Raw genomic sequence first — 288,358 nt, 5'->3', positions numbered from 1 at the left:
CAAGCCATAGGAGGACTTCAGATCTATTTTCCTACAGAGAGCATTTGGGGGCTTGTCTCTTGCAATCAAAAGCCAGCCTCCTGGCAGAAAAGAGAGATCAGACAGGAGAAAGAGTATCTGTTTTAAAAATCTTGGTTTTTTCTCATCTTGCTGTAGTCCTCATCATCAATACACCTCTCAAGCTTCTCAAAACAGAGCTCTGGGCCACCTTGAAAAAAGAAGTAAGTACGCCCTTGTTTTCACACAGCTGTAACAAGCCCACAACAACCACATGCTAACAGCAGCAATGCCCAGGAGCTCTGCAGACCTGCTGGCGGACAGCAGCCCAGTTCTGCTTCTACCAGGTCTCCCGGTACTAGAAGCTACTTTATCTAAAGACCAAAGAAATTTTAAGGTTAAAACATGCAGGTTTTGTTGAGCCATTTCTTGGTTTGGAGAAGAACTGGCAAAAACAATAAAACTTACCTAGGGTCGTTTGTGGAGGAATTTAAATTAGATCTGGCCCTTAGCCAAGTTCAGCCGAGAACTACACTTCCTTGTTTGTACACGTTGGGGAGAAGAAAGCCAGCAGGGCAGGCATCGTGTAGAATCCCCCTGAACCCATGTACTCCTCATGAGCCTGAAAAGGATTCCCCCGGCAGACCATCTGTCCCTGGCAAGTTAGTGCTAGATAACTTGTAAATAAACAGAATAACACCTACACCTCCTCCGCCCAGCACACACAAGGGTTTTTCCTGCTTCGCTTGCCTGGAGCACTCAGACAAGAGAAGCAGGTCTGACTATAGCAGAGAGCAAACCAGACACCTTGTACACAACTTCTCTGGTTCATACGTGATTTCATCTCTTTGAGACTCACAGAAGAAAGGATGTAAAAAGGCAGCACAAAAACCAGCTCGCATCTGCGGCGAACGAAGAGACGGGACGTAGCTTGATGCAAGCAAGATGTGGATTTATTAGTGATTCTTTTACATTATATACGTTTCTACATTCTACATGTTAGACACTGATTGGTTAAGTCTTAAGCGTGAACTACACAGATTGGTTATCTTCTAAGATGCATCACTTAAACAATAGGTACTGATTATTCTATTTTATCTTAGCATCAATCTTTATTCTAAGATTAGGGGGTTTCTTTCTACTTGACTTTCGTGAATAACAAAGTTCCTTATCAGCACTATCCGTTCCCTTATCTTGCTGTAAGTCCCTCTTTTGTCCTTCGGGTTGGCATCTCCACTGCTATGGCTCAAGAGTCTGCTGTTAACTTGTTCCTTTGTTCCCAGGGCTTATGCCCTACAAGTCCTAACACGTCTCAGTTCATCAGGCTAACAGTGCTCAGACTCTCGTCCTTGAGGCCTTGCCCTACACGCATCTACTCCACACAGGACTCAAGCCTCTTGCTACATGCAACGAACCAATCCTATGTCCAAACCACTACCTCTATTTTTCTGCAAAAAGACTCCTTTTCACATTACACATGTGTGAAGTCATTAGCATACAGTTTCTCCTTTATAACAGTGCCACCTTCCAGGTTCCCCAACCTCATCCAGAGCACAAAAACACCCAACTTCTCTCTTTCCCAAATAACTACTGGGATCCGAAATATACAATGAATAAACAAATAAAAAATAAAATAAAAAAAAAAAAAACACAAAGAAAACCAAATGAAACAGAACAAATTTCCAGATTAAGGTAAAAGGTCTAACGAAGAAAAAAGGGCACTGCTGTGCTAAACTCTGGTTTAGTAGCTGCATAAGCCCAGATTCAAATATTTTAGATCACCCATATAGCAATAGAATAATAATACCCTCACTTTGTATTTTTACACTCTCACAAGCATTTTTCACCAGAAGCTCTCAAAATCGGTGGGTCCCCTTATTTGCATTCCACAGAAACAGTCCTGTTCTTATTACCCCAGAAACTGCATACGCATGTGTGTCCTATGAAGTGCAGGACAGTTTCAGCTACAGAGTTCACAGTTTAAATAGACAGATTAGACAAAACAAGATTTGGGAATAGAAAAAAAAAAAAAGCAAAAACTCTTCCCCAAGATCAACAATGATACAAAACCAGTTCCACTCTCATACCCCACCACCCTTACTGGATCACACTGTCTTGATACATTGAACTGGAAGACTATGACTCTTTTGGGCCCATCATATTAATCTGAACAGGTCTTAAGGCCTCTTGAAATAGGTTTTTTCCCTTCTTAAGTTTAAACTTGGAAGTGGATCTTCAAAGATGGAGCCCACCGCTGGCAAGAAGGAGATATGGGTATGTTTGCCATTAAAGGACTATTTTGACTCTTTCACATTGTCTTATAGCATTAGTAGACACACAAAATTACTTGCTCCCTTAGACATCTCTAATTCTCTACTCCTTTTACTTAGATTTTGGTGTCAACAGACTTAGGGTTTAGTCAAATTCTGAAATTTCCCAGTTTTCTGGTTTCCCAGTGGGCTGCTTCAGTTCAGAGGAATAACTTGTCACAGAGGGTAAAGAGGCCAGAATCTCATTTTCTGTATCATAGCATCATGTTTAGCCACACAGTACTCATGAGATCTGAACTGAATTACATTATGCCTTGTCTCCATTTTCATAAAAGCACAGCGTGGCATCCCCCTTGATGCTGGGTGGTTATTATTTAAAGTTATACCAATGAGAAAGAATTTGGAAAGTATAATGGGAAATGATTCTTACAACTCCGCTAAAAAAAACAGAAACAACAATTAGGATGACAAAAAGTACTTGAAAATTTAGTCAATTTGAGTAGATTATTAAAAAGGGAAAAAATTACTGGAAATACCAAGTTTCCAGCTTTTAGTTTTGAAGCAGCTTTTTCCTTTGAGATAGAACTCGGAACAAAACTAACTAGAGGAGCGAATAGACAAAATGCAAAATCCTATAACAGCAAGCACGGAAGATTTCTTGAACTGAATTATCAGAGCTTGATCTGAAGAACTGGAGTCCCAAAGTAAATAAATAAATAAATAAATAAATAAATAAATAAAACCCCAAACACAAAACACTATGAGCCTCCGAGGATAGTTAGCAGTCCACCCAGTACAACAGACTTGTGGGGTCAGGCTCACATGCTGTTGAATCACTCTCCATTGCACACTAGAAGGGATGGTTCCCCTTCCCCCCACAGGCCACAGCTGCCCTGGCTCCCCAGAGATGTGCTGGTGGCATAAAGCAGAAGTAACATTTGCCTTGAAGGAGGAGGCAGCAGGGGAATCAGCAGAGCCCATCTCAGAGGCAGGCAGTTTCTACTGTGAGAAGAAACACAGCTTTTTTCTTTGCCAGACTAGCCCCTTCCTGAAATGGTTTGAGACCTTTTTATTTGCCTTTGTGGTGAAAGGACACACCTACAGGTCTGAGAGGGAAACCTGAAAAGCTGTCAGATTGTCAGTGTGCTTGCTCGCTTGGCCCCTCGGGTCTTGCTCACAAACCCATTTGATCAAGGAGAGTACTCCATGGGTGCTGGTGGGCTTTGGACCAGGCTGAAGGCAGGTACAGCAACTTGTCTTTCTGACCAGGCACTTCAGCAGCAAGAGACAGATGTGAGTTGTAAACCAAATATCCTCTGGTAAAAGACTACAAAACCCCCTCCATTAAATCAAGACACGAACTCTTAGAAGATAACTGTGCCCCCCCTCCATCCATCTGTCCCCGCCACCCTAGGAGGGAAAATACGGGAAAAAAGGGTAAAGTAAGTTTAATTTTAGGGGATCCCAAATTAATTTTTCAGTTTGTCACACAGGCTGCCTGTCATTCCAGGCTGCCAGTGTCACCAGGCCAGTGTGAACAGACTGCCAGCGGCCATGGACAGAGAGGCAGGGAAAGAGCCACTTGCAAACCTTATTCCCCATAATCTTGCCAAAAAATGCATGGGTCTCAAAAGGAGGGTAGTCATGCAGGTTGCCAGGAACAGATCTGTCTAACAGTGTGGATTGTTCCTTTCAAGAACTGGCAGAAATTATGAAGTCCCACAAACTGTTTCAGATCTGTTGAATCAGCCTTTACCAACGTAAAAAGATGTTGTGCTGGGTAATTTTTTACCACCTCTAGTTGCATGACACAGCTACTCAGGTGGTGGGGCAGTCATTATTACCACAGGCACTTACTTCTACCATATGACACAGGAAGTGCAGTACAGACGGGTAGGATGAGCACTGGAGACTTTGTCCCACATGCTGTTATACACCTGGGGCACTAACACATGAATGCTTCAGTAGTGGGATAACACCAACTCCGGCAGAGAGAATGTGGGCAGAGATCCCACAAGTTATGCCTGAAGAAGAGCTGATTAGAGATGCCAAGTTTTGTCCATGTGTAAATTTACAGTTGGTGGCATTTCCACTGTAAGTGTCATTGTCAAGATTTTAGGATTGGATTGCAAAAAAAAAAAAAAGCATTTGACTGAAACTTGCCATTCAACTTCTCATCATCGGAGTAAAATACCATACTGTACCAAGAATGAAAAGAGAGAGAGAGAGAGAGAGAAAACAACAACATTTAGCAGGTTTTAAAATTATGCAGATATTTTTAATGGCTTTGGAGTATTCAGACACTCACTCATATGTCAGAAAACAGATTTGATTTATAGGAATGACATTTGGCAGAGCAATTAATCCATACTATGTTCTAATCATGTTTGGTATAAGGAGAGGAAAAAAAAAGTCAAACTTAGGTTTAAAGCTGACTGTGCCAGGAATTATTTTCAAAGAAGGCTCAGAAGGGTTTTTACTAAGCTCAAGGACAAAATCTGGTCTTTTATTCCCTCCCCACTCTACCACCCAACAGGAGAATGAAGACTGCATCTCATTTTCTAGTTGAAACTTAACAACTAAATCCTCTTGCCTCCACTGGACGTGTAGTGGGAGTCTGTACCTCTTTGGATGCTAAGCAGATAAACCATCCTTCCCACATTATTCCTCAGCCCCAACGAGATTTTCTAAAGGAAATCTTGAGAAGGAAACTATGGATGGTTCATCAAAAAACCTCAAGGTTTCACCAGGCAGAGCAGGGATGCTCCTTTGCATGAGTGCCCTTTGTTCTGATTTGGTTTTCCTGGAATTTAACTGTCATTAATCTCCATTTTGTCCATCTATCCTGGTTTCAGCTGGGATAAAGTTAGTGTTCTTCTCAGGAGCAGGTACAGTGGTGTGTTTTGGATTTCGAGTAAGAACAATGTTGATAGCACACTGATGTTTTCAGTTGTTGTGGGTAATGTTTATACTTAGTCAAGGACTTCCCAGCTTCTTGGGCCCTGCCAGCGAGAGGGCTGGGGGGGCACAGGAAATTGGGAGGGGGCACAGCCAGCACGGGTGACCCAAGCTAGCCAAAGGGGTATTCCATACCGTATGGTGGCACGCTGAGTATATAAACTGGGGGAAGAAGGAGGAAGGGGGGGGACATTTGGCATTACGGCGTTTGTCTTCCCGAGTAACTGTTATGCGATGGAGCCCTGCTGTCCTGGGGGTGGCTGAACACCTGCCTGCCCATGGGGAGTAGCGAATGAATTCCTTGTTCTGCTTTGCTTGCATGCGCGGCTTTTGCTTTACCTATTAAACTGTCTTTATCTCAGCCCAGGAGTTTTCTCACTTTTACCCTCCCGGTTCTCTCCCCCATCCCACTGTGGGGCAGGAGTGAGCGGCTGCATGGGGCTTAGTTGCCAGCCAGGGTTAAACCACAACACCATCTCAGAAACATTTGTTGAGAAGAAATGTTCAGTTCCCCACCTGGCACTGCTTAAATCTCCACTGCCAGAGCATTCACACTTGGCTGTGGGGGCTCTCGTGCCACAGAGAGCCGTGCTGCTGCTCAGGCACCTGCAGTAGCTTCCACTACAGCAGTGGCCCAGTCTGCAGCTTCCCTCCTGGGTGCAGAGTGGGACCTTCTTGCCTGGGACCGTGTGTCCCCAGAGGGGGTTGTTCCGCTGAGGCCTAACAAGCTCACCTGGGAGGGCACAGCTGGACTGCTCACTTGCCCAGCAGCTGTCCTTGCTCCTCTAGGTATATCCATGGTTGCTGACACCTTCCTTGTGCTGTGCTGGTTGGTATGTATGAGCCTCTGTCTCTTTTATTCCCATTTGAATCCCTGATGCTGAATTCAGCAGAGAGGAAAAACAACCCTGTGTTTCTTATCCAGTGTGACAGACATGACCATTAAGATAAGCTTCTCTGACAAATCCATTATAGAATACAAAGGCAAGCACTACATGGTAGTTTTCACTTACGGACTTTGCAGAAGCTGTGTTAGCTCACACAGTAACTGCACCACGTCTAACACAGCACTAGTGCCAGTTTGCTGGGAGAAGTCTCTTAAAGCCTACTTTAGTTCAATTCTCTCAGAATTCAATCTACCAGCTGTTCCACAACATACCAATGCTAGTTCTGTACTTGAGTTTGTACCATGGACTGCTCTCCACTGGTAGTTGGGCATTCACCAACAAACTAAAAAAAATAATCTAACCCTTAGTTTGACTTTCCTGTTGTTGGAGCTTTTTTAATTATACTTTTTAAAACCAAACCTCCTCCCCTCCACCAAGTCTATTAACTCTCCTTCACACCCCATCTCCAGAAACTCCTGCTTAATTTATTCACAGATGAAAATACATTCCTCTACACTCCTTCCAGGATAGCTTTAAAAATCCAAGGTTACACTTTTAAGACAAATAAGTAATTATTTTAGCAGATTGGTTTCAACACCTGCTATGAAGATTGCAAAACCATTTACATTCTACCTATAATTCAATTTTCTCACACTCATAACTCAGAAAGTATTTGCCTCTGGGTTTAATAGCTTCCATATTCTTTTCTGTCTGAAGATGTATCATTAAATATTATTACTACTGGAGGTATGTTTGGGCAATGTCTTTCAGCCATATTTGAATTAAAGGGAGAGAAGAAAAATGCTGACCAGATGCACTATTTTTGGAAGATAAGTACAAAAAACTAGCTGGCCTGAGCTAGCTTCTGCTGAAAATTATACCTCTAAGAAAGAATAAGGCAGGAGAGGAAAATTCAATGACACTAAGGAGTGACTTTTAGGCCTGGTGTAGGAGCCACTGACTCGCAACCAAACAAAGATTCATCCCTTTGCAGGTTTGTGCCAGCTCCATCAGCTGGCTTTACTAGTTCAGCGGGCCAAAGGGTGCTTGAGGAAGTCTGCAGTGGGACTGTAGATCTTCCAGGGAAATGGGTATACCCCAGTATCCATCAAAAAAATGCAATAAAATACAACAGAAAAATATCAACATTAGGAACTAGAGGGGAAAAAACATAAATAACAGACAAAGCCTTTGATCTTGTGTCTTGCCATCCTTGCCACAAATACCACTGCAGTCTGCAATAGTTTTTCCTCCTGGTACATAGAGATCTCTGTCACAAATGCTGCTTTAGCAGCGTGAGCTGGTGGGCCAGGCGGAGCTGAATGGAGGGGTAAGAGGGGAACTTCTCCACCCTTTAAACTCAGTACAGCCCTCTGTCAAAGGAGCTCTGTGCAGGCAAAACTTCCTACCTGTGGGGACTCGCATGGGTCTTAATGGAGAGTTAATGTCTGACACACACATACGAGTTTCCTGGCTATCATACCTGAGCAGCTTGTACATTTTGCTTTGATTAATCTACCCTCAAGATTCTCCTGTGCTGCTTCATGTCAACCAGAGAGGGAAGAAGGGGTTGGGTCAGGTGTTGAGGCTTGCTCCTCAGGCCTCCCAGGCTCTGCCCCACACAAGCTGCATAGCAAGAGCACCCATGCAAGCACCCCAAGTCTGCCACCCTCAGGTCACCAGCCAGCTGGCCCAGCCTGCAGTGGGGCTGCTGTCTCCATGGTGCAGCCTGAAGGTTGTGCCCAGTCTTTCTATGGCCTTTCTGTTGGAAAAGTTCCTGCCCACGCAGGTGTTTCTCTCCAAGTGTCAAGGGCAGTCCTGCACTCGCTTTGCCCCTTTCCCAGCAGCCAGCCTTTATTTAAGTACTGACTTTGATCTCAGTGTGGTGCTGCAAGCCACTCCACTTTTGCTGTATGAAGCCAGCTGGAGGATGGGTTACCCAAGGCATGAATTCACAAATGACTTTTAGCACAAATAGTCTGACACAAAACCCCCTCAAAATAAAATCATGGAATAACAACCAAATATGGCATTTCAAGTCCCCTGCCTTTTCCAGGGGAGCATCTCAGGCTGTTACACTCCCACACAAGTTACTCAGATGAAATTGGAACAGATAAATATCCCAAACCAAGCAATATTTCATGTGAAAGTATGAGGCCTGATCCAGTGCTCAATTAAGTCAAGAGAAAGACACCTATTCACTCCCCTAGCCCATAGTAAGCTTTTACCAGAACATGGACTCCGATTTACACGTTTTCACATAAGACATGATATCTTGCCATGAAAACTTTCCATTATACCTGCCTGATTTCCTAGATTTACTACTACGCAGTGCTTTTTCCCCACACTGACAGAGACAGTCAGCATCTGAGGAGTCATTATTTCTCATACAAGTACACAAAACTGGTGTTTCAGATTTGATGTTACAACTACTCACTGTCACCTTGGTATCTGCTGCTGCCAGTTATTCCCTCCACAAACTCTTTGTCAGAGCGCTTACGTTTTTGCTGGAAGGCTTTCAAGTTCTCTTTGCGAGTTAAAACCCACATCACACACAGGCATGCACACACACCGCTTTAAATATCATAAACAAATGATACTGCACACCTTATCAAAGCATCTTAAAGAGCTCTTCTCTTTCATAGGATAATGTATGTGTATTTTTTTTGAGGCTGCCTTACACATCGTTTTTTTGTTGGGTTTGGGGTTTTTTTGTTGTATTCTGGGGGGGGCTGTTGTTTGGGGTTTTTTTAATAATAGGAAATAGGTGTTTCCTCAGTGCCTGAATTTTGAAATCTGGAGTGTGGGTTCTTCAGTAGATGTGGCAGCATGTGGGTATTCTCTCCTGTTTTTAGAACTCAAGTTGCTATAACAACCCATGGCATCTGTTCAACTCACTACCTAAGCAGCCTTTTTTTTTTTTTTTTTTTCCTCTCTCTCCTTTCTTTCCTTTTGGGTCTTCTATTCTTCTGAAGTGCTTTGCTTTGATTTTTATTTAAGGACCTAGCTTATGCTCCAATGTCTATATGCAGAATGAGCTGAAAGAAGACAGAATCTGTGCTGAAAAGATCACAACTTTTTGAGAGTATCTGGCTGAGTTGGACGAGTTCAGGGCTGGGCCTTGTTCCTGCTGAAGTAAAGATTCACTGGTTCCTGCTGTGAGCCTGAAATTCACTGCCACGACTCATGAAAGCGGGGGTTTCTTTGCTGAATGACAGACAAATGATGGACACTACCAAGCAGCCACTGACAGAAAGCCAACAGATGGACAATCTGTATAACTGGCTCTATATAATTACTATATTTCCTCCTTATCAACCACTTTCTTCTCTTCTGGAGAAAATTTTGGTTTTTACCAAAATGGATTTTTTCCAGATTGTGGGTGGGGGAGAAAGAAAGCAATAAAAGAGACATACTTTTTTCATTCATGCCAGAGCAGCAGTGTCACATAGGCACTAGGGTTTGGATATCCCACCCTCCAGCCCTCCTCTGTGGGTTAGCTGCCCAGGTTTCATGCTTCACCATGATGCCCATTAAAAAAAAAAAAAAAAAAAAAAAAAAAAAAAAAAAAAAAAAAAAAAAAAAAGAGGAGCTTGTCACTGCTAGATTCCCTGGCTGCAGTGCATTGGGGAAGGTGTAGACCAACTACCAAGTCCTATGCACAGAAAAGAATGGGAACAGCTATGATACCCATGAAGCAGGCAAGACACTGGCTTCAATGGGAATATTTGTTTTAAGGATGAAATGTTTTGTTTGTGAATTTGTAAAAATACTTAGGATTTTCTATCCATATAAATCACTTTCATTAAAGACTCAGTTTTCCACAAAAAGAAAAAAAAAAAAGAAAAGATGCTTTTCACACAAGCATTTGCATTTTCTTATCAGCCCAGCTCCAAAATGCTACTCCTGTCAATCAGCAGATAGAGCACTGGGCAGATGCAGGTCTGTCCAGCCCTCATAGTAATGGCTTGTCAGAAACTGGGAAAGGAGATGCATTTCTTAGGGGCCTCAAGGCCAAGCATATTGAGTGTCTCAGAAATGATGGAGCAATGTTCACAGTAATCTGCAGAGCAACCAACTCTCCCATGCGTAGTTCTGCACACAGATAATTTGTAAATGAACTGAAGTATAGGCTTGCCCTGTCCTGACCCAAACACTCCTCTGACTGAATTCATGTTTCCAAATCAAGGCACTGCTGAGGGATGTGCTCAAAGCTATAGACAAGGAGACAAGGCTCACCTGTGGCTAGGATTTGCAAGCTTTTGGCTGCCACGTGAGCTTTGCAGGTAGGTGGCACTGGGAAGCCAAGCTCCTTGTCTCATGCAGCTGCCCACCCCTGCCTGCAAGGAAGCTCTCCAGGAAAGACAGCTCATACAGCTTGTGAGAGGCCTGGAGTGATGTATCATGTGTCTTCAGCCTTGGCCGCTCCTAGCTCCTTGTACACCAGATACTGAAGGCAAGAGCTCACAGGGACTGGTAGGCTCAGCAGCAAGCAGGGCTGAGCCACACAGGCAGGACACAGTGGCTCTCAGATCAGTAGGAGCCATCCCCAGGGACTGGGAGCACGGAAAGCCTCCAGAAAGGTTTGTCCTCCCACAGCCTCTCCTTTCTCCTGTGCCACCGCTAGGCCTAATCTAAATCTTCACTTGCACCTAGATAGAAAGCAATATCCGTGGCTATTAAGGAGAGCCAGACACAGGCAAGGTGTCTGTCACCTCACATAAAGACTTTCAGGGCTAACCATGAGTAATCCAGTGCCATGAAAGCTCCCATGAGGGACAAGCAACCTGGTTTCCCATTTGTCTCAGGAAGAATGAGGTAATTTTCTCTGAAATCACACCTTTCTCCTTCAAAGCTTCTGTGTATATTTGGTAACTTTTACATATGTCATTTCTGTACGACAGCCACAGCTCCCACCTGGAGTTTTGCAACATTGTCCACATGTTACCTTTCCTGCAGGATATAAATGTGTTACTGGTACTATTTTTGCACTACAGAGAGAAAATGAGAGGGAAAAGAAGCAGAAGGACTGCAGTTGCATGCCAACTGCCAAACTGGGGCTCACCTTGCGCTGCAGGAAAGAGAATGAAGAAGAACCTTTCCCCTTTGCCTTGCAAATGCACAGGGACAGTGTCTCTCTCTCCAGGCACAGGGCACCATTCTGAGCTGCCAGCAATCTTGTTGCTGGTCAGGCTTCTAAGGAGATATGTCTGAACTGCATCACTGGCCTCTGAGTCGCAGCAGCCAAAAATGCAGTGACAGTCAGGCTGTGCTGAGGGATGTGGTGGAGCCCAAAGCAGGGCGGGAGAAACCGGGACCAGGCCACCTTACCATCAAAGGAATAGTCACATTCAGCCTCTTCACTTATGCTGCTGTGGTCCCCCTGTGCTCTGCTATGAGAGAGAGAGAGATAGACTGCTTTGCCCCTATTTCCTTGGGAGAAATTGAGTTATTTTTATTTTCTCCTCAAACACTTTCAGATGAGAGCTGTCAACACAGCTGCCCCTCAGATGTCCTCCACTTCCCAAAGCCAAGAGCCCTGCAAGAGCAGGCTTCTCTGTGGACCTCGGCCATCCCAGGGAGAGGTGCCCTGCAAGGCTAAGGGCACTGCCAAGATGGGAGCGTGAAAACCAGTGTGGGACAGGCAGAGTGGACTAAGAGTGGACCTTCATTCATCAACAGCCTTGGCACTAACAGTGCCCCCCGTTTCTTTCCTGCAGTCTGAAGGCAAAAACCCATGTGGGCATTCTCACTGTGATTCCAGCAAGATATGTGTAGAAGTGGTTGGAAAGAAATGGAGAAGCACAGATGCAATTGTACCTATTGTAGAGATCATGTAACCCAAAGTAGAAGTAGGAAGGGTGACCCTGGGGAAGATTACGGTGTTTGGGCAGGAGCCACATTTAAGAAGCTATTGAGATTGCCACCTCCAGATCAAGAGCGAAAGAGTGACTGTAGATTGATGTATCCTGCAAATAATTCCTTGTGACAAGAAGTATCAGTGCAGCACATGAATCCTCACCTTTGCAGACAGTCATGCACAAGAACTCCTGAGTAGAACAACAAAACCATGCTAAGAACTGAAACCATTTCCAACATGCGTATATTTGATTCTGCTCCACGGGATGATGATTCCCTTTTAATGTCCTTCAGTCTTATCTTGGGTTATGGTAAATCAGCATAAGTTAGCCTTGCTGTGCTAATTTACATCAGCTGAGGACCTGGTGTTCAGTATAAAGAAAGTGTGATGAACCATTATGATGTTCCCAAAGACTGGTTATTGGAAAGGCAGGAATCACAAGATTAGTCTAGTGGAAAACACAGACACACAATTTTTTTCCTGCATACTTATTTGACTTGTACTCTGAGAAATGTTAGTGTGACCAAAAGGTAACAGCTGAATATTTTAAGTGGATAAATTTATTTCTATTCTACTTCACCAAGAGCTTTTCTTCCTGATTTGGACAGGAAAGAGGCCATGTAGGCATCTGTTCATTCATCAACTTTCTCTAAATCCCAGGATTAATGGACTACTACTACTACAAAGCCTGAGCAGGAGATAACTTAACTGGAGTCAGACTTTATTGTAACGATGCCCTGATGACAGTAACATGATCTGACCCAGAGCCTTCATTCCTGGGTGTAGGTTATAAACAAATGAAAGGTTTCTTTCACTGTAGACATGGCAGTTTTGATCATAAATGACTAAAGTTCCTTATGAGAAGTTCTGTAAACAATGTTTTGAAATCCATCTTTTTAAGCTTTATTTCCAACTTCAATACTAGATTTTCATCCCTATTCTACCAGAGTTTGAATCAAGACAAGTCTACCAATCTTCTGGTCATGTGTCTGCATTGATACATAGAAATCATAGATCTAAAATGACAGTTCTCCAACTTCCACTACGCTGAACTAAAATCCTGATCAGTATGGTTGTTCTTCAAATTAGGACCCAGAACTGAGGCTCAAATCCACTGGGTGCCTTGGGAGGTCACACTGGCTGCAGGGGAAGGTGTTCCACCCTGACAATCAGGCAAAATTAAAAATCCCCCTGAACATTTTGAGTGTTTGGTACTTTGGTACCATTTTGAGCTCTTTGCAGTAGGGTTCAGTGGCATTAAAATCTGAACTCTTCTGTATGGGTGATCAGCATTGACAGCTTATTAAGTAATTCTTCTGCAACCCAGCAAGGTGAAGGTAAGAGATTGCCTGTGTTCCTTGGGCAGGTTGGGACCAAATGCAGATGAAGAGATGTTTAAAACTGTTTTCATTAGGCAGCATTTCCAGCTGTACCACTAACACTGTTCAAAATGGAAAGCAATTCTCTCCCTGGCACCATTTCAGAAGATTTAAAATGCATCATACTAATTACTGCTTGACAAATAATCCTGGAATGCTAGCTGGGAAGTTTGCAGCACAGACAACAGATATATTATCATCACACTGGTATATTGAACTTTTTATGATGTCTAGTATCTCTAGGTTATAAATGAGTGAAAGCATCCTTTGCCGCTGGCAGAGTACAGCCCTCTAGCACACAAACTGAAGGTTCAGACGTTAGTGTGACACAGCTATAAACCCAAGGTCATTTTGTGGTAAAACAGTTCAGAAGAGTTGCCAAATCTGTCTTCGGACTACTCTTGATCATTTTGGATGGCAGTTTCATTCAGTCATTCATTCAATATTAATTTTATCCAGAAATGCAATAGAATCCCTCCACAGTAAATTAACTCTTTGCAGTTCTGTTTTTGTTAAGTGACTGCCTAATGTCCTGAGGATCAGTTTCCTTTATCAAGGCCACACATCGATCTGTATCTGTTTCTAGCAGCAGAGCTCAATTCAAAATTCTTCAGAGGTCTGAGTAATTCATTCTTTTCCCCCTCTCCAGGTTCCTGGCAGCGACTGACTGGGATCTTCACATTCCAAAGTACCAACAAGAACTTTGTCCTCATACACACAGCCCCTCTGCGGCAGTTCAGGGGATGCAGAGACTTCACTGGGCTGTGGATATGCCTGCTTTGGGTGTTGTTTGAGAAAGCTTCCATGCCGACTTTTCTAAGCATTACCTGTCACTCATGAGGTGCACTCAACATGCAAAGCTGATTTGAAGCCAAAGGCTAAGTAAGTTCAAGTGAACAAGTGTGATTCGCATGTCAAGAGATCAAAAGAAATTTCAAGTGGGAAAAGCAGCCATAGGAAAGGTAAGAAAGTAAAGTCAAATTAAAGTCCCCCATGCCCCTGCAACGCCTATACAATCATGAACTGAATAATGTAACTGAAAATTTTGCTAGCTACCATCTAAACACCTCTGGCAGTAACTGCTTATCACCCAGGCTAGAAATGTGAACTGATTTCATGGTATTTGATGAATTTAAGCTACCACCCCCCCCCCCCTTTTTTTTTTTTTCCTTCTAAGAAATAGCTATTTGACATAAACATCTTTGTTTGGCATATCACTAGATCTGCTGCTAATTATAATGCTGAACCCAGATGCTGGTGGAGGAAATTAATCTACGCCCTGCGTAGTTTGTTGGGCTTGTTTTAGTAGGTTTGCCAAATATTTAGTGAAACCCTCACATGACTTTTATTATCTGGAGATAGATATTAAAGGGCCAAATACTGTTCTGATTTTCATTGGTGTAAACCTGACAGTTCCATGGAAGGAAATAAATGTTAGTCTAGATTTACAGTACTGTAAATCCTCAACAGTATATCTAGGAAGCTAAACCACAAATGCGCCATCATCTAAACCTGGGCTCTTCTCTTAGCTGAAAAGCAGTTTTGATCCTGAGCAAAATGCCAGTATGCAATGTATATTTTGCTACATTGGCATACAAAAATCACTTTTATTTTGCAAGTTGGTCTTACAGAACACACCTGTGGAATAACTGGCATCAAATTACTCCATTCAGAAAAGCAAAAATGTTTCATTATAGAACAGCCAAACCTATGAGCTGCTCCAGGGGCCAAAGACCCTCATTTGCCTGCTTGGCTCACCCAAGTTTCCCACAACACCCCGTAACACATCACCAGTGGAGGAAGGCTACTGGTGGCGGAAGCTGCGTGGGTAGGGCAACCCCACGGTGAGCACTAGCTGCGTGGGTAGGGCAACCCCACGGTGAGCACTGGCCTTGGACATACAGACTGTGGATCGGCAGTCCCAGGAGGCACCAAGCACTCACTTGGGCCCAAGGGAAGCTCACACTCCCCCAAAGGAAAACATTTCAGTTCTACTAAGAAAAATGATCCAACCAAAGAAAATGCACATTTCAGCTCAGAAAGATTAACTGTTTCTCTGTAGAAGACCTTGGGTTTTGCTAATCTCCCCCTTCCCCACCCATTTTTACAACATAATATTTCCCCGTTGCAAAACTGTGGGGTAGGAACCATCAAAATAACTGCTCCCGCACAGCAAAAAAAAAAAAAAAAAAAAGGTAAGCTTTCGGCTCTAAGCTTTAAGCTAACTAAAAAACAATCAAACAAAAACATCCCAGCCATCTTTAAACCAAAAATTCCTAAGTCAGCATTCCCCAAACAGAAGCAAATCTATGTTGTGAAAAGTGTATTTTCCATGAGAAACAAAACTGACAGAAAATTTCCCACCCTGCTCACAGACAAAACTGAGTAAGCCAGAAAAGCATCCCTGTATGCCAGCTGACATTTAAGGCAGTAGTATCATTTAAGCAATACAGACCTAAAGACAGGAAATTTCCTAGGGAAAAAAAATAAAAACCCTGCTAAGAGATGATAACCTCTGGTGCAATGAATGGCTATTAACCCAAGCTGGTCATCATTTGCAGGAAATGCCATATCCCTCAACTGGAGTGATGATTTTAGAAAGAAAACAGTTATTTTGAAAGTAAAACTGTAATTTAATCAGATGATGTGGTTTCATTTATGGCATTTACAGTATAAATTAATTGTAGTTACCCTGTTGGAAAGCCATTTATTCAAAGAAGCACCAGGTCCTATGATTATGAGTGTGAAGCAGGCTGCTGCTATCAGAAGGGGCATCAAGACCCCTGTCAGTAAGACATGATTTCCTGTTTTGTGGAACAGGCTGCACAGCCCATCTCACAAGTTAAGAGATCCTCAGGGATCCATGTAGATCAAAGTAATTTACAGGAGCCTGAGGCTAGCTGTACAAACTGAGCAAAGTCCAGTTCTCAGCCTGACAGTAATTGAGTGGGACAGATTTTAGGGAAAACAAGTTCCTGCTCTGTGCAGTACTTGGAAGGCCTCCACAAGTTTGTTCCTACACAGGTACAGTAAGCAGCAGCAGAGCAAGTTCTCTGTTAGGTGGATCCTCTTTTATCACAGATTTGAAGACACTGACACCAAGTAACATTTATTGTCTCTCTTCAGAAAGTTTATTGTCTCTCTTACATCCTTTTGCTTTGATATTCTCTGTGGAGCTGTTTGCTACGAGAGTTTGCTCTGTATTTTGCTCAGACTGCACAGGTTTAATTTTCAAGTGTCTTTTCCAAGCCAGGAGGACTAGAAGTAATTTGGTACATTAGCAGGCAGTTTAAGTATCTTTCCATGCAGCAGCAAGTGCTTATCCTTTTTGAAAGATGTGTCTGGAGCAGCAGAGGGTACATTCACCTTTGATGTGGGTTTGGAGAGCTCCAGTGCTTTGTGTACTCCTTTGGGCTAAAGCAAACACAATATAATTTGCCTTTCTGCAGCATGGTTCCAACTCAAGCTAGAATGTGACAAAGCAAAACAATGCTACTAAAGCAAGTGTGAAGGAAATCCGAATATTCATGATTTGCATAGCAGTATCTTCTACACTCTTTTGGACGCTAGAGTAAAAATGGGACCTTAGACTTGCATTATTCTGCTAGAAGCCCAGCTACACATCATGGCTCCCCAGTCAGCACTACCCAGAAACCAGAGTTCAATCTTGCTTTCCAGAGGAAGGCCTTCAACTAACACCTCATGCTGCTGCTACTCTCAAGATAAACCTTTCTTCCCACCCAGGGATCTGGTGGACAGAGGTTTTGACCAGAAAACATCTGAGTACAGTGGTAAGAGCACAGAAGCCCCAGGCTGTTCTAACATTCACCCCATACTTTCACAAATGGTGTCAGGGTATAGAGGATGCAGTTCATAACCAGTCCAATTACCAGTCTAAAAGGAAAGAAAGAGCTGGAAACAGCACAACCTCTCCCTTCTAAACCACAACAGGGTTTCCAGAATCACAGAAATCACAGCAGAAATGTGGTTGCCATACATTTAAGAAATTGACTTCAGGTGGGCAACCTGCTCTGACAGATTTTGCATTAACACGCCAAACTGTACTTGCTAACACTTCACATCAAAAAGCAGGTGCACGCATACATGCCTAAGCAAAAAACCAGGATTCCAAGCCCTGATCCAGTTGGAGCTTGATCCAAGGAAGCATGGGACACTGCCAGGGTTCGAACATGAGGCTTGGCTCCAGAAAGGATGGGAACCACTAGACGACACAGTTCTTTGGCACAGGTGGAGCCCAACCCCAGAGATCTGGAAGACAACCAAGTACAGACAAGCCACTACAGCCGGCATTTAACACAGCTTCACACAAGCGTCCTCCTGTAACCTTCTAGCTTTACAATTATTTGCACAGTGAAATGGCAGTAGCAAACTGAAATATGAAGAAGAGTAATACTTTCAGAAATCAGTGTGATATGCAGACCTGTAAAATAATTCTTCATACAGGTAAATATTGTCCAATTATTCTTGTGGTACACTTTTGATTGTCATTCAGTCTGCAATGAATGCTGTACTAAGCTAATAGAATTGAAATGTTAACTAAGATTATTGATAGTGCCCTGTATCTAGTCCATTATAATCTCTGCCTAAAGATTGTAGACTTCATAATACTTAGCAATAAAATATTTTTGTCCATAAAGAGGGAAGATAACGACTGCATGTATACTTTGCTTAAAGGTACTCAAAATACTTTAAATGTCTAAATATACAATGCTTGTTCCAACTAATATGGCATTATTGTTTCATAAGGCATTCCTTGCACTGTCCTTTTAGTTAAAAATTCTGTGTTTTCAAGGACAACTTAATACAGAGTCATTTAAATTGCTGGCATTTATATCTCTAATAAACTGTAACCTGATAATCAGGGACTATAAAGGATTATTTTTCCTCTTACATTATCACAGAGCAGCTGTAAAAGTACAAAATCCACAGAACTGTGTGTACCTAGTCCTAATGACAAACACAAGGCTTCATCCTTCTGGCCTCAGCATAACACAGTACACTGGGCCCCTGAATGAAAAGTCTAAAATGGTCGTTCCCCTCAAATATTTACTCATACTTCTTCCTTTCTCAAACCAGATACCAAGCTCCTGCTGCCTCTTCACTTTCAAGAGTATTTGGCTCTTTCCTTTAACTCTTCTGGTGCTCTGTGTGAGCAAAAATGCCCAGCGCAGATTGCACCCGCTGTCATATTTACACCAGGAAGGGACTGGGAGAAGAGCTACCACTTCTGTTTTACAAGACTGCTTTGGGCGTTGGCATGTACGTACAGAAAAGTGGCTGTTTTACTTCCGCCTCAAGACACTTTTTATTGACTTAGTATGCCTTCATTTTACCGAGGGTGGACAGAAACACCCTGTTTAGATTCACTTGTATACAGAAATCCAGCAGCAGCAGGGGAACTACAGTTCTCTGTGCTAATACTATGAGAACACAAGGATGGCCTCACTGAGTTTACCCTGTGCCCCAGCCAGACCAGGGATCCTTCTGCAAACATTAATTTAAATACCATAAGTTCTGGATCAGGCAGATGAATTCTACTTGCACAATTTGCTTTGTCCACCTCTTTTCCACTTGCCAAGTGCCAGCCATCAACACAATTTTCCCCACACCTCTATAAGCTGCTCCTTCCTCTCCCTTTCTTGGATGCCCTTTTCCCCTTCCCTTTCTGTTGGCTAAACTCAAGGTACAGGACGAATTTATGAGAAGAGGAAAATATTGGGAGGTAAATACATTGTGGGCCAAAATGAAGTCCGGACAGGTTTGAAAGCAAGCAAGGCATGTCCTCACCTTGAGCCAGGCGTATGTTTCTACTAATATGGAGGAAACAGTGTTGCTGGCAGGGCATCTGTGGTAAGCACAAGCTGTCCCATATGTTGCCTCTCTAGAGATGGAGACAGCCTCACTCTGCTACCAGATATTCCTGGCCTTTCTCTTTTTTAAAGGGCAGGGGAAAAGAGAGGCTCATGTACAAACAGTATAAATAAATCCAAACAGAGACATAATTAGGCTGTCTTTGCAACAATACAAAGAACAGCAAAAACACAAGTCCTTAGTAATAATGACATTTTTGGTCTTGAATAGATTATAAGTTCTATGGAACTGCAAGTCAACATTTTCCTTCCATTCACTAGCTCACATTTCTCTTACAATGGAGCCCCTTTTAATAGCTAATCACAGTTGACACATCCAAGGGAGGGAACAAGCACACTGGCCTACAAGTCCTCAGTTCTGTGAGGTCACAGCTGCATGGAAGATTTCAGGGAGAGGTTGGACCCAGTCAATGCACATCGGGGAAATCAGGGACAGCTGCAGTCCCAGGTACCTTTGATGCAAAACACTCTCCAGAATCAAGGGCTCTGGGATCCGCAGCCACCTATGAAGCCAATAGCTAAAGCCTCTTTCATTGCAGTTTTTGTCACCAATGGTTTTATTGTTTCTCCACACCAATTCCAATGATCATCAGTTCTGTTTCTTCTTTGTATCATTTGATGCTGATGTATCTGTACGCAGTTGTGATTTTCTCTGGCACCCAGAAAGGTATGCCAAGCTCAGCTACGTGCAGTCATTTATACTAGAGCAAAGCAGATGGAAATCGCTTCAGGATCAAGATGGCATTTGCTACCTGCTTTCCCCCGCTGCGGGCAACCACCCCCCTTCAGCCAGATGCAGTGCAATGGTGATTCCAGCCTCAGGTCTTTACAGGCTGCAGCTCTGCTCTGTCCTGTTCCCTTGCCAATGGGACTGTCTATAAAGTTTTCAGCAAGACACATTTATTGAAACTCTGAGGGAACGAAGGATTCATTAAATGCCCTATCAGATGTAAAATACATTTTGCATGGTCCTGCAAAGGAAATTTCTGCAATAAGGTTAAAAAAAGTCACTGCCAAATATTTCAGGGGAATAATGTTTATAGATTGAGACTGATCCCCTTCTCCCTGTTGGAGCTGCAGCTATACAGCATCAGTGTAAGCCAAAGCAGAATGGGGCTCTGGCTAATTTAAAGTACTGCATTGCTGAACCACTAACTAGGTGTGGCAAGTGGGTGGAAAAGCTATTAGTAGCAAACAAATAATTTTGGCTACCTGGGAGTTAGGAACTCAGGAAAAAAAGAAAAATGGAGAAAAGGCATGAAGCACAACCAATCATATTAAACGGGTCAGCATTTAGGAATGGAAAAGGTTGTCATATCCTTTTAATTATAAGGGTAAATTTAAGAATGAGAGGCACAATTACAGCTGAAAAAACACCTCACTTAAAGACCAAGTGAGTAATTACAGGTCCTGCATCCTTCCAAAAGAAACATTTCTAAGGTGGGATATATACATAAAACACCACCAGAAACTTAGTAACAAATTTTTTAAAACTTCTGACCCATAGAGCATTCTCTTCCTAAGAACTTAATCTAGGTGTGAAAAGTCACTTTGTACACATATTATGATTTTACAAAGGCTGTGTGTTGGAGCAGAAGTGTTCTCCAGTGAAGTGAAAAAGCAAGACCAGTCCATAGAGCTCCCCAGCTACAGGTGCCCTGTCCCCAGCCACAGCATCTCTCCACAGGCCTTCTGAGACTGACTAAGCAACATGGCACAATGTAACATCCTCCACTAATATCAGGCCCGTTATTTAGCATTCACCTTTCCAAGTTCTAGATTCCATTTCTGCTCATGCTGACATAAATAGAACACTAATGAAAAGCTCCCTTCTCCGCAACTTAACTCCCTCATTTCCTGGGCTACCCCGGCAGACATAATGTACCGGGTAACATGGGAGTCACAAGCCCTTCTACTAGGCACTGCAGCTTTAGGTCTTCAATGATGTTCTAAACAGTTTCTTTTGATCCTCAGAATTTTGTAATTTTAAAATCTGGCCTCAAGGGGGAGATGCCAGAGTTAAGGATCTTCATTGATCTGCTTATGCACATTGTAATAGTCTTAAAATTCCAGTAGTCTGAAATTGCATTGCCAAGATAATCCTTCTCCTACGATTTCCCTTAACCTTTGGGTTGTGCTTTCAGTGACAACTCACAGTGACCTTCTGCCAGCTGGAAGCTGACTACTGCTTCTGAAATACAAATCCATATTCAATGAGTTTGCCCCAGTCAATTCCATAAGCCAAATCTGAAAACCCGCCGTTGTCAATGGGAGGCCAGAACTGATCCCACTGACTGGATCAGATCTTTGCATAGAACACACACTGATTATAGAAATGCCAAATGCTTTGCAGGATTGTATCCTTTGTTTCCATTCATTTGCAGTGCATCTTTCCAGGCACAGCTAAAGTAGTAATCTCCTGCTTAATTCTCCAGTTGAGATAAAAATATAGCTATTTGGTATCCTGCTCTCAGGAGCATGGACATCAACCCAAACCTGTCTCAGCTAAATTGACCTAAACTTGCTGGTGCTTCTTGCATCTGGCTCCCCATGGCACATTTGGCTTTCTCATAAGGATAAGCCTGGTGCCATGCATTTCATGTCAGGTATCCCACAGGGCAACGTATTTACAGTGTTTTTACATAACAGAAAATATTTGCAGCATTCATTTCATCAGGTTGTTCACATACTCCGCATCTCTAATGAGAGATCATGCCCCACCAGGCTGCTTTGAGAAGCCTGAGATAATATGGAAGAGCCTTGTCTCAAGCAGAGGTCAAAAACCTACAAATTGTTTTCAGATAACGTGTCCCGCTTCAGTGAATTTAGGTCAGCAATACATTGAGAATATTACTGCACATAATTTTTGTTACTGAATGTAAGAAGGAGTACAGATGCATGTAGTTTCTGGGCATGCAGGAAGGCAGATGTGCAGGTGATGAAGCAAAGTGAATCACTGGATGACAAAGCCTTGCACATATTCAGGAGCTCTGGTTCAAGTACAATGTCCCTGCATCACAAGAACACATTCAGGACAGAAGATGGACGCCAGTGGCTCAGTCAGCAGCCTGTTTCAGAACTTGTGGCATTTAGGTGGTGGAGTTCAGGGATAGAATATTCCGACAGTTGAGGCTGAGTTTGGTCCAAGTCTGATCTCATCCTTTATCAGAAGCTGGACTTTATATTCTGTCCATTTACTATAGCAAAGATGTTCTTCTTTCCTTCAAATTACAGCCACATGGAAAGATCAGCTGTCAAATGTCCTTTCCAAAGGAAGAGAGTTCTTCTCAAGCATCTTAAAGTTATGGGAAAATGTATTGCCTCTTGCACATCTATCTAAAGTTCCTTTCCCTTAAATGCAAATCTGTGCTGTAAACACAACTCATATTCTTACACAGCTTTTCCCAGGTATCCATTAGCAAATACTTGAAGCGTTTGTGTATTTGTGCTCTAAACCCAGTCTGACTTGCCTAGGTTTATCATCATATAAAAAGCTGAACACTGTACCTAGCTCTAGCATAACACACGAATTTGTTGGGGAGGAGATTGGCAGGTAAAACAGAGGGTTAATACTCTTGTGCTTTTCCAGCAGCCCCCTGCAAAACAGGCAGGCTTTCTCTAAACAAAACCAAAGGGAAGCAGTCCATGCTGCTGGCAGCAGCACACACTGCTGGAGCTGCCCTCCCATTCCCCTGCACACAGCTATAGTTGGGAGCCACACCGCAGCAGGGTAAGGCCCGTGGTGGTGAGAAGGTGGCCTCTGCCCAGCAGGTCCCATGCTGCTCCCAGCCCACGTATACAGGCACTCTCTCTGCATCCGTGGCACACTCCTGTGTGTGCTGCATCTCTTGGCATGCAATGCACATAGTGAGGACTGATAAAGCAGCCAAGCAAAGGGAAGCCTCTGTAGGATACCATTTGTCCATTCAAGTTCTCCACAGATATTGATGGGACAGATGGAATAAGTGATTGGGCTCTAAGTGATGCAGCTTCTACTGGCTCAAACTGGAGCTTGAAGATAACATATACTGAAATAAACTCTCTAACTCTAAAGGAGATTTACAAACCAACAGATAATTTGGTTGAACAAAGACAAGTTACCAGACTTTTGCAAAGCCCTAAGCTCACCTAAAGGCACAAAGAACTCAAGAAAGTATCAAAAAAGTTACATAGGGAAAGAGAGAGAGTAAAATAAATTCCCCTAATGTACCACAAATATCAACCACCACACACTACCTACAAACCATATGTTTTTCCCATCTGTTCTGTTATCTTCAACTAAATTTATAGTATTTGGGCTATCGGAAGAATTGTCAAGCCTGAGCTGGGCAGGATTATAAAACCTAGGTGTTATTACACTTTAAAAGACATTTTCCCCTCCCCCTATGACACCAGGCACAAGATTATATGTTTCACTGGCTGCCTCCTGGCTCTGGTACTATAGGAGATGCTATGCTTGTTCTCATCTACAGTAAGTGTCAAGGCATCCCCAGCCCCCCAGCAAAAGAGTAGTTCCCCTGCCTTTCTTTTTCTTCTCTCTCTTTCCCACCCCTCCCTCTAGGTAGGTCAAAGAGAGGGATGCAGAGGCCAAGGTTGCAGGGCAGCTTCCTGCAGTGCTGTGAACCAGCAAAGCCCACAAGTCAGCCAGGGAGCGACTACTTCTGTCCCCACGAGGGCGAGGTCTCCAGGCTAGGTGTCCAGAAACACCACTTGAATTCTCCAGTCGCTGAGCCAGAGTTTCGAATTTGAACCATCAGGGGTTCTGGGTCAGTGCTGTGTTCATGCAACTGTAGCACAAGCAAAGGACCAGAGCAGGAGAGCAATGGTTTGCTTTGAAACATATGGGAAGTGGAGGTGTCCTTGGGAAGGAAACAATGAGGACCCGTAAGTTATCACCAGCATCACGAAATTAAAAAGGCACCTTCCCTTCCTCACTGTCCAGCTGCATCGTAAGCCAGAGAGCACCACGGGCTGCTTTTACCATAGCACAGAGCCTCCTTCCACAGACTGTGTGCTGTCACTGCCACCACCTCTGAGAAAGCCAAAAGCTTTTAAGTTGGTCTAAGAAAAAACACTTTTAAGCACAGCCTGGGTGGCTCACAGTCTACCCCTTCACTGCTAATCCTATAGCCAGTCTTTTAAGAAGAGCTCAGCATGCTGGATATTTAAGCTCCTTAAAAATATAGCCCTAGTCTTGGGTGCCACATTTCTAAGAGGTGTTCTCCATTGTGTGTTTCTATCCATGGCATGTCAGCACTCTCCTGCAGGTGCAGCAACAGTGCTTTTTAAAAGCATGCACACACAGAGGAAAACCACTTGGAAAAGCCAACCCCGACTGTCAAGTCAAATAACAGCCCTTCACGCTGAACCCTACCCCCTTCATGCACAAGACTCTCCAGTTTGTGCATTGCTTGCAGTAGCTGTCTACCTCTCAGCACCTCCATCCAGAAAGCAACATGACTCACACAGCTCCAAAAGCCTCCTAGGAAGCCCACAAATAAGTACAGCAGGGAAGATTCCAGTCTGGATTTTCACTTGCAAAGGATTACGGTAAACGTAACGATTTTCCGCACAGAAGGTCTTTAAAGAGTGTGTAGAATTCCAATAGGTGTCTCATTAATGCCAAGTCGCGGAGCAAATGGTGCCACACTCCTGCTGTCTGGTTCACCTGCCCATTGCCAAGTGGTTCTCTCCAGTGTTGCCTCAACCTGCCGACTGCCAGGTGATGGTCTCCTGCTGCCCCCCCACCTGCTGCGGAACCTGCACTGCTCCAGGACATTCTCTTGTTTGTTTAAAGAGTTGATTTCTGAAATGTGCTAAAGCTCAGCATAGATCCCTGGGAGAGTCCAGCTCCCCCTTTGCCCTTAAACAGCATGTACAGAGGACGTGCTGGCACAGCACCATCTCCCTTCTGGTTTCCAGGGTAGATGGCAGATTGCGATGCAATTTTCCTCTCAGTCCCACTGTATTCATGACTTTCACCTGTCGTAATCAGCAGTCATTTCCAAGCCTGCCACTGTCACAGAAGAGGCAGATGAGTTCAGAAAAGCGTGAGAAGTGCTGTTTCATTCTTAAAAACGTTGCTGCACAAAACAGGATTGTAGGTGTCAATTCAGACTGCGAAAAAAAATAATATTTTTTAAAAAATATTTTTTTCAGTGCAGATTTTTTCAGACTTGTATCAGGGACTCCCATGTATAGGGAAGTAGGAGCAGGCTACAAAGTCAGTCCCCTCCCTTTTCTTCTCATAACATTCAAGCAAGCCTAGGCCAGGTGGAGACCTGGCCAAACATCCTAGAGCACCCTGGAAAGCAGTAATTAGGACAGGCAGGCAATGTGGGTGCAAATCTCACTTCCAGGCAGAAACGTCCCTGGATTTTACTACAAATAGAGCTGTGTAAACAATGGAGTTTGGGATTCACTGGCTGAGCAGAAATACTAAAAAACCCCTGAATTTTACCATAAACAGAAGGACTCTCAAGAAGATCTGCTCTTGATGAAGAAATATTTATCATTTTTAACCCTTTCAGAAAAATCACCTGGGTTTAAAAAAAAAAAAGAGATAAACCATTCTTTCAAAATATTGTCCTACCTTTTTTCTAGACAGAAAAACAATACATCAATTCATAAATTTAAGGTTTTTAAGCTTGAAACATCACTGCATAAATAGTGTGCAACTCTACATTACAAATGCCCCAAACTCAAATGCTTTCAGAAGTGAAAAGCAGGGTTTTTTTTTAACACAGGTATAGCTATATGGATATAATGAAAAATATTTTAACCCTTATAGCCAAAGCTATTCATTAAATTTGATTCAAAGTAATGACTGGCTTTGATTGCTCCAAAATTGTAACAGGGGCAAATGAAACTGATTAGGTAAAAATAATTAATCCAGTTTTTAAGCAAGTTGTCTGTCTCTCAATAGCTTTATATTCAATACTCCATTCAATGCTACGTAACAAACATTAAGTTTACAAAAACTGTTCTGTTCTTCAGATCTTCCTAAAATCTTGTTAGCAGGGTTGAGGTTTTTTTCCCCCTAGACATATCCCCTGTAAAAACTCTAAATACAAGTCCATCCTTTGTAATGTCTGTGTAGGGCTGATGAAAGGCAGTCACAGAGCCAACAGAAGAGATTCCCAAGAAAGGAAGAACTCTGCTCATCTTGATCCAAGGAAGAGCGCAGGGGGCTACCAAACACATCTTTGCTTTTGTAAGGCAAAAAAATCTGATCTGGAACTGACAGATGTGAACCTCAGAGGCCTACAATGCCATTTGGAGAGAATCACTTTTAGAGTAGAGCAGGCCAGGGAAGCCACCCATGTTTGGGGGAAATCGAAATTTTTATTCCAAAGTTAATCCAGGATTTCAGAAGTTCTTTTGCATATAAGACTTGAAAGAGATCATTGTGTAGGATAAGCAAAGATAAAATCTTGCACAAGGACAAAAAAGCAGGCTTGCCACGCCAGGACTTAGAAGCAGATCTGCTGCTGCATTCATTCACCTACATGTTCAGGAGTGCACATACATACACATGCGAAGTACACATGCGATGTACACATGCAGGCAAGTTCACTCACTCACTCTCTTCCTCTGAAATCTGCTTGACCTCACAATTACTGCCCCTAAGTAAGGCAACGCTTGCTGATATTGCAAGGCAGGACAGTTGCTCTGTGATCAACCAGCCAGGCAGAACAAACACCACCACTGGGGATGCACAGTTTTGCCTTTTCCCACATTGAATGGGACATTAACTTCAAAGTCTATGATCCCTTAAATCTTTAACAATAATTAATAGAAGAAAGATGACTAATATTTGCGTTTGCCCTTAAACCTGCTCTTGGGGGAGGAAATAAAAGCTCAAAGAAAGTGACATTTTGTGCAAGCAAAGTCAACAATATTAGTTATTCCTGAATTGGTTTGCCTTAACTCCAGTGTTAATGCTTTACTTGGCCTTGTGCTCCCAAGTGGATTGCATTTAGCACTTCAGTTCCTAGAGCATGAGATATTTCATAGGTCTCCCTGTGCTAACTAGAGCAACCTGAGGGCTGCAGCAACGTCTTCCAGTTGCCATGGGCTACTGCAGCCTGGAGGAACTGTCACAGCCCAAGGAAAACACCTCACACTGCTGAGTCCTGGATCCCAGTCTCTGGACCCAGGGCTTCCACAATGCCGCCCCAGCTGGGGTACGGGACCCTGTAGGGAACCAACACAGCAAGCAGGGTGACATTTCCTAGGCCAAGACAGGACTCATATATGTTATCTCTAGGTGTTAACTTCAACATTGACCTCAGTAAGTCAGTATTTCACTTCAGAAGGTTTGTTTTCTTCCAACATAAGTAGAGTGATGGACTTTTTACTTTTTTTTTTCCCCCTCCAGTCAAGATCAATGTATCCTTTAATTCTGACAAGCAAGTTTACAATACTGTTTTAAGGGGACTCCATGTTCACATCATCTCCAATGTGCCACCTCAGGAAAAACTGTTAAAAATTAGAAAACTGTTCTTTCACACCAACCAGAGGTCTGATGGGCAAAGCCAGGTTTCTTCCATCCTGTGTATAACAGCCATACCAAGGGAGGCTGTACAAATAGAGAGTTCAGAGGGACTAAGCCAGTAGAAAAGGCAAACTCTCCAGTTTCACTGTGTCAGCTCTAAACAACCCATGGAAAGAAAAGTGGTAAAGTTGACAATTTTCCTAAGCTTTCACTGCAGATACGCACAAGGCCGTTTTAAGATGTCTCCATACTCATGAGGTCCTGGCACTGCTTTTTGCATGTCAGTATGCTAAGTCAGGTCAGCAAACTCCAAGCACTGCTCACTCCTGAGCCAGGTATGGCAGGCAGCGAGAATTTAAGTCTCCAGCAGAGATCATAGGCAAGTTGGATGATATAGGAATGCCTGTGGTAAGGAGCCAGCTTTTCTCAGTGCTCTGCACCAACAGCACAACCTGAAGCCACCCCAAAACAAGGGGAGCCTGGGCCAGAAAGCATGGAGCTAGCAACTGCATTCCACGTTCCCTCTGTCCCCCATCCAGGCAAACTTGCTACCATATTGAAGAACAGGATAAGCCTCAGGACCTAGAAAACTAGCCCTAGAGTCCAGCCTAAATTTCAATAATCTCAATTTCCTTTGGAATTTTGAAGTCCAAAAATTTCTTGTTATTCTTGCCTTGTTTTAGACATCACTTTATGCCAGACTGCCATTTAAAAACTATTTAAATGAATGTAATAAAAGAAAAATTTAATTAGATTTTGTCTGGCTATTTTAGTTTCCTACCAATCAATAATGAAGCAAAACTGAGATGGAAAAGGAACGTCCCTTACTTCAGGAGAGTGCACTGCAAGGGCCTGATCCAAAAGCCACTAAACTAAATGGGAGTCCTTGGATTAGCTTCGTAACAAGTTTCAGATGCTCAGTCATTTCCATCAGTCGTTTGCAGAGATGGGAATGAACTTCAAAGGGTTTGATGTAGAACTGAACTTCCAAGACTTTGGATCTGAACATCCTGGGACTTGTAGGTATGTTTCCAATCATCTGCAGATGCAGCCTGCAATGAAAGGAAACAGACCCCTAAAAGTTCTGTATTTTGCAGACAGAAAGGTCAAAAAAAAAAGTGTTTTGTTTGCAGGAGATGGTCAGTTCATTCTCCCACTGATTCTTATCAAACCTTCACACAAGCCAACCATGAACCACAAAAGAGGGGAGCCAAACTACTGGAATTTAGTGGCTCATTCTCCAAAATGTATTGGCTTATAAACATACACTGTGTTCTCATTCGGTGCTAATTTACTTTAACAATAAACTTATTGTGACTTGCATTCCCACTTCAAAGAGAGTTTTTATGTGGCAAATGGGAGGGGCATAAGTGGGAGTTTTCCTCTGGTGTATAAAACAAAGATACAGTAAGGTGAAGAAAAAAGCTCAGTAATTATACTCCATAGGGTGTAATGCTATAAAATAACAGTGCCTGAAATTATTTGCAGACACGTCCACATTTGAGAGAAATAAAATCTTTCAGGGGATAACACCTGTGCCATGGGTAATTGCCCTCACTTGCAAATTAGAAGTGGCCCAACAGATGTTTATTCCACCACACACAGACAGCAAAAGCAGTAGGAAAGGCTTTGCCTCTTTGCAGAAGTGGAAAATTATTAAACCCACCATAAACTGGTACAAATCAGCTTTGCCAATACCTCTTCCTACAGTGGCTGCTTCAGCACAGAGAGCTGATCATCCCTTGACAGGATAAGCAGAGATGTGAGCCAGCCCAGAAGCTGCCTGGGCAGTGGACAATACTCAGAGAGAAGAAAGTAGTCCTGCATCTATGGGAGAGTGCCAACAGCGAGGGACATGAAGGGAGAGCAGTCTTGAGGTGCACAGGGAAGAGGCAGGCAGGTGGAAGAGGGCTCCAGCATACCTGTGAGACCCCATCAAGCCTTGGCAGAGCCCTGGCAGCCAAACTGCTACAGCGATTGCTGAGGGAGGACCAGCCCACTCCAACATCAGAACAACTTGGACTCAGAAGCCTGAGCTTAAAACAATCACGTGGGCATTTCTGAACCAGTGCCCAGGGTTTTCCAGCAGGGTTTACAACCCCATCCCAACACACCTGGCTGGGCTAGCCCTGCCACAGCCCCACAAGATTGTAACACATTGAGGGATGGATCCCTAAAGGCACCCAGGGTCTCACTCCCATTGATTTAGCTCAAAACCAGCCCAATGTCAGTATCTGTGAGGAGCTAGCTCTAGCATCTCCCCTTGCTGTTTTTCTTCTGTCCTTCACAAAAGATTTTGCTTTTCTTTCTCCTCCCAAGCGGTCCCAGATTCCTTCCATGGCACCACTTGATTCAAGCCAAGCACCCCTGGAGTACAAAGTTCCCCCAGCATTATCAAAGACTCTGCTCTGGAAGAGAAACCTGACAGAAGAGCTGTTTGTGGGATGCTGGAAGGGGCAAGGTCAGCCTGACTCCCACCCTATATGTCACAGCTGCCTAGAAAAATGCTGACTAAAACAGATTTTATTGAAAAAGATCAATATCATTTTGTTCAAACCAAAATGTTTGGGGAAACATGTCGATTATGATAAAAGTGTAATGAGGAAAATAGTCCAAACATTCCATTGCAATCATATCATATAGTTGATGCTACAGTAAATATTTACATTGACCCTTCGTACCCATGCATTTCATATTTAATATGACTATTACATTTAACGTTAAATCTAACAGAACAATTTCTAGGGAGGTAACCAACATTTCTTTGAATTCGCTTCACATAAAATGCTGAAATTTTCATTTTCCACTTCAATTACAAATTATTTTTAATTTTTAAACACTTAGACATCCTGCTGGCCAGGAACTTTGGCGCTTCACTACTAACAGTCCAAGGTTGGAGTTGTTCACTGCAGTCACTGGTACACCTCCAGCCTCCTGCTCCTGCGAGAGTGACTGGGAGATAATCCACTAAACAGGCTATTACAGGGCAAAGCTGGGTGCTTCAGTGCAGAGCAGACATGCTCAATACACCAGAAGTCAAAGACAGCACTACATGGCAGACCTGCTCCTAGCATACTTCTCAGCCTGCCAAATGGCCTTTCATCTGTAGGCAACTGGAGACTTGTATTTGACCACAGCAATTTTTTTTTTCTCCTGTTTTATCCCAGTTTGTCAGTCTGTCCCTGAAGATACTATCACTCCCTCCTACCTGCTGAGCAGCCAGTGATCTCCATCTTGCATGTGTCACATGCATTTATTCCCATTTTACCCAAGTGCACTGGGAGATACATCACTCAAAGCACCATGTTAAGTCATAGCCTCAGCAGCACCGGTCAAGAGTATGGTAGCAGCTAGAAAGACACCGCTGCTGTGGTGAAGTGTGTTAGACCTGCTTCTGAAGTGTGTTAAGACCTGCCACGTGTGTCACATATTTAATCTGCTATTCACTTGTGCTTGCTCTGCAGCTGAAGTGCCTACTTGCTATCTTGAGGTATGGAGCATCTTGCTGTGCCCTACAGCTATACAAGTGTATCTTTAAAGAAGTCTGTCTGAAGAAGAGGTTTCATTTTTTGCACAGCTGCCACCTACCCTTCTTCAGCATGGCATTCATTTAAGCACATGTCTGTCTATCTATCTATAGTGTGTATATGTACAACTATCTATCTATATAAAGTATATCTATCCATTGTCATTAGCCCAGCAAAGTACTTCTGGAATTTTTTATCTGTTTTCAGCCTTAATTAATGGTGGACACACACATAAAGCTCTTTGATCAGAGGCACTAAGAGCATGTTTAAGCACTTGGAGAATAGTCACTGAAGCCAGCCACATCGTTTTTCCAACGAGCCCATCACATTTTCTTCCTCTTCCTTGCCTTCTAGTTGACTTCAAGCAACTAGTTTTCTGAAATACCAAGTGCATTTTCCTCTGTCACTCAAACCCATGTATTCTAACTGACCCTGCTTTGCACATGGAGGTTGGACTAGATGGTCTCAAGAGGTTCCTTTCAGCCTCAACTGTTTCCCATCACAACAAAACCAAACCAATGCAGGAGAACAATCTGAACAATAAAAAGTAGTTACTTCCAAAGGAACAAACTCTGTTCTTCCTACTTCCTACTGGAGTCACACAGACCTCGGATTACCTTCTAGCATCATGCCCCAGGCACATCACAGGAACTACCAATATGAGCAGTCGGGGTGGAGCAGCTGCTGACCAAAATGGCTCCCTCTCAAACAAGGGTGCTGAGCCAGGGAATGGATCTAGCCTGTTTTCTCCCCAAAATTACTGTAGTCTTCATGGGTTAAATGCCCCACCTCCCCAACTCAAGCCACCGCATCTTTGCCTGACAGCTCTGTTACTTGAATACAGCCTGTACTTCCCACCTGGTTGTACTGGCATACAGCTTAATCCCCCCTGCCAGCACCCACTGGCAGTTGCGACCACAGCTGTGGGGCGCAATGGCGGGGATTCGGGGCAGTGAGTTACCACAGATGGCAGAAGGACCACCTTAGGGTGCAGCTCTGATGCTGGCACAGCTTCACCCTTCACTAACCAGTGAATGGAGCTGCACTATGTGCAGGCTTTTTCTTGTTCTCACTCATCCTGTAAAACAATACTTATGTTTTGTTTTCCCCCAGGAAGGTGCATGCCTCCATTTGCGTAAGATGGAACAAAGGTTTTTGCCCTCCTGTTCTGGCAGCCCACCCCGGCCCAACGTGGCTGTGCACTCCACACTTCTGTTGTTTCTGATCCTCTATGGCTTTGACCTTACAGTTACTCCTGTGCCATTGGGGTGGGTTGGCCTGAGCAGAAGAGGAACAGCAAGAGTGTCTTAATCTGTCAAATGAAAAAGGGAAGACTTAAAGGAGATGCTGCCAATCTGCCTACCAGCCTTCTGGAATGAAGATGGCAGAGCACGCAGTCAAGTAGCTTTGCAAGGTAAGCAACACCTTACAGCTGGCAGCTGCAATCCAGCAGACATAGCCTTCCACAATAAAGAGGCAATGTCTGCATTCAGGTTACCCTGTTGCTGTGTTCCCACATGCTACCACTGTGTTATGTGCTAAGAAGCTATAGCTAATGAGGGTATGTACACGCATGCTCTTTCCTTCAGCTGCAGCACAGAAATATCCTGAGGTGCCCTGTGCCTCAGTTTCTCTCTAAATATAACCTATCTATAGTAGTTCTTCCCTAGACCATACTTACAACTGAAAGGTGCTGAGATAGCAGGAAATGGAGGGTGTAGGAGTACAGCAGTGACATGTCCTAAAGCTGACTAAGGAACTCCAGGGTGAAGGTATGAGCCACCACTGACTGATGGAATTAGTTTAATGTTCAGACCTAATGATTAAGACTACACACACACACGTGTTGCAGTAATAGAACAATCCCATTTTAAAACACATTTTCTTCTTTGACAGAAAGCTTTTTCTAGCATTAACGTCAGCAATTTGAGAAATAGGTGCTCTTTCTGGGAAAGGTCCAGCAGCAAAGGCAAACTGTCTCTGCTATTTAAAAAGACATGCTGTCTGTAGGAGGAGAGAGGAGAGCTTGTTGTACCATTGGGTGAACATTTATTTGCTGCATCTTTAAACTCTGGCACACTGTATCAAAAGACATCCCAGCCTACCTGGGTCTTTTGTGTTAATTGTGCAGCCTCCTAGTTAATGAGTTACTTAATAGCTCGTAAAGCATCCCCTAGGCTCCCCTCAAACTATAATCATTCCCATGCAGCAAACCAAGCACTGATCACACTTACAGGTGTTTTTCATATCAGAAAGCAGAAGAAAGACTGTGCTAACATCCAATAAATAAAAGCTTTATACTTTTTATTGGGGGTAGGGGGTGAGGTGGGGGAAGATGGGCATCCTATCTGCAAGGGCAGGCCCTTTAGAACGCTCTTTCATTTGGTCGCTAAAATGTGGAGAGACAATAAACCTGTGTAATCATCCCACAACACTTCAGCCCAAGGTTTACATCAGGATCCTTCTACTGAGCTAAACTAAGACACAGTTTCTATTTTCCTGGATGTTAGGCAGAGCCATTGGCAGCTCACACAGACCACAGCAGGAGGCAAGTGTGGCAGAAGCTAAGTTCGATTTCCTCCAGATCAAAGGGCACAATCCATTGGCACCATAACCCCAGCTAAAGTGTCTGGATGGACTTTGAAATATGCTAGAAAATGTGAAAGTCTGCAAATTAACTTTAATGTTACATCCCACCCAGCTGGTGTAGAATGCATTAAATACTACCATGAAGTGTGTCATAGAGCATACACGATGGAGGATATTTAATCTTAACATCTGTACTTACAGGGTCACTGGCAACAAGAAATGGTTATCTAAGTGGCTGATACCCCAAGCCTATAGCACAAAGGTTGCTATTTCTTTTGTGTCTGTGGTTATGTCCTACTACTAATACACATGTTTCTTTCCTCATACACAAATCCTCACTAAAAAAATCTATCACGATTAGAGTATTTGATCAATAGTAGAATATAGTGCAGTTATGAACTATAAAAAAATGAATGAGAATTTGAAACTATCTTGGATGTACTCTTAGGGGGTTATCATTCTATCCTGAAGGGTTTTATTCCAGGAGAGACTTGATTTAAATTAGTATTTCACATGTAGTGACTTATGGATATGCAATGTATGCCTAAGCTAGTATACCAAATAATGAATGAAATCTTAGCAGGGAATATAGCACCGTTATTGGAAGAAGGTTTTCCAGACAACTGCGATTTCAAAGTTACATTAGATTTATAAACTACTTCAGGTGTCAACATTTCTTCATGGTTCATCCTTGCTGTATTTCATACATTGAGCACTGCATATAAAGCATACATTACAAATACTGCATGCTCATGAGCAAGTAGCTTATATATAAACATATGTTCTCTGAACACACGCAGTACACCTGTGCATGCAGGCACACAGTTTGCAGTATTCAATCTTCCTTAACTTTCTGAAAATCTATGGGCTCTTTTACCAAGAGAATTAAATACCCATTTCAGTAATAATCTCTCCTTCCCCTGAGCTTTCTGGAGAATTTTGTTGATTTTTTTATTATTATTTTTGCTGCAAAGCCATAAAATGCACATGGTTAATGCAGTATTAAGGTGGCTTTTGTCATCTTCGAGTTCCCACAAGAGTAAGCTTCATTGACCCAAGAATCTTCAAGGCAGTTATCACTTCACCCACATTAGTATGCATGGCGGTGCTGCTCGAGCTTCAGAGAAGGCCTCCAGAGCTAGGCGTTTCAGCATGATACCAACAACGACATCATCCCCCAGTGATCCTTCACAGGGACCTCAGGTTTGGACTGGGCTGAGCAGATCTGGACAAGTGCCATGTGTCGTCAGGCTGATCTTTCCAAGAGCAAGGCAGAACACTGTCCCACCACAGGCTCACGGGAGCATAGCATCCCATGTTTCTGCAAATGCAGCTCTGGAGCCTGAGTGCACCTACTTGGAGAAGTGCGTGCCTCTGGTACAGCTCCCAGAAGCCACTTTTTGCTTCTTCTGCCTTCTGCATGGGACTGTTTTAACACTCACACTTGTAAGTTCTCTTTACCCTTGTGGTGACAAAGATTGTCTAGAGGGAACTGGTTACTTACTGACCTCACACATGTAACTGCCTGTGTTTTACACCCACACCAACTGTGCAGGCCCATAGGAGGCCCCAATCCCAGTCCTGCATGGCTGCAGATTGGAAGGGGTAACTGACCTGGAGGTCTGCAGAACCTCACCATGCAGGGTGGCATTTGCAAAGGAAAGAAGCAGGTTGACTTTAAAAACATCATGATGCATTTAACAGAGATGACAGAACGGAAAGAAAGAACAAGAAAACAAACTCAAGGCAAATTGCATTTGATCTGGAAATTATTAATATTTGAGACAAAGGCAGACCCCCTGAATACTATTTGCATAGAATCCCTCCACAAAGCCAAACCACATTTTAAAGGACTTCATCTCGAAAGAGCACTGCCGAATTGAAACAGAACTACTACCATGACTAGAGGGTTGTGATGCCAAAAGATGTCAGATTGAACACGAAACAGAATTTTCATTCTTTTGTGCACTCCATAAATATTAACAACTTGACACCCCATAATGAAAGCAAAATGCACTTAAGCACGGGCAGAAAAACCAAACTAGCCAACCATTCTTCTTTTAGGATTACAATTGGAAATTAGTTGTCGAGGTCAGAGTTTTCCAGCATCACTGTAGGTTGGGATTAACTCCATGAACATTGTGAGTGCACAGGAGGAGAATCTGGCCTTGTGTGGTGCAAGAGGATTGCAAACACCATGAAATGGCCAGCCCATCCTTCCAGCCTTTTGCTGGATGCAATCAGCTGCCAAATCCTTAAGTCAGCCAACTGGCCTTAGCCCACACTCGAGGCCAACAAGCAGAGGACAGAGGTGCAGCACAGGGATACAGCTGGCCTGCTGAGGACCTGTCCTGAACCTAACACCCACTCTGGCCAAGAGGCACAGCATCACCCCCTCACATCCATCGGATGTGCTGACAGTGTTTGCGAGTCATACAATGAAGAAGAAACTTCAGTAGCTGGGCAAGAGGTGGCAGGGGGAGCACAGCATTTGCTGTAATGCATTACTTTCATTCATAACAGTTGAGTACTTGCTTACCAGTTCTCACTTTGCTGATTTATCTGATAGAAAGACTTGTACACCTTTAGGAAAAAGAAGCAATTGTATCCAATCTCATAATTTAAATCAGAAAAGAAGATTTTTGTATTGGTCCCCATGCCCATCAAAAAAGGTAGGACATTATCCTCTGGGCAAGAATTCCTAACCTCCAGGACATGCAACAAAAAATAAGTACTTGACTGTAGGGGAGGGGAGAAAGAAAAAAAAAGGAAATAAAAAGGAAAAAGGTAAACTACAGCTCATCTGTTTGGCTTGTAATATCCACAGAGCATGGTATGTTCTGAATTCAGTGGTTTGCTCCAAGCATCTCTCAACAAAACTTTTCTATATAATCCTTGCAGAGAGCTGAAGAGGGTGGGAAATTGCCTTTGTGTGGAAAGTAGTGGGGAAAAAAATAGGGAAATATTTGTTTCAATTATTCTCCCCCTCACAGACAAGCAAAGGCTTTTGCACATACTATCAGGAAAGAAACATTTATAAATATTTAGGTTATTGCCCAGAGTGAAAGCGGGTTCTAGCACTGAGAAGGGTACAAGTCTCTAAAATATAGCACTGTAGTACCTTGCTGCTCCTCTTAAAATAAGTTTTAAAAACAGAACATTGCTACCATCACATTTACCAGTGCCTTCACAAATCTTCTTCCACCAGTTTTAGAGCCAACTTCAGGAACTGAAATAAGAATTAAAGGGGCAATGGTGCATCATGCAGTAAGAGTATTCCCCAACCAATCACAAATATTTCAACTTTTGACTCCTTGGGACTTTGCAAGTCCCCAGAGAGCCTTCTGAATGTGTTCCCTTTGCTTACCACAGCGTTTCACTTGCTGGGTCTGAGGCAGGGGCAAGCTAACCTCACTGAAGGCTCTGGACACAAAGACGAATAATAGATTCACTCAAGGAAACCTCCTTTTTGATAGTGAGGGTATGCACGAATGCTTTGCCTGAAAGCTCCTGTTGCAGACATCAGGGCCTGCCTGAGCTCAGAGTTATGCTTCTGCATCCTCCTCCAGTGCAGGAGGAAGGCACTGTGGAGTCCATTACTTACACAGCTTCTTCATGATTTATTGTTGTATGGGAACAGTACAGTCTTAGGTACATTTCTGAACTTCAAACTTGCATTAGGAACACACAGGAGAGATGGTCCCAGCTTCAAAGAAACATAGAAGATAAAGAATCCTGTTGTTTCTAGCATGAAATCAAGTCTGTTTAAAGTCTAGGGAATCCAGCAAGCAACTCTCTGCAGAGATGTTTTTGCAATGAGTCCATCTGTCCTGGCTCTTTCTTTAGAATAGCCTTGGAAACACTGACCTTACCCATACCATCAAACACAGCCCACAGGAGCACCTCCTGTACAACTTTCAGACCTTCCTGAAGGGAACCCAGCACTGCCTGGAAAGTCCTACCATCTCCTACTGAGACAAATTGTATTTTCATGCTTTGGTAAATACAAACTGTGGGTGTACCTCCCTCGAGGAAGGGTTAGAGCTCTGCAATGGTCCTAATCTCTAAATTGTTTAGGTAATTTAATTTGACTTTGCTGATAGATCAGGAATGTATTTTGCAGAATCCTTTACTGATTACCTGTTTCATTCCTTTTGAAGTATTCCCAGAAAGGCAAGGAACGGACGGGGGGCATTTTGTTCTTTATTGTCTTTCCTCCACCTGCAGCCATTAAGATATTTGGCCTTAGATCTTGTTCAAATTTCCTCTTCCAGTGAAAGAGAGTAATTTCTCTCTCTCTCTGCCTCTTGCTGCCCATCACTGCCCTTTCTACTCTGCCAGCAGCTACTTTAGGAAGACATGGAGGAGCTGCTGCTGTAGGATTGTACAGGGGACCAGTGACTCCTGACAGAGGTAACTCACACCAATACTTCTGGAAGAAGCACTCAAGCCCCCTCTTGCACTATAACCCTTTTAATTCTCCTGCCACAACAATGCTGTGAGCAATCCTAGTTGCCTGTACACTCCAGTGTTTGACCAATTCCAGAAAGTGCTTCACCAGACCAACCTGTATTTAGGACCCAAAAAACCCAACAACAACAACAACAAGACAGAAAAAGAGCTGTAGATGATTTTGCCAAGGTTGTGCAGGTACTTTACTGCCCAGTCAGCAACACATTCATGTTAGGAGCTTCTATCTTAAACCCAGCCACACGACCCAGCAGCCTGGCCTACCCAGCAGATGCTAGTACCCTTCCCCAGGCTCAGGATGACTCGATCCAACCTTTATGTAAGATTACATAAAGAAAAATCTAAACACATTTATATGAGACAAATGTGTGTGTTTTTAAATTGGCTGTTTCCACAAACATAGGCTATTGAACAGCCCCATCTGCACATGGGGAAGTCAGCAACGGCCAGGAGCATGTGCAGGAGGGGAAGCATGAAGCAAGGAGGAAAAACCAGCTGAGTGCAGTGTAAGGATGTAGGGAGGAGGAAGGAGGACAGACCCTCTTACCATGGCTGAGCAGCATACAGGGCTGACCTCTGTCACTGCTGCCAAAGCTAGGGTGAAGCGTAAGGGCAAATCCAGTGCTGTCAGTGAGGCTCCTGCAATCCCATCACCACCAAGCTTCACTCCTCAGGGGCTGCAGGCTTCTGGGCCTAGGCAAGTCTGGCATTCACCTGAGTGTGTCTGGCAGCCTGATGGGCTGCCTACGCTGTGATTGCCACAGCATTTCACTGGGAATGAACAGTAGCTCAGCATGCCCTTGGAAAACCTATGGCATTACATACCCAAGTATTTGAGATTCAAGGGACATTGGTTACTTAAGTCCCACAGGGCTCAGGAGTGTATTCTTGATTTCTGTGCATGTGCTTAAAATGACTGAATAACACTGGATTGCATTGTGCCACTGAAAGCGATGGTTAAATATGCTTCCCCTGAACCGGCCTTAGACAACCCCAGCTTTTTACCAGAGGAAATTTGAGTAAATCAAATTTTTAAAAATTATGAAATCTTTTAAATAGAGTCATATTATTCTGTTGAACCTTTTGATACGTACTAAAAAGCACCACACTTTTAAAAAAAGTACAATTTTGTTAATTTAATTTAAACCAGCCATGAAAACAAAGGATTTAACTGCAGTGCAGTTAATGATTCCAATAAAAAACCCCTAGCTGTTTACATGTAGGACACAGACTTTTCCTGGCCCCGTTTAGCTGTCCATACAATACATTAAGTTAACACTTAATAACACCAGATTAATATATAACAGAGAGAGGGTATATTGCAGCCTCCTTTGCTCTGTTTAGCAAGTTCTATTAAATTCTGGATTTCTCCCTTAGAAGACTGTAAATACACCAGCGTTCACCTTTGAGAACGAAAGTCTAAAGTGCAACTTAGTGTGAGTGAATCACTTGGCAAGTAATTTTTGACCCTCAATTTGAAATCATGTTAAAAGTACCTGTTCTGCCAAATGGGGGATCTGAGGCCAACTGGAGCATAAAGCCGAAGAGCATATTAGTTGCCCACTTTCCCCCTCTCTCCAAACCTGTGAGCCTAACCAAGAGACAGGCTGGTCCCACACAACTACTGCTGACCTTGAACTGAAGGAACACTACCTACATGCCTTGGCTTCCTGATGAATATTGCTGTGCTGGCTGACACTTTAGGGAACCTGTCTCTTGCCAGCTTGGAGTGATGTCTGCTGGATGCTGCGAAACTCCTGTACCAAGAAGCACTCTGACATTCCAAAAGCACCACAAGGTGCTAAAGGCTGCAGCATACACATGCAAGACAATGGGCAACTCTAACATGGACTAACATAATAGCAACTCCTCCTCCTCCTCCTCCTCTGCATAGGAAGTGGGCAGCAGGAAACTCCAGAGTTTGAAGTACGGATTTCTGAAAAGATCTGCAAAGAACACCACAGCTCAGGCTTCTGGAGACATACAAGGACCCTCGACACAGGAAGGATGGTGTTGCCTTTGTAACAGAAATATCTTTGCTCAGCTGCAGCCCAAAGGTCTGTGCAGGGAGCCAAGCACCCAGTGGGAGAGCCAGGAATATCTATGCTGGTGAGAGTGCAGGGGCACATCCATCATCCACACTATGGGGTTGTAGATGTGACCTCACCAAACTCTCCACTGTTTGCTACTATCCTTTTAACCATCTCCTCAGGCTCTGTTTGCCTTCCCACATCCCCTCCCCAAACCAGAGAGGCTGTAGGAGCTGAATACTGCTACACCTGCACTAAGAGCTACTGCACTGCAGGATGTGCCCCCAGCCATTGTGCTCACCCAGATATCACACTGCAGCCAATTAGGACCACCTGCTCTGAGCAAGTGATGCTGGCTCCCTGGAAGATTTCTGCTACAGTAACTTGGGAGCAGCTATGAATTTAGATTCTCAGCTTTACATGGGGCTGCAGGGCTAAGTGTAGTTTATGCTTTAGTACAGCCTAAACATTAGTTCTCCTGGTGACTTGCTGATGCACTCTGTCCTTAAGATTTAAAGCCTGTGTTACAGAAACAGGAAAACCAAGCCCCCAGACAAGCGTAGGAGAAGAAAACACATTCTGGTTAGGACTTCGGGAGGAATACGGTTCTCTTGTTAATAACCGGTGATATACCTTCAAATAAATGAAAGAACTATAAAACAATGCTATAAATATGTATAGATTTCAGTAGGAATGAGAAAGCAGAACTCCTGCTAGTGCATTTCTGATGGTGCTGACCAACTGTTTTGGGTGTGGGTGGGGTGGTGCATCTTAGCTCTTCACTGGGGTCCAACCTCTTTCAAAGGACTTTTTATTGCAAAGCACTTGGTGCCTCAGATTCTCACCTAAACTGCCACAGAACACTGACACATTCAGACATGAAGTTTAATTCAGGTCCAGCTCTACCATTTTTACCAGTTGTTCAAGGTATAATATAATAAATTATAGCAATTCAGCAGCAATTGAGCATGCATTTTTCTACAATATTATAATAAACACAAATGAAGAGATAATTGCTAGACATTCTTTCCAAATCACAAACATATTTGTGATATGTTCTAAATGAGGTGAATTGATACTGCTGCAGTATTATCAGAGCTCTCCTGCCTCAGTGAGGTTTGGCCAGAAGAACCTGAAACTTTCCTGTGTTGGGAAAAGCACAGAAAGCCTCTGTGCACTTTACTTCCAGGTAGCTATACCATAAATATCAAGTACAATTGAGCTGACACACAGCTACCCAAAAAAAGAATATAGAACGTTTCTAGACCTGATTCTACACAGCCAAGTTGCACTTGACAAAGATAGGGAATGTCCACGTCATGCAATTCAGTTCAGGATAGATACCCAAGATCACTTATGACCTGAAGTGGTGCTGCCATACCAATGGGGTGCTCTGCCCAGGCTAATTAGTTGGTCTACAAAGAACTAAGACAGCTCAGCTGCTCCCAGGGTTGGCACCCACTCACAGTTAGCTCCAGCTAGCTGCTCTGTGCATCTATTCAAACACCAGGCTCCCAGCTTGCCTGCAGGTCATCCGGACTGTAACTAGCATGCACAAAGCAAAAGCACAGAGGCGCCAAGCTTTTCATAACTGCATGTTCTCCCTTCAGAGGGCTTTAGCAGTTATATGGGTTTTGGCTGGGATAGAATTAATTTTCTTCATAGTTGCTTGTATCATGCTATGTTTTGCATTTGTGATGAAAGTAGTGTTTTTGCTGCACTCATGAGGTCCCCAATTACTCACCTGGCTCCTGCCTGCTGCAGACAAGCTGCCCCAGCTAGAGCATCTTAAAGGATTTGTTTGCCCAAGAGATTCCTGGTGTCCCCAGGGAAGTGAAGTTTAAGCATTCCTCCCCTTTGCACATGCTACCGGCACAAGTCATCTCCACTTCTCTATACATGCAGCACTCACACTGAGATCCAGCTGTCTTAGAAACTATTACACACAGCACATAATTTAACAGGGATGCTGTAGATTTAATAAGACACTGATTATACACAATTGCAGAAGACATCCGACTATAATATTGATATGGGGTGGATCACAGGGCTGCAAAGTTGCAGAAACATTCCATAATCAATTGGCATTTAACATTAAAGCTTCCTGGCCTACAGGATCTTTGTCAAATGCATAATTGGGAGCTTTAATTAAAGGACTACCCCCAGCTTTGTAAACAGCTAAAGACAGGAGCCTGCAACAACTGAAAAGAGATTAGGTTGGTCATGTTCTGACTAACTTCAGATAGACTACTAGCAGTGATCACATGCTAATTACAGGTCTCTTGCAACAGCACACTGGGCAGTTTTCCAAACCAGTATCTCCACTGCAATCAGAGCCGAACTGCAGCTTATCAGAAGCTGACTGTTAACTTTGTCCCTGCTGGAGATGTTTCCACACCTCACCCTCAGGTCTTGGCAACTGTAACATTTTATGTTTCAGGCACCCAAGTCCTATAATGAATACATTGATGAAGTTGTTGTTCCTCCTATATAACCATGTTGAGGCACCACACCCAGAGCAAATCTCATCTTACACAGGTTAAATGAGCAACAGTACCCATATTAGTGGTACTAACACACCACAGGTAATCACATTGTCCAGAGCACCTGCAGTTGGGTCAAGAGAGGCCGAGACACAGATGAATCACTTCCCAACTGCAGGGGCACTCATACAACTTCTAGCTGCAAACTTTTGACAACTTCATGGAAAGGATTTGTGGAGAAGGGGCCAAAAGGCAGGGGAAGCTGGAACAGCTGCAGAGTCTGGTGACCAGAACATTTCTGGTATAGGTGAAAAACATAAGAATCACTTATTTTAGCCTGAGATCTGGCCCCTTCCTGGTTGATAGCCCCATGAAAGAGCTAATTATCAACCATGGCATTAGCTGCTTGAAATTCACACCTTGCATGTATGTTACTTCTCCCAATTCATTTGAAGACACCACCAAGTTTGGTAGGAAGTTGATCAGCTTGAGGGTAGGAAGGCTCCACAGGAGGAACTGGACAGGCTAGACTGATGGTCCAAGGCCAAGTGTATGAGGTTCAACAAGCTCAGTGCCAGGTCCTGCACATGAGTCACAACAACCCCACACAATGCTACAGGCTTGGGGCAGAGTGGCTGGAAAGCTGCCCTGCAGGAAAGGAGCTGGGGGTGCTGATCAACAGCTGGCTGAACATGAACCAGCAGTGTACCCAGGTGGCCACAAAGGCCAACAGCATCCTGGTTTGTATCAGAAAAAGCATGACGAGCAAGACTAGGGCAGTGATCATCCCCCTGTACTCGGCACTGGTGTGGTCACACCTTAATTCTGTGTTCAGTTTCGGGCCCCTCACTACAAGACAGACATTGAGGTGCTGGGCAGAGAAGGGCAATGGAGCTGGGAAAGGGTCTGGAGCGCAAGACCTGTGAGGAACACCTGAGGGAGCTTTGGTTGTCTAGCCTGGAGAAAAGGAGGCTCAGGGGAGACGACCTCCCTCTCTACAACTACCTGAAAGGAGGTTGTAGCAAGGTGGGTGTTGGTCTGTTCTCCCAAGTAGCAAGCAACAGGACAAGAGGAAATGGCCTCAAGTTGTGCCAGGTGTTGTTTTGCTCAGATATTAGGAAAAATTTCTTCACCAAAAGGACTGTTGAGCACTGGAACAGGCTGCCCGGGGAAGCAGTGAAGTCACCATCCCTGGAGGCACTTAAAAGACATGTAGATGTGGTGCTTAGGGACATGGTTTAGTGGTGGACTTGGCAATGCTGGGTTAACAGTTGGACTCAACGGTCTATTTCAACCTGAATAATTCTATGATTCTGCAGCTATTCCCAGTTCCACTGCCTAGGTACCCAGTAAGGTCATATAAGAGAAGGAAGGTAGAGATATCCTTCAAGAGATTAGTGGATTTTCCCCCCATCTCTGTCCTGACTTCTCCCCATATTTCTCTAAGTCTGGTAATGCTGTGTTTTGTCTAAGGCCCTGTCCTCTTACACAAACACTGTTCAGTCAGTTCTTCTGTACAGCCTTGTCAATTAACTAGTAGTTGCACTAGAGGATGGATGATGGGAGGTATGTCTTCTGGTTGTACTGGGAAAGCATGGGCTGCAGTACACCACTCATTGGTAAGCAGCACACAAAAACATGGTAACAGCAGCAGGACATTGGACAAGGCACACTATTTGAGTTGAGGTGAGCCCTGCCTGAGGAAAACTGGAACACACTTCTCGCCATGGCACCTTCAGTAAGGTGGCAAGATGGGACAATGCCAGGCTGGTGGCCAGCTGCAACAGCCTTCGGTGGTGTTTCCCTTTCCTCAGTTCTAACGTGGCAGCATTGCCAGCACCAGGTACAAAGTGTCTTTCTGTGAAACCAGAAAGCTTGCTGGTTTGCAAGTTAGCTTGATTTTACACATGGGAACGTGCAAGATTCCCTTCTAATGGCTGCTGAGCCTCCATACCTAACACAAGGTAACGGCTTCCAGGCTGTTTATTGCTCTGTGCCACCCCAAAACATGCCTGTCTTTTGCTGATAGAGATAACTTCTGTTTGGAGACGCGTTTGCAGCTTATTGTATTATAATTTCATATAAGTTCCAGGTGCTATTTGCTATGGACTCAGAAGGTGTCTCAAAGCATTTTTGTTCAGTTCCCTTTCCAGATAGCAGAAATCTTAAGTTCTCTGCATTTAGCATTACATAATGTGTTAGAGGAAAAGAGACTTGAGTCCTAATGTACCAAACAATGACTATACATTTATATATCAGTGGAAATTACATCTTAACAGCTGTTAAAACAGAAATATAGCTGAATAGCTAGTTCTGAAGGTTCTCTTTTCTTGGTTTTCAGCTTGGTCCACACAACCTTAGGCACTTACACAACAGATCCTCTAGTAAAAAGCAAGACATGTCAAGTTTCAGTCAGGATCCACAGCTCTCCAGAAAGAGGAGAAAAGCCACTGCTCTACATTAATAAGCAGAGCTGAGTCTGTAATCAAGGCTCATATCACATATTACTATGTATGCTAAACCTACTGTTTATATTATAGATTTACCAAGAGCCTGTACTTCTGGCCACTGCACATTTGGAGGTATACGGGTTTAGATTTTAAGCAGTTTTAGAAAAGTTAATCTCATTCTGGAGCTAAAAAATTAATATAAGACTCTCATATCAGAAATCCTTCACATGTTTGTTATTACATGAATCCTCCAGAATATTTTCTAGCAGAAATACTTGGCACAGTAAAAAAGTTCCAATGTATTTGTTTAGTTAAAAAACCCAAAAAACCCCAAAACACCACAACAAACCAAGTTAAGATTGCAAGGCTAGTGATGTAGTCATATCCCTGAATATAACTCGAGACTTAGACAAACCAGTAGTGGGAGAACTATTTATACTTAGCGACTAGGTTGTCAGCGTGAAAACCTCAAGTGGGTTGTAAGTGTAGGGTTGACTGTCTTGGGTTTTTTATATTTGCTGATTCAGCTCTGACTATCAGGGGATGTTGTTGTTCAATTTGACTAAGCCAACTAAATCAACTGATTTCATATTTATTTCAGTTTTGTCTGCCTTATCTCAATACATTTGGCTGATAACTAGGCCTGGCAAGAAACACTGGAATTTTCTTTAACAATCATCATCTCCAAATATGATCTCACTCATCTTCAACACCCCTGAAGCCAGACATGCACAAAAAAGACCCCAACTATATTCACCAAACGTTAAAAAACCTCTGTATGCCACTCAGAGGCAGAACTGAAGGTACTCATTCCACAAGAGGGACTTGTATGCTAGCATCAATTGCCAAATGTGCTACTAAACAGATCAATAATTTTGGGGTTGGTTGGTTTGTTTTGGAAGGTTTTTTTAAGTGTCCTTTAAATGACAAAACACTTCATACCATGTTTTCCTTCAAACCTGGCTGTATGCCACATGTTGACCTTGCCCACAGTTACTGGTCACTATTAATCAGAAACAGCTCCTCTTCCTTTTTCCCCTTTCTTCAGAAAACCTTGCCCTTAAGTGTTTTTGGTGTAATTTTCAGAGGGCCAGTTCAAGAAACTAAGAACTAGATATTTTTATTTTTTTAAAAAAAGTATAATGGTATTTTGAAAGTTCATAAGCAGTCAGAAGTGACATCACTTTTCTAACATATGTTCCTAACCATAAGCAGTGGGAATTTCAAAGCACACTCACCATTAGTCTTTTTTCTTTTCCCACTGAATCAACAGTCAAACTTCTATTGACCCTAATAGGAACTAAATTTGGTAAGTTCTGTGAAAGCCTCAAAGTAGAGCATTTACCAGCAGTCTTCTGGATCTCAGGATTAAAAGCAACATAGGACTCTTCATCTTGCTCCTCTTCCCCCATTTATGACCAGCATTGCCTGGGCTTCTCCAATAGTGTCCACCTCTGCACAGCAAACAGTCAGTGGCTACAGAAGTCAGATTGCCTGCCTGAGCCCTCCTGCTTTCCAAAGGCTCCCTCACCTTCCTACAAGTATGAAAAAATAATAAGGCACTGTTTTAATAGAAACAAAATGGTTGTTCAAATAGTTCTGCTAATTTCACAAAGATGCATGGTAATGTTTCACATATGGCTCTGTGCCTTTTAATAACAGAAATTGAACACACATTTCAAGACACAAGTTTTGTTGATATGCTGCTGATAGTCCAGAGTAACTGTTTGCCTTGTGGCTTTAATTATTCTAAAGACAGCCCAGGGATCATTTACCCAGAGCTAATGGGTTTATGGGCTCTTTAAGAAGCATGATAAGCCCACAGATGGTGACAGTGAATGGCGGGGGGGGGGGGGGGGGGGGGGGGGTCAGAGCTACCATGGGGGCCTGTACTCTGGAGGATGAGAAGGTCACAGAGAAGGGTTTATCCTGCAGCCTCAGGCCTCTTAATTATCACATGGCTGTTTGGATAGTTGTGCTTTGTGTAAACATCCATGTTTTCTCTGGAGGAGACTCTGATCTTGAGATGAGAGCACAGTCAACAGCCCCAAGACCCAGTTCCTGGCTTCACAAGCAGCACACCCAAAACCAGGGCTGGACCACTCATGCCAGCGAGCAGGCCCTGAGGGTCAGTCTCCCTGCTCCACTCCCAAAGAGCCTGGCACTTACCCACAGCAGTCACCCCCACTTGCACGAGCCAGTCTCCCATACAGCCAAAGTACATCAGGAGACCACTGCTGTTCTGCTGTCCCCATGCAAGTGCCCACCTTGCCAATACCTCACGCCAGCCCTAGGCCTGTTTGAGCTAGGATGGAAGCTGGGCAGCTGGAAAAGGACAGGCTACAACTAGATACACCAGCTAAAATGATGACACTTCAGCCGCAAATGTATATTTTCATTGCCATTAAGTCCTGTGCCAGGAACCAGACCAAGATGGTGACAACACTGTGCCATCAACTGCAATAGGGGGTGTGGGGAAAAAGGCCTGTAGCTCATGTATTTATGAACAGTGAACATACCTGGGCCTCTCCAGAGCAAGGGGGACCACCCCTCCCATAGCTGCAACTTCCCAATTGCAGTGCTTTTAGCGGGATAGAAAGTTGGAAGGTTTGCAAGTGCATCAGGATATTTTAGGCCCCGCTCTCACTTAACACTGATCTAGCACAGTCACTGGTGCTATTCCTGGATCACGCCAGTAAAAGGCAGTTAGGAATCTGGCCCCTTTTATACAGGCCATGTTTCACAATGTTAAGCATAATTTCTTTCATCTAGAACACTACCTGTTAATCATTCTAGACAATGTCTCAGATTTTAGGGATTAAACATAACCAACTTATTGTATAAACCCTGGAAACATCTTGAAGGCAGAAGATGATTTTATCCAGAACATGAAAAGTACAGGCAGAGAACACAGGAAGCTCTAGAAGGTAGAAGCCAACAGTATCTTAGGTTTCAGAGTCGTTAACAGATTTAAAGTGCCTAAAAATGCAACAGGTTGATTCCCCCTGCACTGAGAGAAAGTAGGAGGCCAGCAGCTTCATAGACACCAGCACAACCACCCCTCTTGTCAGCGGCAGAAGAAGAACCAGGCCTTCCAGCTGCAAATAAACCTTTGCAGTTCACATGGACCTTAAGAAGAGATCAGGCCTGTCACATTAGAAGTTTCTCCTTCTTTGTGAGAGACCCTATCAATTTTGCAGAGGTTTTCAGCCCATTACCACATTACAGGTAGACAGTTGTCATAAAGCATTAGATCTAAGCAAGGCTGACAGCATAACTGCAGGCTAGCTCCAGGCTTGGCAGTCTGTGCAACACCTGCAGGCGCAGGACCAGAGTATGCTCCATCAAGAGACAGGCTGGTGTAATCTGCTGTGAATCATTTTGAATTCCTGCCCTTAATTGACAGTGCACTCAAGACCTGGTCTACTATATAGACAAAAGTCTCAAAAATACTAGTGCACACCCACACTCTTGCCAGGAACCTGCTTGCCCTCAGATGAACAAGGGCTTGAGACCTACCTTTCTTTTACTGGAATAAGAGCTCTGCATTTCACTCTGCTTCTTTGTTATTGCAGGCTCACCATTATCACAAGAATAAGCAAGAACAATATTTCTCCTGAGAACTGTCGAGGTTTTATGGGGTAGGGCAGGAGGAAGCAGTTGACATGCTGCTACCCTGGGAAAAGGGAGAAGGAAATTTCAGATAGTCAGGAAAGCCCAGAACCTGGAGAAGTGCACAAATGGTATCAAAGTGCTGTAGCATAAGGCTCTCTGGGCAAGATGGCAACTGCTTCCCTCTGGGGATACCAAAGTCCTGGACTGACACATCATTTGGGTTGCTCAGCATCTTTTCTTAGAGATTACATGGGAGGAAAACCATACAGACAGCAGAGGACAGAAGTCACGATTGTCATCCTTGCATTCCACCATGAGCCTAATCCTGCTCCCTCCAAGCCAGCAAGCATTTGCTAGAGATTTAAATAGGCAGGTGCTGAAACTTCCTCGGACAGGTGAAGAGGATTCCTCTTTCACTACTCCTGCCTCAAGTCACCTCCTAAACAAACTCTCCCCCCTTTGTGTTCCAAGCTAAGCCATAAGCTGGGCACCTCCTTTGGCTTCAAGGTTTTTTGTTCTCATTGATGTCAGAATTTTTACAGACTTTTAGACCCAAATTCTTATTTATAGTGTGCTGGAAGCATCAGGAAACTGAAACTGAAAGTGCTTAAATGCCTAGCCTTTGTGCTGCCAATAGAGGATGTAGAGAAGCCAGAAAACAAAGGGGACTCTGGCCTTAGCAGCCCCTTAGAGGTCTCAGTTTTTTAATTAAAGTTCCAAAAGCATTTGCTGAAAAGATAAGAGGGCAACACTGAGACCATGCTGGGGGTGGGGGGTGTGAGAGTGTGTGTGAGTGTGTAGCGGGGTGCGAGCAGCATTCTGGCTGGTGAGCCAAGTCCCTTCTCTACCACAGATGCAGTTGTTTGCTTTGTAGTGAGAAGCCAGCTGAAAGAAAAGCCAAAAAGAGATCACATGGCTGAAGGAGCAGTTTCCATGACCAGACAAACCCTTCTTCTTACTCTTAAAATCTGCAGCGACCAGACTACAGTACCTGACTAGACCAACAGCAGCTTGCTCACAGCCACAGAACTACCCAGGGCTATGCGCTGCATCCTTCACTAGCCCTGCCTTTCTCAGCATCCCCAGGGACCAGCCCAACCTCTTCAGCATTCGTCTAGCCCTGCATGTTCATTTCAAGGGCCGATTTGTAAGAGGGACCACCAGCAACAAATGTCAGATCTGGTTTAGGACTTGGTTTGAAGGCATTTAGATAGAAGAATAATTACACAGGGATGTGGTTTACTCTGGAGAAATAAAGGCTGTGTTTAAATGTCTGAAATTCCTGGTGACTCTAATAATTGCAACCTCTGCCTCAATAAAATGCACAAATAATATTATTGAAACATTTCCAATCAAAAGGTATTATTTTTGGTTTAAAACAGATGCAGCAGTTGGTATTTAAGAGGAAGACGTCTGGGCGGGCTTACCTCTATTTCAAGGGAAGAAAAGACTACTGGAATACTGGTTTAGTCTCTCTTTCTCTGTTTTTATAGCCTTCATACAGTTCCTCTGTTGCTTTTTCGAAACAACTGGAGAGTATCTCTACAGTGATGCACTGAAGATGTTTTATTACATTAAGGTGTGTTTAAAAGCTTGACCTGGCAAGCCACCACATCCATAGAGAAGCACTACCTCTGCAGTAGCTGAGCATCCTCAGTACCATACCGAGTCAGGCCAACATACCCCAGCATTGCTATTGTACCAGTCTATCAGGCATCAAATTAATTTTGGAAATTAAGAGCCACCTGCCAATTTTGACTTGGAGGATCACAGGGTTACATGACAATGACTTGTAGGTTAAAGACTATTTTCAGTGGCATCTTGACACTTCAAGATGCATCCAGGCATCTACTAGTATGCCTCAGAAGGTATAAGCTAGTAAAGTGCCCACCTGCAGGTTTAAGTGCTTAAATATCAAGTGCCTGTATCTCTTCCGAAAAGAGAGTTCAGGATCCCCAGCACTCTTGGAATTTTGCCTTGAGCTCTCTGCTGACCTGCATTGCTCACATAAGCAGTCAGATGCATCTCACAGAAGCTGGCAGAAATTGGGCCAGTGTTTCATGATTCATGTGCCTATAGGATTAGCTAAAATTAACGTCTTCAAGTAAGACAATAACTGTATCATGCTATTTTACTCCATGGATGCAGTATCAGCACATATGGAAGACATTTATTACTATAAATATTCGGGCACTTGATAGTTATCTAAAAATATAAAATCAGGTTAATCATTCTATCCTACAATCCCTGGCAAGCGATTTGAACTCAGGTTTTTCTGGCTCAGCTTAAGGTTTTACATATATGATCACTTCTGCCAACTGGCAGTACTAAAAATCTTAGGCTGAATTAGTTCTCCAGCAGCCAAAGCTATCTGCACAGTAACGTTACAGAGCTTAGCTTCTTGCAAGCCATATACTACCTAGAGATATCTTGCTGTTGTGTAGAGCTGTGAAAGCTTATGTAGAACAGGTAGAAGAATTGCTTTTCTTTTCAGAGTTAATCATTAACATCTCTTAGGGAAATAAACAACCCAGTCTATTGTCTTATTTCCAAAGGTTGCCCTGGGGCAAATGAAAGCGTTTCATTTGCCCCTTAATACAAAGGCAGCTATACTGTCCTTACACGAATATGCGTAAAACATTCCAAAAGCAAGCTGGTAAAGAAAGTCTCTGAAGAATGCATAGCTACCCATCAGAGAGAAGGCATGGGAGAATAAACTAACAACCTTTCCTTTTTTTTTTTTTTTTAAAAAAAAACCAAACAAAGCAAGACTCAGTAACATCAGCACCAGTGGTTATTGGACTTCCAGTAACACAGCACACCATCCTTGGACTCATCAAGTCTCCCACAAATGCAAAAAAATTCAATGGCCATTTTACAATCTCCTATTAGGTGTCGTAAAAGCCACAAGACCAGTGTATTCCCTCCCCAGCCCTACCCTTCAAGGGAAGCTGCTGGGGTTTCAGTGCACACAGAGTCATGATTTGTAAAGTTACAGCAAATACAGTGCCCCCCCACCCCCGCAGTTCCTGGGCCTGCCTCAGCCCACCTGCACCATCACCCATGTGTGGAAGATGAAGGTAGTTCTCAGACAGCAAATATTCAGAGGCCTGGCTATGGCTCGTGAGCACAGTCCAAGCTCCGCATAACACAGGCCTGGAAACAGGACAGCTACTTTCACAGGACACAGAGTCAGAGCCAGAAAAAGCACTGATGGATCAGTGCCAGCCCAGCACAGAGGCAGCCCAAGCATCCCTGTAGTGAGCTGGAACTAGAAGGCTGGCAGAGAGCCAGCCTAGGGCTCTGCAGGACCCACACACAGCCAAAGCCTCCAGTGGGAGCCAAGCCGGGTCTTTGCACAGACTCTGTGACACGTCTGTGCCCCCAGGGTGCACCCCAGAGCGGACATACTACCAGCTTATGGCATCTCCCATCAGCTAATGGCCAAATGACAGGAACCAGAAAAGCTAGTGGGATCTTGTTACTGAAGGAGATTACAGAAGAAGACAGCAACTAGTAGCTGAACACAGTGATGCTGTTATCTCTCCCGGACTGGAATTCCCCCAGTCACAAACAGCTGCTCATGTGGCTTTTTTTGTTCCTCAGGGATGTCAGGTTGACACCGCTCAAAAAAAAAATTCCTGTACCACCACAGTACAGGTGCTAAGTAGATAAAACATCCCATCTTTGAGACATGTGCAAGAAGGCTAAAGCAGACAGAACACATACAAGGTTTCTGCAATACATAGCATCGGGCCTCATGTTCCCTCCCTTCACTGAGAAACCTCAAGTGACTCAATTAACTTATACAAGGAGATTCAGGTTTACTCCTTACTAGCCTTCATCTGCTCTACAGCTTACATACTTACTGCCACTACCTCACACGCCTGCTCAGGAAGCACCCAGCTCCTCCTCCTTACCTTGGCTTCTTCCAAGAAGAATCCACCAGCATGCTCCTCTTCTGCAATTATTCCTGCTCCTTCATCAGAAGCCTGTAATTAGTCTACTCCCCTGCTTGCTGTACCAGGTCAGCACATACCCACAGGCTGCAGAGCTCCTTGCTTAAGAGACTTCTTCCTCTTGCCTTGCAAAACACTCCCCAAAATCATTTCCCCCCCCCTTAAAAGGGATCCTTCTTAAACTCTGGCAACAAGGCAGTGGGCTGGGCTAGCCAAGCCCCATCACAAACACACCTTGAAGCATTTAAACTAAGTGGCCCCAACCCATGGACCCACCTGGGTCGGGTCTTAGAGCTGAGTCAACCCCTCTCTAGACTAGCAGCTGCTGCCCTAAAAGACCTCCACCTCACGGTGCCTCTTCCTGTACACCTCAGCACTGCGTTTTGGGTACCAGGGTCAAAATAACCATGACAGTACACTGCAAGTTCCTTGCCTGTTTGGGAGGCTGGATCACTACCTGAATGTTGTAGCAGTTGATGTGTTTGTTTATGCGGACATATATGCAGTATATACTGCATTTCACCCCATACATGCATTGGCAAGAAAATACACTCTATTTATCCATAGAACCCTAAATAACGTTGCATCAGAAAAAATGAAACCATTTGCAGAGAGTGAGTGCCTGTTAATCATAAGTTGAAGGGGAAAGGAAAAATTTTAAATGAGATATAAAGGGAGGAAGTGACTCAGTGGGTGGGAGGGAGGGGACAAGCGTTCCAGACAGATGGGACATGAATAACTTTTCTGTCTCCCTCTCTCTCTTCTCTCCCAAGTCTTGCAGGAACTGCTGTGTTGAAATAGTCAGTCATTAACTATTTGATGAGGTTTTAAAATCTGAACTGAATTCTCCGAATATAACCAACTATTATTACAGAGTCTGCAGCACAGCAATGCAAGTGTTGGAGCCCTTTGGCAAGCCATAGCGGTGAAGGCAGGACTGAGAACTCTGTAGGAAAAGCCACTAAATGGCATCAGCTGTTCAGCTCTGCATAGTGCTGGTAATGCTGAACAAATCAGAGCAGTAGTGATTAGTGAGTTTGCAGACCAACTGTGACCAAGCAACAGGGCTTCCATCCACACAGCCAGCAAAAAAGCTGATATCCAGGCTCTGCTTGGCATTGCTCAGCCTACAGGACAGTCAAGCCCTGGTACACACTGGGTGAAGGTCATGCTGGAAGAAATTACTGTGGTCCCTCCAAAACCCCTCTCGCTTTGGCTGTCCTCCTGCGGTGCAGTCCCTGGGGCAGATTTTTCCACTTAAAAGCATCCACCTTTTCAGAGGGCTGCGGCACAGGCAAAGATGCCCTTTGGTGCCCATTCAAGGGCAGGATTCAGACTGTGAGTGCTAATAAGTTCCCCTACTGCCCATGGGGAACCTCTCCCACTCAGTCTGCCTTATGCTACACAAACAGGCTGTGAGAAAACCTGAATGAAGCATTTCCCTTCCAGGATGCCAAAGGCTAATTGACCAGCACAAGACCTGCTGAACTTGGTGGAATCAGGGTGGATATAATCATTCAAGAGAGCCAATAACCAATTAACTGAATGGCTTCAGCAGTTTCGAGGTCTGCCTCTTTATTCAAGAGCAAAACAAAGATCAATTTCTTAATAAGCTACTCCTTCCCTCTCATTATTATTATTAGCATTGCAGCAGAGTTTTGTGCATGTAATGAAAGAGTAGGACAAGGGCTGGAACGGCCTGAGTGGTAGAGAAGGAGTGGACAAAGTCTCAAGCCAAAAAACCATATATGCACACACATACACATATAAAACAGGAAGGCTGTACAAGTCCTCCACAGCACAGGCCCACCAGATCGTGAGGGAATTCTTACGACAAAGTAAGAGCCCATCCCAGCTGATCACTTTCACCTGTTTATCAGAGCTTTTCCACAAGGAAAAGCAAAAGTTCTTGATTTCAGTCACCTAGCACGGCAGCGTTGAGGTTTGGCCTGGCCTCCTCAGCACTGCCACAATGGCCACGGGCTCACCCTAGCCCATGAGCTTCGCCAGCTGCTGCCAGGAGGCAGAAGCCAGTGGGATCATTGGTGATTGGGCCTGGCAGCCCAGAGCCCAGCCGCTTGCTGGCCCTGCTGCAGTGACAGTGCGTGGCAAGTAGGACACGAGCACACACTCCCTTTTGACAGTGAGGACACTGACTTCTGGCAGAGTGCTGGGGCAACACCTTCATCTGCCACTGCTACATCTGCCAGAGCCCCAGAACAGAGATGTGCTCCTCAAATCCCATCATTGCATTGCCCTGCAGTTCCCCTATGTGTTTTGCTTTTGAAATTGCAGGTTCCTACTCTGCAGCTACATCACCAGCTGAAATCACAGTTCTTTTAGCCAGAAAGCCTCCAGAACTCCTTGCGTTCTCCTCTCTTGCAGTAAGGCAAGAAACAGCAGAGCAAAGTACAAATTCCTCCCCACCTCCCAATTCCTCTTCTCCTCCCCTGAAATCAGGGGCACTTGGAGATAATGATCTCACCCATGAAGATACAAACAGCATCATCTACATTTTGCAGCATCTCCCACATATACCATCACATGTTACCAGGCAGCCTTCTGGTGAAAGCGCAGGTTTCCCTTTAGGATGCATAACTTTGCGTGGCCCTGAGAAAGCCCTCTCCACAACAGCAGCAGCAAGACTGCCTTCATTTCGCTTGCATGCATTTTAGCTGAGAGTGTGTTACCAGACCGCACGACAAGCAAAACATTGCAGAAGAAGTCTCTGAAGGAGAAACCAAGAACTCAGAGAAAGGGGATGATGCTGGGAGTCCTTTTTTTAAGGAGCTGTAGCTGCAAATAGTTGTCCGAGACAGACCGGCTTGTTGACTTTCTCACAGCAAAAGGCACAGGGCTGTTTAATTGATTTTAGCCTGTAACTAAACATATACTTCTTTCAATATAATGAACAGCAATGCTACAATACTGCTCTCCTAATGTAAATTGATCCATTACAGATGAGTGTTTAGATCAATGTGTGATGTCCTGATTGGAAATAAAACTGTTTGCTCAAGACTGCTATAAAGACAATGGGTACTGATAGATAGTATTTATGTGACAAGGAATGGCCCTTAAAAAGGAGATTGCCAAGACCATGTCCATCAATTATGAAACCAACACCCAGCAGCCACGCATGCATTTTTAAAGACAACAAGAAAGAGGAAAAGATCCCAAGGCCTTTGAGATAAAATACACAAGGCACTAGAACAGCAGAGGGTCTTGTTAAAGGCCGAGAGAGCTTCATGGGCCATACACAGCGACAGCAGAAATCAGCCAGAGGAACAAAACCAGCCACTAAAACATCATGGGCCAAATCCTCTGTGGCTTTAAATGGATGGGAGGCTTGAAGAAGCCCCTAAGGCCTTGTGAGTTTATAGCAGCAGGCATTTCCCAGGTCTTTAATTCCTGGTGCTCCCTTGAGGCAGCACCACATAGCCCAGTTCAGCACGGTGGGCAAGGGACTATAAAAGGTGAAACCCTTAATGGGAGAGGCCTAATGACAGCCTCCTCCCTCTTTCCAGCAGGGGACTGTTGCCAGACAGGGCAAAGCTGAGGTCTCAGCAGGCTGGCACAGGTAGGCTTACCTTTCTCAGCCCCGCAGTTCTGCTTGCTTTCCAGCACGGAAAGTTGTCAGCTCCAGGCACACTGGTGTTGGGGGCCATGGCCGCCCCGGCAGGGTAGCCAATGCCTGTGGTCATGTAGGTCTGAATGATGCTGTTTATCCACCCACATTATACAGGGGTTTGTTTTCTGCAGAGAGCAGCTGGCCTCCACCGGATAATTGTACCATGGTTTGTGTTCTATATGCTCACAACCCAGGTTTGTCATCTCTGTGCATTTAGAGAAAAGTTAATTTCTCCAGTTACCTTCAAACATATTGTGATTAATGCATGTGCTTCTCTTGCTGGTAGCTATTCGTTGCGGTCTTTCATTACCTCACTTGCATGGGGCATTTTTGTTTTCTCCCTTGTGTGCTGAGGAAGTTTTCTAAGAGCTGGAGTACGGGCTTGCCTTTGCGCTGGATTGTGTCCCAGCCATTCATTACTGGGGCAGCTGCAAGCACTTCTCTTTCTTCTAGGGACAAGCTTCGCCTTTGAAGCATGCTGCCAGAGCCCGTTGGGGCGCTTGGTGGGACAGGGCCGTGCCTGCACCACCACACGGGGCCTGGTGGCCTCATGCCGGGGCAACCCCCAGCTTCACAGGCAGGAAACCTGGGCAGAGCAGACTCCCTCCTGCCTCGGGCACCCGTTCCGCGGCAGGGAGAGCACTGGCAGCAGGATGCCATGTGGTCCCAGCAACATGTCCTCCACCGGTGATTGCCATGCCTAAGATGGCCGCCAGGGATCTAAAATGGCTGCTGCAGACACCGTGCTTCAGCTGTGAGTGCACACCCCACCCACCTTGGCTCTTCCCTGTCCCATTGGCTGGGGCCCCAGCAGTGCCGCTCCTGATTGGCTGTGCCTGCAGTCTGTCTCAGCAACACAGGGGCAGCAGGTGCCGAGGCAGCTGGTGTGAGGAGGCACAGGCACCCGCGGGCCGGCCTGGGATTGTCAGAGCATTGGGCTGAGGGCAGCATCCACCTTGCTGGCAGTCTGGGCTCTGGAAGGCTTTATGTTGTCCTTAAATGACTTTGGTGCAAGAGTGGGAGCATGCGGGCAGTGCTGGTGGCTCCAGAGCCGGGGAGATCCACTGAGGCAGGAGGAGCCACTGGGCGGCTAAGGCCTGCGGTGACCCAGGTAAGATGGCAGAGTTCAGGGCCAGGGCCCTCAGCCCCACACTGGACAGGCAAGTGCTGGAAACAACAGGATTGCCAGTGGTTTCACTACCAGCCAAGTGCAGATACCCATGGTGGGCCAGGGCTGAGCCGGCTTGGCGCCGTGGTGCACAGTTTGCAGGAGGTGCAGCTGCTGTCTATGAATATATTGGGTGATGGGTGGCCAGAGATCAGGAGGGGATGCTGGGTGGGGGAAACTAAATGAAAGGACAATGTTGACACAGAACAAATGATGCTAAATGGCTTGTGAAAATAGATCCATTGAGGGAATGATATTCTGCAATAGCCTTTAAATACAAATAGAGGAGAAAAATAGCCTTTAAATACAAACAGAGGAGACTTGGTTGGTTTGTGAAACTGAAGGGTGGACCCTGTGGCGAAGGACTGAATTTGCTGGTCACACTGTATTCCAGTTTCCTTGCAAGAGTCCCCTTCATGTCCATGAGACCAATGTGCTACACCTTCTGCTCCCCCGAGGGGTAACACATGCCAAATGCTTCTTCTGATCACCTCTGATCTTAAATAGCTGAAACTGTGATGACCGTAGCATGTACTCTCATCAGACGGTAAAGACGGACCAAGGCTGTGCAGGCAAGGAACAGTCTGTTAGGGCAAGAAGGAGCTGGTCCCTCTCCCCTTGAAGCCAAGAGCATGTGGTGCTACTGAACTAGTCAGACTTGGGACATGGAAAGGTCACCTCCCAAGTCTATTTCTAAGGAAGATGTCCGAGGACATCATGGTGGTTGTTGCTGCTGAGGCACTGCTGCTCGTGTTCAGGTTGCTCAGTTATTTCAACCCAGGAGCAGGTGTCCCAAGGCTGTGACAGAGCAGCTCTGTTGCTTTCGGCACCATGCTGGCTTATGAATGGTGTCCCTCCAGCAGCCTCTTTCTCCCACTTCCATCCTTAGAAAAGAAAAGCACAGTAAGAAAGTAGGACAGAGAAGCTGCAGTCTCTTCATACAACTGTGGACAAAAGAGCTCAGCTGAGTTTCGGGTGTCTGAGGAGGGCATAACATTATTCCAACACTGTTTCATGCTACCTTACCAGCTCTACAGTGCACAGAGCCATATGAAACGGATGAGAAGAACTGCAGCAGCAAATACCTTTTCTGGGAGTGGTTGCCCTTTGGGGTAATGCCAACATTTAACTTTGTACTTCACAGCACTACCATGGCATCAAAGCACATCCATTCAAACACGAATTTTATAGACCTGCAGCACATGGGTTAAGAAACAGGTAGGTAGGCACAAGCCTGCTGACAACACCTCAACAAGGCTGTGACTGGTGTCTTCCTCTGGAGGGGTCTGCACTGGCAATATTATATTTCTGTAGCTCTTGTCTCAGAAGGGCTGTGGTCTATGCATGTGCGCTTACTTTATGTTTGGCTGGCACTTTCCATTGTGAAGGAAGGCAGCGCCTCAGAAAGCCCTAGGTTGAAAGTTGTGCCCAAGTCACTCGGAGAGGCGGCATTGGCTGGTGGCACATTTATTCTGGTGCTGTAATGGGAGCAGGTCTGGAAACCTCCCCACAGTTACAGCACGGGGCCCTCAGAGCCACCCGCTTTAGTCCTCCACAGGGCACACTCATCCTTGGTCTTGCTTTGGTAGCTCAGATCCAGGCTCATTTTCACTGGCTCTTGCTCGCTTCACCACAGCTATTGCCAGCAAAGCAGCTGACCTGGGTCTCAGCCAGGTGAACCCCTAAGAGGGGGATGCACATCAGGTCCTGGCAGTGCCAAAGGCATGAAGCACTTTTAAACACTGCCCAAGAACTACGAAATCCCTTCTATTATTCTTGCTCGAGTGTGAAAACACTGAATGAGGCAAAGGAGACATCATCTTTTCTGATCTTCCCTTGCCAATATATTTCTTGTGTCTGGATCTCTGAGCTACCTTACAGAGCAAAAGCATCTGTTTTACTCCAGTAGGGCTCTGAGTTTTGTCTGAAGGCACCTGACCCATTTCTCAGTTGCAGGAGCCCTATCTGTGCTGATCCAGGTACCTTACTGTTCACGCTGGTCCCATAATCCCTACTCTTACAGCAGCCTTACGGTTCTCTTCATCTTGGGAGGAATGCTTCACCCACCCTGTGCCTCTTCTGTACCTTACCTGGTAAGAGTTTGCTAGTGAACACTACCTGCATTTCTGCTGTTGCAAACTACACTGTTGATTAAGATTGGTCATAAAAATAAGTCTCTTTTCTGAGAACATTTCATTGGTGATCTTCACCCCATGCCAAGGTAGATCATTTCTCGTGGTTAATAAAATTAGATGAAAAGCAACAATTACGTAGCATAAGTGGAGAATAAACCTATGTAACTTAAACATAGTGACAGGTAGTACCTGTGAACATTCAAGGTTCACAAGCAGAAAATAGCCTTTTTATTAAAATGCTTCTCTTTCTGTCATTATCTTGATGCATTCTCAAAAGGACTGCAAGGGGGAACTCTGTCATGAGCCAAAGCAGATTTTTTTTCCCCCCTTGAAATAGCCACAATCAGCCTCAGTTGAACACTAAGGCTTCAATTCAAGAAAATTCATCTGATCAGATCAGCTACTTCAGGAGGAAAAAAAAAAAACCATCCTTCAGCACCTGGGACTTCCACCTAGAAGAGAAAAGCCTAACATAAAAGAAAACCAGGAAGGGAAAGCCAGACAAATTCCCCTTAGAATATGGTCCAGATTTAGCAGGGAGAGAAACCACCATTCAAACAAAATACTGAGGGTAACAGTAGATTTTCCAGCTCCTGAGGTCTTCAAATCAAGACCAGACCCCCTTCTGCAGGGTAAATGACACCACTCCTCTTAGGAGGAACCGGCTGTAGCTCCTTGCCTTGAGCACGCACTGCCTTGCAGACAGAGTTGCAGGGCTGGAGCATGATGTGTCTGGTGTGTGCGTAGGACCCCCAGCAGAGATGAGCTGCTCAGCAGCAGGGCAGCCTTTCACACAACCAAACCAGCCAGGGGAACAGCAGCCATGGCTCACCAGCTCAGCATGTGAGCCTCACCTTGCCTCCCACCACCTTTTACTTCCCCTGGTTCCAGTGACCTGTACCCACCAGTCGAGCAAGACCAGCATTTGGCCATCAGCAACCAAAAATTCTGGAAGGAGGGGAAAGCCCGCAGAAATCTGCACTTGACCTGCTCGCTGTCTCTCCCTCCCCTCTATCATCTTATTGCCTGAGGTGGGGCTGACTCACCTGCAGCACGCTCCCTGGCTGGCACGCTCCCCACCATCTGCACCACAGCCAAGGAGTGAGCGCACAGGTTTCCTGCCACTGCAGTGAAATGGGGCTTTCGCACTCCTGAAGTGTCTGTATGTGAGCAGAAAGAAGTGGATCTTGGCAGGGACGCCAGAGCCACCCCTCTCCATCCTTGCTTCTGTGCACTTTTCCAAAGGTTTCAAGGGTGGCATGCATTTGCTGTTCCCTGTTGGCTTTGTCACGCTGCTTGCTCCCCAAGTCTCAGGCTGATGGCATCCCTCCCCTGGATGGCTTGGCTCATGTTATTTTGTGTTAAAACCAGTATGTTTTTTTAATGGCTATAAATAAGTTAAAACTGCATCTTTAATTAATCACCGCACTTTATATTGTAAGTGGAGAATTTTTGTAATGACTCGTTTATGATTTTAAGATGCCATTTGGTCACTGTCAGATGTATCTAGCTTTTATCCCTCCATGTTTAACGGGTTCAGTATAGAAACAAAATTTCATCAATGAAGGATTCTAATCAGTTTAGTCTAGAGCAAATAATTGGTTACTAAGTAAGTGGGAAGAGATTGAGCAGATACCTCTATCTAAGCAATGCTGAACTTCAGGCAATAGTATGTTCATAATCTTAAAACCATTCAAAACTAATCTGAAAATGTTTAATTTTCACTCACACAGGTTTGAAATTAGAAATACATATGTCTGGATGACTAAAACATGAACAACAAATAGGAGCAGCAGCATGTAAAAGAATAGAGGAGTAGAAGCATTAATAGAAATATTTCTGCTATAGCAGCTATTAAATGATTATTATTTTTTTTTACGGTTTGGAAGAACCCATATGTTTATAGGATTTTCCCCCCAATTAAAATATTTGTGTGTGTGGCTTTCTCCGTATATTACTTAGCTACACACACAGAGAGTGCATGTATAAAATTTTCTGTCAGTGAAGTGAGAGCTGCTTCTCCTTTTCTTTATTGTCCCACTGGCAGGCAGAAAAGGACACCCAATCCAACACCATCAGCATCTTCACAGCACCTGTCCGGTGCAGTTTCGAAGGCCAGTTCGTGCCCTCTGTCACCCCCATGCCCATGAAGACCGGCGGAACCCCAGCCTGGCCTGCCTTGTGCCCGGCAACGCCTGCCGTGCGGAGCAGGAGCAGCGCGCCAGCAGCACCAGGCTCCAGTTGTCCTGTTACAGCCCTTCCCCGACACAAACAGCCTGCTGCTCTGGTGCGGAGGTGGTTGGTTAAATGTGCCCCGTGGAAGGGGCACGGGCAGCCCAGGACCCCCTCCGAGGTGAGCGTAGGGAGAGCAGCCGTGCACTCCAGAGAACGGCACTCAACCAAATGCCATTGTGCGCAGCTTCCAGGTGCCCACACATTCCCTGTGCATAGAGAGATGCTTAGTTTTTATTTGGTCTCAGATTAAATTCAAGTGACAAGCAGGTGGCTGGATATCCAAAGATGTGGTTACTTCTCCCCCCCCAACCCCGCTTTCCCCCTTATTTTTTCCTCAAGGGAGCAAAAAGGTATTTTATATAGGATGTAAATAAGCCACAAAAAGAACTATTGCATGGGAATGATGGCAAAAATAATAAATGCTTTTAAAAATTGTTCTACCTCAGTTCCTGGACAACTCAAGTATGATGTGCGGTATAGGATCTGTCTGCCAGGATTGAATCCAGGCACTCACCGCTTTGTTAGCTTAAGAATTTTAAGCAATTTCTTCCATTTATCTGTATTCTCCCCAAAATTATTTCACACATTTCTCAGATACATCAATCCTTCCGGCATTCCTCTAGACACTCAGTAGGATGCCCGGCTATAAATATAATAAAGCCTTTTATTATGTCCATTAACCATGGACATGTGTGCTCCAAAAGTTTCCTGACACGCAGTCATTTGTGGCTTTTTAATTATAAACAGAAAAAATCTACCAGCAAAAGAAGACAGCAGGCTGGAAGTGGATCTTTATGTGTGTTTTGAGCATGTTCTCTGGCAGGCTGATGGCACCCACACCCTCCCCAGCGGAGGGCCCTCGGTGTGTGCACATAATGTGTACACTGAAAGCCAGTAACACAGCGGGTCAGTCCCAGGTGACAGATTTGTCAGCTGTGCCAACCCCAGGGAGCTTGTGCAGGTTCTCAAACCCCCGTAACGCTGATCAACTCTTTTTTTCAACATGCAGATGTGCCCCCTCCATTCTGCAGACCTTGTTCCACTTGAACTCAGCAGAAAAGAAAAAAGGCCCAGTAAATTACTTGACAAATTAAGTCATATTTATTGAATGCGTTTTATTTCAACAACCAAAAAATTCTAACAGCCTAACAATGCACATAAGTTAAAAATTAATTATCACTTAGTGATAACAAAGATAAAGTTGATTTACATGGAAAAAAGAACATTTACAATATGTTAATCCTTATTCACATTGTTGATACTGCAATAAAACACAATTTGTTTTTTTTTATTTTTTATTTCACAAAAAAGGCGGAAAATTGTGCTTTGTTAAGAGGCACTACAAGAAAAGTTTCTTTCTCCAAATAGATATTATATGATGGATATTGAATAAATAGACATATATGCATTGTAATTCGCAAAGTTCTGGCAAGACCACAGGCTAAAATGCCCACAGATTCACTTAGAACCACTGCAAAATTGGCAGTGAAATTAAAAATAAAAAGGCAAGACTCAGCATTGAAAAAATACCTAATAAAATTTTTGGTTGAAGTGTAAAAGATACCAAATGTCGATGCCATCATCAGATGAACAACCTTACGCAGCTTGGCAAAATTCAGTTTCCTTTCAAATGCATGGAGTGATTTCAGCTACAGGATAAGAAGACAGTTTTGACAGAGTAGCTCTGAGAGAAATATAAAGCAGCAACCATTGAAATTCTGATTAAAGCTGCAGCGTACTACAGAAATAAAGGATGAAGAGCAAAAGGGGCATCAAGTAAGCAACCCACCATCATTTTGCAAAGGTCTATGAAATTTATGCAGAGATACTCTTACGTTTCAAACATTAGTTTTGAAAAAAATCCCTTAAAAACTCCAGAGGTTACTGAGCAGCTAGAATTAGCTTGTATTGCAATGTCTTCTCCCTGTATATTGTCTGTTCTGAGTAAATATCTACATGTAGAGGTTTGTTTTTCGTTTTTAACTCCTACCTTTTATACCTTTCAAATATATAAATAGTATTAACAGCTATATTACATTGCCTGGTGTAGTAAACAGAAAGTAACTTTCAAAGTGATATTGCATGAGGTCTTTGTCAAGGTTACATGAAAAGCCCATGTGAAAAAAGGAAGAAAAAACCCAGAAGCCTTGTTGGTACGCTTACGATTGCAGTTTGAACAGGCGTCTGAAATCAATCCAGCTGCAAGAGTAGCAAAGGTGAGGTCTTGTCTCGGGAATCATTGCACTGAAGTGGAAAGGAAATGCTACTTGGTGTCTCTTGTGACATGATGCCTCGGAACGGGTGGATGCTATAGCAGACTGCAGCTTTAGTGCTCATGCCATTGAAGAGTCAGTATTAGCTCTGCTTTATGTAACGTAGCTGCTAGCTAGGTCGCCTCACCGCGAAACCCTTCGACAAGGAGCTGGATGGGTGTGAAGGGCCTCGCGCGCCTGCACCCCCCTGCAGCAGGGAGGTGGGCTGCAGCTTGGGGGACCCGCAGCTGAAAACACTTCATTTCACTGGCACAAAGCGCGTGACACGGAGGAAGCCCAGCTAAACCAGAAACACGGGGAGGCCAGCGAGGAGGGCGAACAGGAAGTCAGCAACACAACCCCTCGGTCTGTCGGCAATTTACCTGGACAGGATGGTCGGGATCGTGGCGTTCTGTGTCCCAGTGTCATTTTACACTTGTGTGTGCATGTGTGTGTGTTTCACCTCAGTATAAAAAAAAAAAGCAACAACAAGAAGGAAGCTTATAAATTTTAAGATCTGAAACAGAGAACAGGTAAATAAAATCCACAGTAAAATGTGGTTCATAGTATGAATTCCATACATCAAATCTCAACACGTTATCTTTCTTCTCTTTCTATAAAGACCTCGTTAACAGACAAGTCTTCTATGCACTGAACTCCGTTTTAGTCATTCTGAATCCCAGGAAAATTCATCTGTTCACTACAGTAAGGACTGTCTGGAGAGTGGAACATGCTGTATCCTTTTAAGTGTGCACTGTGTTTAAAGTACTTTAACTTACTAGGTTGTTTTTTTTAAGGTGCCCTGATTTGTTTTTTCCATTTTCTCTCTTTTTTTTTTTTTTCCTCTTTTCTTTTTTTGGCAGTGTTGATTTAAGTCTTTAAATACATACCTCAAAAATTACCCATCAAGATGCAAGATAGGAAGCCATATAATAATGAAAAAAAAAATATCAGGGATAAACATAGAAAATAAATAGGAATTCAAAAATAGTCACCACACCCTGAGAGCAGGTGGCACTTTATCAAAAAGCCAAAGCAACTCATTGTGAAGTGGTTTTAATACATAAACAAGTCTCATCTTTAAAGAACTTATTTCACAGTCTATACTTTCAGGTTGTAAAGTTCTGTCCCATGCAATTTTTATATATATATATTTTATGCAAATATATATATATACACACAAAGTTGTAAATTTTCCTTCACTGATTTCATAGGACTTTTTCTTCCCATTTACTTGCTAGATGTCCCTTTCATAAGTGCAAGTTTAATGAAGGCATAATCCTATGTGATTACAATGATTACTTCAGTCAAATGTAGGAAGTGTAACACTTGAGTGTCTGTGTCAAGGCGGTGTCTGATAGGGCAATGCTGAATTCATTCGGTTTGCACATGGATCATGCGCAACGGAAACAAAAAAAGAGAAAAAAATTAAACCCAGAAAATCCTTGGATCAATGTATTGCTTTCTGCACTCCTGCCTCACATTATCTCTGGTCGATGTCTGCTGGAGCTGCCTTGCTTTTGTCGGGGTTCTCTTCCTCAGGCTCCACTTTGTACATTTCCTCAGAGCCCTCCTCACTGTCGTTCTCCTCCGACTCCGTCAGCAGCTCCTCATCCTTGTACTCTGCCACGTCAACCACTGTTCCCAAATGCTCTTTTAGCTTCCCGTGGTGCTTTACGTGGTAACGCTGGTTCTGGAAGAATTTGATGATGGTGTGTTTGGGTAGATCCAGCTGAGCAGAGAGGGTGTGGATGGCTTCCTGATCAGGGTAGAGACCCACGTCGTGGATAAAGCTTTGAAGGATACCTAGAGCTTCCAAGGAGATCTTGGTACGGGATCTTGGCTTTTTGGCACAACTGTCCTCAGCGGGTGGAGGAGGAGCCTCTTCTCTAGGCGGGGAGTTCTCCTTCGCAGGTTGGGACTGCTGTCTGTGCAGCACCTACAAGATAAAACGGAGATTTCACGTACATGCTGACCCCCTAGGTGCTTGAGATAAGGGCACGTGTACAACAGAGTCTACTTTGTTTTGGTGAAGAAAAATATTAATTAATATTCATTTTCCGCTACCTTTCTCACCTCTAAGACAGCTGCATCAGTAACTACAGACTGAAAGGAGGAAGCAATATAAAAGGCAAATGATATCAAATAAATATAAAACCACAAAATAAATAGGAAATACAAAATGCAAGTAACAGAAAGAAATACAAAATAGCCAAAACCAAAATTAAGTCAAAAGGTATTACAGCCTTGCGGTCATGATGACTGGCCAGTTGTCCCACCTCAGACAAGTCGTTCTTCCACTTTGCTCCTCTTCTCCTGCCTCCTTGTTTCCTCTCCTCTTTTTAGGCTAGAGACTTTCACAGTTTCTATAAGATGCCAAGTACCACAAAGGCCTAGGCACACGTGGGATTGTCAGGTGCCACTTTATCATGAATAATGATTTGGCATTAAAATCCATCACAGCTGCTTTATGGAAGAAAAAAACAGTAAAAGTGCAGAGATTTGTTAAGACTTCCCTTCTACGGCGAGTGACATTGTAGTCCATTTGGTTGCTTCACAGAGCTGGCTGCAACACATCTCTTGAACAGATTTCTCTGTATTACATCTGTATTAATTTCACTAGTTGTGGAGTTCTGAGTTCAAATAATTACAGTTCTCCATTCTGAGAAACCCTCTGGGCAAACACACTTTTCAGTCTTGTAACAGATTTTCACCAGCAGCATCTCCTTTTTGGTGAGTTTAAAGAAAGCACATGCAGCTCTTACTCTTCCTAACAGCCACTTAAAATGACTAAGAAAGGGCCTCGTGCAGCCCTTACTCCAGGGGAAAAAAATACCTGCTCTGAATCGTTAGAAACACAGAGGAGCTCCATATGCTTTCTTTAAAACCAAACCTACACAACAGAGATTGCTGGCAAAAATCCCCTACGGGATTGAGGGCTGAATTTGCCCAGAGGTTTCTTCAGACGGAGGGAAATAATTATTAGAACTCAAAACTACAGAGCTAGCAAAATCAATATGGATAAATATTTCCTTCCACAAGTAAGAGGGAATTCTGGCTCTTCACCCAAGAAGAAAACGTCTTTGCTGCAAACCGTAAGATGCAGAAAATCAACCTTATATTAAAGCTCTCTGAAGGGAAAAAAATAAGGATAAATAACGGCAGTGTGCCGAGAACTTGCACCGAGTCTTACCCACACACCGAGCCCGCAGGACAACACTGCACCCACCAAGTTACTGCTGCAAGGGGCAAGTCCACTGTGGAATTACCAGCCTGCAGTGCAAATAAATAGAAAAGCTCTGTGCCGAGGAGCCCTTTATTCACTTCCTCCATCAAACGTTGCTGTCGTCATAATTTATAACATCAGTGATCGTCAGTTTTTGAAAAGTGCGTTGAAGTCCCCAGCCACTGCCCACCGCACACGTGTGGCCGAGGAGCCGGAGCTGCGGAGACGCTGTGACACGGACCCGACCTGCAGGCTGGCCAGGGGCGCCCTGCCTCCTGCTGCCCCCGCCGCAGGGGTGGCCGGCCAAGGGGGGCTGCACCCCAGCTGCTGCTCAGCACCGCCGGGCACCTCCAGCTGCTGCTCAGCACCGCTCACTCGGCCCGGGCCAGTGCCTGGCCCTGCCGCCCTGATGAGCAGCGGGTGCTCGTGGGAGGGAGCACACCAACACACAACTGCACATCCCACCACCAGCAGCACGAGTCACCGCTGCTGCCACCGCAGAGCCGGCTCGTGACGGTGACGGAAAGCACCCAAACAAGGAGGCAGCTTCATGGCAGCTCCACACTGTCAGCTGAAAGCAGGTGTCGCCATCGGTGAGAGGCTGGGCTTGCCACGCTGCTGGCAGGAGCCACTGGTGGGCAGAAATGCTGCAAGCGTGTTTCAGTGCCAATAGATTCGTTTCCCTCCGAAGCACGTAAATACTTGGGGTGCCGCAAAAATGGAGCTAACCAAGGAGCCGGGGGAAAGAAGAATCTCAAAGGGCAATGACAGATACTCTGGCTTATGTTTTACTACATCTTCTGTAATAAGAGAGAGTAATGTTCCAATGAACGGAATCGCTCAGCTGCTCTTTGAGGATTTCTTTTTTGTCCATGGATTGTTTCCAGACAGGACTGATGTTTCCAAATAGCGGGGTTACAGAGGAGGCTCAGATCCATACCTGCATCAGCAGGGAGCACCGAAAGCAGCAGAGCCGGGATCGCTGACACTAGCCAAGGACCCAGCCCCATAAATTTGTCACACAGCCCCTGGCTAAGTTACATCTCCTGTTGTGCCCCCTGGTCCTGTCCCCTGACACTGTAAGGCAACAGAGCAGCTCCACCCCACTCCCGTGGAAAAAAAGAAAAAGGAAAAAAAAAAAAAAGAGGCTTTAACACCACAAATAAACCAACAGGGAATTTACAGACAGCATCACATGAAAAGCCTCAAGTAGCATTGCTAATCAGAAGCTGAATTCAAGTAGCAGCTAACAGAGATAGAAACACATCTAGAAAGAGTGCGAATTACTTGGTTCATTCCTGTCGGAGTTGGAAGCGGGCTTTTTTTGCCTTTTCAGTTGACAAATAGCATGAGAAACGATCCAGCTTGAAAAATGTTACAAGACTTCCAATCAAATATAATGATGAAAAAAATCCAACAATACAGGATCGGCAGCAGTAAAATGTTTAATTTGAAGGAGATGAAGAGATGCCTACAGCATCTATAAAGCAATCAACCAAAGAGAGGGCTGAGAGCGGGAGGGAAAGAATAATTTTACTTAACCCTTCCTTTTCTGGAGTGACCTCTCCATCCTCTCCAGAAGAGAAAACACATAAGCCAGGGGTTATCAGTGTAAAATATTAGCAAAATATTGTATTTTATTTCACTTACTGTTTTCCTAAGTAATAAAACCCCCTAAAGCTACTCTTATAACAGATAAATCTCATGATTTCACTGACTTCTGGGGGCTTGCTCTGGATTTCCAGTGGCATTAACAAAGGATTTCAGCGGCACAACATCACCCATATACAGAGAGATGGATAAATGCACAGGATTTCCTTCCGGTTTAGGCTGTGATCAGTTTTGTATTTCTTTCCAATAATGCAGACTATTTAATACAAAAGAGCATGCTTTTCTATGGGAAACAGATCAGCTGTTGCGGCACATGATGCAATATGAAATCTAAATTTTTGCTAAGTATCTGCTTTGATCTCGTTTATGTAACACGCCGGTCAGTTTGGGCAATTTGCTTACTTCATGTCCAGCTCCACATGCCACAGCCTCACAGAGGAACTAACCATCTTTGGGAGTTCCAGATTTTCAGGTTTTGGGTCATGATGATGCTCGTCAATCTGCAGGTAGAATTTCCCCTGGCTTCACTCACTGCTGCGCACCCCCCGCCAGCACTCCAGGTTTGGGGTCAGCACTGCTCTGCTTCCCTACTGCGAAGCAGGAACCCCCCCCGATCTCCCGTGATTAAAGTACAGGCTGCAGCGCATCTTCCAGCGTGGACAAGCCCCCCAGACGATGGTCTGATCGACCAGGAAACACGATGCATACGGTGGGCTTCAGAGAGAAGGGTAAGCGTGACAGCCACGCTCAGCTTTCCTTTTCCCGAGAAAGCCGGTGCCGGGCTCAGAGGCCTGTGCATCCCGGCGTGGGTGCCCCGTGCACTCCTCTCCCACCCCCTTCTTCCCCCGAGCCCTTCCCCATGGCTCCCCGGCCACAGGTGGGGCAGCCACCGCCTCCTCCACAGCCACCACCATCTGGAGCCGACTTCCCTTCCCCTCCCTCCCTCCTCACTGACTCCCCATCTACTTGCAAATCAAATGTGAAGATATAGATTTCCTTCCATGCCCACAGGACTTATTTTTTCCATCCCTTTCGAAGATTTCGTTTTTAAACTCTACAGGCATGGCTGCCTCCTCAGCATTTCAGAGCAGAGCCGCTTTGGAAGATGCTGCTCTGTGATGGTTCGCTCAGGCTGACTTTAACTTCATACACACACTCATTTTTTTCAAACAAATTAACCAGCCCTGGTAGAAAACTTGCAAGGAAACAAATATGATGGAAGTTGACTTTAAAAGATAAAGTGACTGGTCTTAAATCGCACTGTACTGAAATATGATTTGAAGGCCACAATGAAAACCAGCTGGAAGCCATGTGTAAAATATAATAGTACATGCCTACAGGGAAGGAAGTGAGATATTGAATGATTAAGTTTAGGAGAGTATATAACATACTGTATCATTACGGGAGTGATCAGGATTACTTGTAATAAGCTAAGGGTTTGTGGTCTTTCTAAAATCCAAAGCCAAGAATTACTGGGGGGAAGGGATCACCACACTGCTCTACACGTATCTGCTCCCCACGCCTCAGGACGCTCCCAAAGGAGAAACCTGACGGGCAGGCTGGGACAGCCAAGAGGTGAGCGATCCTAAACCGAACGATGGAAGTCTTGTAATTGCAGTTTGTGTCTGCACTGCATTTAATTTTGGCTGGATTCACTGTCCCACTGATGTTTGTTTCCATTTCCACCTACTTTCTAGCAAGAACTAGACGCGTGAAGATGGTGAGTTGCTAGGGGCAGCTGAGCAGGATGCTTGTGTGGGGTAGGCACACGGCTCGGGCAGCAAGGCTGACAACACTTGCTCTGTGGAATGCCACCTTTCGGTGCCGCAACGGCTGTTGCAGCAGATTAGAAACGGGAACTGCACTTCTACCTGGCAACCCCAAGCTCTTTTGTTTTCGTGCTGTCGTTCTGCTCATCCCTTTGCAGACAGGACTGGGCACGCGAGCTCCCTTCCGATGGGTTTTGCTGAGACGATGAGGCTCCCCTTTCTATGAGAAACACTCAAAATGTTACATTCTTGGACTGTGCATTTGCAACAGAGACAGCCCTTGTGACACAGACACCACCTTCCTCTGTGCGTGGGGAGAGCGCACCAACAGGTACCTCACGAGGCATGTGCCAGCCAGTGCCAATTCTCACAGCCCAAACCCACAAGGAGCAAAGCTGGATGGATTGGCCTTCACTTAACCAGGGGAGATTTTGGAAGAAATTTCTTTACCGAAAGGGTTGTGAGCACTGGAACAGGCTGCCCAGGGAGGTGGTGGAGTCACCGTATCTGCAGGTATCTAAAAGATGCATAGATGTGGCACTTAGGGACATGGTTGAGTGGTGGGCTGGGCAGTGCTGCGATAACGGTTCGATGTGATGGTCTGAAAGGTCTTTTCCAACAAACAATTCTATGATTTTACCCTCCATGGTGTGAAGGGGTCTCAGGTTTTAGCTTTCCTTCACATTTCCACTGCTCTCGTAGCCAGCCAATAACACTATTGCACCAAGGACTTTTATGCCAAAGAGAGCAACCTTTTAGCCCGCTTAAGGAGCCCAAAACAAAAGCCAAAGAGAATGCACACACATTAAAAAATATAGGTTCAGTACCTGTGTTCGGTAACACTGCTTGTCTATTACACCCCGCCCGAGCATTCAGGGTTACTCAGCAGGGTTTGCTGCCAGATTGACTCAATACAAAAACGGATTCACTACGTACTTCACGTAGGCAAGCTCGCTGGAGAAGCTCCTTCCTACTGATGAGCTGAAGTCAAAGGGAGGGTGGAGGACAAGCCTACACAAGGTGTTCAGCTGCATCCACTGACACCTGTAGCTGGAATTTGAACCGCTTCACCCCTGCAAGCCAAGAGCTCGCAGGCAGTGCCTAGCTAACCTGTTAAAATACTTAAGAGACAACCTCCATCACCTGGCAAAGAAATCTTACAGCTGGAAGGATGTACTGTCCCTCTGAGCAGATTCTGCAGGGATAATCTGCGGGAGATTCTCTGTTCAAACAGACAGCCTGACGCCCCCCACCTCCAGTCTCGCGTTCTTCGTACACAGACACGTGCAAAAAGAGAACAGAGCGAGCTGCTGCCATAAACAGGCTTGCACCCTGACAGTCTCCCAGTCCGGGGCTCACAGGGCTAAGAGCATTAATTAGACACAATCACTGTGCCAAGACACTTTACAAGTTTCCTAGGAATGTCTGTACAAGAAACTGTAGCAGAAGTTACAATTTGCACCTGTGTTCATTTCTTTCCTCTTAAAAACGTGGTTGTTAAACCACTCTTTCTTTTTTTTTTTTTCCTCCTTGCAAAAATACATTCATTTGGGTAAACACTGCAGCACTAGCTGCAGCTCCAAATGAAGTATTTTCTTTGGGCTCGTTCTCACAGTGGTGATTTCACACCTTGACACCATAAAGCTGTGTTAAAGACTGTGGTTTAGTTTCCTTGCTTTTCTTGGATTATACAGTATCCTAAGGTCAAAACTCAGGAAAATCCAAAACCGTTATTAAAAAAGAAAAAGTATCTATGAAGTGATGACAAATTGCAGACTAGAGGTGTTAGATTACATTTTGACTCCAGGCAGGTTTAATATACTTTAGTTTCCTTTTACAATTGCCCTTAGCAGGTACCGTTATCGGTAAGGGATTTAAAAAAATATATGGTACTCAATAAAAGAAGACTGTGTCAAAAGAAATCAATATGAGCGTGCAAAATGGTAGGAAGTCTGACATGGATAAATATGTTCACTTTCATCTAACTTCAGTCTGAGCTTCTTTTAATTTTGCAGTTCAAATGCTAGCCACGCATCCCATGCATTTTCCAATGCAGGTCAGCAATTGCTTCAGAAGAGTAAACACCCTTTTTAGAGCTATTTCTAATACATGCTTGCGATGTGACGCACCCTGCCTTACGCAAGCCAGGCCAAACCAGCCAACCGGAGCTGGTGGCCGCAGCAACTGGTGACCCAGCAGCCCTGGGTCCTATTCAGCTGTGAAGACAAAGCAGCCACACAGTAACAAAATCCCCCAAATATCCAGGCCCCTCCTATCACCCTTCAGCTGCTACTGACCACCACCAGAGCCAGAAGAGTGGATCGGACAAACCCCGTGTCCTAAATCTCTCAGCTCTGAGGTACGAGTCACTCTCAGCCATGCCAAGGGGAGTCAAGAGAACCGCGAGAAGAGAAATGAGTTCCACAGGGAACCCAAAGTCAAAGGCAAGTTTGGTTTCCAGGCTGGAATGTGAGCTGATTGAAGTGATTCATTTCAACATCTTTGGAGCACACTCGCCACATGCTTCCCCCTTTGCTTTATGGCGGTCGCCTTGCTCGAGGGCAGGAAACAGGCAGTGAGCTGCAAACATGGCCAGACAGCGCCCAGCACCCGGTGCCGAGAGCGCAGCAATGCTCCTCCAGGGCCAGGCTGCCAAAATCGGTCAGAAAGGTGACAGAAAAGACAACAAAAAGAAAAATATGTATCAAAAAATAACAAAACTTCCAGTTGTGCGCTGCTTTTGCCATCCCATGCAAAGTGATAAGCCGAACCATTAGCAAAATGCAGTTAGTCTTGACTTGCAGGCGGTGGGAAGGTGTCTCCTCCGCCCAGCCCCCCTCCCCAGCACACACTGCTCCCATTAATGCTAACAGGAGCCTAGCATGCATCAAAGGGCAAGTACACCACAAAACATTTTTAAAAGCTATCATCACTGGAGATAAAATATAAATTACAGCCTGATTACACTGCACTGCTAAGAGGCTACATGTGCAGCGTAGCTCGCCATGACAACTGGAGATGGCCAGAAAGCTTTGGGACAGGTCTAAGGTTACTGTCAAACATCTGCGCAGACGGATCTTGCCTTGCCTTCGCTTTCCTTTCAAGAAGCCGTGGCACTGCTGTCTGCACAGTTGTTTGAAGAATGTTTACAAATCAGCCTGACAAAGAGAAAAAAAGAATCTGCCATCACTTGACCACAATCATGATCTTATTCTTCAGTAATGCGTGGTTTATTTCCCTTTCCTGATCTCTGTTAATAGACAGCACGTGCCTACACAATAGCCACTATTTTGTCTGTATAACGTTAAAAAAATAAATCACAACACTCTGACAATGCAGAACAGTGTCCCGGTGCTTCCTGGGGTAACTGCTCTCCCTCCAACACTAACTCAACTCTTCCCACAAAAGCACAGGCACAACTTTCATTGCTGTGCAAGTGCCTGAAAGCCGGCTGATTTCATGGGGTAGCATAAACGAGCTCATGCTGATGAACGCTAGTGGATTAGCTCTGAATTTCCCATCTTTGGCTGGTTTAAGCTAGATTCCCAGGTGTGCTGCAGGGTGGCTGCGGCCAGCAGCGGGTACCCCCTTCTCAGATACCTGGCTGCAGCCCTGGGGGGCTGTCAGCAACTCCTGTCCAGCCCCAGGTAGAGCCGGCACATACCTACTCTACAAACACGCAACAGGCCAGATTCGTTCTGGCTTCTGCTGGCACAAACCAGGGTGCTGGTGACAGAGGCCGATGTGGCCAGGAAGCGTTGCACAATGCCACCACAGACTCTCTCCTGAAGGCATCGGTGATGGATGGCTCCATTGTCTGGGGATGGGGCACGGCCAGCACAGCTGGCATGGGGGCTGGCCGGCTGCACCCCCCGGCAGGCAGGCAGGCCTCTGCTGGCCTCCAAGAAGCCATGCAAGCCTCTCCTGCCTGGAACCTGCAGCGGCAAGGCAGCCTCCCCCCGCAAAGGAAAAAGCAACAGCCCCGTACAGAGCATAGGTTTGCGCTGACCTTCTGCACGATGCTGACAGGAGTCCCACTCCAGCGGGACTTTCAACATCTGCGTCTGCATCGAGGGCCACAACATCTTCCAATCAACACTCAACTTCTGCAAAACAAGACCATGAGCTTTGCGGGCCTCTGACGTGCCTCCTCCATGCTTGCTCTTGCCGCCCTAGCAGGGCTCTCCGGGGTGCTGTGACGTGCAGAGCCCTGCCTGGCAGCTTCCAAACAGAGCCCGAGCTTGGCTGTGGCTGGAGGCAGGGTCTGCCAAAGATTTCAGGTCGATTCCAAGTCTCCCCATCCCACCCCTGCTAATCCCTAATGAGGGGCTGGCAGAATACCACAGGAACTAAGGAAGCAACAAAAGGCTTTTTGGTTTGCTTTTCTGCAGACAAAATACTCCTGGTATCCTCTACATTTTCCTCTTTAATTAACACTACACATGTTCTTTTCTTTCAAAAATCAGAGGAGTGTTTCCGGGCAGCGTGAGCAAGATCTTCCCTGACAAACCCCAGCCTAGAGCCCTGCTGAAGGTCAGGCCCTAAACCCCTAACTATGGTGGCACGAGTGGCACCACTATAATCATGCTGTTTTCCAGTAACTCAGATCAGGAGTAGGTACTGCATCATTTCAGGAAGGATATGTTTGGATTAGACACTGGATTCTGGTGGGGGGTGTGTGTGTGTGGGTAATTATTTGTGCCATCAAACTGTTTTAGGTCCTCACAGATGGCTATTTGGGGTTCCAGGAATACCCAACCGTACTGCTAATTTTTACAATGGGGGCAGTCAGAAGCCAGGAGAACCTGACTGTTAGTGAAAATAGTAGATTTGTGCTGATAAACCACTACTCAGCATGTTTTTTGCTTTCTAGATGTAACCGCCAATGCACTTAATAACAGGACTTGAGCAAACTATACTGTGTGAATCAAGCACATAAAAGTATAAATATTCCTTTTTTTAGAAAGCAAGTCTTAAAAAGTGCATTATAATCAACTACCATGGTAAAAGCAAAATATCCAGCATTACCACACACGCAACTGGCATAATGTGCTTTATTATACCCTTAGCTTGAAACTGGGTAAATAAAAATCAAATGACCAAAGTACAGTCTCCCACACAGATGAGGGAGCTGAGGACAGGAGGCCTCAGAGAATTAGATCTGAAATCCTTTGTCTTCCTGACTACACTCCGGGCAAGGTGGGCACATCTGGGAGACTGAAGAAGCTACGCTGGTGCTACTGCTCTCCATGCCTCCCTACTCCGACCTGCATCTATTTTACAGACTCTGTAAGCTGGACGAAAAAGGCTTTATAGAAAGTAAACAGCACCTGAAGTTTATATTCACAGTCACAGAAAGTATGCAGTTGGGGTTAAAAACAAAAAAAAAAAGGTGTTTTGTTCATTTTCAATAAAATGGTTTAATACATGGCCAGTGAGGTGGTATTAGGACAAAGCAGAGGATGACACCGTTGTGGCCCCGGGATCCAGCCCTGGCTCTGCCATTGCCTGCTGCAAGGAGCACTGCAGCCTGCACAGCCCGTGGCTGCTGCACACGCCTGATCGCAGGGGTAAGCTCACGCTTAGCACAAGCCTGCAGCTAGCGCAGATCTGTGTGCAAGGAGCCCCAGGCGTTTCCTAGAAATGCAAAGCGCCATTCTTTGCTTCATTAAGACTAGAATTGTGTGGCATTTTTCAGTCAAAAATCTTTCTTTTGGTCAAAAATGTCGACTGAGTGACATGAAAGAGTTGCCTAAATAAAGCCTACTTTGCCAAGCTGTTTGCCTGGGGCAGCGGGGGGGTGGATATTCTGACAAAGTTCAAGCGGTTGTTCAGGCGTTTTTCACGAAACAGCATATTCTGGTTGCTTTTATTCAGAACAACTTTTGCTCTTTGAATTCTTCCTATTTTCCTTTAAAGCATTATGTTGCTCTAAACTGCCACAAACCTTTTTATTATTATTATCTTAACTGAATATAATAATTTAAAAAGCACCAACGTATTTTTTTTTTCTTTCAGTATTTCAGAAATGTCAGCAACCCCTTAAACCCAGCTCAAGCACTTCTGTAGCTCTAGGCTGCACCAGCCAAGGAAGAGAAGCTCACAGCCACCCATCTACGCACCTACTAACTCTGTCAGCGTCGTATTTACAAAGGGCTGTACTGGTGGGAGCTCTGAAAGAATGAAACGTAATGCAGTTTATAAAAGGAGCTGGACGTGAATCTTTCCTATCTCGAAATCCAATAAAGCTTGTGACTTTTATTGCATGTGGGAGTCCTTTGGTCTATGTAATACTGATTAGCAGCTTGGCCAGTAAGTCTGATAAAACCAGAAAGTACTTTCTAGTGTATTCTGGCCAGAGCCACCTGGGAGCGGAGCGTGTGTGTTGGGGCTGACGGCCCCAGGGACACACACCTACCTTGGGATCTCTGCCTTGGTTCCGCTCCATCTCACCATGGTTTTGTTCCATTCTCTCCAGAAAGAATGACACCAAGCCTCTCTTATCTTTGAATCTTCCCAGAAAAGAGGCACCATCTGAAAACTGCTCCCCCTCACCTTTCCAACACGCATGAACCCGAAAAATTTACAACCTGCCTCAGTCAGAGCTCCAGACCGGACTTTAATGGATCCCAAGCACAGCGACGCCGCATTCTTACTCCTGATCTCATTTAAACAGGGGAACACCAGGAATAACATTACTCCAAGTCAGCAACACTTCCCCAGGGCTAATCAGGCCTTTAAAAAGGCATAAGCAGTTTGTTTTTACGCAGAGGGACAAAGACAACCACTCTGAAATTAATCAAAACCAGGGAAAAATTAGAGATTAAAAACAAGAATAGCCCTTTCAGCAAACCACAGTCTGCATGCATGATAAGTGGCTAAAACACACAATCACTGCAAGACCTAGAGACAAAAAAAAAATGACTCCTGACTGAGTGAAATGTAAATGCATCTTGCTCTGGCACCGCAGCATCGCTTTCACAGGGCAGCACGCGCTGCCGTCAGGAAATCCAGAGCCATTTGCTGCAAACGAGGGCTGCACGGCTGACCCCCGCCCGACCTGCGCAAGGAAAACACACGCACTTGAAGCCAACGGTTGGAGGGAAAGGAAGACAAATCCAGACGCAGCAGACTTGCTAGAAGAGACTTCCGTGGAGGTTCCCTCCCCAGATACGCAGACGGTTCCCGTCAGTCGGGGCAGGGGCTGCCCGTGCGGTTTCCTGCCTGCTGGCCTTTGTGCCTATCTAGAGCTCCGCGAGATACGCAGCCCGAAAAAACTAGAATGGCTAAGCACAAAAATTAGGGAAACTGAACAGCAACCTGGCTCGCATGGTGCAGACACAGGGGGAAGCCGTGCCCGCGGGTGGGACAGCGGCGGTGCCCACCCCGTGCCAGCGCAGGGGCGCTGGGCTGTGGCACATCTCCTCTGCGGAGGCCACGGCAGGTCCCCGCAACGCCGCAGTGCCTGCCCAGCGCGTGCCCGGGCACCGCGGCTGTGCCTAACCCCATCCACAACGCTCGGGGGGCGTTCCGAGGCTCAGCTGCTCTGAAAACACCCCTGACTTCAGCTTACCAGCCCGCCTGCCCCAACCACGGTGCCGCCGCCCGGCCGGGCAGCCTGTGCCCGCAGCCCCCGCCAGGGTGGCACGCACATGCCGCGTCCCCGTGTGTCTCGCAGCGCTCCGGGCAGACGGTGGCTCATGCAACGCAGCGCGCTGGGACAAAGCAAAAATCCAACCAGGAACGTATGCACGAGCTGCCATATGGAAAGGGCATTCTCAAATTAAACCCTGCAACCCAGATGAGATCGGAGTGAAGGACAGTTTCACTTAAAGGAAATGTCTGAGGTCAACCAGCAATTAACTGAAAGGTTCTGATTGAATACGCTATTGACTGTGCTCACGTCAGACGGCTTCCTGTTTATTATACCTTATGGGCTGTCTAGGTGCCAAGACATTAAACTGTCAATAATCTATTAATACTAAACAGCTCCTCCTTCCTTACTCCCCCATGCAAATACTCTTAGGCTAAGGAACTGCACTAAAAAGATGGAAATTTTTCAAGTGAGATGGAAATGAGCTTTTTAGGGTATTTCTTTGCTTGGTTCCAGCTGAAAGTACAGCAACATTCATAAACAATATAACACACAGTCTATAACTACATGGAAAAAATTGTGTTAAAAAAAATCAGACATGATTGAGACCATATCCTGAAATCTGGTTTTCTTTTCCAAGCCATCTTTAAACAGTCTAAGTTAAATTTAATTAACAATTTACAACAAGGAGAGAGAAGTTATTTAAAGAGAGGCCTACAGGTCCTTAACATTCAGTGTCTGGGAAACAGTTGTATACCAAAAAAAAAAAAAAAAAAGTTTTAATGAATTTAATAGAGAAAAGCACTTTAATTAAATGCTGTCAAAGAGGATTGTATTAATGACTGCACACAAAGGAATTTAAAGCAAGCCAAGTATATTTAGCAAATAGGAAGTAGGCTTTCAGAGGCTGCAACTATTTATGTTTCTGCCATTGCAACGCATCTAGGAGATCGCGTTGCCAATTGAAAGCAGTTATGTTATTAGATATGATTTTATTTATTATGGATTATTAAAATTTCAAATGCTGCAGGGAATACATTTATTTCACTTCCAAAATGAAAGAACAAAGATATTTCCTGCTTGCTCAGTAAGAGGAAAAATAGAGGAGGAAATAAATAATAAATAATAATAATAATAACCTAGCACTTAACCAGTGAAGTGCTGTCCAGACAAATCTTTTTATGGGGCTTGTCAAGTCCTGGAATTTTAAGTGTGTCTCTTTCTTTCTGCTACAACCGGATGGATTCGCAGTCGCCACCGCAGCTTCCCTCAATGCAGCACAGAAAGAGGAACCAGCTCTTACTCCTCCTGGGCAGGATGCAACTCCTCACCGCACCCTGCAGCAGCACAAGGCACCTCCGCGATACTCTGCATCTTTCCAATCTAAAAATTTCCAAAATCCCGAGAAGGAAAAAGAAATCTATGTTGCCAAGCTTTTCCCAAGCAAGACTGAGAAGACAAAGGTTTTCCAGACCAAACCGAGCAACTTAGCCACACAGCTCGCATAAAAGCCCCTAATGCCTAGGGTCTGCACTAAGCCTTTCCACAGAACGTGCTTGCCCGCTTCAGCGCCCGCGGCACTGGTGGCAGCAAGGAAAGGGGCTTGGCGCGCCCCTCCCCGCCCATGTGCCTTGGATTCCAGAGTGCAGCACACCAAATGGGCATGGCCTGGTAAGAGCATCCAAACAATCAATGTGAGAAAAAGCAACCAGAAAATTAAAGGGTGTCAACATTGTTTTGTACTATGATGGTACAAAAAGCATCATAAGCCAAAATTTAGTCCGAACTGGAAACCAAGGAATGTTTTTTGACACAAAGTTCATGAGATGGCTGGGTCTGCAATACCCAGGATACGTCCTGTGATTTACCACATCCTTTCTGCCATACGTAATGGTAAGAGGTGAAAAATGATTTTAGATCTTTCAAGCTTCTGAACACTCCACCAGAGGCACCTTACAGGTGCTTGCATTCCTTGGTTTCTGAACGCCAAATCCCTTGTTAAGTTAGGCACCAAGATGTGAGTCAGTCCCAGATTGCTGGTTTTAAAATGTATTTATTTGTACTTAACCGTAAGATTTTTACCTTCTAATTTAAAACATGAAGATGTGAGTCGAATTGGGGGAAAAGACACTGGAAAGGAGGCACAGGAGGATACTTACTTCGTTTCACAATGTGAGTAGCATCATAAACGGCTAAGTTCAATTTTCTAAATACATTATCTGATTTCTGTTTAAGGCTTTAATAAAAGTCATGTGTGATGTGTGTTGAGAATGTAGCCTTTGTTGTTCCACAGCTAGGGATCTTGCAAACAGCTTCGCTTTGTCTGTGCCAAGATATTTTGGAATATTCTTTGAAACACTAAGCATAGATGGCTGTGAGAAAAAATACACGCTACTGTACTTCTGGGTACTTGATGTGTCAGAATAGTGCACACACACAAAAACATTTCCCATTTCAATCTGCAGTTCCTGTAAAAGTCCATACAAACCTGGAACAACATGCACAGCATACTAACCCTGAAAAAAACTTCTCCCTGCACATGTCACAGTCTCTGGGTATTTCCAACCACTCAGGTGGAAAAAAGAACAAGAAAAAAAGAAGGGGGAATGGGCGGGCAGGGAAAGTCCACATCAATGAATTTCCAAAAGGACTGGCCCGGGGCAAGGAGACAAAAGTATCTGCATCCTGCTCTGTCACAGCCTAACTCCCAGCGCTGCCCAGAAGCTGCCGATTTCCTTGGGGGATGCTGTGCGACACGGGAGGACGAGCAGCTCACTGGCACTCGGTCCTCGGGGGACAAGCAGTGCAACATGCTCTGGTAGCACAACACAAGCTTCTTTCCCCCCCCATGTAATTCTCACCATTGCCTGTCTGCACAGAAAGGCCAGCTGCAATGATCCAGGGCTCTGACTTTAGCCTAAGATTTCTGCGAGGAGCCCGAGAATAAAATGTTGCGTACAGCCAGTAGTCCATAAGCATTTACGCATCTCTAAAGCTTGATATTATTGTTTATGTGCAAATATGAGGGACAGGGAGTATTTACAAGGTATTAAAATGAAATTAGAAAGAGTGTTATTTTTAACTGCAAAAATTTTCAAATGTCAATGGAACAGAGGCTCATCTAGTAGCTTTTCAGCCTTCAAGATCTGGTTGCTGCCAGCCAGTAAGCTTCAAAGCTTATGTGAACTTAAAGAGCTTTGTTTAGTAATTTTGCTATAGATGTTTGCTCGTCCTCAGCCTACTCTGAGCCCTTACAGCGCTGGCAGCTGAGCATTTATGAGAGGGCCAGGACTTGAAGAAATGAGGGCTAAAACTGGTCAAATTGTGCGTGAAAGGCAAAAGGGTTGACAGGGGCCAGAGCTACGCTGATGTCAGTGGCGAAAGGGACAACCTGTCAGAGTGACGCCAACGCCGGCCACCACCCTGCCGATGACTGCCACGTCTCTGCAGTGCTAAGTCTGCACGTCCAGATTTTAAGCGAAGCTTCTGCCTGGAGTGTTGCCCCGTGGGAGCTGGGGCAGCCCAGGCAGCGCTGCTCTAGGGCAGCCCCACAAGCCACCACCTGGGCAGACCTGCGCCACAGCACACTGCTCCAGGGAGCACCCCTGCCTCTGCCGCGCTGCCAGCACCCTCACGGTCACCTTCGCTGCAAGAAGCTGGTAAAAAAACCCACCAGCCGTGCTCTCAGGGCTCCCCTGCTTATGAGACCCACCTCATTCCTGCCCTGTTTCCAGGCGATCCTGGACCAGATGAAAGCTGTCTGGGAGCAGGCGGCACTGAGGTGGCCTCACAGGTCCGGCAGTCTGAACAGACATGGAAGGGACATATCGTTTTGACAAGCCTAAACTTGCCACCTCAGAAAAAACCAAAACAATTCACGTTACTTGATCTCCCATTTCTAGGGTTAAATGGAATAGGATTAAACCTAAACTAATTTCAGAACAGAAGCAGTTTTGCTTTAGTTGCAAGTACACTCCCCGCTATCATTTCAACGGGAATCACAGGCTTAAAGTTAATAAAGATCAGCAGCACTTTTCAGCCACATTAGATATCCACACTAAACAGAAACAGCTGAGAAGGCACAGTAGGCAGGTTTGCCTATAGCAGTCAGAGCTCAGCAGCTTTCTGCTGCAATTGTGGTAACTATCAATCATGAGAAGCTCTATCGGACACCTCAGAGCCGAACCAAAGGGGCTTGCTGCCTGATACGTGCTCCTGTTGCTTTTGTCAAATCTCCCACGAGGCTCCTGAGCTACTGTGGCCCACCAGGAAAATGGTGTGCACCGAAAGGATGGAAACGCAGAGCATGCAGCCACAGCGGTTGCTCGAAACGCAGCGTGCCCGGCTGCAGGGCGCAGGTACTGGCGCGGTATGAGAGAGCAGCTCACAAGTGGAAGCCCCCCCGGAGTTCTGCACGTACTGCTTGCTGCAAAGAAAGACAGTCCCTTATCCCCACCCAAAAGCAGACGCACGCAAGACAGAGATAAATGCCATGGGACTTGCAATATGTATTGCCTTCAGCTCTAATACTGCACAGAAATAGAAGTCACACAGCTTGAGATCTTTTTCAGTGGTTCTTGAATGGTTTAGGTTGAAAGGAGATACCGGAATTGACTTCTATTGTCTAATCTTGATGAGAGAGAGAGGCTGGAACTCCAGATAACGTAACAACCAAGGAAGACAGATATTCTCCACTCAACTAATCCCCAGATCTTGCTCGGACAAGCATTCTCCCCTGTAGTTCTAAACTGAAGAAAAAATAAACACTCCAGCTGCAACCCACCTCAACAAAAGCTCTGAGCTTTTTGAGTGGAACAAATAAACCTGTGATACAAATAGCCCTGAAAGTCCACCTGGCCTTGTCGAGTACAAGTGTCTCACCAGTCTTGACCACACTTGTCTGAGCAGCCATCACATCCAGCCATGGAATAAGGAGCTGAGGAATCAAAAAGCAGTGGGTATCCACCTATGGTCTGTCTTTCTGTTGCAGAGAAATAATGAAAAAGCAAAACTATCAGGGTGCAGCCATTAAGAACGAATCGCAGGCTACACCATCCCCAGAAAAAAATTTGGCTAGAGAGAAAAGTAAGCACGCAAGTCAGAGAGCTAGCATGGTTTGGGGAAATAGTTTTCCGTCCGCATCTCCCAGACAACTCAGTCCTCCTTTCCAGTATGCGAAATCCCCTTCTGTAACCCACACAAACACGCCAAAACCGCTCTCTGCGCTTCATCCTATAGATCATTAAGCACACCGTGTTCCCCTATGGAATAACACAGCTTTGCTTCACTCATCATCTATGATTGCCTAAGTATTATTAATTAATATTATCTTTTAAGAGAAGAAATCTCAAGTCTGTTTTTTCCATCTGCATGCTACGCATTATGTGACCCATGAACTCTAAGACATTGTTTAGAATCAGATATTTCATTAGGAAGCACTACTGTGGTGTTCATTCCCCTCTTTATTACTTCTAGAAAGAGAATATGAAATTAGTTTCATTGGCTTGCCATCTCCACTTGCCTTGACCCATTTTTATGAGGGCTCCATGTTCGGCTGTTTTGTATTTCATTGTCATTTCTAAAATATTTGTTCCCTTCCATCCCTCACAAAATGACAAAATTAGTATTTCATTTACTTCTGTGGTATGTTATTTTCCGCATATTTAAAGAGCGACCACAATGTTTGCAGTGAACACACAATACAAAAGAGCCTTCCTACAGCTTTGTGCTATGCCTTCTTTTATTTACTAATGTTCCCCCATGATTTACAATCTGAACTATTATGAAGTGCCAATTTGCCTAAATCAAAGCTTCTGAGAAAGAAAGGGCAGAGGGGCATAATTTTAAAAAGTGACAAAAGTAACAGTGTATCAGAAAGCATGTGAAAACCATTCCCGCTTCTTTCAAGTCAACATCTGACTGCTCTCCAATCAGCACGTACCTACCAGCTCCAGCAAACCTATCTGTCAGCTTACGCAGAAAAATGAAAGACAAGGTTTCCCTGCTCTCTCAGTAGCAGGTACCTTGCTGCAGCGGTGGCTCATCGCTCCAGAGAACTGGCTTATCCACCCTGACACTCCAGAGACAACAGCCTGATTCATCATCCTCCCAGCTGAGTCAGGTTTCTCTGCCCCAGCAATTAACAACGAATTAGCACTGTACTGAAGTGCAAGGCAAGACAGTTATTCTCTGGTGTGGTCACCTTGACACAGCAGACGAATAGTAGGAGAAGGGAGAGAAATTAGATTTCCTATGTCCCAACATGTCTGTAGCAAACACCAAATCCCCGGCTGGCAACGGGCAGCGGCTGCAGGCACTTCTCGGCATTAACACTTCCGAGAGGTCCCACGCCACCGCACAGCCTGGGAACGGTGGGATTTAGCGAGGGACAGAAAGTCAGCCCGGGTGCGCTCACCTCTGCAGAGCAGGACGCCAAACGCCGAAGCGCGAGGGCTGCTTGCTGCTGAGTGACTACTTGGCACGCGGGCTGTCCCAAGAACTCCACGAAAGCCAGGCCAGGCCAGATCAAAGATTCTACCACCACGTCTGATGGTGGCGGAAGAGGAGAGAACAGGGAAAACATACAGTAATGCTTTCCAGCACACCCTCCCACCCCCCAGGAGCCCGCAGGCACTCCGTAAATCAGAGGTGCTGACCTTGCTGTGCCCAGCTGGCAAGAGCCTCCCAGTTCTTTTCCCTAGTCCTGCCGCAGCCCGCCGTGATCACACTGCACTGCACAGGGCGGGCGGGAGGAAGAGCCCCTTCCTTAGCGCACGCCTGAATTTCCTTAAAACCCACGTGAGTGGCTGCGGCAAGCTCAGCCTGCGTACACAGCAACATGTAGGTGTAGCGTGCGCTCTGCAACCAGCATGTGAAGGAAAATCGGCACTCCGGCACATCCGCATGGTCACAGCCGACGCTGCCAGAGAACACAGCCATGTCACAGAGCTCCACAGGGCTCACATTTTATGACTCCTCAGCACAATAACAAATAAATCAAGTGTGCAGGGAGGAATTTCTTGTGCACTCAGCTTCCACTATAGACATTTTTCATTTCAAAAACAGGAAAATATTTGATTAAATGGATTAATACACGGCTGATGGGAAAAATCTACTGGAACAGAGAAAAAATGAAAACGTTTCCTTTTAAAGCCCTGAACCTAAAGCTAAACAGTGAGGTACAGGCTACTAATACCGAACAGAGGGCAAGAACCTGCCACAGAAGAAACAATTCCTTAAAGATCAAGAGACAAGTTGCGTCCAGCTCATCTTCTACAGCACTACAGCTGCCCCACTGCGCACTCCTTGCCGTCAGAGGGCAGAAACCATCCCCGGCCCTGGGGTCACCCCCTCACCAAAGGTGTGCCCAACCCTGTCATCGGCAAAGGAACTACACAAAACCCATCACAGTGAAATCTCCGCCGTTTCCAAGAAGCCACACCAGTGAAAACGCTGAAATTTATCTTTTGCCTGGTCACGGCTGAGCGGTGGGCTGGGCAGTGCTGTGTGAACAGCTGGACTTGATGATCTTAAAGGTCTTTTCCAACTTAAATCCTGAATTGTTCTATGATTCTATGCCTCTTGTGACGACTGCCAGGAATTTCTTCCAAGTCCTTCAGACTGACAGAGGGGTGTCCCCGGCCCAGAGAGGGCCCGATCGTGGTGGCAGGGAGCTCTGGCAGCAGCGCGAGGCAGTCTGTTCTCAGGCTCTCCCGCCCAGTCTCACAGCTGGAAGAGCAGCAGACTCAAGCATCAGACACAAGTTACCGAACACACGTCAAATCCATCACAGCAGAGAGAAAGATGAGGCGGGGGGCAGAGAGCGAGCAGAGCTAAGAGCCTCCTGCCCGCTCTGGTGTTACAGTACTGCACCTGCTGCTATTCACAGCGCGGCTGCTTGTACCTTCTTCAAAGGACTGTCATCTTGACATCAAGGCTGCAGGTAAGGGCTTGACTTACAGTGTACCTTCCACTAGCAAAGCCTGCAAAGCAAAGTCAGTCAGTGACTGCAGCCCTTGGATGTTTCCATCCCCTGCTAAAACACAGCCAGGCACCGTGGCAGACATCCCGCACCCGCTGCCGCTTTGAGCAGGAAATGAGAGCTGCTTTCCCACTTGACACTACAGGGGGAATTTCAGATAGGCAGAATGTAATTACTTGGCCTGGAGTTCGGCCAGGAGTGGGGCCCAAGACCCCTACCCTTATGTAAAGTGTCACAAAATCTCCAATGGCTGCAAGTGTGAGGACCTCAGCTTTACATCTCTGGCTGCTGTCATTGATTCTTCACGTCTAATTACCTAATAGTGACCCTTGCAGCAAAGCCAAGAAACAAACCTCGCTGCTTGAAACAATGCAACTCCCAGAGACTAAAAACTACACAAAAATCGCTTGGTGCAGGGTATCTTTTGACAGTAGGGAGCAGGTGGACAGCAAGCCTCCTGTGTCTCGCACTGGTAGCGTGCCACTCGGAAACCTACTGGGGTTTTTGGATGGGCAAACATGGCTTTAGAATGCAGCACCCCCAAAACACAAGCCTACTGTTATCAACTGTATACCAGGGTCTCCAGAGTTTTGCTGTACGTAGTTGCCAGCTGGTTCCATTTATTTTTCTTCATTTTTCATATTTTGACTGTAATAAATAATTAATCCATGGCTTTGTAACTTGCTGACAAATACAAATGCATTTCATTCCAATGCAGTGTAACGTGTCACTCACAAGAGCCAACCTGCACAACACTGAAAAGTGATGTGCAGAAGGCTTTGGCAAGTAGGCTAATCATCAAGGTCACCCACAGGAGCTCAGGGAAACTTTTTCTTCAAACTGTCCCTTAGAGGATATTCCTACTTGCTGTGGGCACCAGAACTAGGTTAGTATGTCCAAAACTACGCAGCTCTAGTTGTCTTCCCACATGTCAGCTTGGCCTTTCACCCTTTTGTAGCTCATTGCCTCCAAGATCCCACAAATTTTTGGCAACACAGAAGACAAAACTTGCAACGTTAATTGCTCAGATTACTTCCCCTGCTTTATAGCTCCAAGAACCTGAACGCCAAAAAACACCTTTTTTCTTCCAGGTGAAGGCCAAATGGAAAGCAAGGAGGAAGTCAGCAGCAGAAGAGACAAAGGAGATTGAACTAGGCAGTAACTCATCTGGGTGAGACCAACACGTTTCAGAAGGCGCAGAAACAAGACAGAAAACCCTCCTGCCTCTGAGAAAAGGTGACTACATAGCTGGCAGCAGTGCTAGCAGTAGCAGAGTAAGAGCAGCGACAAAGAATAGAGGCTGAATGCCAAAGTTCACAGCAAGAGGTGCAAGCCACCATCAAACGACAATGGGAAGAGCAGAGGGAAGAGGAAGTGTGAGACTATCAGAGAAACGTGGTACTGACAGCTCTCCGAGAGTGGTCACACAACGGGAACAGGTGAATGGAATCAGGTGACAATCAATGAGAATCAGGTGAACTGAGTGCCAGCAGCAATCCAAAAGGAAGGTCTGCTGTGGAAGGTGTCGCCTGAGCTTTTGAGATTGAAAAAATATCTCCTGAGCCTCTCTTGACCATCTGCAGATGTTTGGCTTTGTGGCATGCATGGCTAGTTATTAGGAATACCCTTAAGGCTGATTTTCCCTTCTGACTGAAGCTGGAACTGCAAAGATAAGAAGTCTCATGGTATTTTCACTTTCTTTGCCCTACACATACTTGTATCTATCTACTACTCATTCTGTTAAGACCTGAGAGAAGGACAGAACAAGGGTGTACAAACCAAAAATTTGTACTAGTCACCAAGACTGTATAGACGAGAAAAACAATCCTAAGGAGGCTGTGAAACGAAGACCTGTTCCCCACAAAATGCTCACCACAGTAACTTTAGAAGTACTTTTAAGCACTTCCCCATGTTACACTCTTCAGAACTCCCGTGTTACCCGAGCATGCTGTTCTCCCGCAGACACCCCGAGAAGGAAATTAGCGCTCTGACCTGCACGGGCTCAGGAGTGAGCTGGACAACGTGCTGCATACGCTCGCTGTGATGATGTCTGGACTCTTCCTCATAGATCACATCCCTCTCGTGCTGGGGAAGGTTCAGGAAGCGGCGGATGGTGCAGAGGTTCTCCCAAAGGGTGCGGTTTTCAGGGCTGGGGTTTTCTTTCCAGCGAAGCAGCTCACACAGCCAGCCCTGCAGAGGTAAGGTCAGCATAGTTAATTCACCGAGCACCAAGGAGCCAGGTGTCAGTGGAAGGTCAGCTGGACTTAAAAGCCCTACGCTGCAAAGTTTGCTGCTCTCATCTCACACAGAACCCCATACCCTCAGGTGCCGCCCTTTGCTCTCAAATCCGTGATGTATTTTATTTCCTGCAAGCTGGAGAAACAGAAACAACCCACAGTGCTTAACAGGAACCAGGAAGCACAGCATCTTGCCCCCTGTCATAACCACACCATGTTTAAAATGCTTGGATATAAATACTCTTCCTATAGAATACAACTTTGAAATAAAGGCACAACTTCACCTCCGTTTCAGAGCCCCTTTACTTCTTCATCCCATCCCGAGGCTGGCTAACAACCTGCATGCTAAGGGCTGCAGCTGCAGGACCAGCCCTTCAACCACTACTGAAAACGCTCAAAAGAAGATACTACTAAGTAAAGACCTCTGGTCCGCTGTCAATATGTTGCACTGGCTCTCCCAGCTCCCAACCCCACTAAAATTTGACAGCTTTAAATAATCCAATGGCCACTTGGAAGGTACAACCTCACAGAAAGGGAATCCTCTAGTATTTAGTATGAAAGCAGCGAACCGCATTCTGCAGAAGTTGCTAGGGCGATCTAGGCGGAGGTGATGCTAATGACAATACCTACCATTGTATGTATGATAATACAATAATAATGTAGTATTACTGCAACTACACATTGCAATAATAGCAGGTTTTATTCCCGCTATATTGTTTTGAGGTTCGTTTGAAATGCCATCAAAAAATTAGCATCGTATGGAATGCTGGAGGATCTCTCCATGGGGGCCGAGAGCTCAGACCCCTGGCAGGGAGAGGAAGCAGCTCTGTGACACCAAGCCACGCGGCCAGCACCGTGGCGATGGCGGTTAAGACGAGGACAGCCCCAAGCGCGCCGAGTGTGACTGGCGGTGACCCAGCATCCCCGGCAGGTACAGCAGGGATGGTGGCTGCGGCTGTGCCTGCCAGGGCTAGGGACACAGCCAGTGGCTCCCCTCCGTGCCTGCGCGCAGGAGACGCGATGCAAATGACAGAATATGAGAAGATAATGCTGAGGATGCTGTCAACACGCCTTACTGACTCCTGTCAAAATATTTTACCTAGTAGCTTTATAACCCATCATTTTCAAACTACAGCTCAGCATTTTGACACCGTTTTGACAGGCACCTTACAATACCTAAAAGATAGCTTGATCAATGTTAAAGCCATTCGGTATGAGAAGTAGCCAAAACTGCATTCTTCTAACAGCGCCTAAAGCAAGCAGCACAGCCAGGTTCAATTCCAGTCCGTGCAGGGGTTTTTTGGTATTGCTTTTTTGTGTAACAACTTGTAAGCCATTGACAACTTCTACTGTGCACTCTAAACCCCGTATATAATATCGTAAGCCATTATTTGTCTCACTCTCCACTGTGTCTTCTGCCTTCACCCCCCCAAAAAAGGCAAGATTTGATTATCTCCGCTGCATCAGCCAAGACACCAACACCAGCTGTTCTCATTGTGCAGCCTCTTCCTCACGGCCTACATGTTAATAACCTGATCATTCCATTTTCTCCTTCAACTGCCGGCTGCAGCACAGCGAAGAGACAAAAACCCAGGCCCATCTGCAGCAGCTGTAGGCACTGAACTGTGAAGCCACCAGGGATTTATAAACTAATCTGTAACACAACACTGCCTTGTTTTTACAAGTGAGAGGCCACATTTGTGCAGACCTGATCCTTTCTTGCAATAAACTAGGAGGGGTGGGGGGGGTGGGGGGGCAAGGATGAAAACAAGCGATCTAATCATTTACTTGGGGCGGGGTGGGGTGGAAATTTGTATTATATTTTCAAAGTGTTTTAACTGGTATTTGGGTAATCTCTCAGCCAGGTGTGTCTGCATTTTAATGCGGCTTGGCCACATCCTTCGCCCTCGTTTCTCCTCCTTTCCTTTCCTCTGTTCAGAAATCACCCACAACTTTCTTTTAGAGAAAAGACAGGAAGAAATCGCCCGGCTCCACAGTGTTTTCTCAGGGGTTACTCCATACAAAGGGAATAATTTTTGGAACAGGAAATAAACCATCTGTGGAAAAAAATAAACTCTCGTTTCTCCCTGTTCTCAGTGACCTGAGTTAAGTCTCGGAGTGAACTCTCCCAGACGTCCCGGCAGGTACGCGTAACGCCTCCCAAGGGATGCTGCAGCGGGAGAGCAGCCCTGCAGCAGAGCGCACACACAGAGCCCCGCGCGGGGCCAGCCCGGGCAGGACGGCTGTGTGACACCCAGGGACCGCTCGGCCCCGGGGCCACCTCCCCTGCCCAGAGCCGGACTGGCTAGCCCGACGGCCACTGCTGCATTTTGATTTATCTGCCCTGTTATAATCAGCACTCATTACAATCACTTAGAGCAACACTACAGGCCTCATTACAGACTAGGCGCTCGCTGCCATTAGTCTTTAAGAAGGATAGCGCTCAATTTGCCTGGCAACATGCAAGGTCCTGACCTTGGAGCTATTAGGGAAAAGATTAGACTGCAGTGTGACCATGTGTGCAGACATGAGCAAACCAAATTAATTTCTGGCAAAGGGAGGCACCAGGCAAAGACCCCGCCGTCCTGAGGACACCTGAGAACTTCTCTGTTTCCCAAAGGACATAAGCTAATGGCACGTTTAAAGGAGCCTGGTTCTGAAGGTGAAGCACATCCGTGGTATTTAGAGAGATATTAATCCAGTTTCCCCACAAAGTATTTGCTTGGCTGATCAGATTAAGGGATCTAGCCTTCAACAGCACACCCCCACCACAGCAGGCCCCAAGAAATCTGTGATACTTCACAGCCTCAGACATATTGCACCATGTGTACCCAGCTGCTACAATAATTAGCTTATGAATGTATCAGCTGGTTCTGTGATTTTTATAAATAATAACTAACCTACAGAGCAGAAAGATTTTCATGAGTCTAATATTAGCAAGAAATTGCAAGGTGCGCCTAACTCAGAATTGTCATTGTACTAAATGTCCTGTATTGTCTCACATTGTGCAGGACTGGATCTCCCCCAACACCATTTATAAATATTTATTTTTGCATCGGCAATGGCAGTGTATTTGTGGCAGCTTTCTTCACAACAGCCAATATTTGCTCACCACCCCCACACACACGCACGCGTGTACCCACTGTCTGCATGTGTATACTTACCTGCATCAAATCTGTCCTTTCACTGCTCTTTTCCGATCCTTCCCTTTATTTATTCAATCATTCATGCTCGCACCCATCCATTCAAGACCCTATCTACCCATCTATGGGGCCACTTATTAAGCGATAGTTTCGGTGAATACGTGAGAAAGCACAGCGCTGCGGCTTACTCACACGTTCTTTATGATTGCAAGTAACCGCCTTCCCCATGCACAGATGAAAAGTCTGCGTTGGATTTTTTTTAATTATTTATTTAAATAATCTTAGCATGCCGTCCAAGAAAGTTTTGCAGTACCAGGCAAAAAAAAAAAAAAAAAAAAAAGTGTAAATGTCAAATAAAACAGTGACAGATGACAGTATTCTCTATTGAATAGCACCGTTTCTTCGTGCATGTTCAATGAGAACTCATGAATTATTAATATGCAAATCTCCTTTTTCTGTTAAAAATCTCAACTTGGGGTTTTTTGGTTGCAATTTTTTTTATTTTCTTTTATTTATTTCTTTGGGTCTGTGTATGTTACACAGAGCTTTCCAGGAGAATGATTTCATTTAAGAAATGCTAACATACAGAAATTCTTGGAGCTACAGCCATTCACAGTGAATTTTCATCTATAGCTACATTTATTGGCACGGAGAAGGAAAAGCGAAGAAGGAGATGTTCTCTCACCACCTTTTCCCCCACTCATCCACAACATCTGAGCTCACTGCATTACAAGCAAATTCAACTTCTGTGAACGCCTTCTAAAAACCTAGCAAGTAACACATCCGTCCCCAGATCTGTGGTACGCTGCCTTTCTGGTCCTGCCTCCCCGGCACATCGCAAGTCTCGCTCCACTGCACAAACAGCCCCCTCAGCTGTCGGCCACAGAGTTACCAGGAAAGTTTGATGTGCACCGGTGTCAGTATGGGGGGCAGAATCCAGCCCTTAACCTCGGCTTCTAAGGTTCTCAAATGGGAATGTCTTCCATTAAAAATAAGAGGAGGAAAACCAGCACAATTAAACGATGCTTTTGGCTCCACAGCCAGGCACACCCAGTGCTTGTGGTTACAAGGAATGCTGCTCAAATCCTCCTTCATTTCACCCCAAAACTTCTAGAGGCATCGAGAATGCAGCCCAATTCAGCTCATTAAGAGAGAGCTGCAGAAAAGCACTAGCCTCTATTTTTGTTGTTCTCATGAGACAAGATAAACATTTTCTACGCATTTTATTTGATAAAATAAATAATATCATATTAATGTCCTATTTTTAACCTCTCTCTCTGTCTCCTAATCAAATACATTTCCACATAGCTAAGCAAACAACAACAAAAATCTGCAGGAAGCCAGCCATTCCCATTGTGCTTTTATGCTGTTAAAGAAACAGCGCGCTTACTACACCGGAGCATTAGCCTGGGTGCGCTCAAGCCCCCCGGGGGGCGGCTGGCTGGTGCAGCAGCCGTGAGCCGTGTTTTCTGCCACTTACCCCTCCGCCCGCCGCAGCACCGTGACCCTTCCACTCTTGCCAGACTCACCCCGGAGCAGGGGAGGCTGCTCCAGCAGCCAGAGGCACCAGGCTGCCGCCAGGTCGGGTTTCCCAGCGCTCAGGGGAGACAGGCACCAACGCCTGGCCCCCCCAGACTGCCTCCTGCAGACCTGCCAACCTGCCGTCAGCCAAGGACAAAATTCCTGGTGGAGGGCACGAAGGCATGAGGGAGGAGGTCAGGCTCTGTCACGCTGGGGCTACGGGCCGGCGCTTACGCTTGGAGCAGCATCTCTGCCGAAAGCCACCGCAGGAGGTGGCGGCGGGGTGCCCATGCGGCTCGGTCACAGGCAGCCCCTCTGCTCAGGCCAGGCCACAAGGCACCTCGCGCCCCAACAGAACCGCAACTGAACTGACCTTGTGCTTGCCCGCACTTCCACTGAAATTAATAATAACAATACTACTAATACCGAGAGCTTTCTGCGCTGACATTTTCTAGGGTCTCCAGTGAAAGCATGAGTAGGCAAACGAAGAGTTTTTAGTAAGAGTGATTCAGGAATAAATCTCAAAAATAAATGTAAAAGGCCACTTCCTCACCCACATCATCAGTGCAGAAAATGTCAACATATGTGACAAAAGGGAAAAAAAGCAGCAATGATTGACGCAAGTCTTTTAAGATGAGGAGCGAAATGCTGTGCTCCCCAGAGAAAGCTCCCTCTGCACACAGGATCCCAGGAGTCCTCCAGACAAACTTCCTCAGCCTCCCCTCCCTCTGCTCAGTTTGGGACTCTCTGCAGTGCGAAATGAGCCAGATAATATTCAGCTCTTGTTTCTTAGTCGCCAAACTCTCTTTCCATGAATCCAATAAGTGTCTATTAAAATAAATAAACCCCCTAATGATTCAAGATAACCTAATCAAGAAAGCTGAAATGGATAAAAGACTAACTGTAATGGAGAGTTCTGTCATGGCTTCAATGAATTCTTGATGAGGGCCGGGGGAGGGGGACTGAACCTGAGAAGCTTTACTGGGAGCATTTTGATACAGTTCAAGGTTAATCACTCAATAGCCTGGATTTTCTGAAAGGCTCAGTACTTTTCCTTCCCAAAAAATTCAAGTCAAAACGCAAAGCACTTCCATGAGGGCAAGTTTCTCACCAGCTTTATAAAACACCAAACGATACAGAAAGATGAATGAGGTACGCGAACCCTGATGTATCGTAGATCCATGGGAACACCAAGCCTCCTTATGGCTCTTGGCCTGGGAAGGATGCTGTGCACTGAGGATATTTTCCAGCGTGCCAAGTTCCAGCTCGCTTCTCCCCGCACTGGAGAGGAAGTGTGGGCTTGTGGTTAGGGCAACCAGCCCACCAGCAGCTCCCAGGTCTGCCAAGGACTCCCTGTGCAAAGCCCCAGCTCCACAAGTGTCCCTGCTTCCCTCAGCCGCTGAGAGGCTAGCATGCTGCAGTGGGGGCTGCCACAGAACCGTCGAGCCACTTGGGTCAGAAGGGACCTTAAAGACCACCTAGTCCCACCCCCTGCCCTGGGCAGGGAGACCTTCTGCTAGAGCAGGGTGCTCCCAGCCCCGTCCAGCCTGGCCTTGAACCCTCCCAGGGACGGGGCACCCACAGCTGCTCTGGCCAGCCTGTGCCAGCGCCTCGCCGCCCTCACCGTGAAGAATTTCTTCCTTATATTTAACCTAAATCTACCCACTTTTAGTTTAAAGCCATTCCCCCTTGTCCCACCACCACATGCCCTTGTAAAAAACAAACAAACAAAAAAACCCCCTCTCTCCAGCTTTCTTGCCAGCCCCTTTCAGGTACCAGGAGGCTGCTCTAAGGTCTCCCCTGAGCCATCTCTTCTCCACTTCTCCAGCCTGAACAACCCCAACTCTCAGCCTTTCTGCATGGGAGAGGTGCTCCAGCCCTCTGATCATTTTTGTGGCCTCCTCTGGACCCACTCCAACAGGTCCATGTCTTTCCCATGCTAAGGACCCCAGAGCTGGACGCAGCACTGCAGGTGGGGTCTCACCAGAGCCGAGCACAAGGGCAGAATGCTGTCCCTCGACCTGCTGGTGACGCAGGTGGTGACGCAGCCCAGGATACGGTTGGTTTTCTGGACTGCAAATGCACATTGCCGGCTCATGTCCAGCTGTGCATCCACCAGTACCACCAAGTCCATCTCAGCAGGGCTGCTCTCAGTCCCTTAATTCCCCAGCCTGTACTGGTACCAGGGCTTGCCCCAGCCCAGGTGCTGGATCCTGCACTTGTTCAACCTCACAAGGTTCACACGGGGTCACTCCTTGAGCTTGTCCTGGATAGGGGTGACACCGTGACTGCATACAGAAGCTTGTAAAAAAGAAGCTAATGTCCAAAGGTACTTCGAAGATATTTTTAAGTTCAATCAAGGAGAGTAATGCCTTTCTGTATTTCCTCCAAACATAACCATATATAATAAAAACATCAAAATATCAGCACAAGGGATATGCCCCAGCTGTAGAGATTCACAACATCATACAGGCACCAAGATACTACAGCAGTACGAGTGCCCCGTCTGCATACACTGTACACATTACACATCATCACCATCAGCTGTTTTTTCTAGCTGTTGTTCACCATCACTGGAAACTAAGTAGTTCAAGGGCACAGAAAATACCCATTACAGGCTAAAAGGGGGAGAGAAGGCATCCCATCACATCAAATGAGTACACGGGAATGTAAGTTGGGAAGGAAAGAGACAACAAGAGACAACATATGGGGTATCTAGAGCTAACGCTGCCTTAGAGCGATGCTGCTTATTCCTCTGTATATCCGTCTTGGAGGTGAGGGCACAAGGCAGGTGGCCGTGGTGCCGAGTCCCATCCAGCGTGGTCTCCTACTGTGGGGCTCACACCCACCCTGGCCAGAGAACAGCCTCCCGGCCAACCCTGGCAATGAGGCAGGGAAACATAAACAGGGAAAGTCAGACTGAAGGCGAGGAACCGTCGTCATGATTTCCATCCACAGTCCTGGGTTTGTCTTAACCTGAAGGGCCTCAACTGAAAGCCTTTTCTGCCCCCGGCCTCTAACCCCCGGTCAAGTTTATGTTTTATTTGTTCATTTTTAAACATGGCAAGGATACAAACCAGAGACGGAGCTTTGCCAGCTTAACAGTTTTGCAAATGTTGCTCCATGGGGTCTCTCTTGCTTTACTGTGGTGCCAGTCCCTAGGAAGAATTTCAATTTCAAGGGTTTACTTTCTGTTTTCACTGGACTGGTGAGGGTCAAAATCTTCCATTTGCCCTGGCCAGGGCAGATTCCCAGCAGCACGTGCCCTGCTTCCCTGTGCTGCCTCCGCCTGACTGCGGAGAGTCTCCTGCCCTGGGACAACTGTGGGAAGTTTGGTCTCCATGTTCATACAAACCCTGTCCTCCCTCAGACTGCCAACAAGTGCTCCAGCCAGCTACATCCACTATTTATTTTGATAGCGACTGTTTATTATGAGCAGAACTATATTCCTAAACTCATTTCGCACAGACTAAGAAAAAAAGTCTGCTGAGCACAGCACAGCACAGGGGTGATGCTGCTGCACAGTACTGCGGAAGCACTGGCACACAGTCACAGGGGAAATGGTTTTCCTGAAGTCGTACTGTAGAGCAGCTGCAGAACTGGATACAGAAGCCAATACTCACAGCTGACAATCCAACCCTGCAGCAACCCAAGGCCAAAGTCTCTGCCCGCCCCACCATCCAGCTCTGGAGACACACAGGCCACTCGAACTGCTCTGACATGGCGCAGCAGAAACCCATCTCCTTGTGAATTAAATATAACCAGGAGAGCCCAAAGTGCAGACTGGAAACCAAATCCTGGCATTCCAGCCACAGTCAGAAACACTCCCAACGCGGTAACACAGGTCCCAGGTTTAGCCATTTAAAGGACAAAGGACGCCAGCAGGCGGCATCCCCAGAGAAGCACGCTGTCCAGTGGGTACATCACTAACAGCTGGCAGCTGAAACAGGATGACAGCTTTGGATGCTGTGTTTGGAGGGCATTGAGCCCCTCAGCTCCTGCTGCCTTCAAAAATACAAAGGGACACACAGCACTTCACAAACCAGACTAAAAATGTCTAGACAGAAGTTGCAAGGAGTAAAATGCATATTAAGGTAAGCAAGTGATGAGTAAGTCAATGTCTAAAATGAATGGCTCGAGATCTTTTTGAAGGCGGATTCCATTAAAGAAGTCTCACCGTACCACCTTGGTACCTCCGTGAGCTCCTGTTCCTTGCATTTATGTTGACTTGTGAGCTCTGTGATTTGCAACCTCAGTTTCTAGCAGCTGCCCTTCCCTTTAGTTGCTGAACTGAGACTGCCATGACTTAAGAATAAAGATGGCTACTTGTTAAATTAGAGGTCAATTAACTCCACCAGTAGATGATGCCGCTTGCAATAACTGCTCTCAGTGGGTACCACTCTTCCTGTACGAAGACAGAAGATGAGATGAGGCCTCCATTGGCTGTGGATGCTCTCTTGGGTACATGACATACAGCCCTGCGTATAAAATGTCAAAACAGCCCTGTCGGAGATTCACTGGCTGCTAAAACTGTGAAGATCTCACAGCACCGTGGATTGCTGTTGACAGAACAGCAGCGCCCAACATAACACATGCCTTGTTAGCAAACTGGAAGCCTCTCAGTAGTCTGGGGTGAGGGAATAATAGAGGAAGCCAAGGCAACGCAAGCCAGGCCTGTGGAGAACAGCAAGTGAACGAACCTTGGCGGAGAGTCCAAGCAAACCCTCAGACTAGCTCTTTTTTCCCCTCTTTCAAACTCTCTCTTCTGCAAACACGGGCAGTGTTCAATGAGTGCTTCCCACCATGTAATGCAGCGGCTGAAATCAGCAGCATCTTCACCAGAAATGCCCACGGCTGGCACAAGGGGCCTGCACAAAGCGCTGGGAAAGCCCCACCGCCGCTTTTCAGACAAGCTAGACCCTAAGGCGACGTGCCGACCACCCCACCCTGCCCATGGCTCTCTCCGACTCAAGCAGCTGTGCCCTTGCTTTTGGCACTCCTCCTGTGCCCTTGCTTTTGGCACACCCCGGCCAGCGGTGGGACACCGCAGGCGCAGCAAGCCTAGCCGGGGTACGGGCACGCAGGTGGGCTTTGGGGCAGGGGGAGGCCCCGTAGCGCTATGGTTCCTGGCTATGGCTTTTCTGTCCCTGCCTTCCAGTGCCCCCATAAACCACTTTCATGCTCCAGCAGAGCGCTATGACATCTCAGCATGGCGAATGCTGGGTCATCCCAGGGAGCCAGTATTGCTTTGGCAGGGCTGTGAGACAAAAGAAACATCAGCCTTAGAAACACTTCTTTACTCGCTGCTGCTGCTGAAGAAACAAAACCTTTATGTGCAGTAACTTTGCTTTAAACAATAACGTTTGTGGATACTGTTCTTAACCTTTTGCATCTGGCTTTCAAAATCTGCCCTGTTCTTTTTCCACGTGAATGACTACAGAGCTTATTTTTGTTTGGGCGCTGGTGTGCAACGCTGCCAGAGAAGCACACTCAAGCTGGCGAGCCACCCAAATTATTGTTGGGTGGTTCAGTCCCTCTCTATTTCAAGAAGCCTCTGGGTATAATGACAGGAAGCTTGCAGGCAATTTTAAGCCAAACCTCAGAGAGGCTGGCATTCAGTCTGTGTTAAACACTCCTTATTAAAAGCTGTCCAGTCCGGATTCTGGGTGGAACTTTGATATCTGCATGGAGTAAAGAATAAGGGGCACGTTTGCAAAATCAATTGTGCAGTTTTTATATTTACTGCACGTTTACCACATATGTCATTTATTACACAGTGGAAAACCGTTAAATGCACAGTAGTTGTGCCAAGTGGCATTATGCTTTTAACAGCTTTATTCGTTTAACAGCTCCAGTTCTCATTATATTTTGCCATGTGGTACATGAGATTTTTATGCATTTAACAGTTTTAGAGGGTTCCATGGTATTTTCCTTTTATGTATTTCATACTGTGCCTGGGATTTTGTTGGGGGGTAGAGGGGTTGGGGACTGTAACCCCTGTACCCTGACAAGAGAAAGCAAAAGGCAAAGAAAATAAGTGATTAAATGAGGAAAGGAAAAGGAACCAGACCACCACACACCAAGGCACAAATACCTGTAACAAGGACAAGGCTCTCCCATGTGCTCCAACAGCCTTTGATGCTTTGTTCGTATGCCTTTCACCCTCGTATTTTACATCTATTTTAATGACTACGATGTTGTTTCCCTGGACAGAGGACAGGGAAGTATGTCTTTTGCAGAGCGCATGCATCTAGGTACTTCTATCCCACTCCCTCATCGTCACAGACACATTTGCACATTTTTGCGTGCATATTGATGCCCTCTTCCAGCACAATAGAGTAATTTCATCCAGGATCAGAGGCAGCCCTTTTCACTGAGTAAACAATTCCTTCCAATGGTCCACAATCCACTTGCTGCCCTTCCTACAAAAAATTCCATCTGTCCTCCTTTCCACATAATCCCTTCTGGTGCATTATATTTTTTTTAAGAGTTGGATGAAAATTTTAAATTAATGGATTCTCTTCAAGAAATTCACCCTGACCTGGGTTTGCCCACATGTATTTTTTACACCCAAGGTAGAAATTAATCCAGAACTCACTGCAGTGCCCTTTCATGCCTTTTTGTAAAAAATGACTCGATCTGATGTGAATTACTCACATGGCCAATACTGTATGCAGCACATACAACACGCAAAAAAAAAAGAGGAAACACCTGCCTAATATGCGGTTTCCCACTGCCTTCCCTCAGTTAATCACTTAAGAAAACAATTTCTTTACCTGCCAAACGAGAAGGATACCATCATTTTGAAAGGTCCTTGTCCCACTAACAGAGGCGTAAGTTATATACCACAAGTGGGACAAGACACGTGTGTTAGTATGAAAGGGGAGAAAAAGCTTGGCTGTGAGCTGATCCTCTCCTCAGCCTATTTTAAAAGGGAAAAGGAAACCACTTAAGCAGGCAAAAGCCAAAAACAGGACAGGTTCCCCAGAGATGAGGATTATTATTATTGTAGGAACAGATGTATTTTTATTGGTGGGAGGAGGATATGGGTCTAGTTCCAACCCCAGAGTTTGCTTTAAAAACAGAACCCCGAGAAGCCCCACAACAACGAAACCCCCTCTACCACTCACCTGACTTTTATTGGCAGCCACTTTGGCAAACAGAGCTTGAGACACCTTGGCCCTTTTCATCTCCTGTTGGATCTCGTCATAAATGGCAGCTGTGATGTTGACGCTGGCGCCGTCCGCCTTAATGGGGAGGTCTGTTGTTGGTGTCGAGGTTTTGGCCTACCAAGAGACCATGAAAATAATAATTAAAAAAGTGCTGCTTTCAGCCCAGCCATCTGTGCAGAAATTATCAAAGGATTTCAGTCAGCTGATGCCAAACTGCATTAGCTACAGAGGGACACTTCCTGTCCATTATTCTAATCAGGTTAATTGTGATTGGAAATAATTGCAGTGCATTCCTATAGGACATGCAAGGCCCTGTCAACTCTCCCCCTCTCCCTCTCCCAGCGTGTTTACTGAGCAGCTTACCAACAGGACAGGTAGCCGGGGCTACTCGGCTGCAGGCAGGCACTGGGGGTGGCTTTGCCAGCCAGCTACTGTGGCACCAGCCTCTGCTTTCTCCCCCTCTCTAAAAGTGGCCTACACCTTGGAGGAAGAGCCAATTCTCCCAGAAAAAATGAGTAAATGGGTAGAGGTCTCTAAATAATAAATTATTACTCAATTTAATGCACTCCCTCAAGTCTCCCTCATCCTTTATTAAAACTATATGTATGTCATTTGAGTATGTATGGTTTCCCAGCCTTATCATCATTATGCTAGCCAGACAGTCACCTAATTTCACCTAGGAAATCAGTCAAAATGAAGAAAAAAAAAAACAAAAAAAACACTTCATAAAGCTGGGCTTTGGCATGCCTTTGATCTGCTGCCCTCATTCTCCTAAACTCATATTGAGATTTTGTGTATTCCGCTGCACTCCTTTTAATTGAATGATTTCCCATCAGCTTCTGTGACAAATGAAGGACAGTAACGCATGCTGCCAGTACTTCCCCCAGGCTGGGCTACCCTGACAAGGCTTCTATCAGTAGAGTTCAGCAGGTTGCTACACAACTTTTATTTTAAAGCCCCTTGGCCACGGCGGTCCCCGGAGCGCCTTAGCAGGCAAGGGAGCGAGGGCCGTGTGATGCTCGCCAAGTGCTCCTGGCACCCGTCGCCCCTCAGAGAGACAGATCTCATCTGCTTTCCTGAGCTCAAAGAGGAGAGACACCAGGGCTGACCACTGTACCCCATACACCTTTTAAGGGACACATGTAGGTTATTGATATAAATCTGTGTTTCCTCTTGAGACGTAAAGGTCTTAGCAAACGAAGCAACCCAGGTGGCAGAGCTCATGGTTCCCAAGAGACCCCAACCTCCCGTAAACCCTGGTGGCATTCAGGTATCTGGCCCGATTACAAACCTCAGCTGGCTCCTGTTCTTGTGCCAGAGTTGAAGCCTGCTGGAGTACACCTGTTGTTAACTTTTAACTAGGCAGACATGCCCAAATGCCTGTTTGTTAATGGGAAGGTTAAGTAGGCAAAACCAAGCCTTCTTAACTCCTCCTTCTGTTTTGCTGTCCTCCAAATCTTCCTCTCCCTAATGTCTTTTTTGTACCAAAGGCCACATTAATAACAGAGCCAAAATCCAATCAAGACAACAATCTAGACTAATCACTCTTCCTTCTGCTTCCAGATAAAGCTTTAACCGACCTGCACGGTCTCCCTCGCCCAGCGCCGCAGCTCACCAGGCACTGCTCTGGGCTTGTTCCCTGCCTGTCATGGGCAGGACCCACGCAGAAAGGGACCAGGGGTTTGCTGCGCCTACTCCGGCCACCCCCTGTGCCCAGGCAGCCCCCCAGCCCAAGCCCACCACCACCCACAGGCCGGGACCACGGGCAGGGTACGGCCCGGTGGATGGACCAACAGGGACACCACCGTGCTCTGAAATCCAACGTTCACAGACTGGTGAGAGTTAGACTGTGGGAAACGTCAGAAAACAGAGATCACGGGAAGGAAGAGGACTGCCCAAGTCTGTCAGGACTCATTTAATGGAGCTTCATTTTACCAAAGACCCTGCAGTGCTTTGACGGGTATTACAAAAAGCCTTCCCAGTCGCTGGAGCCTTTGGTTAGCACAACAGCCGAGGTCACCACAGCCTCAAGGGCTGTTACGGAGGCCTGAGATCCCGAGAACAAACTTAGCATGTCAAAGAAAGATTTAAAATATAACTCCATCCTGCATGGGTCTCCTACACTGCTAGCTCCACAGCCACACATCAGAAAAAAGCCTGCCCTGCACCGTTTCATATGGAATCACTGAGATAGGAAGGGCAAGTACCAAACCAAAACATCACAGTCTCGAAAATAAAATATTTTATGTTAAGAGGCCTAGATTCAAAACTGGTCTTGATATTAAGGAGTTTGCTACGATTGAAATGTCTTGCTGCAAACACCGGGGCAAAAAACAAGAAACAAATGTGCCAGAGCAGCGAAACCCAGCTGTTACTGCTGGCCCTCCGCTCACACACAACACCCCCTCGCAGCTCAGAGCCCCTTCCCACAGCACCCACGCTCGTGTGCCAGATCAAGCTGCTGCTTCCACCTCGGGGAGGTCCCGAGCAGGGCACCCACTGCGAGGGGGGCTTGCAGATGGCTCTGAGCTGGGGAGAGCCAAGCCGTGTTACTTGGCGTGCCCTTACAGCTGCAGCACGCCTGCCCCACAGCACGCCCAGCCCTTCCACAGCTATCAACCAGTGCCCTCCTCCTACCCTGCCCACTCCAGCATCATTGCAGAAGTACTGCTGCAGGAGATTGGTATCTATGGAAACCACATTTCCAAATGCCATTCCATCAACTTCTCTGGCACCCTAACAGAATTCCTGAAAGGATGGTACGGCTCCTACTGCTGCTGGCCCAAAGCACCCTGCGCCAGGGTAGGTAACATACCTGCCTAGGGAGGCGATGCTGCCGCGAATCACTGCGCTGCACACGAGGGCAGCATTTGTCTCGTCAGAACTAATACTGGGCATATGGGGAAGCGCAGTAGCAGTGCTGCCTGCCCGGGAGCTGGGAAGCAGCCTCATTTGCAGAGGTGTCCAAGTTGTCAAAACAGCACCTGTGCTGACTGGTGCTGGCCCTCTGAGGACTGGGGAAATGTTATCCAGCGGGCACAAGGCGAGCACTGGGTATGCAAACCTTTGTTGCGTTGCTTTTGCTGATTAAAAACCTTGCAATATTCTACTGGATTCTTCAAGTTGAAATAAGGCAAGAATGGGCTGCTTTATACTTCTGGAGTACAGTTTTCTAGTAACGTTTACCTTTTTAAAAGACAGGCAAAATTTCCATTATATTAGACAATGTTCTAGCTATGACTATATAGCTATGGCTAGAACATGGGAAAATGTCATACTGCAACAGAGGAACAAGATGGGGCAAGAGACCCGATTTTTATTCTCACCAAATTGCATCAAAACTCTCCATTTCATTCTGCTATTTGATTCTAGTTGCAAAATATATTGCAATAAATGTAAGTAGGAGCAAGCTAATTCTTTCATGAATAAATACAAATGCAAAAAGTGGATACATTACTTAAACATTGAAAGAGTTCCCTCTATAATTTTGATTTCTTTGAAAGGTAACTAAAAAAGGTAAGAGGTATACAATGAGTTTCCCATGTAATAAAAATTCAGTGTCAAATTTGTGTTGGCTGGATATACTTGCTTTCAGTGAAAACGGTTCTTTACATTGTGTCTTGTGGTGAAGTGCACCCAAACGCCTGGGTTAAACTGAACAAGCTCAACCATTTTTACAACACCAACACACCTTCCTTAAGGACGATCAGTGTGCATGTAAAACTATGCCTCCCTCACCCCTGACGCTTCCTTATCTTCAGCAGCTATGGCTACAGAATGCAGTATGAGAAGTGCTCAGTAATACTATTCTAAGCATGGCTAACGCAGCCTGAGATTTTGCAGCTACATGACTGTGAAAGCACCAAAGCAGGAGCTTTACACGGGCTCACTTACCAAAGATCAAGAGAAGAGCAAGAACTGACCTGTCGTGTCTGCACAGTTAGAAATTTCAAACTCAAGTTAGGCAAATGTCATGACAAGAGTTAAATCATCACCTCTGTGCAAGCACCCTTGCTTTTTCAGGGTATATGTCTGCGACTGCAGGCTGTCTGGTAAAAGGGGGGGAATGACTACTGCAGTGTAGTATGTGGATGCTCTTTCTTAGCGCAAAGGAACAACCTACCCAGGGACGTGGGTGGCAACAGCACGTTAATAAACACGTGCAGTGAAGTCAATGAGATGACAGCTGGTTTGGAGCTGTAAAAGCATCATCTTCCTTCCCAGCACCCTGCCCATCACTGCTTTCTGTACCTCAAATAATTACTCATGTAAACCTCTAACTCAAGGACTGAGATTTCCTATGCAGAGTACAGAGCACACTGATTTCTAGCAACGCCTGTCTAATTCACTGTTGACCTCTGTTCACTACACACTTTTTACTGAAACGTATATGAACCTCTCCACAAGCCCAGAAAGCTCCTCTGCGTTCTGCAGAATGTAACGTACACAGATCAAAGGTTACGTGTGCTTTCTGCAATATATTCTGCAATAGGCATTTAGTGGACATATATCAACAGCCTGTAAGTAATGCCCACATGCACTCTTTCAGGCGTTACACTTTTGTTTGCATTTATGGAAGTGATTAAAGCTAGAATCACCATCACATTCTCTTGCTGAAATCCACTAAATGTCTCTTAGCAGCTGCTCCAAAACCTTACAAAAGGATTTCCACAACCTATCTGTGCAAGAACAGCAACAGAGAGGGGAAGGGTGGAGAGGAACCCCTTCCCTGGACTAATCTACACAACAAACAGGTAACGAGGGATCACATCTTACCTGGGGGGTTCTGGAGGAGCTTGGGCTGCTGGCAGCTGAAGACACCATGCTCACGTTGGGGTTCATACTCCTCTCTCTCTCGTCCTGATAGATACGATCCCGCTCCGAGTCGGGCAAGTTGAGAAAATTCTGCATTGCCCTTAAGTTTACCAAGAGGGACTGGGAAGCTGTCCTAGGGTCTTCTTCTTTACGCAGGATCTCTGACAACAAGCCCTGGTTCAAAAAATTTACAACAAGGAAAAAAAAAAAAAAAAAAGCTCAGTCATGTGTTGGTTTGTGTTTGTTGTTTTTTTTAAATTTGTGTTAGTGTAAACCAGCTGGGTTGCAATACTGAGAACCTACATCAGATCTCATGGGCTCTCCCAGAGTGGATATTTTGTAGGGAAGAGTTTGTCTTTCTGGGGGCTGAGGTTTTTATTTTGGGACTGTCCTATTCTGGCACCGTAATAAGCTTCTGAGTATGGAGATGCTGGATAGGAAGGTAGGTACACTGGGTAGAAGAAATTGCAGTTATCACCAGGTGCTTGCTGCAAATATTTTAGGAGCTGATACATCTCTCTCTCTCTCTCTTTTTACTTGAAGCTGGGAACACTTGGCAATCCTCTTCATCTTTGACAAATCTGCCAAGGTTGGTAAATTTAGTTTCGACATTTAAACAGTGCAGGAGGTTTATAAAGAAAAACGTTTGGCTGGTTTTTGATGTTGCAGTCCTTTCACTTTGGTTTGGACAGTCATTTCTGAGAGGAGACAAATGGAGCAATAATAAACCCTTAGAATCTAGCTTTAGGAATTTAACCCGTTTTTTCACACCTCTTATCACAGGCTTCACATTGCAACCATGAATGAAGACCACATTCATCTAGTTTTTACAAAAGCCGCTATTCCAGGAGGTAACCAGCACTGCACTTCCAAAAAAACAGGAAGAGGAAAAAAAAACATTGGAGAGATGAAAACGTCATTAGGAGAGGTTTAAATCTAACTATGGGATTAAATTCATGCATAACTATGCACTCAACAGTTCCACAGGTTATCTAGAAGTTAAAGGCACAACACACAAGCCTGGATCAGGGCCTACAGAAGCTACTGGGACACAGCGTGTCCACCCCCCCATCTGACACTTCACAAATGTGCATTTTGCTCCAAAAGGCAGTAACAGCCACTTCCTGAACTACAGATGTTTAAATGCACTGGTCTCCGATAGAAGCAGAGAGGGATCACCTCTGCCCATCAAGACTACTTATATCCCAGGAAATGGTGCTCAGAGGCTCGTTATTTCGGAAGGCTATTCCGCCACCACGTTTCCCTGAGCAGTCCAACACCCTTCTTCCCTCCTGCCGCAGCCCAGGGCTCTGCACCGCGGCTGCCAGGAACGCTGGCCACAGCAGCCCCGTACAGTGCCAGCCGGAGCTCGGAGGGCTCACCTCGACCCGCTGCTGCAAGGAGCAACACCCAGCGCCGCGTGCGAGGGGAGACGGCAGCACCCAGGCGCGGTCTGGCCGCCCCTGCCGACAGGAGCCTTCTGCAGGTCCTTACAGCCATGAGCGAGGCAAGCTGCCTCAGGAATACAGTCACGGCTAACTCCTCTCTTGTAAGAAAAATGTTACCAAAAAGCAACCAGGTAGTCAAACCCCTGTGATGTTCAGTCTTAGTTTATCTTCTTCCATATCAAGAGTCTCCTCCAAAAAGCCTTGCTAATACACTGCCCCTGTGTTGGCCAATTAACCCAGCGCCGACGTTTTCAGTATCTATTGATCTTATTTAGCAGGCTTCCCGACAAAACCAACCAGACCAGCCAACAGTGTATCTGTATCTGCATTTATCTGCTATCTGCTATGAAACACCTACATTAAAACACACAGATGAAAACTCTACTTCAGCAGTGTTGATACCAGAAGTGCTCAAAATAAGCTCCGCACAACCTGAAGGTAGGCTGCACACCGCTCCATCTCTTCAGCTCCTATCTACATCACCAAGCTAAGACAGTCTGAATTACATTTTCCTGCAATTAACAGAGTAGCTACCAGGAGGACTGGAGCTGGGAATGAAGCCGTGGTGAGACCCTCCAGTCAGAAACGGGATCGGGAGAAGCCGGCTGGAGAAAAATCTCTGTGCTTGGAACGAGCCTGAGGCGGGTGCAGCGCTGGGCTGGCCGCAGGCATTCTGCGACCTCAACGCAACTGCAGGCTCATACTTGGGTTCTTCCGCAGGGCTCACCACCCCTTAGAGATGCTAGAGACATTCTGAAAAGCTTTCCAAAGTTTGCCAGGCTCACAGGCTGGACAAAGGACATTACAGAAGCCTGAAACCATGACTTGAGCAATTTCAAGATTGATACAGTAAGTCCCTATTATAATTTTCCCTTAAAGTCAGTGTAAAATTCTCCAAATGCAGTAAATCAATTAAATACTGGTTCCACAGATTCTTCAAATTCTTAATTTCCTAAGTCTTTTAAAGGATACGTAACTTTTTACTAAAAGAAAAGATCAACTTCAAAAATTCATGAGTTTGGGTTGAAAGGAAGGTATCTGAAAGCTACTGGAGCTGACTTTAAGACAGCTTTTTCTCCCTCCCATCTTAACCTGGCTAAATTTATGGTCTAATTTCAAAAATGGAGAGCAGAAACACATGTGAAAGCATGCCAACAATTACTTTCCAGTGCAGCCATTGACTCCCTATGTAAATCAGAGGCTCACAGGTACAAGTGGCTTGGTTGTGGCACTAATGTGCTTGCAGGCTCTGATCCATCACCAGAAAGAGCTGATCATGGGGCAGAGGCAGTGGTTTTGAACCCAGCCTGCGCCTCTTGTTTCTAGGAAGGTCTCACCTCCACCACAGGGACACAGCAGAATTCTGCGTCGCTGCTGAACCACGGGGACACACTGCTGCTGGGAGCCTCAGCTCCTCATGTGGGCACCTCCCCGTGCCCCGCTCCCCGTGCCCCCTCCAAACCCGCAGGCAGAAAACCTGGTTGCAAAGAGCGTTTTTCTGCAGCTCCTCCAGGAGCCGTGGCAGCTTAGGCACCACACAAAGAGCAGGACAGATAATAAGGAAACTGACTCAAGAGGGAAAAACCTCATGTCCTCCTGCAACCAAAGATAAACAACACTGGTAAACAACAGTGGCTAAAGAGCGGAGTGATTGGGTAGGACAGTGAAGTATCTTGACAGCAATAACATTTACAATAATGCAAATCTGAGCCACCAAAGTATATGCAAACTAACCAGCAAGCAACATTATAAAAAATAAAGTGATATTAAATAATCTGTTCAGCCTTTTTGTCACCTGCAACAAATTAGACTTTCAATATGCAAAACATCTTCCTTCCAGAAAAACAAATGATCATGATTTCATTTAATTGTAATTTAATGAGGCATAATGTACTTTTTAAAGTGATATACACCAGGTGTGTGGTGAGGAAACCGGCCCAGCCAGACAAACCCTACTGTTTCTATTTTTGAGAAAACCCTAAAGCCAGCCAGGGACTGTTTTCATTTCTGCAAATTATGTTTCTGCTGGAGGGGGTGAGGGAGGGAAACCCACAGCATTCGTACATTTGTTGTAAAATTCCATTGGCTAAATTAGCTCATTCCGACTTACTTACATCTCACATATTAAAAAAAAAATAAAATTTAGAAAATTGGCAGTTTGCAGAGTAATCAACTCTGCAAACCTAAAAAAAGATCTTCAAGGACTAGAAAGTCTCAAAGCGATTTTTAATAGCCAAACAGATCTTCTGTACCAAACACAGCTCTCAGGATACGTTTTAGGACACTTGATAATATCTTTGTTTTTCCACTCCTGTACATCACTTTTAAAACTGATGCTGAAGAGACAACTGATGAAAAGTTTCATGTTCACACAGGCTGTGCTTGCAAACGAGGCGTGTGCTCACCCTGAGACAAGGACTCTGCGCAGGCACAGTTCGGTTTACCCTTGGAACTTGCATCATTTTTAAAATTATACACTGGACCCATAATTGACTTTAAAAAAATAATACCACTAGTGGAGAAAGGAGCACATGTCCAATCAAAATAAAAAAGTCATTGGATCTATTTAAGGTAGCAGTAATTTTGACAGTGCTTTTTCAAACTAGCTGCCATGTAGTCCTTCAAGCCAGCAAAGTCATGGTCATGGAGGTTCGCTTGGCACTCATCCTATGAAACCCCGTCTGTGAACTTATTTCTTCTATTCTCATTAGCTACAGAATTCCGGGACAAACAGCTCTGCAAGACAATGCAGCAGGATGCACAGTGACCGTTACTCAGACCCCTGCACCCGAAGGACCACCTGCCCACCCTTCAAGGCCAACACAAAGGCTTGACCAAAGCCCACAGAAGGTGAGCAGAGCCCTTCTGCCTCCTCCTGAAGGGCTGTGGCTCAGGCCCCGAGGGGGTGTCCCTGAGATCTCAGGGGACAGCAGCCTGCACTGCCAGTGACCGGACACAGCACCCTTTTGCAAACAGAGCTTTTCAATAGCAATCGGATGGGTGTGATGTGGCCATGACGGAGCGCAGCCCAGACACCGATACCCTGCCAGTGGAGAAGGATGAGGCCCATCAGGAGACTTGCAAGCACTGGCCAGGACCCCACATGCACCAGGTCTGATGACTTGGATGGGAGCTGTGCTCTCCCCCGTACAGACCTAATCCATGTGTCGATGAGAGCAGGAACTAAGGTTAACAAGGTTCAAAACAGGCTTTGGACAATCAAAATGCTGGCCAAGGCAAAAATTTAAGTAAACCCAACTAATGTGCTAAACCTCAGTTCTTCTGTTCTGTATAAGGAGATTATATGTGTAACAGACTAAAAAAGCACAAACACTTTTTTCATACTTTGGGTTTACTTGTGCCTCTCCATACCTCAGCTATTGCCAAAAGCAACAGAGAAAATGCTGAAATACTAGAAAAATATTGTTCCTGTAATACTTAAAGTTCCAAGTACTTTCAGCCCAGTACTTGTAACTGAGTCACAACAGAAAAACTGTTCTGTTCCCCTGAGGTATAGATGTGACTCTGGTCAGGATCAGAAAACGTGGGGATTTCTTCAAATTCAACAGCCGAATCTTAACGATCAGTGATGTAAACCTGCCCAGTCTCAGCATCCCGGCTCAGCACGTGAGGCCCATTTCCAGCATGGCAGGCAGCACTTGGGGACCCCTGGTTAGCTACTCATTCCTCCTGAACTACAATGAAATTGTACCTTCAGCATACAACAACAAACTTGATTTTGCTGGGCTAGAATGACTGTTTATATTTGAAATTGTCTGCTCTTGCAACTGAAAGCTAGAGGAGGCAGGTCAGCCCGGGCAGCTCTGCAGCAGAAGCGCTGACTTCTCATAACCCTTCAAGGAAATAAAGCGTCTCCACCTGCTGTGTTCGCCCATCAAGGCAGGCTTTTACCATGACATCTCTTCGCCTCTCTGCATTTACTCCAGGTCCCACCTTCAATATTGTCTTCTGGGCTGAACAAGATACATTCAACAATTCAAAAAGTACTTCTCTGTCTCCAAGTATACAGCACTCAACAAGGACCTCTATATGAAGTACCTGTAGCCTTCTTAGGAGTCAAGCTCATTTTCAAACGCTCACTGCTTTGTTTCCAACCCTTGCATCTCTTCCTAATCCCAGCTAGGATATGAAGCAGAAATGCTGGAAGTCTCTTAGAAACGCTTATCCTGGCAACATGTTCAGTCCAATTTTGCTGAGCAAAATTGCTTTAGATAACCAGCAGAAATTTTTGAGTGGTTAGTCGAACCAAGTACCTTCATATCCACCCTGTCATGGTTTCCATCAGGCAAAGCTGCATTTGCACCCTGTTCCCTGACCAACTCTTCTGTCTCAATGGGCAAAACGTTAGGTGCCACGTTCGTGTCAGTTCATGAGAACCTCAGAACTCAAAGGACTTTGACTGGTTTCCATCAGTATGAATGGGAGACCGGCTGTCTCCCAGTACCCTCCAGTGTAGCTGAATGCATCATATCAGCCCCTCATTTAAAAGAAATCTCCTGATCTCTAGATTCACCGCCTACAGCCAGAGTATGAGCCTCGTTCTTAAACTCATTTAACTAATGCTAAAATACATACATCTCAGGAGAGCGCTGCTTAGGCACAAAGCATTTAGAGGCTGATTTGAATAAAACTTATCCAGGGTGCAACAATGACAATTTGATTTTTATTATTAAAAATGAAGTGTTTAAATCCTCAAAGAAAATGCCTTTATTGCATTAGTTTAATAAAGCCTCTTTTTTATTATGGTATCTCTTTTTATGAGGGAAGACAGGATGTGTATGTGGAGCTGAATGTCGATACGTGGGGAAAAGGAGGCAGAGAAAGCCGACCACCTGCAGCTACAGAGTGCCATCATTTATATGACATGCATGTCAAATCCTTCGTACCGAAATATGCCAGAAAATGAGCAAGACACACAGCTCGTGCACACTCTGTATATCCATGCATTTGCTTCCAAGGCCCAGGACTCCTGTGCATCAGCTGGGCAGGCAGCAGCCGCCTCCTACAAGCACACATTCTGAAAGCCTGACTCACATGCTGCTTAAGATCTTTTCATTCAGCCTATTGAATACAATTAAGCTAATTGAAACTGAAATTTTGGGCAGTGCACAACCCACTGTTGGAACAAATATCCCATGTACCAAAAATCTGCAATTTATTAAATTAAGCACTTCCCTTACAGACTGCCTTCTTTCCTGTGAGTACAACAGAACGCTGCTTGTGCCGCACTACACACAAGAATAAAACAAGCAGGCAGCATGAAAGGGTTTCATGCAATAAGAGAGAGTTTTCTATGGGGGGAAAAACCAACAAAAAATCCCCCCCAAAACCAAAGCCAGAACCCTTGCTAATTGAAAGTCTGTGCGTAATGGGGCAGACAGCATAGTGATGAATGCCGCATGACACTAGGTATCAGGCAGAGAATTGAAGCTGCTCGTCTTCCTCTCACTTAAGTTAAAGGGGAAATTATTTGCAAAAGGAATTCTGTCCAGGACTTGGCTCACGAACAAGCAGAGGTGGAAGAGTTGGTTATTTCGACAAAATGTATTGCTAATCTTAAAGCCTCTTAGAGGACCCTTTTCTGATCCCACTTCAGTTTGGGGGAATTTTGCCAAAGAAAGTAGAATTAGACATAAATGAGAGGTCACCACCCACCTCCCTCCTTGCCTGCCTCCAAAGTCTTTCTTTGGAGCTTCCTTACCCACCCTGCTCATGCTTTCAGAGCCCCAACCCCTCAGCAACTGACTGGAGACACTTCTGCATGCTGTAGAGGCATGACTGCCCCTTACTCGTTGCAGAAGTCTGGACTTGCCGGCAGTCGCACCAGAAGCTGGGGTACCTCCAGCATCGATCCTGCTTCTCCCTATGTCTCCACCCATTCCTGCAGCCAAGGTGCGGCTGAATCCCTCGAACAAGGTGGATCAGTTTAGTTTACCTCATCATAAACTTCACTGCACCCAAGGCTGGCAGAGTTGCCTCCTCCCTGTGCCGTTACTTCCTTTATCCGAAGAGGTGCGGTTAGGCACTTGCTAGCCGGGCAGGAGCTGAGCTGGGCAGGAGCTGCCTTCCTATCTGCACACTGGAAGGCCAATGCTCTCACCCGGAGCTACTCGGGGCAGGAGGGAGGGAGCAGTGCTCTTTGGGAAGAGAGTTACAAGCAGCCAGAACATGCCCGGTGTTTTTACCCAGCTCTCTTTGTATCTGGCACCACAACTGTTTCATTCAAAAAGCCTCAGGTTCACGGGTATTTCCAGTTTTTGAGGCTGTTCAGTAAAACAAGCACTGGCCACTTGCCCAAACATTTTACTAGTTTTGGCTATTATGTCAAAACATTGGCAAAAAAAAAAAGAGGCTTAGGAAAAAAAGAAAGATATAAACAGAAACACTCACTCAGTCTATAGGCTTTGCAGGCCACTGAGCGCTCCTGAGGAGCAGAGAGGCCATTCACTGAGCCAGTGATTTAGGCTGGACTGTTACAGCCAGCCTGACCGACCATCCTGACTGCGACTCCATGAGCCTGCGGCAAAGAGGGATGGATGCTGAGCAAGCGGGGAGAGGAAAGAGAGTATGTACATTTTCCTCTTGCAAAGCAGGAGGATTCAAATGACTTATTTTTCCAGCTAGGATTCTGAAGAACACGGAGCGTTTCAGCACCTCCGGATTTGCTAAAAAACTTTCCAGAGAAGGATAAGGAAAATCCAAGTGAGCATTTTAATGCATTTCCTTTAAAACAATCGCTCTTTTTTTCTGTAACCACCACCACCTGCCCATTTCTCCGTACATTATCACCTGTGATAAGCAAGCTTTGGTTATTACAACTTTCTGGCTGCAACCCGAATGCTGTAATAGGAGATGTTATAGTGCAAGAGGGAGATGGCACAAGGGCTCTGCCCTGAGGATGATCGAAATCACACTATTCTCCTCCAGGAAGAAGCCTGTAGCCTTGGTAACAGCTTTAGCCAGCAGTCCCCTTGTCCTGCCTCCCATTTCACAGCAGCTCAGCACACCAACCTGAAGGATGCCTGTGCTTTTAGAGGCTACTAGTCACCTGGCTACCCTGATTTAAAGGTGATGCGTGCTTCAGCCAGGTAGGCATTTTCGGAGAACTCCAGCCTGCACCGACAGCCCCTTTGACTTTACTGAACTGTTTGAGACCAACGATGGACAGCTGCTCCCCCTGCACATTAAAGCCTTCTCACCTTCTGCAGCCTGTACCTTGCAGGCACTTCCTTCACTCTGGCCTTTGCAAAGCTTCAGCTGCTTTTAAAAATGTGCACAAGGCAATTCCAAGTGCGAGGTGCATCTGCTCTGCCTCTGACAGCTGGGCTTCTCTTGTGGATTTGCAGTATTAATCAGACTTTTCCTTGCTTTTTTCTCAAGATTGAATGGTTTTATACAATCAAAAAGTGCCAAAGTCTTACAGAAAGCAAAGCATTCACTAATGAATGTTTTAACAGCAAATTCAGCTTACAGCTTGGCTGCATGTCAACAGACTTTCTGAAATGCCCTCCATTTTAAAACAAAGACATCAGGTATGATCATGTAACTCTAAAAGTGTTTGATGGACCTCACGCAGCTCTCTGCCTTCCGTTCAAACCCACTCACTCTCTTGCACATAGTTTTTAAGACCCAGACAAGGATGCCCAGTTTTCCACTAGCAAGCTATTAGCTCATAGCAGCAGTCCAAACAAAGGAAACAATATTTCAGTAAACAATACATTCACATCAAGGAGCGTACAGATTTCCACCTTACCAGTCACAGCCCAGCAGAGCTGCAAAAGGAAGCCGAGGCCAAGGATCTCGGCCATGAAGAACTTGGCCACAAACTGCATCATACCCATCTCAACAGGGCTCCCAAAACAGGGCAGAAGAGCCCTGGTTCCACTCCTTGGGCTATACCACCTTCTTGACCAGTCTGGATAGTGATGCACTGGAGTCCACAAGAGAGGACCGTTCCTGGAGTTAAAAACTGTAGTGCTGCCAGTTTCTGCCAGAGCACGGAAGGCTACACAGAACCTAAGAGGGTATCTTTCCAACACACACCATTCCTACCATTGCTGAGCACATTGTAAGCAACACCAGCTTAGACAAACATGGTAGTGTGCACCACCGTTTTAAATGTTTTTAAGGTTGTGTAGGAATTTCCTACTCACTAAAAACACCTTCAATAACTATGTTGTCTCTGTGGGTCTGAGAACTCTCTTCCACCTGTCATGTTTGCTGAATAAGTAAGTGTTTAGATTCTACAGTCGGGTGAATTAAAATTGTGATGCTGACTCCCTAAAATGCAATAAAAAGAAGGGGCAGAAGCTGGTCCAAGGCATTTACTAAAAATCAGTCATGCACACTCCAAAGGTTCCTCATACCCAGTTTCAAATAAATGTGAAAATGTTCACTTTGGAACTTTCTGTTTGGAAGAGACCCTCTTTGTGGTAGCACAGCCTGGGCCAGCTCCTAGCCAATGCCCCACGCAGCTCTCCGTGCCCGCAGCAGGTACGGAGCCGCTCGATGTTCAGTGCCCAGCTCCGAGTGGGCCCTTGGTGGGAGCGCTGTGCCCCAGGAAATGCCCAGGATTTGGCACACAGCCTGAAGTGCTTTGTTTTCACGTGTGCAGACAACACAGCCACAGGTATAAGCAAATAGTTGTCTTAGGCTGTGTATTTCCAACTTTCAGAGGAAGATCTGGATGTTTCATAAACCATACAACTGCACTTCTCCTTCTGATGACCCTCCTTAGGTCCTCCTCCTCACACATACATGCATACATACATGTGCCAGCCATTTGTTCTGATGGATTTAGCCTAGTTTGGATCAAAGCTTCCTCTACTTCACTTAACAGATTTGCTCAGATGGAAGGTCTCAAGGGAGAAATAATGTCAGTAAGAGGGGGTTTTTCAGCATTGAGTATGTAGGTCATTGGACTTTAAATTAGAGAATAGTTTATCTATTAAACAAGCCTCATAGTACATATTTCATGAAGCTATACTTAATTATAGGGTAATGTGCACCACAGAGTTTCTATGGAGAAAGATGAAGCAGTGGCCCATAATGCAGTGATTAATACAATTATTAGCTGGCTGGCATACAGCATCTATTACTTGGTACCATCATGAGGAACAACAGACCTCCAGTTTCTAAGGCTGGTACTTCCTGTGAAATGCAACAAACCCAAACATTTCCAGAGAGAAATGCATGCCTCTCTGTACTTCCTGAGCAGAGGATCCTTGGAGGCAGCAGGGGGAATGCAGGGAGGTCAGAGTAGATTTGAACTTCTACTTCAAGTGCCTTCTACGGAGTTTGCTTCTCCACTACGGGTGTGTGGGAACATCATGCATCTGCTGCTGCGCAGTGCAAGGCTGACTGACTGAGCATGTCTTCTTAATCCCTCAAACAGTCTCCAATGTGAGGAGAGCTTGATTTGAGCTGAGGACAGGGAAGCGTAAGTATGTACCTACACCCTCTTGCCACAGCAATGGCTCCTAGGGACACGATGCACTACATGTAAGATCCACTGGTCTTATACATTAAGGGCCCGTAGACTAATGAAACACAGCCATGGGATGAGCAAATCTTTTACAGATGTTTAAGACTTGCCTGTTCTGGAATCACTGTCATGGACTGTATAGTACATCGTATTACCTGTGATGGAGGGCTAAGAAGTAGGTGATTTCTTTCCTTTTATATAAAATTATATGCCTGAACTCCTGTAATGAAGACATCAAAATCAGGGAAGATTTTTTTTTTTGTTTTTAAAGAAAAGCCAGAGAAGTTAGCACACCCTAAGATAAATGTCAGCAGGAGTACTGACAAAAAAAGTGATACTAAGTCTGAATTACAGACACCTTTTTATATACTGAACTCAGATGTAAACCAGTCAGAGGACAGAGCATCACATCCCATCTGCAGGTGCAGCCCTGCCCAGGAAAGGTGCTTGGCACCTTCTCAAAGAGCATTACTTTGGCATGTGCACTCAGTGCTGCTCAGGTCTGTGCTTTCGATGAGTGAGCCCACTCCGAATGGTTACACACCTGGTGTCCTAAGTCATACAGAGCATTTGAAAATGCTGTCAGGTGTGACTGCCCACAGTCACACTGCCAGGAGCCACTGAAGTCAGGAAGAAACCACATTTCACCCAAAGACCTGCTTAACATCCTAAACCCACCAAATCTATGCAGGAGGTGTAAGAAGACCCAAAAAACCCCCATCACCACCAGCAAACCATACTGCAGCTGATTTAGCGCAGATTTTGGATTATCTATCAAAAGTGTGGCGCAATCTCTGCCATAGCTGCTATGAAGCACCAGAGCAGACACACTGCTGTGCCACTGCCAGGCAGAGGCCAGAGCAGTCTGTACCACGTGCTCACCTCTTCCCTGCTGTCCTGGCAAGTCAATACACAGTGTTTGGTCAATAACATGCAAGGTGTGTGGGTTCCTGGACACGCAGCATCACAACTCTGCCTCGTTTTAAATAACAAGCAGAACCATTGATTTAACACACACGTTGCATGACCGCTTTCTCGCTGGGGAACGAGCTTTTGGTTTAACAGCAGACTTGGGCACTACCAACCCAGCTCTCCCCATCTGGCTGAAGCTGAGCCTCCTGTTCAGTGACAATGGCAAAACCCTCGCTGGCAACATTACTGCTGACCTCCCGCTCAAGTTCAGAATATGTCATTCTGTCAGTACCATCTACCTTGATTATACCAGGCTTTATATACAACGGGTTATGATCCCAGAGGGATGAAAAGCTTTTCCAAATTAAAAGCAGCATTTTAAAGAGGAAATACTCATACATTCCTATGTAGTTTTCATTTGATATCCTCAAGGCTAACCCCAGAACTCAAAGTCATGTTGATTGGAAGTGAATGTTTTTTTCTGAGTGCAGCCATCTTATGAATTTAATGGAAGAAGGGAAGTAATAAAAATGTGCTCCATACTTTAATTAGTTCCCTCATAACATGGCATTTCCAAAATGGCAGTGCCAAAGAAAATCATTAATCCAGATCAGACAAAGGTGCTGTATGGGGCAAGGGACAGACCTCCAGGAGACATACACACACTCCTTTTTTCTCTCACTGGTACAGCTTACCTCGAAGACCAACTCCTACCTGCACAAAAGAAATCTGTACCAATATTAAATGCTAAGCCAGTTTCCCTTTCTTTAGCCTTGCTACAGAGCATCACAAAACTGACAGTTCATACTTTGTATGCCTTGACTGGCAGCAGGATACATGTCAACGGCCAGTGTTCCTGGACACACATTCCTCCCCTGTACACCAGGTCGTAAGCTTAAGCTGATGTTATCGTGTGATCATTTCAACATCTGCATTTCACCAGGCGAGTGAGAAAACCTGTGTCAGATGTATGAAATCAAACACGATGTGCTGCAAATGGCAGGCATCTTCCCCAGCAGGCAGTCCTTAGGCCTATGCACACTTGTCTCACACATTTCTGGTGGCAGGAGCCCCTGGCACTGTTGCGGCATCAGTTGCAACACAGGAAGGAACTGAGGAAGTGACAGAGACCCAAAGACACCTCAGACTCTCACTGCCTCTTGTTCCTTCTTCCTGGCCACCAGGCAGGGACAGAAGTTTATATGCCCAGAGAGGAACTCAGGGAAGAACTGCAGGAGCAGTGTTACTGCCGGAGAGCACAGCTCAGGTAACGGCACGGGGGAGACCAAAGGCAAATGAGCAGCTGCTCCAGGAAGAAACAGCCTTGTTCAAGCTCAACGGGGCGGGGAGGGGGGGGGGGGGGGCGGCGAGGGGTGGTGGTGGCGGGGGGTGTCAACCCGTTTCTGTGGCACACCTCCCGCCTCGATCTGCAGCAACCACACAGCCCCACAAGAGCCACAACTCTGCCCCCTCAGTGCTTCCTGGTTATAGAACAGAAATTGATACCTGTGTGCGGTTGAATGCTACTCTTGCAAAGACAGCTTGAGACACGCTGGCTCTCTTCAGCTCATCTCTGACTTGCTGGTAAATATCTGGAGAGACTTCCACCGACGAATTTGATGGCTCGGGTTTGACAGCTCTAGGGATGGGCGGATGATTCAAGAACTGCTGGTTGATAGCTTGCGGGTGCTGGTGAGCCAGTAGCCGGCTGACAGCAATCTGTTGGTTTATCAGATGGGCCATTGCTATCTGCTGCCTCACCAGTTGTGGACTGAGCTGAGGAGACAGGAGCCCAGGGTTTATCATTGTCTGCATCGTTGGCACTTGGTTTCGGATTGGAGTACTGTGGTGAATTTGGCCATGAGGAGACTGTTCATTAGTTTTTCCCAAGGTTGCCAGCTGGTTGATATTTGGTAAGTGCATGGGACGTTGACCAAGAACACAATAGTCTGAAAGGTTTTCTCTTTCCACTCTTTCCACTGTTAAAAGAGAAAAATTAGTTTGCTGTCATTTCAGTTTGCACTTACAAGAGGACCATTAGGGTAACGGTTACTGCAGGTGACCGTACACAACAGCCACTGCTTTAGTTTGCAAAGCTACACTTGCATAAAAGCTTCACAGAAACATAAGCAAAGGCAGCACAAAGTAAAAGCAACAACAATAATTAACATTCTTTTGGACTTCTCAGGCATCACCCACTGCTCAGGAAGCCTCCTATCAAACTGGCAGCAGATATCCTCTCTAGACTCATTTCCTGAAGAAATTAGCTTGGACATTTACACTGTCACTAACTTTTGGATCTCTCACACCCAAATGAGTAATGTTAAAAGGGGTCAATATTCCAGCACCACTGGCACCTAGGTGAAGGAAAGAAACCTGAATTAGCATCCAGTCACACAAACCCCACGGAAGCCAGGCCACTCGCTGGGCAGCTCACAGAACAGCTCCTCCTTACGAACTCAGCAACTATTATCTTTTCTGACATAACAGCACCTTGCGTGGATAAAGCGGTCTGGTAATGCCAGGTCACCCAGGTCACTACAGCAGAATCACGCTGCTTGCGTGAAAGCATGCTGCAAACCCGTGCAATGCACACATGAGAAAACGTGAAAGCAGTGTTCCTCTAGCCAAAGCCTCACTGCTTCGAGTCAGTCCAGAAACCTTAAAGCATCTCTGCATGAAGGTCTACTTTAAAGAAACGGACGTCACTCTCTTCAAACAACCTTTGTTTAGCACAACAAAGACCAGCGATCCCTAAGTGACACCATGCTACAAAAAATGAAATGCTACACACAAAATGCATATATTGTAGTTTTATAAGCTGATACATACTGTCCCTTTGAAATCTCCTATGTCAGCGATATTGCAATAGCTTTCATGTAACTGCAAAACTAAATACACATATTACAAAACTAAGCTTCCTTTAAAAGTAGTACTTGAAATAGAATATGAAGTTTAAAAAGTACACAAATACAATTATTACTTAGATAATTTTAAGTAATCAGAAGTCATTTTACAGTACGTTGCAGTTTCCACGAGCCTCACTACATGCAAATGCATAGACATTTATATAGTGATCTGATAAAAAAGTTTTCAGGGATGCGTATCATACAACTAGAAAACTACTACCTCATCCCTGTATTGCTCTGAGCAAATAACAAGATAGGATTCATTTCATAAATACCATAATACTATTATAACTTGTGTAATGATTAACAACTGCACAAGGCTTTGAACTCTTTTTTTAAACTTAATCTATATAAAGCTTTGAAGCTTTACACAGTTAATACTCAGGATGACAGTTTACTGATGACTTTCTCCGTCTCCTTCTAAATAGGAAGACAGCTCTTTTCACCTTCCAGAGCTAATCTCCGACAGAGAGGGCTGAATTCTCACTGGGGAGGGGGTCATGCCCTGAACACACACAAACACACACAGTTACTATCTTCAGAGCTGCCATTCTGGAACATCACAAGGACTGAATTTTACAACTAGGTGAATTAGAACCCAAGATTTTCTTCTAACTCACTCTTGCCATTCTTTTGAAGGAAAAACCCACAACATCTTTAACCTTCCATAAAAAAAATATCTTTAAACAAATCTTTTAAAACAAAAATCAAGCATTTCTAAGAAAATTATTAATTCCATTCTCCCACAAAAGCCAATGTTTCAACCCAACTAAGTCAGTGCTTTTTGTGCAGTATATTTCAACTATGAAAGGCAATGCCATGCATGCAACACACAAACACCGTCATCAGCAAATGACCATTCTGCTACGTTACTCACGGGCTGCCAGAGACATAATGCTGTGTTTCAGTTTGCTGAAAATACTGAGAATTCCTGTTCAAACGCTGCTGCCCATGATGTCAGCAGGCCTCCCTGAAAGCCAGGTACAGAAAGCTCTACACCGCTAGTCTCTGGCTTTAGGGACGGACATGACATCAAGGTGAAGTGTGAAATACGAGTAGTGTTAATACCAGGGATGGGGCTGGCGTCGATACAGAGATGTCGTGTGCGGGCAGGGGAGTGGGGAAGAGGGACTACTTTGACACAGCCCCAGACCACATCCTGCGACATGGACAACTCAGAGCCCACGTGGCCACACTAACTATTGCCTCCTCAGCCTCTCCGCAGTAAGCCTGCACCTGGGTAATGTCAGTAAATACACACAGTTGCCAGCAAAACCAAATGTAATTATTCAAAGGTGCAGCAGCTACTTGGCAGTCCAGAATTAATCTGATGTAAATAGAACAAAAACATTGCTCAGTGTACATGAAATAATTGGAGCATCCTGCTACAGGAAAACACAACAAGAACTGCTTTTGGTCTTCATTTAAACCCCTAGAAATCTATAGTCCTTCAAATAGGAGTTTCAGAAGAGCTGAAATAAGTTCTGATCTATTTTGTAGTTTAAGGAACACTCAGAGAATAAGTCACTGAAACCAACAAATTACTACTTGTTATAACACAAAAACAGTAACCAAGTGTTTTTGAAAACTTGGTGAGAAATAAATATAAATAACATTCACTTTCTGGGCTGAACCACATTTGCCAAGTTTCCACCCACTCCTGACTTTAGTGCCAAGTTACAAACCCCTATAAAAATAAAGTTTAAGATGAAAAGGCTGCCAGGCTGTTAATCTCTGCAGTGCTACTTGGAATTACAATTACACAAAGACATCACCTGACCTGCTTCCATAGGTGTATTTTTTCCCTTATTATCAGTTTCCTTTTTCGATCACACAAGACTATATAGCCACGCATATACTCCCAATAAACAAACCAGATTCTAGTCACTTCAACCACTTCAATAATAAAAGGTTACCACTAACAGTTACACTGGATGGAAAAAATGTGCATTACTCAACTCCTCAAGACTCTTTTCTTCTCTAACACATTGCCCATATCAGATTCCCTGTTGTTCCTTGGTAGCTATGGATTGGTAAGGCTCTGTGGGGCTGGACAGAAGCAAGCCTGAGACAACCCCGAGATGGAGACTGGCACTGCCCTGGGAAGCAGGCCAGCTTGCCAGGAATGCTCTAAGAAAAAAGGGATACAGGAGCCACAAAGCTGCTGCAACACCAGTGTTTTGCCTCAGCCCTTCCTCAGACAGGGTTTTTCCATTTGCATCCTCCACCTTCCACGTTCCTACCCCATTACAGTCCTTCCCTTACCCTTCCCTTGTTTGCTCTTGCTCCACTCCAAGTGGGGATACATTCACAGCTCTTGTAGTCCTGTATCAACTGGCTAGTACTTGAGTATATTGGAATACAAAGCAGTGAAGACAGAGCAGCAGGACCTTAAACTGGGTGCTGTCTACATTCAAGTATTGCCGATAAACTTCCCTCTGCTAGTGACGCCTGTGCTGGTTAAACGAAAGCTGGTTCAGGAGGCTGTTACCCACCTCCATCTGTGGTATGACCACAGCAAAAGACATAGCAGCACTCCCCTCTTCTCCCTGCATCACGCTGCCTGCTACGCGATTCTGCAGCTCTTTGCTTGATGAGCTCTTTTACACCAAGTACAATGGCACTGTCGCATTTCAGAGCCACCCACCCTTCCAAAGCCATACACTAGGTTGGCAGATGCAAGGTATCTGGACAACAGGTACTGTGCTAAGCTCAGCAAGCAGCTCTTGAGCACTCCAGGATAGCATCTGCCCTTCATTTTCCCTATAACCCGCCCCCCACTCCCCCAACCAGTACCTCTGCAAGACAGTCAGAAACCAACATAATCCCCAGAATGGGAGCAGCAAATTGTCGTATTTCAATGTTCCTTTCTCTTCTTATAATGATTACCACGTGTGTCAATGTATTTCAACTCCATACTGAGTTAGAAACTTCCTGGATACAGCACAAAAGGACTCCAGCGCACCCTTCCCCTGTGCGATGCTCTTAACCTCTACCCAAATCTTCCTTGCGCAGTCGAGCAGCTGACGCAGTCCACAGCACAATAGCTTGGGGTGGTCCACATGCAACTTTCCATTTGAAATAAAACCAGCTCAAAAGATTTAAAATAAGATTTATTTCTCCACCTTCCCTTCCCCTCACCCTTTATTTTCACTGAGTTGTTAATAGGAACATTCTGACAAACAGCCTGTGGGGCATTTCGGGCTTATGAGCAGCACGGAATTGACTGACAGCACTGGAAACCAAATTCCTATGCACAATAACGGATGCGGCAGCAAGAGCAAGAGTGTAACATGTCTCCCAGCACCGCGCTGCAGCGGGGACGCAGAGGACCCACCAGCACCCATGGCCCACCGAGTCCTGAGCTTTTCAGTCCCGCAGGCATACAGGCACTTCACCCCAGAGTAGGAAGGGGCTGGTAAAGAAACATTTTGTAATAAGTTACTAGCCGGCAGAATTGCCATGCTTCAATTGTGACAGGATGTCACCACCCAGGGCTGTTCTCCAGTGTTCCAGAGTGTGCTGCTTTGTTTCATTTATTATTTAAAACCTGGTGATCATAAAAGCCATTACCAGCAGTGGTCACGGCCAAGCAGGGAGAGCTCTGTGAACTCTGATGTGCCCTGCGCTACACTCGAGAGAGAAAGGTTCCCACAGCTTCTCCTGGCTTAGCACCATCCTACTCACTGGAGCAAGACCTGAACTCTGGAGCCATGCCCAGGGGACGAAGCACTCCCGGGCACTGTACCACCCGCTGCCTCGGGGAGACAGGGCTGCTGTGTGACACCAAGAGGGTGCCCTCTTGCTTATGCTACATAATTATCAACTACCACTTTGTAAATAACGGAACAACTCCAGCGCACAGGAGGAGCTTTTAAAGTGGTAATTCTGTATCTTTTAATCTATAATTAGGATAATTACTTATTTCTTTTAATCACAGCCCACTTAACCACTTCAGTGCAAAGGGCTGGTCTGAAGAGTCTCATTTTCATTCAACATCTAAACTTCCTATTTACCCAAAGTCATTCACTGACTTCATTCAGTGACTGATCTCTGCCTGGGCCATTTGTTCCTGCAGTCAGGACCAGAGAAAAAACAGGTTGGTTGGAGAGGCAGACTTGATAAGAAGCTGTAACTTTCAAAACCTTTCCCTTCCTCTACTCCTGCAGGGTAGCAAATAACCTCAAAACAGCTATAGAGCACATACAGAAATGGTTTGGCCGCCGGCTGTGAGTAGCAAAGGCCTTCATCCAAGCCTAATGGAAAACAGACAGGAAAGGCCATTGTCTGTTCTTTGTTGTGTGGCAAATTGTTCAGTTCCCACCAAAGCACAAATCATTATTTTTGTATTTAGAAGAACCATCCTTAAAAGCATGCCTTCGATCAGCATCGGTTTCAGGTGAACTAAGCGCAGAGAACTAACATCGCTGACTCGCTGTGCAGCTGGCCTTCTCCCTCCCTTGTCCTGAAGACTGGATCCAAGTCATCCCTTGGGACACAGACATGCTAACATGTCTTCTGTCAATTCTGCTTAAACACAGCAAGTCACATTCCTCCCACAGGCTCTCCCTGGACTACACTGCTACCAAAGGTGCTTGCAGAAGAGAAGAATTTAACCTATTATCTTATTTTTAGATTATTTTGGGGTTACTGTACGGGTTCAGGAGGGCACATAAAAGTATCATCTCAGTTCTTCATAATCACGTTAACATCATTTGTAGACAGGACATGTCAGATCCATCTGGCAGAGAAAAGCATCATGTCAAACGGGCTTCGGTGACCACCTGTCTAATGCATGAATATTGGTCAGGTGAAATGGAAAAGGAGAAGCAGGGCAAACATCACTCAGAACTGTCTAACAGAAACACAGAGTGTGCTGGTGTAGATTGACTGATGTTCTCACCTGATATAAAATTATCTCCCTTTCTGTCCAACTACTGTGACAGACAGAAGCCTGTCCTGCTGTTTCAGTACTAAACTCCCCATCCCTTGTGCAACCCCCCCAGGAGATACGTATGCATTTCTTCCTGACTTGTAACATCAGAGATGGTGAAAGGAATGAGACAGAACACAAACACCATACACCATCACAGCAGACATATAAACTTTTCAGATACTTTGAGTAAACAGAATTCAATTCTGCTCTCAGAGCAAGGTATTCCATGACATCCATGGGATCACGGACAGCCATATTGCAGCTTTCACACCGGGAAAGCTTATGCCTGTACCTAAGCTTCAGGTTTTCCTCCCGTGTCAATCTAATCTCCACTGATGCTCACTTTCCAAAACCTCCTTTCTTTTTGAGCTAACGTGTTGCTGTTTGGCAGGACACAAAAACATGTTTTTAAATATCAAGGAAAATTAATTCTGCAGATTAAAAAAAGTGTTTTCTCTTTAGAAAACAGATGACCATTCTTTACTAAAAATTCAAGGGTGGCTGGGCAGAAGTCCCAGCCTCAGCACACAACCAGTCCTCACTGAGAAGAGCACTGTCCTTGGAACAGGAGACATCTTAAAACCATGAAGTTGAGCGACATTATTTGAGCAGGTTTGGCGAGTATCTCTTAATTAAGAAAGGTATAATGTCGCAGCACAGCAGGGACAAGGCATGGGACAAGTGGCTAGGCAGTTTCTCTTTTGAGAAAGGTTCCCAGCTTTTGCTGTACTGGTGTATGTTCCCTGAAGCAGCGATGGCTGCAGCACCAGCCACTCGCACGCGCAAGAGATGGCATTCAGCTAACTGCACGTACCCTTCTGCCACGACACATACTATTAAGAGTGAGAGTCACTGCTCCAAAGCAGACAGAAGGCATGAAAGACATTATGCAAAGTTGAAAGTCATATATGCATTTACTTTAGATAAAAGTTAAGCTTAAGTAGGGGAAAAAGAAAAACACAACAAAACACAAAACAAAAAAAAAAAACCCAGAGGGTGTGTTTTAATTCTCTTTACAGAGAGAATAGCCAGGAGGGCCACAGCCCACAGCGCCCCTGGAACGCACTGCAGTGGGTAAATTGTTTCGTAACAATACACACGCACACATCCCCCCAACTGGCACTTAACGTCAGGGACAATGCTGAAATACAAAATGCTGATGTGGGTGTGGAAAATAGCAGTCAAGGGGTCTATAACTCTTGCCGGATCTTAACAACCTTAAACTTGTATTTCTAGAGAGATGCCCCTTTATCCTCATTAGCGAAGCCAATGAACTCCTGTCCTCATACAACAGCACAGCAGGCCACAAACAAAGGGGATGTCTCCGAGTCAGAGATGATCTTCAGGTCATGTATGTCACCTAGATGCTGAAAAGCTTGCCTGCGAATGATGCTATTTTCTTTCCCGTTTCCTTCAGAAAGTGAGGAAAATCCTATTTTTAGTGAAATAAATACACAGTCTGGAGTGTAAAAGTAAGCAAAGGAAAAATTACAGTCATGTCAAGAGCCACACAGCTGACCTGAATGACCCTAACTGGCACTGTGACCAACAGCCAAACAACGCATGGAATAATCTCTTCTTAAAAAACTTAGTATTTCTGCCTCAGTCTTGTTCGTTCAAAAGGTAAAAGGTCAAGATCTATATGTGCATATATATATATGTACATACATATATACAAACCCTTCTGTCTATAGAGAGAGATATACGCTCGCATGTACCAATAAATAGGGTATTTTTAAAAGTCAAAAACGTTGCTTGGGAAAGATCTGGTGTGCCTTTTCATGAGGCTTCCACAACATCTGCTTCTGAGGAACAATTAAAAACTATTCCTCAAAGCACATAACGACAATTTTCCCCAGACTCACACTGGCATTATCACCGTGCTGCAATCCTAGGTTCCTTCAGCCTGGAAATAAGCAAGCTGGGAGCCCTTCTGAATCCTGTTCCTAACCTCTCTCAACCTGCAACAGGCTCTAGAATACATGATAAGACAAACAGATTGCTCTGTCTATCCATTATGGGAAGTAAGCAAACACACTTTCAAGAATAAAACAGCACACAAACAACAAATCAGTAATACTGGAAAAATCAAAGAGCAGCCAAAGCAGATTCTCAATTTAAGGAAGCCATTAACGCTTTTTCTTACATTCCTGATCTGCTGAAATAGAAATAACTGAGCCCTCCTCCTTTAAACTGAAAAGCCTCATCATTTCACAAAAACTTTGGGACAGCCACAGCCTCAGAACTCACATCACAGAAAGCTGTATTTTGACAGCCACTGACGGCAGGACCAGAAGTGAAATGTTCTTAATATGCAGACAAAGAAAATACATCTTTTTATTTGTAAGTTCACAACGTATTTATCCCTCCCCTTCGCCTTCCTAACTTCCTCCCACCAAGCTAAGTTGTGTCACCAGGCAAAAAGAAAAAATTCACACCAGTTAAGAGTTTCAGTTGTGAAAGAATTCTGATGCAGTGATAGTCCTTCTGATAAAAATAGAAAACACGACACTGAGAAGTGAAATATCTACCGAGAAACAGAGCTAAAAAATATCTGGAATGCTACAAACCCAAAACTCTGGGCAATGAGTAGGTAACTGGTACAGGTATGACCCCTTGCCAATGATCTGAGTTGCACGGCAAAGTTCTGAAATGCTTCTCTCCATACATACTACAAATGTATACATATATCATTACTTACAAAGTGTTATTTTTGTTTGTGCATCCATTTGTTCACCAAATTAAGAATCAATGCAAGCCTTTTAAACAATTATTCAAATCCTAAATTTTGACAGTACCTTCTCCCAGCTTCAGCAAGTTCAGCATCTAGAGAAACCAGACTAATGGTTCTCAGATTGAAAGGAGTATCCCTGTGGGACTGGGCTGGACAGTGGGAGAACCCCTCGACTAAGCCATGGCTGTGCAGTTGCCATCAATTAATACGTAACCTTTATTAAAAAGGGGAAATTCTGATTCTTCATTCAGGTAGGCTTAAACACACTTAAACACCATCATGCATGCACGACTGTGTATTAAAATGCCTCATAGCCTCAAAAAGAAGAAGAAAAAAGTAAATAAAAAGAGTGGGGAAAAAAGGCCTCATGTAGTAATATTGAGTTCACTCACGGTGCATATTCTGAACAAAATTATAATACAAACTAATGGGCTTAATTACCACCCCAAATGATTACAGACATCCATGGGGGGAAGAGAAAGGTCACAGAACCGTAAGCTTTTTGTTTCCCAACTACTATACATTTTCCATTAGAACAGTGTTAACATAAGCTCTCCTTCAAATGTATATGTGCATCCCAAGGAGACTGCAAAGAGCGGACATCCTGTTACAAACTCACTCATGCCCGTGCACGGATCCCAAGTGGTAGGCTCTGAGCCAGGAGGAAGCAAAAAGCCTCCAAACTCACACCAGCCAGTTCCCAAATCTGTCTGTATACTTAGTCTCGTGCCGCTGAGTAAACTGTGAAGGTCTAAAAACCTTAAGGGGCTGGGGTGGGATAGCAGAAAAAATTCAAGCAGAAATTTATTCTAGCATCGCCTTGACACAAGACAAAATTACCATGCTGAGCTGAACCAACTGAAAACTTTTTTTAAATTACAAGCATAAATAGTTCAGCTGTCTTTTCGGTGAGTTCAACAGAATGCAAACTGAGAATGTTTACTTGAGATCTGATACAATTCCATTTGTGTAGAGCTTTTACATCTGTTGCTAATGATATCGAATTATTGATTGTTCACTTTCTTATATTTATTTAAACATTAACTATATACTCGGCAACCCCATGCGTTTCTTTTTTCTTTTTTTTTTCCCCGAGAACTTTTTATATTCGCCTGGCTTCAGCTGTAATTACTTTTATCTTCTAGAGTGTATAACTATTTTACCATTTATTTATTTCTATGAGAAAGGAAAAAAGTTTGACCTAGGAGATCTGTATGTGGCAATTTGTAACAGAATCACATAGCTTATGTTTAGGAAATCATGGTTTTGATTAAGAAGCAACCATTTAGTTCCCACTGTTTTATTAAAACAGACATTAGCAGATAATAGGAAACACATTTAACACTGTAGGCTGCGTTTAGTTTGCGACGTCAATAAAGTTATTTTGAAGCCCCTTCCTATTTTGCATTTACCACAGCTTATGTGATTTTTTTTTTGCTTTTACTTTCTAATAAACAGCTCTAGTTACACAGGGATATGGGTGCTGGACCCAAAGACTCTAAACTATACTTTAACCCAATATACCCAGATGACAATCTGAAAAATGAATTGCTGCATCATTCATCCACCCTCATGGAAAATCTAAGTCCTTTTTTTAAATTATTATTAAAGGAGCATGTAATTACCCAAGCAGGTAACTCAAGTCAATGATTTTTCATACTAACTGAGCTGTCCTGTAGGACTATCTGGCTACAGATAAGAAACAAAACGTCATGAAAACAGAGATGATGAGAAATGGAAACCACTGAAAGAAGCGCAGGAGTCTTCCTGTTTCCAGGGGGTTTAGGTTACTGCCCTGCAATTGCACGGCTGTTTATTCTCCATGCACCACTGTACCTGCCATAGACTCTTTGTTTTCTCTCCCATTGGTACGGTTGATGAATCAACACTACTTGAACTGCTTTATAGCAGCTTGTGTTTACTTCACACATACCCTAACCTTCCTTTTTCTCCCCCTACTAATACATACATATACTTCCAAACAGCAACAACTGGTTGTGTCTCCCTGAATAGCACAGATAGGGAGTTATCTGGCAAACTCTTCAGGTTTGGATCCTTGACCTCTTGATTGAGGTTTCTTTCTGCTTTTACTGCACTTAACAATTTAACTGTGCACTTACTAAGGAAAAAGTAAGAGCTTAAAGAATTCAATGCTCTAAGAATGGAAGAAAGTGGAAGATGGCAGTGTGCTAGAAACACTCAGAAACTGTAGTGGCATCTCTACAGTTAAGGACACTACAAGGGCTTCCAGTGCCTCTGCAACTGGCACCTTTGCCCAGTTCGGAAAAAAAGAAGGGGGGGACGGGACAGGGAGGAAGCCTGCCTCTGTTCTCCTAGAACTGCAAGTAATAGCGAACGGTAGTGACCTTGAAGCTGTTTGATTCCTTTTGATTGTCTTTTACACAAGAGGATATGTTAGAGCACTTCAAACAAAATTCTTTTATTAAGAGACACCATTTAGAGAAAAGAAACACTTTGAGTCACACAACAGCAATTTAGAGAGAGAACAAACTACTGGTTTTTTGGCATGAGGGTAACCATGTACTAAAATGTCCAATCGACATTTTTACTTCAAGCCTAAATCATTTTAGTAGATGAAAAGCAACACCTCCATTTCCTCATCTGCATTGTCACTTCAACTTCTGCCTGAACCATCTTCCTTCCAGACACATATTATTTTACCATAACACATTCTTTTTTTCCCCCATAGCAAAAACCTAATCCCTGCAAAGCCCCGGGCTGAGTGTCTTACAGGTATGCTCCACACAAGCCAGGCATGCAGAGGAAAACTAGATGCCTCAGAACTTCTATTGGTATTTCATGCAATTTTGTTTCATGTGTTCCTAACTCAAGCAGCAGTCTCTTTGTCGTATTACGCAGATTTCTAGTCTGCCTGATGGAAACTAAACAAGCAACCTTCCACAGCTCACGTATGCCAGCCTTTCAAGAGAAAAAGAAGGTACGCACTTTTTGAAAGATGCTAATCTCCATGCAACTATAAATACAATGGCTTCTCAAGAAGGACAGGACATTACCCTATTTCTGCATAATGCTTGTGAATCCTGTTACAATTTTCCTGGCTGCTGAAAGGATCACAGGCAGAAACAACAAAAATAGCCTACGTCTTCTTTCAGACAATGAAACTTCCCCTCAGTGGTATAACTGAGAAAAGAGCTATGAAAAAACCTATCACAGAATACAGCTAATCTCCAAGGCTGACGGACTTTTGGAGAGAGAAGAGCCAGTTGGCATTGTGGGAAAATCTTTTGGCTATCCCCAAACTCCTGCTGGAAGCACATGTGCGTTTTAAAACAAAAAACCTACCAAAACAAGTGGCCCAGTACACACCCAAGCCCTCTTCCCAAAGGGAAGGATGAATAAAAGAACAGACTACGCATGACAGATGCTTGTCACATCACTACACGCACTACTAGAAGTTGATCGGACATTCCAGTGGTGAGAGTGGGATCCATTTAGGTAGAAAAAAAAATAATTTTACTGCCTCAGGCATTCACTGCTAACAAACTAATACAATGTCATTGTAGAAGAAAAAAAATAAGCACCTTATTATTTAGCAATGTCTCTTAACAATCACATATTAAATCCTCTATTGGTATCCAGATTCCACATGATAAAACACAGCAGGAATGCCAGTACACTTTGCAGTACTGAAAACAGAGAGCAAGGGTACACATAACTTAGATGTTTTTTAGCTTGCATGAATAAAATGCAACTAAGATAATCTACATAGCAATTTAACTTCTAAATCCTGAGATATGAGAACATTATTTTTTTTCTAAAATGTTTTAGCTTAATTCAAAACACAGTTGGTCTTTCAGCACAGCTAAATGGGATATTTTAAGCATGTTTTAAGTGGCCTGTGTTTTCATGCCAGCCTTGTTTGTGAAGTATCAGATTTATTTTCAAATGTGCTGTGACTGTGCCCTCTTTGTGGGCAAATTCACTAATATTATTACACCTTATTATCACTTTTACTTAAAGCAAATAATCTCAAACTGTCAGCAGAACCTCAAGAACTTAGAAAGTTAAGTTTTTCTTTCTTAGAAAGAAAAAATCAATTTACCTTTAATCTTCTTGTACTTTTTGTACCATCTCCCAAACTCCTGGCACTTCGTTGCTGACACATTGGCATAGTATGTGCTATTTACAATGGATGAAATCATACTCTGGAAGTACAGAAAGAAAGAAAAAAAGTATTTTAAAGTATCTCCCACAATTACAGAACTTTTCCAGGGAAAGTGAATAACATGCAAGTGCACAATGAATCCAGTTGACTTCAAAACCAAACGAAGTGTCTGATGAGTACAAAAATTTAGTTTTATTCTCCATTCTAAATTCCCAGTCATAATACAAATTTAAAAATAATTACTACTATTTTTCATAATAATGCAAAAAAGACACAGAACTTAGGTTGAGACCTGCAGCTCAAGCTGGGGAGGGCAGTTCTACTTTACTTTGTACTTGGTATTACAATATCTAAACCTCAGTTCCGTAACAACAGGCAGTGCCATGCTGGGGAACACATGCTCACTGCGCCCAGGTAAGAACAAGCATAATTTAGGAACCAGATCCTAAAGGTAAGATTAGATGCTGCAGCATGCATAATCCAAATAACGCTTTTCAGATGTGTCTGTTCTGCTTCCAAATGTGCAAGACCACACAGCCAAGAATTGGAGAACATCCGTGCTACTCACTGCAGAACAACAGTTAGGCAAATAAGTTAAATTAAGGTAACTTATAGAAATGTGTGACTAACCCTTGTGTGAAAAATCACCCAGAAAAGAAACTGAGAGTACCATTCTAAGCAATGGGAACTACACAGAGCACAATACAGAACAGCCAAAACCCACAGAAAAGCTCAACAAAACTGAAATATCACCTGCTTAACCCTCCTGCCTTGCGAATTCCCTCTGAGCAACTCTTAGTACATACAAGCGAACTAAAGCAGAGAGGTGCAGAGCTGTTTTGCAGCACCTGATATCCATAAAAATGACACTTAATATCTGGGCTGCTTCTGCCCATAGGGTGGGAAAGAGCCTGGTTACGGGTAGTTCTTCCTTTCTATTTTTTTCCGCCCTCCCTTCATCCATCCTATAGAGGAGGTACCTTTTTTAACAACAACACTTTGCCTTCCTCTCCCCCACTCTGAACTCTTCCAGGGTCAAACCCTTCCCAGCATGTGTACCTTTCCAGCAAGAAAATGCAATCTAACACCACCACTAACACCATGTTAGGCCAATGCGCCTTCTCCAGAAACCGCACTTTCCTTCTGCTCTCTTTCCTCACTTACATTAAAAGCTCCAGAAAGGCCCTGGCACATTGTGTGACCCTTCTCCACAGAGATGAGAGCACGAGGATGATCAAACAAGCTATTTACCTTTGGTCAGTTCAAGCTCCAGCCCATCAGCTCCTGCAGGCTCTTGTGCAAAAAGGCATCTTGGCCATCTCTGGAAAGCTATACGGCTTACACTGGCTGACTCAATTTTAACAATGCTTTAAAAACAAAAACATCTCCCTCTTCCAGTTTTATCCAGCCTACCCAATTCACTGCAGAATCACAGGACTGCAGCTGTTCCTGACTTTTGGCGACTTAAAAAAATGTGAGCAAAACTGAGACACTTCAGATAACTGGGTGGTACAGATTCATTTCAGTCTTCAACAGGTAATTCCACTTTCAGTAAAGAGGATCTTCTGCCTTTTTGCTTTAACTTTTCCACTCGAAGGCTGCTATGGTGCACTGCAGTAGAGTCTAAAGGCTGTATCAAGTAAGACCTTTTTTAAGCAGCAGCTTCAATGTCTAAAAATGAGATTCAATTTTCTAATTAAAATCAATATTTTGAGACATAAACCTAGCATTGTGGCAGCCACCAGCAATTCCCTACCCATAAATCCTCCCTTGCTCTAAGTCATTTTAACAAGCAATAGTATTCTGAAAGCCTGACACAGAGATAGCCTTTGCTAAGGAAAGATTTTGAGCAAATTTGAGCTGAGCTAACTTGGGTGGGTTTAGTGGCACCTTAGTTAAATTTCCAGCCACTAAGAAAGGGTGCAGAAATAGTTCAGCTCTGTCTACATACCAGTTTGGGGTTTCCCTGTCTTTTTTTGCTCCACCAAGTCCTCTAGCTCTACAACAAATTGACACTACTGAAACTGTAGGGCTATTAAATATCAGAGAATACATTAACCCAGTAACCTTTATCTGAGAAAGCAAAGCTTAAACTAAATAGTAAAATCAAAGAGTATATCAACCACTGGTGACAAATCCCAGGACAGATTCTCTTCAACCGCATGACAGTAGAGCAGGGGAAAGAACCATAACAACTTTCAAACTACACATCCTCACTATTAAATGTAAAGGAACCCTAGGGTATTCCTGCTAGGAATCTTGGTAAGTCTGCAGAAAAGAAATATCCATGCGGAACAGAGTGAGGGAAAAAACACTGACTAATTGCAAATTTCTAAATAATGCATATTATTCCTGGGAAAATCCTTAAGAAAGGAACAGATTATATGAAGTAGCGGATACAGTTTGGTAAGCCTGTGGCCATGACAGCCATGTGGAATGAAAACTACTTAGAGCAGGAGCTAAGAAATATCCACACAATGAAAATCCGGTGCAGTAAATACAAGGAGAAAAATATGAGACGTGCTCACATCACAAGAAATTCTACTCCAGCAAAGAGACAAAATGCTGAAATGAGTTATGCAATATACAGGAAAGACAGAGGTCTCTATGCAAAGATGGAAATACTGAAATGATTGGATTTCTTTCTGCCACACACACCCACCCTATCTACCCTCCTTCCTCCCAGCTTGGTTAACTGGGATTTATTTGTTTGAACAAGAGCTGTATGCTAAGGATAGCTAAGCTGTAGCCACACAATACACCTAGCAGAAAAAAAAAACACATAACAATTTTAAATCAAAGTGAGTGATTACATTTCCCATTAGTGGCAATCAGAATCCCCATCTGGGCTGCATGGAGAGCTCGGGCACCGAGAACCAGAGATGGAGCACCGTCACTGGTGGGAGCAAGAGCTCCCTGCGCTGCCCCTCTCCACTTCTGTACTTGAGGCACTGCGAACACATTAATAAACAGCAGCATTTACTCTGCAGTTTGACTCCTAAGAGACCGCTCTGCAATTTGCTGCTGTCAATAATATATTAACCACAAGGGGGTTGTAATGACATTTCACATTTGGCACAGTATTTTTTTAAAACTGATTTGGGAGAAGGAATTGTATTAGAGGCATATTCAGATGATGATAATAGACAGCTCCTATACAACCTTTCATTGTATCTTCTGCTCTTTGTGAGCCAAAACAAGAGAGACTGAAACTTTTTATGTCGATGATGATGATAACAACAACAGCAATAATAATAATACAAGCTGCATTCTTGCAGTCCCAGTTCAAGGGTTAGACACTACTCCAAGTCCCTTACACCTGTGCTTAAAAGTAAGCAAGCTCAATTTTCTACAGAAAGATCTCCTTTTACCTTTGTCCACTAAATAAATGCTGGGGCAAGGATTTTTGCTGCTAGAGTTCTGCCATCAGTAATTTAAGTAGTTTTAGGAGTTAACTACTTAAGCTTAGGAGTAAACCAACAGCAGCATTTCCGCCTGGTAGGCTCTGAAACTCAAGTGGGAAGAAAAAGACCCAGACAACAAATGAATTCTGCGTATGAAATGATGTGCAGTTTAATATACTGGATATTGAAGAGCACTGGGCAGAGACAACCATATGCTGCAATCATTAGCTGACCAGATTCCACAGATAATTATATTTAAAGAAATTACACTTAAACTGTGTGAAAAGAAAAATACTTGTGTTTGACACACGCTTTGTGCACACCTAGACTCACTGCTACACCTTTAGTAAACAAGGCAAGTTACATGTCTTTTCCTCACACAGCTTTTCCATGCCTTTTATAGTTCTGCAGATTCCACATGGCTAACGAAGGTGATTAGTGTGATTAGTAACGTGATTCCTACCAAATGCAAAGACCTAAATTCTGCTCTGTATCTCACCTCTGTGCCTTCTCTACAGTTGTAATCATAACACGGTGAGGCAAAATTGCGGTGGCTATACGCAGGAAGAATTCCCTTGATTCACAGAGGCTTTGAATCATGAATTGCAGGATAAGCATACAGTGTAATGCAAGACAGGCAAGATCAGAGAAAAAATGTTGGGTAAAGGCTAGTAAAGCAACGGATTTTTACCAAGCAGTGATTACTGATGTTTTGACTTCTTAAAGATACAATTGACAGATTAACGTATGATTCTAATGAAGTTTTTAAAAGGCAAGGTATTTTCCACTCCTAGCAGAGTTACTTGGTCTGGGTGCTTATCCTGCTTTTGGCTGGGATAGAGTTAACTTTCTTCTCAGTAGCTGCTGCCCTGCTGCGTTTGGATTTGGTGTGAGAATGCTGGTAACACACTGCTGGTTTCAGTTGTTGCTGGGCGATGTTTACACTAAGCCAAGGGCTCCTCAGCTTCTCAGGCCCTGCCAGTGAGAGGGCTGGGGGGCACAGGGAGTTAGTTGGGGGGGTGGGGGGGCACAGGGAGTTAGTCGGGGGGTGGGCGGACACTGCCAGGACAGCTGGCCCCAACTGGCCAAAGGGATATTCCAGACCACAGAACGCCATGCTCAGCACAGGAGCTGGGGGAAGGAGGAGGAAGGGGGGAGTGACGGCGTTTGTCTTCCCAAGCCACGGGCGTGACGGAGCCCTGCTGTGCTGGGGATGGCTGAGCACCTGCCTGCCCGTGGGGAGTGGGCAACGAATTCCGCGTTTTGCTTTGCTGGCGCGCGCGGCTTTCGCTTTACCTGTTAAACTGTCTTCATCTCAGCCCAGGAGTTCCCTCGCTCTGACCCCTCCGATCCTCTCCCCCGCCCCACCAAGGGGGGATGAGCGAGCGGCTGCGTGGGGCTTGGCTGTGGCCGGGGTTAGACCACGACAGTGCTTTCTGGGTTTTTTTCTGAGATGCAAGGAGGACTCAGTCATGAAAATTTTATGACTCTCACTACGACAATCTGAAGTACAAATAGAGCTCACGATATCCATAGGAACCTGTGTCTTAGATGTGGCATCACTGACGTTTATAAAGAAAGCAGTCACGGAGAATGAAACTCAGGTTTTGTTCTTTTTTTAACACAATTATATACACACTTTTTGTTGCTGTTCCCTAGAAATTGGGGCACAGCTGTTTGGAAAACAAACAGCATACTTTTTATCATAGTTGGAGGCTGACGAGAGCTACCTATGGGTTAGTGGGGGAGGCAGCCCTCTGCTAGTGGGAAGAAGCCACTCACATCTTGCATTTGAGGATCATTAGTCCTATTGCAAAAGGTTCACACAAAGATCTAAAAGAATTTACATCTCTCTGAACAGCAGGGTAAAACCCAACCAATTCATTCATAATTTCCACCTAGCAACCCACTGAGAAAACAAGGTATAAAGATACTCTTTTTCATATTAGGATTTCTCCTTTCAAAAGAAAACAAGAAATTGATTTGGCATTCATGGAATTTTATAGTCTAAGCCCTTTACTGAACAAATATGAACTTTAGATCTTGTAAATCTGGCTCTCCCTAAGCCTGTTGAAAACACTGACCTGTGAGAGAGGGCATTCTTTGGCTAATGTGCTCTGATTCATCTCTTTGAGCAGTTCCTTTAAGGCATTGCGAACTGTGGCGTGGTTCCACTGCTCTGCTGGCAAGTCTTCCAACTTTGAACAACTGTTAAAACAGAAAACAAAAAGTGGATAGAAACGTCACCTTCACAGATTCTTACTCTTTATGTACAAGCGCTATAGATCTTTAAGCAGCAAGCACAACCTTGGAGTTTCCTGCTTAGCCAGCCCATCAAGGTATTTCTTGCCTCTTTGCCCTCCCCATCAAGCTCGACTCCCCGAAGATGTGTAATTCAACTAAAAGAATGCCAGTACCTAGCAGAAGCAGCTAATCCTGCTATGGTATTATGTGTGTGCATAACCATTCCCTCTGGGGCCTGGTGCAGAGCAAAGAAACTGCGTAAAGCAAGCCCCAGAAATGGCTGGATAAAGCCATCCTCTCCAGACAGAGAAAGATACTCCTGCTGGGATAGAAAGATAAACATCTATGCCACACTGTCACTAACAAAAACCCTGAACGGTAAGGGCCCTCACTGTCTGAAGGTAAGGCTTTGAAAAATTAATTTCATTTCATACGGGTTGTTATACTTCCCTCATCGCCGAAGTATCCAAGAGCCTTTCAGAAACACAGTAAGCCATATGCCCAACATCTGTCACATGTAGTTCATTCTCACTTTCATTCTACAAGAACTGCATATGTAGTGAAGCTTTGGTCTTCATGTGACTTGTGCCTCCCTCAATTTAACAAGCTTACGGTCTGTGGCTACATACATGGGGACAGACCTGAGAAGCACATCAGAAAGTTGGGAGAAGCTTGTCATTGCTATTCATGCTTGAGAGACTTAATGCATGCTCTCCAATTCACCTCTGACGTGGTTCTGCCTTCTGCCTATGTAGCCTGGCTTTACCCTCAGAGCCAGAAGTTCAGCCACTTGGAGTTCAAGTAGTCAATGACCATCTTTATCTCAAAGTCACAGGCTATCTTCTATTTACATGACATCCAGGCGTTCAAGCACTTTGAAGATAAAGAAGGAGACCTTGCTCTTGGGATAATACCCTCCGGCAACGCAGACATGACAAAAGGCTAGATGGACTCCTGGTCGCTCATACTTCTGAGGAGGTGAGTTACTGCACTCCAGTGTTATAGTGGCTACAGGCTCTAGATGCTTTTACAACTATGCTGCAGAGATGGAGTCTAGCTGAGAAATGACAACAGAGTATAAAACCAAGGAAAGGTCTGTTAGTGGGAACTGGGAACCCTAAGTCCCATCAGAGTTATAAAGAAAAGAAATGTTGCTGTTTGGAAGGTTAACATCAGCAAGGCACCTACTGCTTCCAAATTCCAAATTGCACTGAACAGTTGGAGGGTATGTACCTGCCACCAAAGGATACACACGTGTCCCACTGGACCCCTCTTCTGTTCCAGCTGAGCTTCAAAGAATTGTAGGCAAATTCTTCTAGGCTGTCTGTTATTTTTTGCCTCTTTCCTCCCACGTGTCCTGGCCACAGAGCTACAGCAGACTGTGCAATGTAGGTTTACCAGCAGGTCTAAAGCATGCCATGCACTGCCAGGGACCTGCTGCAACTCCTTACGCAGACATCAGGAACTATGTGAGGACTCATTTGAAGGCCAACAGAGAGAAAGGGGGAGAAAAAATGAGCCGGGGGAGGGGGGGAGGCAATTAAGTATAAAAGTGTCAGCAGCTTTTGCTTTGCTAATCAGAACTAGCATTCAGGGAAGGAAAAGTATTTTCCAAATGCCAAATGGAGCTGCAGTAATACATCCCTTCCCCATCAGCTTGCCTTTTCACTGGGAAGACTGCTGGAGAAAAAAGGAAAGTCAAAAAACTCCCCTTCTCCCCATCTCAGCAACCAGCAGCATAAGACCTGGATTATTATCACAATGCAGCCCCTGGAAAAAGGCAAGGAGTTTATTTTTTGAACACAATAAGGCCCGATAATCCATTAAATCAGGGACTGTGGAAAGGTCTGCCTTAAAGGCCCTGTATCTTTACCCGATTTGAGTTTCTGCCCCTCCCCTCTTCACTACCACATTGCTACTTCAGAAACCAGTTGCAAGATGCACCAAAGAGCTGCCAGGTGACCCAACCTTCTCTTCGTTTTTCTTTTCATTTCATCAAAAGACCAGAAATTAATGAAGACAAGATGTGCTAATCTCTGTAGTAATGCTGTAATCGACCGAGCAGCTCAGAGAATAGAGGAGGACAGATGTTCAGAAACACCCACCTTTGTAATTGGATTTTCAATGTCACAACATGATAGACATCTTGTAGCATGTCGGCTACTGTCGCATCTGGTGCGTCAGTCACATAACTGAGAGGGAGGGGATTCCACCTCCCAAGCTTGATTATTCCTGAAAAGAAAACAAAAAAATTATACTCTATTTTACCGGCCACTTAATAAACCCTTTGATAAGCTTGTCTGTTCATTAGATTTGAGATCTGCCTAGAGGTTTTTTGCAGTCTTGCTCAGAAAGATGTGTTGTACTGACTCCTGAATCAAACAATAGGAAAGAGTAGGAATAGATTTTAAATTCTTAGCAGAGAGTTGGCTCTTAAATTACTTCAAGGAAGCACAGGAGGTTTCCTCCCTTCACATCTTTCATCATCCTACCAAAGCGTCGTTCTCTAAGTTAGGACAAGCTTTAAATACTCTATAGTCCTGATTTTACAGTCTACAAAACCCTTCAGTGAATAAATGCATTAGTTTTGACTTGAACAGGAAAATTCTTATGTGTGGGCTTTTATCACACAGTTACAATCTAAGCATGGTATGATTCCCAGTGTGGATGGATGGCACTGGAAACCCACCAAGTAGGAAGAGTTCCCTCCCAGCTACAAGTTGCACTATGCAGACAGTTGTCTGCCTTTGTGAAAATAAAAAACCCAAACAAACCAAAAAACAAAAACCCAAACCAAAACAAAAAAAACAACCAAAACCCAAACAACTGCAAGCTGCTGACCGCAGATCCAAAATAGCATTCTGGGGACAGGGGAGAATGGTGTAAGTTCTATTTCTGCTTCTGTTCATTCAAGAGGGATCATCACCTCTTCTGGATGAGCTTGTCACAAAGACTGTAAAATTGATGGCAAACCATTTGGTGCAGAGGTATTATTTCTGTTTAGACAATTGCAGAGGGCCCACCCACACCAAAAACAATGACTAATACCCAGGAATGACTTCCAGGAAGAGGCCAAACAAAGAAAGCCACAGTGCCATCTTACAGGAGAGCAAAGCAGTTCTGCCTTGCTCTGCACTATTGCAACTGCTGCTTTTACTCCATCCTCCACTGGGTTCCTGCTGCCCCACTCTTCTGCTCATGCAACTATTCTCAGCACAGCCCTACAAGACTCCAATCACCTTTTCTCCTATTTAAACTGATGCCTTCTGAGGTCTGCTTATATACGTTTTGATCTTCAAAAAGACCATCTGTAAACTCTACTGCCAGAAATACTAATACATGAGAAAACTATTTCTTCTGTGATAACCCGAGCTCCAGGAACCCTCTTTGGGTATCCAGAAGGACGCTGCGATGCCAAGAAACTTCATCCCTGTCCTCCTCACTTTCTACTCGCTGTTCTCCACCAGCTCTGGAGCTAATCAAACTGAAATAAATGGTAAAAGCCTTTTATCCTGATCTCCCAAACATGATTGTAAAATAAATACCACCTCTGAAACAGTGAAACAAAGCTTCTTGCACAGACACAGTAACAGAACACAATGCTTATGAGCCCATGAAATACCTGCTATGGAGTATTTGTTCCCCCATTCCTACACAGGCTGAAAAGGAAATAATTCTAGTACAACTCCTTTTTTGCAGCACTTAAATCTTTGCATTTACCATTGATGTATCGCTTTGCAAGGTATTCTACCACACACTGAAATAAGCTGGAAGCAACCTACTTCATCCCCAGCAGCACAAAGTTTCACTGTAACATGCCAGTAAAGATGGGGTAGTATTTCAAGAGCAGATTAGAAAGCTTTTGGCAAGGGGAGATCTTGTCCAAATGAAACAAAAAGTTAGTGAGTGGTGCTTGATATCCAATGCTTGAAAATGGGACATAAACAGAACAAAAACATTTAAATGATGCACTGTTTCAGTATTAAGTTTTAACAATCTGGTGCTGAATATGCTGCAGTATAAATAGTGCCTGGACTCAGATCCAGTAGAGTAACACACAGCACTCATTCACAGCACCGTATGTCTGCAGTGCTGGCTCCTTGAGTCATATTCCACTTGCCAAGAAAAGCTGTTTTTCTTAAGGGGATAGTTTACTTAATGTTATCTCTGGTGACAACAAGAAATGCATATAGTACAGCATATATTAGTCATGAAATGAGCATCAAGGGTCCACTGAGTGAAATACATGCTGGGAAAACACAGTTTAGCTGCTGACTTCCTTCACCCCCTTCTGCTATATAATAATTTAAAGCAAAATCACCTAAAAATCCAGAAATCTATACCAGCTTCACAGAACACTTGGCTTCCTATGTTTAACCATGCCAAGTTTTCATGTAATTGAAAAAATAAGCATCATATGTGCCCCATAAGTCACATCTAAATTGGTAATATTTTACAAGAGGCTTTATTTTTCATTCAATTAAGGAAAGCACTCAGAGAGCACACCATCTGCAACTGCTCAGGCCTGGCAAAGCTGGCGAGAGACAAAGAGACGGTCAGGGGTCACTGAAGTTACCAAAGGTGTCCCCAAACTAAGAAAGTTTAAAGAGAAAAACCACAGTGCGGCCAGAGTGCACCATGGGAAATACTATGCAAATTGCTTTACAGGAAATGTCTGCTACTACTGGAAGTTAGGTAGTTTTTTGTTTTGTTGTTTTTTGTTTTTTTTTAATCCTCCTCTACAACTGGAGAGGAAATTGTTTTGGCTGGATTTAGACAAACACAGGTGTTACCATAATGTTCGGTGCCTCTGCACGTTAACACCTGCTGCGAGTCCTTTACTCTGTGTTACAGCACTGCTGATGTACGCTATTTTTTCAGCCGCTGTGATATGATGTGTGAATTTTTTTTCCAGAGCACATTAAGCTGGTCCAAGCGATAGCCAGAAGCCATGGTTTCCATCCAGCTCCTCAGCAGACTCCGCAGGTGGTTTATTTCATGGCACTGACACTGTACTTAAGACAACTCTTGGCTGCACTGGGGCCACCTTGGTGAGCAAACCAAACATGCTCTCTGCACGCTAGCAGACATCTCCGAATGATTCCTCGGAAAACTGTGAGGGGACCAAAATTTTCTCCCTAAAAAGGTCCCTTCTCATCCAGGACCGAGTATTCCTAGTGTAACAGCAACCCCACGATGAGAACAGCCTGGTAGCAAGGGGTCACTTCCACATACACTTTTTTTATTGTTCCTCTCACTGACTCCAAAAGGTACAGCTCAGGCCTTTGAAGGAATGGCTGGAAGCAGCCCGGCCAAGCTTCTATCCCAGCACAGCTGCGAGCTACGAGTGGGGACAGGAATGAGCAAAGGTCACTGTGTTACTAACGAATATACTACTGCTCCAGGAATATCACTCCTCAGTCAGCTCCAGACCTTCTCAAAATTATCTGTGGATAACACGGAGCAGATCAGACTGCTCAGGAAATCTGAGAGCACATCTTTCATGAGTTCACAAAACTCTTCTGTTAATGAGTCCAGTTCTCATGCCTGTATCAATGATCCTTTGGGACTCTTTTTCCTGTAAGAGTTTTTTGAAGGGGAAGTTCAACAGATTTCAAAGCTTGCACACATTCAAGAACTGGCCATACACTAGAACAGTTCTCAAGAACTCATCTAGAAACGGCTCAATGCAGCCCAGGCCAGTTAGTCACTTAAAGACAATAAACAGACCAAACAGTTTTCTCAAAAGACCTTTTTTTTCTTCCAAAACGTGTTTTAGAAGAGATTCTCTACCCACACTGCCTGTTGGTTCTTGAATGGCATGTCCTTCTACAGACAGATCTTTTATTAAGTTTAATCTTTGGTTTCATCAAAATGCAGACAGGGGAAAAAGAGACAGTTACCTAGCTTAAAATTTGCGTAACACCCTTTACCCACAGGAACGTCAGAACATACAAGCAGCAAACATCCGTGAGCTTGAGCATCGGATTCACATGTAGCAACCACTGCCAATTGCTGCTGTCGTTCCACTCAGGCCAGTGATGCGCCACCCCGCCAGAGGGCTTTCAATTTAGTTTCATTTAAAATGCAGCTCCTTTGGAGCTGAAGGAAGTAGTAGCTACACAAGGCAGAGCAGAACAGTATGTTGAACGTACTAATCGTGGCTGACCTCCATACCTAGCAGAACTTTTCACAGGATCTTCACAACCTTTATTTTACAGTATCACCTGAAAGAGTGATGCATCCAAAGCACGGGGGTTACTGCTGGGACTTCACCCTAGTGAAATGTGAACTGAACAGATCCAAGGTCGGAGCTGAAGCAGACTTCTAGAATTACCATGTTAATCAGGAGCATAACAACAGCAAAAGGCAAAAAGCTGCTTTCCTAGAAAAATACAGCTAAGATGGCAAACCCTTTTCACTATTATGTAGCTTATATTGTCCCAGCAAATTATTTACCTGTAAGGGCTAGAAGCCTCGTGTGTCTTTGTGAACAGAAAGACAGTCATACAGCACACTCATTCTAAGAATGCCACACCTGGGGTTTGGAAAACACATTCACACATCTCACAGCCGAGCTATGACACTTCTTGCTCACAAACAGAACGAATTCCAGGTCCTGCATCTCCCAGTCACCTGCACAGTTAATTTTTGATCTGCACAGTCCCATGGGAATTGCTGGGGCATCTCATGGACACTCCAATACATCACCCCTATAAAATCAAACTCCTAGAATGGGGCATTTTCCCAGTTCCTTTTTGCAGCTAAACAGAGCAAATGGGACCAGAAGACGCCTCATGCTATCACTGGCTCCTTTCACCACCCAGCTATCCCCTGCTCCCACCATGGTAACACTCCTGATTTAACCTTTCACAAATGATGAGCATACCTGAGTACCACCTTCAGTGGATACTTTGTAAGTAGGTCAAGCAGAATTAATGCAACTTAAAATGTTAATCTGCTAGGGTTAAAATTTAGTCACGGGATCAAATAAAGGACATTTTGGAAGTTCCCATTAGCTTCGCCACCCCCACCTCAACACTTCTCTGGAAACAGCTACAAAATGAATCACAAGTAATAGTTGCCCAAATACGTACAGAGAGGGAAAGAGAAGGAATTTTGTGTTCTTTGGCTAAAGGGGAGAAAGGGTAGCAGAGAATACCGATTCCTTACCAAATACTAAGAAAGCCACTTGTCAACACTAAGCAGACCGACCGACTGAATCCCTGGTGCACAACACCAAAAACTCTCATTTTCTGTAGCATGGGTAAACGTCACCTGCTATGAGACTCACATAGGGTGAGGTGTTAACAGCAGACAGTTGCTCTCCTTGTGGACTGACGGATGCCACCAAGCTGGGAACCGGAGGAGGGCAAAGCTTGTTTCTTATGCTAGAGCCCAATGTTCAGTAACACGTTGCAGGCTGTGGCAGCACACGTTACACCTGGCTCAGCCCAGCACACATGCCCGTGCAGTCAGCCACAGCGAGCACCATGGTGCTTCTGTGAGCTTCAGAAAGGCTGAAGGAATAGGCAGTGCCCAGCCCAGGGTAAGATCTCCTCCTGGGCTGCATTTACTCCTTCAAAACATGCTGAGCAAACTCAGATCTGTGGAGCTGTACCGGCGCAGAGCCATGCCTCCCACGGCTGTGGCGTGCTGGAGCCGTGCTAGGTGTGCTAGCATTCGTTTCCCTGCATCGTGGGATCCACAGCCTGAGAGCGGCCAACTGCAAACACAAGGCTGGGCAAAGAACACGACCAACATTTGCTGCTGTGCTGTGAGCTCAAGCAAACAGTTTGGTTTAAACATCTTACTTTTTGACAGCAGCTCGTACCCACACAACAGAAACTCGGGGAAAACTGCAGATTAGCATTAGCACCCAAACACTTTTGATTCCTTTTACAGCTCCAAAGGAAAGACCTCAAGGAAACACTCACTAAAACACCCGCTTCTAGGACCATCAAGCCATTCATCTATCAGCCACTACTGACAGAGCCCCCCTACAAGATGGGTAGGCTCTTCTGACGTTGATTGCATCTGTTTATCCTCTTCAGAGGCATCCTGTCCCTATGCTATAGCATGTAATTTTCCTTTGTTCAGCTGTGCTTTGTTACAGAAATTAAAAACTGCCTGTCCCATGTAATAAGTATATAGAATTATTTATCCATAAATCAGTTTGCAGGAAATCACTACCCTGCAGTACATAATAATTCAGCCTGTGTTTCTAACCTTACCCTGGCTGTAGTATATCATCGAACTGTAACAACATAAAGGTGTAATTTGTAGTTATTATTGTTAATGCAGCAAAGGGAATCAAGCAGAAAGGAGAAAAAAGCAACAGGAACAATTAAAAACAAACAAACCCAACTGACTATATTAATTTTTGTATTGTATTATTGAGCTGCCTTTTCTAGCTCTTAGGGAATTTTTAAAAAATTATACTGCCTTTACGCATCATTATAAGGGTGCCTGTATTATTCTACTGAATCTCAATCAGTGACATACTGGGGTAATAGATGGGAAAAATAATCCCAGCATAATCCTCCCCTGCACTTCTAAAGCGCCTTTCACCAGAGGATCCCAAAGCACTTTAAAAACATTAATTAATTGAGTTTTGTAACGGCCCTGTGAGGTAGACTGTATTATGCCAATTGACATATCGGTGATTCAGTGATTGAAAGCATACAATTAACATAATCCTATGTTTATGCCAATACAAAAGAATCCCCATCCTTCCTCACTGCAGTCCATAATAAATAATTCAGTGAGAGAACAGGAATAAACTATGTGATTACACTGTGATGTACACATCCACAAATCAACAGGAACACCCACACCCCCTGAATGACGAACACACCACCCCAGCTCATGAGACTTTTGCAACTTCAGGGCTCTGCACAGAAGGGGAAGGCATGACCGAGCCAGCCGGAGAGCTCTGGCAGCGCAAAGCCCCTTGTTCAGCTGTCGCTGGAGGTCCTTGCTATTGCTCTTTTAAAATGCTGTCATACACTGTGTACCAACGGTGGTTTACAGAATGAAATTCTGCGGTGTGACAACGCATTCATGAGCTGGCAAATTTAAACACTCATATCTAGCCTTCTGGCTTGCACATCTGTATCAATACAGACTATGCATTTACATGATTATATATGATATTTATATGACTATGTATTAAAATATTTATAGAAACGGATGTGAGCAGCTATCAATAGAAAGACTGTTAGTGCTACGGGATTTAATTGCTGAACTTCATAGTACTTTCACAGATGAAAATCACTTTGATATATGAAGCTTGGTTTGAGTTTTTAATGTTTTGAATGCTAGTGTTGCCCATTCCTTTCCTCCAGCATGACTGTACTCAAGTATTTGACTTAAATAACATACACGAGTTTGATGCCTTGTAATTCTACATATCGGGTTTACATTTTACTGTAAAAAGATTGTGCCTCATGTAATAGATGCTGCTTCACATTTGGGAAACGTTATGTGAGGACCCTGACTTTTATTAGATTAATTTAATATAGGCACTAAGTTACTAGACTAAATTAATAAAGATCTTCTTAAGGAAAAAAAAAAAAAAAAAGAGGGGGAGAAAGAGAGAACAGAATGAACCCACAAATTAAATAAAAATTTCTGGAGCTTGTTATTTTGGAAGTCTTTATTTAATTTTCCAACCCCCAATTCTGTTTGAAAAAACATCCAATAACTGGTAAGGAAATGGAGGGTGGGGAGAGGTTGATGTTATTTACTTCAGGGGATTATTTTAAGAACTGTTATACGATAGAACATGCGAATATCACAAATAAACAGAAGGGTAAGGAAGCAAAGGAGGTACAAAATATTGCAAAACCAAGTATTCTTTCTGCATGGTTTCTACATTACTTTTTAAGCCATTACCTCCATTGAGGAAAACCACATTTAGCCCTGCATAACATCTCTCTAGCCATTTCTGGGGTAAGTCTCCACTCACACTGGGCAGCAAGAAGTAATAAAAATGTGAATAAGAAGACAGAAGCCCTCTTTTTCTCTCTTTTGTCTGAGAGAGAGAACCACTCCCCCCAGCATCACTTCCATGGCATACAACCTAAGTCTTTTCAGTCATGAAAACTCATGACAGGAAGGCTACTGTGTCCAGGGCGGCTCTTAGCAGTTGCCCTTCATAACCTTGTCAGCCTAGAGCTCAGCTTTACCCCCCCCGGGCTGCCATCTCCTGAGAGGCACCATCACACCAGGGCTGCTTTTCTCAGCAGTTATTACTTAGCAGCCCCAACACCCGTAGGGTTGCAGCACCCACTCCTTCACTAACATCCCCTCCGCGTAAAGCCCAAAGCATGGCACTCTCCCTATTTTTGCATGAAACTACTGTCTTTTGGGCAGCCTCTGCTCTTACAGTTAAGATCCTTCCCAGCTCGATCTGGGGAAGGCTCCAGCTTGCTCAGCTGCACAGGAGCAAAGGCTGTGCCTCCTCCCAGGGAGCAGTGGCTGCTGAGTGCCTCTGAAATCCAGACCAGGAATGTCACACACAGCCTATTCCCCAACCAAAGAGCTTCCTTAGCTGCTCCCATGTCTGCAGGTTTGCTTTGCCATGTTAAACCCACCACTGTTCCTTTTGCTTCGGACAGCAGCTGCCCTTCTTTGAGTCCCAGGCTCCCCGGCAAAACACTGGCTGCTTCTCTGACACCCCTCAGCCTGGCACCGGGACCTCGGCTCCCCTCTGGAATTTAGTGCCTCCCAGATAGCTGACACAGGCAGATACTCCTGGGGACCTGGATTGTGCTTCCACCTCAGCCTTACAGGCACTTTAGCGTATTTGCCTCAGTTGCTAAGAAACATGAATGCAAGTGTACTCCACCAGTGGTGCTTTTCTCCAGTGCGCATGTTTCTGCAACAGCCACAAACAATGTTTGGATCACCCCGTCCCAAATTCTGGTGACTGTATTGCCACTTCATGACCTGCAAGGGGCTACACATGAGTAAAAGGACCAGGACTTCAAACTTTTGCTTTCTAACCTTTCTTGCCAACTTCCTTGCCAGCCCAGTGCCACCCACACAATCTGCTTCATGACACCTCCACCAAGGAGAAAGTGGCACCTGGGTGGGAAAGTCCTTTGTCCCCGCCTGCCAGAAGCCTTTCTCAGGGTTTATATTATGGTTTTGGATGACGAAGAGAGAGAGAGGTAGATGTTTTCCTTCTTTGGGGAAAAAAACTGTGTCTGTTTTTAAAAAGATGCTAGTGCCCCAAAGTCCAGTTCACCCAGCTTCAATGCTTGCCTATAAGCTTCACATGGAGAGACAGTCCACTGAGCAGGAAAAAAGCACAATAACATGGCATTGCAACTGAATACATAAAACACATTTTAAAGGTTATAAAAGAGCACTGCTAATAGGACGCTGTAGAGGCTAATAGGCTTAATTCTAAGCCTACGGACGTTGTTTGGCCTTGTAGGACTCTGAATATCCTGCCCACTCACAGTAACACTGCTACAGAGAGCACAGAAAGTCTGGCTCAGGCTGCAGGCATAGAGTAGCCAACTATCTTTGTGTTGAGTCAACTACAAGTGGGTTTGAAAATTCATAGGTCTCAAGTCTAAAGAAAGATAAAGACACAAAGCATGCTGCGCTGCACAAACAAACCCCTAAACTGAATGCAGATTCATACTCTGGGCTATGTAGTTTAACAGCTTAATCTCTTTACTTTAAGATTCACATTTTGGGGGGTTTTCCTTGTGCTGTATAAAGACTAGCAGAACATTTTTTCACTAAATTACTACTTTTGGCTTGCCTTCCGTCTTTTCTTTCCTCCCACCAGACACTCAGCTCTTGACGTCCGTGAAAAAAACACAACACAAACAACTGAAGAACTAGTAGGAGAGCATCTAACTAGCAGGACAGAAAAGCACGTATTCCTGAGGAAAAAAGAGGGATTGAGGACTTTGCTGAAAACCCCAAACAATGACTGCTGCCACTAATTCAACGTGAACACAAACGTGTGAAGATAAGGGTGCTGTTACCACTGCAGTGTGACTCAGGAGTTCCTGCTCTCTGTAGCTGCATTACTGTAAGAGCAAATCCAGATCCATACAAGACCAAACAACGTCCATAGGCTTGATCCTAACATCTTTAACAACACTCAGTTAAGAACTAGATCCACCATGAAACAGTTAACAAAGGGGTTAAGACTTGTATTCCAGCATTTTTATACTAAAAAATTACAAGGAAGCAAAATTTTCCTATGTAAATGTGCATGCACACATACGTTTAAGAATAAACAACAGATCAAAGACTGAGGGTTTCTTTATCTTTAGGCTCAGGTCTCCCCCTCACAGCTTGCAAACAGGTAAAAGGCAACGGATCAAACCTTACCCTTCCCTCACAAGCTGATCTGCTAGAGACAGGCTAGTATCTTTAAGGTTGAAATATTTACTTTCAAAAAACATTTTAATAATCCTAGTCCCTAATTTGGGCAGCACTGTAGATTCAGATACAGTCAATTAAATTCAATAGAAATTTTTCCTTCACTGACACTCACTTCAGTTGATAACCTGACTCTCGTGTTCTTCATCTCCCTCTTTTCTTCCCAGGAAAAGCAAAACAATTCTGTTTCTGACGAGTCTAAATAAAGCTTTGCTGGTTACTGAACTATGCTAAATTTCCTATCAACAGAAAACAAAAGAGAAAAAAAAAAAAAGCCGTAGTTTACCACTAGAAGAGATGACTCAGAGCAAGCAGGAACTGTTACCAGACTCAGAAAAAACAGTTTTTCCTTGTACTGTTGATGAGCCCACATTATGCTGAGATGAACTCAGATTTGTTTTCTTAGCCCACATCTTCCTAGAACTGAACCTATTTTCTTACAAAGCCACCAGATCTTTTTTGGATCCTGTTAGCATTTTCATCTTCACGTTAGTCAGTTTGTGAACGAAAGACTGGAATGACAGAAAGAAGCATTTCTTCTAATTCAAATTATAAATTTCTGTGCACATAACAAAGACTGGAAGGGGTTACTCACTGTCTAGATCTGGAGGTTTGCGGCACACGCACATCACTCTCTGAAGTATTTCCAGAAGTTTACTGCTTCTTTACATAGCAGCTAAGATTCTGGTGTAATCACAGCACATAGAAATTGTGGAGCTGCTATGAGGAAAATTAACTCCACCCCAGATAAAACCAGTAGCATTGGTGGCACTGTAACTGCCCTCATGAACTGGTGGAAAGCTCTAGTACCTCCTGAGATCCACCTTCCAGTAAGTAGCTCACAGTGCTTCACAAACCACCAAAAGCAGCACACCAGCTCTCTCAGGCCTCTTCTTTTCTTTTCTTTTTCTCTGTGTGGCCCTGCAGACACCTTAAGAGATAGGTTATCACCACAATCCCAATGATGGGTCTTCTGGTGGAAGAAACTGTTGTTTAATACCAGCACTTCCACACTAAATCAGCTTCTGTACCAGAACCCTATTCCTGCAGAGCTCAAGTGTTCTCACCACTTCTCTTCCCTAAACTCTAGTTCATGTTCAAATGCAAAGAGCTAAAAAATCTGCCATGCTGATATTTCAAGAAAAAAGGGAGGAAAGACTGCCACTTCTGATCCTCTCCCGAAGTCCCAGGTGTCTTGGGCTTACATATGCAGAGCTTCTACATGTGTGGAAGCAGGAGAGGAATCTGGAGGCCTAGTCACATCATTGAATGGAGAATACCATTAAATAAAGATACACTGGGACGATGCCTTATTCAGAGCATGGTACCAATACTGGAAAATCTCTGCAATCTACCAAGGATGCCATTTCACCATAAGGTACAAAGAATACTGCCGCCAGCGCTCTGCTCTGTACCACAGACACACAGCAACTGACTGGGGATTACAAGTAATAACATCATAGCAAAGGAGATCATGAGATGTAAACAGCAACACTGCCCCAAGTCTTAGGTAGGAAGATGAAGACACTGCCTGCACATGCGCTCCCGAAGGGACAGACAGAACAACCCTCCAATAATCCCAGCGTACTCTCCTCTGTGTACTGGCAGGGGGAACCAGAGCCAGCCTCAGCACTGAGGGAGCACCACCAGCGCAGCCAGCACAGAGAGGCAGCTTTGGGAGGCTTACCCTTCTCACAGTCCGGCTGATTGCAAAGGTCACCCTGGAGGAAAAGCCTCAATCTGGTTTCTGCCGACACAGTCATTTCCCACAGCCAGTAACTATTCCCTGCTGTTGGCACTCACTCAGGTGGTGGGACATGGGTTGCACTGTGGGTATCTGCATCTTAATGGAAGTCTATTTTACTCCCCCAAAGTCTGTTGTTCATTTGAAGACATGCAGTATTATTGGTTGCTTTGTACTGCAGGTCTTAAGACAGGTATAAACTGCAAAGAAATAAAGCCTTTCTGAGTAAGTAGAAACTCTATTAAAAAATTATCACAAAAGTCTGAGATGCCTAAAATACTAAAATAATTCAGAGTTCAAAATAATTTGAAATGTTTTCTTTTTCTAGTGGCTTTAAAAAAAAGGGGGGGGGGGGGAGGGGAAGTATATGGAGTAAAGAGGTGATGCAGCGCACTCACCACATGCAGCACACCCACCACATGGAATGTTCCAGAACTTTAGGTCTGTAGCTCTGTTGAGTAGAGGCAGCTCAGCTTTTCTGGCCACCCTTTTGATCAGCAGCACTCTACATGAGGACCAAACACACACTGTACTGCACGTCCACCTGGAAAACCCACCGCCTCAGAAATACCCTCCTTTCTCCCATTTCACATTTAAGATTACGGTGGATGAAAATCCAATCAGAGGAGCCCATCAGCATTAAAACAGCTTTCATGTTGCCCAGGTGATGGCCCTGTTTACAGCTTATCACAGAATAACTCAATTGAAGAGTTCAATAAGGGTCCCAGTCAGTGTGACCAGGTATCACTGTAGTGTAGATGTAAAAGGTCAAAGCCATGCCATTAGAACTGTAATCTACAAGAATAATCTTCAGTATTAAATAAAGTGGAGAAATTATAGATGAATCTGTAAGATTTTTTGAGAAATGGCTTCCTTTAGATACACTGTTCTAGACTAAACAAGTTGATCTTACAAAATCTGAGAAGTTGTTCAGTCAAGTCATGCTGAAAATGAAGTTCTACCCAGTCTTCACAATCAGGAGTAATTTTATTGCTGGTGGTCCGAAACAGTGGCCTGTGTTGCCTCCTGTACCCACTCCGAGGTAAAACGCTTTTCATTGCATGACCAAAGAAGAGAACTGAAGATCTGCAGGCCTCTCATCTGGAAATGTCTAAAGGACACTGTTAATTTATAGAAACGAAGACGGCAGTTTGTAACGGAAATACTCTAGTCTTTAGGCTGCGCTAACATAAGCTCTTCACAAACAAGAATGAAATTGAGGGACCAGTTTCAAGGCATTAAGGCCTTAAGCCAGCTTTTACCCAGGCACCTAGTATACAGAAGACTTTGTATTCCACTAGCTGTGTTGTGAGCCTGGATGTGCCCTGTTTAAACAAAAGGAATGTCATACCTGAAGCATCTTTTCAGTAATTTTTATATTGAAGGAAATTTCTAGCAAATGCAACCAAATGCCACAACCAAAACGTTAGAGCGATCCTGGTAGAACTACAAAATTATGCTATTATCACAGCTCACGAGAGATGGGTAGACTTGACAGGCTGATGGGCAAGAATGATGTTCTCTTATTGTCTCACCGGCCTCAGTGAGACAGCAGAACCTTCCGCCAACAACTGCCCCAGCCAGAAAATGGTCTCAACCTTGTTGCCAGCCCTTTAGGCCCCCTTCTGTACAAAGAAAATAGTTTTCATTTTCAGCTTGCAAATAAATGAACGGGTTTTCCTTCCTGCTAAAATGGAGCTCAGATTTGTCACAGTCCACAAGATGCCTCCTGCCCCGAGCGAGAATCCCTCATGGCAAGCGGCTGTGTGCCTACTCACCCGTCCACCCAGGGCCACATCACTGTCACCTTCCTCCTCCTGCCCACGCCACACTGCTCCTGTTCCTGAATGATGGCCAGCCACCTCCCTGCTCTACAAGAATAAATCTCCAGACCACAAACCTCTAATATCCCCTCCTCCTACTCCCATGGCAACGACTTACACTCTTTATTTAGCTTGAGTCATGGCTTTTCTTCCCATCTTCTTACCATGCATTTTATCTAAATTTATAAACAAGAGGAAGAGGAGGTCACTAGAGGCTGCCCTGGGTCTAGTCTACTGGGATGAGCAAGGGATGCTTACTCCACAAGAGCCGTGCCCGAGGGTACCCACTGCCAGGCACACTCACTCAGCCTGTACAGGACAGGGCAGCCCAGAAAACACGAGGGTGCAAGCTCCCAGGGCAGGGCAGAGCTACCCTTTTAGATGAGAAGGGAACATGGCAGGCAGGCATGGCCATCTCTGCCAGCCACATCTGCACCTCAGCTTTCCCCGCCTTCACTGTACACATATGGGCTACACATTTAACTGGCTGGCTGCACAGACCCGCCTCTCCCTGCAGTCAAGGAGAAAAAAAAAGATTTCATTTTTCCACTAAAATAACCCACTTTACTGCCAGAGCAATTCTTTTTTCGTGTAGTCTCTTCTGGATCAGTTTTGATGTATACATTATTAAATATTCAATAGAATAACTATTTCTAAATAACAGGTATAATAATACCTTTTAAGTGGCTGCAAGTAGTATATGCACAGCCACATAATGGGACAGAACACAGCAGTCAGTTTAAATCATGCTCCCCTTACTGACTTTCAAAGCAAAAGTAGTAAAGTATTTGTAGGGAGCCAATTAAAATAAAATGCAAAGTGAATTTAAGGAAAAACATTTAAGGAAAAAAAATCCACTTACTTTAAGGGACTAACACGTTTCTTCCTTCCTGCATATAAAGATACATTTATCTGTATTAACTCTGAACACCATACAATTCATATGTAAGTATGTATGTAAACTAAAGACACAGGTACACAGCATGTTGGTATAACCAAGAAAGGAAAAACTAAGAATTAAAAAAAACAATATTTTTATCAGTTCTATCTCATAGCAAAGCCAGAAAACTTTGTATTTCATCTTAGGGTTTGAACATTAGTTGTGATTCTCTGATGATACTTAGATGAGAAGTCTTCAACAATATAAAGTCAGTAAAGTCATTATTTCTATTGCAGAAAATTATCTTCAGTCCTTTAGTTCATCAAACCACCACCAAAAGACAAAGTTATTTTGAATGTGTAACAAAGATCATTAGATCGTGGAAGTAACAGGTACTTTGCTTCACTGCATAAAAATCAGGGGACAAAAAGCGGGGGGAATCAGTTCATAAAACCACAACTGGTTTTGCTTAAATGAAAAACAAATCAACTGATCATTTCCTGGCAGATGAAGCAATACATGCAAACAGCATGTATTCAAACAGAATAACGAATAATTAAATAATTTTATTCTTTTATTATTTAGCCCCATCCTTTCTCCTTATCACTCTATTCCATTTTTATTTGAAAACTTTTTTTTAAAGCAGATACATTTTGAAGGAGAAATTCTGTCAGACTAGAAGAAGCTGTTAAAAGGAAATTACCAGACCACCTCAAAATGACGTATTTTTAAATCTTATGCCCATGCCTCCTCCGCTGTTTAACTTTTTCTCCTGGCAAAATTACTCAATGAATTTGATAAGACTACTAATATATTTGTTTAATCCCCCAGCCCTCCATGGACAGCTTTTACATGGTATTTGTTAATTGTCAGAGCGGTGGTGCAGCCTCGGTGGGTGAGCTTCCCAGGTGAGGGCTGAGCCCTCATGAATCCAAGTTCATCACTCGCCACATTGCTAATGAGACAAGTGCAGCCCAACACGAGGTTAATTGTCAGAAGCAATAACCTAAATTAAACTGGCCAATGTTCAAATATAAGGTACTATTTAAAATATCCTTTTCAAATGAAAGCAATCTCGGGCATTTATTTGCCTACTCAATATAGAATTCCAAGTTTCACGGGGGGGGGGGGGGGGGGGGGGCGGGACCCAAGAAAACCAGATCCTTCCTCTTCCCCTCTAAGGAACCAAAGTAATTATTTTTAATACAGTGACATATGTTAGACAAAAGTATTAAGGAGGGGGCTTCGTTCCACTCCAAATCTCCACGGAATTTTCCCTTATGTGATCACACATCTGAGCTCAGATTTTAACCCAACTAATGAAAATTTTTTGAAATAATGGCTATTAGCTGATGAGAAATCCTTTCACAAATAATCCCAAAACATGGAAGATCTGGTGTGATGTTCCCAGCACTAAGAAGTATAATTAAAACAATATGGGGAATTAAAAAAAAAAAGCGAGAGTTCTCAAAAACATTTGAGAAATGGCTCGAGTCAACTCAAAGCTCACTTGGTTTTGGCTGGGACTCCGGGCTCACGACAGTTTCAGCCTGCCAAAACAAATACAACCACCCGCTTCTTCCCGATGCTTTCACCCAGGGAGGGACCTGCTCCGTTGCTTTCCCCTGCTACGATAATGACATGCCTGCTAGGATTTGATTGGGGTTCATATCCCTGCCTGCCTTTGAAACAATTATTATTTTGTTAATTGTGAGAAGAAAAGGACTTAAGTGGCACCTCGGACTGACATAATAACCAGTCGTTTCCAGATAATTGTTATGTGCTGTAATTAAAATAATGCACATCATTTAGGCAAAAAGTTTAAAAATACCTTGGGGGAAAGTAGCTTGGGATATAATTCCACATAGAGAATCTGTATAATTCTGGTTGTAATCACAGAGGAAAAATGTTGAACTTAGGATAGAAATTATTCACTTACCATGCAGAGTTAGTATAAAAAAAAAAAAGCAGCATTCATCTAATAAGAATGAATACTACGATGCAGTTACAATGCTTTATGCATATGATTACCCATAAGGAATGATTGCAGCACGTATGGAAAAATAGCTTTCAATTAACCTTTTTTTGTATTTTTAAAATTATTTGCTTCTTTGCCAGTTTTATGAAGGTAAGAAAAGCTGGTAAGTGGATACAAAGCTCACTTTCATTTCACTCAGTCATCTATAGCTAATCTCTGCACTAGTGACAATCAGAATACCCCCATTTTCAAAACTCCTTAATTTTAGCCTTGAACAGGAGATCATTTTGACTCAGGTAGTGCAGTGAAAAACCTCTCAACTGAGTAACAGTAAATTTAACAAGAAAGAATAATGCTGCACAAAATACAAGGGAAGACGGTGGATTCAAGTAAGTAATACTAAATGAGAAAAAATTTGGCTCAGCTTTTAATGATACTCCACAAGTGCCTTTCTTTTCCTAACACAGAGTTGAACTCTTCAATCACTACAAATGCCTTCGTCTAAGAGGTAGCTGGCAAACACGATGGCATGAAAAGCATCTTGAAATAGACTTGGCCAGTTCCAGAAAGGATGCTGACTTGAGCTAGTTCTAAACATTTTTACATTTCTCTCTCTTTTTTTTTTTTTTTTTTTTTTTTTAGTTCCCATTTGGGAAGCTGCTGGTCCCTCTCCCAAACATATCAAATTCACCCCACAACACAGAAGCTCTGTTACATTCCATTCCATTCCATTCCTTGGATGTATTGGACAGTCAGTCTACTGCCTACTCAGGAACCCAAGGGGAACATACAAACTGACACTCTCAATGCACTAAAATGAACTCTGGAAGTTCGACAAGAACAAATTTACCTTTGTGCTAACTGCAGCAAGCTGTATTCATAAGCACAGCCAGAGATGACTTCTTGAAGTCAAACAGGCAGTGGCAAAACTGAGAAGACTCTAGAGCTCTTGAACTTTGATGTAGGTACTAACCTCAGGCTACTGCCATGCTCTCCCTGCCCGACTCCTAATGCGCACCCAAAAGCGAACAGCAGATGGCCAGTTCGTAAGACCAGGCAACAGCGGCACAATCAGCACAGAACCATGGACCTGTGCCCACATTCAGCCAACCAGAGGCTGACTGATCAACCCAGATCAACTCAGCAACAACTAAAGATGCTTGGAGAACGCCTAAAGGACGGACTTTGCTCACCAGATCGACTGAGTAAGGCTCTTCATGGTCCAAAGTAACACATTTATAATAAATAAATTTTTCATTTTTCTTCATATGTAGTGGTTTGATCTCTTTCTCCTTTTAAATCTGAATTTCTCTTTCAGATGTGGGAAGCAGCCATTTTAGTTTTCATTGCTCCCCAAACACTATCAAAGGGCCACAACACATTACACTTAAAAATGTAAGGAAATACTCTAATTAATAATTATTATAGTTTTAAAGATATAGAACTGCCTCTTTGCAGCATTAAAAGCAAAAAATATTTCCATGCAGCTTTTCTAATTGGACTAAAAATACGCCAGTTTCTGAACTAGCAGTTCTGTTTCTGAAGTGTTCTCTTCATCCTTTCACTGGAGGTTTGATGAAGGACACAACTACAGTAAGCTCAGAAGCGTTAAGCGGTCGGAACACGGGGGGGGGTGGGGGGTGGAGGGGAAATAAGGCAAGCAACATAAAACAGCCTTGGGTTTTTCCTTTTTCTTGCAAACGAAGGAATGTACCCTAGAAGCCTCCCGCCTGCCTGGCACTGGACCTGCAGCAGTGAAGCAGCAAAAGGTATATTAGGCAGCTGCAGGGCCCCTGTCTGGAAGAAGCCTAGTGTTCCTGTCCCACACAAAGACACTGACACCATCAGGGCAAGCTATCAAGCAGTTTTGGGCCAGACGGGTGAGGCTATAGTTACCTACTTCTGTCAATTTAAGCCCAAACTGCAAATGCTTATTCAGTCTTCTTACAGCTTCAACAACTCAAGCAAGCAGGATGATGACCACCTTCGCAGGGCTAAGCTGCCGTTTACCACTAGTTGGAATTAAATAGAAGCAGAAAGACAGAATTGGAAGACCTAAAGCCCTTTCAAAACATGACACTCCAAGACCTAACACAGTATGAGACTCTCTCAGGAATAGCTACTCCGCCAGCAAGATAGCGTGATAATGCAATTACTGCTATTTAATTAATTTATATTCTCAAAATCTGTCTCCTTGCAATTTCTAAGTATTTCGTTTTAACATCAAGACAGTATTTTCTGCCCTGGTTTGCCATAGCAACCCTGCAACAAATGGCAGTTGTCTATAAAAAGGGGGGACTCTTTGGGCATGCACACGCAGTTTAGTACGGTTTGTTTTAAAGCAGGTCAGAGCACAATGGACCTTTTCTACCATGTGGGATTGAACACCAAGAAATCTCACTTCAAGGGCTGCCACGCTCCTCTGCAAAATGAAATGACACTGCTGCTAAGTCTGGATGTAATTACAGATCTGAAAGGATGGCTGTGAAAGTTTGCTTGCATCTTCCTCTCCCTCCTATACTACAGATGTATTTGCTATACAGCTGTTAACATCCTGAACAAGTAACGTGCAGCAGACTTAACATTTCCTTTCGTTTCAAGTGTTGGTACACAGTGGTGGCTGTTAAAGCACGTTTACAGCTAAAGAACGAGACCTTTGTCTGCCTCTACTGCAGGCAGAGCTCTCCCCAGCCCGCCCGTGCAGCCCCAGGCAAAAGCTATACCAGGAAGCCTTGACCTCTGGCCCAACCAGGACACTTAGTAGGGCTAAGGGTAATCCCAACTCCTCCTTGCTCATTCAGTTTCTCGAGCTGTTTGAAGCAATCATTACCAACTCAGCTACATTTTGCGGTCATATTATAAAATGAATCATTGTTTAACAGTCCAAGATTGCTAAACTCATTTTATGTGTGGTTTACAGTCGAGTCACTGGTTGCTCAGACCCCTCAGAGCTGTACTCCCTCCAGTCTAGTCACAGCGGGGAAAGTGCTTGTCTTTGGCACTCGTCCAAACGTACAATGGTGTAACAGAGCAGAATTTGGCCTCTAGTACTCATTCTCACAAGCTCCCCATGAGCTAGCCAAGATTTTTTCAGCCACTTCCATCTGAAGAGCTTTTACTTCAGAGACTCCCCAGCTTTTGTGCAGTCTTAACACGGCAACTTCTGGGAACTGAAATATTTACCACTCCTTTCGAGGTACTCCGATTACACCCTCCCAAGCATAACTTCTCACTACATGTTCCTATAGGCACAATTTGTGTTTTAAGAGAGCTCGTGGAATATTTGATGTTGGGATTTGGTGGGAGTGAATGAATGCTCCCTTATTCACCCTGGTGGTACAGCAGTGGTTGCTCTGAAGTTTTACAATGTAGCGTATTGCTGTAATGACATCATATGACATCATAAATCTCCCATGATTTCTAAAGCTTCTGATGAATGTTCCTACATAACCACCTTGTAATAAACGAGAAAAAAAAAGAAAAATCCTGTGCATTTGTGCACTATTTTGAGAGTCTACAGACAAGTACAAACCACCTTATGCTTTAAAGACAAAACTCTTTTACCTTAAGTTCCAAAGAAAAGAAGGCACCATCTTGATTTATGGATGCAGCTAGACAGGTAAGCCTGCTTTTACATGAATATTTCACAAAGAAAGCTCTACTGCAAAATATATGAATCTTAACTTCAAGTACTATTTCTAACAAGTTCTCTGAAAACAAAAAGTTACTGTATTTCTCGTATTACACCTAAGTGTTTATGATATTTCAACCACAAATAGTCCAAATTAACAAATATTTTCCCCTTCTTTTAAAACATTCCTACATACACACACGTATTACTCAAGCTAAAGACCAACATCTCAGTCCTGGCCAAAAAAGTGGGTATTTGCCATCCCCACCTTTGTTCAAACAGACACACACAGACACACACAACACTAAAGCAACACCACGGTCTACTGTAAGGTTCCTCACCTCAGGCTTCACGTGTCTCCTGACTTTCTGCAGCTTTCTCCTTCCTCCAGTCTGAAGAAAAGTACTCTAAACCAGGTCAAATCTTACACATATTAAAATAAACATGCCTCTCCACTTTCAGTCTCAGAGCTCCCACGCTTCTGCCCTCTGAGGACACAGGTCATACTTCTCCATGACTCTGCAGAGGTAGGAGGACTCCTACGGGTAATTCCTATTTTATTGTCACTGTTCTCAGGTATTCATAGAACTGAGCACACGAACCTAAACCCAAGCTTCTACGAGGTATTATAAAAAAATAACCAAATTCCTCTGAAAATCATTAAACAAAAAATATCCTGCAAATAGATGGCTTTCATATAAGGAAGAATGTTCTGTAGTAAAATGGCTTTGGCCTGGCCCTCCTGTAGCTAAATAACCCACTTCAGCACAGCTGTATTGCATTTGTTTTTTCTGTATTAGGACACAGCTGAGAAATTAGGCGGATGGACCACCCCAAACAAAATCTTTGCAAACAATCAACAGTGGTTACTGATCCTATAAAGAAATGTATCTGAAGCTGTTACCTGTGCTCCCAACCTGCTTCCCAACAGATCATTTACTTCTGCACATAGAACAAGTTTGCAACGCAGCTTGAGATATGTCTGGAAATAAAAATCATGTTTCAACCTCTGCCCTCAATTGCATCAGTGGAAACCAAAAATTTCACTGACCTCAGAAGCATTTACTTTATTTACACTGCTGTAACTTAAAACATGGCTTAATTTTCTTGTATAGAACCCCTTGTTGAAGCTACAGCACCAACAATTATGAACACTAACAGCACTGTGTGTGCCGATTTTGGACTCTAGATCACACAACTGAATGCCCATCTAACTTTTGCATCTCACTTCGCGTTCACTACCAAGACAAACCTTTCCAGTTCCATTTTTGGCCTTACTACATTAGTACCAGAATATGGCATTTATGTTTCCACCATTGTAATGAATATTTGACTCTCAGATATTCACCTTACACTTACATTTTAAGATGTCAGGATGCTATCTCTACTACTACCAGCTTTTTCACTTCTGTTCTTAACTCTTCCTACTAAGGAAGCAAAGCCCCAAATGAAACTGTCAGCCTAGACACCTCCTGGCTCAAAAAGCCATCTTCATGGTGTGTAGTCCCCGCTTCAGCATCCCTCATCCTTTCCCATGTCTCTCTTCACAGCATGTCTAATGGAAAGGACTGTTTTTTCATAACCTTCACTAACCTCCATTAGCTCCCTAAAATCACTTTTGGCCCCAGTTTGTCAATCCCTATGCTGTTCTGCCAGAACACCCGTAAGATGCTAAATAGCACACGTAGTTCCAAGGAAATACCTAATCTGCTATCTTTGCAAGTTCAAATTGCTGTGCTGCCGATAGTAGGAATGGGATAACAAGATATTACTCAGTACTGAAATCCTCTCCTTTCTGGGAAGAATTAGAAAACATATAAACTGTCCTATAATGTTCAGTGGTTGCTGAGCATGACTATGGTCCAGCCACATGCCATAGTGTATATATAGACTTACAAGTTTATAACATACTGAGGTTTCTGCTTAATTTAAATCTGCTACTGAATTCCAATATCTAGTTCTCTCATTTCCCCATCTCCACACATCCCCCACGGGCACTCAGCGCCAAAGGTTCAGAAATAACGAAAGGGCCACGGGGGGCCCCAGGCATCTGAAACCAACACAGACCCACGTCCGATCGCGCTGTCACATGCCTGCACACCCGCAAAGTAATGTGCTTCAGAGAGCAATACTGTATCCCAAAGTTACCAAACAGCTTCTTTTTCTTCCCAGCAAATTAAAATGCTTGGATTCTTTCCTATTCCACGTTCTCATGCCAAAGACGGAATCATGTTCACAAGCTTCTAATGGAATCCTCTAAGATCCTATTTTTTATCTCTACAAATTTAATTTTTCAAGAGAAGCTGAAGCTCCCCTCATCAAGAGCCCCAGAATTACAGGAAAGAAAATGTCAAGAATTAACAATACTAGGTATTATACTCCCACATAGGGTCAATTTTTTTTTTCCAAATAGCATGCAGAAGTCTGTCCCACCCATCAGATGAGCTACTATACTCCTGTTAGTGTTCTGGCACCTCCTCCTGTACAAATGTAGCCCTTATTCTATAAAGCACGTTATATAGAAGACTTAACCCAGCCAGCACAGAAACGAGGGAATTTTTTTCCCTCCAGATTTAAACTCATCACTCCTTGTAGACAGCCTCTTCTTCCCCCTAAATACCACGCTGCACAGCTAGCTGAATGTAAAAAGACATTCAGTAGGTGTACGAAATCGGGGAAAGCAGGACCAGCCTTCCTCTATAGAGAAGCTGCTACAACACAAGGCCTGACTCAATGTGCCAATGATCCACACCAGAAACAGAACATACTCTATCTTTTCTTCTAGTAAGCTACACACCGCACCTCACACCCGCTCTGGGAAAGTAACCTGGGAAAGCAGGTTTTGTATGAGACAAATGCTATGTTGATATACGAAGTTATATTGCCATAAACCAATTACATTTTGTATCTAAAAATATGTGGACTAGGGGCTGCCTATTTACTACAGTATACGTCTGCTACAGCTACAATGCTGTAAATGGAAATTTAGAATCATAGAATCGCTCAGGTTGGAAGACCTCTGAGATGACGGAGCCCACCCGTTACCCCAGCAGTGCCCAGCCCACCGCTCAGCCATGTCCCCAAGCACCGCAGCGGCACGTCTTGTGAACCCCTCCGGGGTGGGGGCTCCGCCGCCTCCCTGGGCGGCCTGTTCCCGGCTCCCTCACGCCCGGCCTAACCCTCCCCTGGCGCAACTCGACGCCGTTTCCCCTTGTCCTGCCGCTCGTTCCCGGGGAGAAGGGACCGACCCCCCCCTCGCTCCGGACACGCTCCAGCCCCTCCGCGTCCCCCCTGACGTGAGGGGCCCGAAGCTGCCCCGGGGCCCGAGGGGCGGCCGCGCCGGTGCCCAGCGCAGGGCACGCTCCCTGCCCCGGCCCTGCCGGCCACGCTGCTCCGGCCACCAGCCAGGGCGCTGCCGGCCGCCTCGGCCACCCGGGCAGGCCGGGGGCTGGTGCCCAGCCGGCCCCAGCCGCCCCCCCGGGCCCTTTCCCCCCGGCCCTGCCCAGCCGCTGTGCCCCGGCCTGCGGCGCTGCCTGGGGCTGGGGTGACCCGCGGGCAGGGCCCGGCGCTGAGCCCTGGGGACCCTCACACGGTGGCCTCGGGCCCTGGGCCCGGCCTGCCCCCTGCCCCTGCACAGCCCCCTGCCCCGGGCAGCCCCGCGCTCCCCCGCACGGTGCCACCCCAGGCTGGCTGCGGGGCCGCCATCCCCTCGCCCACACCACTGCTCTTTGGGCCTGGCTGTCCAACCGGCTTTTAACTCGGCGTAGAGCGCACCCATCCCAGCCATGAGCAGCTGGTTTCCCCAGCACAATGCTGTGGGAGATGGTGCCAAAGGCTTTACCAAGGGCCAGGCAGACACCGTCCACAGCCACGGTGCGGGTCACCGCATCGCAGGACATCAGGTTAGCCCAGCAGGGCCTGCCTTTCGCAACCCCGCGCTGGCTGGGCCTGATTCCCTGGCTGTCCTGCACGTGGCGGGCTGATGGCTGCCAAGATACTCCACACTCTTCCCCAGCACCGCAGTCAGGCTGACAGGCCTGTAGTTCCCTGGATCCTCCTTCTGGCCCTTCACGTAGACAGGCAGCATGCTGCCAGGGAGCGGCCCAGGAGCACCGCGCCAGCTGCCACAGCACCCTCGGGTGGGCCCAGCCGGCCTCAGCCGCCCGTGCGCGTCTCAGTGGCGCAGCAGGTCACCAACCACTTCCCTCTGGATTATGGGGGGTCCATTCTGCTCCCCATCCCTGCCTTCCAGCTCAGGGGACTGGGTACCCGGACAACAACTGGTCTACCTACCAAAGACTGAGGCAAAGGCAGCGTTAAGCACCTCGGCTCTTCACTCACCCTTTGTCACTCACTACGTTTCCCCCTGTATCCAACACAGGGTGGAGACTCTCCTTAGCTCTCCCTCTGTTTACATACCCATCTTGCTATACAGCGCACACGATGGTTTTAACAGTCCTAAATACAGTTCAATTAACAGCAGCTTGCATCCATACCCAGTTCCTGGATACAGGGCCAGATAAAATCTAGACAAAATGCTAAGCACTCAAAGGAAGACAACGTACACACTGTCTATTAATTGCATGGGAGTTAGCACTGCCATCATGTAATCCTTGGTAAAAACATGTTATTTTATTTTTTTTTAATTTATTGCGATCTGTTAAAAGTTATTCCATTTAAACTGCATTGCACAATTTCCAGACAACTGAATCTGTGAAAAAAGCCTTATGGCTTTGTGTCAGGTCTTTCCACATTATTATGGTGCAAAGGCTACATAAATTTATCTCCTTCTAATTCTGGATTCTTTTAAAATATCAAGACACCGGGGGTTTTTTCCATCTGCAGCTAAGATTTCTCCCATCTCCCTCACTTTTACATGCAAAACCAGAGTTTATGCACAAGAGAAACAGAAAAAGAGAAGGATTCAGGAGAAGCCTTGAAGACATCTGATGGCAATTTTGTTCTGTAACAGCTTCTCCTTCCACAAAAACCATGTTGCGACCGTGGGGGCACCACAGTGCCGTATCAGTACTGCAGCTGTACCCGCAACTCCATCCCAGCCTCCCTCCAGCAGCACAGGGAGGGGAAGAGTGGGACAGGGGAGCTGCCATACCTCAGCGAGACAGTGCAGGAGCTTACTACACTACCAAAAATCACACTGCTGTCCCTCACAGAGACAGGACATTGCTATCGCTATTACAAACAGCATAGAAACAGTAGGTCTCTTGGCAGTCTCTCTTTTTTGCTTTTGCCCTCTCCACTTTCCTGTACAGACACACACTCAAAATTGTAAAGCACAAAAAGTCTTTGCAAAATGAAATTTTACTACAGAGCTACAGGAAGGTTAAGTGGGGGGGGGGCGGGAATCGCATGCTTTTATGGCAATAAAAATATTCCTTAACCTTATTATTGAAATCACATTGGATTACTAGGCATATTATTTTTTTAAGTGTAATCCACATTTCACCATAACCCCTGTAGTTTTCATCTCGTATCACTCAAACCAGGCCATGAAAGCTCTCCAGCTAAAAATTCTTACGTTTCTTTCCTACTTGCCTCTATGAAATATCATACTACCTTTCTGGTCCCCTTCTAGAAAAATTCATAAATTCATACACATTAGGATTTAGATAATTTAGGACCAGTCTTTTAGTATCTGGGAATAACAATCAGCTTAACAGAAGCAGCTTTGTATCAGTAAAGTTCATAATAAAAGTACTTATGGATAAATAAATAAAAGAACATCTCTATCATACAATGCCAAATTAACCCTTGTGATAAATTTATTAATTCAAGCCTTGAAAGGTCAGCGGAATACGAACTCGCTCCTTTATGAACAATATACTCACACTACATAATCTGATCTGGTTTAATAACAATCTAATCTGGGTTTAATCTAATCTGGTTAAATAGACGTTCAGTAACTTCTGAACAGCTTTGGCACCAATACTGACACAGTTCAGTACAAAATGGTAAATTTACTATAAACCATTTTAAACTTTCAATGACAGAATAAAATTCCATGGACAGTAGTTACAACGACAAATCTTTAATGACTGCCCGTTTCTGCTAAATTCTGCCACAAGGTTAATATTCAGTTCTTAAAGTAATACATCACTTTGTACTTGTAAACACCCAGCTGTTCCCCAAGGAGAACCCCTACCGCTTGTGCTTTAGGTGCAGGAAGTGGAACTTGTTCAACATCCCTCCAGAAGTCCCCAGGAGGAAAGGAAATTCTAACCCCGCAGCACCACGGAGTCCCCTCGGGTTACGTGGCACCAAAAAGGCTACGGCAGGACCTACACTCCCCTTTAAACACCAACCTCCAGTGCACTCCCCTATACATCACTTGCCCCAGGAGAAACCAGACTTGTAATCCTTCGCTGGTGTGCTCTAGTCCAGACTGTAGCATCTCTTACCTAGCTGGAAACTACTGTTTACCATACAGCAAGTCACCTTTTCTGAGATAAAAATGAAATCAACAGGTCCTTCCTTGGCAAACAAAAGAAAAGTTCCATGTTTGATCCAAGAGGCAGATCCTGCTGCTTCTGTGAATGCATATAAAACATATTTCCTTTGGAACAGATTTATGCTATTCTGCATAGGGTTTTATTTTATGGGTGGGGCTGTTTTTTGTTGATTTGCGTTTCTTCGTTTCATGGCAATTAGTTGTAAAACACCTTAAGATGCATCGCCAGAACAACTGCTCAACAAAGAGCACTTTCTATCTTATTGTAAAATATTCAGACACTCAACCCAAACAAATGGTGTCTGTAATAAAAATACTGCTATGTATCTTCATTTGTACTAGAACAAATCAGTTTTATTTGTTCATTCTGCGTTTTAGTGTCACAGGTCTCTTAGAAAAGATAATTTATAATTCCTTATGCAATTAGATATGAAATTAAGTCATCTTACTCTGCAGAAGAATTTATAAGAGACCAGGTTCAACCAGTTCCACTGAAAATATTTTGACAGCATCAAAAAAGACAGCATAAAAACCTTTAGTGTTTTAACAAATTAACACATGCCTTTTGGGTAAAGTACTGTACATGCTGTTAATCTTTTAATTAGGTTCTCAATTTCACATACACATTTATGGTAGGGGGGATTTTTAGTGATCAGAAAATGCAAATGCATGGTGTTGCTATGCTCTTTTAGCAGAGATACCAGAAGAAAAGAAAGAAAATAAATAAAAAACAAACCAAAGAACACACTAGTATGTGCAGCCCTCTATTTAAAAGCTCCATAATAAAATATTAATAGATCTTTGTCAATATTACCAATGAAACACCATTCTTCATTCTTTTAAGGAAACAAATACAGCTTTCAGACTGAGGAAAAGAAAAAAAGGACTTGTTCTCTACACTCAAGCCACAGAAAAAGAAACTTTTATGTTCGTAATGCATGTAGTTTTTAGACCCATCATCAACATTTAAAAATATGTAATTGATGCTATCTATATAAATGGATATATAAATAGTGACATTTGAAACATATTTTATGGTAGCATTTCACAAAAAATGCCAATTTTCTCATGCGGAATGCTGCACAGCTCTGCCTAAACATCTCCTGCGAGGATCTTGAAAAGACTAAGTATTATCTATAGCTCATTATTTGATACATTCTTTTCCTCAAGCATTTGGTCCATCCTCAGTTTCAACGCAAGACAAACACTTTTCCCCCCACAGACTATTTCGTAGAATCTCTAGCTGGTGCCAAAAAAACAAAAAAAAACCCAAAACCCTACTCAGAAAGGCAGACAAATTGCCATCAGTTAACTATCGCTATGCCAAGGGACATTTTTAGCATGGAGTTGTCACTGTTAAAGTAGGAACTATCTACTTCCTATCCCACATAATGATTTTTGTTAGAAAAAGGAAAAAGGCCAAAATGTGGCTAAGCAGCAAATACATTATAAAAACAAATTATGAAAGCAATTTAGGCTAAGAATCCTGACTGACACATCTTCCTCCTAGCTTGTTTGTTTGAATTTAACTCTTTGTTGGTAACTGTGGAAACAGCCAGGTGAAGTCACAGATGCTGCACATACAAAACTGAGGAGTGAAAAGGGTATGCAATACAGACTCCAAATCCTAGGATTACCATAGCTTTACTGTTTAATTAACAGCTACTTCATCGAGACAAATTATTCTTCCGCTGGAAAGCAAAATCACCCATAAATACTCAGTGCAAAATACCCCAACCTCATCTCGTTCAACTTGATGCAATGCCTTTTTTTGACCACACCTGTATAAACGTGTTTTTAAGTTGTCTGGATAAAAAGTTATTCATTGGCCAAAAGGAAGACAAGAGTACAAGCAATTCCCCTTAAGCCTGCACCAGTGTGGAGAGGAAGAGGCACCCGCCCCAAACAAGCAAGTAGCCCAGTGGACGGGAGGAGGGTATGCACACCCCCTTCTCTCACCCATAGCTTGAATTTGAAGCTTCATCAGCACACTGGGTGAGTTTCCAGGGAGCAGGACAGTAGGCAAAAGGAGGTCACTAACAGCATTGTCCTCCGCTCATCCTTTTCCATTCTGTAAATGGAGCCATTTAATCTGCTGCAGACCCCCGATGACAAACAATGCAGGAGGGCAGACTGCCCTTGTAAAATTCAACCGGTACGAAAAGATGCAAACATCAAATACAGTTGCTGATTGACAGGTTCATTTATATTCCAATAAGGGCCAGGAGGATTAAAGCCACATCCCCTCTACAATGCCCACACGCTGTGGTGAGAAACCCTCCAAATTGACCCTTTGCTGTCAATGCCAGAAGGATCTTTCCTAAAGAGAAGATCAGACACAGAACAGGGATCAGTGTGTTTGCCCTTTTTTTTTTTTTTTTCTAAAACCAGGAAACGCTTTCTGTTTATCCCCTTTACGTTTTCTCCCCTTACTCTTGTTAGGTTTTCAGTTTCAAAAAAACCCTGGTTTTCATGCTCAGCTCATCTATGTGGTTAAAAGGGACTGGGAAGTAGTGCCTTACACCATGAGCTTGCAAGGGACCCTGCTGGCAGCACCGCTGCTCTCCACATGCTCAAACTAATTCCCCTTTACACATGCAGCAAGACCCAGACCTGGGCGCTGATGATAAATGGACTTCGGACAGACCGACCAGCAGAAAGAGCTCTGCTTTCTCCCCAGCAGCATATCCATTATAAATGTCACACAGAGGAACCTATGCCCAAGGCAAACCAGGGATCCGAAAAGCTGGGATGTGCTTCCCAACAAGCAGAGCCAGTCTGGGGGATGAGCCCTGTCTCCGCTAGGTTAAAGAAAAAAGCGGCTGGAGGTGGTGGGCTCAGCTTTGTGCCCCTGTGGGGAAGGCAGATGGGGCAAGGCAATCTGCAGCTGGAGCGAAAAGCATCCCCTTGTGCCGCAGGGTTAAAATGCTGCCTCCCTTATCTAAAGCAGGGACTGGAGGGAAAAAAAATTCTCAGTAGACAAGAATGTCTAAAAAAGAAACGAGAAAAAAGGCAAAAAAAGCTACCCTAACACGTTAACCACCACAAGGCTTTGCTCTCATCATACTACTGAACATTTAAGAGTTTAGCGTGTTAGCTAACAGGCTGTTAACTGCACCTTCCTTTTCTTCTCAGGACAAGGGAAGACCTAGTCTGACCTAATTTATTCCCATATTTAAGTACAGCACTGCTTCATTACCGGATTCATGCAAGAAAAAAAAACAAACAGATTTTTATTTTAAATTAAAATTAATAAAGACCACTTCCCAATTTTCCTCAAAAATACCAGCGGTTCATGGGCTTGTGGGCTTAGCTGAGAGGTTGGGAAGGGGGCCAAGAAAAATCAGAATTTATTACACGCTGGTCTAAGTTTTTAATTGAGTACACACAGGCCTTTCAGAGTGAACTTGATTTTTATTTTACCCCAAACTACTATAAGGCTTGCTGTGGCACAAAAAAGCCTGTGGCTCAATTTCCCCAGCATTTCTTCATTGGTTTATAAAGCTGGCAGAGTAAGTTAAAATCTTTCCTTGAAGAGTACGAAGCTTGACGAAAATTCTGTCCTGCAGCATTATCTTTTTGCATGCAGCCTGCAATGTAAAGCAAATGGAAGGCACTAAAGAATACAGCCCCCATCAAACAGAAGCACCGATGCGCTGTTACGGCCTCAGCAATATTTCTCAGAAACAAAGGCGGAGAGGAAGGAACTCAAGTTTAATGATTTCTACCCACAGCACAGCCTGAGTGCGATCCACTACGGCTGTGGAGCGAACGAATGACACACACGCTCCTGCAACAAGTCCACTACAGCCCCCGCAGTCAGCACCAAAACACAAAGCACTTGGCCTCCAGCTCCCGTGGCAGGGCTGCCAGGCCTCAGGGACAGGAGGGGAAGGAAGAGAGGTTGTTCCAGCGAGCCAGCCGCAGCCCACCCTGCCCACCGCACCCGCCCCGTTACCCCTGCCTCCTCACCTCTTGCCGCGGCGCACCACAAGCCAGACGGGCAGCAGCCGCCAGAAGTGCTGAGCTCTTCGGGGCTACCTTTGGTTAGCCTCCTTTAAGCTGCTCAAACACTAATAAATTACCCATTTACTTATACTACCCAGATGTTTGCCATCTAGAAAAATAGATTATTATTTGTAGAGGTTTTGTTCCATCACAAGAATCCTGTAAATAATATACTGGGATCAGAAAGCCAGCACCACGTGGCAGCTGTTACACACCCCAGCATGGGGGGGTGGCAGGGTAGGAAAGGAAAGGGAGACGCTTCTGAGCACCCGCTGGAAGTTAGGAACCCTCACAGGGAGCTGCCAAAGAATCAGGGATGCACTGGAGCTCATGCTCCTGGTGTAACGCGGTTACTTAAAACAGCACTACAGAGAATAAGGGTGACAAACAACCTGAAAGGTTGGTTTATTAATTGGATGTTGGTCGTTTGTTACTGTGTATATATATTATACTTTTATAGAAATATGTATTTGTATGTGTGTATATGTATGAAATATATGTGTGTATTTATAGTCTAGATTAAACTATAAATATGCATGTGTTTATATATATAGAACGAAGTAAAACAAAATATATTCCACTTCTTTTATATATATATATATATAAATATGACATCCCAACATTTTTTTATGTCACATTTTCCACCAAAAAAACCCCACATTAATTTTAGTAAACCCTACAAGTATAAGCAGCCTCAATCTCTACCTCTTCTTTTACTCTTTAGGTGAGATTTCTTAAGATTTCAAGGAACGTTTCAAGAGAAGTCTGGGGCTGTAACTGAAATGGCATGAGATGCTGAACCTTTAGCAACAACGTCTTTCAAACCCTCTGTCCATTATGCACTGGAATGCCTATCAAAAAGATAAAGAAGGAAGAGGGTTTCAATATTCTCTCATGAGACTTTCTCTCATGGTTCCTATAATTGAGTTTCACTTACAGTTGTCATGAAGTTTTGTAGGGTAGACAAAACAGTGATTTGCTGATAAATGTCTGTATATGGGGAGGAAAATAAATATTTGAGAAGTACTAGCTCACCTTCTCCAAGCATTAAGGGAAAGGCAAAGAATACAATTCAAGCAACATACAATTCAAGAAGGAGCAGCTTTTACAAGGAAAACTTTGAGTGGGATGACTGAGTATCACTGCAAGAAATCCAGTCCGCTTAGCAATCCCAGACAAGCTGTCACGAAATGGCATGTCAGTTCACTGCAAGATGTCCATTTGAGTCATACCCCGCACACATATTACTGTTAAATGATTTAAGTTGGGCCTCTTACAATTTCACCTGCAAAACTGGGGAGAAGAAAGAAGAGCTTACCCATAAAGCGTCCCCAGTAGAAGCAAGGGGGGCAAAGGGTAAGGGTAAGAAGCTGTGAATTATAGATGGAGTAAGACCAAACTGCTGAAAAGGGCTCCGAAGAGGGCCGGGTTGGTTTCTTTCATTTGTTTTGGGGTGGGTTTTTTGTTCTGTTTTAAGACACACTGGTTTAGCAAGGTGATCATACTCTGCAGCAAAAGCATCTGAGCTGAGAGAAAGAGAGCAAAACTCTACACAGACCAACAACTCTGTTAGGCGAGACCACTACGCTATCCCTGTACAAACAAACAAGAAAAAAGTAGCAGCAAACAGTGACAGTCAGGAAATGACCCAACATTTAGTTTGTTGATCACTGTATTGTACTGTTATTTAAGTCGTTCTATCACCAGTCTCTCTCCTGTTCATTAAAGCCAGTGTAATACTGACTAGAAGGTCCCTGACCACATGAACAGGGAGCCACAGCTCAGACATACAAATGACGCTGGGTACTTGGCTGAAGCCTTAGAAGATCCCGGATTATAGCACCCTTGTAATTTATTGCACATTATTCGCAGGAGAAGCCAAGCCTCCTCTCATTTTTCCCATCCTGCTACCTTGCACTTGCATTAAAACTAGCGTATCTGGTCTTCTCAGCTGCAACACACTTTAGCTGCACACATCCAGCACAGCTTAGCGGGGTTTCACCACACTTTTACTGTACCTTTCTTGATACAGAAATGTAAAACCAGCTTGTGTGTGTGTTCAATACAGCCCCCAGCTGGTATGTTCTGCTTTTACCTGACATCCAGTTGGAAGCTACTGTGGTTCTGGAGATTCACACGATCTTTCCCTACTAGTCATCTGCCCAGACCCTTTGAATTGCCCCAGGGCCCTACCCTCTCGGACCAGCTTAGACAAATCTGATCCCTCTCAATGTTTACACTCTTCAGATATTCGTACACACGATTATAATCCCATAAGTGGCAAGACGATCGATCATACTGGTCTCACAAAGGCTAGGCAAAGTGAAGGAGCCCAGCACTCAGCCTGCCACGTTATCACACGCTGGTGTTTGGACTGATTTGCTAAACGTCACCATATGAAACAGATTAGGTCTTTGTTTTGAAATAATACTTATAAATGCAGGCCACAAGTGCAAGAGACCTCCAGTTAACAGCAGAGCGCAGAACCGAGCTCACATACTCAGACCCTTGAGGGAAATGAACGCAGCTGTAGTCTGGGTTCTTTCCTGCCCCAGCTACGTGCACCGCGGATCCAGAGGAGAGCCCTTAGGTGTCTGCGCCTTGGTTTCCTTGCTGTACAGTCAGGAGAGCCGCCTTTCTCTCTTGCTGCACCTCACAGCAAGGACAGCTCCACTGGTGCTTCAGAGCATAGTGCCCTGCAGAAGCACCAAAGCCAAACCAAACTTGTCTTACAACTTCCCATGGCTTCAAGCAACATCAAAGCCTCCCAGATGAGGCAGCTGGAAAAGGACAGTTGGTCCTGAGATATACCTTTGGGTGTCATGGCATTACGCCAGAGGTAACCCCATCAGCCACGCTGGCCAGGCACCGACTGGCAGCAACGAAATCATCCTCCTCCCCACTCCAGTCGTGGAAGGCTGACAGGGCTGATGCCATCTGGTCTCAGCTCGCTAAATCACTGTCCCCACAGACCGTCTCCTCTGGAACCCACTACTGCAATCCCACATGGCAAGGCAAGAATTAAGCCTCTTCTGTTTCTTTTTCCTGTCTTACACCTTCCCCACTGACCACTGCCAGCCTCTCCTTCCAGGCTTCCGCTCCGACCAGCGACTCCCAGCTCTGCAGCCACAGAGCTTCACACTCTTCAGTCAGCGCGCAGCACTAGGAGAGACAGCACCGCGTGCAGGGGGGCCTCCAAGGCACTGCCTCTTGCAAGGGCTCTGCTCATGGCAGTACACTGCTTAAGAACCAGGGCTTGGCAATCTCTGTCGTGACAGGAATGGAAAAGATCTAATGTTTCTCCTGCTCTGTGTTAACTTCCCTCTGCTGTTTTCTCACCTCTCCTTCTGCTCCACTTGGCACCTCAGCACCATTTCACTCTTCTGTACACCCTTTTCCTTGCGGTGGCCACACGCAGCAGCTAACCCAAGCAACTGCTTTGCCAGTACCCAGCTAAAGCTGTGCAGAGACAGCAGTCTGGGCAGGCACTCCACACTGCCCTGCCAACACACCCAGCAGAAGCACCTGGGAGGAGAAGGCAAACTCCATTTCAACGGCCCGTTCAGCTTTGCAAGCTTTTGCAGACAACGTGCACCAGTCCTGTGTATACACTCACAACAGATCGCAAGGAAATGGTCAAAAGAAAAAACATACCTTTCACAGAACCATAGAACGGTTTGGGTTGGAAGGGACCTTAAAGACCACCTAGTCCCACCCCCTGCCCTGGGCAGGGAGACCTTCCGCTAGAGCAGGGTGCTCCCAGCCCCGTCCAGCCTGGCCTTGAACCCTCCCAGGGACGGGGCACCCACAGCTGCTCTGGCCAGCCTGTGCCAGCGCCTCGCCGTCCTCACTGTGAAGAACTTCTTCCTTATGTCTAACCTACATCTACCCACTTTTAGTTTAAAGCCATTCCCCCTTGTCCCACCACCACATGCCCTTGTAAAAAAAAAACAAACCAAAACAAACCAAAACAAAAAAACTCTCTCCAGCTTTCTTGCCAGCCCCTTCAGGTACCAGGAGGCTGCTCTAAGGTCTCCCCTGAGCCATCTCTTCTCCACTTCTCCAGCCTGAACAACCCCAACTCTCAGCCTTTCTGCATGGGAGAGGTGCTCCAGCCCTCTGATCATCGTATATACATATATCCACAAGATATCACACTATTTCCTTTTTCAAATGGATTCCAAGAAAGCAGAACTTGCTATTAGCACCAAACTAGCACTACTTTTCCTCCACCCCGCTCTGAGGAGGGAATTGGCTTTCACAGCAGGTCCCAAAGCTGCAGGACTGCACACAGGGTACTCCAGACCAGAGCCACTTTCATACTGTGGTCCCAGCCCTCAGCACTATATACTTTATGCACCCCCTACCAGTTCCCTTCTCTTGCATAGTTGTTAGAATACCCCACTCATTAAAAAAAAAAAAAACCAAAACCAAAAAAAACCAACACACCCCCATAAAAACACCCAAAAACTCCCCTCAAAAAAAAAAAAATCAACCAACCAAAAACCCCAAACAAACCCACACTGCATCTGGGCACGTAAATTTCATTAAACTAGACATGGAACAGGTGCCCCTTTAAAGTATGACTCTCTTCCTCTCCGGAAGGCACATGTAGCAGGTTCCCTCGTGTCAGGTGTAGACTCAAGTGATGAAAGAAAAATACATAAATGTTTATTAAACCTTTGTTGCCATTCACACCACCAACTTTCACACCCCAGTGCCAAGCTGTTAACGAATTCCCATGCTGTTCCAGAAGACTTTTCACAGCTCCTGTCAGAAAAGGGAAGTTTCACGAGGGCAGCACTCACTGGAAAAGTCTCTGCTCTCGCCGCCATCAACAGAAAACGTTCACAGCCAGCTGTTTGTGGGCTAAATGTGTCCTGCCCAAACTGTGTAGGAATAAAGAACTGCTTCCCGTGAGGCATGGGGCCACCTTCACGTGTACCTCCTGATACGGATTTGTCTCCTGATTATCTATGTGAAGACTTCTCTATTTACTTCACGACCAGGGCTAAAAATTTGCCATGATAAGCCAAGCGACCGCGAGCCAGCATGTGAGGCTTCAGGCCAGGTGGCAGCTGCGTGTGCCAGCTGCAGCTCTATGCTGGGACACGGCACCACCTCCCCGCGGAGCCCTGCGGCTCCAGGCTGCTGCTGCCCAGGCAGGCAGCCCCGCGGCAGGACCCCTTTGGGCACGCAGAGCCCTCGGGGAGGCAACACAGCACCTAGCCCTCCACGTCACGCTTCCTACCTGGCACCCAGACCTGGCGGCAGTGCCGTACAGCTGGCAAGTGCGAGGCACACACCGCCTGCTGGATGGAGCCTCAGCAGGTCTGTGGAAGGGCATGGTGAACGGCAGCGCAGGCGGTGTGAAATTGCACAGCAATTCTTCCTGCTGCCACAACTCCTCTTTCCCCCCACAGCTAGCTCTTTTATCTGCCACCGGAGACCCTGTTCTAAAAGGAACAGGCAAAGGCAATATGTTTCCCACAAGACAAAGTGAACATTGCTACTCCTCTCAGTCATCCAAAACAATAGGGGGGCGAAATGAAACACCTTCCCAACTCAAAAGGTGACAATTATTACACGCTGCATTACAGCCTTTACCATACAAAAGCTTTGACAAGCTCACATTTACTTTGTCCCTGGAGGATGTGGGGACACCAGCTCATATCAGTGTTTTGCACAGCATGTTGCTCAAAGCTCTACCATTTTGAAAAATGCACCTGAGGATCTTCAGCTTCTCATGCAGATCCTGTAATTCAGCTGATCATAAAGCATAAAGTACTAAGTGACTGTTTATCAACGTATCTTGCTAAATGAAATCAATCCCGAGCAGCAGAACAGAAGCAGACTTCTACAACCAGAATGAGTAAAGCAAATAGCTTCCCCCCCCCGCTTTTAATATCAGCAAATTGTGTTCCCAAATAAATCCTCCTATCAACAATTCAGCAGCATGTTTCTGTCAATCCTACTTGACAGATTATAGCCCAATATTCTATAAATCTTCTCTTTAAACTAAACAATCTCAGAAACCTATTAGCACTCTGTCCCTGCCTCTGCCTCACCTCTCAGCCTGCAGACAGACAGCACAGAAGCAAGATACTACAGAACAGGCTGCATAGTTCAGCTTCGTATCTTAAAATCAATGTGCCCTGCAGTATTTATCTAGGACATATAAAAGACTTTGGAGAACTGGACCTTCAGTGTGAAGGTTAAAAAAAAATAACAGAGTAAGAGGTTAAGTAACTTATAGCTGACAGATCTTTAAGGTATTTTCTGTGGTTTCTGATTATACCACCTGACGTTTTCTAGTGGAACGTAACTGCTGCCTTAAAGACAAAAATGCCAAAGTCTCTTCTTTTAGACTAATTACAACAATTAGAAATTCAACTTTTATTTTCTAGACAAGTTATTCAAGCAACACATCACGCAACAGATTAGTATTTGAACCTGCTCATTGTCAAAGCCTGTTGTTCAAAAATGCAGCGGTCGTTTCCTCCCTGCACAGTGACTAATTTCTGTCGTGAGCCAATCTGTCTCTCCTCCTTGCTATTCTCAACAACAGAGAGATGTTGCAAAAGCAAGGCTCCCCCAAGTGAGACGCTCAGCCAGTCTGGATCACTGCACCGAATGGCATGCCTCCTTGGAGCAGGTTTCTTGCAAAGCCTATTCCCCTTCCTAAGTGCCAAGAATCAAATCTTGGCCACCTAATGCAGAGTGTTCCACATGTTAGTTCGCAACACCTTGAGCAACTGTGTTAACTGAGATGGATAGTGCTGTCAAACAGGAAGCTGGCTCACCAGGATGGAAACAGTGGCATACACTGACCTTTTACATTCAGGAAAAAAGCATCCCTAAAATGACATGAAACATTTCATATTAAAAAATAAAACAACTACCTTTTCACAGAGCTTTTGTTACCGTATCGTGTAAGCAAACACATGTGCAGGAGCTCTGCCTGTAAAAAGAACCTGAGCCTCCCTCACTGAGCAGGGGCTGACAAAGGAAATGAATCACTGCCACCCTGCTTGGAAAGAAGTTTGTACGAGGAGCCGGTGCTGTTAACCACTGCCTGGACTCCTGGATTCCACAGCACCACTGCTCTCCCTGTTCGCACGTTCAAATACCTAGCTATAAAAAAAATAACTAAAACCAACAGGTAAAACGATCCAAATCCCCAGGCAAAGCTTCTATTAAACTACTCTAAATGTGCACCGGTTTTATTGGTGACATGGTGATGAAACTGAAACTGACAGGCTTCTCATCCAAAAGAACAAGCACTGACTGAAATAATCTGTTTAGTACAAAAAAGCCTCTTAAAATGCAAAGTTCATCCTGGAAAATTTTTTCCCAACCCACCACCTCCTGCCCATCTCCCTCAAGACTAGGATTTTAGGTTTGGGTTTTTTCAAGCTAATATTTTGAGTAGAGAGAGGAAAGCTTCGTTTATTTTAAGATTTCACTGCTACTGGAGAGTCAAGTCTAAGTGGAAGGGACCGTATAGCTTTACAAAGGGCTTTGAAGCAATACAGTAGGCAAGTGAAAACAGAAATCGGCCTGCACATTTAGCGCTACAATTACCAGCCATAAAGAGAGCATGTACATATATCACCATTATACACAATTTTAAAAATTAAAAGGCTAAAATGTGCTGTTCAAAATGGTCCTGATACCAAGAGGAATACTAACTACCATCTAGCTGTACACCTAGAGCTCTTCTGTGCTGACTTCCTCGAGACAGCAACCTGCCTCACCGTACAGAACAAATATGTCATGAATATGCTGGCTGATCATTATCACCATGTTTCACACTTCAGCAAGATCCAGCTAATGCTTTCTAGGCAGGCTAACAGGGTAGGGCTTGCTGTACATCTACTTTAAGATTCAGCAATCAACACAACTGATACAACCACTTCCAAGATTTGCCACCAATTTTCCTGCGTTCTCCTTACATCAAACAACCTCAGGTGCTGTCTTCTGCCAGTGCAGAGAAGGGGGAAAAGAACTTTATTGAATACCTTGTGCCTGAGCCGCAGAACTGTGGGAATACCCCAGAGCCAGGAGCGCTGTCTCCACCAGCTGGCTAAAGAGCACATCTTTGCGAACCAGAACGAACTCGGCATGCTCTTCTCGATTATCGTATTCAAGAGAGGCGTCCGACTGCTCCACCACACAAAAGACTGGAATCATCAAACCTAGATAAAAAAAAAAAACACACCAAAAAACAACAAAGCATCAATAAAAGAGGAACAAGAAGTGTGTCATACATCTCTGATTAAAGCTGTAAATTAAAACACCTCCTCGAAGGCTCATCTTAAGTAGAAATCTGCCTTTCTTCCCTGTGGGATAGCTTTTGTTTTCTTTCCAAGGGAAATACTGAAGTCTCATCACTTGAGTCATTTAAAAACCACACCAAAAGCTCAGGAAAATACGATTCAGGAACAGAATCGCAATCAGCATGAGGACGAACAAGATTTCCTAATAAGACCTTTTCAGCATCACAGAAGTTTTCTACAGTTCCATGAACACCCCTATTCTTTCAGGTCAGAGCTCCTCCACGTTCAGCCATGCGACACCTGACACACGAACGCCACTCCTGCTTCTCTCCACAAAGCAGAGGCAGGGAGGATCAGCAGGGGCTCGTCCCCACGCAGCTCTCGGCTGGGATAGGCTTGTTTGCACATTTTCAGAGCACGGTCAGTCTTCTCACTGTGCAAGGAAAATACCCTCGCATTGATTTTGCTGAAAACAATAATCTCGTGTTGGCAGCACGGTCATGCAGACCCAGAGAGGCCAGTGGCTGTTCTCCTGCTGCATGTATGCAGAGAGTGAGAACAGCTCTCTTCGGAACAGGATCAAGGATAAGGAGGAACCACAGAAGTGGAAAACTCAGGGGGTGGTCTGGATTCAATTTTGTTCTGTTTTATTGTAAATTTACTTTTGTGGTTACAGGATCAAGTAATCTCTGGCAATAAATTGCAGGACATGAACTTAAAGGGATTCAATACTACAGACAGTAGAGGAACAAGCCAGTTTGCAGGAGATGGCCCTACAGGACTCAACACATGTGCACAGAGGGAAGACGGAACAGACGGAAAACCTACAGAACTGCACGGCCATTTCCATCGCCTGCTGCAGGCCAGGCTGTCATCAGGGCGGAGGCAAAGGAAAAACCATTACCTCTAGTCATAGAAATTTATTAGTTTGTTACTAGCTGAGGTACTAGATGAACTAGGAAATACTGGGGCAGAGACGGATCTCAGCCTAAAGCAGTTGTCCAAACGGGCTATCTAAGGTCCATAACGCTGCCAGAAAGTTCACCTCTAACTCCTGTTCTTCAGAATGAAATACAACCATTTCCAGTACGCATAACAACTATGAACAATAACTCTGTATAGGCCAGGCACAAATCACTGTATTCTTGGACCAGGCACTTCTTTAAAGAAAAAAAGAGGAGAAAGCCACATTTCAGTTCTCCTTCCGTATGAAGTCAGTTAAGCATCTTCCAGATCTTCTGCTACCAGTAGCTTCACTATCTACAAACCAATAGTTACATAACCCTCCAGAGGAGTCACCCTGCCCTGAAACAGGTTCAGTCACACCATTAACAACGGCTAAGGGACTTAAATCCTCCTTGTCTTGAATTTGCAGATAATAGATTTACTTTAAAATGTATTTTAGATACACAATTCTCATTTAGTGACCTATCTGGCATGGAGCAGCTCCCAGTTTGATATTCTAACTGCAGGCCAGCAGCAGCAGCTATGAGCCACGATATCCAGTTGATGTGCTTTAGTTCTTTGTTTTAAAACACATCCTGAAGTAATGTGTAAGTAGGTTATGGCACCACATTGATGCTGCTCCCTCTTCACTGCTTGGTTCTGGGTTAAACTAATGCCTTTTGCAAGTTCAAGCAGCCAAATTCAAACACAGAGTGTTGAAAAAAACCAACCAAACAAACAAAAACCAACAAAACTTCAGTGAAAAAAATATCTCCAAGTGCTTTCTTGAAAAGACAGTGCAAAGCTGATCCTGTTCCTCTGAAATCAATGACAACATTTCTATTCTTATCAAAGGTTAAAAATTGAATTCTATTTGTACGTAAGTCATTTAACTAGTCAGAATGGAATTTAACCTCCATAAGCAACAAACATCCCCTCCTGTCGAGCATACAGTCCGTCATAGCACTTTTGAGGGGGCTGTTAGTATCTTAACAAAAGATTACAATACTTGGCCAAATGCTAAGGCTGTGATATTGGTTGTGTAAATTATGTTTTGGCAAGACAGAAAAAGTAGGTGAATGCAAACTGATGAGAGGGATGCCACAGCATCTTTTATCCTCCTGCAGATGCTTTCCTTGTCACACAACAGTCTTCCCACTTTCTCAGCACAGAAGCTGCACCTATTCTCTGTGCTCATTGTTTACTGTCTCAGTACAAGCAGGATCTCAAAAGCTAGAACTGATGCCTGATAGACAGAACTGACGGAACTGTATATGACATCACTTTATGGATGCCACAAAGGACCCACAGGACTCTTGCCCATGATGACTTCTATGACCCTTCCTGCTGCCCATGCTTGCAGGGACCCTGCTCCAGAAACAGCTTTTGCAAAAACATCTCTGAACTCAGTGACCCTGCGTTACTGATGATAAGCTGCTGTTAGTACCTTAAAAACAGAGAGCAAAGGGCAGGTTACCACATCTGCCATCACTAACCCATCCTCATGCCTCTGGTTATAGCATTCGGAATTTTACTCAAAAGCAACACTAATCCAACTTGTTTCCAAGCAAATCTCACTCCAAGGAAGTTCCATCTGCTTTTCCCTCTATTTTGCATTGGGGAGTTAAGCTATAATGTCTCCAATGGATTTATTGCCTCAAACTTCTCTGTTTCCTGACATTATCTGAAAATAAATTATCATACTCTCAGTACATTGGAATTAGAAGAAAAAACAGCTGCAGCCAAAAGCCAGCGTGCTCTTTACACACTGCTACACACCATGTCTTGCTCCTAAATGCATACATTACACCTCCAGCTGACTACAGGGCCCTTATAGAAGAGCAATGCAACTTAGTCACTGCTCATTGTCACTCTAGTTGAAGAACTTACAGCAACACCCAGAGAGCAGGAGGACCAAGCATCTACAATGAAGTCTCGCATGAGTGCTACAGCACTGCAAGCCAGCCTTACTCATAAATCCTGAAACTCCTCATCCTTTTCCCTAATGCCCCATCAGCCAGAACTACTGTCATCCTCCCTCTCCCATGCACACGCACAAAAAAGACTTAGGTCCCTTCTGCACTGAACTTCTGTGTGTTCGCTCTCCAAGCTTTACAGAGATGCTGCAGCGAACGATGCTGCACAGCTCGTGGTAGATGACATACGGCACTGATTTTCACACACGGAGAAAACAAGGGGTAATGTGAAGGCTAAAAAGGAAACAGTTTCTTTCCTTAAAGGATGAACACAATGCTGGAATGCACACAGAACATTAACAGCAATCACAAATTACACAAAAGACTTTTTCTCCTTGATGTTAATTCACTTAACTGACTTACAAGCAGCTCTTTCGTGCTTCTCACAGAGCTCTGAGCCCATATAGATAGCATCTGCATAAAATGCTAGGGGAGCATAAACAAGACCTACATAAAGGCTTTTATAAGGACATCCATACACAGCAAGAATTCCTTCTAATCCATGGAAAAGAACAGGGAAAAACTGTTCCCACTATTACCCAGAACAACCGAATGGTTAGCAGTGACCACTACCTTTGTGTAACATAGATTTTTGTAAAAAAATTAGAGATGGGATTTAAGCTCCACTGTTCTATTCGTGGAAAAGCTGCAATGTACAGAGAAGACTCTGTAAACATAGCTGTATTTTTTGCTTAGACTCTTCTAAGGGGAAGAGAAATTAAGAAGAAATTAAATATGCATCAAAGACACCTGTGTTCAAATGCACATTTTCTCCTCCTCACCCATTTCAATCCATGGCTTTATTTCACCAGGGAACAATCCATTCTTAAAAATGAAGGAAAGTGAATTTTATTTTATTCAAGAAGTAAAAACTCTGGACATTCCGCTGCATAAAACATTCATTTTTACAAAAACCCTGAAGCCCGTTAAAAGTACGATCGAACGGCAGTCATGCAGCTCTCTGGAAAACATTTTCAGTTTAAGATTTGTAAGTAAAAGCTGTAAAGTTCTAATGACCAATTAGAAGGACAAGACAGAGCAGATATTAAAAAGTCCTGCCTTGTTTCTTTTGTTCATTCGCAAATGAGACTTTGTCCAGTACATGCTCTAAAGCAAGCAATAAATGTGACACTTCATCAGCACTGAGCTTCTTTGCATTGTCCGCTTCAACATAACCATCACAGGCTTGGCGCCTAAAGCAAAAAACAAAAGGATACAGAAAGCTGAGGAGGAGGTTAAACCTATTTCAGCCACGCGCCTCTCCAGCCATTAAATAAGGAGCAGCACTTGTGTGTCCTAATAAGTATAATATGAAGTTCAACCAGTAAGAAGAGGCATCAATAAAATACATGTCTTTTTAGATTAAAATCTGTTTCCATCAGCACAAGTTCTAAGCCCTGTCTAGGTGTTATTTAATTTAATCTAATTTGAACAATTTCCAAACATCAGCTTGATTAATTTCAACAGCATGGTGTTATGGAAAGATTCACTGTACAGAGGTTGTCTAGCAGGGAATTAATAAAGAAGCCAGTTCTTAGCCCTGAGTAACATGGGGTTTTAAGATTTCCCAGATTTCTAGTGGGAATACTTCACAGCACAAGCATGTTTTCTTCTGGGAGTGAAACCCACCAAAATTATTAAAAACTGAGATCAAATGGTGGTGTCAAACCCAAAGGAAATCATTCTACAGTGGAGAGATTTTTATCAAATGAAGAAAGTGGAAAATAAAGTTTTTGTTGTTGCTGTTGTGCTTTGGGTTTGTAGGTTTTGTTTATTGGTTGGTTTTGGGTGTTTTTTTTAAACAGAACACAAACACACAGAGAGTAATCTCCCTCAAAGTCAAAGTAGATTTCTATGGTTGGGAGTTCAGAAACCAGGTCATTTATTTGAAAAGTCACAAACTACTGAAAACTCTTCATTACTGTATGCAGAAAACATTTTCCCTAGATGAGACTGTAGCGTGGGTCATTCTCTAAGCTATACAGAGAAAAGAAGGAAAGGAAAAAGAAGGAAAGGAAAAAGAAGGAAAGGAAAAAGAAGGAAAGGAAAAAGAAGGAAAGGAAAAAGAAGGAAAGGAAAAAGAAGGAAAGGAAAAAGAAGGAAAGGAAAAAGAAGGAAAGGAAAAAGAAGGAAAGGAAAAAGAAGGAAAGGAAAAAGAAGGAAAGGAAAAAGAAGGAAAGGAAAAAGAAGGAAAGGAAAAAGAAGGAAAGGAAAAAGAAGGAAAGGAAAAAGAAGGAAAGGAAAAAGAAGGAAAGGAAAAAGAAGGAAAGGAAAAAGAAGGAAAGGAAAAAGAAGGAAAGGAAAAAGAAGGAAAGGAAAAAGAAGGAAAGGAAAAAGAAAGAAAGGAAAAAGAAAGAAAGGAAAAAGAAAGAAAGGAAAAAGAAAGAAAGGAAAAAGAAAGAAAGGAAAAAGAAAGAAAGGAAAGAGCGAAAAAAAAGAAATCTAGGTAACGGCAAGCGCAGAATCCACAAACGTCTATTCCCACACACACCTCGAAACACTGAATTAAGAGCAACTTCAGCTGGACTTTTAAGATGAGACCCTTACCCTACAGCAGAGACCAGAAAGCTCCATTAGGAAAGCATGGGTCATCTTGAGGAAGCTATCTAGATAAAGATTCCATACATTTAACAACAAAGCAAGCTTCCACAACTGGCAATAACCTCAGGAAACAAACTACAAACACTTCCTAAACCTAATCTGCTTCTGCCTTTTCCTTAGGCGAGAGCCCTTTATCCAGCAAAGGCAGCAAAGGGAAAGCAGTCCATTTATTTATTTCTCTTTGTGCTGCAGTGGAGCTGACCTTATGTATATTGATTTGGTATTTACCTCTCTTCCCTTTTCTTTTCAACAAATTTGAAAAATTAACCTAAATGAAGAAAACTGTTTTAAAAGGCAGAAATCAGCATCCATGCGGCACAGGGAAGGTTTGCCAGGTCTCTTCCTCACATCCTGCAGCTCTAATTGAAAAGGCAGAAACCAATTAAGTTTGACAGCTTTCTGTTATTCAGAAATACCTGAATTTCTGCATGGCCATCCCACATCGTAGCGCAACATTAATCCATCATTTCTATTCTCAAAAATTTAACACCACTACCAAGACAGAAAAAAAAAAAAGGGGGGCGAAAAAAAAAAAAGCATGCCACTTCTTCAAAATGTTGTAAACTGCAAATCCTGAGGTGATTGGAAATGAAAACCTAGTGCATATGCTAATAATCAGGAGGTTTCTGTTCAAGACTGAAGTAGCTGAACAAACATAAAATCATAGAATCATTTCGGTTGGAAAAGCCCTTTAAGATCACATATAACTAGAGAAGACTAAATCGTAATGAGGAAAGATCAACTGCATTCCAAAACAGTTTTTTTCTAAGAGGAAGGACACCTAATAGCATTTCAGAAAAAGATTTTGGTCTGCTCTCAACACCGCTTTCATTTAGACCCCATCGGAGCTGCAGCTGGTGGCGATGCGAGAGCGAGCCCTGCCGAGCCCACGGCGGCGGCGGGCCCGGGGCGCAGCCAGGCGGGACAGGCAGCGCCGCGCGTCCCCACGGTGCCACACGCGCAGCGAGGAGCAGGCCCGAAGCTGATCCCAGGTTCAGCCCACGCCTGTGCGCTTCAGTGCTGAGGTGGAAGAGGCAGAGCTCACACGTTTCACCAAGGGTTAGTCACGTCCATTAAGGCTCCCTTCCAAGCTACTCCATAAATTATACATATAATTAAATCGGACAGAATATAAGCTGTTGGCACTTAACTTATTTACAATAAATGCTTGGTTTGGGTAAATGGACTGCGTTTCAGCCTTTTACGTATCAAGTACCAGCTTACAACAGTCTCATTATGAGGCTGAGAATTCTTCCACTGTAAATCTTTTTTAATGGGGACTGGAGGAATGACTTTGCAGTTGTTTGTCATTAACCACTCGGAACCACGTGAAGAAAGCTGCGTGTACACGCTGACAGGCGGCCAGCGGGAAATCTCTATGACAAATACAGGAGACCATATCAGGATCTTCACAACTGCACGGTCCTATGCAAAACAAAAGTGTCAAGCACCTCATCACAGCAAAAGGTTTTGTTTAAACACAAGGACCTCACTTTCTGCTAATCCTCCGCTCTCCAACGCATCCCAGACAAAACGCGAGGTAGCTGATTTTGCACATAGCCAGTAACGTGATGCTGTTAAACTCCTACTCTTCACGGGTTTACAAGCCCGTTGCAAATAATTTGTTCCAGGCTGCAATTTGGTAAAGAAGAGCTCAGTCCACAGATTATTTTAATACGTTTGCCAAAGAAACAGAATCATGTTAAATAACATTACATTGTAGAATTTTTCTTCTTAGGAGAGCCAGAGGAAGTAGAACTAAGGACAATATCTTTCTCCTCCTCCTCAGTTATTTTTTCTGGCTTTGCATATTCAAATAAATCTGTAGGCAGGAAATGCATTTCTACAGATTGTATTTTAGCCAACGGTAAATGCAAACCACAAGATATTATTTACATCCTTCTTCAGCTTCCAGTCCTTTCTGTGGCTTCAGTCTCCCGACCATCACAACTATCCCAGATCTCAGGAGGAAATCTTACAAAGAAGTCGCTGCAGATGTCCCCTGCTTCTGACAGCTTAACTAGCCAAAGAACCCTTCCCTTAGCTGAAATAACAGCTTTACTGTTTAACACAAAATATTCCAGGCTACTATCCCACCACAGAAACATATTACGAAACTCGTAACTTGATTTGATAATACTTGAGTTTCTCAAAAAACACAGAAGTAGAAAAGAAAAAGTGGTATTCAGAGCATGTGCTGAGATGAACGAGAACTGCGAAACAGAGGGATGTGAGAACTGCGAAACAGAGGGACACGGGGATTTGCCTCGCGCGCCCGGGGCAGGAGCGTTCCCCGCAGGAGGCGAGGCCTTTTGTTAGCCGGAGCCGACCAACTGCTCCCGCCAACGCACCCCTCTGCCTCTGCCAAACCAGCCGCGCTAGCTCAACCCAACTTGGAAGCCCTGGCACCAGCCAGGTTCAAAGGGCAAGAACGGGAGCAGCCCGGGGCTGTGCCGCTGGGTGCAGGGACAGCAGGCGCCGGCAGCCAGCAGGCAGGCGCAACGCAACGGGGGGACCCAGCACTGCCAGCTCTCCCCTAAGCGAGAGGGAGGTGAGGGGTGATAACCCAGACCTCCACACGCGGTTTTAAAGCAGCCCAAGTCCGAAGGCAGCACAAACAGCTGTCCCTGTTGTCACGGCAGAAAGCTGGGCTTGCCCTGCCAGCCCCCCCGCGCCGTGCAGAGCGCCCGTGGCAGAACCAGCGCTGCACGTTCAGCCAGGACCACGCGCAGCCACCCCAGCTCGCCCAATGCAGTCGTGGAATCGTTTCGGTTGGAAAAGACGCTTCAGACCATCAAGCCCAACCGTTTGCGTCAAAAGGCAAAGGTGAAGACACGATAGCTACATTTTTCCCCAAATAAAACAAGCTCTGTTGTTTCAAATTGTTTCCCAGTTAAAAACGAAGCAAAAATCCCCCCACAGCAGTACTTCATAATATGAAATAATGGAAAATACACTTCTTTCACTCAAGACCAGTCAAGGAAACGCTTTTAAATGAAACTGGTGTGTTTTTTTAAAAAAAATCATCTTAAGCCATTAATTTCCTATAAGTTTTAGGTTTTGGTTACTGTAACTTAAAAACAAGTTTAGGGTTCGAAGGGGGGTCTGCTTTGGGGGGACTGCTTTCTGTTGTTTTTCTCTCAACTAGGTAACAAAACTCGCCTAAGGGGCCGAGACTCTCTATGCCAAGTTCCACCCAGAATTAATTTTAATGACCAGCATTTTTAAACCCTGAAAACTGGAACCACTAATAAGCCTTTAACTTCGGTGGTGCTAGCAGATGCCACCATATTATGTAATTTTTAAACTAAAAAACATCTTCTAGCAAAAGCATTTTAATGAAGGTTCTATTAACTAGTCTCCTGGTACTGGGATAAGTCCCCTGGAATGTAACAGAAAAGCTTTCGTAGCTGGTTTGAGGTTTCATTTCTGGAGAAGAGCTGCGTACCACGCTCGGGCCCGTTCTGGGATCTCCGCTGGGACCCACCAGCAAGCTCTCTCCTCCTTCGTGTCCGTTTCCTCTGTGAACCTGCCTCTAGCAAGAAAGAGATAAAATCGTATGACGCCTCCTTCATGTTGCCAGATAAAGAGCTGAATGGCGAGTCTAATGTGACGGCTGCACCTACATCTCTGTCTCCAAGCCCAACTGCAGGCTCCAGCCCTAAGCCAAGCCGCCCGGATCTGCAACTGCTGTAATCCTAGCCTCCTTGCCTCCTTCCCTAGTGTCTTCTAGATACTGGCAGCATCAGAAAACCCTATTTCTACGCGACAATGTCAACAGATACGGCAGAACTGGTTACGGGCAAAGTTACAAGTACGGGCGCAGGAGGACAAGCTACACCAAACACCGCCTCAGAATGCAGGTCATCAGACTCCAGGGTTCCTGACAGAGGCCTCCACCCTGCTGCACCTTCAGCAAGGGTTCAGCTACCGCCACCACAACATCACTACCAGGTGGTATTTTTCTGGTATAAGGAGACCACGGAAGTCTTCATCAGAACTTCAGCAGGAAAACAGAGGAGAGAACCACAACCAAGAAACAGCAGGAGCCATGCCCTCATTCCATCCTCTAGAAAGCAGCTCACTACCCGCTCTGTCTCCTGTTTTACCAGTCAATACGCAGAGAGCCTTCAGACAGCCTGCACCCACGGCCCTTTAAGGGTCAGGAACTGGCATCTGGGGCTTGGACTTTACTTATAACTCCAGTCTTCCACACCCCACACACCCCCCAGAGTGAGCAACTTCTGAGCAGCATTCTCTCATGCTCCTTTTTCAAGGGCAGAAGATCAAGAGCTGTGCGGGAAGCACTCCACATTTTCACAAAGATGAGATCACGCATTTGACAGCTATCCATTTGAACATTATTCTTTTGGGAACATTTACTCTTACCAGCCAGCAGATCACACAAACGGTTTTTAATAACTCCCACATCTTTACCAAACAAGTCATGAGGCTGAGGAACAAGAGCGAAGAGGTACACCCTCTCTCAGGTGCACACAGCACACTTACTTCGTGCAGCCAGTTAGTGATATTTTGGGGTGAGAGTGGGAAGGACCTACCTGCAGGCTGACCTACTGTGTGTGGATTCCCTGGTGAAGAGTCACCAGTCCCTGCTTTTGGGGCTCAACAGGCTGAATTACTACAACATTACATACACAGCGCTACAGTGGAGAATCAGATACTTCTGCTAGCGCAAATCCATGTGCTCGCTGAGAGGTGTTAGCCAAAGAAAGCAGATTACATCTGCTCTCCAAAGGCTGAACTGGCTCCCAGTTCACTCTCGGATGCCATTCCAAATGTTGATTTGTAAAGCTGTATGGTACATGACTGGAGCCAAGGCTACCGTACAGAGGATCCCTCTTTCCACGTATGGTACAGCAGAAAGGATGCTTCTGCCTACAGCTCTAGCACTCAGCTTCAGGGAAAAAGGAGAGCCAGGTTCCCTCAGCCTTGGCCTCCACCCACAGTTCGGTCCCTTCCCAAGCGCCACACAGCTGCGGTGCTGCCCGCACGGGGTCCTTCTGCCTGCAGGGTTTTCATCAGAAGACTGAGATGGTGAGGTAGCTACAGGGTCACAGAAGAGTCAGCCCCAGGCAGCAATGGCTTACGATACTGGCACACACGTCCACAGATTTGGAGAGGCAAAAAAGCGGGGGAAAAACAAAGCAGCACAGCTTTTTATTTTGAAGGAGAAGTAAGTGTTTTTCACTACTCTCTACCTGTCCATGGCATTCTCTGAGCTTCTCTGTTTGGTAGGTCAGTATAACACCGCAATCGTATCAATATAATCAGGAAGGCTCAAGCCAGTAACAGAAACGTTACAGTCACGCTTATGGCAAACCCGGACACTTGGGTAATGCCTGATATGACCTTTACATCAAGCAGTATGCCTACTTGCTGCATACTTGCTCACAGGAGCCCATCTGAAGCCTACCATCCAGACTTCTAGCTTGAGCAACAAACTCTACTTAAAAAAAAGAAAAATTAAAAAAAAAAAAAAAAAAGCCCACACTTGTGTTACTCTGCATTTTCTCCAAGTCTAAAAATTGGTAGAGTGTATGACAGGTCCACCTCATTTTTCTTAATGATGTTTTTATTATTCTTTCACTCAATTAAAACAGAAATGGATATTGCATCTTCTGACTGTATAATTGTTATTGTAATCTGTTTTCGATCACTGCTTGGGAAATGGGTCCAAAACAACATAAACTATCCACAGCCTCAGAATACAAGTCATTTTCTTTTACTACGATACTTAAAGAGACATCTATCATGTTGCTCTGCTAGCATGTTTGTATTATGGCAAAAAAGTTATTTGTAAGTTGGGAAAAAACATTACGAAAATCACCTTTTACTCCGAAGTATTATATAACTCATAATTTATAACTACATTTCTTAATAACCATTCAAAATAATAAGGCTGGAAATTGTGCACATCTAATTTTAATATATAAATAATGGAAATGCATATAAACCAAAATATGCTCAAAATAGGAATTTATATTACTCTCAAAAAATAGTCTGGTTATAGTTTTGAAAATGACATGCTTCATTTCCAATATATGCCTGTCAGCTAAATTTATGACAAAACACTCTCTGTGAGTTTAGATTACCAGGATGGTAAATACTTCTATGTGAGTTTCCTCACTTATCTGAAGTTTCCATCCAAATGCCGACGAAGTCAGCAACTTCTAGAGTGAAGTGTCGGCAATACACAAGTAAAAACAGACTAATCCAGCTGCTTCTCAACATTATACAAATAGAATAGAACATAGAACGGGGGGGTGGGGGGGTGGGGGGAGCAGAGAGAGTAACCTTGCGGCTGTATGCAGTGATACAAATCACAGTTCTTGGTACAAGAAACTCCCCCCACGACATCTCTTGCCAGATTTAGTACTTTTGGAAAGATCTGCTGTCAATAGACTGTCTTTTAATCTCAGCGTGTGTCTTTGGGGAACAAATAAGGAGGGAGCACATTGAAGTGGGAGACATTTCTACTGCACTCTGAAAATGCAGTGGGCGGATGGTTATCTCAAGAGATGCTGCAGCTTCATCTAAAATATAGTCTGCCAGGTTATTTTTATTAATCTTTTTCTGAGCTTTTTTACCTTGCTGACATTGCTACTAACAAGGTACAGTTGTGCTGTGACTGTTTAATATTGCATGTCCACCTGAAACAAGGGCATCAGTTAGAGCAAAATGACTGACAATTTTTACTATTAGCCAGGTAATTTTCTATTTAGAAAACAAGTCATATGCTTAAACTCCTATCTAGAGCTACCTGCCTCTTCAATTTCTTCCTGTTCCCTTCATACAGCTTCTACAAATAATGACAATCTTCTCTTTTTCCTAACATTGCTGCATGTAGCATCAATAATCATTCAGCATTTGCCAGGAAATGTAAAATGTATCTCGAGTTCAGACACGAGATCCCTGCCCTAGCATCCAGCTTACAATACTAGCAATGCAGGGCTCACACTCCATCTTTTAAGCAACCCTGTACATTGTTTGTGTAGCTTTACCCCAAGTAGAAATGCCTCCTGGAAGGAAGTTTTACGGAAGTCCTTGGATATTAGCAACATCAGTGTCCACATCTTTAAAAATCACAGTAAGAATTACACTTAAAAAAAACCAAAAACCCAAAACAAAAACAAAACAAAAAACCCCTTTCAAACATTGTTTATAAGGGTTTCACAATGTCAGCAGCCTTAAATTGCCAATAGACAAATGCTGACATCTTGGTATATTTATAAATCTTCAGAGGATACCAGCAGAGCTAGTACACATATTTAAAAAGAAAAAACAACTTAAATTTTTACGAGTTCTCTAAAATAAAGGAAATAAAATTGGAAATATGAAATGAAATGTTTTTCCCTTACTATTATTTGGATCTCTGCAAATGAAGACAGGGATAAAGAACACACAACAGCTGAGGTACATGCTTTTGTGCAAAACACAGGAACTCTGGGGAAAAAAAAATAAAATCCTAACTATAGACCTGCGACAATATGGATGACATGAGGTGCTGGCTGCGAACATACCAGACGTTAAAGCAGTCAACACTTGTGAATCGCCACAAGAGCCTCATCTAGATGGGCTAACAATTCCCCTCAAACTAAACGGCAAAGCTATTTTCTGTCTCTGGTACCACGAATCGACATATACTCACTCGTGTGCCATCCCACAGCAGAGACCCCACCGAGGAGCGTTCTGCACCAAGTACGCACTTGTTGGAGGGCGGGTTTTTCTGGTATGGCTAGAGGCTAGAAAACATTTCTCAGAAGCCATCAAATCCTCAGCTGCCTTTTGTCTGCTGTGACTATTTCTTACATCTGCATTAGTGACACATGCCATCGTGGGGACCAGTGCATCTGACCCAGGCCATTTGGTACAGCAGGAACCAATTACCACAAGACAATTTTTCCAAAGTTAGAAAGGGCACCCATTCCTCCTCCAGTGCAGCAGGCTGGTTTCAAAACCACTTTGAGCTTCAAAAGGGGAGCACGCTTGTGCGGTGGTTACAGAGTCTGAACCAGGCACAGGTTATCTTGAACAAACCCCCATCGTACCAATTTAAAGGGACTTGGTAATACTTTATACCTTGAAAAACTGGGCCTCTAATCCTAAAACACAGCAGTAGTTACTAATTTAACTAAATTATGAGGGATGGTAATTAAAGGCCTAACTTATCTATGCCTTGCAATTTCGGATTCGAAATAAAATCTTCCAGAGTTTTACAGATTTTCAGTTATTTTGAAAAGTTTAAAAATAAGATTTAAAAGCAGGTTGGGGACTGCTCCATCACAAAAATAATAAGAGTTTGCCTAAACAGGTCACACAGCTGTTCGGCAAATATAAATACATGACTGCAGTAAAACTGGCTTCATTTTACAACATCATAGATGCCATACTGTATTACCATCTTCTGTGTCAATGGGAGTTGACAAAAATCTTACTGGTCCAAGTATTTTACTTAAGCTCCAAATCACCACTGTGGCCCTTTTCCTCCCCATTCCACACAGACAGCTTTAAGGAAAGCAGCAGTAATAGAAAGTAACTGGAAAAATACATACTCCAACTAGCATCTCCATGAAAAATATTAAACTCAAGTACTTTTAAAGGTATTTTAAAGTAACTGGTACCCTCTGAAAGTCTGTGCCACAAACTAGAAATTTTAAATATGACATATCTGTCTATTCAAACGACAACTTGATTACCATTACATCATGCCAGGTTTTTTGTACTTTTAAATCTAGATAAAATATTCAGTACAGTAAAATAATTTAGATAGAACAGAAAGACTCCCCAAAATTAAGTATTTAGGAAAGACATCTTTAAACCTCACCTTTAAGTCTTTATTCGTAACAATGAAAGTTTAATACTGGTTTTCTTCCTTTGATGTCTAAATCCTCCCTCTAAATTCTGAGTGAGAAATATGCTGCTATTTAATTTCTTGAAAATATGTTTCCTCACTTGTGTCTTTATAGTTTTCGACACGGTTTTACGACCTTCTTCAGGCATAGAAACATTCTGGGGAGTCACTGACAGACTCACCTTAACAGGCATTTTCAGTCACCCTATAAATAATTGATAGTAAATACACTCTGTTCTATCCCAGTGAAAGTAAGAATAGGCAGGACCCGATTTATAAAGGGGGGGGGGGGGGGGGGGGAAGAGTTAACAAAGACTTTTTCAAAGACGCTGGTTTCTTTTTCTTTCCTTTGGTTCACGATGGGAATAACAGCATCTAGTTATCTAATGTGGCCATGGGTATGGGGCAGGGAGGAAGCGGGAAGATGACTCAAAACACTTAGGAACCATTGTGGGAAAAAATAAAGTTCTTACTACAGCTAATCTTGACTCTTGAATTCAAAATTGTCAGTGGCTTTCTGCAGATGCAACTTAAGAGTTCCAAAATTACTCTAAACATCAAATTACGCCTAGGTCACCGAATGGGTGGATACCCTATATTCTGTTTAATGTGTATGTTCAATTGCATGTGTATTTTAACTAACTGCATCTTTATTTTAATAACAGACCAAGTCCTGAAAACACATAAAGACAGACTATTTTTCTACCTCAGCAAAAATACAGCTGATACCCTGCATGACCCTTCAGGAGTGACTGCTCTGTTTATTCTATTTACATGACATAATCGGATTGGAAAAGGAGGGTGAGGGGTGGAAATCAGCAAAAAGACCAGAAACACATTTTTAACCATCGGTCATGAATAAGAAATCACTGCCTTGCTCTTCTTGCTGTTCCTGTTAAATTAGAGGTCTCTTCCTCATTATGGATCAGAAACACGCAAAGTCCAAGAATTTACATTTCCTGATAATCCTTACTGAATTATACCAAAGTACATACAAGGCAACATTTTCCATCTATTCTGCAACAGATAAAACATAAGATATATTCGCACACTGCTGCGTCCTGAACTAACAAGGATTTGCAGCTTTCATGCTGCTGTATCTCGATGCATTTAATTCTTTCGCACAGCTACGTACTTCTTTCAGGCAGCAGAAGATGCCCTTCACCTAGGAACCTAGGCAGGGAGACTAAAACCTAACCTCTCACTTTCCTCAGTTCGTAAGGACAAGGGAAACGTGCTTCTCTACTCTGTTCAGGATGCCATTTAGAGCTAATGTTAACTAACCATTTAGAAGAGAGGAGAAAATTTGATCAAGCTGTACTCTCCCGTCTGCACAGAAGTGGATTTTCTCTCCAGTAAAGTACTTTAAATCCTTGTAAAAGATGTAAAAGGTAGCACACACCCTACTGCATCTTAGCAGAAATACTTAGAATGGATTTTGACAAACAGCTTTTTAACCATCCCTCAGTCGGCATTTCTGTTGCCCCAGAAATATATTGGAACAGATTTCCAACTACACCTAAGCAGACAAGACCATGACACATCAGAACTTTACAGAGCTTACAGCAATTTGCAGCAGCGCTCCGAAGAGGCACTGCAGCCACATTTCTGGTCCATCTGACTTTGAACGAGCACAGTAACCAGCTACTGATTAACATCCCAATCATACGATTTAGTTGGGATTGTCTGAAAGTTTTCTCCTCCATTAATATTCCGTAAATTAAATCACACGTTTTAACAGTTAAAGGACTAAGAACATATTAATATCAGACTGCATCAAGCTAATCTAACCAGCAAATTTTTTTGCTCCAAATTTGAATGCGTTTCCTTGGCTATATTTTGGTTCTACATTTCTATTTCAGTGAAATCAAACGTCAAAACAGCTCGTTCTGCACACTGGCATTTTAAGTTGCATTCAGAGGCTTTTGATGCTTAATTTCTACGCTTTTCAAAATCAGCACATACATAGATATATAGATACATAGATACAGATATGCACATCCACTCATACACAAACAGGTTCATGAACTGCAATCAACAATTTTGTAAATATAAGTTTCCTAGCCATTAATCATCCCCTTTTTTTTTTAATCCTTATGGAGTGAATTACTAACTGAGAGGAGACGCCAATTCTAGTAAGTGAATGTTACCCAACAGGGATATAAAGCTGTCAACACCATAGTGCTCTTGCTTGCTCTAAACTCTCTCCCAGGCTTCATATGTGTTTTAAAGCGATATTAGCCTTTTTTTCCCAAGGACCTTTATAAAACCTGCCTCTCCTGAACAACTGAGCACTTGCACTTTATTACATACAGGTTTTAAAACAGACCAGTTAGATAACTGCTGAAACGTTTCACGAAGTACTGGGTTAGTTAGGCAAACCAAAACTGGAATTTTATACACAGGACTGACACTAACAACACCGTAAACAGTAACAAAACTTTCAAATCCCCTATTAAACACAACCTTTAAGACCCCGTTTATCTTTTTAGTGACCTTCCCTAGTTTATTATAGCTGCTATAATGGCCCTTTGAATTAAGCACATTCACATTTGGAATAATAGGAAGGAGAGTCACAGGGCAAAATTTCTCCTGAGAGCAACTCATTTTCCGTCTGCACTACAGAAGCTTATTGTAAACCACATTTTCATTCACAAATCTAGAGAGAAAGCTAAGAACACCCACAGCACTGTAGCATTTCCCTATTCCTCAGGGAAGTCACTGGAAAAATAATTGTAGCAAACACTAAGATTATAAAACTTGTTACCAAAGGTCATCAGTCTCATCACAGCACCAGTCATTTGAGAGCTTATTGCTCTGTTCTCAGGGATTAAGTTCAGAAACAGGTATTGCTACAGCAAAAAACCACTTGACAAGTAGGAAGGTATTTCAGCATTTACATATTCAAGGCCCAAAATAAGACTAATAAAAGAATTACTAGCATCTGCCTTTACTTTCAAAACTTTTAGATACACTTTACAGAACAAACAAAAATTAAAACTAAAATGGTCTCTAGCTTCTAGTGAAGTATTTGGGGTTTTTTTCCCAAATTGAGTTCACATTCAATGAATATTAGCGCTGTTCAAAGCCTGAAAAATAAGAACAAACTGAAAGACTAACAACTGAAGCCCTAGATGCCATTTCACTAAGATTTTCAATAGCTTCCTCTTCATCAAACACTAAGAACAATACTAAAAGAGCCTTTATTAATATTTATTTGAAGAGAAGTTTTGCCCTAATTTGTCAGTATATTTATTAAAGGTAATTCTTTCCATGAGTATCTACAGCTCCATTTCACAACTCGAGTGAAAAAACTAACATCACAGAGATCACTGCAAAGATAGACTTCCAGAAATACCCGAAACGGCGCGATCTGCATTCAGAAAAAGATCACTTGGTCACACAGGTTCTTAAAGATCAAACTTGAAAAAGACCAGAGGAAAAAAATATCTGGAAATTAGCTATGTTGATTTATCTTGAGAGCATTTCCAGGAGGAAAAAAAATGAAATCAATTTTAAGCAGCACCATTATCTTATTAAAAAAATCTACCTTAACTGATTTAGTATTGAGTATTATAGAACCTAGGTAAGTATTCAGACAAGAATAATTTTCTTCTTGCTTTCAGTATCAATAAGGAGTAATGAATAAGCTTTATTATGAAAAGCATAAAACCAAAGAGATTGAGACTGTTTAAAGAACACTAGCCAAGGGGAAAAAAAAAATAAATTATTCCTGCATTTCCTATTCCCCCACACTTTTACACTCCAGTCTACACCGACTTTATAAATGAGCTGAAGAGTAATGAAAGAAAATGTAAGCTCTTAAAAGTTTGCTTTCAGAAACGTGGAGTATTTGTCTTAAGTGGAAGAAATCTTCCATAAGCTAACAGGCCAGGTTCAAGCTGAGCCACTGATACAACTATAAAAGCCGGCAAACTTCTCCTGGCTAACACAGCTGCAACTGGAAAGCAACATATATATTCCAAAACATTTTAAAACATTCCTTTAAAGTATATTTTTATAAATGCCCCAAGGAGAATGAGTTTAGCTCCAGATCTAACACCCCCTTTAAAATGAAGCCGCTGTAACAGCTTATCTTGAGAAAGGCATCCAAAACTACATATATTACCTTTTATATGATTAAATAGTTCATTTTTACAATTACTCAACAAATTATTTCTCCACCAATTTGTAAGTGGAATAATACTACAAGTCTTCCACTGCAAAGCTTTTTCCGCGTATTAGATGAACACGCAGAAGAAGCGTAAAAAAGACAGTCACCCAAGAAACATGAAAAACTGGTGCAATCTCTTACCCTTCATTAGGTGTATGAATGAATCCTACGTTTTTAAAGTAAAAAAAAAAAATCTGCTGTCCCTTAGCAAACTTCAGCAATTAGGAAGCCTATTGAGCCAAAGAGGTCTAAAACAAGCATCTTAATGGTAAAATCGCTAAATAAACCTCACGTAATGGAGAGTCATGTGACGATCATATCAAAGTATCTCTTGAAATGTCATTTACACAAACTCTTTGTGTACAAACAACTACATTTGAGTGTCACCCCTCTCCACATTTAAAAAAAAGTACACAGCTGGGGGAGGGGGGGTTAAGGTAAAGTTATTTGTGGCCTGTCCTGCATTATTTTGCTCGCAACATCTGGCTAACCTCATGACTTGTAAATCTGTTTTTCCTAAGACGAGGCTGCACTGCGTTAAATGCAACAGCATCAGAATCAAGATGAAAATAAAGAAGGCGTTTAGAAGCAGCTGGAAAATTTAGCTGCTTGGAACCTTGGAACAACAAAGCTGGGGGGGGGGGGGGGGGGGGGGGCAACCACGCGTGTCACTGAAACATGCCCTAAACACAAAAGTCACCAGCAGCAGCGAGGGAGCAGAGCAAGTGTGGCAGCCATCCTGAAGCCCCGCACGAAGGCTGCAGACCCCGCTCGGCGGTCGCACCGAAAGCGCTGCCCCGGCCCCGGCCAAGGCCGGCTGCCGCAGGTCGCTCCCTGCGGGAGGGATCGAGTGCCCGGGCGCAGAGATGCGCGCTGCCGCCCGCCGCGCCCGCAGCCCCCGAGCCCGGCCCGCACCGACCCCGCGCCCCCCGCCGCCCTGCTCGACCCGCGGCCGTGCCCCCGGGGCCCTGGCGAGGCGGGGACTGCGCCGGCGGCCGCCCGCCCCCCGTCCCGCGACGGGCGCCGACAGCGCCGGGCTCGGCCGGGCCCGCCGTGAGCCGCCCGCCGCGAAGGCCTTCCCAGGAGCGGGCCGGGCCGCGGGCGGCGCCGGGCGGCTCAGCGCCTGCCGGGGCCGCGGGCGACAGCGCGGACCTGCCGGCACCCCCGCACGGCGCCGCCCGCCCGCCCGCCACACGCCGCCCCGGGCCGCCAGCCGGGCCGGGGCAGGGTGCCGCCGAGAGCGCGCCCGCTCCGTTACCTCCCACGGGCTTGGCGACGGCGCCGTTGGGCCTCCCGCGGGTGCCCATGGGGCTGCCGTTCTGCTCCAGCCGGGCCACCTTCCCGGGCGGGGGGCCTTTGACGTCGGGGCTGCCGCTGCCTCTGTCCGGGCTGTCCCGCAGGCAGGGGCTCTCACTTCTCCGCTCCATGCTCGGAGACGCGGCTCCCGCTGGCAGGTCGCAGTAGAAGGAGCACGGACCTAGGGCGAGAGAGACAAGGGGCGCTTCAGCGGCCGCCGGCCCGCCCCGCCGCCCGGCCCCGGGCCCCCCGCCCCGCAGCGCGCCCCCCGGGCCGCTCAGCCCCGCGGCGGACGGCCGGGCGCCTCGCCTCAAGCCGCCAGCCCGGCCCCGACCCGCCGCGGCCGGGGGCTGGCAGCGCTGCGCCCCGGTGCCCATCGCGCCGGGCGGGCTGGGGTAGGGGCAGGGGCAGGCAGCCCGCCCGCCGCAGCCAGGTGCTGCGCCCCCACTCCGGCCTCGGCGCGCCCCGGGGGCCGCGGGGAAGCGGCTGCCCGCCCGGGCGGCCCCGCCGGCACGGCCCCGCTGGCACAGCCCCGCCGCGCCGGCCAGCTGTGCAGCCCGGGAGCAGCCGGCTGCCGGCGCGGAAGCCTCTAGCGAGCGGCTCCCGGGAGCTGCCGCTGTACTTACTGCTTATAGCCTGTCTGTAAGTTGGCTGAGTTGGGCTCTGTCCATGGATCAGAAGTAGAGAATCCAGGGTGGAAAGTTTCTTGTTTCCTCCTCGCACGCCGCTTTCTTCGCTTCTACGCCTTCCCCCCACCCCCAGCCCCCTCCTTGCCCTCCGCCGGGGTGCCGGGGCGGCGGCGCGGGGCGGCAGGGGCCGCGGCCCCTTCCCGGAGGTCCCGGGCGGCGAGCGGCGCGGAGCGGAGTGGAGCGGGCGGGGCGGGGGCGCGGGGAGCCGCGGGGCCGCCGGCCGCGGCGCGGAGGAGCGGGGAGAGGGAGCCGGCTTCTCACACCTTCCGCGCAGCAGATCGATACCGGGGGAGACGGGGGGAGAAGAGGAGGAGGGAGCGCCGCTCTCCCGGGCGCGGCGGCGGCGGCGGCGGGTGCCCGGCGGCGCGGGGAAGCGGCGGCGGCGGCGGCGGCCCCCGGTGTGTCACTTTCAGTCGCTCCCTCCTCTGCCGGCGACAGCAGCGGCAGGAGGGACTCGCCACAGAGCGCGGAGAAACGGTTATTAGTTGCGTTGAGTCATCGAGGCAGAGTGAGTCCTTTTGGGGTTGTCCTTGGTTTCGGGTTCGGTGCGTGTGCGCGCCCGTGTGTGTGCGCGCGCGCGCGCGCGTGTGTCTGTGTGTGTCTGTGTCTGTGTGTGTCTGTGTGTGTGTGTCTGCCTGTCTGTCTGCGCCGCGTGCCTGTCCCAGGGCTGTGCATCCCAAACATCGCCACCCCTCCTCGCCTCCGACACCCCTCCCCCTCCCCGCCCCCCCGCAAAAATCAAGTCTCGGTGCTCTCTGGGGACCGGGCGCAACCGGGCGCGCCGCAGCTCACCTCCCGCCGGCTGCGGCCCCGCTGCGCGCAGGGGCGGGAGGCACCGACCCACCTGGCCGGAGGTTACGCACCCACACACCAAGGGCGCATCCCGCACACGGGCAGCGGCGCCGCACGCAGCCGGCCGGGCGGGGGAAGGGAGAGCGCGGCGGGACACGGCGGTGACAGGGGCGACCCGGGGCATTAGGGCGCAGGGACAGGGGCAGCGGGGCTGGGGGAGGGCCGCGCAAGAGGAGGAGGAGCCCGGAGAAGAAGGGGGAGACTGGGTGGCGGGCACAGAGAGGAAGCCGGAGTTGGGGACACCGGGCCGACCGGGCAGGCGCAGAGTCGCCGCCGGCGCGCAGTCCGGGCGCCCGACTCGGTCCGACGCGGCCGGTGCGGCCTCGCCGGCTCCTGCCGCCCGCCCCGCGGAGCCGAGCGCCGGCGGGGACCCTCCCGCCGCCCGGGACCCTCCCGCCGCCCCTCCCTGCCGCCGCGGGGCAGCCGTAACTTTTCGTGGTGCGGCGCGGGGCTGAGCCCCGGGGACCGGCAGCGCTTCCCTCGGGGCGCCGAGAGCGGGCGGGCGGCCAGGCCGCAGGTAGGGTCCCCCGCCGTCACCCTCCTCTCCCTGCCCGACGCCAGGCAGTTACCGGGCTGGCCCTGAATAATTGATGGCGGGGGCCGGGAGGAGATGACGAGCGGCCAGGCAAAGCGCTGCCGCCGCCGCCGCTGAATTATTTAATAGCAGAGCTCCGGGTCGGGCACGGCAGCGGCGGCTACGCGCAGCCGGCGGGGAGCGGCGAGCCCCGGCCAGGAAGCCACAGCGGGACGGGCTGGGCCCCGCCGGCCCCGGGTGGCAGCCGCCTCTCCCTCGGGCGCAAGGTGCACCGGAGCCGGCGGCGGTAGGTGCTTCCCCCGGCGGGGCCGCGCCCGCCCGAGGCCCGCAGCGCCCCCTGCCCGGCCCGGGGGGCGACGGGGAATGATCCGCCGGCCCCGCGCCGCCCAGCCCTCCCCGCCCGCCCGGCGGCGGCGGAACGAGCTCCGCGTTAAGGTGGAACGGGGAAATCCCCTCCGGTGCGCGGGACAGGTGGCGGACGGGCGGCGGGGGAGGAGGCGGCGGGCACCTGTGCCCGCCGCCCCCTCCCCCTTCTCCCCCGCCGCCCGTCCGTCGCTGGCTCGCTGTGGGGCGCCGCCCTCCCCGCCGTGCCCCCTTAAGAGCTCTGCCTTTTACGGTGGCGCCGGAGGGTCAAAAAAATGTGGGGACTACGGGGGGGCGCGGAGGGCCCCCCGCCCGCCCCGGGCACGGCGGGAGTATCACCGCCACCGGGCAGCAGGTTTCCGTCCGCCCCGTAAACGCCCGGGGAGGACGGGCGGCAGGCAGCGGTAGCCCCCAGCCCGCACGCCGCCGATCCTGATGCGGCGAGCCCCACCGGTGCTGCCCCGGCGTTCGGAGAAGGGGAAGGGCAGGTCCCCCGCGGGAGCTCGGCCGCCCTGGCCCCGCTTGCCCCCCGCCTCCCCACCGAGCGGCAGCGGCAGCCCGCCCGCCCGCCGAGTGCCCAGGGCTGCCGGTAGGCTCCGGGCCGCCCCGGGAAGCGGTGCCGGGAGAAGCAGCGGATCCCCGGGCAGGGTAAGAGAAATAACCGCTTCGCCCCCCACCCGACCCCGGCCGGGCCCCCAGCGCGGCGCCGTGTGTGGCTGCACCCGCCGCGGCCGAAGGGCCCGCGCCTCTCCCCGCGAAGGGCTGGAGCACCCGCCGCCGCAGCCCGGCCGCGGTGCCAGCTCTGCCCCGGGATAGCCAGCTGCGAACGGTGGTGAGCCCCCGGGGTCCCGGAACGGGGGGGTGGGGGGGCGGAAGAGCGGCGGGGGCGGCCGGCGCGCCGGGGCTGCGGGAGCTGGCGGAGCAGCGAGCGCCGGTGCCGCGGCCGCGCAGCGAGCGGAGGCGGAGAGCGCGCAGCGGCTGCCGCCAGCCAGGTCTCCGGCCGTCCCCGGCAGAAAAGCGCCTCAAAGTTTGGAGAACTCTCGTCTTCCTTTTCAAATAACCCGATCGAACTTTTCTTCCTCCCCCCTCCCCACCTTTTTTTTTTTTTTTTTTTTTTTTTTCCCTCCCTAAATCTGATAAAACTCGGCAGCAGCCCTTAACTCGGAAGTTAACCTTTCCCACCGGCTATCAAATAATTGAATATAATGCTTTGTTCTTACCTTTGATGTTGAACTACGAATTCCCGCGGATCAATGGCCAGAAAGTTAGAAGAATTGGTGATTTAGGACTTCAGTACTTCTGGGGGGAAAAAAAAAATGCCAATGGTTTAGCCAGGATCTTCCCTGTCTGATTCGTTACTATTATTATATCTGATGATGTGGATGGATGGAGAGATTCAATCCAAGCCCATTAATGAGCTATTTTATAAACACCACCGTCTGAAGATCTTAATTTACATTTTGTCAGTGATCCTTTCCTTAACAGTGGAGACGTGTGGCGACAGCATGATTACAGGACTTTACTAAAGCTCCTATAAGAGTACGACTGGCTTGTTAATCGATTAATATTTTATTAAGTGTAAATATTTTATAAAGTTTTTAGGAAAACTATCGATTCTAAATTATTAAACCAGTCAGAAGGGCATTTGAATAATGCATACAATTAAATACATTTAAATATATATGTAGCGATTGCTTTATTTGCTGTGAATCCCCTGCACCTTCCTCTCGCGTTCGGTTTCTTTTCCCCACCGGCAGCTGGTTTCACATTTGCGCGTTCACTGGAATAGCAGGATCGCCACTTACGTGTTTATTCCTGTATTTACAAACCGAACTCTTACAGAAAATACTGCTTTAACTTTGAAATCGTGAGCGGTAACCATTTGAAAATTTCGACGCGGAAGTGAAGGGGCTCGTTAGTAAAACCGAACCGAGCGCGTATTAATTTTGCTGGTTGGTAACTTCTGTTTTGTAAACAACATTTAATTTAGGCAGATTTTATTATACATGATGCTTATTTTTCTTTTACATATTTTTCTCAATAAAAGCCTTTTCTTTCTGTTTCAAATTAGAAATGCCTTTTTTTTTTTTTTCCCCAGTGCATGATTTTCACATATTGTCCTCGTTTCCACTGGAAAAAAAAGGGCGATTATTTCCCATCGCTTTCCCCCATCCTTTCTCAGTCTCACCATAAAAAGAAATAGTTTTATTATTATTTTATTATTATTAATAACCTGTTTTTCTAACACGAACTCCACTACGAGAATTTTCTGCTCTTGCACTCCACGGAGAGCAGGAGTGGGCACGCTCCGGGTCTCCCAGCGCTCCCTGTCACCGAAGTTTATGGACGCCTCAAGTGGTTGATTGCCAAAAAATTTTTGAACAAAACAAACGAACAAAAACACCTCCTTAGAAAGGTTTGGTTTTCATTAACTACCGTTTCTAAAGCCAAAACGCGTGGAAGCGATTGCAGCTCCGTGCCTGCACAGGCTTCAGAGGCGGCCAGCTGCGGCTAGGGCTGCCGCGGCTCCCGCACCTCCACCGCCCGCCATGCCGCGCCGGGGCTGCCCGCCGGGCCGCCGCTGTCCCCCGGCCCGGAGTTTCCCCCGCGCTGCTGCCCCCCGGGCCGAGGCTGCCCCCGCGCAGCTGCGCCCGAAAGCCGGCCGCCGTGCCCGACAGGATACACCGGATCCGCCGGGCTCCCGTGCGCTCTCCTCGCCTCCTTGCTGCCCGCCCGCCCGGTACCTCCCAGGGGCCGCGGCGTCGGCCGGACGGCCGCCTCCCCGCGGGGCTCGGCCGGGCTGCCCCCCCCGCGACGGCGCGGCCTCGCCCGAGGCGGGGGCCGCCAGCCGGGCTCCCAGGAGGGCAGCCCGCGGGCACCGCCTCGGAGGGCGGGGAGGGTGCCCGGGGCTGCCGCGACGGCGCAGCGGCCGGCGGGAGGGGAGCGCGGCGGCCCCGCACAGCGGCGGGGCAGCGCCGGGTCCCCGCGGGGGCGGCGGCCGCAGCAGGCAGCGCCGTGGCAGGCGGGCTCGGAGGTGGGGGGCGGCTCCAGCAGGCGAGGGCTTCCTGCCTCCCCACTCCCGCTCGGCCCGGGCTCCCCTCCCAGCGGCCGCCATCGCGGCGGGACCCGAGCACGGGGCCGGGGTCGCCCGCCCCGTCCCGGCGTCTTCCCCTTCGCACAGCGCCATCGCGCGGGCACCGGCACCGGCGCAGCCCGAGGCGGCCGCTGCTCCCGCCGCCGCGGCCCCGGCGGCCTGGTGCAAGCAGGCCGGGCGGGCAGCACCTGCCGCGGGGGGCTGCCGGGCCCCGCCCGGGCTGCGACGGCCTCGCCACCCTCCGCCTCGCCCTGGCCCCGGCAGCGCCGCTCCGCCCTGCGCCTCGCCGCACGACGTCGAGGCTCCGGCACCGGCCGCGCCGCCCTCGTCGCCCGCGGCCCGGGAAAAACCGCGGCGGGCAGCTCCCTGGGGACCGGCCTTCCGCCCGGCCGCGGTCCCCCCGCGGCCCGGGAACGGCGCGGCGCAGCCGCCGACCCGGCCTCCGCCAGCGCCGCGGCGGCCCCTCCGTCAGGCTCCCGCCGTCGGAGACGAGCCGTATGGCCGCGCCGCTGCAGGAGCCGCTCCGCACTACCGATCGGCGCCAGGGTTAGGAGGTGAAGCCGAAACGAAATCACCGAACCATGCCGGCTGCCAGCGGCGGGAGCAGCCCGGTCCTGCCCGCACCACTGCGACGGCAGCGCTGCGGCCCCCGCCGACGGGGCTGGCCGGAGCACGGGGCGGGCCACCGCCGCTTCCCCCGCCACTCGCCGCCTCTTTCTCGCGGCAGCCCGAGCCCCAGCGGGCGGCGGGGCTGGACGGGGAGCGCGGCGGCTGCCGGGTCGCCCGGCGAGTTCCCCCGTTCCGCGGCCCTGCGGGAGGCGGCTGTGCCTCCCCGGCGCACCGCCGGCCGCCTCCAGCCCCTTCGGGCTCCACGCGGCTCGTTCCTGCTGTGCCAGTTGAAAAGAAAAGAAAAAAACCAAACCAAATCAAACCAAACGCGTCGTTAGGGCGTCCGAGCTCCGAGCGAACGGTTTCGGAGCACAGCGTCCCTGCAGACCCTGCCCTCGCCTTCATCCTTCCCTCACTTTATTAGGAAAGGCTTTCGCCGCTAACGTCAGCTACGTGGAGAAGGAGCTGCGGACAGCAGAGGGGCAACCTCCGCAGCCAGACGCGCGCAGGGAAGGGAGAGGCGCGGCCGGGGCTGCCGTTACACCGTGTGTCGGTGCCCGGAAGGCAGCGCAGCGCAGCGCAGCGCCGGCCCAGGCAGGCGCAGGCGGCGGGGTTCGGCGACGGGCCGCTGCCGCGGGGCTGGGCTGGCCTCTGCCGGGGTCCCTCCTGCCCTCCGCCCCCGCGCCGCGCTCCGCAGCTTCCCCCTCGTCCTCACACTCGTCTCCAGCTCTCGGCTGTCCCCCTGCTCGCGAGTTTGCGTTTTCCCGCAATCACGCGCTGCGGTGCGAGCCGCACAGAATTTCCTCCGTGAGACTGCACGCTCATCGACCCGCCTCACCTTAACCGGCTTGCGAGGCTCTTCGGTTTTGTACGGCTTCTCTAAAATAGCTCTGCTTAGATTTGTGAACTGTCAGGAGCAGAGAGCACAGAGCGAACCGCCAGTGCCCTGCGGCTCTTCTTCAAATTAGCGGCTCATAGCTGGAAACGAAGGAAGAGTTTCGCCACCTTCGCTGCGATTCAGGAAAACTCCCTGGGTCTGAGAGGGAAGCGGCTAACACGTACTGAGCGCGCCCCGCCACCCCAGCGCCCGCTGCGGCCGCTCCTTCGCAGCAGCCAAGGCCGCCGCGGCGCCGCCTGCCCCGACCCGGCGGCCCCGCTCCCGCCCCGGGCGGCGCTGCGCCCCGCACAGCCGGCAGGGAACCGGCGCCCCGCCTGCCGCGCGCGGCCCGAGCTGCTGCTTCAACGAAATGCGTGCGGGGGCTGCGCCGGCCAGCCGCCCGCCCCGGCCCGGCGCCTTGCCCGTTCGGCCCCGAGGTGCTTGCGGGACGCCGGGGGGGCCGCTCGTCCCTCGGCCGAGCTCTCGCTCGGGGCGGGGGCGAGAGGCGGCGGAGCTCGGACAGGACAAGCCGAGCGTGCAGGGCTGAGCGCTCGTACCCTGAGGCACGAATCGTTTTAATTGCAACGATTTACGCAAATTAGCGAGATATCGGCCCTTGTCCCCCGCCCGGCTCCGACCTGGAAGCACAGCATCACCCCCCAGCGCTGGACACCACTGCCTCCCAAACTCTCTCAAGTTCCTAGGGCCGGCGGAGACCAGGCGGGACCAGAGACGCGGGCAGAGCCGGGCGGGCAGAGCCGATTCCCAGCGCCATCCCCGGGGGCTTCCCGGGGAGCAGCGCTTCAGCCCCAGCCCCAGTCACCGCTGCGCTCGTTGCCCAGGACGGTGCGCCTCATTAGCGACTGATTTCTGTGAAGAGCGGGGTGCCATCTTCCTCCTAAACCCAAACTTTGCCTCTTAACAGACACTCAGATCTTTGTACGCAAACCGTCCGCATAAATTACACCGTCGGCAAACGCGTACGGAGCTCTCCCTCAACTCTACGGCACCGGGCAGCGGCGCCCGCCGGCTGCGGCCACGCCAGACGAGGCTCGGGGCACCGCTGCGGCCCGCACGGGTCCGGCCGCCGGCCTCCTCCTCCCGCCCTCGACCCCCGCCGCCCCGCTGAAGGCGAGGGCAGGGCAGCCGGTGGCAGAGGCTGAGCCCAGCTGGGTAACTGAAGTACTGCGGATCTGCTCAGGGAAAAGGGGCAGATCGCGCAGGGCACTCCGAGTGACGATAAACAACATCGGGTTTATTGAACCGTAAAGGCTGAAAACGCCGTTGAGCAGATCGAGGAAACGCACCTAACGCACACACCCCTAACAAACGCCCCACAGGCAGCTCCCGCGAACGGCAGGCAGCCCTGAGCCCCCCCGGCCGCGCCGCGAACCAGGCCCGTCCCCGTCCCTGGCGCAGACGCGGCCGCTGGGCAGCCGCAGGGGGCTGGCCGGGCAGCGCTCAGCCTGCTCGGGCTCCCCCAAGCCCCGCACCGCTACCCACGGGGCTTAGCAGGGCGCTCTCTGCAGAGGGGACACACGTGGGGCACCGGGGCAGGAAAAGGCCAAGTCCTGTCGCTTTCGCTCCTGCGGACAACCCTATCGTCTTTTCCCGTGCCCCCAAAACTCTGCCTGCCTATACGCGCCGACACTTACAAAAAGCTTTAGGGGCCAGGGCTGGCACTTGGTCCGCCAAAGGCCACCCCCCGTCCCCGGGTCTGGAGCTGCCCGCCCGCGCACAGCAGGTGCCGGGAGGCCGGGAGGCAGCCCGCCGCCCGGGGCGGCCCCGCTGCCCTTGCAGAGCGCGGCGCCCCGCAACCCGGACGTGGCTTTCCGGCGCGGCGGGACGAGGCAGATGCGGCGGCCGGGGGCTTCTGCCCCGAGCCTGCTCGCCTTCCGCGGGGCTGGCCTCCCTCTGCTCCCGCAGCCTCCGCTGGCACCGTCCCGCTGCCCCCTCCGCGTACCCGGGCGGCGGGCAGGGCGCGGAGCGGTGCGCGGCCGCGCAGCAGCGGAGCGCGCCCCGACCTCGCCCCGCCCGCCCGGGCGCTGCCCCGGGCCGCGGCCCCGGCAGCCCCCCGGCTCGGCCCGCTCCACCCTGCCGGGGGCCACCGGCCAGAGCGCCGCCGGCGCGCTCCCGTGACAAATTTCACGTCTGTAAAGGGACGGGTTAGCGGTACCCGCCGTTTGAAATCCCATTACAAAACCAGACCAGACGCAGTGCTCGTCACGGAACCGCTCCAGCTAAATCAGCATCTAACGAGCGGGTTTGTCCCCAGCGGGGACGGCAGCTCTCGCTCCGCTGCGTGAGCCGCGGCTCTTCGGCCCGGGACGTGCCTTTGGGGCACCCCGCCCCTGCGGGCTGGCACGGGCATCTCCCCCCGGCACCCCCGGCCGAACGGGCGCCGGGGCTCAGCCCCTCGCAGGGGTCCCCCGCCGCCGCAGCCCCCCACAGACCCCGCGCTCCAAGAGCCCTCCGTTTTGTCAACACGCCGGAGTATTTGACAGTCACAATTACCTGTAAATATTTCGACCGTTTTGTATACGAGACACTTTATTATTTCTTGCCTTCCGCCTGGCAAGCCTCGCGGAGAGGGACCGTAACACGGCGGCGGCTGCAGCGCGGCAGAGCCCGGCGCCCCGCTCCCGGAGGGGCTCCCGGAGGGGCTCCCGGGGCCGCCAGCGCCGGCCGCCGCTGCCCTCTCGCCTCTCCTCGAAACGCAGCAGCTACACATTTAAATAGATTTTCAATGCTAGTAGGAAGGCGAGGATTCGCATTTGTGATGGAAAGACAGGTGCCTGTCACCAGATCATCCTTGCGGACAGAGCAAATCGGTTCGCACACGGGCTTTTCTAACGTATTTGCAGCCGCAGTTTAAAAAAAATAAATTACCACGAGATCTGAGCTGGTCACTAACTAAACTCCGAGATTTCATAATCGGCCTTCCCAATTTTTACTTCAACCTCTCCCTTCCTTACCCATCACACCATAAAAACTAGCAGTGTGGAATTACCTGTCTGCTTCTTTGTGCCTCCGCGTAAAGAAGGTAAAAATCCCTGCACTTATTAGCTTGTGTAAGTAATAAAGAGGTGGTAACTTGGAACTAACACATTTTGAAGGTTGTTTCATGCTCCAGCACAAATACGGGTGTTACAGCCCTGGCGCTACCGGATCGATCCACCCGTGCCACAGGCTGCGGCACGCGGCCCGGCCCCGGGAGCGCCCGCACGGACACGCGCAGCAGCCGCCCCTCGGTTGTGGGGGTCCCTGCGCGCGGTGGGGCAGGGAACGGCGGTCTGCTCGTGCCTGCACCCCCGTATCAGCCTATTCTAAACCGGACCCGAGGGTATTCCGTGGGGTGCAGCATCTCCCCCCGCAGCGAGGGCATGGCGCCGCGCGGCTCCGGCCGCCCCTCACACGCCGGGGAGGAGATGGCCCGACTCCCGCCGAGTTCCGCGGCCCTGGGCTTTCTCTAAATGGCTGGCAAGAGAGGGGCTGCCCCGCCACCCCGCCGGCCAGCGCCGGAGGCGGCTCATCACAGAACTGCCTCGGCCCGAGTGAGCGGCCGCGAGTGGGCGCCCGGCCCCCCGCGCACCCCCAGCCTGCCCCCTCCCGCGGCCCGAGGGAGCCCCGGCACCCCCGGGCCACCCTGCAGCCGGGGCGGCGAGGCGGTCAGCGGAGCCTCCCGGGGCGGCAGCCCGCAGGGGTAGGAGCCCGCAGCCCTGCCGGCACGCTGTGCCGAGCAGGAGGGGGACGCGGAGCTTCCCCAGTCACCGGACGGACGGGGAAGACCGCACGCAAGTGGGAGCCGATGGGACGGGGAGGCGACGGAGCTGCTCCCGCCCCCCTCGGCGGCTCTCCGCGGGAGCCGGGCGAGGGCAGGGCGGCAGGTGCTGCGGCGCCTGGCGCGCCCCGAGGCAGCACGGCGGGCGGCAGCGCCGGAACAGCCCCCCGCCCCCTCGGCAGCCCTCCTCCCCGCTCGCCCACCCGGGCACCTCTCGGGCAAGGCGAGGGTCGGGCGCGGGCCAAGCGTGCAGACAGCAGGAGAACACCTCCCGGCCCGCTGAGCGCCGCCGCCCCCCCCCGCCGCAGGTAGGAAGGCCAGCCGGCCCTCCCGCCGCCTTCCCCTCGCAGGGGGACCCGGGAGCGGGCCCGGCCTCAGCCCCGCCGAGGGCGAGCGGAGCCCCTGCAGACCTGGCAGAGGCCGCCGGGTGGGAGCGCCGAGCTCGGGACCCGAGGCAGCCTCTCCCCGGCGCTCCGCCGATCAGGACGACGGAGCAGAAGCACCGTGAGGCCGGGGCGGCGCGACCCCGCCGGGTGCCCGGGACCCGCCGGCAGCGGGTGGGTGCTCCCCGGCCTCCCGCTTTGCGGTGGCGGAACGCGGCGGCCAAGGCCAAGGCCGTCCTCGCGGCTGGTCGGGAGGGGGCAAGCAGCGCTGCCGACCCCGTCCTTCCGTCCGTCCTCGGCCTCCTCCTCCCGGTCGGGGTCCCCCCGGCAGGTTATGGTGGCACCTGCACGCTTACGAGCGGAGGCGGCTGTCCCGGGCTTTCACCGCCGGGAGTTTTCCTCCGACCCGCAGGATGTGCAGCTGTACCAGCCGGAGAAGGGGCTGGGGGTGCAGGTGGACCGCACGGCCGGCCGGGCGTCCCGAAGGATGGGGCCGCGGACGTCGTCACTACACGGCCCGCACCAGGCCCAGCGTTCCGCGTCCTTGCTGCCCTTCGTGCTCTCCCCCACCACGCCGGAGCTCGCCCGGCCCTGGCTGTGCCTGCCAGCAGCTATACGCCAGCCCGAGAGCTGGCACCGGGGTGGAGATGCCCTCCACCCTCGCTGCCCCTCGCCTGGCAACCAGGAGCCCCGAGGGGCCAGCGGCCACCGGAGCGCACAGCCGCGTCCCGGTGCCCGAGCGGGGAACCGGTCCCGGGCGGGCAGCGGTGCCCGCGCCGCAGGGACGGGAGCTCAAGCCCCCCGGCGGCTGAGAACCGAGCGCCCTGGGCGTCCCTGCCGGCACAGCTGCCTCTGGGGCCGACCGCAGACGAGTAAGTACTTGCCGAGTATGGGCAAGCGCACGGACGCCAGCAGGCCCCCGGCCGCCGTCCTGCCCCGCGGCGGCACGGCCCCGCCGGCTCTCGGCCCCGGTACGGCCGGCAGGAGGCAGGAGCCGGCAGCCGGGCGGGGCGGGTGCTGGCGAGGAGCAGCCCGAACCGCCAGCCGCCTGCGTGCCCACCTCGGTTAGGCGGGCCCGCCCGGCAGCCCCGCACACGCCCCGCACCGCCGAGCACAGGGGAGCCCCCAGCTTCCCCGCCGCCACCCCTCGGTTTCGGTACGGCCCGGATCTCTTTCAGCTGGGGGGGCGGGGGGAGAGGAGCGGAAGTCTGAGGTCTATTAAAATTAATATATTTTCGATTAAGGCAATTAAGGAACCTGCACAATGTAGCAGCCACTCCCTCTTAACAATTTCCTCATTTCTGCCAAGCCAGTTTATGTGCTGCGGCTAAAACAAGCCTCCTGATCCCTTCACAAAAATTAGAAACAACAGCTAATAAAGAAGCAAAATAGGAGGTAGGCTTCACGGGAAACCAGGCATGGAAAGTAACCACGCAGCTGCCAGGCTGGGCTTCTCCTTCACGTACTCCTGGCTGTGGGGTAATGCGCTTCCCCGAGCTGTTAGGGATCGGGGCTGGGGGCAGCTGGCACCTCCGCGGACATGTGCCGCGGGCCAAGGCCCTCCGCTGGCACCGGAGTGCCTGTTCCCTTGGAGGTGGCGGTGGGGGCCACTGGTAGCACTCAAGTCAGCCCCCTGCCCCCCGATTCTGTACAGCTGAGGTTCTCCTGGCAAGACAGCCAAAGGTCTGAGGAGACGTGGGCTGTGCCCTTTCAGAGGCCTCTCTGGAACAAGACTCCTACATTTTTGTAATCTCCAAGCATAAAAAGGGTAGAATATACAATGCCATATATTTGTTTCGAAACCTTTTGGTGGTTCACATTGCAACCAAGAAACACTATGCTAGTGCCCATGAACTAACACGTTTACTTTTGAGATAATTTCCACCAGTTCCTAAAAATAGCACCAGTGACTCCCCCTGCCCTCCAGTTCCTGTATGTTGTATGTCAAATCATACACTGTCATGATACATTCACAACCCCCTCGAAAAACCTGTGCCTGTTGGCTGAAACAAGCCATGGTTTCAAAGTTACAAGGGAGACTTGAAGAACCATGACAGAGGCGAGAGAGACGAGTAAGCTCCTGTCGGTAATGAGCAATCAGGGGATGGGTCAAAGAGGGCAGTCCTGCCAGTACCCCCTGGTGTGACCTGCCTTAAGAGAAGCTGCAAGACAAACCATCCTCTTAGAGCGAAAAGAGAGTCGACTGAGGAGGAAAGCAGATACAAACGCACCACCTGTGACAAACTCTTCGTCATGGCTCACAGTCAGCCACCACACACCACATGTCACTTACTCCCCATGTTCATAAACTTCAGTGTTCAAGATGCAAAGCGGAGGAGGTGGTTATTTGTGGTGATAAGAGATACCAGGGGATCCCTGAGATACCCTAGACGTAGCTGTGTTCAGGACCCTGTCACAATGCTGCTGACTTACGTCCTCCATAATTCGATTCCCAACACAATTTTTAGTTGCAAGAAGGGGTGGAGTTTTTTAATTTCCTGCCTTAAGCAACAGCTAATGACAATATTAGGCAGTTCGCTCCCTTCCAGTAGTTCCTGTTCAGCACGAGTTGAAGGGACCACAGTGAATGATTTGTCTTTGGGTCCAGGTTGCGATCCTGTGTCAGCCCAAGCAGGGCACTGCCTTTGAAGCCAACGGGAGTCTTGCGCAGGGGCAGCTAAGGGATCACGGTACTAGTTTGTAATGCAGTCTGGAATGGTTTAGAATGAGAAATCATGACAAGATCTGAAGTTACTGTCCTAATACAGCCTGTTTGTAAATGGTAAAAAAATTATTGGTACCATGGCATACTGTTCTCTTTATATTCTCATGAGACCTCTGCTCTAGAAATAGAGCCAGCATTTCCTAAAAGTTCTTGGTTAATGACTGCTTTTATGCAGTTTCTATTGTGTTCGCTATTGCTCCTAGAAAAGTGGAGTTCTTGGAAGATGCATTTGGTTTTCCTTACTGCTTTGTAAAAGGTTTTGGGTTTGTTTTGCTTTTTTATAAACAATTAAAAATAGCTGGTCCTCTAAAAAGATGTCTTTTCAAAGCACTAGAATGAGTACAAGCAGGGGAAACAGCCTTTGAAAGAGAAATTACTTTGGACAAGTTTTGAATTTCAAACATAGTCTCTGTTTATATTTGACTGACAAAATGCCTCTCAAATATTCTTTGAAAGGTGATTACATTAGGCAGGGGCTATTTTAGCAATTTCACATCTCATAGCACTATTGTATACAGGGATCTGTCCACCCACTTCCCTCACTACAGTCACAGCTCCTTGAGCCTTTATTCAGCTATCTTTCATCACTTCTAAAGTCATGCGAACTTTTTCTTTTCTTGCAAATTAAACTCAACCTCTTCCACACCATAAAGTCTTTTCTAGGACTTCTGGTGGGCTGCAGAATCACATTTGGCCTGTTGGTGATGTTGCGTTTACAGATTTGTTGCAATACTTTGCTTAGAGGTGGGCAGAAAATGTTTTCCTGATTAAAAAAAAAAAATTAGGATAACAAAACCCAATTCCCATTTCAAATCACAACAAAAAGTTGAAATTTTGAATGTGTCATACTTTTAAAGGGAAAAAAGATAACTTGCACTGCAAGTCCTTTCCAAGTTACATATCCTTCCTCCTCTATTTTATTTTGCCTGTCTTTTAGGAAGAGAACACAAAGCCCCTTCCATGAAGGCACCACACAGCCGTGACAAAAGCAGCACATTTAGTTATCCCTCTCATCAGCTCAGGAGGCTTCAATAGCCAGTCAAGTCTGGAGTGCCAGGAAAGCTCTCACTTTTTTACTTTCTGCATGGTCTTATATTTTGACATTCCTGCCTCACTTGTGCATCTCCACTGCAATGAACACTAGATTTGTTGACACATTTGAAAGTTTTAAAATACTCTTTAAATATTTTTAATATATGTTTATCAAGGCACATTCTGTACCACCTTGGCATCCATCAATACTAGCAAATACCTCGCAGTTTTAAGAACGCTCCTGGGCCCCAGAACACAACGGCCTGTGCCGCCAGAGACTGAGGCCGATTCTTGGCCTAAGCCGACTAGCACTACCTGAAACAGCTCTTGGGCATACCTCAAGAGTTAGCCCAGGCCCGACGGCAATGCCTAAAGGCAATTCACATGAGGCCACCTTGTTTTGGTGGACAAGACAGTAGAACAGTGTCAGTGGAGACTGTTGTGGGCAAGCTAGACTCAGTGACAGAACCCTTCTGATACACCGGTACAGACATTGCTTCTGTCAGTCCTGCGTAAGAGGGATGGAGTAGCACAAGCCAAACGTCAGCTCAGACTTTTGAATGCCAGGCTCCTGCACAGTGCTGTAAAAAAGTACAGTACAGTGCAATGCATATAAAGCAGGTAAAGACAAACAAAAATGGCCACTCAGTGTTGCTGTGATGTGCTTCTGTACAGATGTACCAGAGCAGATGAAATCAGAATTTTGTTCTGTGTTATGCTATCAATATTTAATTCTTTGTGTCATTACAACATCTGTCCTTTCTCAGGTACAGCAGAGTAGCAATCTATGGTGTAACATTTTAGTGAAAACATACCTACCAACATACCTGCTTTAGTAGTTTTATGAACATAGGCAGAAGTCCAAAACTTTTCTTTTCCAAACATAGACAAGAAAAAGGCCTTATTGTTCTGCAGTCCTCAGTCAGTACTCTCACCATTCAGATAATTGCTGTGAACCAGATAATCAAATCTTTTTCATAAACTGATCCATTCTAAAATCAGCTCAGATTTTTGATCTGTTATTTCTCCTGGACATCATTCTAAAAATCTCCTTCTTTTAGGGGTAAACTCCTAGTCCAACTCAAATTAGTGACAAAACTTCCATTTGTCTTCGACAGCATCAGGATTTCATCCTAAGTATTAAGGCATAGCCTCTGATAGTAGAAATCAGCACAGTTCCACTAACGTAAAGTGAAAACTAATGCTTAGGATTTGGGGTTACATGCTTCACACAAATTTCACCAGGGAGCATCTAGAGAATCTCCTCATGAAGCTAGCTCAGTTACAATGCTGTGAGAACTTCCTTTAAAAAGCGGTATTACAAAGCAGCAAGTTGTAATTATTGTAACTATTAAGTGAAGAGTTTAGACTTAGAAGCACACTCAACATCTGCTTTTGAACCTGTAGCTGTTTAGAGAGACCAGAGAAGACAGGCTTTGGTCTGTGCCTCAGGCTCTTCTTCATGTTTTCAGTGGTGACAGCAAGTCAGTGCTTATATAGGTAAGAGAAAGGTAAAGAAACCTGCAGCAGAAAGAGAAACTGCACTGACTGATGATACAGTAAAGCACAGCAGATCCGAGACAGTGAGTTATACGTGACTTACAATTTCTGAGCAGTGATGTGGGCGCAGGGGCCAAGAGTAAAGGCTGACGTAACAGAACAGACAGATTAGTGTGCCTTTTTGGGGCCTGATTGCAAGTGCTGGAGAAACTCTGCTAGGGGTCCTCATCACATTCAATGAACCTAGATTAGTAACGGGCCACCTAACCCATTCCTTGTTCTGTTTTATGGTCTGTTAGAAGGATTCCACAATTTGATGGAAGAGGAGGGGGTTGGAAGTAGGAGGTGCTAACATAACTCCCAGGTACTTAAAAGCACACAGGTACTCAGTAAAGAAAGAGTTTGCTAAGAACTAGGAACAGTACAGAAGACATATTTTTCCTTCCTATGTTATAAATGCAGATGAAATAAAAGCAAGTCTCTACCTATTCTTCCACTCTCCAGCACAGTGGAAGTCACTGAAGATAGTAACCTGCACCAGCTGAAATCTGGCCTTAAGACACCAAGAATGACCCAGATCCTGCAGTGATATGAAGGGTTGTATTGGCCCTGCACGAGAGCCAGAGTGCTCTGGGAAGAGTTTTGCTGGATGTGGGTTAAGGCTTAGTAAGGCTGAAGCTACATAACAAATAACAGAACTTGTCCTCTGGGACATAGTATTGCTATTTGACAACTTCCACACAAGCACTTACTTATCCTTATTAACGTCTAGGAGAGGGAAAGACATTAGCTCCTGTTTTAAAGAGATGGTCTAATGGTTAGTGCACAGCCTGGCTTACGTGGGGGCTTGGGCTACAGACTTAGTTTTGCTCCATCTCTCTGCAGAGAGAGAAATCTCTTGGATGGGGTTTTCAGAAGCACCTTATTGACACAGGAGAACAAGCCTGACTGATCTTCTGCCAGACACATCCTCCTAAGTCACAAAAGCACAACTGAGACCCTCTCATTACCTCTTATTTTCTACATCTGTAAAAGGAAATAAACCTGACCCAATTAGCAATCTTAGAGAGATCCATAAGGGTCTGTCTGCTGACAATTGTAAAGTCTGAACACAGAACTTGCCAAGGCAGCTCTTGCCCTTTCCCCGAGTAAGAAGGAGCTAAATGACTGCAGAACAGTCGCGTTTCTGTTCTGCTGGAAGGTAGGCTTGAGAATGACAAGGATCCTGCCCTGCTGCTCCCCAGCTTCTCACCCTCCACATGCACTGAGCCTCATTTTGTGCGAGGGGGAAGTGAGGCAAGGAGCTGAATAACTGCCCAAGGCTACACAGCCAGTCACTGGCAGGTTCCCCAGTCATTCCCGATTCCCTGTGCTGTGCACTCTTCCAGACCAGGCTGCTTCCCAAGCTGGGAAAACATTTCCAAAATGCAAGGCAGAATTCAGACTCTCAGATTTTCATTTGATTTTGGATGATCTGCAAACTTTCCGTATTTAGAATAACTTTTGAACTGCCTGTTGGGACACAAATATTTGGATTACTATTAAAGGAGACTGACAAAATGCGTAACATCTAGAAATTCCCTAGGAAAAATACTATGTGCTTATTATCCCTCCTTTCACACATTTAAAATACTTCAAAACTTCGTTTGGCTATCACCTGGTCTGAATCAATAATCAACTCAATGTGGGAAAGGAGCTTCAGAAAGAGGACTGAATCTTGCACATACCAATGGCAAAAGTCCCATTTCCACAGTTGCATCAGGAGTAGGTTTCTGTGCTGTCACACAAGTAACTACGCTCAGATGTGCTAACCCTTTGCCATTCAATCCTTTTAAGGACCAATGTACTGAAGGTTTATCTGCAATAAATACAGTCATAAGTATTTCCTTTTCCACACTGACAATTGTTGCTGTAGGGAATGTTCAAACACTAAATAAGCCTTCAGATGATTGCCTTCTCACCCGTTCTGTTTCTGAAGTCTGGGATTTGTGCAGCCTGATACAAATTTTAAGAAATCTTGTTGATAAAGTCAATTAGAATTTGGAATAAGTAACACTAAAAAAAAAAAAAAAAGTTTTGCCCTATCTTTCTGTCTTCTGTTGCTCTTTGGGTTACTCCATCAGGCCTCCTTAACTCACACTGAATCATTTCTGTCTCACAGAAAACTACTTTTGCTGTTACTAAATCAAAGGAGTTAATGAGCTGTCAGTATCACCATGTCAACAAAACAATGCAGCCCCTTCTGTGCAGCCAAAGTCAGTAGGTAATATCAAAGATGACAGGTTTTAAGCAAACTTTGCCAGGCAGGCCCATTTACTGCTATGTTCCTTCCCTCCTTCCCTCCTTCCCTCCTTCCTTCCTTCAGGTCATAAACTCCAAAAACACCAAAGAAAGATTACCAGTGCATTAATAATAAGCATTGTACAAAAATAAGGCAATTGCATGCTGTTTGGGGCATTTGTGATTAAAAAACCCAAAAAATCAGATAACCCTGATGAGATACCTGGTCCAAAAATAAGGGGCCTTACACATAGTAAAGAAACTCCAAGTTGTTTACCAGTATCTACAGCAAGATGGGTAAGGTTCAGCTATGAATAAACTCAAGACAGCCTGGAAGAACACAGGAGCCAAGCCTGGGATCCAGGACTTCCAAGGGTGACTCTTTCTTCGATAGATGTTCAGAGTTTTATTCCCCTGGGATACTCAGCAGGGTAATAAACAAAGCCACTCAGCTACCATTCAGAGATGTCTCACTGAGGTACCTGACTTGAAGACATCATCAGTTTTCATTTTCATGCCACTGGCCAAGCTACAAGTCTTGGATAAACTCATCAGCATTTGCTAGCTTCCAGCTAATGCTCACCTTGACTTTAGATGGATGCTATTGGCTTTGGTGAGTTACTCTCTTGCAGATCCTGCTGCCTTAGGGTTAGAGACATTCAGTTTAAACAGGTGGCTATAATTAATTATTCAGAATGATTTTTAGGAATTTGGGGTTTTTTTGACTGACAGTGCATTAATAATAAGCATTGTACAAAAATAAGGCAATTGCATGCTGTTTGGGGTATTTGTGATTAAAAAAACATGCTGTAGCTCATTGTAACGTTTCTGTAGCCTGGCATTCTTTGTGAGAAATTTATTTCTTGTAACTGCTTTGGGTTTATGTTAGTTGTATATTTTAAGAACAACATCCGCTAAAGCAGTTCCATGTGAAAAACAGAAACCTACTTACCTCAAAAAAGTGAGATCATTAAGTACATTTGATTTCTAATTTCATCTGAACTGCATTTCTAATCTTATCTCCCTTTCATTCTCAGTGGGTCTTTAGCAAATACTTGGTTGCTAGTGGAAAAAGTTCAGAATGGCCAGTCGGTACATGAGAGTGCTGCCAAGTACTGTTGCTTGAAAAGAGAAGGTTGTGAGCTGCAGTGTGAAGGTCAGGAGCCATCAACTTCCCATACAGCTCCTGCTGTAACAGGAAAATTGGGGAAGGCAAAGAGATCTTTGCACTACCTGCTTTTTCCCCATTTCCCCTCAGCGGATGAGATATTTGGAGACAAATACTATACACAACTTTCTTGATATTTTCCAGACAACACTTTTCATTCTAGTATCATGGGGTTTTTTTAGTTAAAATGTAACCAAATTAAAACCCAAATAGTTTAAAAATGAGGCCAATAGCTCCAAACAGGGGAAAAAAAACCCACCAAACAAACCAAACTGAAAATATGAAATATTTACCCTTTAATTTCAATATATATATTTGAAATACATTAGGTTAACCTTAGACCAGGTGAGATGTGGAGTACTTGTGCATATGCATGCTCTGATTGGGTAGAATGGCACTGCACGATCTCTCTTTAGCTCCAATGTTAATAAATCTAACTGAAGGGTTTTTTCGGGTAATGCAAGCACTGGAGCTTCATCCCAACAGATACCAGTTATAAACACTATGGAAGCTGAGCCAGACTTTAGTCAGTGGTGCGTGATGGCCACTATAATACTGAAAATCTGAGAAGAAAGCCTGTGTCACTGAACTCATGCAAGATTTGCCACTGCCTTCCATGGAGCCAGGATCTTGCCCCAGGCAAAAGCAAAACTGCGGAGGTTACAATATATGCTCTTCCACTTCAGCTCCCAGGAACAAGTCCTGAATGGCAGATGTATTATTATTTATTGATACGCACACTTGCACAAACCTTATAATCTCAAATGATAGCTGAGTGCTTTCCTAGTTGATAAACCATATTTGAAGAGCTTTTTCAAAGAAAGCTCAAACTCATCTTTTTTTCCCTGAGTAAAATGGGATAACAAAATGTGAACTCTGAATAGCAAGAACTGTTCTTTGCAGATATACTGGACACGGACACACACGCTTCAGCTGGCAGTATCTGGCCATTGTTACAAAGCAAACTTTACCTGGACTTGTACAACGAGTTTGTTTTTTTCAACCCAAAAGATGTGCTTATTGGTTTCTTTACATGGAAAACAACTATTTCTGAAAAAAATATCTAAAAGTCCATCTTAGGAATCTGTTGTGGCACAGGAGACAGGGTTACATAACACAAGAACTGTGGGATAATTATAAGAAAAATCAAATACATCAGTAGAAACAGATTTAATTCACTGCTGAAACTGCCTGTAATTCAGCAAACATAATTCTACCTCTCATTCTTCCTTTCTGAACGATGGAAAATCAACTTGCACATTTTGTGGGCTAGCACCTGACAACAGTTTTACCAAGGGGAAGATGAGGCTTTCCTCCTCGCCAGCTTGGGACATGTCTCTGTGTCATGCAATATGGTCAGGACAGTCTCATCCTGCTCTCCCCACCCTCATGTTCTTCCTAGAACAGCTGTCAACTGTTAGTTGTAATGCTGCCTCTTACTGCCTTTCAAAGACCATGATAAATGCTGTCAGTAGGTTGTTCTGCACTTAGACTTTGAGGAAAGCAAAAGCTAGGTCTTACAAATGCTCTGAGAAAACACTATTCCTCTGTTGCAAACAGGAACTGGGGGAACTGAGTCAACTAACAATTCTAAGGAGTAGATGAAGGTCCTTATCTCATGGCCATACACCCCCTTCAGTTCATAGATCTAAACACCATTGACAGCAATGTCCTCTGGAGTACCAGTACAGCAGAATTAGAAGGTCATTGAAACAGATGACTTTTCCAATCCCTTTTCACAGTTATTTTAACTTGGCATCTGTTCTCCCAAGTGTACATACATATAAAGGCCGCTAACTCTAACAGTCTCTCTCAGCACGTCTCTATGACAGGGATGGAGAAGACTCTTTGGAGAAAAGGACATCAAGATCTAAAGCACCAAACCTTCTCTTGCTTTCAAATGCCTTGAACTGCTGCAGTTATGTGACACACCCTGACAGCTGGCTTTGCTGGCTCATCACGCTCTTTCATAGGTGAAAAGGTAATGGCTTAAAAGAGAGAATCGAGTCCACAATTTGCAAAGCACCTCTGGGTCCTTTCAACATACCGTGTACATCATTTGTACACGTGTGTTTGTGAGACGGGGGAGGCAGGCCTGGGAGAGGTATAGAACAAGTAGGAATATAATTAAACCTGAAAACTAATAAGAAGAAAGATCTATAGGAAGGTAGTATCACCTTGTGGTTTTGCAAGTTATTTTTAAGTACTGTATAAAATCAGTGAGAATTTGATTGTGGCATTCATGGTTGTGATACTAATCACTGGGCTCAGTTACAATCTGGCCTCAGGTTCATATTGATTGAACATCTGGTCAATCAATAAAAAAACATAACCCATTTCTTTATTTCATCTAGTCTCAGAGTCTGTTGTCCCATACATTACATCTGAATTGAAGTTAAGCACTGCTGTTTATCCAGTTTGCTACAGGAATGGCTCAATGCACAAAGAATCACGTAGCTCTACTGCCTCTCATGCTGTACTAACCAGCAGGCTTAGAATAAGAAATAAGAAATTCTGAATAAGAAATCCTGCCGATAGAGCTCAGGATGGCATTTTGCTCCTGGTCGAAACTTGCAGTAAAAGGGGGTAGAGGGAAATGGGGGATCAATGAGGAACACTTGCATAGCAGCAAGGACTCACAGCCTGTGGCTTTTGGGCTTTGCCACCAGGAATTTACCACCTGGGCTGCTTCTGGACTGGATGACAAGGCCCTGAGTTTGAACCTAGTCCCAACAGACTAACCAGACATAGGTGATAATCACAACAGATAAGGAAAAAAGGTTTTATCGAATAAGGTGAACAGAGTATTCATTTTTAACCTTCACTCCAACTCACGGAAGTGGCCAAAGAGCTTGTTCTCTTATAAAACTAACACAAAAAAAGCAGAGAGTGTTTTTACCAGAAAAAAACCCTATTTGAACAATAGGAAAGAAGACACAAAATGGAAGAAGATACAAAAGACAAAAGAGAAATAGAATAAAGGCTGCTATTCCTCTTTCTCTTTTGTGAATGTAGCTTATAGTTTATTATCTGCACGTCAGGGTCTTGCGCACCTCATGAAAGTAAAATTAAAATCGGTAGAATACAGTGAACGAAGAACATAATAGCTTCACTTTCCTGTGGAGGTGCATGCACATACACGCCCATGTGTCTACTCACTCATACAGGAACTCTCACAGTGAAGGAACAGAAGCATGGGCTGGGAGCAGAACTGCTGCTGGGCAGGGCTCATCTTTGTCCAGGTTTTATTCACAACCTGATTCTTTGAGACATCCCTCTTTATTGCTACAATAGAAATCGCAAGCTTGAATTTCTGATACCCAAAGAAATGACAGAGATGGAGCAGGGACAGGTTTCAATGAAAGATCAGGTTCAGTCAGAAGGCAGGCATGTCCTTTGCTAAATGCCACGAGTTTTAGCAGTTTAGCAAACATTTTAAGGAGCTATTACTAAAAGCAAGTGAAAAGTAAAAGGTAAATTACACCTTCAGAAACAGTATGACGCCTGCCAGGCAGTACCTATCTAGATAAAGCACAAAAATTTTGGTCTCAAAATTTTCATCAGTTTAAAAACTGTTTCCCCAGCCTGACTTTGATAGATAAAACCATCTACTTAAAAACAACGAGCCCCAATAATATCATGCAGCAGTGTATTTCAGAAGTTAATTCCACTTTGTCTTCAGAATATTTTCTTTTGTGGCCTTTATGTATGTCCCAAATTCCACTGACTGTACCTTCAGCTCTAGAAAATACAACAGGGCAAACAATCCAAGACAATGTGGGCTTCCTTTCAGAGTTAAGATCCATTTGGTATCTCCCTAAAGAAAGAAACAAACAATGGAGCACCACATAAATATTTTTTATGGGAGCACCGCCTATATAGCACTGATGAAGCCCTACATTTTACATCCCAATAACAAGGATGTATTCTGGAGGAAGGTATTTTAGAGACTGCTGTTGAGTGCCCTGGAATGTCTGTGTGTAGCAAAGCAAATGATTGCCCTGAGGGGATTTTCCCACTGCTCATAAAAAATGTCACAGCCTAGCCTTGTCCCATCTGTACTGTGCTTTCTCAGGGCAACATCAGTGCAACTCATTTGGAGAAGCCTATGCTGTAAATACTGATGTCTCAAACATTACACAGAATGGTGGTAATTTTTTTTTTCCATTTAAAATGTTAAGAAATTAATACACTAAAAGCAGAACACAAAGTGGTGCTTTACCTACAAACAAGTAGCAGGGTCAGATTCAGATCCTGTCTTCATTTGAAGTGAAAACAGAATCAACACGGGAAATGACGTGTGGGCTTGCATATACCCACAGGGCCCACACAGTTTCTACCAGAAGGGCAGCCAATAACTGCCCTGACTGGCTTACCTCGTGTTCTTACTGGATGCAGGGAGATCTGAGCTCTGGCAAGAAGTAATTCTAGCACAGGAGGCCTAGGATGTGGCAGGGTCCAGCCATGTTGGAAATCACCCATATGTGTGCCCCATGGTCCCTCTGTCACAAAAACCACGGGATCAGAAGTGTATGAGCAAAGCAAGTTTGGGTCTGTGATGTGTCTTTACTTCCAGCAAACTCTGGAGTACAAGTTAAGGCTTCCTCTTAGAACAGCCTGTAGGATATGGATGCAAATTTATCACATCTGAAAAAAGAGAAAAACCCCAAAGCTGTACAGCGCTCCCGGGGGTGACATGAGAGGCCAAAATCCTCTCACCGCGCCTGCCTGTATAGACCAAGACACTTGACATGGGGCATGTGAGCTCTTGCCCTGACAGAACCTTCCAGGTCCATCTGCTGGCTAAAGTGTTCCACCTACATGCAACCTGCAAGGCAGCCTGCAGCACGGTTCCTTCCACCACCGCGTTTCACCAGGCCTGTCTGGTGAAACCAGGCCACACGTTTCAGCATGCTTGGTGTGCTGAAAAACTGCACAGGCCCATGCAACTTCCTAACGTGTAATGGCTCTTACACGGGCCAAACATGCTCACAACTATCAGAGGAACAGTCCACTAGAGTACAACCGCTATCCTAATATTTGCAATTAAATGCTTGTTATGACTGTATGGTGGCTGCCAGGAAGCTTTGAGAGGTGGCAAGAACAAGGCAGTTGTCATAGGTCAAGGTACGTCTAAGGGAGACAACGAGGGATTCTTTGCTTTATACCTGTAGACTTATATCCCTTCACTCCCTCCTTTCCATGCAAAATAATGCTGTCCGTGAATCTCCCCATAGTCATCCTTCCAGGGACTTCCACTCCGCTTCTTTGAACATTTCCTCATTTTGTGTCCATTTAGATATGAAACAGGTGATGTGGAATGTGACACACAAAATGAGTTTGTGCTTTTGCCAAACTAGAGATAAGCCTGCCCCGATTCACTCTTTCAACATGGTTCTTGTTAGCAGGCAAATCAGTCCAGGTTTGACTTGGGTCTGTGCAGATGGGAATCTCCAAGTTAAAACTTTTCTATTTAACAATCTAAAACTTTGGGGAATACAGACACCATTGCACAAACTCTTTAATTCTTGGGGCCTTTTTTTGCCTGGTCTGAAATCCCTGTTTGTCTCTTACTTTCTGCACAAGAGGATGGTACTCCCTGTAGAAACAGAAAGTGGGCAGAACTGGAAACAATGGATGCTGACAAGCACACTATCATTATAGGCATTTATATGTTGAGTATCAAATTGATAGTACCTTCATTTGTAACTTTTGCTCATCTGTTTACTATTATTAAATGAGCTCGGAAACCAGAGGAGATTTGAGAGCAACAGAGGGTAATTACACATGTTAGGAGAAGATATTTTTCATTGTGGGTTTAGAACATAACAACCTATTTAAAAAAAAAAAAAAAAAAAACAAAAAAAAAAACCAGCAGAAGGAATGAAGATATTTCAATTCAGCTACATTGCTGTCCTCAGAGAGCAGATTCATTAAAAAAAGCTACTTTTCACTGTGGTTCTAACTAGATGTACAGACATTGCAAAGGCTACAAATAGGTTTTCCCTTAAATACTTAACTCTGCTTAACGTAGTTTTTTAAAGATTCTGTATTCAAATAGTGAATTTGTGTTGTGGATCAACAATCTTAAGATTTTTAATTTTGTTGAGTAATTTATCTGTTTACTTCTGTAACATCCGTCTGTACAGGGATTTGTCTGCTTTAGCTGTAAAGTGGCTCTGGGTGTTTTATTTGATCTAGCATCAAAAAGCTAAATATTTTCTAACACTGAAGTCAGCACTGGAAAATGGGTGTATTGAGGATGAGGACCAGCAACAATGCATACGGGGAAAACAAGCAAGCTGTTCTATTCATATTACTATCTGAAATTATCACCTCCAGCTTAAAGAGGAAGGTGTCAGAAACTATTCCTTTAGAAAAAAAGCAGCATATTGTTATTCCTGGCCCTGTGCAGTGAGGTCCTCCAGTGGCAACTCACCTTGAGTTCGAAGTCTGCATTTCACATGCTGAGCAAGTTTTTACTCTTCAAAGGAATCCTGCAGTTCCATACCACCACGTAGAGCTACTGTCATCTGGCTATTGCTTTTTCATACAAAAGGTTCAAGTAATTTGCCTGTTCCTCCACACACCATGCCTGCAGCCTAGCCAAAACTCCTTAGGAAAATGATATGTCATTCTGCCTGAAAGAGCTACCCAGAAAGCACAGAAGTCCCTGGCCAAGGGTAATTTCACTTTATGTTTTTTGCTACTCTGATCAAAAGCTTATTGCTTTTGTCTCAGTGTAGGATGCATCTGCAAAAGCAACACTACAGAGTTACAGCCTGAAAAACACCAACATTTGCCTCACAACATTAGGAAGAAAGAAAGCAGACTCAACAGCACATCGACTTCCTAAACTGATTCAACCAGCACATAAGCATCCCCAGATGACTGTCATTTTATAACCCTCCAGTTACCACAGTCAGTCTCTTCTCTGCAAACCTCCACTACCTGCATTTCATATCATGCCGCACTGCGTTGCTAAGGCTCTGCCATAAGCAGCTGTCCTGACATGGTACCAGAGACCACAAGAAGATGGTATATGCCTGGCAAAGATATTTAGCACCTGTCATTTGGAATACTTTCTTAATTTGTGCAGGGTCTAGTGAGCTAACTCCATGACTTGAATTCAAGGAATTATCAGAACCATGTTTCAGATAAACATTTTTTCAGCTACAAAACTTTTCTCCAACTGTTTCTGAAACAGACATGAAAAACCAAGTATTTCCAACAGGGAATGGACTTCTAGGAGGACGTGTGACCCGTGGCGGGGGGGTACTTGCACGTGAGTTAACTGTACGGTCCCATTTCAGAGCGAGGCCAAAAGGCCTGGTTTGGGTCTTTTCCTGTTTATTGCTAACCCATTGCAAATGGAATAGTTAGTCTTTTCCTATCTCATCTTCAGAACTCTAAACCAACCTGATACTGGTGACAAACTAACTTAATAAGATGGTGTATATATATTTCTGGATCAAGATAAAGTAAAAGATTGAAAGTGTTTATTGTGTTGAAATTTTCTATGCCAATTTTCTGCTAAGAAGGAGAGATTCAAAAGGTCAGGGCTTTTGCAGTACAGAGTTAGTGGTATATTAGTTACAGTAATACAGCCTGAAAACTCCAGGAGAAACAAAGACAATGGAATGCCATGAATTACAGGAGGAGACCACAGTTTTAATCAGCTCTTGGGAAAAGAGAAACATGCATTTGGATATTGACAGTTGATAAACTGAATTATGAGGTTTGAAGAAACTAAGACAAAGAAGGAGTTCTAGGATTTTTTTCTTTAAGTAAACAAGCTTTTCTTTTCTTAACGCCCCCCCCCCCCCCCCCCCCCCCCCGCGATTACAGACACTTCCCCCCCGCATTTACAATATACTTTCAAAACCATTATCACTGTTCCTGGCATTAGGTTTTTCAGCTCCTCACTAGACTGTAAAGGCTGGGGAAAGTATGTTTCTAAGTGACGTCTTGAAATAAAACCCAGGAAGCAGAGGAGATTTTGAGAGGAGTGGGACTCTGATCCTGTACAGTAAAACTATACTGATCACACAAAGCTCTTAAAATCCAATCCTGAAAGTCTAACTGAAGCCTTTAAAAGTCAGCATAGTCCAGGCTTACAAACCAACTTATTGTGTCTGTTTTCAGGAGCCACCAATATCCATAATTCCATCATTGGGAAATTTGCCGCTGAATTTTCCTCTTTGTACAAAATTCCACTCCAAAATTTAAATACTTATTCAAAAATGAGGATCAGCCATAACAGCGTATGCCCATTTCTCCTCTTTCTCCACACCATCATTATCACCATCATATTAAGCAAACACAAAGTAATCACCAAAACCACAAGCAATGCATCAATTAATACAGTATTTGAGTTTGCATAGAGCCTGATACATGAGCTTGGAGGGGTATAAAGTGCCTCATTCATTTCCAAGGTTTGGTTACAACTCTAAAGCTAGCATGTTGATGTTACATTAAATTGCTGCTGATTATATCAGAGAATTTCACAACATTGAACAACCTCCTATAAACTGTCCAGGCTGAAATATGAGAGGTCTAAAGAGAGAGAGCAAGCAAAACCAACCTTATTTACAGGTGTCTTTTAAAAAAATCTCATTATTTTCAAGCCAATCTAGTGGTGGTGGTAGGGTTGTGGTTTTTTGTTGTTGTTGGGTTGGGTGTTTTTAGTTTGGCTAGTCCTTTCAAAGGTTTCATCAACATTTTCTGGCTTGGACAGAAGCATCAGAAACTCATACACAATACCAGAAGACAAGTGTGTGAATGCCAGAAAATGAAACAAGTAAGAAACTATGGCCAGATTCAGAAACAGCACAGAGACATGAAATGAGGACAACAAGTCAGTTTGTCCATCTTTTGTTGGTATTGTCTTAAATTAATTAATACTGTAGGACAGGCATTTTTGTTTTGACTAAGATTTCTTTACTTGACGTTGCCTTGCAAAATCCCAGCATATGACAGCTGTCAGGTTTTCTCCTCTAAGCAATGCTGCCATGATCTCCTACCAAGTAATTGCCCTCACAAGCAGGTACCAGAATAACATGGGACAAAGAATTTTGCCATGTTCCTTAGTAAGACATTTGAGTCAGAGGTTAAAGAAATCACTGCTCCAGAGGCTCTTAAACATGTCATTGTCATAATATAAAAACTGACTTACTAACTTAGATTATTTGGAGAGTTAAGTGCTTGTGTTATTGCAAATTAAACTAATTAGTATCATTTCCTGACAGCTGCAGTGAGCGATAGCAATTCCATGATTTTTTCTTCAGCCGCTCATGTGGGATGAAGAGAAGAGTGGAGACAGCTTTGTGATTTAATGGAATGGGATCAGTTTATCATCGTAAGGGCACATCATTCCATTCTTAGCACAGCTCTGCTGCTTCCTCTGCTCCCTCCTGGTTCATCAGCTATTATTGCACTATTAACTTATCACATGGAAGCCAGGGTAGACAGATGGAAGTTGCTGGGAACTTTGCAAACAGCCAGACAAAAAAACTGCACTGGAATTTGCTTGCAGTACCTCCCCCTTTTGGAGCTGTTGTGGATTATCTTCACCATTCTTTTAACCAAAATCATAGCTACCAGTAGAAGATACAAGAACTCGTTTCAATACCACAATGGTTTTAATTGTTAAAAAGGCAGATTTGCGAACTAGCTAGCGCTGATTGGAGTCTCTAGCTTATATGAATAATCGCATAAAAATGAAAGTTACTGTATGTAATTGGCAGGCATTTAGCAAATCACTCACATTTATCATGTGTGGAAAACGTGTACCGACCATGGTAGTAAAACCATTGTGCTTACTTCTACCCAAATTTCCATAAGATTACGTGAGGAACAATAGCAGACAGTCCCAACAAACTCTTATAAAATGTCATACTGAAAACTAAAGGTAATCTGATCAGTAAGGAAAAGTCTAAGATTTCTTTAGATGAGCCAGAATGAAATAAAACTCTTGTCCATCTCCCACTTCACAGAAGCCCACACAAATGGATGAAATTACTCTGAATTCAATTATTCTGGAATTCTAACTTTCTAGAGACCATTGGGTCGTGCTTGAACTTTTTCATTAGATCACTTTGGTCAGATTTGTGCTCTACTTATATTACTAAACTGGCTCCAAAGATTTGCTCTATCTTGGAGTCACTGGAATAGACTTTAGCTTTGTGGTTCACAGACTGGATTAATGTTTTCAGCTACTAATTAATTGCTGATCACCAGCATGGAAATTGAATTATCTATAATCATATTAAAATATGGGGTTTTGTTCCCCTCCTCCATGAATCCATTTAGCTTAGAAAGTCTTGATGGAAAGAAATGCATATTTTTGAGACAACATAAAACTTCAGTAAAAAGCTAAAAGGTTTGGAGAAATGAATCCTCTTCCTCATTGCTGAGCAGCAATTAATGCATAATGCCATCTAATATCTCAGTATGGTCCCTATTAGCACAGGGTCTGAGTACCTTCCACTTTTTATGCATTTATTTTCAGAATACTCCACAAAATGGGGAATTTCTAAGGTTTCTAATGATCGTTTGTCAAAAGTAGTAAAGGAAAAGATTAACAATTCCTCAAGGCAGCACTGCAAACGTGTGATGAAACAGGGAATTAAAACTGCTTCCTGCACGTGCCAGGTTTGTATCTGTAACCACATCATTTTTCATATCTATAATCAGGATGGCAATAGCAGACAAAGTCCACCAAAGGAGAACTAGCTGTGGATCCAGTTTCCATTCCCTGGTTTCTGGTTTCAGGGACCTTACACATTCTGAACCAGGAAGTATCCTCCATGGCCATGTAGGAAACACCTCTTTCTGAGCACCTTAACACTTTCAGTCATTATTTTTCCATTAGGATTGATTCCCATTACCCATTTTTTTTCCTTATGTTTTCGCAGGGTGAAGTTCTGCATTAAAGCTGAGCCAATCTAGCTGCTCTCCATTGCTGAAAAGGAAAGACCTGCTCCTCCTACAGCTACCTGACTCCTCTCTGCCACTGCTCTTGACCACACAGTTCTCTCCTCCCTGCCAAGGACCCTCTAGTGGACTCCTTGGGGAGCTAATTCACGCTGCTGACTTGGCAAAAAACGATTTGCCTTTTTTTTCCCCTTCACAGAACGCATTCCCAACCACTCTGTCACACCATCCAATGCCTCCTTGAGATAATATGTCCATTGCCATAGATCTGATGGCTTGGGGTCTCCAAGAAGTTGAGCGGTTGGTGAATACCTTTGAGCTTCTCTGGAGACTGTGTTTCAAGTCCTGCTCTGCTGATCTCAGATATAGTCCCAGTGCAATTTGAAGAGCAGATTTAGCAGTACTGGCCAGTACGCAAATAAACCACCAAGGCAAGCAAAATCACTTACAGCTCTGCTCAGCAGAGAGTGTTAGGGGAGTCAGCCAATTCTTTCTTGATTCAATTTTTTTTCTCTCAGGGGAAGTTCTCCCCACAGCATGCAAAACCAATCATCTTTTAGAAACACCTTGCATATAGCTTTGAGTTTACTTTCAAATTGGCAGTCTGGAGTTTATCACAGGCCATTTGGAACTGGATCAGTTTGGGTCCAAAAAATGTGAATGTGCCCAGGATAGTTCTCAGTTTCACAAATGCTTGTGTGTAATAAAATATAAAAAACACACTCAAAAGCCAAACTCCCATTACTGTTGTCTAACTGCCCAGACCTAAACAAAAACTTGAGGCAGCAGAGGGGAAGGAAAGAGCTAATCTTTTGACGTTCACACTTTGCCCCCTGCCGTGGTCCTAGACATCACTTCCAGAATGGTATGGCCACTTTTTCCATACTGCCAGCATCAAACTAATCTGCTTTCCTTAATTTTAGTACCAGAATCAATTTCATTTCTTTTCCAAATATGTTACACCTGCATTAACAACACAGCAATGTTATGAGCTATGTCACACTGTTCTCTCCCTTTCTTTGTATGTACATAACACAAAGGTTCATGAATTTCAGCTTCCATGCCCTGCCGCTCCCCACTTTTCCACTTTCACCAGCAGCCAGGTTTGTGGAGATGCACAACTGGAAGGAATGACACAGGCTCTGGGGTACCTCCTGCAGTAGCTCTGGCTGTCTCTGCACCTTTGAAGCTTCTCTGCAAGTTCAAATATAACTGAATTTCTAGAAATTGCTGCCAGTTATTCCTAAGGGTCCCTCTCAGTTTAGCTTCCTCTGACTATTCAGGAGGCAACTCCTCCAGAGTCTCTGATACACCTGAGTAATTCAAGTAGCTGTCTGGATCCAAAATGCATATGAAGAGCTTGTACCGGACTGAAATACCAAATCAGAATCTTTCTTAACTCAGATTTCACAGTATCATCAGTTAGGCTACTAGCTACTAGCTACTCTAGTGTGTGAGGAAAACCTCCCTGCTCTCATTCATTTTCTTAGTCATTCATTAGAGGGTATGATTTAAAACAAAAAGCCAAGTAAACCTCGCAGGGAAATTCCCCTTGAAAGACAACATGCTTGTGCTGTTACACCAGATCTTAATACACAGATGGCTCCACTAAATATTCTCTTGGGCAACAGAAACCTTTGTGTGGTCTTAATGATAGAACTGAGTAAAAATATCAGTTATTTGCATCTGAAGAGCTTAAAATTAGGAATAAAGAAAAAATAAACAGTAACAGTACTTTTTTCTAAGATAGTGCAGTTCTCTCTGCAGAAACTGCTACAGGGTAGTTTGCAAACTGCCCATTTCTTTCCTTCATGAGTTAAGAGATTGGTTCAATTAAGGCAAAAGCATTTTAGATAAAACAGCTACACCTACCATGGAGGCCTTCAAGATGAGTCTCAAAAATGAGAGGACATCCTTGAAGTATTTCTTAATACAGTTCTGATGCTATTTTATAATCTCTTTTGCTTTATAAGAGGCATTTGGTCAGAGGCATGTGGAAGGTAAAGGCAAATAAACAGGCTGTAGTTATTGCTACTAGGGCCAATACGTATTTTCAGATACACCAAATGGAAGAGGTTATGCACTTTAAAATCTACATTCATTTAACTGAGTGGGCCAGCTATGAACAGTAGAAATAATCAGCACATTCTACACATATTTTAAGTTAATTACTTTAAGTTAATTATTTTAAGCGAATATTCAAGGTCTTTAGGTAACTCTTTCTTAAGAAAAATAGAATGTCTCAAAAAGAGATGATACAAAACACGCGGTGTTAGAATGGATTGCATACTGTCATTGAACAAAGCTCTTTCACTGTGAAGCCCTTGCTCAATTTGTCAGCCAGAACAAAACCTATCTTATCACCCAAGCAACCAGAAACAATACTTAGCCTTGGACAAACCAGAGGCTTAATGGGTGAACCTCTCTAAGTCTGTGATTTTGGAAAATTCTTAAGAGTCATTTTGCAGGGTTGATGCAACTAAATCAGAGTATGATTTTCTTTTCCTCTGTTTTAAAAGGCATGCATTGCTGGTTTTGGTTTTTTTTTCCTTCTTAAAAAACTTATTTAAAACTCTCCTCTATTACAGACACCAAGAAAGCAGGAATTAGAGTACCTTATATCCTCTAAAACAATATCCATTAGGGACTACCCTTCATGCTCTGGCCTTTATCTCCACAGTATTATCTTCTTACTATGCTCTCCTTCCATTCTCTACTTCACAGTTCTTAATGTACCATTTTTCATTTCCCCACTTTTTTACTTAAAAGGTAAACCCAAAGGTATGTAAGAGCAAACCAGTTTTAGAATTGTCATGTGCAAGCGAGTCTGGATTTTACCCGAAGGAGTTTGCCTTCATCATCTCCAGCAAAGCAATTCTATTTTTACTTTCCTATTATACAACTTTACTCAAGGTGAAGCAACACATCCCTGCAGAAATTATTAAGGCACTATCAGTGACAGGGACTTCGTCCCACAAGCTTCCTCATGAATGAAACAGTGACAACAGCCGTGAAGTTTGAACAAGACCCACCTGCTGCAGGCAAAGCCTACACAACTCTGGCATTTCGATTTCTGTCTCCTCTCAAGTCCTCAGAACTGTGCCTGTGTGTCCAATTTGGTTTAGTGATCTACTAACTTGTGAGAAGTTTGCTACCAGAGCCAACCAAGGTGTCTTTTAATGCGAGTAGTAAACACACATCAGTGTTTCCAGACAACAGATAGAAAGTTAACACCAAAATCAACTGAGTCCCTTGCTGATACAAACTTGGTACAATACTTCTAAAATGTATCCGAGGAGTAGTCTGATTTTAATTTCAATCCAACTTTTAAAATACACTTTTATGAACTACGGCTCAGATAATTCTAGATGTCTTAAATTATTATGAGCTTTAGAAGGCAAGTAATATTTCAGCATGATACATCATGGAAAAGAACTCGGTGAGGGTTTCTAGCTTTCAAAACTGACTAGTGATTTTGAGTATCTGGTTTGATATATCTGAAAGGAGACTGATTTTACTAAGTCCTAGTACCAGTCATTAGAGAGGCACGCTTGCTTAAGACATCTCAAGACAGTCTTTTGTGATGCTATTTCCAAAAGTTCTTGAAGATTAGTGACTTGATAGCCTAGATGGAGGCAGGTACTAAAAACATACAATGCACTATCTTGAAATCACCAGTTCCCAAGAATATTTAGACAGAGCAATCCTTCATAGGCTTTTTGAGGGGCATAATCTCAAGACTGTCCTCTCAAAACGATTGAAACAGCAAGATCTGGTGAACACAATGTTTCTTTATGGACTGGAAAAAATAAACAGAATTTGGTTTCCTTACCAGAAGCACATTGCCATTTCTGTATTATAAGATAAATTAAACTAAAGAAGTCAGCTATTGACTTCTCAGGTTACAACGGTTACCACAATAACAAAACAAAGCTCACAGTGCTGATCTGTTCCAGGGGTTATGGCCAGTCCTGTCTGGAACGATAGCCGCACCAGAACCCACACAGTGCAGCAGGGATGTGCTTCTTAAAAAAACATTGCTCTGCAGAACTTGCTGTGATTCAGTGGCAGACATCCCTGAGACATACAGTTCCCTCGTGACAAATATTGTCAGTTACTCAATTAACACATCTTTAAACTGAGAAGACAGGCTCTTGGCAAGAGGCATTTGCATTGTGTAGTTAAACAGATAAAATAGTTGCTTGCCTTGTTATAGAAAAATACTCAGTGGTAGAAGTGTGCACCCCTCCCAGCTGACAGCTTCCCTACACCAGGGTGCTACTCAAGCATCTGCAGCACCGAATGCTCCACACCAGCATGGAATAGGACTTGGTGGCCCGACACAATTGTGTACAAGTTTGCACTGTTGCATTAGTGCCAGAGCCATAAAGCTGCATGCTTCAGCAGCTTCAGTAAACACCATCTACTTTTCCTCAGCTTTCCTATCAGCAGCCAACACTGCACCTTCAGAGTTATACAGGATTTTGTCACAGACCCTTCCTCTGATCTGAGTGACAAGCCTGTGTCAAAAGCTCATCCAACACAGTTAGCCTGGTAGTCTTCACTTTTTCTTTCAAGATCAGAGCTCCACATCCTCACAACAGCTTAAAGCAGCACTGATAGCACACACTAAAAATGCAGGTCAACATTCAAGGAAGAAGAAAGGGGAAAAAAAAGTCACAGTAGTGAAGCTGCTGCCTGTTAGTTGCCTCACTCAGTAACTTCGAAACAGTAAGAAAATACTTGACCAGAGAATTACCGTGTGGTTGTCTGATGCTCAGTGAGCATCCCAGTGCCAAAGGCTCCCCTTACCATCTGACAAAGCCTCCAGAATCCCCTCCAGGAGAGTGTATTTCTGTTATGTGCCACGCAAATCTTAATTTCTGAAAGATCTTCATTTAACATCCTTGATTTCAGTCAAGAATAGGTCTTTCTCATTCACTTCTTATACCTGACATCTTCCTTTATAAGTACTGGTGAAAACAGGATCTGCACGTTGCTGCTTTGATGGTGAACACTGTGAAGCAGGCAAGCCTCGGCCCGAACACAGTCTGTGGCCTCTGTGAAATGCCATCACTGGCTCCCAGGGAGGTTGCTCCTGCTGCTGCAGCACAGGCAAATCAGTTTGGCTGCAATGGTCTGGTTTTATTTGGACACTGCAGGTATGTGGACTAATCCCCAAGGTCTACAAGCTTAGGTCCAGTATCTTATACCTTTTCTTCAGTCTCAGGGTAAGAAGCCACTCCTGCAATATCCACCCTTCCAAACCCACAGCTGCGTGCTCTCTCCTCTTCAACTCTCTCTCTCTCCCCTCCCTCAGGCAGGAGACAATGATGTACCAGAGCAAACTCTCCACAGTCTCCTGCTCTGGTCACCCCCTTTTTAACCTCCTTCCCATCAGGAGTGCTAACAGCCAATGGCCTTCCAGACTAGGCTGGGATGGGGTCTGGAACACTTTTCTCCATTGTGAAACCAAATGCTTTAGGAGGCTGAGGCTGTGGATGTAGAACTACATATGGATGTCCTCTTTGATCCAGCACACCTTCTCTCACGCTTACTTACAGATTTTCAATTGCTTCCTATTTTATCTTAACTTCCTAAAGCTTCTAAATAATTTGGCTGCTAGCTAACTTGCACCTTTTCAATATAAACAAACAAGCAGTACTCAAATCTCCACCCTACTAACCTCTACATTCAAATTATTTAACTTGTGCTTAGAACACAAAAGGGCGCAGACACTGGAGACCTTGGTTGCTTGTCGTGCTAAGTATGCTCCCCTCTAACACAGTGGATTGGAAATATGAACCTGTACTAATCTGTTGCATTAGGACTGAAGTCTACACATACAAAGCCTCCAGACTTGACAGCAACGTCTGCTTTTGCTTAAATAGTAGACATGGGGGTTTTTGAAGGCAGGAGATCAAGTATTAGTCATCAGCATTATCAGTGAGTACACGTGTATTTCTAAAAATGTTAGACATTTATGTAGGCACACAAACCCAGAAGGGCTACTATTCATAAGCAAATCAATCTTCTGTACTCTCTGCTACAGTTAGATTTTCTACTTTGTTAACCCATGTGCCTTTTTGCTTTAGTCACTATCAAGCCAAATGCAAAAAATTCTATAGTTACTTCACAATGAAGTGTTTTGTTCAAAAACTCTAAAAAGATTGGCATACATTATTTTGTTTAGAAAATTTGGGCTTGCATACAAACAATTCCTATACATGCTGCTTTTTGAAATGAGAATCCTTCTGCACAGAAGCTACTTCTCTATGCTATGGTTGGTCAAAAGTTCAGAGAATAAAAAATCTTGATGTTCCCACAAGCTCATTCAAGCAGAATAATTTTAAATTCTATTCTAATTCTAAAACATTGTCTAACCAATCTTCAGTCTGGAGAAAAGACAAATTTCTACCAATATCTTTCTTATAAGGATCTATAAACTTAAATAATGGAGTTTAAAGAATCAGAAAAGAACAAATTTCTTCTAGATTTCTAAGACTGATTCTCTACCTGATCGCTAATGAATTTCCTTGTTTATAGAGATCAAGGTTTACAGATCAGGTGGCTACTTTGTTTCCTTCCTTTCAGTGCTCTAACACTAACATACCATCCTACTATTAAAAGAGAAAGAGAGGGGTGGGAAGGGCAGGTATTTATGCATACCTGGGTTGTGATCTTCTTCATCATCTGTTCACTCGGTTTTCATGTTAGTTACTTTCTGCTTACAAGACCTCAATTTGCTCTTTCAATGATTTAAATAAGAGTAAATGCTCTGAGAAGAGGAAGGGGCTAGAAAGATACCAGTAGGGGTATTTTCTGAACCTATTCCTACTGTTGTTCAGACAAGATTCATTAACCAATTGCTCTCATAGTGTCTCCAGACAGCGGAAGTGGAAGCTAATACAGGAGAAATTAAATTTGTTCTGAAAGTGTTAGCTCTAAGACAGCATGTCTCTTCACACTACCTCACTAATAGCCAACTTAGGAAATGCCAGGTTATTTTGAGAACAACAACAACAATAATAACTATGCACAACACGCAATCATGCAAACTGAATAAACCGATGCTAGTCCTGGATTAGTGAGACTTGACTCCTGTTAAAATTGCTTTTTGGTGTGGCAGAAAACACTTCTTTTTGTATCTTACCACTTCAGTATGGCACTATGCCTTAGGCAGGTACAGCCCAGGTCAGTGAGGAGGGTTTTCTGCTGCTGCGGTACACTGCAGTTTGGTAGCGCAGCAGCATGATGCACTGCAAGGCAGATTACTGTGATCTGCCACTGTGTGATTCACAGATATGATTGCATCTCATTCCAGATCTAAGTGGAACCGTCTGCCCCTTTGTATTCTAACAAAAGCCACACAGTGACTCAAATCACAGCTGCCTTTACCACCTAAAACATGAAAAGAAGCCAGCTTCTGTCCCAGCAGTAACTTTGCTCTTTGTGCACCACATTCAGTAACCCACCTGCTCTGGTGTGCATATCAGTTCCCTTCTTCTCCCAGACAAGATGAGCACTGATGAGATTTATTTCAATATAAAAGTCCATTCTTCCCCTTTCCCTGTTGGGCAGTTCCAGATTCTCAGTCCCTGCCTCCAGCCAGTTCTGTAACAATACAGGTTTCTAGAAGGTGTAAGAAATCCCCTGGCAACATAAAAAGCCTTGGAGTCAGTATGTAACTTTTTCTTTTAATCTTAAACTTAAATAGTAGGACAGCTGTATTACACAGGTGCTGTTATAGCTGTGTAACAAGAAAAGATGACTATAAGGGTCAGCTCAAATGAGGTTTCCTCCTACTGAAACCTTGTAGGAAGAGGCAATTCCTGCTGTCAAACCTCACAATTAAAAAAAATAAGATAAATAGAGTGTTATCACTGTACCATTTTAGATGGGAACAGAAATTAAAGGATTTGTTCAGGTCACCTAGGAGTTCTGCAGCGGAACAAAATGAACTCAGATCTTGAGTCCCAGCTCACCAACTTAACTACAAAGCTTTCCTCCTGCTCAAGCGACTGGAAACAGTTAAGACAGCATGACTTGTTATCTTTATTCAAACTAGCCAAAGTGCTTGTTTAAGACCATTCCTTTTCCGGTGGCTGAAATACCACATCTGGGGACCTCTCTGCCATGTTATTTTGTAGAGTTTTAATCAGTTTGATGCCAGCAGTGATGGGATTTACCCCTCTCCAGAACAGCACAGGGCTCAATCCCAAGAACTGACGGACTTGTGACTGATACTTGAAAGACTGTGTGCAGGATTCTCTGTTCCTAACGCCATCAACCAGAGCCCTGCAGGAGACTGTGGCTTGCCAGGATTGACAGCTGATTGCTGCCAAGGGGAACAAATGCTGTGTATAGATTTGCCTAGTTCCTCATGCAAGCTGCTCACCAGGAGAAGGCTCCTTAGGAGGTGGGAAGGAGGGGAGGCTGCTACAGAAGATAAAAAGAGCAGCGCAATTCCACTAATCGCATACCTAAAGGTAGCATTGTTTGAAACAATGAAAACAGACAGGATAACAACTACTCCTCCTCATTTCCCTCTCCCAGAACATCTCTCCCTGGGAATATGTGAGTCACCTGGAATATGCGTTAGGTCTGCATTGCTGTTACAAGTAGTGCTGGAACTCATACAGTAGTACTTACCAGGGTAGATAATTTCTTAACAGTTTACAATGAATAAGAAGCACCCATTTTAAAATTGAACAAAGCAGGCCAAAATTTCCAAGAGCAGTTTCTTGTGCCACTGCCAGACTAGCTGCAAGCCTTCCCAGTGGTGACATGTCAGCCACTAAGAATCCTCATGGCTTAGCCTACTGAAAAAGACCTGCATGCTGCTTATTAAAAACCTCCAGGCTAGCCAATCTAATCAAGGAACTGGCACGTATTGGTTCAGTTAGCCCCAGTTTCCACCTACCAGAGGACAGCCATGCAGACATGGGAATGCATGAGTCATAGACATGCAGTGCACATACAATGACAAGCAATGTGCTACCTACAGTTCAGAGCAGTACATGCTCATTTGTGAACCACGTATGTCTGAGACCTCCACCCCAGGAGTCTGATTGCTACAGTTTTTGTTACTTTTTGCTCATCATCATGAAGCAACAACCTCTAGTGTTTCAGCCCAAGAAACACTGCAGTTTCCTCTCCACATCAAAATGTCCTTTAATATTAGTGCCTTGCAAAACAGGACATCGACTGCTATCCCGTAACTACTTAAAAAGCAAACTAAAAAACAAAAGCCAAAGCCTTCTCATCATTATACAACTGCAAATATTTTTGTCCTGCATGTCAAACAATCTTAGTTTTGACGTAGACTTCTAAAGTTTCTGCTGACTTGGCAATCAACACCCCTGCCTCACAAGCTTCTTAATACCCTAAAATTCCACAGCTGAGCAGCGAGAATGATTTGGTAAGGGATGATGGATTAAATAGTGTCACATATCTGTTTAAGGGAATGACAGGAATTAAATAATTTTAAGCTAAAGGTCTTTGCGTGTCTTTCTTCTGAAAGACTCTTTGTATCAAATGCTATGAATTCCTATTACTCTGCCATCAGTGAGGCTTTTGCAGTGTGGCAGTGGCAGCAAATAACATATAATAACTTGTGGTGAACTGTCATGAACATTTAATTTGATACTAAACACATTTCCAGCAAGGAATAGACAGGGATGTTTTCCAGGTGTTACAGTACTTTTGTAGCACTGAATTGATACCACAAGTGTCTCATGCATTCCAAGAGGAGGCTGTGGTATCTGCCACAAATGGCTTTTTTTTTTAATCATGGCTTTTGGCACTTTTTAGAGGCCTCATATTCAGCTGGTGGCTCTAGCACAAGTTTACAAATGCAGAGGCAGACTGGATGCTAGGAGAACACTGCCATTCCTCCCAGGAAGCAACTGGAGGTTTGTCAGACCAGCTAGGGGCGATGCTGAAAACTTTCCAGGAACCCACAGAAGTTTTTATTTTTCTGTAGCCTTTTAACTGTCTGGCAGGGATTGGTAACTCCTGCTTGCATCAGTCCTAAAGAGGGCTGGCTCATGGTAGCGCCCTGTGAAGAATGCTCTGAGATCCTGAGAAGACCACAGCTTCACATGCAGGCCATGTGCCCTGGCGGCAGCAGTCTCCACTCCATGCAGATGTTTTAATTTGCCACTCTCAAAGCAGATGTGCCAGTACTAGCAAACTTGGGAGGTGACCACACTTACCTCCCCCAGGGACCAGCTGCAGAAGGCATTTGATGAGCAAACTCATGCTTCTGCTATTGCGGCAGAGATGCTTCCTCACCTCTTTCCAGTGGTGGTAATCATCACCCTTTAGGTGACGAGGCAGCCACACAGTACTCTCTCCTGCTCATCTTTGCAATGTGGTAAGGCGAGGTTTTGTCCTAACACAGTAAGGAAGCCACATACGAAGGTTCTACATCAAGGCATTTGAGAATTATGTTCATTACATATCATATAATAAGTAATCATTTTCTGAAATGTTGGTTTCAATCTACAATAACACTGATGTTATTCTTAGCAAAGGAACAGGTCTTACAGCACTTTGGGAAAAGTGCAGTAAGCAAGCAAAGTGCTGTATATTCGCACTCATATACTGTGCTGAGATCCTTGGGTATTAAAAATGCTGTAACCATTTTTTTTCCAAGTATCATCTATTGCATCCTTGAAATACAGTCAACCTTGTCCAGATACTCAGGCAGAAACATAGCAAGCATGAGCTGTTCACATCCCACAGAAATTTATGTTCTTATTTCTATGTAGAAGTACAATTTTTCATGTGATAAGAAAAAATTATTTACCATACTTTCACATGTATATCTGCATCTCAGATAACCTAGGCAAAGGCAGAGAGTAGATGGGAGTCTGATGGGACTTCCAGAAGAATGGAGGAGACATGACCACTCAGAACACACTGCATTGTTCCAGGAAAGAGGGGAGATCTAGACATGCATCTTATATTAGGCTCATGATCTGCTTGGGTTGTTTGAAGGTACTATCATCCGTGAACACCAAATATATTAAAAGCAGGAATTTGAGTTGATACTGATGCAGTGATCAGCATGCAGACATTCACAAGAGAGTCCTTCTCTCCACATTCAGGACTTCTGGAAAGAGATCACCACTGTGAAAGCTAGCAAAGCCCTCATCGCTGATGGAACACACAGGAGGAATAGCATTTACATACATACATACAGTTCTTAACATGTCTGTGTGGTTTGGGCTCACTTCTCGTGATGTGCTCTCTTTATCTGTCCCTGTTTCATCCATGATTATCCTGAGCAATAGGAGTTCATCTATGTTTGGAATGTGCACTTTGGCTGTCACGCTATACTGCATTGGGTAATGAGCACAGCTTTTACCTTTTCGTTCCAGCTGGACTCCTCAAAGGTAAGTCATAGCAGATCGAGGCAAAGTTTGACATGGGAAGTGTATGAAGTGATTTTAGTGTTTCAGTTTTGTGGTGGCCTATCTGAAACATTTTAAACTGATTTAAGTTTCTTCACGCACTTCAGATTAGGCATAAACCTTGTGACACTCAGAACTGCACAATATATATATCACACTGCGAATCAATTTCAGATATCTAAATTCCAACTTGGATAAACCAAGGAAATTATTTAAAATATTAGATTTTTTTAAATTAATGTTCACACTGATGTAACAAGCTGAAGAGTCTGTGAGAGAAGGCAACCTGTGACAACAAAAGGGTCAGAAAACCCTGGCCATTTATGTGACTACAGCCAGACATCCTAAACAAGGTTTGGCTGGCAGTCTGGAAAATGCTAGCTTTAAATGCCAGTATTTGCCCTTGACACTACACTAAATGCATAAAGCCTTTATTTAATACTTTGCTTGAGTCAGAATTCCATGTCCATAAAGCCAGGAACACTAAAACACAAATGTCCCAGCATTTTAAGAAATGGAAACCAAGCTAACCATGTGTTATTGGGGTTTTATGGAAGCAGGTACATTATGAAAAAGCGTTCAATTGAAGTTTCATTTTTAAAATGCTGTTTTGTGAATGAGCTTTCATCCAGATATACAAACTATTTATTATTTGCTTGGAAGGCACTTTCATTTTCATATGCGTAGCTGAATAGACTTGCTCTCAGCACAGAGTAACAGGAAAAGTTCAAATATGGAAAATATCCTTCATGTTACTTAAAGAAGCAGTTTTCTCATTATTTTCACGGCTATTTTTTAGGGGAAACCAAAGCCCAGCCCTCAATTTATTTTCCTTTTTTCCTGTAAAAAGTTTTTGATATTACATACTCATTTTAGAAAAACACGGATTCTTTTTTTTTTTTTTTCTTCTCCTTAAAACCACATCTCTCTGGTAAAAAAGAAACATTTAACAGAAACTGAAAATTCTGATTAAGAAAAAATAGAAGATACTAGGTTTAAAAATCTTCTGACAGGAAACTTGGACAACTCTACTCTTAGAAGCTTCTTGGCCCTTCATTGGTGAAGAGCTTGCTGTCTGAGAGCTGTCAGTGGCTTGTCAGTGCTTTATGGCATAACGAATATTTGAGCACATTTCAGCAGTAATTTCTGCCTCAAGTTCAGCATTTCAGGAGTGAGAGATTGTTTCAATGCTTCTTACATGTTTTTCCTCATTGCATCCCAAGAGCAGTGGGACAAGAGGAGATCTGAAATACACAGCTAAGACTATTATTTACCTGTGGGATTGAAGACGGTTCTTAACAAGAACAGATTTCTAATTCCTCTTTAGAAAGGAAGTGAATTCTTTTCTAACACAAGAAAGTGCCATGTTCTGTTGAGCTGATTACTGCATTTGACACATTAGTTTATGTAACAAAGAAGAGGTCACTGTATTAGTACTAGCAAATACGCTTTGATTACAGAGTCTGATATTCGGCTCCAACCTCAGGCATTAGATGGCTTGGCAGCCTCCCTCCTGCTCCACGACACTATGTGAAACACACGTGGGATGGTGGGTTTCAGCGGTCTGCTGTCTAACGGCGCTTTGCCCATGGGTATACGCCTCAGAAAAGGCTGTGGCTCTGCACTGCCTGCCTGTGAGAGAAAAACATCCCAACTACAAGAAAATGTGAGGTGGGAGTCAACTTCTTAATCTGCCTCTTGATGTGTGTGACTTACCATGCAGGCTCATGCACCTCCATGGAGGAGGTTGAACTGGAGATGGATTACCGCAGCTAACGGCATATTCAGACTAGCTCTAATTTTCCTCATCTACTGATAATGACTGCAGTGAACATGCAAGGCTCCAGCAACTAATCTGTGGGAAAATGTCCTTTTCCCCTGAGCGTTTTGACATGTTGTGTGTGTTCTACTCCCACATGCAGACAAAGATTTTCTCTTTTCTATACCTAATTTTCATAATCAAATAACTTCACTCCAGCGCTGAATCTGTGCTGTTGCCTCTGCTCCCCTTACAAGCAACATGAAACTGAAAAAGCAAGATTCTGACTGTTGCCAACTAACTCTACCTTCCCTCAGAACAAGGAGACCCCTGCAAGAGAGTCCAAGCTTCTGCAAATGAGAATAAGCTTACCACATAAGGGGTATAGGGTATAGAAAAAAATGGTTCTCTATTATTTCGGTATGAATATTTCCACTACCCCATGACTCTCTGCCAAACTGAGCCTCTTTCTCCCTAAAACCCAATTAAAGTATCCTCGCTGGATGGCATGATTTCTTGGTGGTTTTTGTAGCCAGCCACAGGGAAATTAAGTTATGTGCATTTTAGTCAGAAAGTCTTGTTTCAGGTTCAACAAAACTGGGAAGTGATTAATCCTCTTCTAAAATATACCAGATGAGAGCTGGCACATAAACACCACCACCCCACCACCCCCCGCCCCCCCAGACCCTCAAATGGTTACTCTCTAGCAAGGCAGTTCATTGTGTAACTGGCTGGAACTGTGCATGGGTCAGTAAATAAAGCAGCTAGATTTTTCAGGTCCAATAGAACAGTACATTAATAAAAGGTAACGGAAAGAGCCTAAAGATAAGACAGAAGCAGACACTATTTGAAACACATCGTATTTTACAAAACTTTGCAGTTGGCTTAAGAGATAATGAATCACCCATTGGCAGGTCAATTCCTAGAGGCCAGAGCTAGGCACAGCAACACTGAGAAACCGGCCATGAATCCAGCGAATCCTCTTCTTGAGCACTGTATCGTGTATCATATATATATATATCTCATATAACCTTTGTGAAGAACTTCCAGTACATCTCCAGCATTAGGGTTTACATCTAGTGTGGAAAGAAGATACCTGTATCTGCTATTTTCTCTGACTGCAAACAAACTAAATAGTACAAGTCAATAGCACAGGAGGAGGGTGGTGCTGGCTGCACAGACTTCTCAGCATGCCTGCCTGGGGCTACCTTGCCACCAGCCTGCATTCCTGAGCCTCCTCTGTCGCACAGCGCTAGGGGTCTGTATTTGCAGCTCACAGGAGTAGACTCTGGGCCCTCAGAGCTAAGCTCACTATAGCTACACAATGCTGTGTTGTGCCACGCAGACTTAACTCACATTTCTTGCAATGCAGGCCTCATACCTAGACTGAGTTGCTGCTTGCAACGATCTAATTATGAAGAAGAAACTTAACAGGGCTCTAAAGTTGCAGAGACTGAGCCACACCTCAGCTGTACAGTGCAATACTTGCTCTCAGTCAACTACCACTGCTTCAGCACTGTGCATTACTATGCTTTCATGTATGAACCAGTCACTACTGGTCAGTAAGAAAGTTCAGCCAGGCCAGTCAGGCAAAGTGGAATTAGAAAGCAGACTGCCACCTGTCTGCTGAAAATAACCTTCCCAAAGGTCTCCAATGGACGCTCCATAGAAAAGAACAGATCTTTTAAAAAGATCTTATTGAAAGAAATTCTCAGCATCTTCATTTTTATATGTGTGTAGAACATATTATTTTGCAATCTGAATCTGTTAAAAATGCATAATTTAAATAAACCTCTCAAATTTTTTTCCAAAGGAAGGAAGGAAGGAAGAAAACAGTAATAGTTTGCATTCAGAACTTTGATATTCACTTGGCATTCTGCTGTACTTAATGATAGGTCTACAAAGAAAGACAGTTACTGTCTTGTGTGGGGGAAAGCATATTTGTGGCTGAGAAAGTGCTGAAAAAATTGCAAAGAGAGCTTTGATAATTTTATACCACATTTTCACCCCAGTTTTTACAGCCAATTCATTTAGTCAAAAGTCATGTTTTCTGCTTCTTACTTTTAATTTCATATCCTCTGATTTAATGTTTTAGTTCTGGGTTGAATATCATTTTGTGTGATGAAAAGTACCACCAAGACACAACTAAGGCTGTAATGCTTTGTGAAGTTTAATTACTTCAGCTCTTTCCATGAGAGGGTTCTTGAATCAAAACACAGGTTACATTACATCGCTTTTATATTCTGAGCTCTCTTCGAACCCAGTCAGGCCTCCTTCACTATGTAGGTGCCTTTATCACAGGTTCACTTCCTAACAAATCACTTTTGCACCAGCACGTCAAAGTTCCCTTGGGATTCAGACTTCTGCAGTTTAAGAAATCTCCTGTTCAGCAGCTCACAAAAATGTTGTTGCTTCACTGAACTGTCTCTCAAGCTCCTCAAGCTGAGCTCTCACTCTTTGCTATCTTCGCACATTATTTGCTACTACTGGAAAGATTGCTTTTGTCTGTACTACCTCTTCTTCATTTACAGCCTCCTTCATACCCATCCAAAGGGAGGTGTACTGTCTGGCTGAAGTTCAGACACAACTTGTTCTATTGTGTTCCATTCCACTTCCTCGCAGGAGGTAACGAAAAGGCAAGATTCCAGCTCCAAAGTTTTGGGAAGAAAGACCCCAAGTGATTTTGCATCTGATTCAAGCCACTGCCATCTATGGGAATTTTTCCTCTTGATTTCAGTAGGTTTTCCACTGAGCTTTCGATCTAGATAAAGCCAATGGACTGTGAATTGTATTAACCTCTGTTGCTTCAGCATTTCAGGCTTGCTGATACAGAACAGACAGTATGGCCAAATCCTTCAATCATAGCACACCTTTCAAAAGGGAGAGCTACAAGCTGATCATTAGTTTCTTGATTTTTCTTGTGTTTCAAATGTCATTATGTTGTTGCTGTGGCTGTTGTGTTTCCTATCAGAATGGCTTTTAATTTTAAGCATGTTATGGTGATCTGACTTCCCTGTTTCCTGGGATTTCCTTGGAACATGTAGAATGAGAGATTTTACAACTTAACAGACACAGTTGTCCACTCCCTAACAAAGGCTTCTTTCCTCCACTATGTTAGCTACTGAAGTTAAATAAATACTAAAAAAACCCCGAACAAAACATTTAAAGGGTTCAATTTTTTTTCTCTTAGATTATGTGTAATTGTTTTATTCATTTCACAATTATAGCCTTGCCTTTCAGGCTGGTATAAGGAACAAACCAAATCCTTCTGCTTCCTTTATTTTAAAATCTTGCCTTTCCACAGGCCAAACCATCTGTAAGGGAGAATAAAGCAGCACAAGAATCTATTGCCTGGACTATAAGGATGGGGAAACTGCAGCTCTCTCTTCTGTTACATGTGGGAACCTGTTAAAAGTTGTCTGTTTACATGTTTTGGCTTAACCCCTAACCACATTTCTTGCTGCAGTTTAGTAGAAATTGATGCAAAAGAAATGCAGTTGGAAGAGTCCATCATAACCCTTCAGCTGTGTACGCCTTTTGCCTACACTAGTGTGAAGGGTATGACTCCCTGTCCAGCAAGGGGAGCTACGAGCTTAGCACTCAGCACTGCTGCTGAGAAGTGACTTTGTCTTCCTGACAGCAGTCAGATCTTCCTTGTCCCCTTTCTTTATCATCAGGAGCTGCTACTGAGTTCCAGACTTTTAAACATAAAGTACCTATGATCAAACCTTATTGTTTATTTTCTGGGTGAGGAGTTGCCCAACTTGGTTTCTTTCAGCAAGAAGAAATGAAAAGGCAAATATGACCATTAGTAATCATCAGGATGCTGTATTTCACTTCTATACACTGCCACAATTACTTCCTGGAAAAATTAATTGGAGAGGGAATCCCTGAATCAGCTCTGCACTCTCCAAACCAAGGAGCCCACAAACTGCTGGTGCATCTTCGGCGAATCTGTCATGAACTCCAGCTGCCATTTGTGACAGCTTAAGTTGTGAGAAAAATACAACCAAGGTACCCAAGTCAGCTGCTTAAGCTAGTACTTGGTTGCAGGAAAGAGCCCCACATACATGCTTTCATAAGCAAAGCACACATCGTCTTGCCTTAGCTCTCCACATCTCCTGGAGATCACACCCAGAGTCTGGGATCATGCTGCAGTATGATCCCCAATGTGATTAGAACCGCTCAGCTTTAGTTGGGATATTATGGCTTAGATTATTCCTATTGGTTTCCAACTGATCTTGGAATGCAAGCATTACATCTGATTTCAATGAAACTTTAGACTTTGTTGTTTTCAGTCAGCTAATGAAATAGTTGAACCTTCCCATGACTTGCTGTAATTATAACAAAGGCTGTGCATTATCGTGAACAATGCTAACCTCTTCAAAAAATGTAAAATTAATCCTCCAGTACTTGTGTACTGATACGTTTGGAAATGTAAACTGAGGAGTGAAAAGAAATTAATGCTACCCTAGCGAAATGTGAACCTACCTGGCACAGAGGCTTTCACAGAGTACACTCTGGCACAGCCCCTTGGTTACATGTAACTTTATGTTAACAGGAAAAGTCACTTCAGAATCTGTTCTGTTCATCAAAGCCTCAAGCACATACGCAATTAAACCATATTTAGAAGATGATTTTAAAGCACTTGTGAAAAAACAGCATTGCACTGTAAGGGAAAAAAAAATCAAGGTAGAGACATCACCAAGGTCTTGAAAGGAATGTCTTGGTTTCAACACACAAAGAAAGTCTGCATTAGCAGGGCTTTTTCCAAAGACTGGCAAGTCGCTGTACTTTCAAGGCTGAAAACGATTTCCATTGGGTGGCTTGTTTGCTGGCTTCTGTAAAACAGCTTGGTGGTCCTAGGACAGCTCTTACTGGACTAATGTTCTTCACACAAGAGCCACGACTGTAATTGGCATTAACTGTAATTGGCATTAACTGTAATTGGCATTAACCGTTCTCTGCTTTGGCAGCCTCATCTGAGAAACCAAAAGTCAAACACACAACGGGGACTGAATTGCCCTTAGTGGCCCCTCCACACCAGGGCGAAGGGCATAGTGAGTGTAAGGAATTGGTTTGTTTGGGAAGACAGGCAGACAACTGCAATTTCTTCCTCTGTCCAGTCTCTGGAGAGATTAGAAGGCTACTGAGTGATCAGTCAAGAGACAAAGCACTATCAGATCCTCTTTGGAGAAACAGGGTGTTTTAGTGGCAAGCACTGGGCAATCTCTCTCCCCTGAGCTGTGAGGTGGTCTTGGTCATATCAGTCCCTGTGCTTCCTGGCATATGTACACCTCTTGTAAAATACCATCTCTCCTGCAAAGCATCTGCAGCTGGAAAAGGCTATTTGAATACTAGCAAACTCTAGTGCAGGGTTTCTCAAAATTCAGAAATATTTTTTAACTCCTGGGGCGGTGTGGTGGAAGAACAAGCGTCATCTTGTGCAAAGTTACCCTGTTTACAAACCAACACAAATTTGAAAGGCTTCACTCCTTTACCTCTCTTTTCCAGCGTTCTCTTTCTTTGGGGAAAAGGTAGACGCACAGGGCTTTTTCACACTTTTAAAGACCACCAAGGGCCCGCGGATCAAAGGTTGATAAGCATAAGCACTGACCTATAATAAAATCCTTACTGACAGAATGGTGGGAATGAGGCTGAACGAGGTTTGTTCTTGCCAAAGCTACACTGTTTGTAGCTGCACCGGTGGTCGATACCCACTGCTACCAATGGCTCGCTTTATACAGCAAGCGAACCCTAACCATGGAATTGCCTTATTTTACAACCACAGTAACTTTCTCCTTCCCCGTAAGCAGAGACAGGGAGCAGTGACCATCTAGGTCCAGCAACACCAAAGCAGTACAAAACCATTCAGTTAAAAACCACCGCCCCCAAGAACTGCTGCTGTACATGGATGTTCGTGGTCAGACCTCCATGCTAGCACAGGTCCATTGGCTGCCCACAGGCCCAAGGCGATGAAATTTTGATCCTGGATTTCTGAGGGTTTCCAGTGAGAACAAACAGGCTGTACTCTCAGTCCTCTTTCCACCCAGATAAACAGCCATATACTAGTACTTAGTAAGATTTCAACCACAGCCTTATAACTATGTGCTTTCCTTAAAAAAAATCCCTAAAGTTTTCAACAGCAGCACAGTTAAGGACTACTCCTCTGAATGAATTATGAACATATGCAGAAGGAAAATCCAATTGCTATGACATGCAAAAAGTACAGGTGAGGTTCACTCATGTTTGCATCAGAAGTCTGAATATATGCCTTTGCTCATTCTGCTTACGCCTTCATACCCAAGATCATTCAAATACTATTTGCAAATGCAGTATGAACACCTTTCTGTCCTGCCGGCCCTGTACTTTCCCTCAGACACACATGTGCTATATATACTAACACCCCAGGCACTCAGTCTGAATTGCTGACTTCAAATGCAAGCAAACCGGCTGTTGTCAACTACGCATTTGTACAGCCATGTCACTGAGGATCCCAAAGTATGGGGTCACTGTTGTGCTAGGCTTTGCACAGGTACAGAAGAAAACAGTAACCTGCTTCAAAGAACTTCCAGGACGTAGCTATACACTTTTTGAACTTTGCAAGCTCCCAGGCTCACAAGAAACAATCACTGATCAGCCAACAGTGGTTACCAGTATTTAAGGCAGGCTCCTTAGACTTCCACAGATATAAACTTATGGTTATTTTCTAAGGTCAGCTAACCAACTCCTATTTAAATGAAAATCACCAGCACAACTCTATATGCCAAGCTGGATACCCTTTCACTCATGTAGTCCCTTTCCTGCTATGTCATTCTGTTTGGAAACACAAAGAGGAGTTGGTCTGGAATAGATCACATCCCTCTAGTATTAAAATCTTATTAACAAAAGTATGGAAGTTGCAAGTGTTTGGGGGTGAAACAGATAGTTATGAAGTAATCCTAGAGAGCAAACAGAGGACTATGTAGAAAAAACCCCTTGTAAATAACATTCATCTATCACCCCTTAGGATTGCCCTCATCACCATCGAGTTCATATTTCCCCTCCTCTGGAATTGAGGGTATCAGGTTCCTGTAAATTACTTAAAGTCTTCCAGTCATTTCTGTCTTATGCAATATATTCCTTCTCTCTCTCCACAAATGTGATGGAAGTACTTTTGTTCAAATTTTTTATATATCCACCTTTGTGCTTAGGTCTGCTATGGCAGAACATAACATTTTCAAAGTAGAAGTCTCTCAAACTTTGGAGTCCCTAAAAAATGGGATTCATAACTAGAAGACCCGTGCAACTTCACTGCAGTTATTGCCACAGTTCCAGATGTAACACCATTTCATTTCAGCAATGAACATGTCATTTACTCTTAGGAAGCTCTCTGATGGTGTCACTGGAAGGGTTCCAAATCTACTGCATAATGGCTAATCTACCCAACAAGTTAAAAACGGTTCCAAACTTACACTAAAGCATAGTTCCTCCAGTCTTAATATTTAGGGCAATAGTCCTGCTCTCCAAACCAATGGGGTACGTGTAAGACGTATAATGGGTGCTGTAGAATATCATGCCCATATTAATAGAAAACCACAAATAACTAGCTTATGGCCTGGCCTTTCATATTTTCCTTTCAGAGTTAGGAATCTCCCTCTTTCCTCCTCTGACCTATTTTATGGTAATCTTTTTTTTTTTTTTTTTTTTAATAAATAAACTCTAGAAATAAACCCACTGATTTATAATAAAAGGAAATAAATTTCTTTCATAAAACCAGCCAAAAAAAGCAAGCCTCTCATGATATCCTGCAGACCCTGGTCTACATAACTACATATACTTGGAGCTTTCTGTGGCAATGAATCAAGCACAGAAGGGTCTTGGCTCACTGTTGCTACTGGTACTGCTGAGGGCTGCAGGCAGTAAACTGGTCTCTGACTGTATGTCTCAAGAGCCTGACAAGTGCTTATTCAAAGTACTTCTTGACTGATCAGTCCTACTCCTTGGTAAGGAATGACAGAATAGGTGATGTTGGAAGGCACCTCTGGACATCACCTAGTCCAACACTGCTTCTCAAAGCAAGGCCAACAGAGCAGGTTGCCTGGGACCTCTTCCTGAGATGGAAATAGCACCTCTTCTGTCCCTAGTATAAAAGCCACCAGGAATCCAGAACAAAGGAAGAAAGACTTTGAGAGTCTTTCCTTAACCTAAGCTCTCTTTATGAATCTGTAAGGTGGAGAAGTGAGCCACTATGCTTTTCCATTCAGTCTGCTGTAGACAAATACCTCGATGTCCACCTTGAACACAGCAAGCACTACTGGTAACACAAACTGTGTCAAAGCTGTTAGCAAGAAATCAATAAACCTCCTTGTGCTTAAGACCTAGAGAGATGCAGGAGTCAAGTGGATAAAGCTGAGCACTTCAAAAGCTTATTGATTAGTGTTCTGTTCCGAGTTTATATCCAGTTACTTCAAAATATGTGCTGTACTGCAGAGTGTTTTGAGATCCCATGGATACAACAGTCCTCAGTCCCATTCAGACACACGCTAATTCACAGCAGGTCACAAAGTGCTGTTAAAACTACATTGCGTCCCTGAAAACATGATGCATGTGCCAATTTTTTTAAACTGTGCTTTTTATCATATTATACAAAATTACATGCAGAGAAAATTATACTTCATTAGTTAATTCAGCATAAATGATGCACAACTGCTCAGAAAGATAATTCCTGAACAACGCTACAGTTGTTATAGTCTGAAAAGCCAATCCAGCCCATCTCAAGCAAATATTAAAATAAACCTAGAAAAGTTCTGTTTTCATGACTGTTGATGTTTTTATATCTGATTTATTTGCTTGTATCTTATTTATTAGGCTGCTTCATCAAGACTCAATGTAGTGTCAAAGCACCAAAATTTCATGATCCTTAAGGAAATCATAAATGACACCTGACACCCTGATGTGGCATCTGCTGATTAGAACTGACTGCTACATGCATCTACTTTAATCTACATGACATACTTTAAAAGAAACGTTGTAGATAGTGCCAACATCTATAAACACAGAAGTTACCATTAACAAGATGAGCAGTTTAGGAAATTAACTTAACAATGAGTGGAGACATTTATAATGGTTATGCTAACTTTTCATCAAACAATACTGGCTTTCTAAAAACAATTTGCAAGAAACCTCTATTCCTCACATTTTCATTAAACTACAGACAGATGACTCCACACAGCTAAGCTGTCTGCTAAGCAAGCAGTTGTGGGAATGATCTGACTAGGTCCCTTAAAGGAGGCTAGCTAGAGATTGGTTAGCTAGAGATAGTTTTCCTCTAGTTCTTAGGCACTTGAGTACTATGAAAGCATAGCAGCTACTCTTGAAAGAAAGATCGGTAAGAAAGAAATGCTTGCAATTTTCAAGAGAGAGTTTTCAAGAGACAGAGAAGTTCGACTTCTTTTGAGGACAAAAAATGAAGATGCTGATTTTAGAATTAAAACAAGCAGCCTACAAAAATTTGTAGTGATAACTACTGAACAGGAACATGATCACATTTTATGAGCTGCAGAGTGCTTCCACATGAACTTCTGTTTTCTTGTGAAATGGGGAGAGATGGAAAGCTGCTTCCAACTTTTATCTAACCTACAAGTTGTTCTGAACATGCTTATGTACAGCCTCACACTGGAGCATACTACGGTTGTTAAAATTATTTGAACTTTGCCTCTTGAGAAATGCAGCTGAGTGACAATAAGGCAGTTTTTCAAAGACCTCTCTTTAACTGAGGACAGCACAATAAAATAAAATAAATAAAAATAAAATAAAAGGTCCCTCAGTGTCATTTCTTCTGACAGGTACCTCCAAATTGTGATACCAATGTCACCTTCATGCTGAGAGAGAACAGGAGGCCATAATATTGCTAGTTTGGCAACAAAGCAGGGGACGAAATCTTTACCTATACTATGTGTAACCTTCAAATACAAATAAAAATGCCAGTCATGAAATGAAAGTGCACGAGACAAGTTTCCAGGGTTCTCTTACTGATTAGGAATTAATCTACTTGAAATCAAAGCTGATAATCCTTTTTTCAGTCATTTATACAGATTTATTTACATAGCAATAGCCTTCACTATACCATCCGCTATGTATGCTAGCAATGATACAACACATCTTCCCATGATCAAATAGCTGGAAAATATAAGAAAAAGAATAAAGAATAATTTGTAAAACAAATAAGCCATAGAAGTATTAAAAAGCATCTGATAGCCTACTTGCTCATTTGCTTTATAAGAAGATCAATTTCTTTTTTTTTTCCCTAAACTGGGAAAATTTCCAATGCTAAATGATGGGTTGACTGGTCTGATAATCACAGAAGTGTCTTTATAGCAGCTATTTGTATTAGCATATATTTGAAAAAGCTCAAACTAATCATTGGTTTTAGCCAAGAAATATTAGTGTTTGGCTATACTTCTAATAGATAACTTACTCAGGTTATGGGAGTTGGTTGAGAATCATGTTATACCATCTCCGGGGTTCATCATCTAAGTCCCTCATCCTAGAAAGTGTTTTAATACCCACATTTAATAAATGCTTGTGATGGCTGGCAAAGAGGGGGCATGGATCATAATGTTCATTTGGGAGGTCAGGATATGCTGGCTTAAAGATCTTACCTAACTAATTGTTTAAAGCAGTACGCCCATAAACAGGTTAGGTTCATTTATTTAAAAGCCTGAATAAGAAATTTCAGGTGACTGAGGTCTGATCTTGAAATGAAGTTTGTATCAGCCCAGTGCGTACCCTTTCTTCAAGGCTGTGATTTTACAGCATATTTTCTAAGGACTGCAACAGAAAGAAACACAGCAGGAATGCAGTGACTGGACTAGAAAGAAGCAGAGACAGCTACGTATCAGTCAAGACTTAGGAGGTGAAGAACTTTCTTATGGAAAAGCATATATAAAATATGACTGACATGAATCCACTGTAATGATTTAAAAATTGAGGCATTCTCTAAGGAAGAATGAAAGCTCACTCAAAAGAGCAGAGGAAGCTTTTAACAGAGGGATAATGACAGAAAACAGGCTGTTTTGATTGGGCTATGGGGATTTAACGTATCTTTTATAAAAACTGGATCTGCTATTACTATCCTCTGAGCAAGAGAATTTATTGTACTTTAATAATGACACAAATAGTGTGTTTAAATATTGTGTGTTTCTGTAATTGATTGCTGACAATGTATTACTGAATTCTGTAGCTGCGAAGGGTTGTTCTGGATTACTGCTTATAAAAACAGTACAGTGTGTGAAGCAAAAGATAGATTGACAACATTGCAACCACAAGGACATCACGTGTTGAAGGCCAAATCCTACAGATGCTCACTACCACCAGGATGTCCCTCACCACACTAAGTACAATGCCCAATGACAACGAGTCACAGGATTAAGATAGGCATAGTGAGTGGAATGACCAGTGATGAAGGGCAATAAAAGTGAGTACAAAAAAGGTGCTGAAAAATGACATGTCATTCATAAAGTCCCACTCCTGAAAAAGCTTTTCTTAGTCTAGGTAATTTTTCTGAGCTTCAAAGGGAGAGAAAAAAACCACCTGTGGCAACCATAAGAGCATACAGAAACATCATTTCCAACTAAGAACTGAGCTAGGCAGAGAAACGTTATCCCAGCAGTACACAGAAAGGGCAACAAACTATGTAATATCTTGCCAGATCTTCCCCAAGCAAGGTAAGGTAAACAAGCCAAATGGCTATACAAGAAGATCTCGTTAGAGCTTTTCACTGAATATCACTTGTAGAAACATAATAGCTCAGACCTAATAAAATAGCAGGCATGATGCTAAAAGCAGAGAGGCAGGTTTTGCTCAAGCAGTATACATTTGAGGGGGAAAAAAATAAGGGAAATGGGCTTTGCACTTTGCTGCAGCCTTAAAAATGCCAGGCGCTAGTGGTCTAAGCTGAGGGAGTAAATTCTGAACCAGGAAATACCTTGAGTAGGCTACCTGATAGAAAGTTTCTGCTAACTACTACCTTTTGCTTACAGCAAATAGACCCCAGTGGACACATTGTGGGAGACTTCCATTGCAGCATACTGAAAGCCTCAAACAGTGAGTTGCAGGTCCTACCATTATAGCCTCCTGCACTGTCTTTTATCGTGTACTACCAGGGGGTGCTCCCAAAAGGACAAAACAAAAGCTGATTTTTACAACTGAATCCCTTACTTCTAACTATACAGCTTTCTGATATTATTTTTCCTGTCTCCTTTCTGATTAGCACCTTTAAAAGATTTGTACACTTGTCTCCTCAACACACTTAATTGTTGCTTAGAAAGTTTATTACATAGTTGTTAACTTTCAATATGTTTCTAGTAGTCAGTTGCAATTTAATTATAGTAACTATCCAAATAAATCTGACTCTGTAGATTAAATAACAGCTACTCTTAAGTAAATAACATTTGAATATTCTCTCCCTTTCTCTGTCATACACAGACATTACTTGGGATACTAAGAACCTTACAAAACACACCATTTCCTAGCTGTTTGGTCTCATTACTGTTCTACCAGTCCTTCATTTTATTAGAAACCTAGGATCATGCGTTTTGGAAAGGACCTCAGGAGGTCTCTAGTCCAACCTCCTGCTCAAAGCAGGCCCTGACATGGTGAAATCATATCTAATTGGGATAGATACACCATCATTCCCTTTTTAAAATGTGAAGTTTGGAGCCCTGGTATAGGACTGGAACAGGGTGATTAATGGCTGATGGTAGTGAGCATTGTGCCTTTAAGCAGAGTGGGTGTTCTAATTCTGACCACCGTGGACTAAGGAAACTGGTGTTATAGAACGATCATTTGGGGTTAACGTATGATATTTGGAACATCTGAAACCTGTTATTTTTCCTAGCTGAGGTTTATCCTGAAGCTTCATAAACTTTCCATTTTAAATTACAGAGCTTCCTTTTTTAACTATAATAAACTTTTATCTTAAAATGGTGTGTGCCTTTTAATCAGTCAAAAGTATTTACTTTAATTAGGTTTTAAAAACCCTGCAGAAGACAGCACTGTTCTTAATTTTGGCTGTGAGAGTTTGTTCTGCATTCAGCTAGCAGCAGTTCCTAATACCCCTGCTGAACTTCAGCCAAACAGAGCATTTGAGGCAAAGCAAGATGGCGTGAATTCAAAAAAGAAGACTTATTTTCATTAAAACATTGGTCCAGTTTCACGGTATTATCTATAATCCACTGGTTTAGTAGAAGAAAAGAGTTTTCATCTTTCTTTCTCTACAGACATGCAGCATGTGGCATTCTTAGAGTGTCAATATTTTTTTTGGTTTTCCCATGCATCATTAAAGATTCGAAGTTCAGAAGTCCTGAGCATCTCCCAACTCAGCAAAAACCCTTGGGAGCTGCAAACACTTACCCCTTAGCAAATGAGGTTCAAATGATACGTCCAAGCAGAGGGGGGAAAAAAAAGAAAAAAAAAAGAGAAAAAAGAAAAGTGTTCTTGTCTTGGGTTGCTGGAACTCCCTACCTAAGGCTATAATAGCAGCAAAACCAGACAACTAAGATTTTAACTGAGTTTATCAGTTAAAGTAACAGATAATTGAGGAACCCAGAGTTCATAGCAAGTAGTATCCCGAGTCCAAATACAAGATGCCTTTTTTCTCTGGCATTTTAAATCAAGGTAATTAACTTGGCTTAGCCGGTCTGGGTTAACACACACTATGGCAAATTGTACTAGAGTGTAAGACTCTTCTGTCTGAGCAATCTAAATAGTTCTGGCCCTTGTCTGGTGTGGGGTCATGCAAACAAGACCTCAGATGGGAGAAAGACTATGCATTGAGCTATATACTGCATCCCTTCCTTCCTTACTGCACCTGAGGTTTTCCCAGACCAGACTAACTGCAGGCCACAGCCAGAGGTATTGAGATGAGCATGAAGAGGTGTGGGATTGATGTTCTCTTGTTCATTCCGAAGAGACATTCTGGCAAAGAAAAAACTATTACTGCTTTGTATTTAGAACACCTTACAGTGGGCCGGGGTCACTGGAAAGCACTAACTCCTGCAGAGCTGTTCTGTAAGGATTTCTTCCTATTATTCCAGCTGTACAAGCAGGAAGAGTTCCTCCAGCTACAGACATCCTCTGACATGGCAAAAAAAAGAGGAAGCTGTTTCCTCCAGTTCTTTCTGGGAATACTGCAGAAAAGGACGTCAACACAGTAAGGCCTATTGGCCCTTACCTTTCTCCCACCCAATGCATCTGAAACCTCACAGGCTTTGAAAACAGATTTCTTGTAAATTGGACTGGGGAACAGGGTTATCAGTGCTTACACACATGGAGAAGTGAGTGGCTGCTTTGACTGGGTTATAGTCCTTGGCCCTCAAAACGAGAAAATGGTAACTAAAATACCTTAATTTAAGGATCAACTTAATATAAGGGTCACGCAGTAATTGCATTTCCCTGGACTGCTAGAGCTTGAAAAATAAAGATCCTTGTAATATAGATTCCTGGGTTTTGGATTGCCCTATATTCAACAGTATGTAGGTTTTCTGCATTAGCATTAGACTCTTTTTCAGTTAGTTTTTGTTCCTGTTTGTGCTCTTAGATGTCAGTTCTGCACAGGAATAATGAGGCTAATAAACCTCACAGATGTATACTTGACTAGTGACATTTAAGAATTCTGGAAAGTGCATCATATTATTTATTAATCTGGCCCCTAGTCCTAATTTAGTCTCAGAACAATAGACTCTCGTTTCCTACCTAAAAAGAACTAATGTAGCCCTTAGATGATATGACTTAAAGTAGACTCGTAATTGAAGGGTAAGAAACATCCAAGTAAATCACACATTCTGAAAATGTCAACCTAACTTTTTAAAAATTTCGCTGAGCTGGTGACATTGGGACTGAACATGCTCTCACTTCCACTAGTGCAAAGGCCCATTTTGCACTAACCTAAGCAATGTAAGGACACACTGAATTTTAAACATGCCACTTTTCTTAGCACGTCAGTGTGGAACTTCTGAAGTAAAGCTGCATGCCACTAAGGTCATTGTAGACTTTTAAATAAATTCAAACTGAGAAGTTGCAAAGTCAATAACTGTCTATATTATGTGAATATGTATTTCGCTGGTAGCGTGCAAAGACTTGAAACTAAATGTCTTTCTGGTAATACTGTTTGTAGTGACTCCTTTACAAACCGGTGCAGCACACCATGTTGTTGACATGGAAAGCACAGATCAGGAAGACTTTGTTTTGCCAACAACCAGGCAAAGCTTGAGACAATCATTGAAAGAATACTGCCATCATTTTCTTTTGTGGTCTTTTTTAAATTCAAAATTCGGGGCAACCCTGAGTTACTCAACAGAAGGAAAACAAAGCAGAGATGCTGACAACAGAGTGGAAAGAGACCGAGAAGAGAGTACTTTGGTGGTGTCCTATGCTTCTGAGCATTTTCAACAAAAGATTCCCAGCTGCAAAAATTGATCTCTTTTTCTTCTTTTTAATGTAAATAATCTTGGATTGAACTTCAAAATACACTTTCAGGTCTTTCATTTCTACTCTTGCCTGGAGGAGGCCACTGAAACCAGAATTGGGTACTCACTACAAAAAGAATTCACAGATTTTTGCCTGGAAAAGGTCATGGTTTAGTGGCATTACAACGTCCTTCACTTTCTCCTTGCAAATGTTTAAGAGCAAAACTGCGTTCCAAGAACATTGGAAGAAAGGAGCAGGACTGGTAGTGCTCAAGTCATGGAAGTGCCATGGGTTCAGCAGGTACACAGTCAGGAAGACAGAACCTTGCCACATGACTTGAGCGGTGAGGCACAGCATGAAAATCAACTACTTTCAGCAGCAGTCATCACAAAAAAATGCACAAGTGATTCACAGGCTGAAACAACTGAGAAAAAAATCAATCCTCAGAGTTCAACTAATTAAAAAAGTAAAATCTGCTCCTCTAAACTCCATGACTGAAGTTTCCTTGACTGCTGCTTCATTTGTTCCAACTGAAGCTGGAAAATTAAAGGGGTGAAATGTCATTTGCAGAGTCCTTTCGATGGATCCTTAACAACTAGAAATTTTCATAGCCCCAGTGACTTCAGGGAACTGACAGACTCGTCTTGGCTTCCATAGAACCATGCCAATTCAGACCAGCTAATCAGCTGGTCTTACGCAGTGGTTGATTCACTGCCAGTTTTTGTTGTGCTTTTATTAATAATATATAAGCACCTTTGAGTTGTGAGTAAGCACTATTTGTTACACTGAAATAAATAGAAATAATAAGAGCAATTTGGCACTTGTTCTTTTACTACCAAGTACTATATAATTATAAGTCATTGGGAAATTCTAAGAGAAGCAATTTGGAACAAATGTTGCTTATACTAATGTTTAATATTTAGACTGCTGGGTCAACAGAAAGAGTTACAAGTCATTTATGGTGGCCTAATTGAAGCCTATGAAAAATATATTTATACTCAGTGGTGCTCCACTGTTTCATCTAATGGGCATACTGATCTATAGATTCACTATTTGATCAGTGCATCTGGCCCCACAGGCTTCATGGTTTGCAAACCACAACTTACTAATAAGCACCCTGCTGCCTGTTTGTTAAACAGATCAGTGCTGGCAGGCACCCAAAACTCTAGCCTTTGAAACTTGGAGCTTTTTTAACTTGCCCAGCCTATTATGTGGCAAGAAAGACAATAAACTATGAACCTCATAAATGCTGAGCAATTAAACATAAGTTAGTAATACAGTTGCAGTACCAGAGACTGCTTACCTCAATCCAATATATGTCTCATTTCTTCTTTGTGGCATCTCTGCTAAAAGCCAACCAGCCAACCATAAGCAGTTTGCATACATACTAATGGTTGAGATTTTCTTGTAAAAAAGATGGTGGCTGCCTAGTGAGGGAAATCTATCATCCAAGTAGCAATATGATTTTGCTTTCATGTTCAGCAACAAAAGCACCCACTCACAGCACACTGAGACAATTTCTATCGTGGACGGAAGTTCAGCTCTGTGCTCTGAACACCTCCCTTTGCCTCTTTAGACAAGAAGTGATATACTTTTGGAAACACATTTTCAGAAGCAGCAGCTTTCCTTTAAAACTGAGGAGCATAAAATGAGATTGGTTAATGACCCATTCCAAGCTTGTATTTTGAAAAAAGCTGTGTTCCGACTATGCCTGTATAATGATTCTAGATCCTCTAAACTAGGTGGCTCTAGTAGCATATGGAATACAGCAGGACTTCAGTACTTGGGTCCCATGGCCTGGGGAAGAACCTGAATAAGTCTAGGGACCTGTGAAGTTAAGGGATCAGAAAAGCCATAGGAGTTCGGGAGAATAAATACTATTTCTCTGAGTGCATCTAAAAATGTGAATGATCAGAAGAAGGTTGTTCTAGAGGAAGAAAAATTGATACACAAGAGCATGTGATGGACACAATATTGCCGTTCACCAGCAGAACATCATACATCCATCCACCACATAGGGCCCTTTCACTCATATTCACAGGACCTGGATACACCTGATGCCTGTTTGAGAATTGATCAGACAAAAATCTGATCTAAACTCTGAAAAAAACCCACCTGGCTTCATGCCTAGGCACTGCCCTTGCACACAGGCATGAACTATTTATTTCTACGTGAGCCAGCTCTGCCTTGGACAGGCCATTGTACAGTCTAGTGAAGAAGTAACGCAAAAAAATATCCACAGATGTTCCAAGGACTGCAAAGCTGCTTAGGGAAAAGCACTCACGGAAAAGGTTACCTCATCATTTTTACTTCCCGAGATTCCTAACTCAGCAATAATTGTGACCCATGAAGTTAATTCAGCATAGGTATTTCAGAGGAACTGCTACAGGGCAGAAAAAAGTAGGAAAAGTTTCCTGAACTGGTGTCCTTCTAAATATACTTTGTACTTGATAAAAAAAGAAAATGGAAGAATGGAATACACAGGAGAGAGAGAAGTCTCCCATACCTAACAGCTCCATTTCTAAGTGCTGAAGTGATTGGTTTGCAGCTGGGTATTGGCTCATGTCCACATATCCAAGAACCATGTTTGGTGCTCAGGAAACATCTTCGGAGGGAGAAGGGAGATGCACTGTGTGCTAGCCTTACTATTTTAAGCAAAGCCATATCCGTAACCAGTTGAAAATTCTGCTTTCTTTAGACAGGGCCAATATGACATGCTCTTTGCAAAAAAGCAGTTATTCTTCATCCAGTCCAAAGTCTTCCTTTGGTGCTACAACAACTACATTTATAAAGTACAGAGGCAGTCTAAATTCTTATTCATAGCCACAGGAACTACTAGATTGATTTTTCTAACTAAATTATTAAAACATTTTCAGCATCTTTTATAAAGTGCGGCTAAGGAAGAGACCACTATCACAAGAGACATTTATTTAATACATTTGTTCTCTGCCATGTGTTTGTGGGTCTTTGTATACAACATACATGCCTGTTACTGTACACAGTAAACGTGTCACTCTAGGAAAAGTGGCCATTTTTTTTCAGTAAAGTCACTCTGTGGGGAAGTAAGGGGTACAAACATAAGGTCACTGGTATTTTCTGCTGGCTTAAACTGAAAAACCTGTTAGCTGAAAAGTTAAAAGGAGTTGATCGTTTATATAAATTCCCAAAGTATACATTATCTGGGGAGGTCCTGGACTGGCACAGAAAGGATGATCACGTCTGTGTGCGTTGGCAGAACAATTACGTACATTGCCAGCTCCACAGAGATCATTCACGCCACCGTTTTGTTCCAAATGCTAACCCGGAGAGGCCCCTGCAGGGCTGCGTGGGGCGGTGCACATCAGGATCACTCCATTTCAGTGGCTCAGCAAGGCCAACAGTGCCGTTTGCAGAGGAGGTTTTAGAGGTACATGCGTTACCCACTAAAAACCAGACAGAAGCTATCCAACAAGTAGCTAACAACCAGTTCTAGTTAGTACTAACCTTGGTTGGATCCAAACCTGTAACACACAGGGGAAAGTCATGTTATTCAACATTGATCCCCAGAGACCTCCCTGAAGTCTCTGACGTTGGACATCGCTGATCTAAGTGCTCTTCACAGTACTAGTGTCCTTATTTTTACAGAAAGCAAAGTTATCTGTACAGCTTTCTTATCCCACATGAAGTGATCTATCCATACCATTAATTGCTTGGATTTTACTATGCCAGCAGTCCAAGTCACAAGAGAAAAAGAAGTAACCCACTTCCTTATTTGAAAGCCAGAAGCACATAATTTGTATTAATAAAGAGCACAGTTTACATAGATTTTACTGTTACTGACCATAAAATAGCATATACTGTAAGCAAGGATGAAATTTCTAACTAATTAGCCTGTGAAGATCATATTTAACAGAGTATATGAACTTAGGTTCTTTACAGACCGTTAGGGTCTTATTCATTAAACATATATATGCAGTATTTATGCTGAAAAAGGATTTTGACACATAATTCAAGGTTAAATAGTCCACCTTGAGATTCACAAACGGGAACAGCTTACATGTTCCAGTTCTTTAGCCTTTAAGAAAGGAATCAAGTGAAATATGATGCACTTTCCACAGCTAAAGAACTCAAAATACATCCAGGAAAAATAGCTGCCGTTATCCAGTCACTTTTAAAAAAATGCAGTCAGCAGGAGAACAATAGTGTTTGCAATGTACATTTTTATCTCCTTGTGTTCCGATTCAGAATATAGTTGTTTAACTCTTACAAGAAAAGTTTCTGCACTTTTTTTTTCCTAGATCACTTATTGCCACTACGCAGGCTGACAGTTTTGCTATACTGACAACCTAATGATTTGGACTTCCTTTTGCAGTTCCTCTCTCAGCAAAAGACTTCAGCATATATATAAGCATCACTAACGTCAGTGGGACTTGTGCATATTTGCAAGTACTTTGTTAAAGTCCACTCCTGTGGTAAAATGGGTAAAATCTCATATAGGTCCATTCAACAGGAACAGAATTTAGCTCATCCCATGGAGTATTATTAGTCACGGTCAGCTAGATGAAGATTTGAGTAACATTTCAGTCACAGTATGCACAGAATTTTGGTCATTTTTTCATTTGGTTTCCATTTTTGTTTCAAAATATACTTGTAATTAGAGGGCTGTAGGTGTCATAACCATAACTAAGGTGCATTAACCACTGCTCTGAGGAATGTGTTACTATCAGAAGATAACAAAACAAATATGATAGCGTCATTGCAGAGACACCATAATGCTCCTGTAATTCTGGATTATAGACTCTCTTTGTCTTAATGTCAGAATACAAACTAGATTGCGGTTTTAACAAACTTAATTGTGTTTGTGTTACCTTTTGGAGTCTCCTCCATTTAGATTGAAATCCTTAAATTAAATGTTTTCCCCGCTTGTTGTTTAGGTTGATGCTGCCCTCTTCTGAATATATTGGTTTATGACATTCACTTCCCAGAAATTTCAGGACACTGAGAAAGCTGGCCATTGAGTTACACAGCAACCATCAAATAAGACAAAAAGACTTTCATTTTTAACACCACACAGCCCTTCAGCTTTGATTGGCTTTTATTAGAAAGGACTTGGGTAAGATGCTATCTTTATTTCAAGGCCTTCAAGGACAAAGTCTTACTCTGTTTTTAACATCTCATATTCTGTCATGACAACAGCTTTCTGCCCCCGATTTTGCAATGCAAGCATTCATTACCCACTTGTTCTGCTTCCGGAAAAACCTCTTTGTGCTTTAGCCCACATGGCCTTTCACATATGACAGGAGGTAAATGTAAAACTATTCCACTGTTCTCTTCCACTTCACTCTGTATACTCTGCTGTAACACCTACAAGGTATCTGCGCTCAGTACTGTCTGTATTGTGCTTTCCTGCCCACACACTGCAGTTTCTACACTGACTAAGCCTTTCGGGGCAGGGACTATCCTTTTTTCCCCTAATTGTGGTCAGCAGTTACTATAATCTTTGCTGGAGCTCTTCTCTCTTGCCCCAATGCATTTATTAAACTTATCTTAGAAAGAAATGAAACCAGCCATTGAATAATATTTTTCACAATTAAATCAGTACGGGCATATTAGTGAGCCTTGTGCTGTGGACAATGAAGCCGCATGAGTGTGCTTACTGTCCATGCAACCAGTTCACATCCACCTCCACTGCAGGTTGCAATCTGGTCCTAAATATGTTTGAATGTTTGATAAATGCAAATTACTAACGAATAAGGGAGATGAATGAAGAAGAGAAGGAAGAGGGGACTAGAATATTCCCTTCTTAAAAAAAAGAAAAAGAAATTGAGGCCATCCAATGGAAATGGACTCTTGTTAATTGAGGGACCTACAGTTGAAGAGTCAATCCAGTTTCTGGTTAGAATGTCAACCTTTGAAACATGCAGAAATTGAGTTTCTCATTCATTCAGTGCAAGAAATCAAACTGCAGCACCCCAGTCCAAATCTGAATCATAATGTGAGTGTACCTCACTCAAAATGGTGGAGGTTCCTTCCCTGGCCCCAAGCTTGACTCTATTCCTTCCTTAGTGGTCGTGCTAACCATTCAAAACAGATCTCACATTTTTAGAAGTAATTTTTAATGTCTGTATCATTCTTCAGTAAGATGGTACTACCAAGTTTTTATTTCTTAATGCATTTCTCTTTCAGACACGAGCAGTACAAAAAAATTAGTTTCATCTCTCATGGGGTTGTACAAACTTTTTTCTGGTTTTGGTGGGTTTGGTTCACATCTGTGTTCACACCCTCCAAGGTTTGCTTTGAGTTTCACACTCAAACGAACTGATAATATGCCAAACCCACGAAGTTTGTTACACCCTGGGCCACATTAGCATGGGAGCTAATCATAAAGCACACAAGGTTTTCTTTTTGGTGGGCTCAGCCTCACCGATCCCACAGAACCCCAATGCTTACTAATCTCTTTGGAGCAGTTTCTTCACAGCGAGCACTTGAAGGAGCAGACCTCTAGACTGCCAGCATTAGAAGACTGTATTTTTAGGGCAGTAAAAACACAGCTAAGTGCAGTTCACATGACCAAATGCCTGCCCAGACCAGTCAGAACTTATACCTGTGGTAACATCGGTTATTTCAAAGTTAATTCCTGGTAATCAAAGTGAAATGACAATGTAAAAGCTATGAAACATGTTGTTTAAATAAACTAATTATGATCATCTGGAAATAAGCTTTTATGCTGACAAGATACTAATGCCTTTTAATACACAGCCTAGATTATCTTTCAAGTTGTACTGATCTTTGACCGTTATTTCTATCAAAAAGTGTTTAGATCAATATAAAGAGGTGCAAACCCTACCACAGTCCCCCAAAGGGCACTTCTGTGTGTGCATCTGAATTGGAGCTTGAAGAGTTAGGGCAAGTAAATGTTCCAAATGTGGTTTCTCTGTGAAGGAATGTAACAGCAGAGTGAGCAGAGCAGTTTAGAGGCACATCTGGTGCTGAATTCCCTGGCACATTCTGGCACTGCCACGAAAAATTGGAGTGGATGCAAGGAGTCAGCAGAAGAAGTAGACATGTGAAGAAGAAACTTAAATTAACCCAGAACTTACCCTGGCTGTTGAAAAGGAAATCACTGCAGTGGCTAGCCCCTAACACTCCAGGGAACCAGAAGCATTCCTCACGTTTTTCTCCGCACCACCCCCACCCACCCCCCCGACAATTAAAGCCAACACTTTCAAGTTTGAATTTTGTACCTAGGCACCCTGTTTAAGTATTCAAAGAAATGAGCCTGGTTTGAGAGTGCCAATTCACACCAAAGCCAGCTGAAGTCACCAGAAAGCTCAGCACTTCTGGCAACAAGGTTAAAGACATAGAAGATTAACTTTTTATTCTTTCAAATATGTTTTGAAAGCTATAAATACCTCCCTGTGTTTAAAGACATCTTGATACTCTTTTTAGGCTAAGAGGTATTTCAAGGGACCTCCTTATGTCACAAAGAAGGGAAAAAACAAGCCCAGGGAGGAGAAAAGCAAACTACCTGAAATCTGAATATGAGATGAGAGACAGGAGAGAAAAGTTGACCTGCTACTAAAGAACAAGAACCTTGGGCCTGGGAGAGCTGAAATTCTGATCAGGGCACCAAGTTCTGCTCCTCTGGGTACCAACACTTCAGCAAGTCATTTAGTTTCTCTCAGTTTTCTACCTATGAAGGCGCTAATTTTTTTCCAGGGTCTAGTGTGAATTAACAGTGCATGTACAGCTCAAGAAAGATACCAAGCATCAGGGAGTACTGCACTGCCTATGCCAAAAATTAAAAGATCATGAACCAAACCAACCAAATCAAGAGACGTGTAACAGTAATAAATCTGGGTTTCCTTTTATCAGTCTTCCTGTTTTGTACCTTTCATGTGCATTTTCAAGATTAATTCAGTTTACTTGGAGAACTAGACTCTTCTCAAGGAGAAATGAGATTCTCATGCAAGTGTATGGGTAAAGATAAACAAGGAAAACAGTCTTGTTAAAAACATGCTCTTATTTCACTAGTACTAAACTATCATCATGGTAAACATTTTAATGCCCCTTGTTGGCCCCACATCACACAATTGGTTCTTGAGCAACGTAGTCAAATATGCCAGCACTTTCTGCTGTTCTGCATTATTTTAAAAATGCAACATTACTTCTAATTTTGTGTTCTGTTTTTTTCTAATTAAATATTATTTTAAGATGAGGCATTATCTGCTTCCTTCAGGCTATAAATTCATCATGATATACATAGTGCTAATTGATGTAATCCTTGAAGTCCATTTCCAGTGCTAACAGACACTAAAATCAAACAGTGTTGAATTGCTTGTGGGTGGTTTATTACACTGATTAAAAAAAAAAAAAAAAAAGACAGAATGATCACAATTTCTTTATGCTAACAACAGGATTGTCCACACGCAAATAGTTAACAGTCTCTGGCCAGAAATTTCTGCATTATTTCAACAAATAAGAAAGAGAACTGCTTAGCAAAAGAGATGGGCCAGAGATCTGAAAGATGATTGTTCAGGTATCTGATATAAAAAAATAAACGAAGGTGACAGCGGTTTCTCCACTTCTATATCCATGGACTTAAATGTGGGACCACACAGGCTGTCATAATAAAAGCCACCTGATACCTGGCCTAAGGCACTGATTATTAATATATTAAAGCTCCTTGCCCAATCAGTAATTTTGTAATAAAGACAGTACATCACTGGAAGTCAAATAGGCTGACTCATTAGGCAGAGTATGAGGATGTGCCTGCAACTTTGCACATGTGTTCCGGAATAGCCTGTCTTTACAAAGATGCCAGACTCAGGTCAGAGCCCCTGTTTATTTTCTTTATACCTCCTACTGTGTGTCTCAGTTGGACTGAAAGATCACTGTAAAAATTCAGGACTGTGATTTGTGAGCCACCTACAGTGTTCGATGCCCCGTTTCTATTCATCGCAGTGGGATCTGAATTCTCAAATACTTTTAAGTAGTATTGGAAATCTCCAGCCAAATCTCTAGCCTCAATTTTGGCTCATTTGAAATTTTCATTGTCCCCAAAGGGAGCCTGATTGGGATTTATAATTAATCCTACTATACAGGTAAAATTACACTGGCAATATCTCAGCCAATTCCCTATAGCTGCTCAAGTCTGTCAAATCAGCTCTTTAATCTGATGGTGAATTATTTAACCACTGCACCAGAGCCAGCATATCACAGCAGCTTCAATAACTTCTATTTATGTTCTGAATATGTCCACAGCGGCTGTCAGAGTGTGAATAATGATTTCTGTAGAGACCATCCTTGCCTTCCTGTATTAAACAACGACTGGAAAAATTCAAACTGGGCGATTTACAGATCTCAACCTTAAGAGCAATCACAATCATCATCAGATTAATTGCTTCACCAGGGAAAGTCATGATCTTAAAAGTCCACATGAGGAACTACACCAACCACCTGAAAAGAAGTCAGGTTCAAGTATCCACTTTGGGACACTACACTGAACAGGATTTTCTATTAAAAGAGCAACGCTGGTCAGCATTTTCAAAATATGTTTTTGTCCAACGTATTTCAGTATCATAAAAATAACTTCATTTAAAAGTGTTATTATTCATCTATTACATGAAAAAGGAATAAAATTTGTCCAAAAATGTTCATTCACTGCTAACAGAACTCAAGGGAACTGGAAAGTAGTTTTAAAAAAACCCCACTTTGAAATCCTACTGTAATTAAGGAGTAATATATAGAAGTAATAAACTTTACTGTAATAAAAACACAAAATCAAAGCTGCAGAATTTCAGCAAACATTTCTTAGGTGGTGTGAAGTCAACTTTGAAATATTCTAATAACACGTACATATTAACAACTTTGGTTCATTTTTGCAATATACTGCGACGAACAGAAAGGCTGAGGAAAAGAGTAGGTAATCTTGAGCAGCTTTAGAATTCACTGATTTAATTCACAGTCCATTTGAAGTTTGACAAAAGCTCCCCAATGGAAACAATATATCATCTTCAACCTACTGATTCCAAAGAATGTTGCAACCACAACTAGTTTCTGAGAACTACATAAATATTGTTCCATTTTGCAGGTGATGCAGGCAGAGATTAAGCAAGTTGACAAAAGGTACAAACACTCATGAACTAGAGGTGAAGCCTTGGCCCTACAGCGGTGAAGAGCCAGTTTCATCAACACTGTACCAAAGCCAACGTCTCCTCAAATGTATATATTAGTCTCAAGATCATCTTTGTTCCTGTTGCCATATAGACCTAGATCCAACAATGAGCAGTGGAAAACAATACATGCTTTCTCCCCAACTCGCACCCCACCCTAGCCCATGTGAAAAGAACTTTTACAGAGTCATAAAATGGAAGCCTCCCGAGGCCTCAGAAGCTATCCCCCACTCCACTAGTGTGTGTCAGTTCTTCTCTCTACCTCCTTGTTTTTATGAAAGTAGACTGGCAGTGGGAGTCAATGGGAATTTACCACTTCCTTTCATGGCAGCAAAGGTCTGTCTCCAATCTCCTCACTGCCTGTCAGCTTTTGAAAGTGTTGCTAGAGGCAGGAACACTTTTTAAAAAGCCCAGCAGATTTCTAAAATCAGCTTTAAAAGCATCCTTTAAGAGTTTCCCTGAGGTGTTTATGGCTTATATTGCTCAATTAGCTACTTCATATCGCAGTATTTTCTTCAAAAGCAATCTTTGGCTAATCGTAAGTTTTTAGAAACATGCTTCATATTTTAAAAGTCCCATTTTACAGCTGCAATAAAGTCCTTCAGGCTGCATATTAGAAGCCATAATGGCACATTCTGGCCATCAAAATCCATTACTGGACTTCAACACCCCCCCATCATCATGATGGGTGTCTCCAATTCATTAGTCTTACCTAGTAACAAGCTGATGTTAGCACCTGTTCTCACAAAATGGATTTTAATAGAAACTGGGCCAAGCTCAATGCATCTGGGGAAGTTCAGTTGTGAGGGCTGGATGAGTCTATCATAAATGTGGAGGTTTTATAGAATCTCAGCACGCACAGATCCTGGGGTTTAGTAGTTTTGACACTGGACTTGTGGTAAACAAACTAGTTGAATGACGAGCCCAAAGCACATTTCATTCTCCATATACACTGGTCAGCTAAACAAGAAAGCCATAAAACTGGGGGCAGCTGAAGTTCCGAATCTTTAAGAGCAGCCAGCTTTAACAGCTAGGACTTGGGAAAAATACTTCCAGGTTGAGTTCAGTTTTGAAAGACTTCTGCTGATTTTCTATAAAGTGTTTTTACTTGACTCAAAATAATTATAATAGAAGAATCAAAATTTTATAACGTCTTGATTAGAAAGTAACATTCTCCCCAGAGTTGCTTATGTTACAGTGGTGAGTAAATAGAATAAGTATTGCAGGTAACCTATGCTCATCTGAAACTGTAGAATTTCCTTTGTATAATGAAAATTCTCCCACTTTCCTTTTTTTACTTACATAAAGAAGCATTGCACCTACATTCACAGTGAGTTAATGAAAGATTTGCTTTTGCTGAAATGATGTAAATGTTTGGGATGTCACTAAGAGTTTTAGCAGCTCGAGCTGATTCATTAACTGGTAGAATTCTCCTCTCCAGGAACATTTGTAAAACAGCAACTTGAAACCACTATTTGTAATTCTTTCTTTTAGAAAAAGATGAATGGCACTAAGTAACTCAGTATTTTGCAGTTTTTCTAGGCCCTGTTCCCAAACTAATGACAGTCCACCTCCAAAGACACTTGGGACAAAAGCTTCCAATGGGAACACACAGATGAACACAAGACTATGCTGACAATCCCTAAAAGAAAGGTAATCTTTAATAGCTCTTTCTTTCAGACTAAATATGGAATCTGTCACCACAGCATCTATTGAGTGAATCAGCCACAAGCTAAGGAACAGATCATCCTTACAGAGGCTGCCCTGAAAAGCAACCTTAAGTGCATTTGGACCTCAGCCGAGGACAGAGCAGGGCTAGCAGGGAAGTGCCAGACATGCAGAAGTTCCAAAATCTGGTAAACTTTTGCACTGCCTTTCAGCTCTGACTGCCTCATAGCTCTTCTATTCCCAATCCTTTCACTTCAGCATGTCTCCCCCCAGAATAGGACATCCTGAGCACAGCAGGGTAACCCCAGAAATACTAAGTTAGGGGCTGGGAAAAGACAAGTTTCATTGCTGTGCTGCCTGGGCTTGCATAAACGCCTAGGAGGCTAAACTCTCTTTTTCTTATCCTTCTCTTCATTAGAAGAAATCATAATTTTGGAACAACATTAGCATTTAATTGTTCTAAGATGAACTTAGAGTACAGAGATAATCAACTTCAAATCAGTAATTCTCACAATTCAAACCCTTGTGAAGAAGATTCTGTACATGACAAAGAGCTTTTGAACAGATCTGATGCAATACAGCCATCACTTTCAACATAGATCCATTCCCGCTTACCACCTGGAAATGTTTATTACTGTAACCTGGGATGGGATTGTCTGGGCACACCACAGTGGTGACCAGGACTAGAAACCTAACAGGGTCGCATTTCCCAATTTATTCTGCTCAATATATTTACAGTCAAAATAAAGTGTCATTTCAGACTCCTGTAACAGGCAAGAATCCAATGAGTGTCTTCAGGCTTGCAGGAGAGGCTGTGGCATCTCCAGCCTTGGAGTTACTCAGAACTCTGTTACTGTGACCCTGAGCAATCTGATGCAACTTTGAAGCTGAGCTTATCTTTGAGGCCAGCCTTGCTTTCAGCAGGGTTTCAATCAGGAGACCATCAGAGGTCCCTTTCAATCTAGATTATCCTGTGACTTAATACCTCTGCACCATACTGGTTTAAGTATCTAGAGTTCCCTTCTGTTTGTTGTTTCCATTTTGCTATGCATGTTTTGTATTATCCAGATAATGCCTTATATCATCTCACTGAGCTTACACAAATGAAAAGCCAGCACACTACAGCCAGACAGAATGGGCTCTCATTCAGTACAGCGGGCAAGCACATCCTAAACTTCAAACCCAAGGGCAGCAGCACTGACACAGCAGAACTATTCCCATAGTTCCTCCTTGCTTTGTGCATTGGTCAAGTCATATTTGTGCTATACAGCTGATTCTCAACTGACAACGTGTAACACCTGAGCTCTCTGGGTGAAATCTGCTATCAAAGTGAAATGAAGTATTTCATGCAATTAAAAACATTCAGGATTCAACTCCTGCTATAAGAGTTGTATTAAAATTAATAAAACCAGATTCATTATACAGCAAATTTCCTGCATAAAACTGAAAATCATTGGATTAGAAGTACTGTGGAAAAGCAAAAAGTTTACATGATGACATATTAACAGCCTTTGAAAGCAAAGTGAAAATAAGGCCAAGCCATGAACAGTAACATTTGTACTTCCCAAAGTCTAGGATTCAGGGTAGCCTCTGTAGCCAGCATATGAAAAGCCAGGCCACTACAACTGAGGGCTTAACACAAAACCTGACGTGTCCAGAGCTGCCTGCTAGACTAGCCTAGTTCCCTTCATAAAAACCCTGTTTTTATGAAGCATAGTGTGACTGCCATCAAGAAAAATTCCAAATCACTCACCAATAACATACCAACGTCCCAGAATCAGGACATTTTAAAACATTTATTGCTGAAGAGTCTAGTTACACATTTCATAAATAAGTACATACATTTATGCATGCCTCCTCACTAAGGCACTATGATGCTATTTTCTGTAGCAGAGAAGACTAATTCCCCACCATGTGCTGTGGTCTGGAAGAGGACAAACTAAATCATCAAGATGCTTGCTCCTCCTGCTCTTGAAAACTCCCAAGTGCAGTGCTAGGGTTGCTGAACAACATGAACAGAGCAGCACCTAATCACTCACACACACATGCCAAGAAAACAAAGTAACACCTGGTTTCTCCACTCATGTTAACCTGCATAGATCCAATTCAGTCAAAAAGCTGACATCAATTATTGCCAGCTGAAAATCTGGCAGTCCTGAACCTTAAAGCAGCTGGAGAACATGGCTGAGTATAAGATGCTTTCAATTTCAGGTAACTACATTTGACCAGTTGAACTCTTTATTAGAAAGCTGTATTTCTTTTGTAACTGAGCATTGCTTTATATAGCTAATACATACAATGGGTGTCCAAAGCATAGGCTTTGTGTCTGGCGAGATCTAAATATATTAGCCAATTTAATAAATATCAATGGCCAAAAAGCATGGATCTCTCCCTGAAGGTAAAGAACACCCTCTTAATGAAAAAAACCCTTGCAATAATCTTGGATCCATCTCCAATTTAGACCTTGTATTTTCCCCTGTCATCAGAGTTTCAATTGACTTTGCTATGAGCTCTCGGTTTCAATTTACAGAGCATTAGCCCTAGGCTCCTCATCAGCAACTTCAGGTCCACTGGGACATGCATTCCAAAATACTGAGCAGTTGGGAAGAGCTCAAAATCCTGAGTGACAAAGCAGACCAGTTGCTCAAGGAAATGGGGGATATCCCCAATATTTAAGAGTGCCAAGTGGATCCAAAACAGTCAGAAGACGTTGTCAGGGAGCTCTGCCTAGGGAAGGATGTTTACCATTTCATTCACATGAGCAGCCTACAAGCCAGGGAAGACTAAACAAAGTGAAAACCAAAAGCAGCCAGGAGGCATCAAAATCATAGATATGTAGAGATCTTATGCATTTGCGTAGCTCTTACCACTACAATATGCCACAAATTGTGGACACATTACAACAGGAAACAAGTTCACGTGACAAGAATCATGAGGGCCACTGCAAGCAAAGGTGATTAGATCTCAGTTGGCTTCTCTCTCCAAGCAACCTTCTTAAAACAAAGGTGCATGCCCATACATAAGCCCTTACTTTCCCTGCTTGATGTCTCACTCCTTGTTAATCTGTTTTCCAGTACAGCATACCAGCCCAAGCACTTGAAGTAGCATTAGCAGTATGCTCCTTCTTGGCACTGACTGCACATGGCAGCTGCATAGCTTGTAGTTAGTGAATTTTGCAGCTGGTCTCGTAGCAGTTGGCAAAAACCTACTGTCCAGATGGACATTAAATTTGCATTATTTATAATATATCAAAAGTGAATAAACCTATATCAAAGTGACTTATAAGGACATTTATTTAGGTATTTGTTTCTGACAGTTCTGAAGCCACTTTCAACCAAGAAATACTGAGATGCTGAATGCTTTACTCCATAGGAAAAAGTTCTATGGGTCTTGATCACTGTTAACCTTTACATAACCCACATGTGTGGAAGGAGAACTGTTAAGTCCAGTCCTTTTCACAGATTATTAGCTTAGATTTCATAAACCACTTTATGATTATAGCACTTGTGTCCAAGAGCATAGATTGTGTGAGGATCTCACCTGTTGATGTTTTCCTACTTGCAACATGAAAGAATGGAAGAGAAGCAGGTCACAAGCTGAAGTTACAATTGAAAAAGCAAACAGCAACCAGAAAGGTAAGCCACTAGGAGAGGCCAGAACCTGATGGACGGTGTGACCTGAGTACTATGTCACACCAGACAATGGAAGTAGGTTTCCTACAGTGTTCTTCAGCCAACTTTGAAAATTCCCCTTTATCACACAGATGGTAAGCCCCACAGTGTCCATCACTCTTCAGAATTCACAGAAAACAGCAATTCTTTATTTTGAAAGTCCTTTAGCTTTGCAAGACTGGCACAAAATACTGTAATGGAGAATGATCAGGTGTGTCCTTTTTTAATAATACAAACAGAAATAATATCTTTTTGCAATGAAAATTACAGCCTTTAGAAAAGTCATATTTATTTGTATCTGCTATCTGGCAGCAGAACAACCAACCACTTAATCACTTTCTGAAGCTACTGTCAGATCAGCCCATTGATACTGCTTCAGCCTCTCCTCAATACCAGCTGTGAGTACATCACCATTTGTATAAATTTTATTCTCTCCTCACTCTGCTCAGGAGATTAAACACAATAAGACTTCCAAGCATGTGAACCAATCATGTAGAGTTCACCACTACAAAACCATCTAGTGTTCCGATAGCATAAGCAGACTGTACAGCCCATGGTGTTTTAGCAATCCAAGGTCACTTGTCTTACAAATTACTCATTTCTAGATTCCACATCATTAAACACCTGATTCCATTCACCGAAAACAGCACAAGCTTCACTGGGAGAAAAATTATTAAATCAGCCATGACAGCTTTGCTATGGATTTGCTAATCCAGTATAAATAGTTACAGTGCTTGTCACAAGTCCAATAGGATACAGTTGAACAGCGTATCTCAAGTAGTGGCTGTTAATCACAGTTAAATAGCTATTTGATGAAGACGACAGTTCCAGACTAACGAGCAGGCACTTCAGAGGCACATGGTGCTGAAGGCACTGCTGTCTATACGGTACCATCACTGATTCTACAGCTTGCTCAGCACTGGGAGCAGCCACGGTAACACACCCTGCAAGGCACAGCATTCAGGGGTGGCATGGAAAGATCACACTGGCAACTAGGAGGAACATACATATCAAGTTTTTATTTCCTTATTTAGATATCTGAGGTAATGAGAGCAAATAGCTATGAAGGATGGAACTAAAGTCACCGTGGAGCAGAAAAATTGACAGACTCCACCGTTAAATCACCACAGTATCCAGTTCAGCAAGATTACTGCCTGCATTCAGCAACATCCAGTGCCAAAGTGTTGCCAGATTCGTTGATGTCGTCACCATTTTCTTTTACAAACGTTTAAAACTTGAGGCCAGTCTGGTGCTAAAGTCCTTCTGATCAATTAGACATTTTCCAAAGTGACTTAGCATCCGCTGGCCTTCTGCTGCTGTATTTTGAAGCACAAGCCTCTGTGTGCCCTAACAGCTGTGCCAGTGGAGCGGTTTAATACCATTCAGTCCTCTCCACTTGTTCTTACTCTCTCTCATTTCCCCCTCCGCTACAGCAGCAGAGCTGCTACAGAAGTTTCCCTGTTACAATGGAAGTCAGCTGGGTTAACTTTGTTTCAAGTACAGGCATTTCTGAGCAAGCCTGGTTTGTGGTGATGTATTTGGAGATGGCCTCCAGCAGCTTTGATGGCAAGGGCGGCCTTGAACACTGGCTTGGGACAGCAACCTCTAGCCAGCAAACCAAGTTACAGAAGGGACATCAAACTAATGTGAAGAATAGTCACAATGAAGTTTGCAAAAACTAAATTAATCTGAAATGACACTCACTGTAGAGTCAGTGAAACATCTGTGTTTAAATGACTTCGGATTTGACTAGTCTACCACAGACAAAACACAACTATTAACTAGTGAATCAGATGTCCAAAAGAATAGCCTCTAGTCTGCAAAAAGTTCTGTAGTTTTCTACATCTGAATATTCCCATGGAAGACTTAAGCACATAATGTTCACACCACTTGATCCTATCTTCAGCTATATGCAGCATTATAGTGTTCTGGGTTGTGGCTCCCCACCCCCACCCCCCAACAAATGAAATCTCAAAGACAAAGCTTCTCCTCCAGTAAGCAGTCAGGGGTTTTCTTCTTTTAATTAATATCATATTGTCAATATAGATTTTAAAGAACAGAGGTTTCTGTTTCCCAGTAATTCAATTCTACTTAATTATTCTAACACTGAACACAAATCCCAGAAGATATTTAGCTTGCAAAAATTATTTTTGTCTTCTCATTACTGAACTATGCAGTAACACAAAAAGAGCCTTAAAAACGCTTAATATTTCTGGTTCTTGTGCATGGAAAAATGCAACACTGGCTTGATGTTAAGCTTCCAGTTCGAAAAATTATGCTACAAATGTGTATTGAAAAGCACAACTTAAATTAGTTACAGTAGCACAAAGGAAGGACCAAGGAGATTTTAAGAAACATTAAAACCAGATGTCCCAAATTAAGAATTTGCATCAGGTTGCCAACCCTTACAAGACACTTAAGTATCTGAGCCAGAGCCTACTGCAGACAACAGGAGTGTTACTTCTTCAACCTAAGTGGCTTTGGATCAGGCCTCAAATCACAAGAGACTCAAGCAGTCTTCCTCCTAAAGCAAGTCTGGCTTCATATGTGGAAGTGCATCGCAGACTAACACGACTCCAGACAAATCCCTCAAAAAGAAGCCTCCCATTCCACTGTTGCACCATTATTGAGAAACTCCTGCAAAAACACATTGCTGTCATGGGTGATGCACAACAGTGCTGAAGTTAAGACTGCTGCCCTCATGCTATAAAACTGTAATGCTTCTTTGCAAAATGAAGATTGTTTTCAAAATTTATTTTTCAAACTTCAGCACTCTGTTGAGCAAGAGTTGGTCAGAAATTTGAATTGTGTAGGTGGAATTGCAAATAAAGGTATGGGACAAGCAAAGCACAAAAGGAGAAAAAGGGCGAGCCCTGAAGTGAAGTGTAGTCTCAAAAAACACGAGCTTCACGATCCTGAAGGAAAAGTTTATTGAGGTGGTAGCTGAATGAGGGTTTGTACAGCTGTACACAAGGAAGCCAATTCCTGTTGTTCACAAACTCCTTTGCTCTGGAAAGCAGGACTTGCACGTACCTCCGAAAGGATATTATATCAATATGCTTTTTTTTTTTCTCCTTTTTCTGGAGTATTTTTTCCTCTCTGCACTGTCAATGGAAGAGTTTTATGGAAGTAATTAAGTGTTTATTATCACTTCCAAGGCACTATTGACATTCTCTGTACAGTGCTAAAGGGGAGAGAGTAGCATATTATACCCAGCTCCTTCTATAAACTACATAATTTGAATACAAATAAAATAATGTAAGCATATAAGTAGTTCTGGATGCTTCTTAGTGATTTAGGAGTTAGTACCTCAGAACATAAGATTATTACATTTGAGACATTTCTTCAAACTTGTATCTATGCACAAAAAGCTTTCTAAGCAAAGAACCCAAGCATTTGGCATGACACCAAACTGTTCTGAGATCACAAGATAGATCTTCAGTCAGTATAAAATGCTTCAGATCCATCAGCTTTGTACTATAGTATCAGCTGCACTTTGACAGTTTGCATAAATGGAGGAGTACATGGTTTCTCATTTGGATTAACAAAATGATACTGGGTGACCACACCACCTTTTGCTTCAAAATTAAACAGTAAGCAGGGTTTATGCATAAGAATGCCCTTACTGTAAATGCACTGATTGTCACTTTCTTAACACATGTTTTACATTTGGCACAGCAACAATACAAAAGTGTTTACAAACTGGATCAGAGCCAACAGATGGCTCCTCCAAGCCATCAGTCTCAGAATCCTACCCAGTTCCCACTCCTTCCCAGAAAAAGCCTGGGAAAACAGATTGGGAAGATTCCTAAGTGCACACACATGATTTATATGAGTCTTTATGTGTACGCATGTGCATATATAGACACACATATTAAGTCTATATATGTATAAACATGTACACATAGTGTATGTCCTACATGTACAATAGGCAGTGTTTAGATGCAAAATGTTATCTGGGCTCTTCAGCCACCTAAGACCCTCCCTAAAATAAAGTTTAGGCAAAGAACTTTTTCTCTGTTCAGTAGAGTGATTTCATTAAAAGACAATGCTGTTTTGGGAAGGGATAGAACTAAGACATCTGTAACTAGATATTCTGGTTTCTTCCAATGGGGTATTCCACAGTTAGAGACCAGTTTCTCTGCTCCACATCTTGGCTGAAGGCCTGCCACAGCAGGGGCTGCAATACCTGCTCTGCCTAGATAGAGCTGGGCATAGCTGTTGAGCCTCTCTTTCAAGGAGGTCAGAAACAGGCATTTCAGAGATGCATGGCAAAAAGAGAGGCCACTGGCTACAAGCACTATTTTGGAGCTGGTGACTGCCACTTCCCACGTTTCAGAAAGGAATTCCTCTCTCTGGCACTGCCATAAGGAAGTTTCCTCATTTTGATAGAAAAGAGCAGCTTTTATTCTTCAAAAATTGCAGTAGCTGAACTGCCCCTTGTTTGTACTGATCAAGAGAACCTTTAATGCTAGAAAAGGAGAAGAAAAGTAGGTGCCTGTAAAGCAAGTATTTTAAGACGTGACTTGTTGAGATGACTAGTCCTATGCTTCCAGCTGGAGCACATCTCTCTCCCAAATGCCATCAATAAAAACAGGATTTATTCTACACATCTGATTCTTGCTACAGAAATGTACATACAGTTCTCTTGAAATTGTTCCCTGATTATTTCTTTTTATATCACTTTGATATTTACAATGTTCAACATCTGTATTATAAACCTCTAGAACAACACTATGAGTATGCACTGCAGGTAACTTCTAAAGGCAAGAATCAATTAACTCCAGAAAAGCAACAACAAACAAGTTTAGAAACAGGAGTATATTAAAGGTTTTCATTCAAGATCAGTAATTATTAACCTTGCAAAGATCCACCAGACCTAAACTAGACTTTTGCTTCTATACGTTAGTCTCCAAGAATCCCAATTTGAGCTGAAGGCCTTGCAAGACCCTCCAAAAGCAATAATGTGCCCTTCCCTACCTGTTTTCTCGAGCAGTGGGAGGGCATACAATACTATCTTGTTTAGGATTTGAGGTTTGCCCAAATTACTCCTTCTTAAGAGGACCATCCAGGAAACAAAAACACTACTTAGGACCACAGCTTTCTTACTCCAAGACAGGCTCTGGGGATCTGGCCCTACTGATATTGATCAGCAAAGGCTCACACCTAGAAGTCCACTTGGAAGTAGTTGTTTCAGAAACCACACAGCTCAAGCTCCCAAGATTCATAACAGGAAAAAAAAAAGGTTATTTCTGACTGGCTCAGGAATGCAGCACAAAGTGCAGCCATTGTTCCACAGCCACAAAGGGGTCCACAGACATGCCAGAATATACAGGGTTATGTCAATCAGCAAGGAAACAAGAGGAAGTGCCACTTGACCCATTCCAAATACACATGTAGATCCGACATATGACATGGAAGCCTTCATCAGGCTCTGGCTTCAATAGGAAGAAATATTTCTGAATCAAAATTCAGACCATGAAGTATTTTTTACTTTACAGAAGATATCCAGCTATAGCTAATAGACAGTAGATTATAAAACCAGATTAGAGCTCTGTTGTCTAAAAAGATACAATCTTTCAACACAAATGTATGGAATATGAAACAGAACAACCCATTCAGGTTCTGTGGACCATTCATAGGTGACTGATAAGTAAAACCTAATACAAAGTAAATTGCTAGAAAAACGTAGTATTGTTTTCTGCCACACAAGATTGAGAAGGCTTTATTAAACACATTTTCTAGCAAAAATCATCACTAATCACCTTACTCATGCAGAAGGAAGCAGTATTTACTGATCTCCAGCAGTCTGGAGTTAGTCTTGTCAATAAGGCAAGGATCCAAAGAAAGTTTTGATTCAGTTTTCAACCCTGACACAGTCTTTGTGAATGGCCTTTAGGAGATGTTCTAATTACAACTAGGAATTAATTATAGCTGGAAATTTTCTTATTGAATGGTTTTGCATTGGAAAATACTGATTGATAAAAAGTTTCCATGAAACATTACTGCCTGTTCAACAAAGTTCTGCTGTAACACTGGCCACCCTGTCAGCTCACCTAACAAGAATGGGATCTTCAGATTCATAGTTTTACTACAGGGACCTGTTTATGTAATGAGATTTCACAGGATGTCTCCTGGGTGTTGAGAGCAGCTGCCTGCTCCATTTCAGTAACAACAGAAAAACAAATTATATTTTCAGAGCTTTCAAGAATGTTAATTTTCTAAAGTCGCTTTCTGGGGACTTCCTTTCTGTGGGAAGTTTTAGGATTTCTACATTTTTCTCCCAACCAGAACAACTTTCTGAAGCTTCCTGAAGTTCTTGTGGATTTTCCCCCAGAGCAAAAAAACCCGTCTGGATTTCCACCAGCTCCCCCTTCAGTCTCTTTGGGCCACGTTCAGTTGGCATAGCTTGCGTCCCATTCATACCACAATGAATCTTTCCACATCAACAGAGGACTCCACGTGTCCATGAACAAGGATGCAATGACCCAGGATAGAAAGTAGCTTGAAATGTCCAGGAAAGCCTTCCTTCACCTTGGTCACTATAGCAGAAACACTGAATACAGTCCTTGGTGTTTCACCTCCCCCTGTTTCACATGGCAGTTACCACTCCTCAGTCTTTCTTGGCTGATTTGAAAACACTCCAGGAGAGCAGTTACCTTTTATCGTGTGCTAATTTATGGCCTCTTGGGAAAAGCTACAGCAAGCAAAGAGTCTAAGCAAAGCTTCCTTATTAAGTTCTGCCTCAGTTCATAATTGTAAGGATCAACAGCATACCGGGGGGGTGGTGGGGGGTGGTGGTAGGGAAGACCCATCAACCCATCAATTATAATTTTTAAGTAGAAATACAGCTTAGAAGTGTTGCCAAATGGAGCCATATAGAGGGACAACGTTTAGAACAGAAGAACAGATCCCCAAGTTCAGAGATCTTTTGAAATCATTAACTCTGCTCTGTGCTGCCTACAATGTACATGAGCAATCTAAGCAAAAAGAAAGAATCCAAACTATGAGTAAATTAAAACAATTTATATATTTTAACACAGTTAAGGCAAGGAACATGAATTCAAGATTTGGATCTCTTCTCTAACTAGCCAGAAAAATGAGGATAAAATATGAAATATTGGCTTGTTGTTTTAAAAATCATACGACAGAATTAAGACTCAAGAAAGGAATACCATAGAACTCTATGATTTAATTGCTATGGCAACTTGCAAAGCAGTTCTACAGAGTGGTTCTAGTAGTTCTCTCACACTATCAAAACAAATATGCTGAACACTAAAATTTAAAGAGAAACGGTCATTTAATGTGTTGTATTAACACATTTAAGAGCGTTATCATATATAACGTGGATTTTCTACTACATTGGCATCATATTGTAGCACTTGAAACTATTCATTTAGGGATATGGGACTGAGAAGAGGACCCCTAGGTTACAGGTTCAATCTACAGCTGATTTAATCCTATACACTCAAATTTGTCAAGTTCTGAACTAAAACTAGCAGCGTCTTCTTACCCCCACTACTCTAACAACGTCATTCTAAAGCCTCACTCTAATGATGGTTTGGAGCTTTCTACTAAGCTCCTGACAGAACTTACTTATGTCTTTCTGCTCTTTACCAACATTTTCTTTCAGATTAAATAATTTTTTTTGCTTTGGCATTTATTCCATCTCTAGTTCCTTGCTTATTTTCTGCTTTGCTATGCTAAATGAGCCATAAATAACATGTAAGTATATATACCCACAAATATATAAAAATATATACTATACACACATACAAATATATTTAATAAATATTTAGAAGTGTATATACACACACGTACATAATTATGAAGGAATGGGGTTGCATCAAACCAGATTATTTAACTGGTTATAATTATACATATACCAGAATATATATAATTATATATAAAGAAAAATTTTAATTGTCAAATGAGAAAAGTATAGTTTTATAGACTATTTTAATTACTTGCATTGACATAAAGGTTGTGTTTGATTGTGTTGAAATGGCATATGGAAATAAGATGCTTAGATGTATAACTGTCATAGGAGTAACTCAAACAAGTTTGGGACTGGCAATTATGTCTAGTAGCAGACAGAATTCAAAGTACATCAGGAAAAGGTGATTATAGTGAAATCTAAGACCTATAGATTCTGTTCATGCCCTGAAAACTAGGAATCTCTTTCCCTTGTACCCCTCCCTATGGAAATGGAACAGTAATTCCCATAGCCACAAAACAGCCTCAAATTGTTCTGATTCAAGTCATTCAGTACCTTGTAACAGAATTCCATGGATTACTTACAAATTTGCTTTTATAAATTTTAAAAGCAACACTAAACACAGACTTCTTTTTGATATGAGAAATGAGAAAAGGGTTCTTACCCTACCTTCTCAATCTATGCTAGTCATTATTTCTTTTCAGACTACTATTCAGTTTCTAACTATTTTGTCACCAAAACTACTAGTTTTCTCTTGCAAAATGGTAATTAGATCACAGCAATTCCAGTAAACAGAAGTCTTAGTTTTCTACAATGGTGTTTTAACCTTCCTATAACTATTCTCCATCTCTGTGCAAGCTAACATTTTCTTTATTCTTTGGGATTCAGCCCAATAATGAGCAAGCTTTCATCTCAGCTCCCTTTGGAAATTTACTCCAGGATGTAACTGGACTGACTTGCAAGAGTGTTGCAGACATACTCAGAGATGGAGGTTTGCTGCAGTGTCACCCATAAAGAGCACAGTTAGCAGTTGCTATTGGCATGAAAAAAGTCAATATTCTTCAGCCAATCACAATGAAAATTAACAGCAGAGCTATTCCCTTGGCAAGTATTCAGTTCAGTGGGTTCCACTGACCTAGGCAATTTTGTTGCTAGATCTTTGATACATCAGGTACGACACCAGAGTTTTCATTACTTAGAAGGATATTGGGAAAACATGAGCAATGAAACTACAATCCACAATGCTTGCAGTTGTAGAACGAATGTTTGTCTTCGCCCCCTCCCCCCAGCAAATAAAAAGGAAAACAGAACTCATATTTGCTTTTGTGAGTTGGGAGTTCAAGAAAAATTTGATTTTGCTAGTGAGGAGTAATTGGATGATTACTGCAACAGAACTTCACATATGCCGTCCACAGGCACTGACTTACCATACCAAAATTAAGAAGTTACAGCTTTAAACTGAATGGTCACCTATTGTGCACACTTACTGAAAACTTATTTTGAGGTGATTAATTAAGTAAATGTCTCCTGAAGAGCAGTATTAGTACTGTTTTATCATCATGCCATGTCCTTAGGAGGTTGTTGATTACACAATTATTTAAGAATCGGCGATACTACTGTCTTCACATGACAATGAAATCAACTCATCATTCCTGCTATAAGCCCTTATTTCTCTAGCTTCTTTTATACCAGGATCAACCAGTTCAGTGTTTCTCAAAGATAGCTCACTCTGAACTGATTTACCATGTGCATAAACAGCTGAGTTGGTATAGAAGAACTGGGAGTGAAATGGTTGGAATGAGAGTATAATCACCTCTTTGAGCAGCAGCATTGCTTCTTGTCAGCTTAAGCAGTTTGTGGAATTACAAAGTCAGTTTGCAAGCTGAAGATGTTTTTAAGTACTTTGAGAAGGCACTGTAGCCTTGCTTAAACAAACGTAACAGATTAACAGCTTGACTATATGCTTTGGAAGAAGGAATGCCCTTCTGGAAGTCATTGCTGGTAAATAGAAAACCTGTCTATCTGATAACTGTTATCCAGTTATCTGATATCTCTGACACAATAATTATACAAAGTTCATGTCCAGGTTTCAGAGCCCAGCTGGGGATTCCAATTCATATACTCAGACTGATTAACTGGCATGAATTCCATCAGTCCTACTGCCAAGGTTACCTCAGTGACACCTACTTCATCATGAGCAGTTCCCCATGTTCCATTCAATAACTCAAGTTATATTAGCATCATCTTCTTCAAAAGCCAAGCATTAAAAATAGAAAAGTTCTCAGGCCTACAACTTAAATAGCCATCTTAAACTGTCATGGGTTTTGAACCCTCAGTGACTGCAAAATGTGCATGATCTGAAAAATAACACTAATGCAAACCTAACGTCTCCCTTGCACAGTTTGAGGAATTCAGTGTGAAACAGTCCAAGAATAAAGAGCTACATTTTAATTTCATTACAAATTAAGCATCATAACAGAACCAACACCAAAACAGCATTAACTGAAGGCAGCATTTCTGAGCATATGATGAAGTAATAGTTTTCACTGAAGGAGGTATGTTTGAATGTTTGTATGCATACCCATATGCTTTATATTTATACATACAAGTTGAACTTTTGGGTTTTTGTGTATTATACCATAAATTTCAATGAATACAATCTTACTTACAAAAACATGGGAGAGTTGTGTTATGCTTTATTTTTAAATTGCATCAGATAAGCAAAGCATATATTTAGTACTGGTAGTCATTAAAACATATACTGTAACTGCCTTAGTAATGGCATAATTAGGGAAGGAATAAGCCTTGCATTAGTCAAGCAGCAGCATACCAAATAGCTTTCCAAAACCCGAGAATATACCTCATTTCCCCCAGCCAGAAATTACAGAAAAATAGGATCCTGTAATAAGAAAATTCAGAAAAAAGCAAAAGAACAAAATATTACAAACATGAAGTTTTTAAGAAATGTCTCAAGAGTCCCTGGAACAGTTGTCCTAGAGTTAGAGAATTCCTGTCCCAGCTGTCTAAGTAGCTTTTATTCATTAACTTTGAAGGCACTGATTCACTAGTATATTCTAAAGAACGGAGGGTGAACCAAGGGCTGCATTTTAAAAGTAATTTAGAAACAGTTATGGGAATTTTAAAATTACGGTGGCTGCCATTAAAAAAAACACAGAACTTTGCAAACTCACCATGTAATATCCAACACACCAGAGCTGTTTTCCATTTCAATTTGAAGAAACTGTTCAGGGTGTTTCCGCTGCTACTGTGTGGTAGCTGTTTAAAAAAAATTAGCAGAAAAGATTTAATGTGTCCATTTTATAACACAACATTAAAGTTATTAGATAGCAGAAAACCATAAGTCAATGTAAGTTTTACTGTTTACTTCAGCAAAAGGAGAGTCAGACATAACCCTCTGAAACACAAGAGCATAAAATCATTTTAAGCTGGTATCAAGAAAAGGAGCTAGGAAAGCACTTTTTTTTTTTCAAGCTGAAAGCTTAAGTCCTTTGGACCCCTCTGAAAATTCTGGTGGTATTTAAAATAAAGTGATTGACTTGGAGACATAAAGAGCCTAGATTTGTTGGGAAACAGGCAGGACTTGGTCCACTGTGCTCAGCCTAAGCATAAGAGGCTTTCTCTAAAAGCACGAAGTCTGCTTTCCACACGCTGCAGCCTTCCACACTCTGCCACCAGGTGGCAAGACGGCAGCAAAAGGATAATGCTATAGGCTAAGCCCGCGCCATTCACACATCAGTGGCCAGCTGCCGCCCTCTAATGTAGCCGTGAAAAAAGCAACAGCTCCATAAATGCTGAAACTCCGGAATGACACGCTGCATTTTCTAGACTTGCAAAATATTGAAAAGCTGAAAGTAATTAGGGTTCCTCTATAAACCAATTTATAAAGTGACTGACAAAACAGACAAGAGTCTGTTGTTGCAAGCATAGTTACACACTACTTCATCTTCCTACGCCCTGGCAAGTCCTCAGCACTACTTAGTTCTAGAAAAAAACACAGAGAATCAGCAGATGAAGAGGTGCAGACCCTGATTTTCATTATCTTAGTGAAGTCTAACATACTTAAAAATAACACAAAGTCTGAGCCAACATTCGTTTGCCCAGAGATAAATGAGGAGGCATTGGAGTCAATTCAATGACACCAGTGAAACACAGGTGACAAAACAGAAGCCAAAGTTCAAGATAAAGAAAACAATTATCAGTGAGTCCTGGCTGATCTTCTCTAATTCTAAATGCTTACTCCTAGAACGTGGAATTTGACGTGAAACCCACATCCATGGGGCAGGATAGGCTCCAGTTTTAAGTAAAACACAAAAAAGGATTTATTGTAATTGTAGAGGAGAGTCTTTTTTAAAAGAAAAAAATCTCTTTTACTGGAAGCTTTAAAGACATTTTCCATTAAGAATAATTTGGGGAAATTATTTCAACAAAAAAATCTGTAATACGAAGTTTCTGTTCTAAAGGCTCACCTATTCCTCCACTTCCCAGAACCACGCAACGTACTGTACTAAAAGACTAACTCAAAGACCCCTGCTACCAGCATCTTTTTGTAAGATACAACTAACTGAGATCACAAAACCAAAAAAAGCCCTTACAAGTAAATTCTACTGTTTCTCAGATGCTATTATCAAATGTTACCTGCAAACAGGACGGAAGAACAAGGAGAGGGTAACTAGCTGCACCTCCCTCCATAGAGATGCTGGAGGGCTACCGGCAATATCTTTACTGAAGCATCACAGCATATTGAGAAACAACACCAAGTAGTGACCCAGGTCTCACCTCACTTTACAAACCTGTAAGTCAGAAGTCAGTTGAGTCGCACCACTGTAACATTGGAATTACATCTACAATGACAATTTCCATCACAGTGTATGATGTGTGGATGAGATTTAAATATCTACAAGAGAAAAGAAAGGATTCAGCAGAGAAAGGCTGAAGAACCCTTAAACTGAGTAACAATAAAAGGAGTGCCTAAACACAAAATTTATTATAACCAAGCCTTCTCACTTCAATTCAGAGTTAAAATAAGATGTTTAAGCTGGACATATATTGTTCTTCCACTGCTGCTTCTTTAGAAAAAAATTTTAATTTCTGTGGTTCAGGTTAGATGCACTAGCCTCACAGACCACAGTATTAAAAGCAACCAGCACGTAGAATATAAATGCAACTGGCATTCCTCTTGTTCCTTAAAACCATGATTTCTTCCACAATGCTAAAGCACTGTTTTCAGTGCAGTGTGGTAAACAATTTGCTGTGACAACAGCAAATAAAAGCCCATGTTTAATTAAGATTATTTCCTTTGACCTCTGTGATTCTGCTCCAACTCTTGGTCTAGCCAGTATGAAATATTCTAATGATTTCAGAAAGTGCAGGGCTGCACCCTTCAACTGTTTCTTCCTCACTCCACAAACCAACCTCAAATTTAGTAATCACAGTAATAGTTAGGGTTGCAAAGCTGGGTGCATCTCATCCCATACTGATAAGATACAAATAAACCTTTCCTGAAGAAAAAGGAGAAATGCTGAATTGTGGAATAAACAATAAGCCTTTCAACCACAAGGTTTTCTGCTTTAGGGCACATTAGCCCTGCAAGTACTGCCACAAACACACAGTTCAATATCAAAACACAGTAAAATTTCAATCAAATTCAAACACCATAGGAAAATGAGTGTTTGTTTTTGTACTGCTATGGTAGAAAATAAAAGTCTGCGGCACTTTCCCATGCCCTAAGGCAACCCATCATTCAATGGAGCCACGCACCAGAAATTGCTTGTATGACCAGATTGCATTGGGAGGGTCATCATGGGATGAGGACTTCCCATCCTCTCCTGCTCAGACATAAAAGTGCCAGAATGTACCCATCTGTGCTTGAATAAAATTGAAACATCAGTCTAATTTGAGAGTGCAATGGACAGCTGAAAGTTCAGGCTTGCAGTTATGACTCCCCCAGAATACCGTGCACTTTGGCACTTCTTCCTATTTAGAAAATTATTTACTCCACTGACCTAGCGTGTAAAGCTGCATATAAAAAAAGATTTCATTTTTTTTAAAAGCCAGTCATTGTTATCAGATACTTAACTGAAAATTTTTAGACTTCAAAGGCTATGAAGCTGATGAAATAATGATGACTTTCAACTAGCCACAGAATGAACAGTTATTTGCATGGCACTGCTCACCCTGCAGCACTCTACAAAAGCATGAATGCTGTTAGCTCCAATGGAACTCAAGAAAAGCCAAAGACATTCCTCACCTTTCATATCTAAGCTTGGTATTTTTGCAGCCAGCTCTGCAGTGGCAGATTTGAAGATGCAAATAGCATGTACGTAACAGGCTGCATAATAGCAAGATTTGAACCATATGCCACAACACTGACATTTTAATCTTAAATCAGTATTAAGATGAGAGATTCAGATTAAATTATTCCAATGATCTTCCATGGACAGGAAAGAATTCAGAAGAGAAAGACAGAGTGCTTGCATAAAAATCCATTGCAGCTCTAAAGCATGCTCCATAAGGACAAAAAATGCTGCTCTCCTCTGGAAACATTTATATTTAAAAGCACCAATATCCTCCTCTAAATATAAATATTATCAAATACCAATTATTTTGTTATAACCAGAGCAGATATTCTAGAATGGCACAAATATGATGTCCTGCTCCAAGCTTACTGACCTGCATGATCTTTCAAATTCAGATGGATGGAGACACACCTTAAGAGTGTTTCATTTTTCCACCCACCAATATTCACTCAGATTTCTGTGTCTCTCTCAGCTCATAGCCACTGTTTATAGATACTTAGCAGTACTCTAATTTATAGCAAAAGTGATGAGAAACCAAAGAATTATTTGCAGATAATTTGAGAACCAAACATTCATTGAGGAAACTAATCAAAAGAAATGAAGGTCATCAAGTCAAAGCAGCACATCATGTGACCTAAACATCCAATCAAAAATATCAGCTCAGAAATTGAGTTGTCAAATGTATGCAGTCAATCACTTAT

At 44.4% G+C, this 288,358-nt stretch overlaps 2 protein-coding genes and 1 long non-coding RNA gene across 3 annotated transcripts; 2 read left to right on the top strand and 1 right to left on the bottom strand.

The window, feature by feature from the left end:
- Positions 1-63,123: 63,123 nt before the first annotated feature.
- SATB2 (SATB homeobox 2) lies at positions 63,124-199,638 on the bottom strand. Its single transcript, XM_056350123.1, has 11 exons — positions 199,305-199,638; positions 198,641-198,859; positions 178,557-178,733; positions 139,694-139,820; positions 137,429-137,552; positions 131,878-131,980; positions 118,721-119,193; positions 105,311-105,523; positions 100,493-100,648; positions 88,454-88,651; positions 63,124-66,219 (listed from the first exon to the last, which is right to left on the bottom strand). The coding sequence occupies exons 2-11, from the start codon at positions 198,807-198,809 to the stop codon at positions 65,764-65,766; spliced, it is 2,196 nt and encodes a 731-aa protein (XP_056206098.1). The 5' UTR covers positions 198,810-198,859; positions 199,305-199,638; the 3' UTR covers positions 63,124-65,763.
- Positions 118,356-120,128, top strand: LOC130154226 (uncharacterized). The gene is made up of 2 exons (XR_008823648.1): positions 118,356-118,481; positions 119,403-120,128. It is a non-coding gene; the product is annotated as an uncharacterized LOC130154226 (long non-coding RNA).
- Positions 199,639-203,666: 4,028 nt separating the features above from the next.
- LOC130153748 (basic proline-rich protein-like) lies at positions 203,667-206,276 on the top strand. The gene is made up of 2 exons (XM_056349017.1): positions 203,667-205,181; positions 205,719-206,276. The coding sequence occupies exons 1-2, from the start codon at positions 203,667-203,669 to the stop codon at positions 206,274-206,276; spliced, it is 2,073 nt and encodes a 690-aa protein (XP_056204992.1).
- Positions 206,277-288,358: the final 82,082 nt, after the last annotated feature.

The sequence above is a fragment of the Falco biarmicus genome, chromosome 8 (assembly GCF_023638135.1).
Source record: "Falco biarmicus isolate bFalBia1 chromosome 8, bFalBia1.pri, whole genome shotgun sequence".
Lineage (NCBI taxonomy): Eukaryota > Metazoa > Chordata > Aves > Falconiformes > Falconidae > Falco > Falco biarmicus.
This window is presented reverse-complemented; position numbering and strand designations above follow the sequence as displayed.

Coding starts and splice junctions, on each gene's coding strand:
- SATB2 (XM_056350123.1), bottom strand. CDS start 198,809: ATGGAGCGGAGAAGTGAGAGCCCCTGCCTGCGGGACAGCCCGGACAGA. Junction 178,734..198,640: donor CGTCGCCAAGCCCGTGGGAG/GTAACGGAGCGG, acceptor TTTTTTATCTAG/GTTTGATGATTCCAGTCTTT. Junction 119,194..131,877: donor AAAGTACAAGAAGATTAAAG/GTAAATTGATTT, acceptor CTCTTTTAACAG/TGGAAAGAGTGGAAAGAGAA.
- LOC130153748 (XM_056349017.1), top strand. CDS start 203,667: ATGCCGCGCCGGGGCTGCCCGCCGGGCCGCCGCTGTCCCCCGGCCCGG. Junction 205,182..205,718: donor GTCCGAGCTCCGAGCGAACG/GTTTCGGAGCAC, acceptor AGCTCTGCTTAG/ATTTGTGAACTGTCAGGAGC.